At 44.9% G+C, this 288,358-nt stretch overlaps 1 protein-coding gene and 1 long non-coding RNA gene across 3 annotated transcripts; one reads left to right on the top strand and one right to left on the bottom strand.

The window, feature by feature from the left end:
- Window positions 1-10,122: 10,122 nt before the first annotated feature.
- Window positions 10,123-18,459, bottom strand: LOC138274443 (uncharacterized). The gene is made up of 3 exons (XR_011200382.1): window positions 18,434-18,459; window positions 11,161-11,263; window positions 10,123-10,184 (listed from the first exon to the last, which is right to left on the bottom strand). It is a non-coding gene; the product is annotated as an uncharacterized lncRNA (long non-coding RNA).
- Window positions 18,460-61,820: 43,361 nt separating this feature from the next.
- On the top strand, window positions 61,821-260,322 carry ATAD2 (ATPase family AAA domain containing 2). Of its 2 annotated transcripts, XM_069220705.1 has the most exons (28): window positions 61,821-62,531; window positions 73,777-74,000; window positions 76,917-76,966; window positions 86,816-87,017; window positions 87,102-87,213; window positions 97,023-97,113; window positions 113,057-113,218; window positions 118,290-118,410; window positions 120,187-120,291; window positions 120,421-120,529; window positions 122,044-122,159; window positions 122,996-123,170; window positions 123,258-123,346; window positions 126,720-126,879; window positions 129,282-129,372; window positions 140,496-140,810; window positions 150,467-150,605; window positions 151,894-152,080; window positions 161,929-162,114; window positions 164,002-164,137; window positions 188,877-189,073; window positions 189,297-189,456; window positions 195,807-195,929; window positions 221,718-221,861; window positions 236,036-236,440; window positions 245,111-245,244; window positions 253,767-253,895; window positions 260,118-260,322. In XM_069220705.1, the coding sequence occupies exons 1-28, from the start codon at window positions 62,367-62,369 to the stop codon at window positions 260,151-260,153; spliced, it is 4,263 nt and encodes a 1,420-aa protein (XP_069076806.1). In that variant the 5' UTR covers window positions 61,821-62,366; the 3' UTR covers window positions 260,154-260,322. The 2 variants fall into 2 exon arrangements, with proteins under 2 accessions (XP_069076806.1, XP_069076807.1); XM_069220706.1 differs by lacking the exons at window positions 253,767-253,895; window positions 260,118-260,322 and adding an exon at window positions 253,039-253,140 and having other exon boundaries at window positions 62,243-62,531.
- The last annotated feature ends 28,036 nt before the right edge of the window (window positions 260,323-288,358 follow it).

The following is a 288,358-nucleotide window of genomic DNA, read 5'->3' as shown; positions in this document are numbered from 1 at the left end:
ACCCTGCCTCAGCACCTTGTCCCGGTCCACGTAGGTTAAAAAAGTTTGTAAGACCTACTGTTCCTCAGCTGTCAATATAGTTCTTACTGGTAACTCCTGGTGCAGCACCCCCTCCTCAGCCCATCACCAGGTCCATGTCTCTATAAAGCTGTGGCTGCTTTAGGGTCCAGTCCTCTGAGGTCATCTCAGCAGCTTTGGCCCTCTTGCAGTCAGGAGTCCTTTTGATTTTTGTGTCCTGTGAGCAGGCAGACAAAATGAAGAGCAGTTAGTGTCCAAAGGTGCTAGGCAGAAGGCAGGAGTTTGTTTTCTTCCAGCAGGGCCTTCTCCTTCAGGTGTAGTTTTCGTAGGTATAGGAACGTTCTAAGTAGGTGGTGGTGAAGTGCCAGTCTTATCCTATGTACTAGCCAGTGATGGAGAATTTTCTGTACCCAACCTGGCTACTTTCTCACCCTATGGCCACCTCCCTTTGCACCTCTGAAGCTAGTAATTTCATCTCTTCTGGCAGGTCTTCGGAGGTTACCAGTTGGCCACCTGGGTATTTGCAACAATTTTGATCTTTTTATTTATATAGCATTTGAAGATGATTATACAGAAATGCTTTAAGGGGTGGAAGAATGTGTTCGGTTGACTGGGGGGCTTTGGTAAAGTTTTGCACAACAGCTTCAGTCATTTTCATTGATTTTTAGCTGAAAGACAGTCAAGTAGAGTACGAGGCTGACAGACACATGTAGACAAGCTAAAGCAGGATAAGACTTGTTTTTATTAGTTTATTTATTGATTTTCAACAATGTCACAAACATGAGCCCAGGGGTTACAACCTTGGCAGGAAGCAGAAAACATCATTAGAATTCACAGGGAGTAGGGTTGAAGAATGTGCATCATGTGGTTCATTAATTCACCAGTTTTAGCAGGCCTTATCACATATATTTCATGCTCAAGGTAGCAATGATGAATAGTGACCCAAGTATCGGTCAGCTGACAGGTCGCAGTGCATTTCAGGTGCCATGAACAATGTATAGCCACTTCCGTTCTTTGTGGTGCATAACCTAGCAAAGCTATTGAGGGGGTGGGTGATAGAAGTGTCTGGCACATCCCTCAGCGCATTTTCTATGTCTTTCCAATATTCTTGAATGTGGCCACATCCCCACACAAGTGAAGGAAATCCTCCCCCTCTGCATTGCAGCACCGACATTAGTCCTCTGTGCGCAGACCATATCTGTATAGTCTATGGGGGGTGTAGTAGACTCTGTGAAGGAATTTGTAGTGTATGATGTGGAGTTTACTACTGAAGGCCGCACTCCCAGTATGCGCACAGCACGTGCCCCAAATGTCGTCTGTCAGATCCCCTCTGAGCTCTTATTGCCAGTTCTCTCTGGCTCGGGTTTCCCCGAGGGTCACCTCCAAGTGTACAGTGTAGTACAGGGTGGACACCAGGTGTTGCAGTGTTTGTAAAGTGTGCGGTGTCTGTGGCTCTTCAGGAAGGTTCAGCGTGGCTGCTTTCATGCTATGCCTAAGTCTGATGTACATGAATGTTTCCGATGGGGAGGGCACCAGTTCTGCAAAAAAATGACTCCTTCGTTTTAAACAAGCCATTTTCACATAAAGCACCCCAACGGGGGTCGTCCAGTCACCTAAGAAGCATCCAGCGAGAAGTCTCATGCGCGACTGGCAGCAGTGGATGGTATGAACGTGGGGGGAGTGGGGAATATAGCATAGCAGTGCCCGCAGAGTGCCAGGTTGTGCCTCGCAGCTGTGGTGCATGCTACAGTGGAATCTGTACAGACCGTGAAATGCAATTCAGCACCCAAATAGGATGCCGGCGAGGGGCTCATGCAGCCCTCCTCCGCAGTTAGATGTGGTAGGTAAGGAGTGGGTGTGAACCAGTATATGGCCTAGTGGGCTTGCGCACAATAATAGTATAACTTGAAGTCCGGTGCCTCGAATCCGCCTTTGGAACAGGGACGGGTAAGAATATCACATTGTAAGGGGGTTGTTTCCCAGCCCATGCCAGCCGTATCACCTGCATACGGAGGGTATGAAAAAAGGTGAGACTGGGACAGTATGGTATGTTTAGAAAGAGACATATTAGTTTAGGGAGTATAACCATTCTCATAAAACCGATGCGGCCAGCCAAGGACACGGGCAAGGATGTCCGTCTAGTAATACTATCAGTAATGGCTGAGAGCGTGCGTCAGTGGGAAAATATGGGATTTCCCGAATTAATCTGCATTTAGACTGATCCGTGGGTTTTCAGATATAGAGTAATGTCCGCGTAAGCATTACAAACAAATGCCTTGAGGGATAACAGAGAGCAAAATCCCAGTGCTTCTGCCTTAGTTTGGCAGCCAGGGGCTCCACCGCCAGTGCAAAAAGGAGCGGTGGCAGTGGGCACCCCTGTCTGGTGCCCCTAGAGATTTGTATTGGTTCTAAGATGAAGCAATTCATTCACACTCTTGCCATGGGACGAGAGCACGGAAGGTCTATCCAGGCTAAAAAATCAGTTGGGAGCCCCATATAATACAGAGTAGCCATTAAAAAATCCCATTTAAGGGAATCAAAGGCTTTAGTGGCATCTAATAAAATGGCCACTGCGTCCAAATCAGGGTCTATATCTTGTAGCACTGCAAACAAGGTTCTCAGATTTTCTGAGGTCGACCATCCCGGGATGAATCCAGATTGATCTGGCCTTACCAGGAATGGAAGGAGCAGCAAGAGGTGATTTGCAAGTATTTTGGCCAGTATCTCAAGGCTGCAATTAATAAGAGGCAGAGGTCTATAGGACTGACATTCATCTGAGGGTTTGCCAAGTTTGATGAGGGCCAGGATCACTGCCTCATGCATAGCAGAGGGGAGGATGCCACTTTCCTTAGATTCCTGATATACCTTCTTTAAGAGCTCAGCTTATGCTTTATAGAACTCTGCTGGGAGGCCATCAGGTCCCGGGCTCTTCCTTGTCTGCAACTGCATGATCACCTCTCTTATTTTGTCCTCTGTGAAGGCTTCTACCAGGAATTCTGCTGCATGTTGCTTATCTAGCCTAGCACCACCGCATCAAAACAATGAGTGAAGTCGACTTGAGCCAGACTACTAGAGCCATAAAGGTCCTCATAGTAGTGTGCAAATGTGCACAAGATGTTTGCTGTGTCTCTGCAAATATGCCCCTCCTGAGTCCTTACTCCTAATATCTCATTGGTCGTAGATGCTTTGTGAGTCATGGTGGCTAGGGTGTGAACTCGTCTTTCACCTTCACCGTAGGCTCGGGCCTTGGTGTATTTGCCGCGGTATAGGCATTCCCTCTCAGCCACTTCTTGATATTCGGACAAATGTTCTAGGGTCTGCATGGGAATCCTGGAGTCCCTCAAGTCTTTTAATCGAAATCCAAAATCGGCTATTATGGACTCTAGAGTAATAAGTGCTCTCTCAAACAGTGGGATGGGTCTGTCGCCAAGCATCAGAAGGCAGTTTTCCTCAATTATATCTGTAATATATCTGGCAGCTACACTACGGGGGTATGAGCAGGTCCAGATCTATAGGTTACAGCGTTTAGAGCTAAGTTAAAGTCCCCTCCCCATAGCATAAGGCTGGGTCCAATATCCACTATCAGTCCCTATAATCAAAAAAAGTATGATCATCCACGTTTGGGCTCTCAGTCTGCCCCATAGTACAGAGTATCTGCCTTGATCACCATCCATGGATCCCTGTAGCTGGAAAGACACCCCCTGCCTATTAACATGATGGTCCCCACGCATAATAGGAGTAAGTGGAATACTGTCGACAGGTGGCCCATTTTGCAGCAAATGTTGTGCCTGCATTGGAAGAAAAATGTGTCTCCTGAAATAATGCAAAGTGTATATCATGTCCCTCTAGATAGGCCAGTATGTGCCTATGCTTGCGCGGATCACCTAGGCCCCGTACATTGCATGTCAAAGATCTATATTTCACTTGGGCAGCGAGCATACATGATTCAGTGGTGTGGCAATGTTCCTTGCTGGTCATAAAAAGTGCATTGTGTGTATTGTGGACTAGTGTGCCACCTCAGCATATTTCTTGTTCCCCCTGCCGTGACCCTTTTAGATCTTGCCTAAGGTAAGAGAGCAGAACAACATCCCCAAAACCCTCCCACTCTGACAGCCCAAACCCATCAGGTATCGATATTCCCTCCAATGCATATAAAACTTCTGCATACAAGAATATCACACTTAGTGAGCAATGAGATACAGTAGGGTTAACTTGTGGAGGTAACCACAGAAGCCAGACGTTTTTTTCTTTGATGGAACAAGAGTGTCTGGAGGTATAACAATGTCATGGCCCTTTTCTAAGATATTGGGATCGCACTGGAGTCATGTCAGTACCGCTTCCAATTATCTGCAAGGGCAGCAGGGATTCTGACGATGCCAGTGAGGTCGTCTGCTCAGCCAAGGAGATCCTGGTTTCAACTGTTCATGCATAGAGGGGTAGAGGATTGCAGTACTAGTCAATATCAGATGTCAGCGAGGCAGATCTGGATGGTTCTTCACCAGCCTCCTTTCTTAGTAGACCAATGGTATTTTGTTCTCATATAGTCCTGGACTTGTTGTGGATTTGTAAACGTGTGGTCTTTCCCCTAATAAGATATCGGCAACCGGGCTGGACATAACATTGTATATGGGATTTGTGTCAGACCCAGTTTTTGCCTAACAGTTAGGGTTTTTTTTCCGGGCCTCTTGCACCATTATGGTGAAATCAAGGTAGATAGACACATCATTGCCATCAAAATTCAGGGATTTCTTCTCTCTAGCCAATCTGAGCGCTGTGTCGCGATCTTTATAGTTTAAGAGCCGGGCAATGATCAAGAGCACAGGGGTGCCTGTTGGTGGGCAGATCATGAGGGACCTAAGAGCCTCTCAAAGATAAACGCTTTGGAGAAGGTGTCTGCACAAAATAGTGAGGAGGATCCATTTCACATAGTCCTCCATTTTTCCTGTATTAGTTATCTCAGGCACACCTAGGATTCGTACATTATTGTGGCGCGATCATGCCTCTATATCTTTGTTTTTGGCTGCAATCATTTTGCATACCTTTTCCATGTTTAGAAGTTGTTCTCCACATGAGGCTACTGTGTCTTCTGCAGTAGATAGTCGCTGTTCAGCCTCTTGAAGCCATCCATTGTGGCTCTCTAATTTGTGCACCATGGAGTCAATTCTGGTACACAAAGTTTTGGCTTCTATGGAAGACAAGCTTTGCTTCATTGCAACCAGCAGGTCCTTCATCCCCAGGTCATCAAGCAGACCCCCTGCAGAGCGTTCCGCTGAGTCTGAAGAGGCAGCGTCATTATTGAATAATTAGCAAGGTGGCGGGAATCAAAATTAAGTTTAGGCTCTCTGCCATCTGTCTTACCCATGATATTAGCACAGTAGGGCTCAGCTAGGCTGCCACAGGGTTGCCACTTACGACTCTGACCAGGAGAGTGCAAACCTTCTCCCCCCACCCCACACTTGTATCTGTTCAGTATGGAAGAGGCACCTTGGCAGGTTTGTTTAGTAGGTTTAACTTGTAGGTCTCGCCACCTGGTTGGAGCGCCAGGCGAGATCACTATTCCAGGACTTTTTGTTTATGGTGCGGCGCAGGTTGTCCTGGAGTCTGCTATCTAGTTGGTGTTGCAGTAGAGGCTGTTTAACTATTGCTGCATTCACGCAATCCTACATCGGTGCCGCCTCACCCCACTAGCGAGCATCTCGGGGTCACAAGCAGATCGATCACACAGGGGCACAGTACTGTCAGGAGAAGTATGTAGGGAGTTGGTTCTGTTTTCTATGCTGTCTAGTCATCCCTGGATGCAGGCGCGACTTTTAATGTGGGCAGGATAGCATATAGCACTGATGGGGCTTATAGTTGATAAACAATCATGGCAACCCCAGGGGTGTTGTGTGGGTTAGCGGGGGCACCAATGTGTGTATACAATTAACTCACATGCCTCGGCACGAATCTAGCTCAGCGGGTGTATGGCAAATCAAGACCCCCCCTAATTCCCACACGCACAAGATGCAGCTGTTATTTCTGACCTTATCCGGATGTGACCTGGCAAATCCAGGTTGGGTGCCAGAAACGCGGCTCTGCTTAGGCTTGATCCTGGCGGTGTCAGTACGTTCTCTGGCTTCCTCCGCACACTTGCAATCCTGAAGCCTACCGAGCCATGTACTCAACAATGTCACTGCACGGCCTGGAGACAGAATCAAAGTGGGGCAAGTCTCCCCCATAATCCGCAGCATGCCAGCGTCTGTCCACCCAGCTTTCCTCAGGCGGCATTGCATCCCGGAACCAGCACAGTCGCCATCTAGGGCAAGTGTCGGTGCCACAAGTTCTCTAAATTCCAATGCGATGCAGCATGAGATCACGTTTCTGTGCATTCTTCTTGAGTGTGTATCCATTGTTAACTGCAAGCAAATGTTAATCACCAGTGGTGAACTCAAAACACGGCAGATTATGCCAGATTGCACCTCCAGACCGCAGGAGGTGCACTAATGTGCTGCCATCTTGCGAGCCGGATTTCTGGCGCCCCCAAGCAAGCTAAGACTTAATGAAGACAAACTGCAGATTGTAATTATAGGATCCAAAACCCAATTTGGAGAACAAAGAACATGTATCCTATTTTCTTCGTAGTGAACTCAACTATAAAATCAAAGGAAATGTAAAGATATTGGGAGTTATCTTTAATGCTTTGAGTTCTTTGAGGAGCCTGATAAATGCCATAATTTCAGTGGTTCATTTCAAAATTTACCAATAAAAGTAAAGCCTTTCCTGCATAAACGTATTGTGCTGCCATCACCAGACCAGCAGTAAGCTCAGAAGTTGAGTTCTGCAATTTATAACTTGTAGGTACAACCAAATATAATCCCTTATCCTTAGGAAAACTACACTGGCTCCCAGCAACAATTATGATAAAATGTAAGTCTCCAACCATGACTGCTAACTTAATTTTGGGAAATTGTCCTGGGACTTAAAGGACAGTTTCCAACTTCGCCAATCAGAGACAAATCTTCGATCCATGAAAGAATCTATTAGTGCTGAGAGTAAGACAGTTGTGCGCATAAGGGCAATCCTTCCCATTCTGCGCCAGTCACAAAGGAATTATCTACTGCACGATTTGAGAATGCTAGAGCCTTTCTTCCCATTTAGAAAAACATCTCCTCCTTCTCAGCTAGTCCACTTATTTATCATCTCCTCAACATTGCTCTAATGCCTCTTAGGCTTGCTGCAGTTCAGAAGAAACTTTGTTGGTTGATGCCAAGCAGTGTACCATAGTTGTAGGCAGGTAAAGTGATCAGCCACTAGGGATTGAGTATCTGCTTTAATTGAGCATGAACTAGGGGATGTTTGTGCATCGTGAGTAAACTTTTTCCATCATATTTTAACTAGACGATGGAGGCCTGGATTTGACAGCTAGATCGATAGAAAAGGCAATTCCCCTAAAAGGGATTGCATAATAGACAGTTCAGACACATCACATGGGGGTTGCGTTCAGTAAGGAATCAATGATAGTGCAAGTAGAGTCAAGGGAATAACCTTTGTTACATATAGGTCCAGTGACATGGAAAAAAGGCATAGAAGGCATAAAGGAGATTGGATATAGTTTTATGGATAAAGGGTTTGGGAAATAGGGGCAAGGGTATAAGTTTGAGGGTTTATGGTAAATGTATATCATTTAAGTGATATGGTTATGGATCAAATGAACCATCACTGTTACAGATATAGAATTAAGATTGGTGGTAAAGGTTAACCTTTTAATTACATTTGTTTAATATCACCAATGGAAATGTGTTTAATTGGAAGGTGTATTGATGAGTGTCAGATATTTTTAATCTATCTGTTCACACTACCACTGCACTTAATTTATTTCAATGCACCAGACTAAAATTTTGAAATGATGCCATTAGAAGAGTTCAGAACAATCAAGCAGATGCTGTTTTCCAGTAAAAAAAAATAATTAACAAAGTACATCTGGAAATAGTACTAAGAACAATTGCAAGAGGCATATGTTCAATCTCGCTCACTTTCAAAGTAAATTAATAAATGCCCAAACCTCAACTGCATATCCGATTAAAGTGGTGTAAATAGTAGAACCGACTGAGAAAATCAACAAGTGCCAGCTTTCAAATGTCAGTCAACTGTGTCTACGTGATACAATATGTCAAAATGATTACATAAAGGTGGTCATGGTACAAATCTGCTGGAGCGCTGGGACATCGGTACACAATTAACAATTTACGGGAAAACCCTACCAACTTATCAGGGTGACATCCCAGCTGCTAGGCCTACGGGTCTTTGACATTAGATGAGACTGGCCAAGAGCTGTATACAAAGTAGCACATCATCAAAGCTTCAATTTTATTCTCAGTCAACAATGAGACTGGATGTACGTTCAAATACTTTATTAATGAAAATCATTTAGAAACTCATCTTTGTTTCATATGAATCATCAGTTAATAAATGATTAAAAATAAGCAATCCATAATTTCTATTCCAGGGGTGTGGAATTCTAAAAAATATCTAGTTGTGCATTGGACAGGTTGCTTCATAAATACACATGTCCTGTGAAAAATTCCACTTGTTCCTTTGGTGCCACTTAGTGCAGCGATAAATTATGGACGCAATCTCATGATATAGGAGCTCTGATAAAAACCTTTTCTTAAATGTCTCTGGGCTCATACTATAATAGGGTTTGAATTATAGCAATTCACACATTTTGACAACCTTTTCACAGATCTGCATACAGAGGCCGTAGGAGCATTCAGCAATAGTTCCAGAGTTTGAATGTGCTTTGGAGTCTGTGCAAACCTACTAACTTTCATGTTTTAGAGGTTTTCTCTAATCTTTTCCCATAATGAGAAATGTTGGAAATTTACTTCTGATGAGGGGAGAATTGAAACTGTTAGAAAAAAAGTGGTTGGAAGGAAAGTTAACTTGTAATTGCTCAACAGATTTTTGCATAAGCGAATCTACACATGCATATTTGCTTGTGCTAAAATGCAGTTTACAAATATTTACTACAAGTAAAATTTTCTGGCCTACTTCTGTAAATCATTGTGAATTCATGAAAGCTGGAAATCGCACTAATGCAAGGGCATACCCATTGGTGCACTATTGCAACTTTATTTAAGCATTCAGCAATTAATTAGAAAATGAGTTAACCAAGAGCTATTGTTTTAATAAAAATTCTGTCTCCATCTATCTCTAGACTGGCTTCACTGTGAATGACAGTATTCTGCTCTTTCGCAAGGAGCTGATCTGCACACAAAGTAGTTGTGTTCAGTGCCAGGGACTAATGCGGCAATGTCTGCTTTTGAGACCAAAAAATATTATTTCTTTTTGACAATGTTTGTTGTAATGGTGAGAGCCTTGCAGCTCCCACAACAATAAACTTTTTTAAAAAAAATTTAAAAACATGACATGCACTGTCCAAACCAAAAGGCTGACTACCAATGTCAGCCCTATTGGTTTTGCCAAAGATTGTTTATTTGATGTTTCACATAATCTTGTTCAAACTGGTTACACTGTATAACAGGGATATCAGAACCCTGTACAAGCCGATAAAACTGAGGCTGATGAGCGACGAGGAGAAAAACCCAACCGGAGAGGAACGATGGAGAAGACAACCAGCAGAGACGGAGAGGTGGCTTTGGGGAGACGTTTTGCGGAAAAGGCGAAGCAAGCAGACGGCAACCACAGAAGACCCTGAAAGACGTATTGACCCACCACCTCCCTGGAAGGACGTGGCTTAAGCAGGTACGTGCCCGTATACAGGTTTTAAGTGCCTTCTGGGGATCAGTGAGGGGGACGGGGGAAGCAGCAGAAGCAGGCAGGAGGGCTGAAATAAAATATAATATCAACCTGAGTGAGGAGCAAGGAAAGAAAGTGTAATATCCTGCCAGGGAAGAGAGTGTGTCGATAGTAACACGCTCTTCCGCCCTGTTTTATTTATTTACTTCTTCTCTGTATTTAACTCACAACCACTAAATCACTGGGTAAAATCACACAGTGAAAAAGAGGAAACTCACTAAAGGTGTCCAATTGCTTCACTTCCCCTTCACCCCTCTTTTCCCTCTTTAACACATGGTTAAACAAATCCCCAGACTTACCTCCTATTTTTATCCTGTGTTTTCACCCCATGCCTCGGAGTGGAGTCTCAAACAGGAACCGGTGAACTCCTAGAAGGAAAACCAAAAGAGAGACTGTTAAAAACAAGTTGATGGATTAAGAGAGAGGAAAAGACCATACAAACAAAGAAGAAAGCAAACGAAGAAGGAGATTGGGAAAAGAGAAGAATGAGATTGGGAAAAGAATAGAGAACTAATAGCATATAGGGATAAAAGAAAATAAATGTATTATATATTATAGAGCGGTGATACTCCATGAAAATGAAGGTGCAATACTATATACATTCTTCTTCATATAACATTTTCTATGAGTAGACTGTGTTAGAAAGAAGGAGGATCATACCCCCCCACACCCACTACATCTTGGTGTCAGAAGTGGGATATTTGTTCCTAAAGTGAAAACAAAGGAACAATGAAGGAAAAACCTTCCCTTGAAGATATGATTAATCAGTTGGCGGAAGGACAGCAACATTTACAAATAGTGTGGGAAGTCAGAAATGATAGAGAGACATTACAAAATGCCCTTAAAAGTCTAGCTACAATTATAGCCAAAAATCAGTTGGTTCATGAGAGGGCCATTCAAAAATTGACAGATACCATAGCTACAACGAGGGTTCACTCAAATGTCCCTAGTTCGGTATTACAAAAATTTCAAGAAGGCAAAGATTTCGATGCCTTCTTTACGAATTTTGGATAGGTGGCTGCTTCGGCCAACTGGACACAGAACAGATACTGCCAATACATAGCCCCTCTGTTGACAGGGGCCTTACAAGCCGCCTACCAAGCTGTAAATCTCGGTGGAACCTCCACTTATGGAGATGTAAAGAAGACTATCTTAGAACGGATAGGATATGATACTGAGTATTATCGCATCAGGTTTAGAAAAACTAAATGGATGCCCATGGACAGCCCAAGAGCACTATACTACAAAATACAAGATTTAGACTAAAGTGGTTGAGCCCTATTAGCACCAATAGGGAAGAAGTGATACAGGGTATATTATTAGAACAGTTTCTCGAGGCCTTACCTAGCCAAACCCGCAACTGGATCAAAAAACATCCAAATGTCACAACGACCTCCACTGAGCTAGCTTGTGCTTTCCACAGAGCTCCCGATTTTAGGGTAAACCCCTATAAAGAACAACCAATAACAGAGAAAACAGTTAGTATCAATTCAAGACCACGGGTAATCAAGAGTCCGGAAGAAAGTCCCACCACCAGATTTACGGGAAAAGAACCAAATCAGACTCCCCAATGTTATTATTGTGCACAATGGGGCCATATAGCTTGTGATTGCCCCCATAGACTTCCAAAACCAGAACCTATGGAAATAGGAATAACGAGGGGAAGGGTGCTTTGCACCAATCGTACAACAACAAACCAACCCGGATATTGGTTGACTCAGGGTGCAGTCAGTCTGTGATTGTGATAAAAGTGGAGGTATTAGGGAAAGAAATGGAGCCCGAAGAAGCAAACTGTATCCATTTGTTGTGTTCATGGGGATATGAAGCGTTATCCCCTAGAGGGAATTTTCTATAAACTGAAGGAGCAGGGAGGAATCCATACAAGTAGGGGTGATTCCTCACTTAGTCGAGGATATGATCCTAGGTACAGATTATTGTGCTTTCTCCAAAATCGTAGGTCACATCAATGGAGACCATGCAGACGATACATGGCTCAAAAATGCGCCTTTTACCCACAGTGGCCTAACCCTGGGTAAGATAAAAGAAAAAATCAATAGACAAGAGAAAAGAGAGCAGAGGAAAATCTATCTAAGAATTAAACAATCTGATTCTGTTCGTGTATTCCCTACAGAAACCTCCATGTTGACGAGTCCACCCACTTTCCGAGTCAGTCAAAGGGATGGCCCAGCGCTGAAACACGCCTGGGCTACTGCGGTTACCGAAACAACTAGACATGTGGGTCCTTACTTCCTCGTCCGAAATGGATTAATATATTGAATAACCCAAGGAAAGAACAAAAAAAACAGTTAGTAGTACCTACTCCTTATCGCATGCACGTACTTCATTTAGCCCATAGTCAGGTGGGAGGCGGCCATTATGGTCGGGAGGAAACCGAAGAATATCTTCTCAGACGATTCTTTTGGCCTGTTTTTTTTTCTGAAATACAGAAGTTTTGTGCACAATGCCCAAGATGTCAGCTTATTAATCCCGGTAAGGTACAAAAAGCACCTCTTCACCCACGCGTGGGTGGGGGTGGGTCTGTGTTCTGGTTCGTTGTTTTCCTGGATGTTTGGATTTGCTACTATGGCCTATCTGTAATGATTGAGTCTGTTAGGCGGCGGCGGGTGGCTCTGTGGCGGGACCAATGGAAGCGTTGCTGCGAAGCGACCGGGGATAATGATGATGGTTAACTGCCTTACTTGGAATGTGCGTGGCTTGAATGATCAGCGTAAGGTGCGTCTCATGTCTGCTTACATTCAGCGCCATCACATAGATGTGTGTATGCTTCAGGAGACTCATCTGGAGGCCTCCATGTTGAATCGTCTGAAGGCTGGGTGGATTGGTGAATGCCATGGAGCGGTGTACTTGCGCTACGCTAGAGGGGTGGCGATTTTGCTGCGAAAAGGGGTTGCAATGGCGTACGCACCGTGCGATAGTGGACCCGAATGGACGCTACGTTTTGTTGAGTGGGACACTTGGATAGGCCTTGTCGGCTGGTGTCGATTTACGGCCCTAATGTTGATGACCCTGTTTTTTTGGGTGAGGTGTGGCATCTGGTGGAATCGATAGGGGGGGCTGTGATTTGGGGGGGGAGACTTCAATGTGGTTCTGGATCCGGAGAGGGACCGGGAGAGTGTGGCTAGGCCCTGACACTCTGCTGCTGCTGCTACCTTGATGACTGTGATGAGTGATGGCGGTTGAATTGATTTATGGAGGACTAAGCATGGTGATCAGTGAGAGGGCATGTGTGTCAACTATGTGCATAATAGCTGTCACCGACTGGACCGATGGCTGGGAACTAGAGATGTGGAGATGTGGATGCAGTCAGTGGAGCATCTGGCCCGGACCCCTTCGGATCATTCCCCGGTTGAGCTACAGCTGTCGATCCCTGGGATCCCAAGTAATGCGTTTGTTTGGCGCTTACCGGGGGGGGGGCTCTTCGGGATGACGTGTTTCGCGAGGATATTCGTGCGGCCATCCTACATTACTTCGCAGAGAATTCTGGATCGGTTGGCTCAGCTGGAACGCTGTGGGAGGCCTTTAAAGTGGTTATTCGGGAAGAGTGTCTTTCCAAGCAGCACGGTGTGCTCCGCTCTCTGCGTCGTGAGTTAGCAGGGCTGGAGTTGCAGATATCAGAGCTGGAGATGAAATTGGTGGCGGATTGGGCTGGTGAGACGTTGACGGCTTTGCGCGATGCAGTCTCTCGATACGAGGAGGCCTCCCAGCGGGAAGTTTGTTTTTTAGGGAAATATGCCAGAGCACGGCGTTACGGGGAGGGAGATAGAGCAGGTCGAACATTGGTGAACATGCTGCGCAAACCTTGGAAGGACGGGGGATGAGCGGGTGGTTGGCACGGAGGGTGTCATAAAGGTCTTTACAAGATATTTCGAGGATTTATACTCGGCCCCCTCTGAGCTGTAACTTGATGCGGTACAAGCTTATTTTTCAGAGATTAGCTTTCTTTGTTTCGAGGATGCACATAGAGCTTACTTTGATGAGCCCTTTTCGGTGGATGAGATAAAGGCCTTAATCAGTGGACTGCCTGGTGATAAGTCCCCTGTATATAAGGAGTATTCCGAGATTTTGGCTCCTTACCTGTGGGAGATTTATGCCAACACGCTGGAGACTGGGTCTCTCCCTGCTTCCCTGCAGGAGGCATTGATCGTTACGATACTTAAGCTGGGAAAGGATCCCTATAGTTGTGAGTCGTACCGCCCGCTTTCCATGATTAATGTTGATAATAAAATTCTGGCTAAGTTGTTGGCGCTATGTCTGCAACCGCTGATGTCACGGTTGGTGCTCCCGGATCAGTCTGGCTTTGTGCCGGAGAGGTCAACGGCGCATAATTTGCATAAGTTTTTTGCGGTTCTGGGTGGCCTTGCGGTGGAAGATGAGGCTGCGGCGGTGTTTCTCGACGCAACAAAGGCGTTTGATTCTTTGGCGTGGCCATACCTGTTTACGCTGCTGGGCAGGGTGGGTATGAGTGCCCGCTTTATCAAGCTGATTCGTTTGTTGTACACTGATCCGGTTGCGAGGCTCCGGCTGAATGGCTGCATTTCGGCCCCCTTTCCGGTGGCCCGGGGGACTTATCAAGGGTGCCCCTTATCCCCCTGCTTTTTGCTATCACGATGGAGCCTCTGGCAGCAGCATCATAATCACAGGGGGCTGCAGTTTAGGCAAGGTCTGATTTTAATTTCAATGTACACAGACGATATTGCGCTGTACGTGCGGGAACCGGGCGGGGACCTGGATGTCTTACTCACTGAGGTTGTCCGTTTTGGTGTCTTTTCTGGCATAATGATGAACTGGTCTAAATCGGTTGTGCTCCCCCTCATGCGCTTCACTGAGCGGTTTCAGTCGCGTTATCCCATTGAATGGGCGGATGGCCCGGTTCGCTATCTGGGAGTTTGGTTGAGTTGTGATGCGGAGACTCTTTGGCTGGCCAATTATGGCAAATAAGTGGCTTGGTTGGAAGACAGACTTGAGGTGTGGCGTTCGTTGCCGCTTTCGCTTCTTGGGTGCATCGGCCTTGTCAAGATGGTTGTGTTGCCCAAGTTTCTGTATCTCTTTGTTAATCTCCCATTGGTGCTAACTGTGAGTTTCTTGCGGAGGCTTAGATCGGCTTCGGTTCGGCTGGTCTGGGCGGGCGGCCCAGGATTTCCTGGGAGAAGCTGAGGCTGCAGTTTGAGATGGGGGGCCTTAAAACTTATATTGCTAGAAGCAGCTCGCTTCTGCTTGCGCAGATACGTTCAAAGTGAGACCCCTTTGCCCCCTTACTCCCCTCTGTTACCGCTGCTCCAGTTGCCGAACACCCAAACATTATCATTAAACCACGATACGCTAAGTACACTAAACGCAGACGACTACTACTCCAGACCTAGTGGCCGCTGGGGTTATGCACACAGGAGCCTTCCTGACGTACAACGCCATTAAACGGCTACTTAACAACCTCTGGGGATCTGGCAATAATGAACCACCCGAATCCCAACTACTCACTGTTATTCTTACCATGGGTAGCGCAAAAGGCATCATAACTAAACTATATACAGTACTGTTGGCGGAAGTCTGCTCTGCGTTACCGCTCACTAAAGCACTCTGGGACTCTGTCCTCCCTACACCACTATCACAAAAAACATGGACTGCGGCTCTCACAATGATTAAGTCAATATCCCGCAACCCCCGGCTGCGTTACACCCAATTCAATTATATTCACCAGGCATATTTATCTCCGGCCCGCATTCAAAGAATATACCCGAACGCAAACCCGACATGCCCTAGATGTGCTATTCCGGCAGCAGATTTCTATCACATGGTCTGGAGCTGTCACCCCATAAACTCAGCTTGGCATCGGGTCACAAATGCCACAGCAGACATTTCATCTCACACTCTGTCGCCCACCCCAGACTCATGTTTACTTGGCATACGTCAACGCGCCAAAGGCGATAAACATCTGCACAGATTTATTGATTTGGCATTTGCTGTCTTTAAACGCCTAATAGCCACGCACTGGAAAGCCCCACACGTACCATCTCATTCTGCCTGGCTTCGCGACTTACACAGCCGCTCACAAGCCGAAGCTCAGACACTACGCTTACTGCAATACAAGGGCCTACTACAGGATGGCCCCGAAGTCTGGGACACTTTTGTGGTAGCGATTGAAAATAGGGACGACACATACCCCCCTTAATCATCAAAATAAAATAAAATAACAACAGCAAAGGCATTATTCTTCGGTGTAATAATTACAGTATGTTATCCTCAGACCCCCCACCCACAATCTTTCTGTACACTAACCCCCTCATACCCCCTCCTAACGGAATGTGGTGGCATTTTTAGATGCTTACGCAGGGAACATGCCTTCACGCACTTCATGGTTTGCTTTTTTTATCCCTAAAATGGCTCTACGCCCTATTATACCCTCACAACCAACATCTCAACTGTGTTGCCCTGTCCTCCATGCACAATAATCGGATCTTCTCTCTATCCCTCCAACCTTCCAGGTTTGGTGTATCCAGTATCAGGAATAATATCAGCGGTGTTTAGCTGTGACCTTAGTTAATTAATTAGTTGCATCATTTTCAATGGTGTTCTTGGAACTGTATCGCGCAACTGCGCTGTAGTGACTTATAAATGAGTGTAAACAGTTTGGAAAATTATTAATGACTAAACATGTTGTTGTGTGTGCATAATGTTTAATAAACAGATTTAAAAAAATAAAAAAAAAGAGATGGGGGGCCTTGCTGCCCCTGATCTGGAGCTTTATTATTATTGTGCGCAGGCTCATTTTGCGTACTTCTGGATACGTCCTATTAGATATTTGCCTCATCTTGCGCCCGAAAGCGACGCGGTGTGGCCGGACAGGCTGCTGAGGATTCTTGGTTGTGTGTCCCGGACTCGTTCCAGGGGGGTGAATACGGTTGCGTGTACTTCGGTGGCTTGGGCTGCTTTGGTGCGCCGATCGAGGACGAGCAAACCCTTTGCTCCTGCGATGCCGGTGCTAGACGTTGCTGATGAAAAGATGTCTTGCGACGCACGATTGCGAGAGTTTCACGCTGACTCAGAGTTGGCCTTGTTTGGGGACTGCTTTGCGAATGAGCGTTTGATTTCCCTGGAGGAGGCGTTGCGGCCCGGAGTGGATACTGGGCTGCATAGCTTATATTTGCTACGCATATATGCGATGCTCCGTGCACGATTTCCTGGTCTTCTGTTGATGCCTAAGACCTGTCCAGCGCTTGAATTGTTGTGGCGCGCGCAATCGCCACGCAGGGTTATCACAAAATTGTATGGCTGCTTGCAGCGGAAGGCGGTGGTGGAGGTTGCTAAGGCTAAATGGGAGAGGGATGTTGGGGAGCCTATTACTTAGACTATGTGGAGAAGCTGCTGCGCACACATGAGAACACTGTCGCCTAATTACAGGCTGCGGCTCATACATTTTACATTTTTACATCGTTTATATTATACCCCTCGCGGCCTGAGTGATATGGGGTTGCATGATGATGCATATTGCGAGCGATGCCGTGCCCCGGACGCGGATTTTTTTACATCTGGCGTGGAACTGTGGAGATGTGCGCTCCTTTTGGGGAGAGGTGATGCATGTCATAGCTAGTATGACTGGCTTAGATCTGCCTTTTTACCCAGTGTTGGCGTTGCTCGGGTTGCTGTATGGGGCCCGTCTGAGTGGCGGCGTCTGGTAGGTATGTTGCTCTTGCTGCTGAAGAGACGAGTGGTGATGTGCTGGGGGCAGGGCCCTAGGGACATTTGGGCACCCTTCTGCACCTTTTTGGAGTCTCATGGCTGAACTGGGAGGCCCTTAGATATTTAAGCATGGACGCGCCTATGGTAGCTTGCACTGGATGTTGTTTCCTGCTGTGTACTATGTGATGTTTGGTGGATGATCCTGCTATTTGAGTCTGCTCTGCCGCCTTCCTTTGTATGCTGCTGTGTTTGTTATTGAGTTGTGCCCTGGAGAGCTCCAACATTCAGATTATTTCCTCGGGGTGTGCTTCAAGTTGTTGCTTTCATTAGACATAAGGGAGGCCGCTTGGATTGGCGGAATTGGACATGCTGGGACCTTCGTTTTATGGGGTCTTATATTTGGCTTCCCTTAGCGACATTATGTGCACACTGATGGATTCCTCTTGCTGTATCTCCAGCTCCCGGGCTATTGTTGTTGTTTTATTGTAAATCTGTATAAATAAATACATTTTAAAAAAACACCTCTTCACCCATTACCCATTATTGATATACCTTTTCTAGAGTGGGGATGGATTTAGTGGGACCGCCGACACCTTCCTCCAGAGGTTATATGTATCTTTTAATTTTTGTGGATTATGCTTCCAGATTTCCTAAAGCTATTCCATTAATAAGCATGACTACAAAAAGCGTGGCTCACGCTATGGTGTTTTTTTTTCCCCGAGTGGGATTCTCTAAAGAGATACTAACAGAGCAGGGGACTCCTTTTATGTCTTGACTTATGACCCAGATATGTCAAATTATTAGGGTAAAACAGATTTGCACCTCCATCTACCATCTAGTAGAGAGATATAACCGTACTATCAAAACCCTTCTAAAAAAAAAATGATATCTGACTCAGGGAGAGACTGGGATAAAAAGTTACCTCTAGTTTTGTTTGCAATAAGAACGCACACACAGGCATCAACAAGGCACAGCCTTTTGAGCTAGTTTTTGGTAGACAGCCGAGAATGCTTTTGGAGATGGCTGTAGAAAAATGGGAAGAAAAAGAAACAGAAAGTAAGGCTATCCTGGAGTACACACAACAATTGAAAGATAATATACAAACTATATGGGATGATGTTCGGCTGCATCTCGAAGAAGCTCAAGAAAAACAAACAAAAAAACATTACAATGTAGGCACATGTTTAAGAGAACTGACCCCTGGGAAAGAGTCTTGATACTCTTACCTAGTTTTGAAAATAAGTTATTAGCAAGATGGCAAGGACCCTACGAAATACTTGAGAAAGTAAGCCCCGTTACATATTGTGTGTTATTATCAAAGTCACCACAGAAAACTCAGATTTATCACATAAATCTGTTAAAGAAGTGGGAAGAAGTAGACATACCAAACACATCTATAGATTCTGTCCTGTTGGTAAACCAAATAAAACCCTTAGACATAGCTTTATGTCCTCAACAGGAAAATATACCTAAGTTGTTACCCTACATGAATCCGGAACTATCTGAGGAGAGGAGGACCCAACTTAGTAAGGTTGTACAGAAATATAATAGCCTGTTTTCTGCTAGTCCGGGGAGGACCCCCCCAATAGAACATAACATTGTTACCAAAGAGGGGAGAATAGTCCGTCTAAGACCGTACCGAATACCAGAAGCCAATAGGATACTCGTAGAACAAAAAGTGCACAGTATGCTAAAAACAGACATTATAGAGACATCCACTAGTCCTTGGAGCTCTCCAGTTGTGTTAGTCCCAAAACCAAATGAGACAATACGTTTTTGTGTCGACTTCCGACAACTAAACGCCATCTCAGATTTTGATAGCTATCTGTAAGGAAATGCCTCCTTGGCATGGTTACCCCCTGACTTTATGCCTTTGCTGATGCCAAGTTATGATTTGAAAGTGTGCTGAGGCCTGCTAACCAGGCCCCAGCACCAGTGTTCTTTCCCTAACCTGTACCTTTGTTTCCACAATTGGCACACCCTGGCATCCAGATAAGTCCCTTGTAACTGGTACCCCTGGTACCAAGGGCCCTGATGCCAGGGAAGGTCTCTAAGGGCTGCAGCATGTCTTATGCCACCCCGGAGACCTCTCACTCAGCACAGACACACTGCTTGCCAGCTTGTGTGTGCTGCAGAGAAAACTGGGAAGTTTGGTATCAAACTTCTCAGCACAATAAATGCACACTGATGCCAGTGTACATTTTATTGTGAAATACACCCAGAGGGCATCTTAGAGATGCCCCCTGAAAACATACCCGACTTCCAGTGTGGGCTGACTAGTTTTGCCAGCCTGCCACGCACCAGACATATTGCTGGCCACATGGGGAGAGTGCCTTTGTCACTCTGTGGCTAGTAACAAAGCCTGTACTGGGTGGAGGTGCTTCTCACCTCCCACTGCAGGAACTGTAACACCTGGCGGTAAGCCTCAAAGGCTCACCCCATTTGTTACAGCGCCCCAGGGCACTCCAGCTAGTGGAGATGCCCGCCCCCTCCGGCCACGGCCCCACTTTTGGCGGCAAGGCCGGAGGAGATAATGAGAAAAACAAGGAGTCACTGGCCAGTCAGGACAGCCCCTAACGTGCCCCGAGCTGTGGTGACTCTGACTTTTAGAAATCCTCCATCTTGCAGATGGAGGATTCCCCCAATAGGATTAGGGATGAGGCACAAAGAGGGTGTAGCCACCCTCGGGGCTAGTAGCCATTGGCTACTAACCCCCCAGACCTAAACACACCCCTAAATTGAGTATTTAGGGGCTCCCAGAACCTAGCAAGATAGATTCCTGCAACCTGAAGATGAAGAAGGATTGCTGACCTGAAGCCCTGCAGAGAAGACAGAGACACCAACTGCTTTGGCCCCAGCCCTACCGACCTGTCTCCCCACCTCAAGAAAAAGTGCAACAGCAACACGTTCCACAGGGTCCAGCGACCTCTGAAGCCTCAGAGGACTACCCTGCATCTAGAAGGACTTCCAAAAACCTTTTTTATTACAGACTGATGCTTCCGAAGTTTGACTAGGAGCCGTACTATCCCAAAACGATGAGGAGGGATTGATATATCCGCTAGTGTATATCAGCAGAAAACTATTGCCAAGAGAATGTCACTACCCAACCATAGAAAAAGTGTGATCAGCCGTTTAATGGGCTATAGAAAACCTACAATACTACTTGTTGGGACGCCCATTTACCCTGATTACAGAACATGCTCTTCTGACGTGGTTAGCGCATCGTAAGGATACCGATGCAAGAGTATTACGTTGGTTCATGGCAATGCAACCTTTTGTATTCCAGGTACAACATTTTCCGGGTTCCCAATGATACCAGCAGATTACCTGTCCAGACATCCCCTAGATCAGGGGTTCGACCAGCCCTGTCAAGGCAGGGCGAATGTAACAGGTTTATCGGAACCCTGTACAAGCCGACAAAACGGAGCCAGATGATAGAGTGCCCAGGAGACACTTCCAAGTGCGTCACGTCGTTACGCCGTGACAATGTCAAGAACCAGGAAGAGGACGCACAGGCTTGGGAGGAGCACGCACAGAAAGGAGACGCAGACAGCGGTGACGAGAAAATACCCGACTCGAGAGGAACGGTGGAGAAGACAACCAGCAGAGATGAAGAGGAGGCCTCGGGGAGTCGTTTTACGGAGAAGGCAACAACAAAAGACCCGTGAAAGACGTATTGGTCGTATATGGGTTTTAAGTGCCTTCTGGAGAACAGCGAGGGGGGTGGGGGAAGCAACAGAAGCAGGCAGGAGGGCTGAAATAAAATATAATATCAACCTAAGTGAGGAGCAAGGAAAGAAAGTATAATATCCTGCCAGGGTAGAGAGCGTGGCGATATTAACACACTCTTCCGCCTTATTTATTATTATTTAAATTTTTTGTATTTAACTCACGACCACTAAATCACTGGGCAAAGATCACACAGTGAAAAAGAGGAAACTCACTAAAGGTGCACAGTTGCTTCACTTCCCCTTCACCCTCTATTCCCCCCTTTAACACCTGGTTAAGCATACCCCAGACTTACCTCCTATTTTTATGTAGTGTTTTCTCCCCAGTCCTCGAAGTGGAGTCTCAAACAGGAACCGGTGAACTCCTAGAAGGAAAACCAAAAGAGAGACTGTTAAAGACAAGTTGATGGATAAAGAGAGAGGAAAAGTCCATAAAAACAAAGAAGAAAACAAAAGAAGAAGGAGATTGGGAAAAGAATAGAGAACTAATAGCATATAGGGATAAAAGAAGATACATTTATTATAGTATATATTATAGAGCGGTGATACTCCATGAAGTAGGATTAATAAATTAAGGTGCAATACTATAAACAGTAAAGGGCATTCTTCATCATATAAAATGTTCTGTGAGAAGACTGTGTTGGAAAGAAGGAGGATCATACCCCCTGCCCCCCCCCCACACCCACTGATTTTCCATTATGAATATTTTTGGGAATACTGGCATGCATCAACACATTTTACCAGATGATGCCTCAAATAAATGGTACCTAAAATTACACAGTAGTTTAGCAAAACATTTTTTTCCTAGTTGCTTTTTTTGTGGACCTTTAGTTCAAAAGCAGACTCAATCTTGCTTTTAAGCTTCTGCAAATATTTGCACCCAATCAGAGGGCATTGCGGGAGCGCGTACATAGCCTCATATTGTTAAAATTCCAAACCTGTGTACACATTTTTATTCTGTGACCAATGTCAGCAGTGCAGTCCGCACTTGCATTTCATTAGAGTGCTCACCCTAATGATAAAGACTTTACATTAATGAACCATTATTACAAGTTAAACAGCATGAACATATAGGTACAAATATTAGTTTAACTGTAGACAATGCCCTTCCCTGATCCATAATGTATAGCTGTAAACTGGCAGCCAAAGGGTTTGTGCTGCGGGGGTTGGGTCTAGTTGTCCCAAGGACAAAATAAACATGGAAACTTGTTGTTCTTGACCTCAAACAAATGTCCTAGGAGTGGGCTACGGGAATTCTGCACCCCTGTAATCAATGCATAAAGCATGTTCCATAAAGTAATAAAATTAAGTATTTTAAGAGGTAGGATGGTTACGCGGAGCATAAAGAAAAGGTGTCAGCCAGAACTCATAAAGAGTTCCAAATCAAGAGATTAAAGCAAAATGCTTAAAAGTCAAATAACAGAATCAATGAAAGCAGAACTTCCCATAAAGAGAGGTTCAAGAAACTCAGTAGAGTCTCAGCCTCAGCTGCATAGACTTGTGCAGGAAAGTTACAAGGAATAAGGATGACGATAAACTACTCTAAAAACACACATAATTATGACACCATAATCTTAAGGTTTTGCAACATGTTTCTTCTTCATTCCACCAATCAGCTTGCAATGTCTTCATGGGAACAAGAACACTCCATCTCCTCTGCGGGACACAATACCACAAATGGTAACACCAAGTGACCGCAGCCACTTCTTATCACATACGTCCTTATTTTTCAGGTTGTACAATTCAATCTTTTGTTCAGAAAAAATAAATGTTGCCTATGGGAACACTAATTTCTAACCTTCTAAATAACTACTCATTCATTTTAACATCAGGGGTCTTTGTCTTTAGCAGAAAAACACATTCTTATCCATATAATGTTTAACTTTACAATTTGTTCTCAGCATTCATTTGTCTCAAGAAATTGCATATTCATGTTTAGATTCTACATTACTTAACTGATATACAAGTTTAGTTTCCGTTTAGTTTAGTGGATTTATAGAGAGCATGGCTACCTGGAGGCATCCCAGCACTAAAAGGAAGGCGGGAGAACCAAAACGTGACTCTGCTGAAAAGAATAAGGTCTTCAGTTTTCCATGGAAGGAAAGTTCGGAATTGTCCAGTCGGAGTGCCGGGGGAAGGGAGTTCCATATATTAGCTGCTCTAAACGCGATGGATCTACCTCCTCATCTACCTTTCTTAACAGGACAAATGTTAATTAAAGCAGTAGATGAGGATTTAAGATATCTCTGAGGAGTATAGGGTGTGATAATTTGTCTAAGAAAAGCCAGACCGTTGACATGAAGAGCTCGGTGCATGATACACATAGCTTTAAAAGTGATCCTTTGCTGGATAGGAAGCTTGTGGAGGAAGGCTAAGGCTGGTTTGGCAGATAAAAGTCTGGGGATGTTTATGAGAAGGCGGGCTGCTGCGTTTTGTACTACCTGCAATCTCTTTAATACGCAGGTCGGAGAGCTCAAAAACAGAACATTCCCATAGTCCAGACAGGATACTATGAGGGCCTGAGTGATGACTCTTCTGGCAAGAAAAGGTAGAAATTTTAAAATTTTCCTAAGGATTCTTAGAAAATTGAAGCAAGTGACCACAAGTTTTTTGCATAATGTTCAATTGTAAGGCGAGAGTCTTATAAGAGAGAATATATAAGGTTCTCATACTTTTTTTCTATAGTGTTTGTTGTTTAAATAGAAACATTTGCAGGGTTAAATATCAACAATCTAGTCAATTAATTCATTTTATGAAACATAGGCCTATGGGAGGTCAGGAAACCTTACATTTCATATTCTTGAACTAGGTCAGTTTGTCAGTAAAATGCAGCTTCAGTTATTCAAGCTAAATACGTGTAACTATGGTTGTCTTCTACATTTTCTTTTCTTTACAGTTTAAAACCATTATTTTTTCTTATGAGGCCTACATGTTAATTCTACATGTTATTAATGTTAAGTGTATTATTTTTCTAATTTTATAAAACCTGCTCCTTCATGACCCACCAAATGCATACAGAATCATTTTCTTCTGCATTACAGGAAGTGCCCCAAACACTGATTCCAAGGCAGCAAAACACACTTAGGGCCTGATTATGACCTTTGCGGACAGGATACCCTGTCCCAAACGTGACGGTTATCCTGCCCGCCATTTTACAAGTTCCATAGGATATAATGGAACTTGTAATAGGGAGGATCGGATAGCCGTCACATTTGTGACGGAGTATTCCGTCCGCCAAGGTCGTTATCAGTTCCTTTCTGTTGAGTACTGTTTTCTGTGGTATTATGAAGCAGCTTGTGTTCTCTTTGTGCTGTGGAATCCTTAACTACATTCTTTCCCCTGGATTTTTACAAAGAATGTCATGGATTGAATTAATAGAGGAGATCAGTTGCTGTGGAGTTGGTAGAGTGTTGAAAGCTGTCCGAAGTTTTTCTTTATTAAATAACCTAGAAAACACTTCTGGGCATCTCTTGCTCCTGTGTCATCTCATTTTGTATTGGAAGTTCACACTGACAACGAGCAGACAACCCACTACACCTAAGGGTATTGTAAATTCACTGGGCTCTCTCTATCTGTCACTTCTGTTCTCATGCTTTTGTATTCTACATACTTCACTGAATTACTTACATAGTTCTATAAAATACAACTTGTCCCTTCAACTGTGTTGCCTCTAATGCAGTCTATCTTTACTCAGACAAGTTTCTTCTCTAGCACCTTCACATACTACAAACCTGACACGTTCAACTGAAAATGTGCTTGTTTTTCACATAAAATGTTCATCATTGTTTATGCCTGTGCTGAGCATCCAAGGACCTTGCTTTTTTCCATGCAGTTGTTTATCTTCAAGCAACAGCATATCTGCAACATTCAGTCCCCAAGATTGCACTGGCTATCTCAACCTTAATCTCTCAACATGCACGTTCCATTCACTTACCATCAACATTCCACGTGCTCTAGAGCTAGACAGAGACTGATGCATCATGCCTTCACATTCTTCAGTTCTCATTGTGAGGTTTAGAGAATCTCTGCAGAAAAACACTGAGAAGACACAGCGTCAGTTTGCTCTCAATTTGATTTTTCATTTCTAGGGATGGCAGTTTTCTCCACGTGGCTCAGTCGAATACAGCCGTTTCCTCATTTCCGGCAGATACAAACTGACATGTCTTCCTACAAGCCTGCCTCCTCTACAGGGAAACAAAAAAACGAACTGCTGAAGACCTCTATTCTTTATTGGAGTCTTTAAAGATCTTCAAACCCTGATTACACGGTTTCATAAAAAAATATGCTAATAAAATCATCATACTTCATCTTCTTAACGCTGGAAAATAACAGATTATATTATTTTCCTTTGCTTTTTTCTTACAGTGGGAGTTATTAAATATAATGTAATGCATTTAATTCTTATTCATTTCAATTCATTCTTGCTAATCAATCGTACCCCAAATAATATTGCTTAATATCAATATTGCAGTTATTCTTTTTACACTGTAGTTCCACTATGCAGAATAGTACTTCCAAATTAAATTGGTTCCAGGCACCAAATTACCTTAACTCTAATGGAAACAGAACATCTACGGCAGTACCCAGATGAGTATTGAGTAAACAGGTTTCTAAGACTCTCCAAGCATCTGTCTCCTCTCCCTTGTTTTTTAGTAACCAAAAAGGGGGAGAGTTAAGAACTAGCATTGACTAGATGGCGATTAATGACATCACAGCGAAAAACAGATACCCATTATCTCTCATCCCTATATTGTTTGATCAAGTGAAAGAGGCGGTGGTCTATAACAAGATAGACTTCCGGAGGCCCATCATCTGGTGCCAGTGTAGGAGGCTGGACTGGCTTGTAGTGAGTACCTAGGGGTACTTGCACCTTGCACCAGGCCCAGTTATCCCTTATTAGTGTATAGGGTGTCTAGCAGCATAGGCTGATAGATAATGGTAGCTTAGCAGAGCAGCTTAGGCTGAACTAGGAGACGAGTGAAGCTCCTACAGTACCACTTAGTGTCATATGCACAATATCACAAGAAAACACAATACACAGTTATAATGACAATATGCCAAAGTATCTCAGAGTGTACCCTCAGTGAGAGGATAGGAAATATACACAAGATATATATACACAATACCAAAAATATGCAGTATAGTCTTAGAAAACAGTGCAAACAATGTATAGTTACAATAGGATGCAATGGGGACACATAGGGATAGGGGCAACACAAACCATATACTCCAAAAGTGGAATGCGAACCACGAATGGACCCCAAACCTATGTGACCTTGTAGAGGGTCGCTGGGACTATTAGAAAATAGTAAGGGTTAGAAAAATAGCCCACCCCAAGACCCTGAAAAGTGAGTGCAAAGTGCACTGAAGTTCCCCAAAGGACATAGAAGTCGTGATAGGGGAATTCTGCAGGAAAGGCACAAACCAGCAATGCAACAACGATGGATTTCCAGTCGAGGGTACCTGTGGAACAAGGGGACCAAGTCCAAAAGTCACAAGCAAGTCAGAGATGGGCAGATGCCCAGGAAATGCCAGCTGCGGGTGCAAAGAAGCTGCTACTGGACTGTAGAAGCTTAGGTTTCTGCAGGAACGACAAGGGCTAGAGACTTCCCCTTTGGAGGACGGATCCCTCACGCCGTGGAGAGTCGTGCAGAAGTGTTTTCCCGCCGAAAGACCGCCCACAAGCCTTGCTAGCTGCAAATCGTGCGGTAAGGGTTTTTGGACGCTGCTGTGGCCCAGGAGGGACCAGGATGTCGCAAATTGCGTCAGGAGACAGAGGGGACGTCGAGCAAGACAAAGAGCCCTCTCAGCAGCAGGTAGCACCCGGAGAAGTGCCAGAAACAGGCACTACGAGGATGCGTGAAACGGTGCTCACCCGAAGTCGCACAAAGGAGTCCCACGTCGCCGGAGAACAACTTAGGAGGTGGTGCAATGCAGGTTAGAGTGCCGTGGACCCAGGCTGGACTGTGCACAAAGGATTTCCGCCGGAAGTGCATGGAGGCCGGAGTAGCTGCAAAAGTCGCGGTTTCCAACAATGCAGTCTGGCGTGGGGAGGCAAGGACTTACCTCCACCAAACTTGGACTGAAGAGTCACTGGACTGTGGGAGTCACTTGGACAGAGTTGCTGGATTCAAGGGACCTCGCTCGTCGTGCTGAGAGGAGACCCAAGGTACTGGTGATGCAGTTCTTTGGTGCCTGCGGTTGCAGGAGGAAGATTCCGTCGACCCACGGGAGATTTCTTCGGAGCTTCTAGTGCAGAGAGGAGGCAGACTACCCCCACAGCATGCACCACCAGGAAAACAGTCGGGAAGGCGGCAGGATCAGCGTTACAGAGTTGCAGTAGTCGTCTTTGCTACTATGTTGCAGTTTTGCAGGCTTCCAGCGCGGTCAGCAGTCGATTCCTTGGCAGAAGGTGAAGAGAGAGATACAGAGGAACTCGGATAAGCTCTTGCATTTGTTATCTAAAGAATCCCAAGAGACAGAGACCCTAAATAGCCAGAAAAGAGGGTTTGGCTACCTAGGAGAGAGGATAGGCTAGCCACACCTGAAGGAGCCTATCAGGAGGAGTCTCTGACGTCACCTGGTGGCACTGGCCACTCAGAGCAGTCCAGTGTGCCAGCAGCACCTCTGTTTCCAAGATGGCAGAGGTCTGGAGCACACTGGAGGAGCTCTGGGCACCTCCCAGGGGAGGTACAGGTCAGGGGAGTGGTCACTCCCCTTTCCTTTGTCCAGTTTCACGCCAGAGCAGGGCTAAGGGGTCCCTGAACCGGTGTAGACTGGCTTATGCAGAAATGGGCACCAAATGTGCCCATGAAAGCATTTCCAGAGGCTGGGGGAGGCTACTCCTCCCCTGCCTTCACACCATTTTCCAAAGGGAGAGGGTGTAACACCCTCTCTCAGAGGAAGTCCTTTGTTCTGCCATCCTGGGCCAGGCCTGGCTGGGCCCCAGGAGGGCAGAAGCCTGTCTGAGGGGTTGGCAGCAGCAGCTGCAGTGAAACCCCAGGAAAGGCAGTTTGGCAGTACCAGGGTCTGTGCTACAGACCACTGGGATCATGGGATTGTGCCAACTATGCCAGGATGGTATAGAGGGGGCAATTCCATGATCATAGACATGTTACATGGCCATATTCGGAGTTACCATTGTGAAGCTACATATAGGTAGTGACCTATATGTAGTGCACGCGTGTAATGGTGTCCCCGCACTCACAAAGTCCGGGGAATTGGCCCTGAACAATGTGGGGGCACCTTGGCTAGTGCCAGGGTGCCCTCACACTAAGTAACTTTGCACCTAACCTTTACCAGGTAAAGGTTAGACATATTGGTGACTTATAAGTTACTTAAGTGCAGTGTAAAATGGCTGTGAAATAACGTGGACGTTATTTCACTCAGGCTGCAGTGGCAGGCCTGTGTAAGAATTGTCAGAGCTCCCTATGGGTGGCAAAAGAAATGCTGCAGCCCATAGGGATCTCCTGGAACCCCAATACCCTGGGTACCTCAGTACCATATACTAGGGAATTATAAGGGTGTTCCAGTAAGCCAATGTTAATTGGTAAAATTGGTCACTAGCCTGTTAGTGACAATTTGTAAAGAGAGAGCATAACCACTGAGGTTCTGGTTAGCAGAGCCTCAGTGAGACAGTTAGGCATCACACAGGGAACACCTACATATAGGCCACAAACTTATGAGCACTGGGGTCCTGACTAGCAGGGTCCCAGTGACACATAGCAAACATACTGAAAACATAGGGTTTTCACTATGAGCACTGGGCCCTGGCTAGCAGGATCCCAGTGAGACAGTGAAAACACCCTGACATACACTCACAAACAGGCCAAAAGTGGGGGTAACAAGGCTAGAAAGAGGCTACTTTCTCACACAACCCCCCCCACCCCCCCCAAACGAAGGACAATAAGGCTAACCTTGGCCAGTTGAGACTTTATTGTCTAAGTGGTGATAAGTAGAGGGTAGCTCTGCAAAAGACTGGTTACTCCCTTTATCATCCACTATATGGTTACTTCCCTGTGGGGATGTAAACCACCCTGTTTGAAGTTTTTTAGCTAAGCAACAATGTGAAGATGTATTTTCAGAGTTTCTATCAGTAAGTTTTAGTTTAGAGCAGTGGAAATTGTCCACTGAACCTATTTGTAGTGATGGAAATGCCAGACAGGGATGCTGTCTCAGAAAAGCCATAGCTGGGCAAAAACTTTGTCCATATGGCTGGAAGAGAGAACTGGGATGCTGTTTCTCTTGAGTTGGAGCAGGGCAGGGATGCTGTCCTATGAGCTCCACACTAGGGCAGGGATGCTGTCCTAAGTGTTGTGAGGCAGTGCAGGGTTTCTGCACTAAAGTTTCTCTGGGAGGGTTGGAGGGATGCTCCATGTTAACTAAAATGGTGCTCTTTTTCTCACCAATGTTAGTTATCCCACAGAGAGGTACTTCTACCTCAGGGAGTCCAGCTTTGCCAGCTGATGATTCCCTTGGAACAGGTGCCACCACAGGAGAGGTTTCTCCCACCACAGGAATGGTATCCTGAATGGTAGGGTGGTTAGGGGATACTGTGATACCCTTTTTACCTGTTGATGGAGAGGGATCCTGAGTTTTCAGGCCTTCTCTCCTTTGCTTTTTCATTTCAGTAGAAATGAGAGGGAACAATTCCTCAGGGATGCCCAGCATGGCTGCATGGGCATAAAACTCTACATCAGCCCAACCTGAGGCCTCTAGGTCATTACCTAAGAGACCGTCTACAGGTAAGCTAGGTGATACCACCACCTGCTTAGGGCCAGTAACTCCACCCCAACTAAACTGAATTATAGCTAAGGGAAGAAACTTTGTGGAGTTATGGACATCAATAATCTTATACTGTTGTCCAATGATGTGTTGATCAGGGTGCACTAGGTTTTCAGTCACCAAAGTGATACTGGCACCTGTGTCCCTGTAGGCCAAGGCCTCAACACCATTTATTGAAACTGTCAGCCTGTACTTATCCATTGTAAGGGACAAGCAGCCAGTGTGGCAAGGCCAATGCCACTAGGTGTGACAGAAACTGTCTTGGGACTGACTACCCCAGTTTCTACTATGGACCCATAAGTGAACCCAACTACACCCTTAACTTGACTGTTGCCAGCAGTCCCACCACTAGTACCACTACTGCTAGGGGCACTAGAGCTTGATGTATTAGTGGTGGTAGGCTCAGGGGGTTTACCTGGACAGGACTTATCCCCTGGCCTATGGCCTCTATTTTTACACACAAAGCACCAAGGCTTTTTAAATTGTGTAGGTTGAGAAGAAGAGGAAGAATTAGTTTTATCCCCACCCCCTGAAGAGTGTTTAAGATTTGAAGTGGGATCTTTGGTTTTACCCTTATCCCCATGCTTATCTTGAGATTTTTCACCATCTTTCTTCTTATTGTTCTCTTTGTCACCCCCTGTATGAACTTTTCTGTTCACCCTTGTTCTGACCCATTTGTCTGCCTTCTTTCCCAATTCTTGGGGAGAGGTCAGATCAGAGTCCACCAAGTACTGGTGCAACAAATCAGACACACAATTATTAAGAATATGCTCTCTCAGGATCAAGTTATACAGGCTGTCATAATCAGTAACTTTACTGCCATGTAACCACCCCTCCAAGGCCTTCACTGAATGGTCAATGAAATCAACCCAGTCTTGTGAAGACTCCTTTTTGGTCTCTCTGAACTTTATCCTGTATTGTTCAGTGGTTAAGCCATAACCATCCAGGAGTGCATTCTTAAGAACTTTGTAATCATTAGCTTCATTTTCTTTCACAGTAAGGAGCCTATCCCTACCTTTTCCACTAAATGATAGCCATAGGATAGCAGCCCACTGCCTTTGAGGGACATCCTTTACAGCACAGGCCCTCTCAAGTGCAGCAAACCACTTGTTAATGTCATCCCCCTCCTTATAAGGGGGAACTATCTTGTGCAGATTCCTGGAATCATGCTCTTTTGCAGGATGACTATGGGGAATACTGCTCCTGCCACCATGGGTTTCTAAACCCAGTTTCTGTCTCTCCTTCTCTACTTCTAAGGTCTGTCTATCCAAATCCAGCTGTTGCTTCTTGAGCTTCAGTCTGGTTTGTTCCACTCTCAATCTATTGAGCTCCCTTTCTAACAATCTGTCATCAGGGTGGGTGGGAGGGACATGTCTTGAAACAGAAGTATGATGAGAATGGACAGAAGGAGACCTGTCCCTTACAGAGGGCACCCTAACAGCTTGGCTAACAGAAACATCATTTCTACTGTGATGAGAATGAATGCTCTTGCTATGATGTGAGACAACACTTTCTGTATGGTGTGACTCAACATCAGTACCAACTATGCTAGACTGTCTAGTAATGGGCAGGCTTGGAAGTTTCTTTCCTGAATCTTTTCCTGGGGGAGTCCCTGGATCAGATTGGGAACCATTAGCTGCTTTTTCTACAGATGGGGCACTTTTAGCCTTATCTTGTTCTCTAAGCATGTTAAGCAATAATTCCAAGGAAGGATTCTTCCCTACACTCAAACCTCTTTCTACACAGAGACTCCTTGCTCCTTTCCAGCTAAGGTGGTCATATGCAAGTTTGGACAGATCAACATTTTGGCCTGTGCCAGACATTTTTAGAAAGAGTTAAAGTGATAGAAAAAGGATAAAAAGTTTGTCAGAGCTTTTTAGAAAGACAGAGAAAAAAAACTTTTTAAACTTTTTAGAACTTTTTAGAAAGTTAGAAGTACTTTTCAGCACTTAGAAAAGAGTGAAAAGAGGAAATGCAAAACTTTTTGGTTATGTGTATATACACTGAACTTGTTTTGTATATTTTTCTCTTATGAAAAGTACAATGACAAGAGTGGTAAGTAGTCTCAAAGCACTTATCCCACCGCTGCACAACCAATGTAGGAGGCTGGACTGGCTTGTAGTGAGTACCTAGGGGTACTTGCACCTTGCACCAGGCCCAGTTATCCCTTATTAGTGTATAGGGTGTCTAGCAGCATAGGCTGATAGATAATGGTAGCTTAGCAGAGCAGCTTAGGCTGAACTAGGAGACGAGTGAAGCTCCTACAGTACCACTTAGTGTCATATGCACAATATCACAAGAAAACACAATACACAGTTATACTAAAAATAAAGGTACTTTATTTTTATGACAATATGCCAAAGTATCTCAGAGTGTACTCTCAGTGAGAGGATAGGAAATATACACAAGATATATATACACAATACCAAAAATATGCAGTATAGTCTTAGAAAACAGTGCAAACAATGTATAGTTACAATAGGATGCAATGGGGACACATAGGGATAGGGGCAACACAAACCATATACTCCAAAAGTGGAATGCGAACCACGAATGGACCCCAAACCTATGTGACCTTGTAGAGGGTCGCTGGGACTATTAGAAAATAGTAACGGTTAGAAAAATAGCCCACCCCAAGACCCTGAAAAGTGAGTGCAAAGTGCACTGAAGTTCCCCAAAGGACATAGAAGTCGTGATAGGGGAATTCTGCAGGAAGGACACAAACCAGCAATGCAACAATGATGGATTTCCAGTCGAGGGTACCTGTGGAACAAGGGGACCAAGTCCAAAAGTCACAAGCAAGTCAGAGATGGGCAGATGCCCAGGAAATGCCAGCTGCGGGTGCAAAGAAGCTGCTACTGGACTGTAGAAGCTTAGGTTTCTGCAGGAACGACAAGGGCTAGAGACTTCCCCTTTGGAGGACGGATCCCTCATGCCATGGAGAGTCGTACAGAAGTGTTTTCCCACCGAAAGACCGCCAACAAGCCTTGCTAGCTGCAAATCATGCGGTAAGGGTTTTTGGACGCTGCTGTGGCCCAGGAGGGACCAGGATGTCGCAAATTGTGTCAGGAGACAGAGGGGACGTCGAGCAAGACAAGGAGCCCTCTCAGCAGCAGGTAGCACCCGGAGAAGTGCCAGAAACAGGCACTACAAGGATGCGTGAAACGGTGCTCTCCCGAAGTCGCACAAAGGAGTCCCACGTCGCCGGAGAACAACTTAGGAGGTCGTGCAATGCAGGTTAGAGTGCCGTGGACCCAGGCTGGACTGTGCACAAAGGATTTCCGCCGGAAGTGCACGGAGGCCGGAGTAGCTGCAAAAGTCGCGGTTTCCAACAATGCAGTCTGGCGTGGGGAGGCAAGGACTTACCTCCACCAAACTTGGACTGAAGAGTCACTGGACTGTGGGAGTCACTTGGACAGAGTTGCTGGATTCAAGGGACCTCGCTTGTCGTGCTGAGAGGAGACCCAAGATACCGGTGATGCAGTTCTTTGGTGCCTGCGGTTGCAGGGGGAAGATTCTGTCGACCCACTGGAGATTTCTTTGGAGCTTCTAGTGCAGAGAGGAGGCAGACTACCCCCACAGCATGCACCACCAGGAAAACAGTCGAGAAGGCGGCAGGATCAGCGTTACAGAGTTGCAGTAGTCGTCTTTGCTACTATGTTGCAGTTTTGCAGGCTTCCAGCGCGGTCAGCAGTCGATTCCTTGGCAGAAGGTGAAGAGAGAGATGCAAAGGAACTCGGATGAGCTCTTGCATTCGTTATCTAAAGAATCCCAAGAGACAGAGACCCTAAATAGCCAGAAAAGAGGGTTTGGCTACCTAGGAGAGAGGATAGGCTAGCAACACCTGAAGGAGCCTATCAGGAGGAGTCTCTGACGTCACCTGGTGGCACTGGCCACTCAGAGCAGTCCAGTGTGCCAGCAGCACCTCTGTTTCCAAGATGGCAGAGGTCTGGAGCACACTGGAGGAGCTCTGGGCACCTCCCAGGGGAGGTACAGGTCAGGGGAGTGGTCACTCCCCTTTCCTTTGTCCAGTTTCGCGCCAGAGCAGGGCTAAGGGGTCCCTGAACCAGTGTAGACTGGCTTATGCAGAAATGGGCACCAAATGTGCCCATGAAAGCATTTCCAGAGGCTGGGGGAGGCTACTCCTCCCCTGCCTTCACACCATTTTCCAAAGGGAGAGGGTGTAACACCCTCTCTCAGAGGAAGTCCTTTGTTCTGCCATCCTGGGCCAGGCCTGGCTGGGCCCCAGGAGGGCAGAAGCCTGTCTGAGGGGTTGGCAGCAGCAGCTGCAGTGAAACCCCAGGAAAGGCAGTTTGGCAGTACCAGGGTCTGTGCTACAGACCACTGGGATCATGGGATTGTGCCAACTATGCCAGGATGGTATAGAGGGGGCAATTCCATGATCATAGACATGTTACACTGCCATATTCGGGTTACCATTGTGAAGCTACATATAGGTAGTGACCTATATGTAGTGCACGTGTGTAATGGTGTCCCCGCACTCACAAAGTCCGGGGAATTGGCCCTGAACAATGTGGGGGCACCTTGGCTAGTGCCAGGGTGCCCTCACACTAAGTAACTTTGCACCTAACCTTTACCAGGTAAAGGTTAGACATATTGGTGACTTATAAGTTACTTAAGTGCAGTGTAAAATGGCTGTGAAATAATGTGGACGTTATTTCACTCAGGCTGCAGTGGCAGGCCTGTGTAAGAATTGTCAGAGCTCCCTATGGGTGGCAAAAGAAATGCTGCAGCCCATAGGGATCTCCTGGAAACCCAATACCCTGGGTACCTCAGTACCATATACTAGGGAATTATAAGGGTGTTCCAGTAAGCCAATGTTAATTGGTAAAATTGGTCACTAGCCTGTTAGTGACAAGTTGTAAAGAGAGAGCATAACCACTGAGGTTCTGGTTAGCAGAGCCTCAGTGAGACAGTTAGGCATCACACAGGGAACACCTACATATAGGCCACAAACTTATGAGCACTGGGGTCCTGACTAGCAGGGTCCCAGTGACACATAACAAACATACTGAAAACATAGGGTTTTCACTATGAGCACTGGGCCCTGGCTAGCAGGATCCCAGTGAGACAGTGAAAACACCCTGACATACACTCACAAACAGGCCAAAAGTGGGGGTAACAAGGCTAGAAAGAGGCTACTTTCTCACAGCCAGTCCGAGAGAGTGACTAGCCCAAGGGGCTGCTCCCCAACATGTATTAGGTGTAAATCCCTGGTGTCTAATGGGTTTGAGCCGCACTTGAAGGCAGATCAGCCTCAAAATATGGCCGATATGCCCCCCAGAGGTGGGCAGAAAACATCCACAATTATGCCCTCATGATGGGAAGCAACCCTTGCCCAAGGGAGCAGCCCTTTGGGCAAGGGTTGCTTCTCATTATGAAGGAAGAATTGTGGCCGATTTTGTATAAATCCCTGGTGTCTAGTTGTTTTCTGTTCCCTTGGGGACAGATTGGTCTAAAAATATAGCCAATCTGCCCCCGTGGAAGAAAACAGCCTAAAAGTAGCCCCAATAATGGGGAGCGACCGTTATCTAAAGGACCACTCCCCGCAACTAAAAAAAAATCTCTGGTGGCTAGTGGAGGGGATCGCTGCATATCGTAATAGTACTTCACCTCCTTTGTTTCGTCTTTCACCAGGAGAACCAAACATCTCGGTCAAAATGAAAAAAAAAATGTAATAATTATTGTGTGTGTCCAAATCTAATTCCTGAAAAGACCCACAGTGATACTGCACTGTTCAGGTGCAGAAGGGTAGAAATGTTTTGAAAATGTTTCAAATTTATTTATCATATAATTACAACACCAATGTAACTCTAAGCTTAAATGATTTTGACATTACCATTAAAAACTCGAAAATATTTTTTTTTAACTAAAATTTCCAAAATACTCGAGCAATACCATTTTGGTATGAGACACAAAGGAATGAAAGATCCGTAGAAGACTATGTAATAGCTGTGCACAAATTAGCATCTACCTGTAACTTTATAGAAAATTCCAAAGAAAGAATAAGAGATCAGGTTAGGCTAAAATACCAAAGTGATAAAATAAAGGAAGAGCTTTGTTTTAGGGATAATCCTAAATTAAATGAAGTCCTTAATATAGTCAAAAGTGTAAAGCATTCCTTAGCTAATGTGCAGGAGCTACATTAAAATATAGCTGCCATCTACTGCTCAAGACCTCGGTACCAAAACAAAACCTCAAATAGGCGTTTTTGTCAGGAGTCATGCGGTCAAGAGACACCAGACCCCATGTCAGGAGCTACCATGTCCCATAGTTTCTGCATAGAATCATAGTTCCCGGCACCACCAGATACTGTATACTGTAAATTTTAAGTATTTGTCACTGCATGCAACACCTTAGCCCCCAACATCAAACCCTCCAACAGACGCTCATCAATGAAAGCCAACTGGTTCACCCCAGCCCTCAGGGAGTCCAAACAAAACTGAAGATGCCTCGAAAGGAAATGGCACACCAACAAGACCCCCACCAACCACAAAGCCTACAAAAAAAGCCTTAAACACACACCACCAACTCATCAGGACCACCAAGAAACACCTTCCAGGAACACATCAACAACAATGCACACAACAGCTAACAGCTCTTCGCGACCATCAGCGAACTGACCAACCCCATAGCAAACTCCACCGACATCCTCCTCTCACAAGAACTCTGCAACAACCTCTCCACCTACTTCCACAGCAAGATAGCCGACACCAACAACAGCTTCCTGACCAGGACCATCTCACGCCCTGCTCTGTCTTAGCCACCACCAAAGCTCCTCAGAACCCCCACCACCTACCCTGCTGGGCCAACATCTCCAATGAGGAAACCCTCAACATCATGAACTCCATCCACTCCGGCTTCCCCTCCTATCCCTGCCCCCACCACATCTTCAACAAAACAAGCAGCCCCATCGCACCCAAGCTCCGGCACATCATCAACCGCTCCTTCGAAACCGCCACCTTCCCAGAAATCTGGAAACATGCCGAAATCAAGCCCTTACTGAAGAAACCAACCGCAGACCCGAACAACCTCATGAACTTCCGGCCCATCTCTCTACTCTCCTTCCCAGCCAAGGTCATCGAAAAAACTGTCAACAGACAACTCAGAGACCGCCCTCCTCACTGCCACAGATGACATTCGCATCCTCCTAGACAGGGGTGATACCGCAGCTCTCATCCTCCACGACCTGTCTGCGGCCTTCAACACCATCTCCCACCGCACTCTATGGACTCGTCCCCACGACGCCAGCATCCAAGACAAGGCATGGATCACCACCTTCCTCTCCGACAGGACCCAAAAAGTCTGCCTCCCCCCCCCTTCTACTCAGAGGCCTCCTCTCTGAGCCCCACTCTCTTTAACTTCTACATGGCCCCCCCTAGCCACCATCGCCAGACACCACGCACTCAACATAGTCTCATACGCCGACGACACTCAGCTAATCGTCTCCCTCACCAGCCAAAGCCAACTTCCACAACGGAATGAAGGCAGTCGAAGCCTGGATGAAGGAGAACCGCCTCAAGCTAAATACCAAAAAAACAGAAGTCCTCGGCAACAACCCCTCAGCCTGGGACATCTCCCATGCATCTCCCATGCATCCGGAATGCCACAGCTCGAGGAAAGACCTTCTCCCACCACGCTGCCAAGACCTGGAACTCCCTTCCTAGCCACCTCAGATGATCTCCCACTCTATCACAATTCAGAAAGGGGACCCCAAACCTTGGTTCTTCACCTGATCCCCTCTGACCTTCACTTACTGCCCCCCATGCCTTGAGACCCTAACGGGTGAATAGCTGCACTCTACAAATGCTTTGATTGATTGATATGCACATTACTGTTTGTTACAATCCGATATTGCTATGCATGCACTGTTTGGAATTGGCCCAATAATGTGAGGATATTTGTTGTGCGCTTGCATAATCTTTTTTGGACTTTGCCCACTCTTCATTCTAGAGAGCTTCATAGATGGCATTCACGGAATTGCTGGCCTTTCACTGGAGTGCAGCAAGTTCCGGCAGCCATCTTGGTTGTGGTTGGGTGGGGCTCAGTATTTAAGCCATACCCCAGCCTGATGCAACCACTTTGGCTCGAGACTTATGGAGAGTGTGGATCGCTCTCTCTGCAGCCCGCGTCAGATTTGCCTGATCCCACACCCTATCTTTGCATATTAGGCAGTTCATCTTGGACTTCGCCTGGAACACCGCAATGCCAAAACTTCCCCAACTTGCCACCCCAACAAAACCTAAAGGAAACACAGAACTTCCTCTACCCACTCATGATGAACCAAAACTGGTGTTTCTTCTGGGGTGCAACTGCATCTGCCAATATGACCCACACAACTACGCAAATTCAAGAGATTACTCCCATGGCTGTTCCTTTGGCTCCTCCGGAGCGTTTCACTGGAGATAGCAGTAAGTTTTCAATCTTTATGAACCAGTGTTACTTGCACTTCATGGTTCTTTTCTTTGCCTTTCCTGATGATGCTAGTAAGGTGGACTTTGTTACCTCATATCTGAGTGGCAGAGCCACTCTGTGGTCTATTCTGTTTGACAAACAGGATGATCCCTTACACTACAATTTCTGCAGTTTTAAAGATGAAAAGGTTATTCGACCACCAAACCTTTGTATGGGCTTCTGATAATCAGCTATTGAACTTAAAAAAGGAATCTTCCGATTGATTACACTAAATATCTTCTTTTAATTAGATGGTGGTAGAAACAAATTGGCCAGAAGAGAAGAGAGTGTCTCTTTTCTGTCGAGGCCTTATGGATGAACTTAAGGATTTATTGCCTCAGAATTTGGAACCACCTGAGGATTGTGCAAATTTGATAGATCTCACAGTAAAACTGAAACATATGTTCATAGAAAGAAAATCTGAATGTGGTAGACACGTAGACCATAAGGTTTTTCTGTTCCACAACTAAAACAAGAGTGAAACATTGAGCAGAACCACTGATACCACAGGGCTGATGCAGATTAGAACTACAAGAGGACCTTTATCTAACAAGGAGAAACACAAGAGATGAAAATTAAATCAGTGTCTGTACTCTGGTAAGGCAGGACATTTCATAAAAGAATGTCCTACCCAACCCACCAAGAGCAAAGGAAATCCTGTTACTGCCTCAGCAGCAGTTTGTGAACAGGCAGAAAATGAAGCGATCGGACTATTGAGTGGGTCTCTCAATTCGATCACAGATGAGCAACACCCATAAATATAACCCAAAGATCCAGCTGAGGACATGTTTGGCAAGTACAAGCCATACTAGATTCTGGGGATACTAGAAACTTCATCAACAACTCCTTTGTGGCCATGATAGGGATTCAAACTCAATGAAAAAATGACCCTGAAGTGGTTAGGGCCGTTGATGTAACAGAATTAACTTTAGGTCTCATTCAGCTTAACACAGAAAACCTGATCAAGACATGGAACAATGGCCATCAAGACACAACGCGTTTTGATATTAAAGATGCACCTCAGTTCCGACTGACCTTAGGTCTTCCATTTTTGGTCCAACACAACCCACAAATCAACTGGAAATCAAGGGTAGGCATTTTAACATCAGAATGTGCCGAAAATTGAGGGTCTCCCAGACCTTCATGCTGACTTGGCTGAAGTCTTTGACAAGAAAAAGGGTAACCTATTACCCATTGAGAATTTGATTGTCCAACTGAATTGGCTCCAGGAGCCAAATTACCTTTAGTCAGGTGTATGTCTGAACAGAAAAAGAAGCAGAACATCTGCAGCAGTATCCAGATGAGTATTTAGAAAACTGATTTATAAGACACTCCAAAGCACCTGTCTGCGCTCCTTTGTGTTTTGTATCCTAAAAAGGAGGAGAGTTAAGATCCTGCATAGACTACAGGGAAATTAATGACATCACAGTGAAAAACAAATACCCCCAGAGGTGGGCAGAGTAAGGCCATAATTATGACCTCATAACGGGAAGCAACCCTTGCCCATGGAGATGCTCCCCATCATATAGGTATACATTTGTGGTATCTAGTGGTTTACTGCCTCCCACTGGCACAGATTGGCCCCCGGAGGAAGGGTGGCAGAAAACAGCCTAAATGTAGCTCCAATAATGGGGAGTGACCCTTACCTATAGGGCTGCTCCCTGCAACTAAATAAAATCCTTGGTGGCTAGTGTAGTGGATCGCTGCTTAGGGATAACCTTCCTTCAATGATCCTCAAGCAGGGATACACTTGGGAAAGGTACCAATGGAAGGGGGGGATTCTCCCCTTTCCAACAATACCTCTCCTGTGTGCTTTGGAGCTCGGGCTGAGATATGCCTCACAGCACAGAAGCAGTTAAAGTGGAGTGAGCCGAACGGCTCATTTCATTTTCACATTCATTGTAATGACAGCAGAGTGCCACACGCGCCTATTGCCATTACACTGACAAAAACAAAATGTCACAGGCTGCTAGGGAAGCTCTTCAGTTCCTGAGGTAAAAAAAGACAACATAGTATTGGGCTAGGAATAAAGCAATAATACCACCCCTAGGAACTCTCAAACCACAGATATTGCAGCTTGGTGCTGTGGGCTCAAATTTACTTCATAGTGCTTACTCACTGAAATACTTATGTTACTAGAAAGAAGGAATTGCTTCAATTCCCCACTGAATTGTACTGTCTCAAATTATTTTTACAAGTGGTACCAGTATCTCTCTCCTGAGAAACTATTGCGCACTGCAAGTCAGCACTGAGGGACGTTTGGCTTCTGCGGCTCTTCCAGTACTTAGCTTGTTGAACATAGTGTTCTGTCATGCATGTTAAGATAGATGCGAATTATGGCTGTTGTGCATATATTTCAGTGCTGCTTTACCAATGCAAATAGCAAATTAGGAGAGGTGCACTCTCTGGATGTCTCAAAAATGGGAGACACAGTTACATTGCTAGTCACAATACACAGGCGGTCATTGGTTACCGCTGAATGACCGCACCGCGGTCAAAAGACCGCGGCGGCCATTCTGGCTTTCCCGCTGGGCCGGCGGGCGACTGCCAAAAGGCCGCCCGCCGGCCCAGCGGGAAAGCCCCAGCAACGATGAAGCCGGCTCCGAATGGAGCCGGCGGAGTTGCTGGTGTGCGACGGGTGCAGTGGCACCCGTCGCGATTTTCAGTGTCTGCTTAGCAGACACTGAAAATCATTATGGGGCCCTGTGAGGGGGCCCCTGCACTGCCCATGCCAGTGGCATGGGCAGTGCAGGGGCCCCCAGGGGCCCCACGACACCCGTTCCCGCCATCCTGTTCCTGGCGTTATTTACCGCCAGGACCAGGATGGCGGGAAGGGGGTCGGAATCCCCATGGCGGTGCTGCAAGCAGCGCCGCCATGGCGGATTCCTTGGGCCAGGGGTAAACCGGTGGGAAACCGCCGGTTGCCCTTTTCTGACCGCGGCTTTACCGCCGCGGTCAGAATGGCCCTGGAAGCACCGCCAGCCTGTTGGCGGTGCTTCCGCGGTCCCTGGCTAATGACCCCCACAGTCTTTGCAGGAGCCCTGTCGATGTCATAAAAATGGCAAATTAATGAGTTATAAAAACTTGGGTAGTACACAATATACAAATATGGTCCACATGCAATACAGCCAGTAAGTCCAAAGAGCTTAAGCAGTATATGGAAATGTTTTAAGAAGGGCCCTAAATATAGAAAGTGATGGTTTCAATCAAAGGGGAAAGCCAATCTGCCTCCTAAAAAAAAGTGGCTAGTATTGGTGGTATTTGAGTAAAGGGTTTGGGAAAAATCTTTGGATCTCATTCTGGAAGTATTTGGGGGAAGCTTCATAGACAGATTTGTGCCATTATTTATGTGAGAATAAAAAAATTCCAAGCTACTGTGACAGAAAGTTTCATTTCTATTAAGGACTTGGAGGCGAGGATTATGCTGTACTTTTTTCAATTTATTCCAGCAGCCGAACAGAACAACTTAAACTCAAACCATATTTCCCAACAAACATAGGGAAAAAAAACATGTCACCATTATTTCAACAAAAGCTAGCACTAACAACAGAAAATATAGCATGGAACAACTTCAGAAGTTCAACTTAATTAATATCAAAATAAGTGCACTGTTCCACGACAGAGAGAAAACAAGAAAGAGATCAGAGGTGGCGAAACTATACTGAGTATACTCAGGAGAGCCCTCAAGCACCCTTTTGGGTGACAGGTATCATCATCGGGCTTGCTCCTCGCCAGACTGGTGCTGCAATGCCTGGCGGGCCGCCCAGCATTCTGGGTGGCACTCAACCATAATAAAATTGCTAACAACGGAGGTCTGGGGAAAGAATTGAATCGAAGATGGAGAGTGTGGAACAAAAGACAAGACTCTAAAATTAGCTCTGAACCTAAGCCACTATTTTAATGCGATAGAAATAGGGTTCAGGCCAATATTAAAAACAAAAGTATCAGAGTGTTACTGGGAATAATGTACCGTTACACTCTAAAATCAGAGAAGGTAGTTCACCTAATCCTGCATGGTCAACATGTTTCGCGTCTATGTTTGGTCACAAAGTGATCCAGTGACGCTTCTTCAGGACCCACAAAAAAAGTCTATGATTATAAAACTACTTCTCCTATATATCAGTAATATTATCAAGTGCACATACAGTCACTTACAGAGTGGAAGACAGAATATGCCTAAGTCAATCGGTCAGTATAGTCGCCCATCCCATATTAGAGATTGGGCTCCCTAGGTCTGCGCTAGCATCAACCAAGGAAAACGAATTTGTCACGTCCTTGGTGTGTCCGGGAACCTGCCCTCTGCTGCGCGCCTGTAGACTACACTGATAATATTACTGATATATAGGAGAAGTAGTTTTATAATCATAGACTTTTTTTGTGGGTCCTGAAGAAGCGTCACTGGATCACTTTGTGACCAAACATAGACGCGAAACATGTTGACCATGCAGGATTAGGTGAACTACCTTCCCTGATTTTAGAGTGTAACGGTACATTATTCCCAGTAACACTCTGATACTTTTGTTTTTAATATTGGCCTGAACCCTATTTCTATCGCATTAAAATAGTGGCTTAGGTTCAGAGCTAATTTTAGAGTCTTGTCTTTTGTTCCACACTCTCCATCTTCGATTCAATTCTTTCCCCAGACCTCCGTTGTTAGCAATTTTATTATGGTTGAGTGCCACCCAGAATGCTGGGCGGCCCGCCAGGCATTGCAGCACCAGTCTGGCGAGGAGCAAGCCCGATGATGATACCTGTCACCCAAAAGGGTGCTTGAGGGCTCTCCTGAGTATACTCAGTATAGTTTCGCCACCTCTGATCTCTTTCTTGTTTTCTCTCTGTCGTGGAACAGTGCACTTATTTTGATATTATAGGTTCACGTCGGGAGACTGTGCACTGGACCAGTAATCTCCCAGTCCCCACTTTTGTTTATAGAGTTCAACTTAATTAACCACATTTTAACACATAAGGAATCAATACTTACTATTAACGAAAATCTTACCAAAAAATACCCTACAGAGGGTGGGATGATCCACATTGCTCATACTGGAAGGGATAATCCTCACCTACGAGTCCTTAATAGAACTGAAGCTTTCTGTCACAGTAGCTAGGACATTTTTCATTCTATATTAGGACTGGAGGCAAGGATTATAATAGTTTAAATCTTACTGGCTACTAACACTGAAACATCATTAACTGGTTTAAAATAAAACTTCTTAAATGTAGAGTCAGAAAAAACTCTCTGCCGCACTCAAAATTTCTTCCAATTTAGCACCCAGTGAAAAAGCTTTAGAAGCCATAGCATCCCTGGCAGAAAAATGTGACCCCATCTGGAGTTAAAAAAAACAAAAACAAAAAAAATGATCTTTTATGTCCAATGCTCTAACATTTGATACTCTTCTGCATGAGGTTAGGCAAAAAAACATTGCCAACTTACCCAACAGCTCCTTCCTTGACAAATATTTATTACTTTGCCAAGATATGAAACGGTGGAGATCTTTGTTACATTTCAAAGAAAGGAATACCTAGGTTCCAGAGGTGACGACAAACAAATCCCCCTTGGCAATCACCTGACTTGAGGATATGTCCCCACTGGGTATCCGTCAATAGAGATGTGTCCAGCTGAGATAGCTGATCTGAAAGCATTAACCAAACTGTAAGTTAGACCATGTTGTAAAATACTCACCATAAAATCCAGGATATTGATAACATCGGACCCAAAGGGATCCATGTCCCTCTGCACACATCAACTAACCCATTTGGACCAAGCCAATTTATCTCCTGACTGTCCCATCCGCCCAAGACTTGGAGAGGAGGAAAAAGGCCTGTGCTGAAAGGCCAGGGATTTTCCGTTGTTCCATGTAATCCTCCATACCATAAGATGTAAAGTACCTTCCATCATCAGATGATGATGATTCCCGAGGGGATCCTGCAGGAGATCTGGCAGATTAAGTAGAGGAATTGGAGAATACCATTAAAGTTCCATCATCACTTGAAACCAACTCAGAGACCTCCATATCAAAGACACCATCACGAAGTCCACTTGTAGGAAAGCATCCGTTGCTGCTGCCTTAGGATCTTGCTTCCAGCTGAAGCATTTTGTTAACTGGTGATCTACTCTTGAGGTATAAAGATCTACTTAAAAGGTGTAGGAGGCTGGACTGGCTTGTAGTGAGTACCAAGGGGTACTTACACCTTGCACCAGGCCCAGTTATCCCTTATTAGTGTATAGGGTGTCTTGCAGCTTAGGCTGATAGATAATGGTAGCTTAGCAGAGCAGCTTAGGCTGAACTAGGAGACGAGTGAAGCTCCTACAGTACCACTAGTGTCATATGCACAATATCATAAGAAAACACAATACACAGATATACTAAAAATAAAGGTACTTTATTTTTATGACAATATGCCAAAAGTATCTCAGTGAGTACCCTCAGTATGAGGATAACAAATATACACAAGATATATGTACACAATACCAAAATATGCAGTAATAGTATTAGAAAACAGTGCAAACAATGTATAGTTACAATAGGATGCAATGGGGACACATAGGGATAGGGGCAACACAAACCATATACTCCAAAGGTGGAATGCGAACCACGAATGGACCCCAAACCTATGTGACCTTGTAGAGGGTCGCTGGGACTGTAAGAAAACAGTTAGGGTTAGAAAAATAGCCCACCCTAAGACCCTGAAAAGTGAGTGCAAAGTGCACTAAAGTTCCCCAAAGGACTTAGAAGTCGTGATATGGGAATTCTGCAGGAAAGACACAAATCAGCAATGCAACAACGATGGATTTCCAAACGAGGGTACCTGTGGAACAAGGGGACCAAGTCCAAAAGTCACAAGCAAGTCGGAGATGGGCAGATGCCCAGGAAATGCCAGCTGTGCGTGCAAAGAAGCTGCTACTGGACAGTAGAAGCTGAAGATTCTGCAAGAACGACAGGGGCTAGGAACTTCCCCTTTGGAGGACGGATCCCTCACGCCGTGGAGAGTCGTGCAGAAGTGTTTTCCTGAAGAAAGACCGCCAACAAGCCTTGCTAGCTGCAAATCGTGCGGTTAGGGTTTTTGGATGCTGCTGTGGCCCAGGAGGGACCAGGATGTCGCCAATTGCATCTGGGGAGAGAGGGGGCGTCGAGCAAGACAAGGAGCCCTCTCAGAAGCAGGCAGCACCCGCAGAAGTGCCGGAACAGGCACTACGAAGTGGAGTGAAACGGTGCTCACCCGAAGTTGCACAAAGGAGTCCCACGCCGCCGGAGGACAACTTAGGAGGTCGTGCAATGCAGGTTAGAGTGCCGTGGACCCAGGCTGGACTGTGCACAAAGGATTTCCGCCGGAAGTGCACGGAGGCCGGAGTAGCTGCAAAAGTCGCGGTTTCCAGCAATGCAGTCTGGCGTGGGGAGGCAAGGACTTACCTCCACTAAACTTGGACTGAAGAGTCACTGGACTGTGGGAGTCACTTGGACAGAGCTGCTGGATTCAAGGGACCTCGCTCGTCGGGCTGAGAGGAGACCCAGGGTACCGGTGATGCAGTTCTTTGGTGCCTGCGGTTGCAGGGGGACGATTCCGTCGACCCACGGGAGATTTCTTCTGAGCTTCTAGTGCAGAGAGGAGGCAGACTACCCCCACAGCATGCACCACCAGGAAAACAGTCGAGAAGGCGGCAGGATCAGCGTTACAGAGTTGCAGTAGTCGTCTTCGCTACTTTGTTGCAGTTTTGCAGGCTTCCAGCGCGGTCAGCAGTCGATTCCTTGGCAGAAGGTGAAGAGAGAGATGCAAAGGAACTCGGATGAGCTCTTGCATTCGTTATCTAAGGAATCCCCAAAGACAGAGACCCTAAATAGCCAGAAAAGAGGGTTTGGCTACTTAGGAGAGAGGATAGGCTAGCAACACCTGAAGAAGCCTATCAGAAGGAGTCTCTGACGTCACCTGCTGGCACTGGCCACTCAGAGCAGTCCAGTGTGCCAGCAGCACCTCTGTTTCCAAGATGGCAGAGGTCTGGAGCACACTGTAGGAGCTCTGGGCACCTCCCAGGGGAGGTACAGGTCAGGGGAGTGGTCACTCCCCTTTCCTTTGTCCAGTTTCGCGCCAGAGCAGGGCTGAGGGGTCCCTGAACCGGTGTAGACTGGCTTATGCAGAAATGGGCACCATGTGTGCCCATGAAAGCATTTCCAGAGGCTGGGGGAGGCTCCTCCTCCCCTGCCTTCACACCATTTTCCAAAGGGAGAGGGTGTAACACCCTCTCTCAGAGGAAGTCCTTTGTTCTGCCATCCTGGGCTAAACCTGGCTGGACCCCAGGAGGGCAGAAACCTGTCTGAGGGGTTGGCAGCAGCAGCAGCTGCAGTGAAACCCCGGGAAAGGCAGTTTGGCAGTACCCAGGTCTGAGCTACAGACCTGTGGGATCATGGGATTGTGCCAACTATGCCAGGATGGCATAGAGGGGGCAATTCCATGATCATAGACATGTTACATGGCCATATTCGGAGTTACCATTGTGAAGCTACATATAGGTAGTGACCTATATGTAGTGCACGCGTGTAATGGTGTCCCCGCACTCACAAAGTCCGGGGAATTGGCCCTGAACAATGTGGAGGCACCTTGGCTAGTGCCAGGGTGCCCACACACTAAGTAACTTAGCACCCAACCTTTACCAGGTAAAGGTTAGACATATAGGTGACTTATAAGTTACTTAAGTGCAGTGTAAAATGGCTGTGAAATAACGTGGACGTTATTTCACTCAGGCTGCAGTGGCAGGCCTGTGTAAGAATTGTCAGAGCTCCCTATGGGTGGCAAAAGAAATGCTGCAGCCCATAGGGATCTCTTGGAACCCCAATACCCTGGGTACCTCAGTACCATATACTAGGGAATTATAAGGGTGTTCCAGTAAGCCAATGTAAATTGGTAAAATTGGTCACAAGCCTGTTAGTGACAATTTAAAAGAAATGAGAGAGCATAACCACTGAGGTTCTGATTAGCAGAGCCTCAGTGAGACAGTTAGTCATAACACAGGTAACAAATTCAGGCACACTTATGAGCACTGGGGCCCTGGCTGGCAGGGTCCCAGTGACACATACAACTAAAACAACATATATACAGTGAAAAATGGGGGTAACATGCCAGGCAAGATGGTACTTTCCTACAAAAGGGTCGCAGGGTCTCACTATCCTGTTTAAATCCATGGATTAAGTTTCTTCAAGCTTGAATCCAGAAACTGTCTGGAATGCCAGTCGGCAATCTCTCTGGGCACCCCAAGGAGGTATTCATTTACTGCTGAGATATTTTCCTTCAGATAAATCTCCAAGAAGCTTTTGGATAGATCTACTAGGATCCTGGATCTCATCCCCCTAAGATACAGTGTATTATGTTCAGAATCTCTATCGGAATCTACTGGTGGAACATCCGCATAAAGCATCACTGGCGAAGATGGGCGAGGCAAATTAAACCAAAAGCACCAACCGGAGAATCCCCAGGAAGAAGATCCACAGATTGTGAATATAAATGATGTGACTGAAAAACGTTCCTGAGTTTTGCAAAATCTTCTAAATCAACACCCTGTGGGTGTTTAGGCTTAGCAGTACCCCTACTAGAGGCAGAATTGCCTGATTTATTTTGAATTGGGGAGCTAGGAGTAGGTTGAGTAGTATCACACCTTGAAAAAAATAGGCTTCCTACATTTACATTCCAAAATATTCAACTTCTTCTCAATAGGGGCCCAGGATGGGTGCCACAGCTATATATATATATATATATATATATATATCCCTAAGTGTATGTGCATGCGTATACAGGCATTGAAAAAAACATTTAAATGTTACTATACCTGCAGGTTGAGTAACTTGAATAATCTACTCGACCTAACTGTAATGTACTTAACCCATAAAGGTGTCTCAAATTGTGAGAGCCTGAGCAAACTGTTTTTACAGAGTTGCCTTTATCTTCAGTCTCACATGAGTGCTCCTTCAAATATGCGAGCTTGCGATTTCTGCGAAACACAGAAAATATTTTGTTTGACTAAATAGACTAAACGTTTGTGCCATATATAAAGATAATCTAGCCCACTTATAGAGGACCCATGATTCATGACTTGCCTCTTAGTTTACTTATAGTATTGCCATTAGGGAATGAGTGTTTCTCCATTTGCTTAAACACTCATTTTTAATAAATATATTACTAAAGCATGATGTGGTAGCTTACTGTCATTTACAGACAGTACATTTCTAAGAAATGTTCAAAAAAGTCTCATTAACTTGCAGCTTTAGGTATAAAACTACATAGTGTATTAACAATAATCTGTGAACATTTAGTTTGGGAAAACATTTATAATTTGCACACCAGCAAGTAAAGTGTTCTGATTTGTATTCATCCTAGTAGAATATGTTTTCATCACACAAAAGTACAATAAATGGGCTTTCACAACTACTGAAATACATTTTGCATTGTTTGTACAGTGACTTAGTTATTTAAATGTTGTGTTTTAGGAAAAACCTGACACCCTAAAGCCTTTCATTTCACACTCTTGTACAGTAGGTCAGACAGTTCACCTTACAAAATCCTGGAACTCTGCAGTCAGAAGGAAAATTAATTGTAAAAAGACAAACTGACTTTTGACTTCTGTCTCTAACCACAGAGCAAATGTGAGAAGATAAGATTTAAAGACTTATTTATTGTTCCTTCATTTTCTGACTGAACAGAGAACCTGTTCTTTGTCAACTCACCAGAAGGGGCGAGTAGGTCCTAAAAATAGCTTGACCTGATAAAACATGACTCGCTATAGCAAGTCGGTTTAGTGATATTTGTGTGTTGACCTCTGACTTTGTGTTGCATTACTTTGCACTTGGCTTAGCTGCCCACTGTCACTTTAGTGGTCACTAGTTATAGACTCCATTTTGTATTCAGCTTAGACTTCATTTTGTGTTCAGCTTAGCCTCACTGCCACGTTAGAGGTGCGAGTAGTTTTCCGTACAAACATGTTATGCAACGTCAGCACGATAAGGATGTACTAGACTGATGTTTATGGTACAGCAGGGAATGGCTTAGGCTTGGGAGAGACACCTGGGGAAACTGGCCAGTTCCAACCCGTTTCTTTCAACTCTGACCTAAAATAGCCAGCATTTTGTTATATTTCTTCTAGATGGGAAGGTTTTTTCCAGAAAGCCCCTTCTCTGCTTCTTTAAGATATAAAAGATGGCCCTGATCAGCAGTTGTGGATTCCGAGACCTCAGTCAGGATTTTAGATGTCGAATGCCTGAAATCCTTCCTGTGAGGGTGATCTCTTTCTCGCAGTTGAACGGGGTCATTGTTTTGCTGGCATGAGAAAGATGAAGCACCTCGCAGGCCCTACAGTGATGCATTTTTATTAATTATTTGCTCTGAATTGTGTCTGAATATATATCTATGTATCAATATAAGTGTTTGTATCCTTGCACGTATATATTTGCTGTTTATAGATTGAAGATTCTTTATACATGGTCTTTTGTTATTGTTGCACATTCTGAAAGTACACTTTTTACTATTCAAACCTTCCTTCATGAACCTTGCAAAAAACTATAATAAATGTCTTCTTCAGATTAAGAAGTGCATTCAAGAGAATCTTTGACTCCTTTCAGTGTGTATATTTTGGCTCAGTCTAAAGTAAAGCAAAACACTTTGGCATAGGTTGGCAGAGGAAGGGTTTGTAGGTCAAAGGTGTAGATTTAAAAGTGAAAATATGTTTGGCAGGAAGGCTAAAGCACCTGCTTCTAAAAACGAGTGTGAAAAGAGTGTTTTTCAAATTCCTTGATGGTGCCACGCACCTTATGATGAGTTAGCTAGTGAATTTTCACATTTGGCTGGTTTATCAGAAAGCTGGGATGAATGTCTGAATGAAGCAGAACCAGCAGATGTTTTGTCTTGCTTGAGGAAAGTACCGGTTGAAGGGAATGATCTTTCAGTTCTTGGCAGACGGGTATGTATACGTTTGTCTGACTATGGAAAAATGCATGACAAATATAAACAGTTAGAAAGGAAAAATTAGCAACTGGAAAAGCAGCTTGTGGATTCAAAGAATAGTGTTACTATGTTGTCTTGCCAAAATCATTTTTTGCAAGATAAGGCAGACATGTATAATACCACTGCAGAACGAGCTGCGATCAAAATAGCTCAAAACAGATATCGTAAACGTAGAGGAAGTATAAATCAGAAAAAGGTCCATTTAGTCATTGCTAATGCTGGTTTAGATTGGTGCCCGTATTCATCTTGGATGGACAGCGTTTGGACCGGCAGTGAGCAGTCAAACTCTAATGAAGAGGAGAGTGAAAAAGGTGGGGAACAGGGGGACGTACAGGAGCACAATGTCGTGCGTGCACAGCCAATTTTTAGATGAAAATTGCAGCACACATCACAATATCCAGCAGGAGTTGCATTACATGCTTTAGAAGATTACACTCAGCAAGAAGTAAATGACATTAAGGATCGTTTTAAACAGAGAACAAGGGAGTCCCTACTTGCTTGGGTTGTGAGGTTTTTTTAAACTGGTGCTTCCAGTGTCATATTAGATGTTGGGGACTCTTGCAAGTTCTGTACCCTAAGTTCTGATCCAATAATACAGGAACAGTTCAGGTGTTTTCAAGGAGACTAGCAGACTACTTTGTTATAGCTAGTTGTTGATGGATGTAATCTGAAGTACCCCACTGATTCAGAATGGCCTCCCAACGAGAAACCCTGGTATACTTTACGAGATGCAATATAAAGAATTAAGGAGGAGGAGGCAATGAAATCTGCCATTTTCTTGGGCAATGCACACCAATTGTTAGATGGACAGCTTACTGTGCCAATAAGAAACAAAATAATTTGCCTTGCGCCACATGCCTATACGCAAGTAATTATGACTTTATTAATCAATCAGACAGGGCAGGCTTTGAAAGATGTACTAGAAGTGGTCAGAGAGTTAGGAGAATTAGGAATTTGGGATAAACCTGAGAGATCTTCAAGATCTGAGGGTTGCACAGATAACAACAGAGTGTCCAGAAAAGACATGTGTACGGCGCTACTAAAAGATGGTGTCAAAAAGGAACAGATTGATGGGATAGATACCAAAAGTAGGAAATGTATTGTAAAAGGGGCTTAGATCGAAAGGAAAGCAGCAAAGAGATAATCAAGCAAGATAACAAGCATGAAACGCAGAGCCATTCACAGATATCAAGGGAAGGAAAGTAAAGGGAGAAAAATATTTCCTCACGAGAGAGTGAGAAAAACCTGGACAGTGACTAGTTAACTTTTGAGTACAGAGACTGGGGCGAGCCTGCTCACAAATATGAAAGCATATATCCAGACCTCACTTGGGAAAAAGTTGACAGGTTTAAATCAGACTAGGAAACGGGCCAAGCTCTGGTACAACGTTGGGCTCATCGAGATAACAGACCTCATGTTGATTTAGAAATACATTGGAAACACAAAAATGTGCAACAGGTTCGAGTCTTAGTTGACACCGGAGCGGAGGCCTCTTTGATTTATGGGAAACCTAAGAAGTTTAACAGACCGCATTACACGATCACAGGGCTAGGGGTGAAGGCAGACCCCCGCTTTTCAAACCACAGTACAAATGAAAATAGGAAGAACAGCAAAAAGAGAACATACTGTGCTAATTGTGCCTCTTTTGGAATACATGCTTGGAATTTACATTTTGAAGGGAATTACTTTGCATTTGGATGATGGATTTTATCAGTTTGGAATAAAAAGATACATTTCAGTGACTGCCATGAAAGTGGGTTGTTTAAACATTCCCCCAGTGAAGGTGCCCCTGAGAACTAAAGTAATTCATTTGAAACAGTACTATATTCCTGGAGGGCATGATGAAATAAGTGAAACTATAAAAGACATGATTGAGGCTAGTGTAATAGCTCCAACTACTACTGAATGGAACAATCCCCCCTGGCCAGTTAAATAACCTGATGGGCGGTACAGAATGACAGCCAGCTGATTGCCACGAGCTGAATAAACATACACCTCTTTTGACAGTCGTGGCCCCAGACACCATCAATTTGATTGAACGGATACAGCAACATACAGGGACATTGTATGCCACTATCGACATTTTTCTCTAAACCCTTGGCGCCAGAATGCCAAGAGCAATTTTCATTCTCCCACTGCGGCAGGCAATTTAAGATGTTTTTTTTTTATAGGAAGATAATTTCTTTTTTATAAAACAGCTTTATTGATTTTATTGCAGAACAAAGAAACAACACAACACAACACCACTGGTCACATTTTTCCCCCTCTGATGGAACACTGCACAGATAAGTCATAATCACGGGAATAATAACCACCATGAAGTCCTGGGTGCGCTTCCCCCCGCTCACACCGAGGTGTCACGCCCAGCATCATCCCCCCAGGATGCCAACCATCTCCCCCACACGCGTTCATACTTGGCAGGACAGCCCCCTGCTTCATAAACAAGTTTTTCCTGGGAGGCGCACCAGTCCAACCCGCGGCGCCACTTCGCCAGCGCAGAGGCCGACTCCGCTTTCCAGCCTGAAGCGATGTCCCTTTTGGCAATCAAACAAGCCATTCCTTCAAAGGCTCGGTCCACCCTGCTGGAGCCCACTCCCTCAAGAACTCCCAACAGGATTGGCAGAGGGGCGGGCTGTATCTCCACCTGCAAGACCCTGGACACCTCCGCCAACACTGCACGCCAGTAGGCATTAATATCAGGGCATGCCCACACCATATGAAAGAAATCGGCTGTCTGGCTCGCACACCGTGGGCACTCCGCTTGCGGCCTAAGGCCGGCCATGTGCAGCCTTTTGGGGGAGAGATACGCTGCGTGAAGAAAATAAGTCTGCACCAATCTAAGACGGGAAGTCATAGTCAACAGTCTTGGGGCCATCAAGGCGTCTCTCCAGTCCTCCTCCCTCATCGAGCCCACCCATTGCTCTTATCGTGTATGAAGCTTATCAAGTGGCTGCGATACATTCGTAGTCAACATGCAATATATACGCGAATAGGAGCGGGGAGAGGAGACATCCCTGGCAGGTGCCCCTGCAGATGGGGAACTGATCTGAGACCACCCCGTTGACCTGCACCCGGGCTGACGGATTGGAGTAAAGAGGCCCACCAATGCATGGAACCGCGACCCGAGCCCAGCCTTTGTGAGGATGCAGCACAGGTACGACCGGTCTATTGTGTCGAATGCCTTTTCAAAGTCCACCAACAGAAGCGCCAGGGGAGAGGGGAGAAGGGCCCTGTGAGCCAGAGACATGTGCAAGCGCCTAATACAGTGCTTCTAGCAGGCATAACACCGCACAGGTCATGGTGAACCAACGCGGGCAGCACCCTCTTCAGTCTCAGGGCCAGTACCGTAAAGAAAATCTTGAGTTACGTATTGAGGAGTGATATGGGGCGATATGCCGAACAATCCAGCAAGGGGGGCCTAGTCTTTGGGATCACCACTATAGTGGCATGATCCAAGCCTGGGGGTAAGCCCCCTGTGTTTTCGGCCTCCTCGTACATTGCTAGGAGGTGGGGGGCAAAAATGTCCCGGAACCTCTTGTAAAACTCGGCTGGGAAACCGTCTGGGCAGGGCGTCTTGTCCGTCGCCAGCTCCGCGATAGCCGCCTCGACCTCCTCTAGGCTGAGAGGCTCGTCAAGTTCATGCCTCTCCGTGTCAGAAACAGTGGGGAGGGTCACTTCCATCAACAGAGGGGCCTCAATTTCAGCGGGAGGCCTAGGCCGCTCCTCATCGAGGTTCTGGTAATAGTCAGCGAAGCTCTGTGCAATCTCACTCGGAGTATGAGAGATAGCACCTGAGCCATTAACGATCCGGGACCACCCTGTCCGCCATTGGACTGGTGGCAATCCAGTGCAGGAGCTTGCCATTTTTGTCCCCCCACCCATACACTCGGGCCATAGAGGCTCGCCACATATGTTTCGCGGTCTCGAGCATTAGATGTTTAATCTCCTCTCGGACCAAGGCCAACTGCCGCATGACCGCTAACAGTGGCCTTACATGCCTCCCAAAGAATGCCCGGCGATGCCACAGATCCCATGTTAAGGGTAAAAAAACTCAGAGAGCCGATCACCCAGCTCCTCGGCATACTCGCCGTCCTGCAGACACCAGGCGCTGAGCCACCACATTGGTCGTCGGCCTGCGCTCCCTCCGTCGAGACGAAGGAGAAGCGGCGCATGATCCTATACCCCATGAGGACGGGGGCCCAGTGATATCAACCTCGGGTCTATGACAGAGTTGAAGTCCTCTCCCAGCACGGTCAGTGCCAGGGGAAGTTCTGCCACCACCTCCCCAATGGACACCAAGAACTGTTCTCACGCCCCTGGAGGGGCGTAAACACTCAGAATATTGATCAGGTATCCTCCAAGCAAGCCGGACACCACCACATATTGCCCCTGCGGGTCTGATCAGGAATCTGCTACCACCAGTGGCAAGGAACGGAGTTTTGCAATACAGCCCTCGGCTGCCCCAAGTCCAGTGTCAGAAGGACGTCGACGCCAATACTCTTCCCTTCAACATAAAGTGTCAAGATATCAACCACAAGAAATCTGGGGGGACTGGCTGTGGCGCTCCTCCTCTGGGGCCGACACCAGACCCCAACTGCCAGGGCCCACCAGTGTGTCCCCGTCCACGGGCTGACTCGGGCCCGCCCAGTCGTCCTCCACCGACCCTCTGCACAGGCCACTCTGCCTCCTCCTGCGGGACCGGGTCCGTCTGCGCCCCTCCCGGGCCCCCGGGGAGCCACCGGGGGTGGGCGCCTGCCTCTCACCTCCCAACCTGGGAGAGTTCCTCCGGGCCGTCTGGTGCTCCTCCGTAAGCCAGTCCCAAGCCGCCTCCGGGGAATCAAAGAAGAAGAATTTTCTGTTGTGGAGAACCTTGAGGCGAGCGATGAAAAGGAGCATATAGGTCAACTGCATTGCCCGGAGCTTCTGCTTGACCCTTTCATATGATTGCTTCCTGGCCTGCACCTCCCGGGTGTAGTCGGGAATATGAGGATCCTATGATTGTCCCAGCGAAGGTCCGGGTGAGCCCTCGCCTCCCGAAGGATGACATCTCGGTCCCTGAAGTTGAGGAACTGCGCGATCATTGGCCTCAGGGGGCCTGGCGCCAGGGCCCTATGCGCGCGTTCAATGGCGAACCAGAGGGAGAGTTTCTGGGCAGGGACCCACGACTTAATCCAACACTCCAAGAAATCAATTGCGTGTCCCGCCTCCGCATCCTCCAGGAATCCCACAAAATGCAGGTTATTCCGCCTGGCTCGGTTTTCCGCGTCCTCCGCTCTGTGATGCAGTTCACCTGTACGAGTTTGCAACTGCACAACCTTGGCTTTAAGATCTGCAATCTTGTTTTCAGCCTGGGAAACACGGTCTTCCACCTCCTTGATGCGACCTACTGCGGTCCGCAGATCCTGCCGCAGGAGGCCCACATCCTCACGCACCTCCCCGACCTTAGTGTTTACAGCCAACTGCGAGGATTGGATGGCCAGCAGGATGGTATGCACCCCATCAGTCACCATCGCCTCGAGGTCGGATCACCCACCGCCCGAGTGGATGTCTGTTTAGCAAAGTGATCAATGCGCTGCTGGGACGCCGGTGGCTGCTTACTTGCTTTGTCATTCCCCATCACCGTCTCCGGACCAGTAGCATCGGTACGATCAGGACTCCCTCCAAGGCCCCGGCAAGCGCTCCCGAGGGCCACCATGAAGTCACTCCTGACCCACCGGGATCCCCAATCTGACAGAGGATGGTCCCGGTCCCGGCCGACAGCTGCGTTTCACGCCTCGTGACACCAGCTGCCCCGCTCACCTCAGCACTCCACACCTCGCCGCTGTCCTTAGGGCGCTGCAGCCTTCCCGCTGCCCGACTGCGCCGCCGCTGTGCCTTCTCCTCAGCACAGCTGTAGTCCCAAGGGGCTTCTGCCCCAGCACCAGGCTGGCAGGGCACCGGTCCAGTTCACTCTGCCCGTCCCCCGCCGGTGCCCCAGCAGGGTCCTCTAATGTCCGGCCGGGCACTGGACACCAATGTCCCAGGGGCCCGACCACACCTCATGGCTTGGGCCCCCACTCTGCAGTCTTCACAAGGGCCTCGACCCTGACCCCCGCTCCCGTACTGGGGGAAGGGGAGAATGCCGGGTGCCCCTCGAATCCTCAGCCGCCCCACGCGGCTGAGAGGAGGATGCCCAGGAGCGGGCACGGTCCACGGTGCCCCTCCCCGAGCAGCACCGTATGGGAAGCCCCCTTCTCCGGCCTCCTCAGCCAGGCGCAGGTATCAGGGACCAGTCCACTGGGCGGAGGGCCCGACCACACCACGTGGCACGGACCCCCACTCCGCCGCCGTCCGACCTTCCACTTCCATGCTATGGTGCAAGCCGCCGCACGCGGCACTGTGAGTCCTCCTCGCTGCTTCCCCCGGCCGGGGGAGGCAAAGTGCAGCAGTCCGGTCCCGTGGTGACCCTCCCACACGGAGCGCCGCTCAGAAAAATCTTGCCGTGGCTCGGGTCCGCCACGCCGCAAGTCTGCGGGCCTCTCCTGAAGGCCCCGGGCACCGGCCCCGAGCCGCGAAGCCCGGGCGCACCCTCGGACCTCCTGTGCAGGGCTCTGGCTCGCCGCCCACCCCCACCGCTCCCTCCACACACGAGGAGCCGGCTGGGGCCAAGCAATGTCCCATGGCAGCCGGGCCTAACAGGGTGGATGACGGAGGGGTCCGGAGCACTCCTAGAGTGCGACCGCCATCTTGATGCCCTGGGCCACGCCTTCTATGCAATTTAAGATGTTATCTTTGCCAATGGGGTACATACATAGGCCCACTATCTGTCACCGGCTGGTGGCAGAGCACCTGGATGAAGTATCTGTCATTCCAGGTGTGCAATTGACCCATTACATTGATGATGTGATGATTCAGGAAGAGACAGAAGAACAGGTGCAGATTCAGTGGGAGAGAGTAGTGGAACTCTTGCAGAGTAAGGGGTGGATGATTAACAGAGATAGCTTCACATATTGAGCTGGTCCTTGTGTCTTTCTAGGCATTCCGTGGAATCAGGGACACAGAGAGGTGTTACCACAAGCAAAGCAAAAGATTCTCAAGTTTGCCACATCCCGCACTAAGCAGGAGACACAGAAATGTATTAGATTTTTTGGAGGCAGCATATTCCTCATTTGAGTCAAATCTTGGCCCCTCTGTACAAAGTGACAAGGAAGAAACATGAGTTTGAATGGGGTGAAGAGCAGCAGCGTGCTTTTGATTTGGCAAAGGAAGTAATTCAACAGGCCTTATACTTGTGGCCAGTGCAGGAGAGACACTGAGTTACATGTAACTGTTCAGGGACAATATGCAAATTGGAGTATGAGCAAAAACAGGGTGCCTCTGGGGTTTTGGACCAGAAAACTACCTGGCTCTGGGAAGCGCTATACTCCTTTTGAAAAAAACAGCTTTTGACCAGTTATTGGGCTCCAATGGATACTGAGCAAATAACACTAGATCATAATGTAATTCTGAGACCTGAAATACCAATTATGCAGTGAGTGATGAGTTCACCTAAATCTCACCGTATACGACATGCACAAGAGGCTAGCATTATACGCTGGAAATGGTACATGCAAGACAGGGCTCGAGTAGGGCCGACAGGCACTGCAGCCCTACATGAACAGGTATCAAAGCCCCTATACAGGATGAGGAGAGGGTGCAGGAAGTACCACATGTAAAAGAGTCACCAGTAAGATGGGGTGCGCCATTTGAATCCTTGTCCCCTCAGGATAGGAAACATGTATGGTTCACGGATGGTTCATTCAAATATGTGGGTACCAAAAGGCATTGGAAAGCAGTGACATACAATTTAGTTACCAAACAGTTGCTGATCACCACAGTAGAAGGAAAAATTAGCCAATATGCAGAGTTGTACGCTGTGTATCGGCGAGGATGACACTGTGTCAATCCTATGCTTAAAGATTTTGCTGTACAAATGGCAAAAGACTTTGTCCTTATCTAGCTCGGCGTGGATAGCACTGTGCTGATCCTATGTTTAAAAACTTTGTTAGATAAACAGACATTTGAGGTGAGCAAATCTAGAGTGTTGTTGGTGTTGCAGGGTGCTCCTTACTGGAGCTGCTCTCCACCTAAACTTGGAAACTACCCAGCCTACCCAGAGTTCTCTTATTTTTTGCATAATTTATGCGTCACACTAACCCTGAAAGGGATTTGTTTTGATATATATATATATATATATATATATACACATACATATAAATATATATATCTGTGTGTAAATATGCTGTGAACATGCAAACTTTTGAGACATTTGAGGGAAGAATGTGCCCCATCACAGAGAGAATCACTTATGAAGCTCATTTTGTAATTTACATTATCCAATGTGGTTGTAAGAAAAAATATGTGGGAAGTACCATCCAGAAACTGAATATCAGATTCCTGCAACATCTTAGAGCAATTAAAAATCAAGATAGATCTTATCGACTAGCAAAGCACTTCTGGGATGTCCATGAAGGGGATTGTAGCAGTCTGACCCGTTATGGTATTAAACAAATGAAGCCAGATCTCAGGATGGGGGACAGAATCTAAAATTATCTCAACACTGGGCTCAGAGAAGCCATGGGGGACACAATTTGGATGCATAATTACATGTGCGTTTATAGAGGATGGAAAGATGATATAAAAGTAGGGGACATCAGACAAATTAAGTTGAAGTTCTTATGTTCCCATTTGAGGGCCCTGCTCCATTTATATATGTAATGATTTATGATATAGGTAGGATGTCATTTGTTGATATGACAGTGGACCATATTTATTGGACATGAAAAATGAATTGTGATAATTGATGCTTGAAGCAATTTATATAAGTTAGGTTTTATTTGCACTTCAGGAGTTTGCACTCAATTGGGTGTAATCCATGCGTCCGATGTCTGTTAATATCATCTATTGCTATTTTTGGAAGGTAATATACATTGAGAATTCTGTGTAATAGGATGATGTAATACAAAGAGAAAGCAGACTTATACAGCACTTTATATGCTAATTTGCACTTTATACATGTGGTTATTGCATCATGCATGTTTAACAATAACTTGTGCCATTTTATATGTATATGTGAGAGACATGATTGGTATAATATAGTTTAGTGTATATAGCACATGCCACTTTACTTTTTTAGGTCCTCTCCCCTCTGAATAAATTTGAGTGCGCAGAGTTGGTGATGGGCAGATGGAGTGAACAATATTGGATGCATAGTAGGGGTTATTTTTACCTAGTCCAAATATATACATATGGAAAATCCAGACATCTTGCACATATTGCAGTTTGCACAGCATACGTCACGTTAATTATGGAATAATGACATATGCCATTTGATACCAACCGATATAATGTGTTCCTCTGCCAATTTTGAATCTTTGACCTGGGATGGGATGCATTAATTAGTATAACATGCTATGTCAAACATGGGCTATTGGAAATAGAGGAGGTTTCAAATATGTGGGGGTGATATGAATGTATAACATGATTTGACATGAGATCTTACTGTTTTTAAGTATTAAGGTTGCATTGTTGACCAATTAACACAAACGTTTGCACAGTACCATGATTTATATGCATATGTCACTTCATTGAAAATGTGAATGTAAAGCACAGATGTCAATCATTGGTAGTTTATGTGGACATCTCTACTATCTTGTGCTTAAGATTTAAATATGCTTTATTATTCTTATATATGTATATTCACATCACTTTATTGAAAAGCTGTATGCTGAACACAGAGTTCAAATACTGGTAGTTTATGTTGACACCTCTATCATCATGTGTATAAGATTTAAATATGCTCCATTATTACATCCTATCTATATGTTTTAAGACGGATTGCAGTAGGTAAACAATATTAAGACAACCGATATTTCCAACATCGTAGCTGTATTAACAGATGAAGGACTAATGATGTATACGAGGTAGCTCTGTTTGGGGAGTGTCCAGTAGAAGGTGTCAGCTGAAATGCGTTGACATTCTTTGTCCGTGGGTGAAGCACATCAAATAAAAACGAAATAAGGAAAAAATGTTTGGCCAGCGGCTTCCTTTATGCCAAACAAACGGTGCTGTGAATTTGCGCTGGGGGTGCAGCTAAGTAGTGAGATGAACCTCATCAATGTGAAAGAAATATATATAGTGGGGAGGAGAGCAAAGGGCTCAGGGTGGATGGCCTGTCATAGCTAATGTTATGTAAAGTAGCCATGTAAATGTGTGTGTGTGTGTGTATATATATATACACACACACACACATATATATATATATATATATATATATATATAAATAAATATAAATACCGACACATTTACAAGGGTACACAAAATAGACCGGCCAGGCACAGAAGTAAGACTTAAGGTTTTAGTCCTACTTTTATGTCTGGCGTGTCCTGAACGCTTGTGAGTGTACTATGTCCTCATTAAGATTTTGTTATTAAGCAAACATTGGCTACGAACGGTTTAAGGTTACATTATAGGGTGTCATTCTTTATGTACAATAAAAATAAGACATAAAGCTGACACGAGTATGTTCAGAAGATAAAATGCACAGCCCACTATGATACTTTCGCTAATGCACGCCAGGCAGAAAAGTTGCCCAAAAGAGATTAAAATATTTATGCTCTCTCCAGCCGTACACCATGATTAATGGGCAGTGTGCCCTCTAATGAGCAAATCAATGTTCAGACTTAGAATAACTTGTATTTTGACAGTTTTCAAAACCATTAGTCAGGTGTAATATCTTCAACTTGCATGGATACCTAATAAAATAAATCTGACCCTATTGTTAGATTCTAGTTGAAACAAAGTTATTGCACGTCTTCTTAAAAATCCGCCAACGGTGGTCCATCCCATAGTAAAAAATCCCCTCCGGATCGAAGCAGGCGATACTTCCAAACAATCATGACAATAAAAAAATTAAAAAAACACTCCGATCACATGTGCGCTTCAAATAGACCATAACAAACTCGAGGCCACCAATCACTGCTTTGAATGTAAGAAGAAACAACTTTGCGCCTCACCAAGACAGTTGCAGTGCTACTGCCTGCGGCGATAACCACACGCCTGTGGGCAAAACCGTAAAAGCTCGCTATAAACGCGCACCTTCGACGTCATTTCTAAAGCTAAAGTTTTCTCACCAAAAACATGCTTTTGCAACACATGAAGGATGAACAGATGTGTTTCTTTAAGCCTCCCTCCCACTCTGCTCGAGTTGTGCAGTATTCCAGTAAGGAATACATACTGAAATTGAACAGTCATATGACTGGTGACCTCAAGGGGAGTGCGCAAGTATTAGACAACCGGACGCTGACGGCACGAAAACGCGACATTAGAAGAAATCCAGCAGCACCTCAGACCACAGGTGCCACCCGGCCTCTGGCCGAAGCGGCTCTGACGGACTACAGGCCACCCCGCAATACTTAAGGCGCCTCACAGAGATGGGCGGGGCTACAGACCGCTTTTAGCCAATCAGCAAACAGCGAGTCCATCTCTACTTTACACGCGCCCAAAATTCCTGAAAAAAACAAGGTCGTCTCACCGAGCGAAGTCTCCTTCCGCGGAGTGATCATCACGATCGAGCGAGAGCGCAGGGGAGTAGCAGACTGACCGTCCTTACGGTGCAGTTACAGAAACTCTCCGGCTGTCTCCCGGGAGTATCCTCGGAGCTGAACGCCGCGGTGGACGTAGAAGGCCAGAAAGAACTATTTCGCGGGCCTGTGGCGGAGGGATCATTACGCGCAAGCGTTGCAGAGCGAGTGGCGCCAGAATTTGTAAGCAGTGAGCTGGGTGTCGTGGCGGGAAGCGCTTTCAGCCAGTTTCGAGTCGGGTCTGCAGAGCTGTCAGCGCCGTCCACCCGGAAGCGGTGCTGTCATGGTCCGCCTGCGCAGCTCCACCGGTGGCGGAGCCGCTGAGCTCCTGGACACCAGCAATGACTTTATTTCCCTGGACTCCCCCAGGAAGAAACACCAGCAAACGGACACCGGGGGCAAGAAGGCCAAGAGTGGCGCCCGCTCCGGAGGCCGAGGCAGCAACACTGTGAGTTTCAAGCGGTGTTGGTGATCATCTTATTAGGCAGCCTCAGATGATAATTGGGGGCCGCTCTTGACCCCTAGTCTACAGTTACCACCGTCTGTTAATAATTGCAGCGGAACACATTCACGCCCCCCACCCCAATGAGGCTTACCTAGTTTTCCATTTTAATGTTCAGCAAGGTGCTCTCTCTTTTGATCAGACTAAGCTAGGGCTCTACCAGCACAATCCCACCTTTTCCTCCCAAGGAGGCACGGCTGTAAGCGAGTGCAAATACAAAGTGATGGCCAAATCAGAGGAGTCTAATAGCTTTAGTTGTTCAGGGCAAATTCTAATTATATTAAGTAGGTTTGATAGTAAACCAGAAAGCATGGGCCTTATTTTGTGTTGTTGCGGGCTTTTTAAATATATGTAAACTTGAAATAACCTGAAATCGGAGATCACTGTTCCCAGATTAGCATCCATTATTGCTGAAGTATCAGGTAGAAATATTTTGAGACAGTGTGCTTTTCTCTTCAAACATTAACGTGTCATTTAATATTTACATTGTGCTCCCCAAAATCTCATCCTTTCTTTTGTACTCATGTTCTCAAAATGGTTTGATTGCCCACAAACACTATTTGCTGTTCTGTGAAGTTTTTTTTACCTTACGCCAGCTCTTAAGTAAACAAAATTTGCCCCCCCCAACATCTGCTTACTAACTTCTGAAGCACCAGCGTTATAGTCTGAAAGCTTTTTTGTTCAAATTTGATTATTGCATTCCTACGTTCAGCCTTATATCCCATGTTTTATTTGATATGTTGCATATTTGACATCAACAGCTTCTATTGCCGTTGTAATGCTTCCACACTACAGATTCAAATGTCACTGCCTCCAAGTACATGCTAAGACAACCTAGTCTCCATGATTAGCCTCATAGCTTATACAAAGTCTGATATATTTCTTTATGAAAAAAAAGTTTCCGGAATGGCTCATACTGCCCAAGTTAAGCATCATAGCTAATGTACAGGCTTGCATTCCTCGTCCCACCATCTTTATAGGTTCAGAATACCAGTGTTCAGTCTTATGTACAAGCACAGTTGTGTCCCAAGCATCTCCCTGCTCTTACATTTACAGAAGCGGGGGTGCATATAACCCTTATGCGATGCAAATATCTACCATTTGGACCCCATAGTCGTGCCACCGAGTATAACATGCAGAGATCTAAGGTAGCCCATGACCAACATATACGCCAGCAGCATCAGGTGTATAATATCAAAAATTGCTAGGTAAATGTCATGTTACTGTCCAAGGAAATGTGGAAAATTTGGTAATGGCAGTCTCTGCTCCATGCACGTTTCTTATGACAACTGTGAAGTGAAACTCACACGGGAGCACGCTTATCCACTGCCCTATCACTGTTTGGTTCACCTTTTTGCATATCTCCGTGCATTTTCAGGATGTTTGTGTTGGCTGCACACAGGTTGGTATGAGTGGGAGGTGTTGGAGTTTTGTTGTGTGGCTCTGGGTTGCTACTAGTAGACCATAGGCATTGCTTTACATTTTAAGCTTCTGCACTGGGAAAATACATCTCTTCTTTTTAGGTCGAGTGTGCAATCTTTTACCTGTTGTGGGCTTTTAACCATGCCCATATCATGCCTATCTCTTTCACATGTTCGTGGGCTTGCCTTTGAAAAATCATTTAATGTCATTGGTACTTGCTTTGTTTGTCCTGCCTTGAGGCGGTTTTTGTCATGCCTTGCCGACTGCCCCTGTTACATGGATTATTGCGCAATTGCCAATATACTTTAGCGTGGGCAAACTATTTTGTTTCTCTCCCTTTTTGTGCTGCATGGCAGAGGGGGTGCAGCGCGACCTGGCACAACAGCATGAACTCCATCAACAATATTGAAGCACTGGTCATGTTCAGTTACCTAATCAGTCATTTCTTGTGGCTCTCCTATTAAAATACTTGACATTGGTAAATGCTTCACATAAAACAGAAATCCTCAAGGTGAAAGAGGCTCTCACGGCACAGCAGGAGAACTGCTAATACACTGCCCTCGCCAAAACTCCACCCATAATGTTTTGCATGCATTCTTTTTCACAACATTTCTGACCATAACTCAGCCTGTGGTGGTCCTAGGACATTAGGACCACCTTCAAAACATTGAACACAGTGTGATCTTTCTGTCTAAATAATCTCTGGTCCCCACACTGTTAGTGGGGTTCCAAAACATTAACCCCTCCCACAATTCAGTGTCTTCTAAGCCTTCTCATGGCTAGAACTTTTGTTTTACAGCTAGGAAAAGTGTTGTTTTAAAGGCCTTGTTTGTAATGTCATTGCAGTAGACCTGTTAGGTCTAACATGCTCTATAGGAGCTAAGTATATGGTTACACTGCAATATTTTCTCCTGTTTTTTTCATGGGGTTATCCCCTCTGGAGACAAATAATATGGTTACATGACCATGTTTTACAAATGAAATTTTGGTATGGTGCCTTCTGGCGGCTGTTTTGTGCTTTGCAGTCTAATGCCAAACATTTATTTCTGATAAAAGGTTTAAATGATAATTGTATGTTTTAATAATCTCGCCCTAGTAGTGTTATGACCATAACTCAGGCCACCCTACCATTCTTATTACACTGTGACGGTCTGAACACTCTTGATATGTTTTTGGTGACCCTTCAAGTTTATTTCTCCTCTGGCTGTCTTGTCTTTTTTTTTTTTTTTTAGGAATTGTGTTAGCCAGTCGGCATCTCTGATGATGGGGTGGTGAAAGTGGTATTCTTTGGAATTCGCATGACAGCTTTAAATTAGGATGCTAAATGGCAACATTGTCATGTTTTGCTGCCAAATAGAGGAAAAATGGAAGTGCTTTAGTTAATATGCAGGGCCACTGAAATTATACGGCAGGAAGAGACAAAATTATGAGGCAGGGCTGACAAATTTGTGACAAGAAAAGTCCAGTTATGAATTTACAATGCCAATAGCTCTAACTCAAGTAAATGTGAGGCCTATTGCATTGCGAATGCTTATTTATTAGGTGAGCCTGACAGGCTGCTGTTGGGGCAATTGTTGAGGAACTGTCAATAGGCCATACTTTCTCTCTTAAATACCAATTATGTAGACAAAGGTAAATTAAATGCACTGTTGGTGCACGATTGCATGCTGTTTGTAGTTTGTGACTATTTCAACTTAAGAAATATGAAATGTCACAATTGCACGCTGTTTGTAGTTTGTGACTATTTCAATTTAAGAAATAGGACCTGAAAGTGATAATCCTAATCCTTTCTTTATTTGTATGAAATAAATATTCCATTACAGAAACCTTTAAGAATGTGAAAACGAAATGTTAGCCCAAGGCAATTTTTGCTTAAAATAGACACTACGTTGGAAGAAGATTTGGAAAATGTGTAGTCTGGCTTAAAGTTGAAGTCTGGGCTCTTTCTAAATGGCAGTGTGGATAATGTAAACTAGGTATATGTACATGAGAGGCTTCTTGAGCTGTTGGGTTCTGATCAAGCCAATTTTGACTTGCCTTTTAATTTTCTCAGATGTAAAGTGTCTTCATTCCTTCAGATCTAGTTTGGAGTTTACTTTTGGCAGTGAACACAGATATAGCTGCCTCCTTCTGTTGCTCAGTTTTTCTTTGTTGGACACTTCTCATGTATGTGGAGGGCAAAGTTCTCGCGCCATTCTTGTTCCAGCTGACCTTGTTTATGTATTTGCTGCTGTGAAATAGTCTGATTGTTGACGTTTTGTCTGCATGCATACATCATCCTATTGTGCCTTTGGAACAAAGGAATTTTAATGTTTTGGGGAGCAATTTATTAATGCCCTTAATGTATGCAAGGCCATAAATCTGACTCCTAGTGTTAAATCATACAAAAAAGAATCGAACAATTTAATTGTACGGCACCTCCCTGAACAAGTATTTAACCAGAGTAGCGATAAAGTGTTACATTCATCAGTTGCACTTATTTAATAAAACAAATTAAGGCTTTTCAACTTGTAAATTTAATGGTATGCAAAATCCGTATTTGACTGGACCGATTCTGGAAGCTCCCAAGAATTCCAAGATAATTTTCCCCATAACAGTCTTGCTATAAACTGTTGAATTATGTTGAAATGTTTGCAGTAAAACAGCTTGTAGATTGACACTAAATACTTCACTTTCAGTTCATACGTCAAAATGTATATTTTCCATAAAAAGAAATACCATAGTTGTAGGAAAGCACCCTTCTTGACATGATTAGCCCCCACTTTTTGCCTGGTTTATGATGTGGCTTCGACTGTTAGTGCACTGGGTCCCTGCTAAACAGTGCCATATCTTTCTCCAAAACTGCAAAGTTGTTTTGCACAACTGGCAAACTCATTCGCTACCACTGTAAGTCCTGAGTAAATGGTATTCCCTGGTACCTAGGATCTGGGGTATTAAGGAAGGTCTCTGAGGGCTGCAGCATCAATTGTACCACCCTTGGGGACCCCTTACCTAACCTACATGGTGCTGCCATTGCAGACTGTGTGTTGATGTAGGCTAAATTGAAAACATGACTTGTCACACACACACACACCCCCCTTTGTGCCAGGCCCCCTATCGCTGCATGTGCCTGCTGTAAGTCACCTCTAAAGCTTGGTGCATTCAGGCACATGTGAGGGCATATATGCATGAGGAGATATTTCTGTGCTGTGTCTCTGTTGATTCTGAGATATAGTAGGTGCACAGGGAAGCCATTTTAAATTCATGTGCTGGGCACTGGTCATCATGTGTTCTCCAGCTACATGATGGCTTCTCTGAATCCTGGGATGATTGGTATCAAACATCTCCGAATAATAAACACTCACTGACCCCATTGATGGATTTATTAATAAATGCACCCAGGGAGCACCTTAGAGGTGCCCCCTGAAAACCTACCCAGCTACTGGTGTGTACACTGACTGGTATAAACCAGTGCAGCCACCCTAGACCGAGTTCTGGCCTCCTGAGATGAAGACCCATGCTCTCAGAGTCCCAGAACAAAGGACTGCTCTGGCGACGGAGGTGATAACACCTCGTCATGAGCAGGATGGCCATTCCAGGGACGGGCGCTTCAAAGGCCTTGCCACCTTTGCAATGCACCTCAGGTTTCTCCAAATGGTGGTAATGACCGACCACCTTCCACCCCCTGTCCTGACCCCATTTTTGGCAGCAGCACAGGCAGGAAAATGTGTTAAATTAGGAGTGCCCACTTCATGCCAGTCCTACCCCTAAGGTGGATTAGCTAAAGTGAACACTAATTTTTAAATTCCTCCATCTTGTTTGAAAGGAATTAGGTCATTAGGGTTATGCCCACTTAGCAACGGAAGTAGTCATAAGAAGGGTGTATTCACCCTCAAGGTGATCAGCCCATTGGCTACTACCTGGCACTCACTGTAATACCCCTAAATTGAGTATTTAGGTGGCACCCTTGAAGCCTAGAACTCGAATCCTGACTACCTTCGAAGAAGGACAAAGAAGAGTCGACCGGGCAGAAGAGGAGGAAGAAGCAGCTAACCCAGTACCAGCCCTTCCGGCCTGCCTGCTAACCTCACTGGACTCTGCACAAAAAACTCCATCCTGCAGCTTCAAGAATCCCAGGAAGCCTGCTTGCCTTTTTAAAAGACTCACTCCCTTAAGCAGCAGACCTGCTCAGCAACAAAGTATCCAACAAGGACTCCGCAGCCTGGAAACCCAAAGCCTGAAGGGACCTCTGCACCCAATGAATGACCTTGACCCGATGAGAAGCCCACCAATGGTGCCAGCAGGGCTCCCCAGCTATCCTGAGCCGAAGTCCACCTGAGTATTACCCCTCCTGGACTTATGCAAGTCGCCTGCTCGTAGGCCCCCTTCTCCTACAGCCTGGTGGTGAGAGAAAACTAGACACCTACAGCAACCACTGCACCTGTGACCCCCTCCCTTCCTTCCCCGACCCCAGGTGAGGTGGGTCATCAGTGCCAACAACGTCACCTGGCTCCTGAGAACTCGAGTTCACCCTGTGTCCCCTCCTGCCGCCCCCTCCCCCTGCCCCCACAACGCCTGCAGCCTCAACTCACAGGACCTCCCCTGCCTGCAAGTGCTCCAAGGCAAGAAAACCCAAAACACACCCCTGAATCTGTTGCCCCTGGGCACAGGGGAAGAGGACCAAAGGTGCACCTGCGTTCCTTGGCAGCCCAAGTCTACTGCCTACCTGTTTATTGCCCCCTACTGGCTTTCCAGCCGAGCCTGTTGGTCACAATCTCCCTTAAAACCATTGGGCACCTGATGCCTTACTGCACCTCTGCACCCGGGTGACTCAGTGCTGCCCTGTGTGACCTGTTGGTGTGGTCCTCAAGGGTGTGGAATTTAATAAAATAGCTACTTGTCCATAGGACATATTCCTTCATAAAACGTATAATCCTATGAAAAAAATCTACTTGTTCCTCTAGTGCCATGTAGAGTGGCGACCATTTATGGTAGCAATCTCAATATATAAGAGCCTCTCTATTTATGCCAGGGACAACACTATAGTAGGACTTGCATACTAGCAGTTTCCTTATTTTGCCACCTTTCTGCAGATCTGCATACTGGGGCTGGAGGCAGTAGTAAGCAAAAGTTCCAGAGGTGGAATGTCGTTTTCAGCCGTGAAAACCTATTAACTTGCATGTTTTTAAATGAGTTTCCATGAGCTCTTCTCTAATCTTTTCCCATACTGGAAAAGGTTGTCAATTTACTCCTGACAAGGACAGAAGTAAAACTTCTTCCAAGGTTTGGGGAAAAAGTGGTTGCAAGGAAAGCAAGCTTGTAAGCATTCAACATATTCTTGCATGACGAAATATACACATTCATATTTACTTGTGTTAAAATACAGTTCCTAAGTATTTTCTAGGAGTATGATTTCCTGGTCTACGTCTGCAAATTCTTGTGAATTCATGAAATATGTAAATCTGCACTAATGCAAAGATATGTACCATGGGTGCGCTTTGGTAACTTTCATTAACAACTGGGCCCCTAATTAGGTCTGGTGTTAACCAAGACTTTGTGTGTGTTTTTTTTTTTTTTTTTTTAATAAAAATTCTACCTTTTCTCTCGGTCTGTCGGCTGGCTTCACTGTGAGTGATAGCAATCTGCTCTTTCACAAGCTGCACATTGGCACGCAAAGTAGTTTTATTCGGTGCCAGAAACTACTGCGGCAATGTATGCCTTTTGAGAGCGAAAGATTTTTGCTTTTTGCCTGTGTGTTTTACAATGGTGAGGGCCTGGACACCCTGACAACAATAAAGTTTAAGAAATCCATGTCAAAATGAGACACACAATGACAAAACCAAAAGACTGACCTGTGTTGGACCTATTGGCTTTGTAAGTACTTGTTTATTTTCATGTTTCTTATAATCTTGTTAAAAGTGGTCTCTCTCTCTCTCCCTCTCCATTTTTTTTTTTCTTACCGCGATTATGTATATTTTTTGGGAAATACTAGCCTGCATCAAAACATTCCACTGGATGATGCTTCAATAAAATGGTGCCTTGATAGTAACTTTGCAAAATACTTTTTTTTCCTAGTTGCATTCTTTTCTGAACATTTTATTTCAAAAGCAAAGAATCAATCTTGCTTCCAAGTTTCTGCATATATTTGCGTCTAATTGGAGAGCATTCGGGGAGCATAACATGTATACTCATATTGTTAAACTTTGCAAACATATGTACAGGATTAGGTCTTTTTCTTTCTTCGCTTTACTCCACAGCAGTCGTTATTCATGGTTAAAACATACAACAAACTACATTTCCCATCAACACATGGGAAGAAAAAACAACAAATAGCTCGGAGTATAACCGCCAATCAGCAGGCCACATGTCCTTGAAGATCCCTTGTAACGTCGTTCCTTCTTTGCGCTACTCCGTTGATATAGGAACTTTTTCATTTTTGTTTTGAGGTATCTTCTCCCGAGGTGATAGAAACATATTGTAAGGACTACATTCTCAATTGGAATTCTCTACAATAATAAATGCGATCCTGAAATAAATGACATAGTTTTAACATAAAGGAAATATGCATTACTAGAGAAAAACATTCGCATTACGCTTCACAAGTGTGCAAATGTCACTTTAATCAAGTGAAACTATTGGAAGGCCACTCTCCTCCTGTGTTCACTTCACCACAATGTGCTCCTCACCTGGAAGCTCTACTGGCAGATTCTATGACTAGATCTGGTTGAGAGCCAAATACGGCGCAACCATTCCACTCTTCCATGTGGGAGAAACACCACTTTAGTTCCTCCGGAGCTTCCGATGAGAGGGGAACTGCTTGGGAAAATGTAAGACCCTTCCGCAGATGAGATATCTTCAAGCATTGCAGGGCATGGTAGTGAAGGGGCCCTGGAAAAATGGCTTGAATAAAGGATGACTGAAGACCCACTATACGAGCGAGTTGGCGCAGAGAGATTGTATCCTTGGTGAGGGACTGCCTGAGTTTGTCTGATTTTGGATAATTTCCGAGAGGGAAGACTTTCGCTTTGACTGAGTCCACCAAGAAGCCTATAAACTGGAGGGATTGTGAGGGAGATAGAGAAGATTTTGGTTCGTTGATGACAAAACGAAGAAATTCCAGAAGGTGTACTGTCGATTTGAAGATGAAAAGATGGGCGATGAAGGCATTGGTCCTTTAGGAGGAGATTGTCGAGGTATATTATAAGCCTGATGCCCCTGGATCTGAAAAACTCCACTACAGGCCTTACGAGCTTCGTGAAGCGCCAAGGAGCTAAAGAGAGTCAGGGGAGGGAAGTGAACTTGAAAGTCCGCGTTCTCCACTGGAATTGGAGGAAACGACGATGTGGTGGAAAGATGGGCACCGTCAGATTAGCATCTTTTAAGTCGAGGCGTACCATCCAGTCGTTTGGTTGTAAGATCTCTTAAGAGATGGATGCCCTCCATCTTGAAGTGATGGAAGACCGCTCAATCATTGAATTCCCTTAGGTTGATGACAGGGCGATGGGACCCCCTCCCCCCAATATCCTGTTTCTCTACAAGAAAAGAATTGCTGAGAAAACCTGCAGGGTGACGATGAGCATAGAATATCACCCTTTTGCTCAGAAGTTGGCTCATTTTCTGCATCTGCTAGCTCCATCTGGACCGCAGAAAACCTTAGGGGTCGGAGCTTTCTGGGCTGCACATGGAAACTGTAGAACTCTATATGGAAACTCCTCACCCTCTGTAGGACCCAGACGTCTGACGTGAGTTTTTCCCCATTGTGAAAGAAGCTTGCCAACCTGCCACCCAGGAGACATCCCGAGGAGGAAATAACTCACCTGGGTTGGTATTGAAGAATGAATTGCCTCTGCTGACACCTCTGGGCCCAAGTTGTCTGAGAAATTGACGTGTCTGATAAAAGTGTCCAAATCGGGAGGCATCCTGCATTGCCCTCGTTTGGTGTCAGACCCTCTGGAGGAATTGTGGTTTGGACGGCCAGTCGATCGCCCCCTGCCACTGCAGGCATAGGGAAAACATGCGGGGTGAATATTTTCCAGATGGAGCTATGGGCCTTTTCCAGGGAGGTAAAGGTATTCATGATTTTTCTTAATTTGCAGATAAAGGGTTCCCCCAACAAGGCCTTCTTTAGCTACTGGGCCCGCTTCCAATGTCGCCAACTCCCCCAATTTGGGGTCCAACTTGATAAGAGATCTGTGCCTTTCAGTGGATATGGAGCAGTTTATGTTACTTAGGAGAATGATAGCGCACTGATTCCTCCATGTGATACCATTGTGAAAACTTTGAGAAAATTGCATTGTCTATTTTTGAAACTGCAAAATATTTATGCTTGAAAGTCTACTTGCCTGATTACGTAGTTCTTGTGTTTGCAACAAAAAAAATGCTATTTTTCTAAATTGGTCTTGCATTTATTCATTGAGTGTGTCTCACTTATTGCCTCTGTGAGTACAACCAATGCTTAGCACTCCCCTTTGATAAGCCTAGCTGCTCATCCACGCTACCACATAACAGAGCATTAGTCCTATCTACTCTTACCTCTGCAGTACCAATTGGGGATCCACTGGACTCTGCACAGTCTGCTACCTTTTAATGCATTATTTAGAGAGCCACCTTCCTACAATAGTGTATCATATTGTAATTTCAGTTTTCATTGTCTTTTTGTCTGAGCCACAGAAAGTTGTTCACTGTTGTTGGGCAATATCTGTTCATTCACTTAACCAATTCTTTATTACAAATAACTTGGTAATGAAAGCTTAAGTTTGACCTGAAATAGTTTTTTAGGTCTTTTTATTTTGCATGGACCAGGCATATTTAGCAAGTGGACTTTTTCTACTAAATAATCAAAGATAGGTTCAACTGTGTCATCTGCAATTAGGTCGTTGAGCCCATTCCAATAAAAACAAGGGTTTAAGATGTGAAAAGCTTTGTCTGCCCCTCTGGCTCAGATAGGCAGTGCACTTCCTGGTTAGTCTGTCGTTTGATGAAAACGTTATTTTTGTTTAATCAAAGTTGCAATAATTTGTAGGGAAGAGGTCAAAGTGCAGTGCTACCCTTATCTAATGTGAGTTTGACCAGTTTGCCTGTTAGTTTGTTTGCTTTACTCTCAGCCTGAAAGGGCGTGTTTAAGTAGGTGGCATGGTGATACAGGTAGAGTGGTTTTGATTTACTACTTAGGTTAAGCATGGCATGTTGTGTGCAGTAGTATAGATCGTTTCCCCAGCAGCTATTTTAATTTAAAAAAAATAAAGACAATCTCAAGGATTTGGATATTCGTTGATTTGGATCCACTCGGAAAGTAAAGGTGTCAACCAAATGGTGACATGAGAAAGGTGTTTTAGAATACTTGACATGTATGGCAGGGTAGTGGTGCCCAAAGTTTGAGCACTGCTTGTGACCTTTTGAACTGTGGTCACTACCCTTATTCCCCTCATTCTACTAACTGTGTGAGTGTAACATGTTTGCATTTACAAATGTATTGCTACACTTGGCCCATAAAAACATGTATGTACAATATTCCAAATCACAACTGCAAACTCTGTGGGGTAATGGGGTGCTTTTAGGTGCATCTATAGATTGTATATTGTCCTTGTGCTTTCTCTTGTGCAGTAGTGGGTTTTCCTCTTTGATCCACTGCTTCTCTTGGATCCTCTTTGACCACTGCTAGTGACCTATGAGCACGTTGAACATAGCTTTTTTTCACATAGTTTGTGAGCTCGCAGTACTGATAACGAAGCTCATCATTGTGGTGATTACACATTTATATAATTATGTATTTATTTTTTTCCTTTCCTAGGAGGACTACTCTGATGAGGAGAATTTTGATAGGCATGCATTGCGATCCACAAGGAATATGTCACGGACTAGCCTGGATTGTTTATCTGATACTGAAAACAGTGGGCGCACCCTCAGGTCCTTAAGGAAAAGGACAGTAAATGGACTTAACTCGTCGGACTCTAGCTTTGATAAAAGCCCCAAAACCCAACTCGAGAATAATGTTGTGGGAAAACGTTTCACCAGGTAATTGCTTTGAAGTTTCAGTATTCTTCCAGAACCCCTTGTTTAAATTCACCTGTTTATACTCAGGCAGGCATTTGTATGTGTGTTTCGCAGTCCTGGAGCCAACTCTCCACTAGTGGTAATGGTTCTGATATTCATTTTCTTGTTTAACATTTTCTTCCTAGAAACTGTTTTTTCTATAAGACCTGAACTACCGGTAAGGTTGCAGGAACATAGTTTCTGTAGTCTCCAGTGACTGTTCAGTAATTCAGTGTACAATGGGTATGGTACTCTGTGGCTTTGCAAGCCACATAAATGTTCTTTGAGAAGACTTTAGTGAGATCTCCTATGTGAGGTCTTGGTAGTCAGGTGAGGTGCAAGCATAAACCGGAAAGTCACAATTGCCATTGACGCATGTTTTTTTGCAGCCTTTATTACAATGTATTATTTTGGTATTGATCTGTGGAATCCACCGTAGCGTGAACTGAAGTTTAAAGCAGCGTTCCTATGTGCCTTTTAAAATGTGTGACCATGCTCCAAGTTGCTAGCTTGCAACTTTAGTGGTGTACTAGAACAGATATGTTCATTAGATTATTCCTAACCAGCTGCTATCGAAAATGAGATATGAAGAGGTTGGCACCAGTACATTAGCTCAATCACTGGGTGCTTGCAAACTCCTGTACCATGTGCACCCCCACCCATCCAAAAATTTGCATTAATGTTGAGTAAGCCCTAATGTACAAATACATCATAAGGGCTTATTGGAAAAACCCTTTAATAGTATACATGCATATCTATACATCATTCATATATTTGTAAAATCTCAATGTGTGAACTGTGCGCAAAATAAATAACAGATAAAGCTATCCATTTCAGTCTTGTAGGCGAAAGTGGTAAACATCTAAGGTTGAGGCCAAGAGTAAAGACATTTAGAGATCTATGATTAACAAAACTGGATGCTCTGCAACCCGTTGTCCAGCCAGTGGTTAGGATTCTGGATAGCATTGCCTAAAATATGGAACGCATTCAAATACACGTTTTCTTTAGTTTCTCACCTCGTATAATGGGTAACTAGATGTGCATAATGGACACTTGTCTTTTAAATGGCTCTCTTCCCTGCTGTACCGGGTGGTACAAAACATCGCAGCGCGTTTGGTTTGCACTCCACCCCCTAAACCACCCTACCACCAGCTCCTCTTTTGAAGCCACCTTAAGAGCCTTGGCCTTGCATTGGTTACCTGTCGGGAAGCGCAGTTTGTTCAGATTCTTTTGTCACATGCAAAGAGCACTATTTGGGAACGGTTCTTCCTACCTTTGTATGAGACTCTCGAGGTACCACCCAACTAGAAGCCTAAGGTCTTTGGACCAGGCACTGTTAACCCCACAGCTTAACTGCACGATGCAAAATGGCGGTCTTTCGTTTTCCTACTAAGTCCCTCCTCATTGGAACACGCTGCCTCTTCATGTTTGCTCTTGCTAGAATTTTGGAATGTTAGGATAATCAGGTTTTCGGTATTTTCTTTAAGATCTCGCTGACGTTCTCTGACACTGTACTATATGTGCAGGGATTTTGTTTTTAGATGGGATTGTGTCACTTTGAAATAACTGCAATATGCAGAAAATGCAAATGAAGATCTCCCTGTTGATATGAAAAACCTCAGTATGGCTTTGTGGCTCCATCATGCCCTTGTAGCTCTGTGTAGCCCTCGTTGTTTTTCCCAATTGTGCATGTCCACTCTAGGTATTCTAGTTCTACAGTTAGGACACATCAGAGCTGCACTAGGGGGCAGAATCAAAAGTGCCTCTCTGACAGGGTAATTGTGGCTCCTCTACCCAAGGGTCTGGAGGGACATTGGGAGCAGCACAATCTGTAGTTAAATAATAAGTTGTGCTTGCTGAGTTGTCATTGAAGGTTCCAACATAGTAGTATTTTAGATAGCTTTTGGGGAGGCAACACTGCTTCTGGTAGGTCGCCTGTATCTAGTTTCATAGATACGGCTTAATATCTGTTACTGTGGGAATTTCTGAACACTACATTTCATGAGAGAAAACACTGTCCTGTTCATGTTAAACAGATTATATATGTTGTGTTGACATGTGTGCCTTAAAGTCAGACTTTGAAAAATCTTAAAAATTACGAGACTGCATGTCTTATAATTTTGACTAATCTGCTCACCTAACTATAATGTGCTTAACACATAAACTGGACTCTAATTGTGTGTGGGGAGGGGGGAAATTGAAGGTTGTTCTTTAGTCGTGTGTTGTACATACAATATTGTTTTTGTATGCATGGAAAAAGCAGATGTCTCTTCAGGGTCCTTGATGTACCTAGGTTTCTGCTCTGCATTGCCTTGCTGCCATGGCTGACACCTGCCTCCACAGGAGATTGAAGCGAATGCTTTGCAAAGCTTGTTTGCAACTTGGTGAAAGTGTCCAGGAGTGAAATTAATGCATAGATACTAAAATATATTTTTTGCAGAACATTCACAATGCTTAGAACTACCAATTCAAGCATCCCTTTGCTGGTCCTCCCTGGAGTAGTGTGGGTCTGGTGATGTTCATGTACATATGCTAGAATGGGATGAGGACTTCATTCACGCTGGGAATTTTTCCAGTCTGTGCACTAGCTGTGTGTTGCAGTGGTACCTGCCTTTATGTATGGGATATCCCTTAGAAATGTTAATGTAACAAGATGCACAGGTAGTGTGCATCACAGGTGAAATGGCTCATCAGAAGAGAAGCTCAGATCCAGGTTTACAGCATATGTTTGATGCTAATCTGTTAGTCATAACTTAAATGTATAAATAACTGCTAATTTATGCAGGTTTCAAACCTACTAAAGTTCCAAAGTATTTTTACTTTAAAAAGTTCGTTTTTTAAAAATTCAGATTACCGTAGAAGCAAAGCTCTATCTATATTTTCCTTTCATCTCATTAGGTCAACCAAGCTGGAAGCCAATGCAAAAACAAATGGAAGGATCAATGAAGGTAATATTGATGGTTGGGTTTTTAACCACATGAAACATTTGTGCTTGTCTGTAGTAATATTAAAATAGTAGGATTGCCTAAGCAATATTGTTGTCCAGGGCCATGGGTATCTGGAATTCTAGATGTGCCAGACATCATTTATGTAGCAACAGGGCATACTGGCTGCTGGACTCCAACTGTGGTAATTGTGGTTATTAGTCACTGGGTTACCCCCCCCCCCCCCCCCCCCCCACCCCCAATCTATAGTTCTGTAACTAGGCAAAGTACATATCTTTCTTTTCAGGGTAGCAACCAGGTGCATTAACAGGCTTCTGAGGGACTAGTGTATGGCAAGCGTTCAGAATTCAACAGTTAGCCAACAGACTCAGTAATTACGTTGTCCAGCCCAGTGTTTCTTCAGTAAAGAGAAAGTACTTTATTGCCGCTGCAAAGTGTATTGTGGCACCATTCAGTGTAGCTCAGATGCAAAATTGTGATTGCAGCTATGATGCCCAGTAGAAAGACCCTCTTGCAATAGCACCCATCCCTTCGCTATTCTAGTAATTGAAGTGTGTTTATAGCTCTTCAATTCTAAGTCTAGGTACAGGTGCAGTTCACTGGGTCTCCTCTTAATCAGCGCAGTTCTGTTCACAAAGGTATTCCCAACTCAAACTAATTTAGGCAGCAATCACTGTTCCCGCTTTTGAGCCTGGTCTGCACGTTTGCTTTTATCTCACGTGAGGCTTCATTACATGCTCACATTTCTAGGTGGGAGTTCAGTCCCGTGTTTTCAACGGAGTCTACTGGCATGGCGCCAGGATGGTGGGTGTGCATTAATGTCACCTCACCTCTGGGAGACTGACATCAGTAATGACTGTACCGTAGTTCTTTGAGCACTCTGTGTATTACTCCCTTCCTTAGTCCAGAGCAGCTTAGGGCTGGACCAAAATTATCTGATTTGGATTATTTTATTTTTTTCCCCTAAAACACATTTTTTAAACTGGTGATGTGGGTTCATTGTGTAAGACTTTAGGACCAGTTTGGGTTAGTTATCTTTCATATGTACTTTCCAGGTTGCTTTTCAGACTGAGCCATTGCGCATGCAAAGTGGTCTCTCACAGCAGGTAGCAATGGGATGGCATAGTTTGGGGTACTCGACACATCAGGAAAATATGTGAGTTTTCTGCACCTGTTTTTTTAATCAGAATTCCTTAAGTAGTTATCCAGGATAGAATAGTATAGACCATGCCTCGAAACATCCTCACTTTGAATGACAAACTGCAGTCTCAGCTCTCACATGCCATCCACCAAAAGGCAGTGCTCTGGAAAAGCTATTCAGCAGTCCTTTGTTAAGGAGTTCCTCGTGTAACTTCTGAAAGAATCCCTGTCTCCACTTGACGGCTACAGTAGGTGAGTAATACACTTCCTCAATCTGTGGAAGCTGTCCTCACCCTCCGTCTGGTCAGCTAAACCAGGAACATCCAAAATGGATCCCACTGGGCGCAGTACTTTGATTCATGCAACAAACCATACTGTACCATACATGTGCTGCGCACACTCTGCACATGTCAACTGTGCTTATGTGTGCCCAGGTCAGCTCAAGATTCTGGGTTTGACAACTGTATAATTTTATGCAAGAGTGGTCAGTAGACTGTCTTCTATGAGACAGAGACATTGTCTGTCATATCACACTATAAATTCACTAAACCCCACGCTGCCTCCTCCGCTTGTTATGCACCCACAAGGACAGTACTCCATTATCTAATATGAAAACAAACTTTGTACCCCCGTCCAAGCATAGATCCATAGGACAAGGTTTCTGGATCTCGCATTTTCACATACAGGCCTAGGTCTCTGCATTCACACTAAATTAGCGTGACCCCAGGGCCAAAATAAATTTCAGGATACTAGTTTTACATGTGCAGTTGGATGCTCATTCCCGGGTACATGCCCAGTTTTCCATGTTGCGTATATTCTGTCCCAACAAGGTATTACCACTTGTATTGCTTGTTCTATCTGGTGGTTTGCATGAATGAAATTTGTAATGTATTGATCAGCAAAACTGTTTTATGCTTTAGTTAATCAAAAACAGTTTTCCTACAGATTCCTCACTTTATGAATGCCCTCAGGCACCATACTGGACAAAGACATTTTTTTCCCCTTTCTCAGGTCGACATATAGCTCTGTTTAGACTCTTTCCGGATGTGTTAACTTCCAGCTAGCAATGCTGAATCAGTTTAGGTTGACTATGCAACCCTCCTGGCCTTTCTCAAACCTATGTCATCCATCTCCTGAGCGACTTCAGATCTGGATTGGCAGATTTTTTGGTGGTCTCTTGCAAGGAGGGACGTCAGTAGCTTAAAGTCAATGGTGGTTCAACTTTTCTGCAGATTGAGCATTGTTGTAGGAGTCTTTGAAGAAGTTCTCTTTTTAGGTTGACCTTGGTGTGTTGGTTGAACTGTAAGCAGGATACTAGGAATGGTGTGGTGGTCAGTGCAGGCTTACATTGCATGGGTGGTGATGTTCAGAGGAACCTGCTGTACCAAATTCAGTATTGAGGTTGTGAATTGTGCCTCTTGTTTATTTGTATTTTCATGCTTGAGTTTACTGAGAGGTTTGTTAGTGAGGACAGTGGTATGGAAGTTTCGGATAGATGAAGACGTGTGGAGGTTCTAGTCTTTTTAAGTCCTTGTCCCATCACGTTTTGATAATGAAACACACATGGAATATCTGTTGCACCATAAGCTGTGGTCTTGTCTTCACAGGCAGCATGTAAATATAGCTAAAACATGGAAGATTCTTCTTTTTTTTTTTTTTTTTTTTTTTTTTTTTTTCCTTGCCCTCTGCTTGCTTTTGCCATCCCTGCTCACCAAGTCCTTGCCCAATCTTAATGATCAGAGATAGTAATTGTGTTTTTTGGCCTATCATAAGATCTATACTTAGCTTCCTCATTGGTATGGTAATCTTATATTTTCAGCTAGCTTGAAAATGGGTTTGTAAAAACTAACAATTGGGATGTCAGAACAGTGCTGAAGATATCCTCACATTGGTTGGACTAATCGTGCTGGTAGGGTGTATACAGTGGCTTTACATTGTTCTGTAGTGTGAACGATGCAGTGCCTTTAGTGGCGTGTGATAAATGGAAGTCTTGGACCCAGGGAAATAAGTATCCATAGGTGTGATGATTGTAGATACACCATTGTGAACATTGTTATGGTATTTTTTTTTTCTTTTTTTTTTTCCTTTTTTAAAAAATATATATTTCTGATGGCTACTTGATTGCCCATTTTAAGAATGTTCCCAGGCATCAGACTGTTACTTTAAATGTACTTGTTATAGCGCAGGAATCACCCGAGGGGGTTCACTTGGCACTAGTAGGCAAGCGGAAGGATCAGCAAACCTTAAAACAGTGTGGTCTTAAGCATCTTTCTGTAGGAGAGATTGTCAATTTTTGTATGGCAGTTTGATCCGGTAGGCAGGGGCCAGGTGGGAGAAGGCTCTACCACCTGCTTTAGATTTCTTTATCTGAGAAATCATGAGTAGTGCCTTGTTGCTGGTTCTCAAGAGTCTGGCCGGACAGTAAGGTATAAGCTTCTCTGCAAAATAGTAGGGGCCTAGCTCTGTGAGGGCTTTATGGGTAAGACAGCAAACTTTAAAGATGATTAGTTTCCTAATCTGTAGCTATTTAAGGAGAGGTGAGGAGGCCGTGCCAGATGGTTTGTTACACATAAGCCTGGCAGCGGCAGTTTGGACTACTTGAAGTTTTGCTAAAAGGCTGTCATTAGTAGAAGCTAGCAAGGCTTTGAAGTAGTCAAGTTGACTATTATTAGCCCCTGTGCTAAGGATTTTCAAGATGATGATGGTAAAAATGAAAGGGCTTTATTTAACATACAAAGGGTGCAAAACCCAAGTACCTGTCGTAGTTGAAACTGCTCTTTCATAGTAAGCATATGGTCCAATTGAAAACCAAGTCTTTTCACAAGCTGTTTAGGGGTAGGCACAGGGCCCAGATCAACTGACTACCAGTCATCTGCCCAAAGCTGTTGGGCTTTACCAAATTACATTATCTCGTTTTTTTGCTGCATTCATTTGAAGGCAGTTAAGAGACATCCAGGCAGCGATGGTTTTCATGCTGGATATAAAGCACTATTTGGTGATAATAGGGCCTTAATTAAAGGAAATCACCAGCTGTGTATCTGCATAAGAATGAATCTCCAACCCAAACGTTCTAACACAATTTGCGGGGGTGTAGATATTAAAAAGCATAGGGCTTAGGCAAAAGCCTTGAGGTACACCTTTGTCAATCTGTATGGATGCTGGTTTAAACAGGCCAAGAGAGATAATTTATGATCTATTACTTAGGTAGTCCTGGGGCCATTGTAGGGCTATCCCATGGATGCCCTAGTCCTGAAGTCTCTCTAGTAACCTAGGATGTGAGACCATATCAAAGGTGGCTGAGAGATCTAAAAACACCATTATTGCTGGAGTGTCGGCATTAAGGGCTAGTCTGATTATTGTAAGTCACTGCCACTAAGGCAGTTTCTGTACTATGTGCCAAATGCAAGCCTGACTGGGAATGGTCTAGAATACTATTTTACTCAAGATAGGAAGTCAGTTGGTTGTTTATAAACCCTTCCAAGACTTTACTGAGCGAAGAGATAAGTGAAATAGGCTTGTAGTTAGATAAGTTAGCTGGTGAGAGATGGGCCTCTTTTGAATGGGCCTTTCTAGTGCTTCCTTGCACCTCAGAAGGACCATCCCAGTAGTAAGTGAATAAATAAAAAGCATATGGCAGGTGATGAGGAATCAGCAAGCTGAGCCATTATTTTAGGAGGGCAAGCGTCTGTGAGCAAGCGCGATTTTTATTTTCTTGAGGCTCTTGGTAATTTCCTCAAGGGAGAATGGCGAAGTTGGTTAATCCCACAGGGTTTGTCTGATGTGAAGAAAGTGGAAAAGAGTCCAGATAGTCTGTTTGTGGGCTTTGAGAAATTGGCATAGATCACGTTCATTTTCTGATTTAAAAAAAAATAATAAATTGCTAAAGAATCGCATAAAGATTGTGATTCAAGTAGGACAGTGTTACAAGCCATTGTGTTGGTAAATTCGTTCAAGGCCTTGTAAAGTACTTTGGCTGAGTTATTTGATTTATTTGTTGGGTTCTTGACGTTTTTTAGGCCAGTTTGGATGTTACTGTGGTAAACTTTAAGAGCAGATTTGCAGATTCTGACTGGATCTGGAACCTTTACAGTAGTACTCCTGCATGCTTATGGCTCAGCCCATTGTCATTCTGCTTTGAGAGGGACAGACAGAGCCACATATAAGTGCTACCCATGCATGCTGATGTAGTTCCTTCCTTTCCGCACCTTTTTAGAACTAGACCTTGGTGTTTTCAAGCCAGTTTGTCACAACATTTCTAAAGTACATGAAGTATGTCCCTGATACCTGAGATCAGAGCATAATTGCCAGGCCTGTGATAACTGTACCTAAATCTAAAGCCATATTGGACTGTGAGGCGAAGCTGTCACCAAACATGAGAAGACTCTACACTGTGACTGGCCAAAGTCTAAAGAAAGGTCCCATTCCCATGGCAGATCACAGTTGTAGTTGAAGGCTTCGTGTAAGTCCAAGAAGAATCATAATAAATCTAAGCTGAAATCTGCCACTCTCGGGCTACTGAGAGGGCTGAAACATCAGTGGGCCTGATGGTGTCGTTCCTGCTCTCCATCAGAGCTGATCCTGAGTCTAGTCCCAATTCATCCCGAATTTCCAAGTCAGTCTGCGTAGTTGCTGCAAGTAGTGGCCTTTAGGGTGGCTTGCTGCGCTTTTTTGGCACTTTACCAGTTCCCTCTGGCATGCCTTTCGGCCCCCAAGGATCCGCAGGAGCCTCCAGTCTGACTTCGCCAGTGAGTCCACCCTTGCAGCAGTGTGTGCCCATCGAGCTGGCTTCAGGTTTCGCTCTGGTGCTAACCACTGTGCCGGTTCCCATTGCACCATTGCGGAGGAGGATTTTCCGCCAATTGTGCTTTCTGACTCCAAGCAGAATCCACCTCAACTGAGGCCTCTCCCTGCTTCCACCCTAGCACAGCCAACAAATAATTCTTTTGATTGTGATCCTTTGACCTTACCTGTGGTAGGACCCACACTTTACACAATCTATTACGCACTCCTGACAATAACAGTTTTGATAAATGGGATGATTTTTCTCCCAAATATGAGGAGGAAAACTGGTTTGAAGAACTACAAAGATGCCAGCAGCTTGGATAGTTACCCAAATACCGGGCTTTTTTTTTCTTTTGTCCCCGACACTGAAAAAAGCTCTTCCGTTGCTGCTTTGTGGCACACAGAAGATATAAAACTAAACACACTGAGAATGGCTCAATGGAAAAATTTGTTTAAAGTAAGTTTCATAATGTTAAGAAAAGGAATGTGCTTGGAGAAGTGGGGAAACACAAAGAATAAGGGAAACATGTACATTCAGTGAGTGCTTTTACAAAAAGAAAAAACCTCTTAAAAAGCAGACACTTCTGGAAGTATAAAAGGTGCCAGTAGGGAGGTGGAAGAAAGGCTGTGCTCTATGGGAGGGATAAGGACTAGATGGATGGACTAAAGCAAATAAAACTTCTACCAAAAAAGGCTCTCCATCTAAGTATACTTGGGGAGGAAATACCATTAAGAAGGGTTTCTGCTGTCTGGATGCAAAGATAGCATTCAGCAAGGTGGATTGCAGCATGATGAAAGCTACCCTTACTATATATGGAATAGGGAGTGGATTTGGAGGATGAGATGACCACTCAACGCGTCACCATGAGCCCGAATCCTAGTAAATGGAAGTATCTCCACAAGGGTTTAGTTCAACAGAGATACAAGGTGAGGGCTGCCTACTCTCGCCCATGTTTTTCATGATCTATCTGGAAGGCTTCTTGCAAAACATGTTACCATCGGCAAAGTCCAGGTCTCAATTTACAAGAAGATATATTTAAAGTGTCAATTTTAACTGACGATATCCTCCTATCACTCCTCCCCTTTCCTTGCTGGAATTGATCCCTTTGCTCGAGGAATGCCATACAAAAGCAGGCCTTCAAATCAACCTTCACAAATCCAAAGGAATGAAGCTATCTGGCAGCAAAAATTGTCTGTCACCGTACAAGCTGAAACCCCCGTTCGTTGGGACCGTAAAAGGGCTCAACTACATTGGGATCTTTTTAACATCAAGTGTATATGAATGCACTAGAAGTAGTGTTTAAATCTTTCCTGAAGATGATCAAAGCTTTTTTAACGACTTGGCAAAATCACACCCTTTCATGGCTATCTTGAAGATACTATACATCTTCCTGGGACTATCTCTTCCTCTACTGAATAAAACGTGCTTGCACAATACACTTCACACAGAAGGGAATGGGTCTGCCAGATCTGAGCCTCTGTTATGAAGCCTCGTGATGTAGTGTCTTCAGGGAGAAACAGACAAGAGGTGATGCTTCATAGATCAAAACCGAACAGCCCATCCACTGATGCCAAGGCCCTACTACATAGTGTTTCCCCCATGAGCCCCTTTCTTGGGGAATTCCGAACTCTGACTTTTCTCCCAAACGCTATAAAATCCTCTTTCGGTCATGGAGAACACAGGGATGCTTCTGCCAGAATGGAAAAATTTATTCTTTTGATAAGATCAAAACTGCATATCAAATCCCTGTGACGGTGATATTCCATTACCTGCTGCGTGGGCACTGGTCCACACAACTTGCAATAACGGAAGGTGACATACTGCTACTCAAAATTTTAGAATTCAACTCAGTCATTAGTTGCTAGAATCTATGCTGTATTCAGTGCTCCCTCCACACCCACCTTTAAGCTCTGCCTGTGAGATTGGGGGCAAAAGGCCTTAGTATCTCACTGGATACATCAGGGTGAATAACTGCACAAAATGGCAAGAAACTCTTCATTAAATGTACTGTAGTCACTACACCCCCTCATGACTACATACTGTATATAAAATATGCTGTTTGTTCTGCTGATGATTATGTGGAGAAACCGGGTACAGTCATGCACATACTACAGACATTCCCCAAACTCGAGGACTTTTGGAGGAATGTTCTGAGTACTGTATTCTGAACTGAGTGTATAGAAATAGACAGAAGCCATACGCCAAGCATATTAGAGGTCCTGGTGGCGGAGACCAACTCACTACATTCAGTTAAAGGAAAAACGATTCACCACTGATTACTGGCCACCAAACAAATAATTTTGGTACTGGCACCACCTCTAGAATTATGGCTCCAAACTCTTTGATAGTTACTTGTAAATAAGAAAATGGCATTCAGATTGAAAGGAGAGGCCAGAGGTTTAGCAGAATGTGTGACCCTGTACTGAGTTCCTGAACTACTGCAACAGAGGCCTGGCTTGCTCTAATAGACTACGAACTGTGGGCCTTTTGGATAATGAGAAGTACATACTAGCAGGGTGACAGGCATATTGGAATGTGGTGTGGTGCTGACAGAGAAAAATGATCTGTGCCAACCATTGTGTAGTGACTGTTACCTCGGAGGGTAACAGTTGGTGGGGGAAAAATCTTCGCTCTTTGTTCTGGGCGTGAATGCCCAGCTCAAGTTTTGGACTAAGAAAATCGAATAAAATTCTCAATCTAAAAATTGGGTCTAATTTAAAGATTTCCAAGTTTTCCTTAAATTGAGATGCCTTCCGTGAGAAGTCTATAGCCATACATTCAAGTGTCATAGAACTAAAACATTGCTTTTTTTTAGGCTGTTGGAACCAATATATTCAGATACAATAGTCAATCAATTTGACATGTTATTTGAGGAACAGTAAAGAAGAATAAACTGTGGTATTTTTTATTTTTTTTAATAAGGATGCTGTATGGTCAATAGTGGCAACTAGGCCAAACCAGTCTTTCTTCTTTTAAGGGTAAGTCACCAGTCTTTCTTCTTTTAAGGGTAAGGCTTTTCTGGAAGCTAACTACTGCACCACCTCCACATGTTGTACTGTCTCTCCTTTAAATCTTGAAATGTGATGCAGTTAGCTTGTTAATGCAAGGGTCAGTGTTTGGGGGGGGGGGCGGCTGTGCAGGAGGACCATTGTTTCAGTGAGGGGTAAAATGTCCTGTTTCTGGTCAATTACTGTGTCATTGGTTTTGTTGTCGGTGCGCCATTGCAGTAAGACATAGTAAAGCATTGATGCATTGATTTACCTTACAGTGGATGGCCAATGTTGATGCAAAAGGATTAGCATGGGGGGGAGGGTGAGGGGGTGCTGATTGGCTTGTCTTAGGGGCGCCAGAAGCACATGCCTGCTGCAGCCTGGTTTAAGTAGGTCTTGTACCATGTGCATAAAAAAAAAGACTGCAAACCAAAAGCACCCCTGAGATGGCTGTGGAAGAGCTGTAAAGAACACACTTTTAATAGTAAATGTTTGATCTTCTGCAAAGTGCCCTCACTTTAAAAACAGTTGAACACAAAAATAGAGAAAATAAAGTGCAGTAAGCAATGACTTGACTTATCCTAAAAGTGCTTGGTGTCCACTCGGATTTAAAAATAAATAAAATTATCCTGCTATTCTAAAAATAGAATGACAGCAATTTTTAAATGACAGCACTGTCATTTTGTTTTATTCAGAGAGTGTTTGGATGGATTGGTATAGATGTTTTATAAGTGTGATTGTTTTAGTTTGGATCCTATTGGAGGTCAGGTCTTTTATAGCAGTTTGCAGCTTTTATCCATCCTGCAGCCATAAAAACACTTCTTTGGCGTTTTATCTGGCATTGTACATGGTACCAAGCTATTTCAGTCTGTAAGGTTGCCCCTTGTAAGTTTGCTCGCACTTGTTCTTCTTTTTTGATTATTTAAACATTCCTTTTAGATGAGGAAAAGGCTGAAAAAACAGTTGAAGAGCAAGTTGATACAGATGTCCCAGTCACCAGGGCCCTAAGGACAAGAAGTGCAGACAAAGCTCGTGAACCTGTCCATGAAGAGAATGTGGAAGTTCGCCGAAGTGGTAGGATCCGTAGGAGCCGATACTCCACCACCAACCAATCTGTCCTGTTTGATAAACTTATAACCAAGTCAGTACACTTCACACTTACTTGCCTGTCTTCCATAAGAAGAATGCATAAAACATTTGCTTACCTGTAACATTATTTTAAAAGCACTGCAGAAGCTGTACTCGCAAAGATGGATGACATGAAGAAGATGCGTCGCCGCAGAATGAGAGAACTTGATGATCTCAATGATACAGAGACTTTCAATGACACCGAAGAAGTAAGTCTTTTTGTTTTATTTTTTTTAGATGATTTGAAAGTGGAAGCATGCAAACACTTTAACTCAATCTTATGTTGATTTTTAACAGTTGCAATTGTAGGAAAGGATATGAGTCCCACTTAGTCACTTCTTCCTTCAGGACAGTTTAAAAATACAATTTATGCAACAGTATTTGCCTTAAGTTGTCCTCCAACGTGAAGAAGGGGCTGGGGAGCACCTAACTACGGTCAGATTTGTTTCATATAAAAGTACACTATAGTTCATTTGTTCTGTTTATAAGATGGACCAATAAACACACTTTAGAAATGCAGAGGTGAGCAGTATTTTATTGCAATGGCAGTCTACATCTACTCTGCTTCATTGTGCACCAGTCTTATTTCTCTGTAATTGAACACAGATACACCAGGGATAATTGTTTACCTCCCCCCTCAGCAAGACTGCTTGTATCCAGCAGCAACATTTTTCTTCACTACTACTACTTCTGCTGATATCTGTGATTAAATATCTGTATTCTCTTCATGTAACTCCTTCTCCCGTCCTTTCAAGATGTGATGAATGAGATAAGCTATAGCAACAGCCTCGTAGTTGGCTTTGCAGAATATCTCACCCTTGAAGACAGTATACTAAGAGTTCTACAATGCTGACAACTTTGAAATAAAATATTGCTGTAGCTTAATCAAGATAAATACTTTAAACAATCTCTAGCTGCCAAAATATCATCTGATGACTTGGGCCATCCCTGCGAATCTCAGAATACAATACCTGAGAAATTCAAGGTGGGTTAACAAGTGGTGCACAAATATTCAGATTAAGCTGAGGCAGGTAAGAACAAGTTGGTCTTGTACCTCTTCATTAAGCATGAGACTGCAGCATATCCTGACATGTCCAGAGTATTGGAACCATACATGTATCTGCTTGTTGTTTAATGACCAACCAAAACGTGGGTGGGAAAGTATTACTATGAAGGCTTAACAATTTGTATTGCATGATGAAACTGTTATGAAAACACTGGCCATAAGTTATAAAGAACTTCATGGTGCCCTTCAGTTGAATTACAAATATTGATGGTAAGAGGCCAGAGTTCAGGACTGTGGCAAAGTTCCATTTGAGCAATCTGCAGTGTATAATCTTCATTCCACACTTAAGAATAGCTCTTTTGAGCCTGGACCACCCTTCTGACGGTGCCTAGGGACAGGAAGCTATAAAGTCTACAGTTTGGGGGATTGATGGTGTAATAGGATTAGAAAGGATGGTTTTGACAGTATGCAGCTGTATCAAAAAATAACTTGCAGAAATTATCCAAGTGAATTTCTTTCTCATGTAGTGGCAGGCTGTTGAACCATACAGTTAGTTGAAGTAAAAGTCTTCTATTTAGCTTGGTGAATCTGTGCTGCAATCCCTTTTTCTGACCAGCACTGTTTTTTTGCTTATTGAGGTTAACCATCATGCGTGCCACTCCAGACACTAGTTTTCCAGCCTGAGGCATCAGAGCTGGCTCTGCTGTACTGGGGCTACTCCCCTCATTACCTGGGTTATGAGAGACTGAGGCGTATGTCCTCTAGTGAGGAACACAGGTTTTACCAAAACACATTGGAGAAAAAGGTAGAGGGAGGCCAAAGGGTAGTGCCTATTGTCTCTCCTATGCAGTTGTCTACTCAGGCCCCATAGTAAACTTCCTACATCATTTCATGGACATGTATGGAGTGTGCTAGTGTTGACTGGGAAGTCTCCCAGAGGCATATCCTCTGTCAGGTACATGGGCCATAGTGTCTGTCCCCTTTGCCTGCTCACACAGTCTCCTGAACACTCTCCTGTCTTTATTCTACGTTCATTCCTCCATAGGTGTCACAGATCCCATCTACGCAACACACTAGTGAGCCACACTCCGTTCTGAGTAGCACTTCATAGACCCTCAACCAAGTTAATGAGTGAATCTGCTAGACCTTCACTTCAGCTATTTCTGGGTGGGACTCCCAGACCTCATTGAGACTATACTTTCTACATGGGTCACTTAAACAGCCCACCAACTAAGCTAAAAAATAAACTGAGTAGCTTCTTGCTTGACCATTTGAAAGTGCAGTGCTTTGGGACGCTCAGGTGGTAGAAAAGTACTGTGTAAATAAAAGAATAATACTATTTGTGCCACTCTTCAAAACAATAGAAACTGGGATTTGGGTGCTGCTACTGTTGTCTTTCATACAAGTCAACCCTGGCGATAGTGAAATTCACCCCTCTTTGCTTCTTTACTTCCATCTCCATATGTGATGGCCTTCACTGTCTGAAATCAGTCCACGCTTGCAAAACTGTCATGCCCGCCCCACAAGATCATCAGGGAAGAACATGCCATTCCTGTATTGGAGGGGCCCAAAGATGTGCAGACGGTGCATTGACCCATTGGCCTCTAGAGGAAGTAACATACTGATCTTCTAAGATGGTTCTTTGTTCAGATGATTTGACTCTTCACCTGGGGGGTCGACCATACCCCTATTCAATTTTAACAAGTTAAGAGGACACACAAGCATACTAATTTGCAATTTTAAAATGAGCATGCAGCCAAATGCCGAATTCAAAGGAAAATGTCAATTTAGGATAGTTCCAAATCAAGCATCAGTCATGGAAAGCAGTAGATTCTCCACCTCGGCAGATGACAAAACCGGTAAATCCACGCTAAAAACTACCAAGGAGCAGGTGTGTTCATTGTCAACCAAGGCGGCATCCCGTGCAGTGCCTACGAACGAGTGAATATCAACTTCCTCCAGGAAGGGTAGCTCGTACATCTTCTCGGGCTGCACACAATCCAAAACCGGTCTGAATGAGAGACCGGTCACACTCCAAATGTTCCAGGAGTGTTGCTCCAAAGTGCTGCATCATGCGTTCACGACACAGCTGCGCTGATGGGAGCGCCCACATTGGTCCTTGTTGCGGCGGAACAGCCATTGCGGAAAAGCAACAGCAAATTGCTGGCTAATAAAGCCAGTTATCGGTAATCCCCCAAAAATGCTTCCGAAAATTGAATGAATAGCCGAAGGTATTAAACCAAATATGGAGGAAAAGGTGTGAACAAAACCCATACCAACAGCTTTGAAAAAATTTGCTAATCCAGCCGTGCTGGATGCATTAAATATACGTCCCACAAGTTAACCAAAGTGTCTCGGAAAGTTTGTATTTAACAGGGACTGTATTTCCGTCTGATCTTGCCACCTGAAGTGCGTAGGTCTCACGTGCAGATGTAAGGGCCACATGCTTCTGAAACAATAAAGCCTTCAGTCTACTTAACTTGTCAAAATTCACCTTGAAAGTAGCAATGTGAGGCCAAATATCCGCTACCTCCCTAATTTTAGTGGGGGGGAAAACAACACGTTCCCGCAGCAAGTAAGAAGCTCAAACAATCAGTGTGAACTGTTGGATCTGTATGTTCTAGTACCATTAGTATAGTTTTTAGCTCGGCCAACTGTGCTGTACAATCCCCTAAGGTCTGTGTATAGGTATGTTGGGGACAGAATTTCTCCCCCTCCATATAGCCGCTCACAACCGCACATGCAGCAGAATATTGATGTTTTGTTCCAATCACTGGTTGCGCAGAGCCATCAGTGTACATGACTACTTGATATTGATCAATAGGCAATGTCAGCGGGAACTGGATATTCAACTTCATATTGTAGAAATTCCTGAGTTTGTAACTTTGGGTCAAAGATGTAGTCTACATCAGTGGCTGTTAAAGACGTAGCCCATTGTATCGATCGTGGGTGAAGTGCTTTTGCGTTCGGGACGCTAGTTTTTGTAACAGCCTTAAGGACCGGAATAGGAGAAACGACAATGCGTTTTCCTTGGGCAAGAGGTCTTTCTTTAATAGCAGCCATCTGTACAGCAGTGAGAATTTTCTCTGTGGGTACAAAGCGTTGTTCAGCAGCTGAATACCAGTGTGACTTGTATGCAGTCGGGACTGTCTCACCTTCATTAAACGTGACATAAGTAAACCCAAGGGCCCCAGCTATCACTCTGATGACCAAATGTGTCTTATTGTCCCGTGTGTAAATGTTTTGCTGCTAGCATATCTTCCTGTAACTCTCAGAGTATGTGTATGTTCAATTGTCCAGAATTTGCTTGAAAAATCCGGACATATTAATTCATGTATAAAGGTTTTATGCGTGTAGCATAATCAGAAATGTATGTTCTGCCAAAATTTTGAAAGCCCAACAATGATTGTAGTTTTTAATCGTATTTGGTGGTTGCAATTGTGCACACTTTTCTAAAAATTGTGGCGCTAGGCTCTTCCCTTCATTCAACAGCTCATATCCCAGGAACAGGACGCTGAGGAAGGCAACTTTTGATTGATTGATTTTTTTTTTAAAGTTGAATTTGTAGCTGAGTTAGGCAAACCCTACAAGAATGCGGGCTACCCGTCTTAAATGTTGTAGCAACTCGTCATCCGTGAGATATAGATTGTCCCCATATGACAATGCTTCAGGGTCTCTCGTGTAAGATAGCAGTCACGCGAGCTGCAAACAATCCTGGGCTGGTTTTATACCCTTGGGGCAAACAACAGAATTTTCTCTGGGAGCCTAGTGCGCTAACGCTGGTTAAATCTCTGCTTTCAGGTGCTATATTCTGTCAGAAGAATCCATTTGAGATATCCAAAGTCGGTTTATATTGTTTCCGCACAATGTTGCTCATTAGTGCAGTACTATGCGAATTTTGTTTAGCATATGTACGTGTATGTCTGTGTAAATGTCTGTAGTCTAAGACTATCCTATATGAATGGTCCGGTTTAGCTACAGGGAATAAGGGATTATTCATCGGCGAGACACAGGGTTCAATCACTCCCTGGTATTCTAATTGCGTAAGTATTTCTCTCACCGGTGGCCTTGCTTCATGTTTTATGGGATACTGCGGTTGTGGCTGCGGTTCACCTTTAATGGGAATTACATGATATGGAGAATCCCTATCCCACCCTACGTGATTTCTATATAACGCAGGTGCTTGTGCGAGAGCCCATTCTATAGAATAGGACTCCGCAACTTCCTCTGGAACAAGGGGCAAAAAGGAAGGTTTAATAACCTCCTCCCCAGCAGGGCAGGTGCGGACAAAATCAGGCAGCCAATCTTGTTCGGCCAGCAAAATGTCATATATTTTAACTACACAGTCCCAGAAGATAGCATGTATGGTGTGTTAAATGTCGCCTTCCAATTGTAGAGTTACTCTATACACCCTATCGGGTTCGGAGACACGCATATCTGCTGTTTCTACTTGTATGAAGTCATCAGTTGCTTTCCCCTCCAGATGCTCTAGAAGATTCCGGCGAACTATTGTGACCTCTGCCGTGCTGTCTAGCAGTGCTAGAGCCCAGTTCTTGTTCTTCAAGAGAACCCTCTTCCTGAGTGGCATGTCTGAGACTGCTGCCGCTTTTTTCTTTTTATACTGTTTTTGTTGTACTGGTTTCTCTTCCTTCTTAACAGAAACCCCCGAAGAGCGTTGTGATTCCAGTCTCTGTTTCACGTACTCTGTTCTCCGCTCTGATCGCCCGCCTCTCTCATTTCTCTTTTCCAATTAGTCCTGAAAGGAACGAGATTGGTGTGTATCAGTATATTGATATCTATCAGGTGTTTTTTATATTCTCTCTATTTCTGAGATTAGACCTATTCTGTGGGGTCTCCGTGCGTGGAGATTCTCCCCTTTCTTTTTTTAGGTGTTTGTTGTTTTTTCTCCCAGCGCTTCTTATTACCCTCAGTTGTTGTTTAGTATTGTCTTTATTAATTTTACCCTGAAATTGAGGTTTTTGTGGTCTAGCCCCAAGGCTATCTCGACCGATACTGGAATATGTTTCCGCTATTATTTTTGGCAGTTCCCGCTCCTGATCTTGTTGCGGAACGTCACGAAGACGCATGCACACTGCAAGTGCAACTGCTTCCCCTTTAAGATTAATTAGGATAATTGAAGAAACCGTGGCAAAGTTGCCCATCAGTTGCATTCCTAAATCTAAGGCCGGGGCAGCCCTGTATTCGTTCTGAACTTGTTTAAGCACTTCCGGTAGGTTGGCTAGCGTTCGTGTGCCGTTGTATAGAGCGTGGCAAATACCGTGCTCCATGTATTACATTTGTTCAACTGTGGGAACCATCCGAAAGGGCAAGCACGTAGTTAATATTCTATGTTTATCCTGAGGTCCCGTATGGGGAAATACCGCCTCCATCGTATTATTTTTTTGTGCCAGCCAAAACTGAGTCTCCTCGTTTTACTGGGACCTTACCCATAATATAGTGTACAGTCACCGGATCTATACCTGGTGCTACTGCATGTGGTTGTGCTGGAGCAGCACGTGCTGGGTTTGTATTTAGTGTCTGCATCACAAATTTTACTAATCGTTTATATATTGCTGTTAATTCAGTATATAAGCATCGAACCTCAGCCACCGCCATGTTCGCACCCGCAGGATGAGGTGTATATGTGGCCAATAAAGGCCAGGTAGGACCTTCATTACTTAGTGGACCTATCCTTACTGGTAATATTGTATGGGGTAGGGCGCCATCAAGCCAATTATTATGTTCTGGATAGATCGAGGTATCTCTAAGTATGCGTACGCCCTGTACTGCCAACGCGCGTGCGCAACTGTATATGTATGGAATGTATTTGTGTTTCCATCAACTGCTGGAAATGTGACCCAAAAGTAGAACAATTCTGTTCTATAAGCTGCGTGAGCGTCCACCACAAATGTGACTGGACCTCCCTGTGCTGTAAGTCCATGTGCTAATAAATGTGTCGTAAGTGGTTGTCTCATATTGAGCTATTTGTACAGCCTGGGGATTTGCCATTATAAAAGCACTAAAGGTTCAGAGAAGGCACACCAAGACGGTCTTTTTTCCTTTTAAGGTTCAAGCTTGAACAACCACACGCTGTAAAATAGGGTTACCACCGACGTCTCCGTATACGGAACTGAGGGGTCATTATATGAGACCGATATACCCGAAAATTTTAGCCTGACCAAACGTTGGCGGTGCCATGTCGCGTAGGCTCTCATTATCCTAATGAGACTACTGGATTTTGAGCGGCAAGATCGTTCGCAGTGTGGGGGACTAAGTCTGACCCACGGTGAAGGACCCTTGTCACTCTAAATCCGGCTTTTGCTCCGGCTAACTAGCAGTGCCCATCTCTCCCAAAGGGAAGAGACCATTGAGCAGCCGAGCGCATGACATCTTAGCACTTCCCAGGGAAGTCGTGGTCACTCAGGTCACAACCGGTTCTCTCATACACAGTACGGTCTCATATAGAAATGACAAAGGCAGTTTACGTTTTAAAGATTGGTTTAATAAAACAACTGCATTTTAGATAGCAAAGCGTGAGCTGCAATAACCAGAACTACACAATAAGATTGAAATAGTAACGATGAGAGTGAAGCACAAGAATAAGGCTATCATAGTGCTACTAGATTATGTTCTCTAAATTATATCCTGAGCACAGCATGTGAAGCTCTAAGCCTGCCTTTCAGGTTCCCCCGGGAGGACATCAACCCTCATACCTGAGCAAAGGCTTGTAATCTGCATCAGCATCTGCAACGGGGCAGTCTGCATCTAGTTGTAGGTTCCTGGCCGGAATCTCCCTCTGACGTGTACTAGGACTAGGAAGTTTTTTTATAACTAACACGCAGATGTTCTTAGGAAATGTCCCTACGTAAGGATGTGTATTTTCTACGAATACTGGAGACTAAACTTCTAACACGTTTACCGGCAATGTACCAGACTGTAGCCTTGACTGAAGCACAGGGCGATCAAGAATGCATTATTTGAGAACACAGTGCTGAACTAAGCTAAACAGTGTGATAGAAGGAAATTAAAACAAGACCGTAAAACTGGTTATTGTAAAATAACAGTGCGGGGCTGAATAAAATGTACCTAGGGCAAAGTGCACAGCGGCCTAGTATGTTAAACTAACGTGCATGAAGCTATATTAAAAATGGCTACACTACAATATAGTTGCCAGGGATTTGCTTCCTTCTTGTATTTCTCTTTGCAAGACATTGCCCCTTCTTCATCACTAACTTCTATAGTGAGTGAAATCAGTCTACTCTTTTTAAAATTACTCCATCCTTCTATGGAGGCTCCTATATAGAATTCTAACCTTGGTGCAGTTACCTCTACAGAAAATTGCTGCAAGCATATTTGAGGTCTTGCCAGAACTGTAAACCCAGAAAGCATCTTCTCCTGGTTCCAGAGTAGTCCAAATGTGCTGGCACAATCAGTGACTTTAGACCATTCGATGCCAAGAGCCCAGCTGGTATACAAACATTGAAAGCCAGATGATTCTAAGAGTCTACAGAATGTGCAAAAATGTCTGCCAAATGCCCATGGTCCATGATAGGTGTGCTTAGAGAGACTGGCACAAAGTCTCTTAATGCCACAAAGCTGGTACCTATATTATAAAGACTGTTGGGTTGAGATAACCCACTTCTTAAGAATATGATGACCTGTGAGTATTCCCTTAACTTTTACTGTGTTAACTACTTTCAAGTGCGATGTGCCCTTGTGGGAAATATTCATGCTAAATAACTTGAGTAACATGTGCAACCTTAAAATGCTGCTTGTCCTTTTTGCATTCTGGCAGGATTAATATAGGTTGTGTCTTGAAGTGATTTAAAGATCGAGCACTATGCAGTGTTCTCCATCTGATACTTCCATATATATTACCTTAGCATGTAGGACATCTCCTGATGGTTCCCAAAACCCAAACTAGGTAAGTAACCAGAACCTATTTCTTTCTGCTTCTTTTTTTATATTTATAGCCAATTTAAGTGATAGATTCTATGGTTTCTTGTAATTGGCGATGACCTACCTTGTAGCCAAGCTTGTCCATCAAGACCAGAGTGCAGTGTTGCAAGTTCTCTCTCTTGTTCTTTGGTGTTTGTCAATGCATAACTGGTCTGGGGTTGGTCATGTTCCAGTTCAGAGAGACTTTGCCCGCTCCTATTGGAGCAGTGTAAGATTGGTTTGTATTTGGTTGTGTCCAAACTGAGGTGGCATGGTGGGTGAAAAACAATGGACTGGGATGTGGCCTTGGGCCATTGTGAATGGGCAAGATTAATTCATGTATCCATCACCTTGTTGCAGTTGTCACCCACAAAGCTCCATTCAGAAGACACCACAGCTTATTCTAGAAGCTTCCTCAGTGTTGCTGTACTCTGCAGCCGACATTGTTCTTCATGCAAAAGAGCAGCTTTCCATGGATGAATTCTTATCGGTGAATGCTGGGTCACATTCACATGCCTGAAAAGTGAAAAAGGCATGCAGTACAAACATGCACATTAGAGCTCTGCTTTTACTGCTGTGGTCCACTGACCTCCATGACACCAGTTCAAAACGAGTGGCCTATTTAAGCATTTAAATGAGCCCAAAGGCAAAAATGTTCAACTGTTTTAGGCTGGAGCCTGCCCCTTTCAGGCCTTTATTTACTATTATGTTTAAAATGCCACAATTTGAAAACCTGTTCTCAGTAGCGATCTTGTATGTGACCTAGAAACAACATAAAAATTTAGAAAAGTAGGTGAATGTTGGATTTCTTTTTTTTTTCTTTCTTTTTTTTTTTTGCCCAGCTTCATGTCATGCACATCCCCTTGATGACCTTTACGGTTACCTATTATTCTGGGGCTAGGGATAGGCTATTCAGCTCTTAAGCTATATTCTTGAGGGAGAAAGTACACTTTTGTTTTTTTCCCCTGTAGAAAATCTCCATTATTCTGTAGCCATCTCAACCGATTAGGCACAATGTAGTTTTAAAAAGAAAACAGGAGTTTTTTTACATTTTCTTTTCTTTCTGTTAATTAGGAAAACCTTGACATGTACTCCCGTGTAAAACGGAGAAGGAAACCTGCAACAGTTGATGAAGAAACTACTGACAATCAGGAGGAAAGTGGAGGTGAGCTAGTCTTGGGGGGGTGTTTGTGTGGGGAGGGGGTATCTATATCCTATATGCTGATACATAACGAGTAACTGTAATATAGTACTGTATTGCTATTGCGAGGCTCTGGTAATGACATAAGCCACAAGCCTGCAAACAGCATTTTGTAAATGTTACTAGAACCCCCACAATGGTAACATAGGACCATAGCACACATTGCTAGTCATTACTTTGTGTTTGTTTATTTTTTACATTTAATTTTTATTTTGAAGGGGTGACGTGAAAATGTTTTTTTCCCAAACAAGGCAATGCTTACTTCAAACAGGAAATTACATAATGAATTATACGGCTTCTAGATGAGACTAAAAACATATGTAGTCAAGACTAACATTTTAGAAAAAACACAATTTAGTTTTATTGTTGGCTTGGATTGTTGAAGCTCTTAGCTAGCTATGGTAATGATTGGAATTACAATATTCAGTTCTTATTTATCATTCATGAATCGGTTTATAAACCATGCTCAGTTGTAAAGTTGAGCAGTGTGTTATGGGGTTAACATGACGACGAAACATGTGATTTCTGGAGTCTTGTTAATTATATTTCTCCATGTTTTGTAAGGACTGGTGAAATAGAGGTTTTATAGCACTGTATTCCAATCTGAAGATTGTGTGTGTAATTTGATGTCCAGAAAATGACTTGATAAAGGTTTTCCTTGTTTGTTATATGCGTGGTATATGCAGAGGTATCCTGAAGCTATGACTTTCTTTAGCTTGTCTTCTACAACACTTGATACATGACTTTCTTTAGCTTGTTTTCTACAGCAAGTCTAAATTGGCCCAAGGAGACATTACAGGGACTACTCTTGATCAAGGGGCATGCTTAAAGGTTCACTTCCATTGCTGCTCTGTCCCATGGTACCCATTTTTAGGTCTCACTTACCAGACCGCTTCAGCTGACTGAAGGCTATTGTGGACCATCTAAAAAATTTGCTGTTTAGAGCTAGCCCATTGCTTACCAAAGGTTGAATTTAATTGTCCCTCTCATTTGCTTGATTCTTATTGAATGGCTGTTTTGCTCATGTTTGTCCCTCTCCTTGACTATCGTCTCTTTACTGTCCTTTTGATAAGATGACTTGTATCCTTCCACTGCTCACATCTTGGGTACTAACATTTCTTTTTCAGTAAGTACTCCTTGATAGTGTATGTGTTTTCTTGGTCTGTTGCATTCTGTTTGTTCACCCCCTTCAAAAACCCACCTGCCCCTCTGTTGCTTCTTCCACTTGCAGTGCTGCAAATGTTTTTATTCTCATTTGTAATTTAATTATTTATATATATTTTGTTCTGTGGCCCAGCAGCTGCTCCACAGGTTAAAATGTGCTTCTGCACTCCTCAATACCGTCCACTCCCTGTTGATCCATCCCTCACCCATTTCCCAGTTGCTTTCCTCCACCTGCTCATTCGTTTCTTTCTTGTCCTCTAGCATGTATTTATTTTGAAGGGCCGGCAACTGCTGTTTATCACTGCGCTGCTCCCATTACAAGAAGCATTTTCATGCTCAATAAAAAGAAAAAAAGTTTGGAAAATAAAAGAAAATGCCCCCTCCCGTGTGTCCTTCCCCAGGTGGGCACCTGTGTTGTCTCATACATGCGCCAGAGGAATTACATCAAATATCAGTGCTTTCTAGTGTTTGCAATCAACTTTGTCCCCAAGCTTGAATTCTATCTGGCCTCCAATTTAGTGTCAAACCTTTTCTTGCAGGAAGTTCATACTATGTTTAAATTATTGACAGGGTTCCTCTTTATGAGATGGGGACTCAACCCCATCCCTATTTTTTTTTGTTTTTAGTAAATATCAGGTCTTAAGTTTACGTCAAAATGTAGTACTTCTGTGCTTAAAAAGGACGGTCAGTGTGTGTTTCAACCTTCATGATATGCTTACAGATCAAACAGTCATGGGCACTTTGAGGTATTGGTTTACTCAACTCATGGCCATCTGAGAATCTCATTCCAAGGAACACCAGCTTCATGGCACATTAGGGGTGTCTCCATATTGCATGAACTTGAATTTCTTATTCTTGGAAAACAGCTGACCAAGAATGGGAGGTTTTAACTGGTAATTTCTGCTAGCAAATGGTCTTTGTTGTGGCAAGGTGAGTTTACATTCTGTAGGACTGTTGCAGATACGTATTACCTAAAGAAAGTTGTGAGATTAAACTTGAAGTTTGTCATTTGTGCATATGAAGAATGGGACTTTTCTCAAATTTTTGTCTCAGTTTCAAATGCTTTACATGTGTCTGTGTGAGGCTTGGAATACCTCCACTAAATGTTAAACACAACAGTAATAAATGTGTGATTCTGTGTGTGGGGGTGTGTATCAACCCCCTTGTTTGATCTGCATTTAGTAAATGATGAATGGGTGAACAAGGCCACAAATATTGTGTGAAGGAAATCCTCATGCATGAGATCCTGCATTTAGTAAAGAATGCAATTTTCCACATTCTTTTCATCTGCATCTAGAAAGTACATAATGAACTTAAAGTTGTTTCCCTTGCGCTCCCCATCTTCTGCTTCAGTCCTCAAGATATTTGCTTTAGGGTTAGTAAGGTCAGAGCATAAGGGTCACTTCTGTTCCAACCATGACTGACATCCTTAGTGTTTTATCTATCCATGTGGCAAAACAACATATTGACGTTGTATGAAATATTGAGCTTGGGCTTAATGTAAGTGTAGAAAGTTGGATATCTATGCAGTATACCAATTTAGGGGTATACTATGCAGATAGTACTGGTGCCCCTAACTGGCTGACAGAAATTAAAGTAATAACCCTAAATGCTCTCTCTTGTGGTTCTGTGGGTGAGCAGTTTAGGCTTATCAGAGGATACTGCTAAGCATTTGCTGAACAGTCATTTAATGAGATGCACACTTAAGAATAAATTAGAGAACAATTTTAGAAAAATAGACACCAAAAATCTTCAGTCTAAGATAAGTGCCTTTCGAAATGTTGCTTTGTACAGTGAGGTAAGTATGGACACAAATGCACCTTTATGCTGTAATGCCTTTCAGTGAAGAAGAGAAGACTGGGTGGGGATCGGGGCTCCCAACGGCTGATAGTCGTGGGACTGGGCGCACTGTTTTGGTCAGCTGGTCCTGGGTGTTGAAGGTGCCTACGGGGTTCGGTTATATCTGCAAAGGGGGTAGAAAAGCAGACAGGAGGGCCACTCTTGTGGTCCGCCTCGTTGATTGTCATCTCTCAGGAGCAGGTAGTCTTATTGCTGTGGTTGTCTGAGCCAGACGCACACAAGCCTTAATGCTTGCAGCTGGTCTGTACCCTGGGTATTGGTGCAGGGTTCCATGTGGACCACCTCAAGCTTTTCTGTGACCTGGCAGATGTAACCATGCGGATGGTTACTGATGAGGATCAGGAAGCAGAGAGTGAACCACCTCTCTGACAACCCTAAGGATGGGTCAGTTGATGGAGTTGTCTACTCAAACACCTTCCCTGCCCAACAGCAGGCTGACTGGAGGCAAGTCTTGCAGCAGTAGGCAGAGCTCTGCTCCTTAACCCCAGGACAGACAAACTGGACACAGCTTGCCGGTCAAATCCAGGCTCTATCGGCAGTCTGACCAAGTTAAGAAGAGCATCAAAGTTAGTCAACAAGATGCTGGAGTTAGGGGTTATTGAACCCCTCTGACAGCTCCTGGACTAGCCCCGTGATCTTAGTCCCCAAGCCTCATCCCCAGGGTGGAAATAAAGAAATGACGTTCTGTGTGGACTACAGAGGTCTCAACTCTGTCACTAAGACAGATGCTCACCCCATAGCCACGGCTGATGAGCTGATAGACAAATTAGGTGCAGCAAAATACCTCAGTACTATTGACTTGACTGCAGGGTACTGGCAAATGCGCATGGCACAGGAGCAAAAGAAAAGACCGCATTCTCCACACCTGATGGGCATTATCAGTTCACTGTTATGCCCATTGGTTTAAAGAATGCCCCTGCCACATTCCAAAGATTGGTGACTCAAGTCTTTGCTAGCTTGGCGTCCTTTAATGCAGCATATCTAAATGATATTGCTGTCTTTTAAGCTCCTCCTGGCAGGATCACCTGGGCCACCTGGGGAGGGTTTTGCAGGCCCTACAGTCTGAAGGCCTCACTATTAAGGCGTCCAAGTGCCAGATAGGGCAGGGCACTGTTGTATACTTGGGCCACCTTGTAGGTGGAGGCCATGTGCAAGCCTTACAGCCCAAGATCCAGACCGTTCTGAACTGGGGAGCTCCTACCACCCAGACTCAAGTCGGGTCATTCCATGGCTTGACTGGATATTATAGAAGTTTTGTGAAGGGGTGTGTCCATTGTTACCCCTCTCACAGAACTTACCTATAAAAAGATACCCAAGAAACCTAACTGGATGGTTCGTTTTATTTTTTTTAAATATATCTTTATTAACATTTATTAACATTAACAATTTGCTGTCGTGTACTTGTTATTCATGCCATGTCCTGACATTGGTCACCATTCTGCTCCCCCTCACACGTGTGTATATCCTATCGCATTATTGCTAATAGCATTAATTGCTTCGTACTTTGTCCTCTGCTATTATTTCAGGATCTACCCTACTACACACTCAGACTATTGGGGGCACATGAGCATAACTACATTTCGTATGTGAGCCGCATTGTCATTTTTTATAATAATGTCCACTTGGCAGTCTTTAATAAAAAATAAACAACAACTTTGCTTGATGGTGCCATTGCGAGTAGGTGAGGGCGTATGCCGGAGAGGTTCGCATTACTTCTCCACCAGTTCGCAGGATGGGCCTCGCGTATCTTCCCAGGGAGGTGTTGACTCGGGGATGGTCTCACGCCTTTTCCACTTGTTGTGCCCTGGCAGATAAGCTATTACTGCCCTCTCTCTTATCACACTCCCATTCCTTCCAATCTTTCTTCCTCCACTGCTGATGGCTCTTTACCCATCACTATATGATTCCACTTCAATAGTACTTCCTCCCATGCCGGCGTGATAGGAGTCTGTCTGAGACCACGCGCCTCCTCGCCAATCAGAACCTGAGGCTCTTCTCTTGCCCATTTTGTTAGATCCTGTCTCCATGTCTTCAATGGGGTGCTTTTGGGCGATTTCCAGCCCAATGTAATCAACCTCCTGTAAAGGACCAGAGTTAGGTCCAGGAAACGACCCTTCCCCGCGGGAGTCCCGTTCCAAGACCCAGGAGGCACACTGACTGGTCCAGGGTCAGTCCTGTGTCAAAGAACTTATTCAGGTCAGTCAGTACCTCTCCCCAACCCTGCTGGAGCTCAGGGCAACTCCACACCATATGATCGAAGTCTGCATCTGTATCGGTACACCTGGGGCATGAGCTTGGGACGCCGCCATATATTAAGGATAAGCGGTGTGGTGTTGGGTACGTTCTATGTATATAATTGTATTGGCTGTATCTAAGTCTTGTGTTTCGGGAGACTGCCCGTGGGTATGCCAGGCCCCTCTTCCATTCCGCGTCTGTTAAGTCCCTGCTTACTGTCCTTTCCCATTTCTCCCTTTGCGATTGGAGTGGGTCCAAAGCATGCTCATTTTGGGCCCTGTATAATTTAGTAATAAGGTGGGTCTCGTCCCCTGACACTAATAGGAGATGCAGCACCTGGTGGGTAGGAGGTTCCACATTGACCGTCTCCCGGTGTTCCCTCAGATTGTGCAGCAATCTCTGATATTGGAGGAATTGCCCTTGTGGTACCCCACTACCCTCCGCTAGGTCAGCAAAGGATCTCAGCACCCCGTCTCTAAATAGGTCCCCTACCGTCTCCATTCTCGCTTTTTTCCAGGCTACCAACCCGGTGCTCGTCCGGTTTCTCTCCTCGACTCCCAACATCAGTGCCGACAATGGCAGAGCAGGAGAGTAGGGTGGTCCTACTCCCACCCGTCTTGTGCATCTCTTGCAGCACGCCGCGGCGACCCTCGTCATGGGACTGTCTGCTTGGTGTGCCATCTGCCAATTTATCAAACGTGCAATAATCTGATCCATCCCCTTCACTCCGTTGACGGTGCATCTATCCAGATTACCCTCTCCGGCGAACCATCTGGATACCCATTGTAGCTGGGATGCCAGATAATAAGATTCGAAGTCCTGGGCCCCTAGGCCCCCCGATTGAGCCGGTCTACAAAGAATGGAAAGTGACGTGCGCCTGCGGCCTTTGTCCCAAATGAGCTCCTGAAGCAGGGTGTTCAGCTCGCGGAACCAAGCTGATGGAATCAGCCGCTGCAAGTTAGCAAAATAATAATAAAGGAGAAGAGGTAGCATGATCATTTTGGCTAATGATATTCTGGCCATTATTGACAGTTTCAGGGAACGCCAAAAACCCAACAGATGCCCTCAAGGAACAGAGTGCTCTCCCGATATTGCCGTCCCAAAGGTCCTCCGCCTCATGGAACACCTGTATGCCCAGGTACTTGAAGGTGCGAGGCGCCCAACTCATGTCCTCCGGGCACGAGGAGGGGCGTTCACAGCTTGGTAGCATGGGAAAGATGAATGTTTTGCGCCTATTGAGGTGCAGCCCGACAGGGTTCCAAAATGTTCTAGATTCCGCAGGGCCCAGGGGAGTCCAGACTCTCCGTCCTTAAGATAGATGAGAACATAGTCAGCGTACAGCGAGATGACCTGTTCTGTCTGCCCCCATTCCACTCCTCTGCCAACTCAGTCCGCATCCTGGCAGCCAGCGGTTCAATGGCCAGGGCGAATAATAGCAGGGACAGAGGGCAACCTTGCCTGGTTCCCCTATGTATGGGGTAAGGCTCAGACACCATCCTTCCCGTCTTGACCCATGCCAGCGGAGCCCCATACAGAAGGTCCACTCATTTTACCCATCCGTAGCATCACTGCCCTCCGGTAGTCCCACCTAACTGAGTCAAAGGCTTTCTCTAAGTCCACCGCTAATAACACTCCCGATTGGGGGTCTAGTCTCTATGGGCATATGTAAGATGGCAAATAATTGTCTGAGGTTCATGAAGGTGCTGCGATTTGGAATAAATCCGTTCTGGTCTGCGTGCACTAAAGTGAGTATACAGTGGAGTAGTCGGATGGCCAAAGCCTTACTAAGGATTTTGAAATCGCTGTTCAGCATTGATAAGGGGCGAAAGTCAGTAACCGATGCTTCTCTGGATTTCAATTTGGGTAGAGGGACCACCAGTGCCTCTTAGCGAGTCTGGTAACCTGCCACATTGTAGTGCCTCTGCGAACAGCTCCACCAATTATGGAGTCAGCAGCGTCACGTACTTTTTGTAAAAGTCCATTGGGAGGCCGTCTAGTCCTGGTGTCTTCCCTGGTGCTAGCTGCGAGATGGCCTCCTGCACTTCTTACGCTGTCACCGACCCTCCCAGTCTGACATGATCCTCATGCGTCAGGGCGATCCGAGGGAGCCGACGCAAGAAACCGTCAAGCTCCTCTGTCCTGAGTTCGCCTGGGCTCCTATACAGATGGGTATAGTAGTCTTTAAAAGCGTCATTTATAGAGCCTGGTCTGCTTCTCCATACCCCCTCCCTGTCTCGCACGCTTGTGATTGGTTCACTATCCCCTCCTGGCCGTGCTAGCCACGCCAGCATCTTGCCAGATCTGCCCTCCTCTGATTGCAGTGAGGCTAGATATCTTTGCATATTATGGCACCGTAGCTGTTCCTCAACCTGGGTATGGGACCTCCTTACTCGGTCATACTCCTCTAGTTCTGGCCCTTCCCCGCCCCTTCTTCGTTCTGCTTCATGTAGTTTCTTCTCAAGATTGGTCAACTCCCTCTCCAGTGTGCGTCTCACCCCTGCTGTTTGTCTCAGACAATAACCTGTTGTCACCACTTTAAGCGTTTCCCACTCCGTGGACCTAGAGGAGGTATGATCAGACCGGTATAAACGGAGGGCGTCCCTGTATGCTTGATATTCTAGCGTGGCTGGGGTCAGTCTCCACGTCGTGGGGGGGGGGGAGGGGGTCTTTCTTCGGACACCCTCCACGTAATAAGCAAAGGGCTATGATTGGATAGGGTACGTCCAAGATATTCAGAGTGGGTCACTCCCCGGACCAAGTTCGCTGTGCACACCACCCTATCTATCCTGGTGTGTACTCTGTGAAGACCTGAATGGTATGAGTAGTCTTTCTCAAGGGGGTGCTGTTCTCGCCACACGTCCACTAGGCCCCAGCATTCCAACCACTCTCCCAATTTCTTGGATACCGTCCCTGATACCGGTGAGGTGGAGCGATCCATATCTACGTCTAGAATGCTATTCAAGGCCCCCCCCCCCCTCTATTAACAGTTCTCCCGTCTGCTGTCGGGTAAGGTGGCTCGATAGGTGTGTCATGAAGGTGACCTGATCCTTATTGGAAGCTTAGATACTACCTAGAACAATCTGGGTACCATGAAGCTGCCCATCCACTATCACAAATCGACCCTCAAGATCTATGCTGGTTGAGACTACCTCAAAAGGGACCCCGGCCCGGACCCAAATCCGCACACCCCGTGAGTACGTGGAGTATTCTGTGGCAGACACCTGCCCTCTCCACCTGCGTCTGTTTCTCTGCTTCTCCTACCGCCAAGTGGGTCTCTTGTAGCATTGCCACCTGGATACCCTTCTCTTTAAATAGGACAGTATTCTATGCCTTTTGGCTGGTGATCCCATCCCCCTTATGTTCCATGTTATAAAGTTATACCCCGCCATGCTGGTATGTTATAGGTTTTGCAGTCTGGCCATCCTGCCCGGTGGTCTGACCCCTCCTGAGTCTTATCTCGCGTCTTACATAGTCACACCACTTCTTAGGCACCATAAAAACTTGTAAACTGAAAACCCACCTCCCCCTGCCAAGGGCGCCTCTCCAACGGTATTTTACCCAGAAAACTGTGCAACATGTTCAACAGTTTAGTGTTAATTCTCGCCAGTCTGATGGAATGGTCGAGAATCCGGTTGGGGGTGGCATGCTCAGAGGGGCCCCTGGCTCATGCAAGTCTCCTTACCTCTGGGTCAACATTTTCCCCGTTCCGCTATCAGAGTTTGTCTGCTGTCTGCGGGGTCACTCTTGGGGCTCGTGCCGAGCACCCCGAGCCCACTGCGGAGGATACCGCTGTGTTGTCTGATTCTCCTCCAGGGCCGCTTTCTTCCCATCTCCCTCTGTGCCTGGGTCAGTGCCGCGCGACGGTGTTTCTGCTCCGTTGTCTTCTTGCGCCTCTGTGGGGTCCACTCTCAGCTCGGTCCACTCTCGTACGCTGCTCTGTTCGGCATCCACGTGCCTCCAGCCACTCCCACACCTCCTCAGGGGTCTGGAAGAATGTAGTCTTGTCTTCCGTAACTACCCTCAGCTTGGCCAGAAAGAGGAGTGAGTATTGGATTCCCTCTCCTCTAAGGGCCCTCTTAACCGCCAGGAACGAGGCACGTTTGGACTGGACTTCGAGAGTAAAATCCGGGAACAGCGTCACTTTCCCATTCGCCACCTTAAAAGGTCCTACTTCTCTGGCCCGCTGCAGTAGAGTATCCTGTCTCTGTAGTGCTGCAGCCTAGCAACCACTACTCCGGGTGGCCTACCTGGTGCTAAAGGCCTAGGCGGTACTCTGTGCGCTCGTTCCAGCGCGAAAAAGGGGGTCAGTCTATCCGGCGCCACGACTGTGCGCAGCCACTCCTCGAAGTCCACCATGTTCGGGCCCTCCGCTCCCTCCAGAAGGCCCACAACTCGTACATTATTCCTACGGTTTCTTCCCTCCGCATCTTCAGCCCTTTGTTCTAGTCGTGTCACTCTGTTAGGTTCATCACCGTAGCTGTTAAGTCTTTCTGTTCTGGTGCTAATACCTCAAGGGTGGACTCCGTTTCCTTGACTCTGTCGGCTAGCTTTTAGTGATCAGCCTTCAAGAGTCCTACTTTGACTGCAACTTGGTTGATATCGGGCCGTAGCTCTGTTTTTGTGTCCTCAATTGCGCTCAGAATTTTGTCCAGGGTAACCTGAACTTTAAATTGCAGAGGGTCCTGGGGTTCCACCCCCCCCCCTTGTTCCATGGCCGGTGCTCGATCCGTGGCTTTACCCTTGTGCTTATTCTTGGGAGACATCGGGGGTGTTGTAGCTCTGGCCAGTAAGGTTAAAGCCAGGGGCTGTCGTCTGCTTCAGTTCCCTTCTCGCCCAGTTTTTTGGTGTTCACGCCGTCTTTCCCGTCAGTTTTGGCGTTGTTCTCCCTAGGTGCAGCTAGGCCAAGTTCACAGGTCCCCGTCACCAGCAGGACATGTGCCCATCAGATCCATGAAAATCAACGGCGCCTCTTCTCCTCGGTTCCCCTGGGCCAGTCAAGTGGTCCGCGCCACCGCCTCCCCGCTACAGCAGGGCAAGAGGCTACGCTCTGAGGAGTCTCCCTCTTGTGTACTGGGGCTGCTCACCTCCTTTCCTCTGCCTCTGCTTCCAGTTGCTGAGCAGTTCCTCCACCTTGTGTTCTGCAGGGGGCCGCAGAGCCAGTCCCTCAATGGCATGGACAGTGAGAGGACTCACCCTCCATGTTTCTTCGTGTGGCTAATGTTGTTGCTTCTTTATTTTCTTTTTATTTTCCTTGTTTTATTTATTGTTTTTTCTTGTTTTTATTTATGTAATCTTTTTCCTTTCTTTTTCCCCCCCCTTCTCCTTCTGACCAAAGTCAGGGGCACTCCACTCACTCCAATGTGTGGTCTCCTCACCCCCTCTGGGCTTCGCATAGGCCACCGGTACTTTCTTCATTTCCTGCAGGTGCTCAGATTTCCTGTTCTGGGCAGCGCACAGGGGATCCTCTCAATTTTCCCCCTCTCCCTGGCGGCGCGTCCTTACTGCGCACCGCTCGCGCCTATGCTCCGGTCGGGCACCGGATTCCTTGGTGTGTCCCGGTGCGTCCGGGGCCGCCCACCTCCCATGTAGTGCGCCCGGCAGCTCAGGGCGTCCCACACGGCTGCACTCAATTACGGCAGTCCCCGGTCTCCGTAAGAGGGACCAGGCTGCTGCTGTCTCGTGTCCGCATCTACTCCAGATGAGGCTCTCGGGCGCTCCAGGCAGGGTTCCCGGCTCCCCGCAATGCCGTCTACTCCTCGCCCACGGCGGTAGCACGGATGGCCCTGACGTCGGAGTTGTTTCCCCGGATAACTCGTGGGCCCCTCCGGAGCTGGAGATTTATGCGGCCGCCATTTTAAGCTGCTCGGCCGCGCCCCTGGATGGTTAGTTGTTAACAGGCCTTTGACACCTTGAAGCAGGCCATGTGCTCAGCACCAGTTCTCAAAGCTCCAGACTACTGTAAGCAGTTCATTGTGCAGAAAGATGCCTCTGAACATGGGATATGAGCAGTCCTGTCCGAAACCAATGATGATGGCCATGACCAGCCTGTTGCATTCATTAGCAGGAGGTTACTCCCTAGGGAGAAGCCTTGGAGTGCATTGAGAGGAAAGCCTTTGCTGTGGTTTGGTCCCTGAACAAGTAGAGACCATACCTGTTTGGTACTCACTTCATGGTTCATACTGTCCACAGACCTCTTGGATGGCTGATGCAAATGAAAGGTGGGAACTCTAAACTGTTGAGGTGTCCATCTCCCTACAAGGAATGGACTTTGCAGTGGAGCATAAACCTTGGACTGCCAATGCAGATGGACATTCCACTTAGACATTGAAAACTCTCTTGGGAAAGGTTTGAATCATCCTCTTTTGTTTGAGGGTGGGGAAGGTGTAGGAAAGTGCCATTTTGTTTGGCATGGTTAATGTCTTCCTGCCCCGCCTGATGTTGAGGCTAACTTGCCTTTTTTTTGCTGGGATCCTGCTAACCAGGCCCTGGCACCTGTGTTCTTTTCCTAAACTGTGCCATTGCTTCCACAGTTGGCTCACCCCTGGCACACAGCTAAGTCCCTTGTAAAAGGCACCAGTGATACCTAGGGCCCTGTGGCCAGGGAGGGTCCCTAAGAGCTGCAGCATGTATTGTGCCACTCTAAAGGACCCCCTCACCAGACACATGCACACTGCCATTGCAGATTGTCTGTGTTGTGGGTAAGAGGTAAAGTCGACATGGCATCCCTCTCAGGGTGCCATGCCTACAATCTGCCTGTGGCATAGGTGTAGGAAGTTGGCTCTGTATGTACTATTTCAAAGTAAGGAATAGCATGCACAGAGTCCAGGGGTTCCCCTTAGAGGTAAGATGGTGGCAAAAAGATATAATACTAATGCTCTATTTTGTGGTAGTGTGGTCGAGCAGTAGGCTTATCAAAGGAGTAGTGTTAAGCATTTGTTGTACATACACACAGGCAATAAATGAGGAACACACACTCCGAGACAATTCCAGGCCAATAGGTTTTTGTATAGAAAAATATATTTTCTTAGTTTATTTTAAGAACCACAGGTTCAAATTCTACATGTAATATCATTTGAAAGGTATTGCAGGTAAGTACTTTAGGAACTTTGAATAATCACAATAGCATATATACTTTTTACATAAAACACATATAGCTATTTTAAAAGTGGACACAGTGCAATTTTCAACAGTTCCTGGGGGAGGTAAGTTATTGTTAGTTCTTGCAGGTAAGTAAACCACCTACGGGGTTCAAATTGGGGTCCAAGGTAGCCCACCGTTGGGGGTTCAGAGCAACCCCAAAGTCACCACACCAGCAGCTCAGGGCCGGTCAGGTGCAGAGTTCAAAGTGGTGCCCAAAACACATAGGCTTCAATGGAGAAGGGGGTGCCCCGGTTCCAGTCTGCCAGCAGGTAAGTACCCGCGTCTTCGGAGGGCAGACCAGGGGGGTTTTGTAGGGCACCGGGGGGGACACAAGTCAGCACAGAAAGTACACCCTCAGCAGCACTGGGGCGGCCGGGTGCAGTGTGCCAACACCCGTCGGGTTGGTAATAGGTTTCAATGGGAGACCAAGGGGTCTCTTCAGCGATGCAGGCAAGGGGGGGGGCTCCTCGGGGTAGCCACCACCTGGGCAAGGGAGAGGGCCTCCTGGGGTCACTCCTGCACTGGAGTTCCGATCCTTCAGATCCTGGGGGCTGCAGGTGCAGGGTCTTTTCCAGGCGTCAGGATTTCAGAGTCAGGCAGTTGCGGTCATGGGGAGCCTCGGGATTCCCTCTGCAGGCGTCGCTGTGGGGGCTCCGGGGGACAACTTTGGTTACTCAGTCTCGGAGTCGCCGGGGGGTCCTCCCTGTAGCGTTGTTTCTCCACCAGTCGAGTCGGGGTCGCCGGGTGCAGTGTTGCAAGTCTCACGCTTCTGGCGGGAATTGCAGGGGTCTTTAAAGCTGCTCATCTGGAAACAAAGTTGCAGTCTGTTGAACAGGGCCGCTGTTCTCGGGAGTTTCTTGGTCTTTTTGAAGCGGGGCAGTCCTCTGAGGATTCAGAGGTCGCTGGTCCTGGGGAAAGCGTCGCTGGAGCAGTTTTCTTCCGAAGGAGGGAGACGGGCTGGTAGGGCTGGGGCCAAAGCAGTTTGTGTCTCCGTCTTCTCTGCAGGGATTTTCAGCTCAGCAGTCCTCTTCTTCGTAAGTTGCAGGAATCTGATTTCTTAGGTTCAGGGGAGCCCCTAAATACAGGATTTAGAGGTGTGTTTAGGTCAGGGAGGGCAGTAGCCAATGGCTACTAGCCCTGAGGGTGGCTACACCCTCTTTGCGCCTCCTCCCAAGGGGAGGGGGTCACATTCCTATCCCTATTGGGGGGGATCCTCCATCTGCAAGATGGAGGATTCCTAAAAGTCAGAGTCACTTCAGCTCAGGTTGCCTTAGGGGCTGTCCTGACTGGTCAGTGACTCCTCCTTGTTTTTCTCATTATCTCCTCCGGCCTTGCCGCCAAAAGTGGGGCCGTGGCCGGAGGGGGCGGGCAACTCCACTAGCTGGAATGCCCTGTGGTGCTGGAACAAAGGGTGTGAGCCTTTGAGGCTCACCGCCAGGTGTTACAGCTCCTGCAAGGGGGAGGTGATAGCATCTCCACCCAGTGCAGGCTTTGTTACTGGCCACAGAGTGACAAAGGCACTCTCCCCATGTGGCCAGCAACATGTCTCGAGTGTGGCAGGCTGCTAAAACCAGTCAGCCTACACAGGTAGTTGGTTAAGGTTTCAGGGGGCACCTCTAAGGTGCCCTCTGTAGTGTATATTACAATAAAATGTACACTGGCATCAGTGTACATTTATTGTGCTGAGAAATTTGATACCAAACTTCCCAGTTTCCAGTGTAGCCGCTATGGTGCTGTGGAGTTCGTGTTTGACAGACTCCCAGACCATATACTCGTATGGCTACCCTGCACTTACAATGTCTAAGGTTTGGCTTAGACACTAGGGGCACAGTGCTCATGCACTGGTGCCCTCACCTATGGTATAGTGCACCCTTCCTTAGGGCTGTAAGGCCTGCTAGAGGGGTGTCTTTTCTATACTGCATAGGCAGTGTGAGGTTGGCATGGCACCCTGAGGGGAGTGCCATGTCGACTTCCTTGTTTTGTCCCCACCAGCACACACAAGCTGGCAAGCAGTGTGTCTGTGCTTGTTGAGGGGTCCCCAGGGTGGCATAAGATATGCTGCAGCCCTTAGAGACCTTCCCTGGCATCAGGGCCCTTGGTACCAGGGGTACCAGTTACAAGGGACTTACCTGGATGCCAGGGTGTGCCAATTGTGAAAACAAAAGTACAGGTTAGGGAAAGAACACTGGTGCTGGGGCCTGGTTAGCAGGCCTCAGCACACTTTCAATTCAAAACATAGCATCAGCAAAGGCAAAAAGTCAGGGGGTAACCATGCCAAGGAGGCATTTCCTTACAATAGGTATGTCACCCTCTAGAAGAACTCCAGAATTGCCCTGGATCCACAAGTCCTGCCCACTCTACACCCGGTGCCATGGCCTGAGTTCAGGTGGCCCATTGGACCAGAGAGAGTCCCAGGGTGATCCCGGCCTCGAGTCCTCCCTGGGTTGACCCCTCCTGGCCAACATGACTACGCCTGCAGCCTAAATTCAAAGGGACTGCCCTGACCACGACCGGATCCGGTGAAGATTTTCCAACACCTAAAGGTACCCCTGCACCCGTAGCCTGCTGGCCTTTGTGGGGACCCAGCCGTCAGTCCAGCATTGTTTAGTGGGCTCTCTCCTTACCTGTCCATCAGTTGATTTTCTTCAGTCGACTCCCTGGACCAAGCCTGCAGCATTTTTGTGACCCCGGGGTCTCTCTTCCCTCTACCCCCTTCCCCTCCCCCATTGAAAAGCATTGGGCACCCTATGCTGTGTTTGCACCCTGCACAAGATGTTTCATACCAAACACCATAGGTTTCAATGAAGCCATTAGCCATTATGTAGCTGGGTAGCTCCCAATGACTAGTGTCCAGTACTGGCTTCCCTTTTTACTTGTACCATCTAGTGATCAGAGTAGATATCACAGGGGCATATCTGCTGTTGCAGATATGTCCTCACATCCGATATAATGTACCCTGCCCTAGAGATTTACGGCCTGCTGTAGGGGTGACTTACATATATTAGATGCAGTGATTTGGGGAATGGCACACAAGTAGTGTGCTCAGTCGTGTTTTCACTCGCAGCTTGCACCATGACTCGAAGTCTGCAATAGCAGGCTGTGCATAATTTGTAGGGGGTGGGGTGGTCCCTTAGAGTGGCACAATACATGATGCAATCCCTAGTGACCCTCTATAGTAACCAGGGCGTAGGTACCATGGGTATCATTTACTAGGGACTTACTGAGGTATTAAAGTGTGTCAATTGTACAAGACCAGAACTTTTTTTTTTTTTTTAGGGGAAAAAACACTGGCTCTGGGTGGGTACCTGGTTAGAAGGAACCCAGTGCACCTTCAGTCGAAAAACATCAGTACCAGTGGCAAATAAGTGGGGGATGACCATGTCAAAAGAGGCATTTTCCTACACTAACAAAATACATGAAATGTTACTGCAATGTATATTTATACAGTAAACTATGTTCCACTGTATAGAAACATTAGCATGCCTGCAATAACTGTTTGTGTTCTTAGAATCTTCGGAGGAAGGAGAAGACCAGGAAGAAGAAGAAGAGGAAGATGAAGAAGATGAGGACGAAGATGAGGATGAGGATGAAGATGGGGAAGTAGATAATCAAAAACGATATGACTTCAGACAAAGGAAAGAAGTTGTTCGCTACCAGGCTCCTTTGGAAGGTATTTATTGTGCTGAATATGGGCAAAAGACCTAATTAACTGTTTTCACTGTAGATGCATAGGCTAATTGTATGTTGTCAATATGTATAAGCTATACCGTGCCATCAGCCACTCAGTTATTTGTGCAAATCTCATTCTCCATGCCTCATTTGTACTGCCAGTGCTTCTGAGACTGTGAAACGGATGCCAAGGCCACAGGATTCTTTAGATGAATCCAGTGCTGTGTAATCTAGGCAAGAGTGGTGCGTAGGAGCACTCTGTTCGAAGCTAGTCTAATACGGTATCAGAGTAGATCATTTAATTTTGAACTGTTAGAGGAGCCCAAAAATACGTCTATGCCACTATCTAGTTTGTAAGCAGGATTTGTTGAGTGCAGGGATAAAGTGAATGTTGTACATGCAATACACAGTATCCCCAACAGTTAACTGTAAATTCTTCAAATAAAAATAGACATGGAATCTGAACAAAAAATTAAAACTGGCAATATTGCTGTTATTTATCAGGGTAACAAACATTTAGAAGTAATTGAGTTGAAGAGACCTTGCCCTTTAACATTGTACTTGCCACCTTTCCTCCCAATCCACGACTCGGCAATAGAACCTTGAAATAGGGGTAGGATTTGGACACCCATTATTTGCCATGAACAGTATCAACATTTCAAACACCATGGTTTGATTTCAGGTGCTGGGTCTATATGTCCCATGGAGATGAAGACATATTTATTTGTTTCATCATTGATAGTAAAATTTAAAATACTTGGCATAAAGTGCACCGGAATACCGTCCCTGATAACTGATCAGATAACATTTTTCGACTTGCTTGTTTTAGTCCGTAACAGCTCTCTAGTTTCCCTGAAGCTCTGATCCCAACCACAATATCAAATTTACAGTGCACCATGTTTTGCCCCTATGCTGTAGTCTGGCTGAACCCTAAATCACAGCCCCCTGTGCTAAAATCATCTAATGTTTCTCTTACAGACTACACCGCCATTTGATGAAGGCTATTCATCCTTTTCTTGATGGTTCATATAATGTGGATGCTTGGGTAAAGAGAGGTCCATAATAGGTGCCTCATTTACTTGATTTTCTCGGGGTAGCCACTTTTGAGTGCTCTACACGTAAATTTGACACATTCTCTCCCTGTGTACTACATTGTTCAAGCTACAGGTGAACAGTAATGTAATGCCTTATGCCCCATTGAAATTTTCCACAAAGCCTTATTTGCTGTAAACTTTTCCTAACTTGACTTTTCTGCAACAAAATAATGCTTATAGTTATCTTTCATTTATTAGGCTACACTGGCATGCATAAGCTGAAATCCAGTGTAACCGCTTACAAACACTGGTGGCTCTGGCATTGTACCATTACAGATACTGATGGGTTATAGTGCTGACGGTTAGACATGGAGGGTCTCTAAGGACTGGCATAAATCTCCAGTGCTATGGTTATAGGTGCTGAAATGTTAAGGCTTACAGACATTAGAGGCTTGCATTGCTAACTCCTAGTTACAGAGGGACTAGTGTTGCATTCACAGATCTACAGTGTGGCAACTAGAAGGGTCTTTGGGTCACAAATGCTACAGTTAACGCCCAAAGGAGGCACCGTTGCTAACGTGGCAGATACATTGATGAATTCCAATGCTGCTGCTTAAAGATACTGATGGGTAACAGTGCTAAGGCTTAATCACTGAGCATCTCTGGTGCTAATCACAGATCATCCGTGGCACTGCTTACAGGCGCTGTATTAGATTGCAAGTGACTTTTCAATTACATTTCTTAGTCTCATTAATAATTAAGACACTTCAAATACAGTACATTACATATCATTTATATTATACATTCAGTTTTTAAGCATTACATTAACAATGCTTACTAATTTAGGGTATTAAATGATGTGCCCAGTGACACTGATGTGTCAGTTAAGATTACAACCAAGGCCTCTATATTCTGAGGGCTGCATTGTAGTCGCTAATATAATGAAAATAATCATTAGTAAGTAATAGCACACCTAACAGTGTCTTAAGCGCCATATATTTCCAGCATGAAAAATTTAATGACCTATGTATGCAAGGATAAGAGAGAATACTGGAAATACATACATGACAGTTTTTATACAAATACAAACAATTCCTTCCCATTAGAGCTTATTTTGTTCCCAAAATGTCTTTCTTGGAACTTCACCAGGGCGAATTTTTCAGGTCACTATGCAATTTTGGTATCCCATTACACCCATACACTACACAATCATATTTCACAATCATCCACATGTTTTCCATTTTAAGTGTCTAAAGTTCAGTATATCAAGTCATATATTCCAGAATCATCCATGCGTATTAAAGGTTTCCATTTCCAGAAGTGTGATCCGGATTGCGCATCAATGTGTTCCATCCCTTTGCATTGTGGTTGAGTGCGGATAAACGTATTCAGTCATAGACACTGAACCACATTGCTAAACTTGTACATAAGCTGATCATAATACCGACTAATAATTAATGGAATGTAGGATTTACTCTCTAGTATCTATATTCTAAAATGGTTTGAATAGACCTCAAAAAGAAGCACAATTTGCTTAGTTTGAAACAGATTGTGCCCTTTACTGAAATAATTACCTTTAGACCTGACCTAAGGTGTTGGGTGCAGTTACCCCACTTTTCTTCTCTGTTGAAGGACTTGACCTGTTAACTGCTATGGAAAAGCACTTTGACAAGTGGTTAAAAGGTGCTGATAGTGGGTTTTCTTTTTATTCATGCATACAATTGTGAGGTGAAAAATAAATTGTACTCTGAAGTTTCTGTAGTTCAACATATTAAGAAATCTGTCAATCTAGAACTCCATGGGATCTAACAGATAAATCTAACCTCATGTTACAGATTACACTTAAGTTTTTATTAAAACAAAAGAAATTGGGCTATATTGTGTGAAACGGTAAGTGCAGTTTGTGATTCAGTAATGCGGGGACGTGCTCTCTAACAGCGATAATTTGAAGTACATATTTCCTAGAAGTTTCTTTCTTCTCCTGCCATGAATTCTAGTTCACTCCTCTTAACGGCATTGCTTAGGGCCTGAACAATCGTCAAGCAGAGCAGCGTCTCTGGGTAGAAATGCCACTCTGCCTGATGTCAAATATGTTGGTGTTCATAGAACTGGGTGTAGGAACATGAGGTCCGATTTTACCCGCAGGTAAATTGAGTGATCAGGTAGAAACTGCTCACTCTTGAATGGCCTACCCGCTGGCTGACTGCTTCCAGAAGCAAGGGAGGTTGTGCCTCATGGTAATGAGCAGAATTGTCCCTGGAATAGAGAATCCTGCTGAAATAGACTTGGTAACGCAGGCCTCATTCCTTACAAAATCTTGTAACTGCTGTCCATGCAATTCCTGACTGAAGTAAGTGACTCCATATACTGGTAGTTTGGACACCACTGCACTGTGCAACTTGTAATTGGAGGGGGGGGCGGCCTTAAACTTGTGTGTGAGGCCATTCGTTTATGAACAGCTCTCGTTATGTCTTGCCATAACAGTGCAACGGCATTGAGGTCTGGGCTATGACTTAGCCACTCCAGAACAATTCCTTCCTTCCTTTTTCAACTGGTTTGTTTTGGATCATTATGTTGCATGATCCACTTTAAACTATCCCTGAGCTGTTGGACAGATGGTCTCACCTTACCTCTAATGGACTTGTACAAAGAGAAATTGATTGTGAATCATCCTGATCCATCTGTTGCAAAGAAGCCCAGTTCACCCCTTCACCGCCTGCTTGATGGTGAAGGTTATTGTGCATTGCAGCTAAGCAACTCCACTTAATTTACTTTATATATACTGCAGGCTACGTGCAAAATTGCACTGAATCTCTTTAGAAAACAATGGTTGCAATACATTATCACTTCATTCAGGATTGGTTACATTGCCTTGCTTGGGGGTAAGTTTAAAATTGTGAATATAAGCAGTCCAAGTTCTGGCTAGTTGCCAGGAGCAGGGAAAAAGCTAGCATATGGATGTTCAGACCTATAGTCTGACTCTTGGCTAACTGATAACCATTTGTTGCCGTTGAGCAACCTGTAATCCTGCCCAGACTCGCAGGTGTTTTTTTTTAGTCTGTGGCGCTGGTAAGGGGTTTCTGGACAGGGTTATTCAGTCGGGTTCTAATAGAGCCCAATATTTGCGCCGTTCCAGGCCAAATCAATGACAAATCTTCTTGTATGCTGATCCTAACGGTTGGTCCCGGAACTCTATTTAGCCAATTGGCAGTGGGTTGTAGATCCTTCCATGTAGCTTTGAGGTTTTTTCTGATTTCCTTCTCTTTTTTAAAAAAAAGCATCATGCGGTCTGATCTTTGAGTGGAATTTCTGACATATCCCTTTGGGAGTACATTACAATAGCAACAGCTCTTACTCTGAACTTTCTCAATTTGTGAATAGCTTTTCTCACTGTACCATGACAGGCTTCATTTTGTCTGCCCAGAGAGGTGCAGCAGTTATTTCTCCGACACCGCCACGGAGTGCTTTTGACCTAGACACGATGTGTTACCATGAGCCTAAATATTCCAGATCAGTTCGACCATTTCTGATTTTTTTTTTTTTTAATACTGATGGCTTCACTTCCTGATCAAGTAATTAGGCATGTGTTTAGCAGCACCAGATTCTAAAATCATTTCTGATTGGGGAAATGGTAAGTGCAGGGAGCACAAGGCTTATGAACAGTTACTTGTTTTTGTTTAATGAATAATGGCAATGTAAAATGTTTTTTCTTCCAGATGACACTAGATTGATCTACTGGTAGAACTTGGTGAAGATTAAATGAATTTCAAATATAAATCTGTAATATCAACTTTTAGGAGGGTGTAGTTTAACTGATCATGTCTTCTGAGTTTCCATCACACGCCCTTCTACACTGGGAAAGTGATCCTTTTAAAAAAAAAAAAAAACATTTATGTTCTTCATCAATATTGTTGTGTGTACAGTTTGCTTGTCCCCTCTGTATGCTATATTATAAACCCTCAAATAAAACTACCAACAAGGAAATTAAGAGCCGATTCTCTCTCTTTTCCTTTTTTTTTTGTTTTTTTTGTTTTTTAGAACCCCGTCACCAGAGGAAACCCAAAATGTTTTATTCTGGCCCATCCTCGCCTGTTAGACGAAGATATCGTTTTTCATCTGCTGGCCCAAGAAGCCCATACTGCAAAAGGAGAAAGACCAGGTTTGTTTCACCTCCTGCAGAGGTGTGAAGTTTAGAATCCGTTTTTATAACAAACATTTGACTAAAGAAAGTTTAGTAGTGTTAGTCATCTTAGCCTGACGTAGAGTACCAGCAAGGGCTGCAGTACAACAAATTGGTTCATGTACAGTAGATTGGTGAGCTCACCTTCTTCAATTACTGTCTGCAGATTTTCATTTCTTTTGATCCATACCAGCCCACACCTTCAAAATATCTTGTTGATGCTAAGTGAAGTGGGAAAAAGATGGGTGTGGTAGCTTAGAACAATGAATTGCCTTGATTGAAATTTGTATCTTGTCAGTTAACCTGGACAGGTCATTTTAACAGTGTAGAAAAGTGTGGCATTTTAGAATGTTTTTGAATCTCCTGCGAAGCCCCCACCTCAGAATAATATTTTTTTTCAGTATTTGTTGACTGATTGTACTAAATGCCTTTTCTACTTCACATTACAGTTTTTACTTGTCCAATGAAATTGAAGACCTGAATTAATGCAGACTTGTAATTTTGGGTGTCATTTGTGTCAGTTTTGATTTGTCATTATTTTAACTTCCAAATCTTAATTGATGTCTAAAAGGCTATTTGACATCCATTATTGAAGAAGTTTTAGGTCGAGCGCACAAGCGCTATGATGTGTTGTAATCTGTGGGTTTTTAACCACGTCCACCACACGCCCATCACTATCACTCGTTCATGGACTTGCTTTTAAAAAATCCTTTATCATTGGTAAATGCTTTACATTTGTCCCTCCTTGGGGCAGTTTTGTTAGCGTCTTGTCCATAGACTGTTACATGGTTAGTTTGTCGATATGTTTGACTGCAAGCAAAAAAAATTCTGTCTCTTACGAGCTCCTGCTTATGGCGGCCATGCTGCTTTGAATTGGCTTGCTTATGTCAACAGTTTTAGTATTCATTTTCAATTTGTGGCAAAAAAAATCCAGTTAGGAATTTACAGCTCTAACTTGAGCAGAGACCCATTGCACTGCAAATGCTTGTTCCTTACTCGTATATGTGTGTCGTAAGAATTGGGAGTTCCCCCCCTCACTTGAGGACTCCTGGAAGGCTGCCATTAATGAGGTTTTTATGGTGCATCTTGAAACGTAACCCAGAGCAGCCAGTACTTGCTGTCTGAGCCATTATTTCTTCATTTCATGTTAACAGTGAGCGACAGTAGGAGATTCTTTGTGTCGTATGCCTTTAACCCCTCCTGTCTGCCGCTTATGCTTTTGAAAGGGTGTTGAATCCTGTTGACAATAGTGTCCTAGAAACCGAACTTATGGGTCTTGTAGTGGAGAGTTGAAGTAGAAATTTGGTTTTTTTTCACTCATTTTTACCTCCATTTTGTACTGACTTTGAGCAGATCTGAGTTACAGGAAGTAGCCTGGTGGATTTTAATATGCAGCCGTAATGTGGATTGTGGCAAACAGCTAAGCCTCCATTATAGTTTCCTAAATAAGATTGCTTTGTTTGCACTCTAAGGTGGTGTTCAGACTTCAGCATAATGACACTGTCCAGCATTCATCAACTTTCCTAGTTCAGCTATAGCAATGACCCTCTAGCTGACGAGGACTGAAATGCAAACTTTTGGAGTGAAGCTTTTAGATGGATTGTGATCCTTGACAGGATTTTGAAATGCCAGTTTAAGTGCAGTCCAGAAAGTAGGACATTTGTTTCTTCATTATGGAACTCTTCTTTATTTTACTAGTGAGATGGGCCCATGTCTGTGAGTTTTTAATGGTATCTTGTTTGCCTGTTCTTGCAGGAGACATGCTATCCATAGCAGTGATTCTACATCTTCCTCTTCATCTTCAGATGAAGAACACTTTGAGCGGCGTAGAAATCGTAGCCGTAACAAATCCATAAGCAGGTAATTTGCTACAACTGAGAGAGATTCGATGCCCAATGGATATAGAATAGTATTCTATTAAATATAAAGTTTTATAAAATCTGAATGTGGTGATATTTTATTAATTACCATTTTTATTGATCCAATTAGATGTCTACCTCTAAACATGCGGAAGGAAGACTTGAAGGGGATTCACAAAGATCGAATGAAAATTGGTGCCAGTCTAGCTGATGTTGATCCTATGCAAATTGATTCTTCCGTAAGTTCCTGTACTAGAGCGTTCTGGCTCACCCTCAGTTCACTGTAGACTAATGCATGTGTAAATCTTCTATCTAAGAAATTGTACACAGGTTTCGAGCAGTTTGCATGCATACTTGCATCTCTTCATTGGGCTTTTACCTCCCCTTCAGCTGTAAGAAAACTATTGAAGCTTCCTTCAGCATGAGCTCTACTACCATCCACTCCTTTATAAAATGGTAGAGGTCTGCTAGAGCTGGTATGAGCAAGGAAGGTGCTTTTCTTAGACATGCATTACTCTTGAGTCAAAAAGCTGTTCATTTTATTAGAATGGTATACTCTGCTGACAGTCCCCACTTCAGAACGATAAGTGGTAACATGATTAATTTCAACATCCAGTGCATCCTCTCTAATGTTAAGGAGCCCTCTTCTGCTATTCAGTGTAAGGGTGCTTATGTTGAAAGGTGTTGTTCAGTGGGTATGCTGCACTGTTTGTCTAGTTCAGGCTTCTCCAATGAGTAGCATGTGAGTTACTGGTAACTCTCCAGCTAACTAAACAGCTAAAAGTAAGTGTCTCTGCAGCACACGCTAATTTATGGAGGAAAAAAAGTTGAATTTCCAAAATATATTTAAAGCTGATGTATCAATGATGAAGCATGAGGATTTAGGATGAATTATTACACATACCATTAACTTAGTGCCTGGGGCATTGCAACTCTGGCTGCAATGTATTGTCAAAATAGAGCCATTCTACATTGACAAAGCATTTTTACATTACTTCTGACAGCCATGCCTGATGAACTGAGTGATCACTGCTGATAATCGTACATATGGCCCATAATGTATTCCTGTTTTATGTGGTCACTGTTACAACCATAATAATATTAGTAAGCTCAGAATGATTTTCAGTCAACATAAGTAGCTCTTATCACAGAAAAGGTTAGAGACTCCTTGTCTAGTAAGAGTCCCCTGGAGTTCAGCTCTTTCAGACTGCTACTATAAAACTTCCTAACTATTAATCATTCTAGGACAATTGCCTAACCCCTCTGTGGATTTTTAGTGGGTCATAGACCTTGTGCTATCATTGTCTATCCTTGCCAATGAACTTTTTTTTTCCCTTTAATATCTGTATGTCAGTATAGCGGCAGCGACTAAATCATTTGGTCATATTTGCTTAACTGTTTAGCAGTTGTCCCCCAACGCCCTGTCACTGTTTCATTGTAATCCCTGCTGGTGCTTGCCAGCTGTACATCTCTACCCTCATTTGTCAGCTGGTATCTGCATTCAGAAGTGTTTACAGTGAGCCACTGGCCTAATGGTAAAGATCCTTTGTATGACCGACTGAAGCAGGGCACTAAAAGTCAGCCGTCGAAAGCTTCCAGCTGTCAAAATGCATAAATCTGTAAACTGCAGCTCATATTACAGAGAATGAAGAGTTATTTGTTACTGACAATGAAGTGTTCTACTTGATTAAAGAAGTTATGTCAGCCCCCTTCATTGCTCAGAAGTTGTCTCTTGTTTTTCTTCTCCTATTAGGTGAGATTTGACTCCATTGGAGGGCTTGCTAACCATATTGCTTCTTTGAAGGAGATGGTGGTTTTTCCTTTATTATATCCTGAAGTTTTTGAACGTTTTAAAATTCAGCCTCCGAGGTAAGTTTGGCTTTAGAATCTCTAGTCCTGTTTCCTATCTAAGCTTCAATAATGCTATCCAACCTGAAAACACCATTTGTATTGCCAGTTGAAGGAGTAATGAGTGGCAATTCTATTCTCACTAAAAGATTATGTGGAATTGCTTCTCTGACAGTGTTCTGTGTATTTACATCTGTCCCATTCATGCTACAGTCATTACTATGCACTCTTCGTAGTCAAAAAATACAAATTGTAGGGAGTGCTGAAGACAACATGATTCCAGTTCCCCTTTGAGAGTATTCATGCACCTGCAACTTGCTTATAAAATTTGATTCAGTTCATTAACCAAATCATGTACTACGGTACCTAAAACAACCATATGTAGGCCGCTAGCATTGCTCTCAATGACAAATTATTATGTTATCACTTAAGATTTGTAAAACTATTTGAGGAAGTTTTATAGTTTGAATTACTGTGCAAGAGACTATCAGGGGGCAGCGTGGTGTCAGCCTACAGTTATTCTATAATACTGGTCAGCTATCACTTGAAATTAATATAATAGTCATCTCCAGAAAGAGCGTAGTGAACTTTTAGAGCTTTTGAACAATGTGCACGTGAATATTGAATGGGATCTTCCAGCAATATAGCACCCAGCTGAGAACATTGAAGTACATATACGCTTTGTAATTCACAATTCCTGGGATGTTTGTGTATGTCTCCTACCAGGTATACCACTTCTTTGTCCTAATATTTGCAGAAGGTTTGTGTATACCTCAATAAAAGTGATCTATTGCAAACTATACATTTAAAATTGACTTCTGTGTTTGTGAGATTTGTGAATATTCTTTTCTCTACAGAGGTTGTTTGTTTTATGGTCCTCCTGGGACGGGAAAGACCTTGGTGGCCCGGGCACTTGCAAATGAATGCAGTCAAGGGGATAAAAAAGTTGCCTTCTTCATGAGAAAAGGAGCCGACTGTCTAAGCAAGTGGGTGGGTGAATCAGAAAGGCAGCTTCGTTTACTATTTGATCAGGTATAGTATAACTGATGATTCTGCGTGGCAGTGTTCAGTGTATTTCTCATTGATGCACTCCTTAACCTGCCACTTTTTTTGTTGTAGGCCCATCAAATGCGGCCTTCTATTATTTTCTTTGATGAGATTGATGGCTTGGCTCCTGTCCGATCTAGCAGACAAGATCAGATTCACAGGTGAGGGTCTGTTTGATATCATTAAAAAGTGAGGTATCAGTTTTTTTTTGTTCATGAACTGTGATGGTTATGGCATATACTGTTTACTTGCTGATCAACAAAGTACATAGAAAGACAATGATTGCTATATAACTTTCACAGAAAAACTAAAACATTTTTGTTTTTGTATAGCAATTGTCAATCTACCATCCTCTTATCCTTCACACTGTCCTGTTCCAGGGTTTTGTAGTCTTCCCCAGGGAGGCTGGTAGAACAGAACCCACCCCCAGTAATGACATACAACCAAATATTTGTGTTTTGCTGTTATGCTGCGCAAGAAGCTGCCAGACCTAAACCGCAGAACAAAACACTGTGGCTTGTCCGGTATTACACATCTGGGCTTGCTTGGGGTACACTAGTGGACCCCTCACCAATAGCCCTAAAAGGTAAAGTTCTAGATACTGGTTTATCCAAAAGTAGTTCAGTTAGGTATACTTTTTTTTCTGCTGGTTTGTGCCACCATATTATTGCGAAAATATCAGTTTGCAAATTACTGTAGTTTCAATCCATTCAGGAAATAAGCTGTAGCCAGCTGAAAAGTGAAGGTTTTTTTATTTTAGCACATTGCCTTCAGTTTGTCTTGGGCCTGTTGACTGAGGTGGAAGGCGGAAAACTCCATCTTTGGTGTGTTTTTCTTTCTTTTTTTTTTTTTTTTTTCTTTTTTTTTTATCTACTAGTGACATTTTGGTCTCATTACCAATCATTGCAATATCTCATAAGATGGCTGACCATTTGAGTATTCAATTAGCTTAAGGAAAGCAAAAGTAATAAAATCAGTTTGATTCCCTCGTCACAGATGTGTTGGCAGAGATCGGGTGGGTTTCCTGATGGATATTTATACCTGCAGTTTCCTTCCCTTGTGAATCGCTCCAGGCACCAGACTACATCTGGAAACTCTTGCAATCGCTCCTGCACACCGTCCTCCATCACAACTGTCCTGTCTCTTGATGTGGAGCTGCAGATATGCACCGCCCTTGCAAGCTGACATGACTTCCCTTTTTTCTATGCCCTGAAGTGCAGATCTGATGCTCCACACCTATTTATTTTTTAATACTTTTTTGAAAAAGTTTTTGTTTTAATTATTTTTGTAGTGTACAGGAATGTTGCCCAGAAGATGCTGCTTATGCCGGGAACATATGTGTTCTAAATACACGCATGACCTTTTGCCTGTGATGTCTGCACCAGACGAGACCTGTGACAATGCTTCTTGAAGCAGTACAAAGCCATTAAGGAGTGGCAAGCTAAGCTCTGTTGCACACAGGAAGCTGGGTTATTCAAATTGTAGGTGGCCGGTCCCAGTCCACTCTGCCCTAATTAAGTAACTCTTAAGTTGAGAGACCAGTTGAGGGAGGAACACAGGAAGAGTAAACAAGACAATTCAGCATGTAGTGAGAGGGCACAGGATCTGTGTTTGAAAAACCAGACTCTAGCCTCCTCTTATTCCTCTGACCCAATTCCAAATCTGGAGCAAGTACGTCTGAGGTCCCAGGCCATTGTCAACTCTGCAGCAAGTTCAGGAATCCATCCCAGCTCCCTCCAGAGTGACTATTGGCCTAGCTGACCCATCAGAGGCCCCATGTCAACTATCTCCTGACAGGTCCTTCCCACTGACTGATCTTGAACTAAGCCAGCCCACTCCGCCTCTGGCACCACGCAGCGCCTCCACTTGTCTGCTGCAGGCCTTGCCACCTGCTCTTCTATTGCCACTCCTCAGGTTCTAGATCCATCTTCAGCTCCAGAATGGGATCCATCTTTGGCTGGCGTTTGCTCTGTCCCATTCCATCATAACCAATGCGCAGCTGTATTTAGGGGACACCCTCCTTCTAGTTCGTTAATGCCCTCTTATACCCAGGAACACCGCCAAGATGTCTGATGTTCTTTTGTATTTACTTTTTGTCCCTATCAGTGTTTTCTTGTGATCCCTGTTAAGTTACTGAGTGGCCATTTGGGCCTGCCTTAGTTTGCCTGATCAGCCATCTGCATTCAAGCCGTTCGTTGCAGCCTTTCTGATGTGTGCTTCCTTTGAATATCTCCATAACTTGCATGCTTGGGCTTAAGACACTGTCAGGGTTTCTCATAGACATCACTTCTGCGTGATCGGTCATCTGTAGGCCTTGCCAGTTTAGCCTTAGTATACTAACTTTTTTTCTCCGACATGCTGACCTTGGATGCTTGCATCCTTTGTTCTGAAAGGGATGTCACCTTTCCACATGGTGCAGTATGCCATGCTCCGTTTTTAACCCATTGCATCAGTCTGAAGAGGAGAGGATTCAGTGGTTAGATCCTTTGAGTTCCCTTACCTTGTTTGATGATTGGATTAGGTAACAACTGTTTGGTGGGTTTTCTAGCGTGAAGAAAGGAAAGACACAGCAGAAACTGAGCTTACTGCTATGGAATGTCCTCTACATCAAATAGTTATGGTTTGGCGAAAAAAAGGCTCCTGGTCGCAGCTCTTAAACCTCATTCCACCACTGCAAAAGTTGATACTTCGTCTCTAGCTCGGGATGCTCACTCTTGAATATCTGCTTGGCAGCCATGTTGGGCTTCTGCCTATACTTACAGTAGCGATTGGTGTATCAATTTTCAAGTCCACAGAGGGTCATTTTTATTTTGCACACGCTGTCCTTTAAGACCTTCTAATGTCACTTAGTTTCTTAGATTCTTCTCATAGCTCTGATGCACAAGGTGAGGAATCTGCATTTCGAAATAAACATGCATTACTTAACTTTGTAATGCTTGCTGCTAGAATCTCAGTAGCTGATTGCTTTCCACCAACCTCCATGTTCTTGAGTGTAACGCTGCCAGGTTTTGCTCACTGCCAATACAAATTGTCTTGTGATCCATGCTCCACTTCTGTGTGGAAGATATAAGACCATAGACTTGGAAAGCACTGGGCAAGGGGGCTATTCACAGCTCTGTATGGTCATGTTGGAAGCTGGTATGGAGTCCTGGCAGAGGCAAATGGGACCAAAGTGAGGGCTCTGCAGTTTGAGAACCAGAGAGCGTTACCGAAAGTAAGTAACTTATCCCTCAGAGTAGGGTGCTGTTGATGGGGGTATTAATGACAATACTTTCACAGAGTAAGACATCCCCTGTCCATGCTGGATCTGTTCATGAGAAAGCATGTGCAGTTGTTTCTCACTTGTAACATGCTCTGTGTGAGGGAGGCTTCCACAGCTACTGTTTCACAGCAACAGAAGGTTACACTACTGATACATATGTGGTTTTCAGTGAGTGTTATCCTGATATGAAATATCATTCTTTGTTTGCTCTGAGTAGAACTCCAAGTACACTCTGGTGAATTAATTAAAATATTGAGTATTTCCCGTTTCAGCTCCATAGTATCCACACTCTTGGCTCTAATGGATGGATTAGACTGTCGTGGTGAAATTGTTGTAATTGGAGCAACTAACCGGTTGGATTCCATAGATCCTGCTTTGAGACGACCTGGGCGCTTTGACCGAGAATTCCTTTTCAGCTTACCTGACAAAGATGTGAGTAGAATGTTTGTTACAATTAATTGCATTTTAACATTGAGTTTTTCAGTTATAATACAAATAATATGACATTTTGTTGAACAATAATGTTGAACAATATGGCCTCTGCCATATGTAATTGTTCTTAGTCCTGTTCGTCATGGGAATGATGGTGATGCTTCGATTTAGATCTACCTTATTGTTTCCTGAAAGGTTTTGTCTTTTGACTTTCATTTCTAGCACTACATTTGACTGGAAATTCGGACTGAAAAGACTAGGGTGTGTCCATACTTTTTTTTGCCTAGTCATTGCTCATCTCACTTGTCCCAATTTATTTTATAAGCAAGACTTCTTTTTTTTCTTTAAAGAATTTTTCATACAAATTTAAAGTGCTGTGGAAAATTGTACACTTGCCTCCCCCAGCACTCCCACTTTCCCGCCACAAATACCCACGAGACGCACTCTTGCTCCCCCAGATATATTTCCAGCCTAGTCTAGATTGGCATGATCTGCACCTGATTCGTTGTGCCGGACCTTTGCATGGTGGCATTGTGCTTATCCAGTTCTTTTGCGTTTTTTTTATTTTGAAATACGTTTTTTTTTTTTGGTATTGAATTTTGATCATAACCCGTAATCTTTTTGATTACTACGGGACAAGGTTGATTGCAGGTAGATTTCTATTATTGATCCTCCCTGATATTGTCATTCCGAGACTGAAAACGTTGGTTAAAGGATTCCTGCCCTTTTCCCGTCTATTCCTTTAGATACTGGCATTCATTAGACCTCTTTGAGTTGAACAAGTGGTTGATGGGTTAAAAGGTAAATCTCTTCAAGGATCCTGGTCTTCTGTAGTAGAGCACTATGGATGTTGATGAGATGCAAGTTGGATACAGGCTGTAGAAAAAATTGTGTTAAGCTTGAGATTGACAAAATGCAGTTAAATCCCTTAAACGGTTTCTCACAATTTCTAAGCACAAGAAAGCAATCCGACTTTTCAGGTCTTATGAATGCCCATTACCTCCTGCATTAACTGGTGCATCAGGCTTAAGTTGTAGCTTATTATATGATCTGCAGTTCTTCATATAATCTGATTAGAGGCTTGGGAGCCAGTGTACAAGACTTCAAGTACTCTATACCTTTGTCTCATTCATAAACACCACTTATTGTTTGATTCCTCAGATTCTGAGCAACTATTCCAGTTTCCCAAGTGCCACCTATTCTGTCTGTGAACTGAGTGTTTGTATGATCTGTGTTTGATCTGCCCCTCCCTCCTGTAAACCTCATTCACCTGTAGCGTATCATGGGAGACAGTGAAGAGTGTTTACACTACATGCAGTCTGTCAGGCATGTCCTCAATTACTTTGAAAGTAGCCAGGTCTTTTTTTATTTTTTATATTGAATGGCAGGTGTTTGAGATCTCTGGCTGTGCATGCATAGTGTCTCAATTGACAACAGGTGATACTGACATTAATCTGTTGAAGCTGGTCAGTTGGTGGTCTTGTTGCATTTGGATCTCTGCCTGTTGTGTGATTAAGATTATTAAAATTTTGGAGGAGAGTTTTTTCTTTTGTTGCTAGCCTGAGGTGTAATGTACGAGTGGCATGATGTAAAGAGAGTGGTTTCTGTCAGAGGCACATATTGTGCTGTTAGATATCCATCTTCAGCTGGGTTGGAGGTGAGTCTACTAATCGCCTCATGCGATAATCCCTGAAATGTCAAGGCGCTCGGGTGATGATTGAGGGATGCTGTCTACCTAGTTTTAGTTCCAGTGATATTTTGAACAATTTGTTTGAAAATATTTGCCTGGTTACCATTTGTTGGTGGTAAACTGGACACATGATATTATAGGTAAGTAATTTTGCTTAGGCTGTTTACTCTGTAATGATATGGGTACAAGGGGTTTTCTTAAGTGTTACAACAGAAAGCTTCCATTAGAAGCCTAATCTGAAAAGCTATGTTTAATGCTTTACTCATGAGAAATCGTTTCTGCCAGTCTTTCCCTGTGAAGGTCGCTTAGGATAAAATACGAATGCTCCTAATTGTGGTGCTTTCATGAGCAGCAGGTACTGTGTAGTAGAGGTAGCCATTAACTCTCGCTAGTGGGTATTATGAAGCTCTTTTCCTTACCTGTTCATTTGATATTTAATATAGATATTTTGTGCAATCTGGAGAACAACTGCTATTGTGTACTAGTGCAGTACAGAATGGTCTCATCAGTATATTGAACAAATGGCATTTAGTGATGCAGTATGTCTTTGGAAACACACTATGGTGACCAGGGATTCAAGAGAAATTTTCAGTTTGGTGGGAGACATGTCAGGGTTGCGGTGCAGCAACCAAAATGATTATTACAGAGTACTTGTAAAATGACACTGAAGGTTGGTTTTTGAAGTAAAATTGTCACCTTTTTCGTTTTCAAGGCTAGGAAAGAAATTCTCAAGATCCATACACAAGACTGGAATCCTAAACTTTCGGATGTCTTTGTACAGGAACTAGCAGAAAAATGTGTTGGTGAGCATTGTATTAATGAAGTGGGTGTTCACACCACTTCTTGCAGTCTATTGATCGTTGAATTAAGACTAATTAATTTAATGCATCTTTTTGTTTGGTTATGGTTACTTAAGGTGAAGTCATGGGTCTGGGTAATGCAAGGTTCATATCAGGACCTATATGCAGGGATGAATGGCAGTTTGTCAGCCTTTCCAGTTCATGTTCCTTCGCAGCCGTATGCTCTTATGAATATCCTTTGTCTTGCATGGGAACACCAGACAGATAATGGTGAATGTTCAAAGGAGCAGGTTGATCACAGAAGGATATCCGTGCTTCAGAACTTCAGTTAGTGGGATGACATTTTTAGTTTCACTAACAGATGTTTGATTTTCGACCAACAATATAATTGACTGCAATTTATTTGAGACATCTGGCATTACTTCTCTTCTAACTCTTGATCAGGTACTTGTCGGGTTCCACATTTTCTCAGGACAGGGAATAGAAGTAACTTCTCAATTAAGACCTTCAGATAGGAACATCTCCCTCTTTACGTGGTGGCTTCACAAAGAATTGCTTCATCCATCTCACCAGGTTCGGGCACTTCAATTCTGAATGGTATGAAAACATTGTATATTTAAGTACACTGCAGGTAAAGTAAATAAATCAACTCATAGGAAATGTATTAGTAAAAAGATGGCTACTGTGTTCTATATCGCACTTGGTCTGATGCGAATTAGTCTGGATTCCTTGAATGGGATGAGCACAAAATCCAAATCCAGCAGGCTGTTGAGGATTGAGTTTAGCTGTTGCAAAATTCCTTCTGGATTATGTCAACAATTTACAATATTGTGCAGCACAGTGACACAGCCTTCCGAATGAAGACAAACTCTGAGGTTCAAAGTGTCCATATCCAGTGGAAAACGAGCATCTGGTAGAGCAGGTGTTTAAAGTTTCCTCCATCTATGCACAGCACCTTTATACATATGTGAGGGACAGCTCCTTAGAATTCCCCAACCTCTTAACAAGTGTCCCTTTCCAGACTGGAGCAGAAAATGTAACCATGTTTGGGGGGGCAGGGGGATAGAACCTTGCAAGAATGTATTCTAAAAGTTCCATAATTTAACTAGTCTTGCCCTTCAGTGTCTGAGAAACATTTGCTCCTCACGCTCTACTCAGCAAGGAGTCTGTCCCTGCGAAGACTGTCATATATAAACTGAGTGGCTTCTAATAAGTCACTGCTGACTATTGACTTGGTATCCTTTGCACTATCTGGAAAGCTAGAATACATTTTTTGCTTTTGCACAACAGTTGACGCTCCGAATAGACAAAATAAAGTACAGTGAGAACAGCCATGAACATGGTCCTTACACATGCTGCAGTCCATTTTAAACCTACATTCAGAGTACAGTTGCAGGTATCCATGATCATGGGTGTAAACTACGCCTGACGAGCTGCACATTGACTGCTGGCTCACCTGTGCCTGGACTCTGCCACTTCTATATCACCACTGAGCATGCTGGGTGGAACATTATTGGACTGACAGATGCACAAGTAATGAGGGAAACTGATGCTTGAGAGGGACATTCCTCCCACGAGCCCTCCCTGCCACCCACACATAAGCAAGGCAGAAAAAAGGGGTTGACGGATGGAAGACTTGGACTAAGGGGAATAAGCTGTTTAAAAAAAAAAAAAAAAGGGGGGGGAGCTGGGTAAAAGGTGGGATGGGACAGGGCACCTAAGATCTCCCCTGGGGATGAAACAGTAGATCTTTAGAAGGTACAGTGGGTCTTAACGGTTGCTGGAGTGAGAGAGGTTCACTTGCAGATGTTGTTTGTCTGGGGTAATTTCAAAGTCTGAGCGTGGCATACAACTCCATTTGTTTACCTCTTCCCCCTTCACCCTATTATCATCCTCTTAAATTCCCTAACCTTCTCTCTTTCTATTCCTCCATCTGTTCACCTCGTGGGAGTGTCCCATCTTTTTCTCAGACTTTCCCTTATGATGACTGGCTCGCTTTTTAACTGGAGAGAGCCAGTTGGCAGGCTTCCCACACGGGTACAGGTGAAATGGTTTGGCTCCTCAGTACTGGATTCACACTGCTGTTGCCACCAGTCACTGCAGAACCAGGATTTTGTTTTGTCCCAGTCATCCGCACACCTCTGCACAAAAAAATAAACACCTTCAGTCGAAACACATGATAGTCGAACACACTGGAGACAAAAACATTAGACTGTTGAAGAGTCCCAAGGCAGGATGAGAAATCCTGTGCCTAAACAATTAAAAATTAAACAAAAATTAAACAATTAAATGGTTTGGAAAGCTGTGGTTTACTGACCAAGAAACAATTACACCCTTCTTAGGTGGAATTGTACTATTTGGAGTCTCTTAAGATTACATTATGCACTTAATTACCCAGGTATCGTCCACAGATAGCCCCCAGAGTCATGTGTATATGTCGTAACCTCAGGATGTAGCTGTGACAGTCCCACAGCATCACTCTCCACTGCATACAAATGGGACAGAATTTCAGCTTTCCCAGTCTTGGAGTTTGCCTTGTAGGGAGCTGCAATACCTTCATAGTCCTTTCTTCTTTCGTAACTCAGATTGTGATCAGCTGCCTTTTTACTGGATAAGTGGCCTTCCAGATAATCTTGCAATCTACTAAATGAATATTTTGATGTCTTTCTGTATTGTTCTATTCCACAATGCACAGCCTACTTAAACGATAAGGTTCATTCCTAGCACATTTCATGGGCCAGCTTATGTTTTTGTGAAACTTACCAAACACCAATCGCAGATCAAGGCACTGGTTGCAAAGGTAAACCACTCTCAATCACTCCATCCCCTTACCCAACTGCCTTCAGCAGTTTTTAGTTGCTCTAACTCTTCAGTAACTGTTCTTCGTCGGACGATGCAGGTACACCTAGTCTGTCTGGCTGCCGTAAAGCAAGAGGGTGGCATACCTTTAGTTTAGTTAAGTGCCCTTAAATTACTGAATGAAATGCTACTTCTAAAGAGCAGACAGTTACCCAAAATGGTGTCCCATCCCTTAGAATGATGTAAGGTGATATAGGAGACCAGCCATGTTTTCAGACCTTTACAGAATTTGGAATGACTGACATCTAAATGAAGATAAAGGGGACAAGAGTTCAGTACTTTGGTGGATGATACAAGAAAGATTTCCATCCTCCTTTGAAAAAGGTCTGCAACCGATGGCTAATTGAAAGGGGTAGTCTTGCCTGGGAGTAAAGAGGATGGATCCTAAATCTGAGTCTTTTGTAGAAGGCCCTCTGACCGAGAAACGTAATAAGGTATTGCTGCACGGGTAGCTAAAGTAATTCCTTCATTTGAGAAGAGATGAGGTGTTATAGTGGATAACAATATATTTTTCTGGCTGCACGGTTCTCATTCTTCTGCAGACGACTCATAGTAATCTTGGAGTCCCGGTAACGGGATTTTCATTAAGCACTGCAGACACAATAATACATCTGATAACTGTGCAGATGGGAAGGAAATGGAGCACTTTGCATAACGTGCACAGATAGAAAAAAGCAAGTGGAATTTACCATATATGGTTAGTAAATGAGAGTATGACATTAAGAAATGTACCCACATTCTTTGCTGATTCCTTGGAAGAGTGAGTATTGCCCAGTTTTGTATGCCACCATGAGTGAGGGAGGAGGACGGGCAGTTCAAAACAGCCTCTCCAAAGAGCAGAAGCTCAGTCTTTAAGGTTCATGGAATGGCTTGCCATCTCAGTAGAAGGTTATTTACATCTATTTCTATGGTCTCTTCTCTTCATGTTGTTTCACAACTTAGGGCATTCTTCCTCTTGCCCTCCACCCTTCCTTGCTCTGTAATACTTGTAACTCCAAGAACACCTTTGTCAATTAAATGACTTCTACATACACTAGGTTGTGATGTGTAAACCCCCCCCCCTCATTCTCCCAACTTATGTAACTTATTACCATTGTTTTGCGGTGACATTTTGTAGTATTGTGAGCAATCCATTGACTACTCCTTGTGCTTACTGTATGTAACACAAGTCGTCCATTTCTGAGGTTGTTGTGTGTAGCCAATTGGGAGCTTTTATTTTCTGGTGCTTTGCAAATTAACATCATTCCTTTTTATGTGGCGTACCTTACGGTTTAACTTGTGGACTTCAGAGCATATAACGTGTGTTCTTTGATAATCTACTACATGCATATGCCTGCCGCTATTAAACTGGGAGTGGCTACTGTTAAGATTCCGAGTGACACAGCAAATTTTACCATTGCTTTGTCCCCCACATTAAGCTTCCTGTAACCATTAACTAAATTGCCTCTTACTTAATGCTTTGTGTACCTGTGTTGTAAAAATGCTGTAGAAACCTGTTTCTCAATCCTAGCCAGTAATACCTCTTAAACCTTCACTTCTTAAATTGAGATCTCCAGTATTTAACCCCTTCCCATACAATGGTAAAACAGAATGTGAGGGAAATTACTCTTTTGGCAGAGTTGGCATGAAGGGAAGTAGCCACTATGCTCCAGACTTGAAAAACGTACGTGTTTTTCACTTTTTACCCAATGCTGAGGCACCATGGAACATGTGATTAGGATTAACCAGCTCGGATGGATACTTACAATTGCAGAGTCTTCACCCTTAGAATGTCCCCTACATGGCCCAGAAAATCTGATGTTTTATTTTTTTATTTTTTTTTATTTTTTTATTTTTTTACCAAACCAGCTCGTTTAGTGACTTAAATTCTCAAATTGTGTGATCCTAAACAAATATTGTATTTGTCACTGTAGGAGGACGGCCCAGTTTATAGTGCACACCTATGGTGTGGCACCCTATACTGACTCCAGGCAACCCTAAGTGATAGTTAATAGGTGTCCAGATAGCAGACATTCTTTAGGAGTAGCTGGGGCGAGCAGCTAAGGCTTATCCAGTAGGAATGTAAAGCACTTGGAATACCACAGTACCCAGACCATAACTTACGCACAAGAAAGAACCACACAAGTGTTGCAAAAATAAAGGATACTTTATTACAACACTACCACTAAACTGACATTGTTATTTCTCCCTTTGGTGATATTGCACCCAATATGCACACATAATAACCATCAGAAATAGCATAGAAATATACATGACACTAGGGGAGGGCCAAACCATATACTAAAAAAGTGGAATGTGAAATAGTGACTCCAGCCAAGTTAAGTATTGTAGTTGGCTAAGAGCAGCCAAGAACACCAGAGTTAAGTACAGTAAGTGACTCCAGGGTTGGGGGGGGGGGGTTCCATAGGGAACCCCCAGAGTGCATCTTTTCTCGTAACTAACACTGGAATAAGTGTAGTTGTATGATTCCAACATGTTTGATACCTAACATGCCTAGGTTCAGTGAAGCCATTATGTAGTTGGACCACTCTTGTTGACCATTATCCACTACATACCTTAAGATGCCTTCTCTGCACTTGGAGTGTAGTAATTGTCCTGGGGTCTGTAGGGGCACTGTACTCATGCAGGGGTACCCACACACTTGGAGACATGCACCCTGTCCTTGGGCTGAAGGGCCTACCAGAGGGGTGACTTATAATGTCCAAGTTCCGTGGTTGAGTGTGGCAGTGAAAGGGTGCATGCAGGCTGCAGTCACACATTGCATGAGCTCCCCTGGGTGGCATTATACAAGCTGCGACCCATTGGGGGACCCCTGATGTACCAATGTCCTTGGTACCATATATGAGGGACTTAAATGAGTGCACGAGTATGCCAATTGTGGGTGTGAAAAGTTACCAACAACTAAACTTAGGGGAGAGAGCAGAGTCACTGGGATCCTGGTTAGTAGGATCCCAGTGAACTACAGTCCAAGCACACTTGCATCAAGCAAAGGGTGGGGGTGGGGGAGGGTAACTATGCCAGAAAGATGGCACTTTTCTACAGTCACCCTGTCTTCATTATAACATACAAGACCACCTCCAAAGATGTGTTCAGCATGTCCTGCTGTACAAAAACTCCTTTGTTTGATTTAATAGACTAAACGCTCGCTCCAAGTATAATAAGCGTAGACCACATATAGGTTAAAGATTACCTCTGACTTGTCTTAGTTTTCTAATAGCATTGTCATCAGGTGGGAGGCTGGAATGTTTCTCAGTTCAGGTTTAAACATTTACTTTTAATACATATTACTAAAGCATGTGTCATTTACAGACCCCTTTTCCATCGAAATGGCCACCATCCTTTCCAGTGATGGACAGTTTTACTGATAAAATTATATAGCTTACACACAAAGTAATGTGTGGATATCCGGTATTAGCAAATGTTTATAATTTGCACATTACGAAGTAAAGTATTCTGATTTAGTTTAATGCTTCGCTTTCATCTCGCTTCAGACTTGTAAAAAGTGCGTTCCTAATTCCTGAACTATATTTTGAAATATCTGTAGAGATCATTCACAATCTATTTAAATGTTGTGTGACCTGCTCCATTGTCAAACAATTCACTTTACAATATCCTCTAACTTAACAGTCCAAGAAAGAAAAGTAAGCCCCAATCTCTCCTATAAAATTAGTAGCAATTTATAGGAAGACATAAACTGACATTTAACCTGTCTTTTGAACAGCGAATGTGACAAGATAAACAAGATTTAAAGATGTCTTATTTGCCCATTCACTTTACCGTACAGAACACATGTTCCTTCCCAGCTGGAGCTCTCACCAGACCCGGCCAGTAGGCCCTAAAAATAGCTTGCCCTGATAAAATTTCACTCCCATAGAGAGTGGAAGTTGATTTCTCAAGGCCTGCCCCAGTCGCTAAGCAGGATCCAGAATTTTTCACAGCAGTGCTCCTGCACTCCATTAGATGGCGCTGTGCAGCAGCTCCCCATTGGCCTTCCTCCACTCCAAAAGTGACGAAGCAACCCACATATAAGTGGCATCCCTGGGCATCCACGTCTGTGCCTTTCTTTTTGCATGTGCGAACGCAGATTAGGAAGTCCACTCCCTATTTAGTCTGTTTCACAAACTTTCCAAGCTAAATTCCAGTGTGCAGAGGAACAATGTCCCCACCCAAGATTAAAGGGTTCACACCATGCTGTGAATCTCATAAACAGATGTTAGTTATGGACTCTTGTGATGCTCATCTCTGGTGTTTGAACTTGAGGCACGATTTCACGATATAAGAAATGTGTCTGTATGCATCGGATGTCAATGTGAGACTGAATTGAAGCAGTACGTTGTTGAACAGAACATCAGAAGAAGCCACACATGTCCTACTCCCGTACCTATCCGAGGATGTCCTGCTTGCCCACTTCACCAGGTGACATATGTGAGGTCTGCAGTGGGATCTGAATCCTCAGTGGGCCCAGCACCAAGGGAACCTAGCAGGAGTCATCCAGGTTTCACAGATTGTAAAAGAGCTGACCAGTGTCGGACCCCTTTGACTGATGTCACTGCTGTTTAGGGGAAACCATTTGGGAGAGGTGAAGACTCTGCTCCACATAAATCAGTTAGAGTTATGGGTTGTTCACCTGTCACAGGTTCTCACAGGTAACACCACCGCCCTGTAGTACTGCAGCAAGCAGGGTAGGGTGGGACCTTTTAGTCGTGTGCCTGGAGCTTCTGCTCTGAAGTTGGTTAGAGCATTAGGACCTTTCCCTGATTGTGAACCACCTTGCGGAATCTTTGAATGCCAGGTCGGATGAGCTCAGCAGGTGATGATTGGCGGAACACCAACGGTTGTTGCATAGTGAGGTGTCTTGGAGCATCTTTCGACAATGGGGAAAACCCTGGCTGGATCATTTTGCCATTGCCAAATGTGCAGTGTCAAAACATCTGCACATTGAAGTTCCAAAGAATGCTCAGAGAGAAGTATTCTTGCTTGAGTGGAGCAACGGACTCCTGTACGCATTTCTGCATCTCCTGCTAAAACTTGTGAAAAATTTCAGAAACAAAGAGACCCCCGTCATCCTAGTGGGTGAGGACTGGCCACTACAATATGATACCTGGAACTTCTGGTCATGTTCTGGTGTGAGCATCAGTCCTAGTTCGGCACCTACACAATTTACATGTATGCTTGGAGATTCAGAAATGGTCATAAACTGTGTTCGATCTACCACCTGAGGGTGTGGATTTCCTCTTCGCAGCCAGGGGTTCCTATACGTGAGTGGTTCCCAACATTTTGACTTCTGTGGACCCCTTTTAATCATTCCCAGAACCCGGGGACCCCCACTGAATCATAACTGGATCCTGGTAAACCCCAACTGAGTCATTACTGGAATGTGCACCCAGGCCTAAATTTTTGATGATTTGAATCGCAAAACAATACACAAATACAGAAACAAGCATTCCATCAAACATCTACACATCTAATTCAATTGAAGCCACACCATTGTCCATACTATATTGTTTGCAGCAGCAGTGCTCGCATGAATCAGTCTGAGGAGAATAATTTCATTATTACATTCCAATTTAAAATTCCTTGACATTTACAGTGTTTTTTTTTTAAAAAGTCAGTTTTGCATTTAGTAACTTTATTTTACATACCCTTTATTAATCTGTTTATATTAAAAGCAGTCATGGACCCTCTAAGGCTGGTTCGTGGACCTACATGTTTGGAACCAGTCGTCTGCATAGTCTATTTACTAATGGTGTGGAGTCCACAACACAGACGCCTCACAAGCCAAACTGTTTTTTATTGCTTGTTTTATCTTGACCCAGCAAGGTCTTGCAGCGGGCACCGTGTAAAGTGTTTTTTCTTAGCTTTTTCTGCATTTTGGGGTTTGCCAGACCAACCATCCTTGTTTAAACCATATGTTGTGATGCAGTTAAAGACTTGACACACCTTTCGCTCTCAATCCATTTGTGATGCCACAGTGGGATCTTAATGTGTTCCTGACATTACTTGTGTAAACACCCTTAAAGCCAGTGCGCAACTGCTTGTGTCTTCTGACTTTAAAAACAATCTTTCTGAGCATGGGTTTATAGCTTGAGTGAGTTCAAGAGTCTCTGTGCAGACTCTATACAGCCACCCTACAACAGCTTTCTCCAGACAAACTGGCATTGAGGACCATTATTATTTTTCACATTTGGTGATCCACTACCCTCCCAGTGCTCATAGGAGGAGACTTCACTGGCTGAACATATAGCCATAAGCTTTTACCTTGATCGTACCAAAGACCATCAGGTTGGTGAAACTGCTTTTTTGTAGGATTATTGGGGCAAAGCAAGGGAGCGCAGTGCTGAAAAGGGTGGATAGCCCTCTGCATTCAAATCTGATACGCATTGGCCAAGAAGCAGCCTCTGGAAGGATTGAAGGCTCACTCCACTGGGGCCACGGCATGTACCACTACGTTGGTATGCAGAGTGCCTCTTCTTGACAACTGTCATGCCATGACATGGATGTCTGTACACATGTTCACGAAGCACTACTACAACCAGGCTCAACTGGGATGGCAGTTTCATCTTTTCAGTCCTGCAGCACATTTTGGTCTGAGGGGAGTCAGCAGCCACTACAACTTGGGAAGTACTGCTTTGCTATCAATTCTAAGGGTGAGGTTTCTGCGGTTTAGAAGTATCCATCATAAGAACATGTTATTTACCCTTGGTAATGTTCTTTCCGGTATATTATCTAACATGAGATGCCTCACTGCTCCTACTACCTTCTTGTTCTATGGATTGATCTCTTCTCCAATCTAAAAAGGTCTGATTGGCCGTCAGAGTTGGTGGTATTTTGGCCACTGCGCATTATGCTTGTAACGCAGAGTTCTATTCGGCCATATTCTGCCAACCACTGCATGGTGGAGGTTTTCTTGCACACTGTTCGCCAACAGTAAGTTGGCAAGCCATAATTGACACCCCATAGAGTGGCCCTTGTTTGCTGCTCTGCCTCTTCTCAGGTGGAATAAGGCAAACCTAGAGCTGCACTGTGCTACCCAATTACATACAGGAACACTGCTATGAAAACTTCTCGGCCCTGTCTGGGTATCCACCAGGATGAGCGTTATCAAAGGTAACGTACTTGTTCGACTGGCTAATTCTATTTGGTGGTAGAGGATAAAGTTAATGAATCTTTCTCTATTGTAACATCCTGTATCTCAGTTAGATTAAGTGGATAATCTCTCCTTGCTGAAAGGGAACTAAAGACAGTGTGTGCTGAAATTTTCTCTCATGGTGTTGTAGGCAAGATGTTCCCAATGAACAAATCTACACCCAAAAACCAAGGTTTTTCATACCTTGACAATGGTCCACATTTAAATGACAATTGTGCATTTGGTACCTCTCTGTTTGCCTCCATCACAATTAAAGGAAAACTACACCTTTATTTAAAAAAAAAAGCATGGCTAGGGTACACCAACCTGCATTTTGTAAAGGTAGAGAAAGCAGTTTAGGACCTGAAAAACAAAAATGATTTTCCATTTGTGGAAAAAGTTGGATCACAAAAATGGGTAGGGAAAAGGTAAAGTATTTCCTGGAATACACACAAAACAGGAATTGGGGGTGAGAAGAGATTTAACATCCAGCCACCCAAAGAGATACTGTGGGTATCTGTGTAAAAACATAAATAGTTTGCACCATTTAATGTTGTTGCATCTTAGCAAACTGCTTAATCTATTGGGCTCTCTACCTGCATGTACATTTCTGCATTTACTTCACTGTAGCATTCAAACTTGGAGCTGTCAACATATATTTTTACAGTGTTACTAGGGGAATTTCCCACAATGTTTTGGATAATAAATCATTCAGATATTCCAGCAATTCAATATTAAAAGTTGATGTTAAGTCTTATCTGGTTACAGACAACTGACTGATGGACTACCATGTTTCATTGTGTGTCTGTCGTGTGGTGGCAGCAGTTATTGTTTTAAGACTCCCATAAATCAAAATGACTCCTGCTTTGTAGTGTGTGGGTGACCCAAGAACAATCTGTTAGCATGAAATGGTGAATATTGATGATTTAATTCAAATTTTAAATTCTGTGTGGGAATATTTCCCATCTTCATGACATACTACAATCACACACTTTTGTGTGTGTGTAACTCATGTTAAAGGAGATTGCTCTTGGAACTACAAGTTATTTAGTAAGATGGTATCGTATTGATTGCATTCATCATTGAAGACTTTTTGGTAGACCTATCACTGTTTAATTTTTCTCACATCTTCTTCACTCAGGTTACTGTGGAGCTGACATAAAATCTGTGTGTGCTGAAGCAGCTATATGTGCTCTACGACGCCGTTATCCACAGATTTATACTACTAGTGACAAGTTGCAGCTTGACATTTCTTCCATTACTATTACGGCTAAAGACTTTGTGACAGCCATGCAGAAGATTGTCCCGGCATCTCAAAGGGCTGTAATTTCGCCAGGCCAGGCGTTGTCTCCCATTATCAAACCACTGCTTCAGACTACACTGGATCACATTTTAGGAGCACTACAGAAGGTTTTTCCACATGCAGAGCTAGGCATGAAGAAGCTGGCTCAGTCTGGTATGAATAGATTCCAGTTCTGTTTATAAGCTTTTCTGTTGGTGTTTTATCCCGTAAACAAGTTACCCTACACCAAAAAACGTTCTTTTAAGTCCTTAGTAATACTGGCTAATAAGTCTAATTGCTGAGCACAGTGAATCACACTAGTTCAGCTTTGATAGTATCCTGCAACCTAATGTTTATTCCTCCTAATTCTTGTTAAAGAGCTGTTCAGTTACATTGCAACCAGTATTGGTCCTCTTCCTGCGACATGCTTGAATGTGGACCTGGAGGAATAGTTCCCTGCCCTTAACATACAACTTTAGATATTTGCTTGTAAATGATTGTGTTTAAATAATTTAAGGACTTATTTGAATGGCTATTCTATTGCTGTTCATTGTATAGTTGTAAATTTACTATCTGTGTTTGTTTGCTAACTATGAGAGCTAAAAGTATAGTAGCTAGGTTTTATGGTGTCAGTGTTCCAGAGCAGCCTCGTCAGACTTTGTTTGACCCTCTTTGAAGCATCCTTTGAACTGGCTGTACCACAGGAAAGCAGCAAATTGAAGCAAAATGTTTCAGGGCTATAGATGTGAAAAACTTGTTTTAAGGAGGTGAATGACTATTCGATTCCAGATTCCCCAACAAAGTCCCAGGGACTTCAGCCTCCCTGAGGCTGAAATAAATTAATGTAGGGGGTCTGTCTAGGACACCTGGTCCCGGGGACTGCAACCTCTCCGGGGCTAAATTACATGATGGAGGAGGTTGTGTGGTCCCCCTCATGGAGCCATGGATTGCCCTGATGACAGCTACCGCACAGGGCAGGCTGCTGCTCCCTCCTGAGCTTACCCACCCTTGGGAGGTAGCTGGTTGCTTTTGATTGGTGGGAGCAAATAGCTCCCACCAAGCAAACTTAACTCTGCTTTCTGCAAGTGGGAGCTGTCAAAGCTCCCTTGCAGAAAGCAGTTTTCATCTTTTTCCCTACATGCAGATGTGCATGCAGCAAAAGAGATGACAACACTGCCTCACAAGCAGGGGGCTGCTGTTTAAAGCAGCTCCTTGCTTTCAGGAGCAATGCCGGCTCCCACAAGACACAGGGAGCCGGCTTTTACTGTGGGGGCAACCCCCCACCACCCCTGCTGTCCTGTCGCACTTTTTCATCCCATAATGGGATGGAGGAGAGATTTTTATTGCAATGGTCTTTCTAAACAATGACTTCAAAGTTATCACTCTAGCAAGATGTGTGGTCGAATGGCAAAGTTACATTTTGATGCGAAAAGAACAGTCACTTCTGGCCTACTGATAAAGCTACTGGACTGTCACTCAGTAGACTGAAGGTTCAAATCCTGATATCTCATGCAGTGTGTATGCTTATTTACTAGTGTTTTGATTGTTAAACATTCCTTGTGATGGAACATTTACGTCTTTTTGCCATCAAAATCTTTGGGTTGAAAGTCGTTTGTATTGCTGGAAATTGTATAGCAAAGAGTCACCTGTGGCCTAGAGGGTAAGGTCTCAGGCCCTTATGATGAAGGTTGAGGGTTCCAGTCTAGGTGTGTCAGGAGTCACAGTTCTGCTTTGATTACTTTTCAGATTCAAACTTTTAAGGTATATACGAAAAGTACATCTTAACTTGACAAATAGACTTATTTTCAATTTGTCCTGAAACATCTCATTCTAAGATCATCCATCAAAGTCTAGAAGAACGCTGGGCAGTTTTAGGGGGTTGACTGCAAGGCCTGGCTGCGAGATGGCTATAAGGGTGCCGCCGCAGGCCAACCCCCGGTGCTGAAGGTCAAAAGCAGTGCGTGGCACGGTGTTGGGTGGTTATAGGGGCTTGGCTGTGGTTGAATTAACATAGTTATTAGACTTTACGTTTAAAGCAAAAAAAAAAAAAAAATCACTTAAAAAAAACAACGGTTATAGGGATGTTATAGTTAGGCTCGCATTTTAAACACCCTCACCATGTGCTGCTAAGTAGCCCACATATAAAAGCATTCATGACATCTTTCATAAGATCATTGATAATATCAATTTAATATCTGCAGTCAATTTTTTTATGAAAAAAGCTGCATGGCGAGGGTGCGAGTTAGTTACCTTAGGGCACGAGTTATAGTTACTTGAGATAACTAACAGGTGAATTTCTATGGTTTTGTACGTTTAAAATGTGAGCTTAACTATAATGTGTGTGTGTATATTACCCAGCAGCGGTCGCCACTGGGTAGTTATAATTAGGACCTGTTTTATTTCCTTAGATGGAGAGTTTTTTGTTTTGCCAATAACTTTGCCACTGTTTGAATCTTCACAAAATGTTTGCAATGTATACTTTAGTCTGTTCATCTGCTGTCTTGAAAGTTTCAGAGTGATCTGTCAAGCTGGGGGCTGAGAAGGTATCCTGACCCCATAAGACACAACAAGGAGGTGGGAGGTTTTTTTTTTTATTTTTTTTTATTTCTCTGATCCAAAGAGAAATTAAAAAAAACAAAAAAAACACTGCAGATAACATCATGTGGTGTAAGGCTGGAGGCTGTGCACAGCTTGGGTTTGGGTGCATGCATGAGGGTTGGCCACCAGCCCTGGCCGTAGGCATTGGTTATATTTATGTCTGTGTGTATTAAAAGAAAAACATGGAAATGCACTGGAAGAAAACAGGTTACAGGGACCTTTTTATAGTTAAGTTCTCAATTTTCTCGTACAGAACCAAAGAAATTCAGCAGTTCCAGTTCTCCAGTATTGGATCTTTCATAGATTCACATGCTTGAATCATCCCCGTCATCGAGGTGGGAGTCTCACAGTAACTTCAAATACATATAGCAGTAAGTGTAACATACTAGGCCCCAATGGCCCAAATAGGCACGGTTGTAGCCTATCCATGTTCCTTTATAAAAATAACATTTTTTTAAAAAAAATCACCGAACTTGAGCTACAGCCAATCAGGCGTCAACACCCTCTAGAACGCTCCCAACAGAGGCGGTTTCCATCAGATTTTCTACTGCACGTTGTGTGAAGGGAGTCTCCCTGAGCTCTGCTCAGGTTATTCTTCTGACAGGATTATTTTCTTCCAGAGAACCCAGCTTTGCAGTGGACAGAATGTCTCAACAGACTAAGAAAGGACTTTTCAGAGACTGTGGTAGTTGTGGGAAGAAAAGACTTCACATTGATGATCCCCACAAGAAATGCATCTTCTGCCTGCATCCAGATCACAACGTGAGAGACTGTAAGATCTGTCGCACCTTCAGTTATAAAACCCTCAAAGCCGTGAGGGTAGACTTTTGTTGTGCCTCCAAAACAAAAGCAGAAGGCCATGGCGAATCCTTCTGATGAAAGTGAATCCTCATCTCACACTACTCACTCCCTAAAAAGGCCTGGAGGGGAGGGAAAACTACCTACAGAGCCTCCGTGAAAGATGGCTAAGAAAACTAAATATCTCTTTGGAGAAACATAAACGCCAGGAGAGTGCTGCCACGGGATCAGAGACCCACTTAAGACTCCGGTCCACTCAGAGCCTGCCACACCCCCAATAATTGCGGAACGATCCAGGAAGATTCTCCTCAGATGCTGCCAAAAAGGCCCATCGACGACTACCGTGTCGATGGTCACTGCGACGATGGTGACGTCCATGTTTACCACAGCAGTGTCCCCGATGATTGTTACGTCGTCGCCACTTTCATTGACGACGATCATTACCGCCAAAATCTACAAGAAGGCATCGTCGACGAAGAAGTCGCCGACAACAGAGAGGTCGGAGGCCTCGTTGCACCCGTCGACGAAACACCAGGCAATGAGGACAAAGAAGGTACCGTCGACTAGTATATCATTGACCGCACTGTCGATGAGGGAACCGTCGTTGACAAACAGTCGACGACAAACTCAGCTGATGGGAGAACTGTCAACGAGGAGGACAACAGTTTCGTTTGCGCAACCATCGATGACCCCATCTTCAGGAGATTTCATGGCTCAGCAAGATTCCTTTCTCCTTTATTTCACTACCGTGGGAAAGAAGACATCTCCAATACTCCTGATGCATACCTCCTCAAGCAAGGTGTTGCCGTATCCTCCTCAGCACCTCTTGGATGATGATGATGATGACGATGTCTATTCTCAGGAGGAGGGGATGTTTGGGGCAGGCAGTAGTCCGTCACAACTCCAGGTCAAATGCCAGGACTTAGATGACGATGATCCGCAGGAGCAGCACACCTATTCGTCAACTAGATGCCAACAGGATCCGTCATACCCCATGTTTGAGACGGAGGCTTCCTTTCCCATGCCTAGATCTTTGGTGTCGGACCTCCAGGGTATGTTGAAGGATTACTATCAAAGGTTTCCGCCATCACTACCGGCGACTCCATCCAGACCGTACAACCCACAGATGGCTCTGCAGACCCCCAGTCCCCAGCCACCCGGGGACGCCACACAGAAGCATTCAGTTTGTTCACACACCGCAGGATGATCATAACTCCACAGATGAGGAGAGAGAAGAAGGTGAGATACCGGAGACGACAACTAGTGAGTGGGATGAATACCTCATCCCTACACCGTCGCCATCACCAGCAGGACCAGTGGATTCACCCCCGGAGGACATAGGGGGCTTCCATAATTTGATGGAAAGGGCAGCCAAAAGATTTGAGCTACCCATTATTTCACAGGAAACTGATTGTTTCCTATATGACTTTAAAGAGCCATCAAATAAGTTGGTTAGGGCAATTCCTATAGTGGATTTTTTTTTATGGCAGGAGGGATTGAAAGTGATTAAAAAAAATTAAAAAAAATCCAGTACCCATACCTTCCCAGATGCCGCGGCTGGAAAAGTATAAAGCTCCAGAAAACACTCCGGCCTGCTTACTGACCCAACCGAAGCTGGATTCTGTCATATCTCATGCGGCGCAACATTGCTCAAAGAATCCTTCAGCGCCAATCACATCACCTCCAGACAGAGAGGTACTGCGTTTGGACAACATTGGGCAGAAATTCTCCTCAGTGGCAGTGATTACAGTGAAGGCAGCTAACTAGTTGGCCATCCTCGGCAGGTATGACTGCCAAATGTGGGACCTTTTGCTGAGGATGCCAAACTGGAGGCAAAAAAGATGTTACATGAGGGTGAGCGGATCGCAGCCGAGGTCATCAATTGTGCACATTTCACTGACAGTTTCTGGCAGCTAGCAGGTGCAGCGGTCTTGCGTAGGCAGGGGTGGCTGAAGTCTACTTCCCTCCGCCCAGAGGTTCAGAGTAGAATTCTGGACATGGCGTTTGATGGGGAAAGCCTCTTCGGGAAGCATGTGGATGACATACTGCAATCCATCAAGGCCGATACAGATACGGCGAAATCCCTTGGTACGTTACAGTACAAGAAACAACCATTTCGAGGTGTGAGGGTTAGAGGAAGTTACTCCTTTTTGTGGTGGTTTCCAACAGTATAGTCCATAGTACCGTTCGCCTCCAGCAGAACTCTGACAACAATACAGACCGCATCAGCAGCACTATCAGTTGCCACCTACTGCTGCTTAGACACCCCGCAAAGGGAAGATCCGTTGCCCGTGGCAGGGATACGGCCAGAAAGCAATGACCGGACAGCCAAACCAACTACCAACACTACCCAGAGGTCGAAAATTGGGGTTCGCCTCACTGGTCACTTCCTTCAGTGGTCAAGCATAACATCCGCCAAGTGGGTGCTGGATATAGTGGCCAAGGGGAATGCTCTGGAGTTCATACAGAAACCACCAAATATCCCTCTGTCAGGTCCACCACCTCATGATCAAAACAACTCCTCAAGGAAGTGTGTGATGTTGCGCAAAGGGGCAATAGAACTTGTCCCAACTCTTCACAGGAACCACAGATTCTATTCACGCTTCTTTCTTGTAAAGAAGCCTTCAGGAGATTGGTGCCCCATTCTAGACTTAAGATCCTTCAACAAGTTCCTGACGAAGCAGTCGTTACAAATGGTAACGCTACAGGACATCCTACCCCTCATGAATTCCAGAGATCACATGACATCCCTAGACCTCCAGGATGAGTATTTTCACATCCCAATACATCAAAACCATTGTCAATTTCTTAGGTACAGGGCAGCTGGTATGCATCTAAAGTTTTGTGTCCTCCCTTTCGGATTGAAGTTGGCCCCCAGAATTTTTTAAAGATGTTAGCTCCAGTAGCAGCGCACCTATGTCAGTTGGGCATGCAGGTTTTTCCCTATCTCGACGACTGGCTCATCAAGGCATCCTCGAGAGCTCAAGTGGTACACCATACAACCGCCTGCCTCCAGTTGTTTGAGGATCTCTGACTTACCATCAGTTATCACAAGTCGCACGTTTACCCCACGCAGTAACTGAATTTCTTGGGGGCAACACTGGATACTATCCAAAGCAAGGCATACCGAGAGAAAACCAAAGCTGTCCAGCTTGGCACACAAGCTCTTGACAAAAAAGATTGTTTCAGTTTGAACTTACAAGTCATTAATGGGAATGATCTCGTCATGTATTCTGCTGATCCCAAATTGCCGACTACGTATGCGACCTCTACAAGAGCACCTGGATGTTCAGTGGCTTCAGGTGCAGGGCTCCTTCGAGGACCAAATTCTCATCACACCGGCAATGCGGGCAGCCATGTCTTGGTGGGTGAGACTGGCCAACATGCCCAGCGGCCTTACATTTCTTCCACAAGTACCTCGCTACATATTAACAGATGCGTCCCTAGAGAGATAGGTTGCCCACCTTCAGGATTTGCGAATAAGTGGGTCCTGGACTCGAAAGGACAAAAAACTCCACATAAACAAGCTGGCGCTCAAAGCAATAGATCTGGCTCAAGGCTTTTTTACCAAGAATTCGAAACTCTGATGTTCTGATCAGGATGTACAATACCACAAGCATGTTTTATCTAAACAAGCAGGGAGGCCCAAGCTCCTTACAGCTCTCACAACAAGCTCAGAACATCTGGAAATGGGCCATAAGAAACAATATTTCTCGGAGGGCGGAGCACGTGCCAGGACAGACCAACGTCCTAACAGACACTGAGCAGGACGATAATCCTGTATCACGAGTGGGAGCTAGACCAGAAAGTTCTCGACCAACTCTTCTGGATGTGGGGCAGACCAAATCTCGAAGTATTTGCCACATACGAGAACAAGAAATGCCCTTATTACGCCAGCTGGCTTCCTCAAAAAAGGGTTGGGGTGAATGCGTTTTTGATGAGATGGTCCGGGGTCTATGCCTGCGCTTTTCCTCTGATCCCACTTTTCCCAAAAGTGATCAGCAAGATGAAGACAGTAGGATGTCACCTCCTACTAGTAGCACCCAGGTGGCCCAGGCAGGTGTGGTTCACGGAACTCCACATGTTCTCGGAACAGCCACATGTGCTACTCAGATGGACGCCAACCCTTTTGACCAGGGCCAGGTCAGGCATCCGGATCCGATATCTCTACACTTGTCGGCCTGGCTTCTGAATTCAATGAATACGCCACTTTAGACATCTCATCAGAATGCAGGGCAATCCTAGCCAAGGCCAGAGCGGACACCACCAATAAGACTTAGACTTAAATGGAAGCGTTTTTGTTTGTGGTGTGCTGCGGAAGGAGTCCATCCCATCTCTTCGCCCCCGGAACAGGTACTTCCTTATTCGTTAGACTTGGCAAAATCTGGGCTCTGGATTCCTCCATCTGGGTGCTTGTAGCAGCAATTTCAAGATACCGCTCATATCCTTGTTATATTCTACTAGGATTGTGAAACAATTTCTTAGGCGTCATTTTCGAGCTTTTCCATCAGTGCATAAACACCCACTGTTAAGGTCCCTGAACGTGGTATTTGGACAAGTCATGAAAGCCCCTTTCGAGCCAATCCACAGGGCTGATCTGAAATTCATCTCTTGGAAGACGACACTGTTGCTGGCTCTTACTTCAGCTAAAAGAGTAAGTGACATACAGGCCTTCACCATCAAAGAGCCTTTTCTTCAATTCACCCCTAATGGGGTAATAATTCTTAGGACAAATCCTAAATATATTCCGAAGGTACCCTCAAGTTTCCATTTGAATGAGCCAGTGACTTTGAAAACCTTTTTTCCGAACCCACAGACAGTAGCAGAAAAAGCATCGCACTCCTTGGATATTAAGAGGTGCTTGAAATTGAATCTTCAAAGAATGTGGGATATCTGCAAATCAGACCAGTTATTTGTAGCCTTTAGGGATGTGAGGAAGGGTTCCCCGGTATCTAAACAGACTATTGCCAGGTGGATTGGCCTGGCAATACAATCCTGTTATGCCCAAGCCGGCAAGACGCTCCACAACAAGGTTAGAGCCCACTCTACAAGGGCAGGGGCCACGTCAGCGGCTCTTCGCGGGAGTGCCCTTGCAGCACATTTTGTAGAGCGGCCACATGGTCCAGCCAGCATACATTCACAAGGCACTACTGTCTTGAAGAGGTGAATAAAATGGACACAGCAGTTGGGCAAGCAGTGCTGAGGCATCTATTCCATTAAAATGAGCCTCTCTGATCATCCCACCTTCCACTTACAGGGTATGTGAATTATGTTTCCTTAATCTAGTCAATGTTAACTTTTCTGGTTATAATGATTACTGTTATTAAGAAAAACATGAAATTGTGGTGTTTATTATGGTTATCATTATTATACTTGTGTTTCAGGAAAGATTGAGGTTTTGCTGTCTAATATTAGCTAGGAGTAGAATTACTGTTGTTGTTGTTGCTGTTGTACACCATTACTGCTCGCTACTCTAATTCAAGCATGTTAATCTATGAAAGATCCAATACTGGAGAAGAACATTGGTTACTTAGCTGTAACTGTGGTTCACACTTGTACTAGAAAATCTGAGGGAAACAGCCTCTGTTGGGAGTGTTGATGTCTGATTGGCTGTAGCTCAAGTTTGGTCCTTTTTCCATAAAAGAACATGGCTAGGCTAAAACCGTGCCTATTTGGGCCATTGGGGCCTAGTGTGTTGCACTTACTGCTATATGTATTTGAAGTTCCCGTGAGACTCCCACCTCGACAACGTGGATGATTCAAGCATGTGAATCTATAAAAGATACCAGTACTGGAGAACCACAGTTACAGGTAAGTAAGATGCGCTTGTGATTCAATTAGTTTTTCCTTAAGTAGTGAAAGACTGAGAGGAAATATGGTGCTGGATTGTTGCTACAGTGAACATTAAAGTAAAGGAAAAGCACAGTAGCTTGGTATTTCAAGATGTAGAACATTTGAGGCAGGAATGGTGTGATGTGCGTTGGAAGAATGAAGGATGTATTCTGATGTGCATTGGAGCGGTAGTCCCTTCCGTTGTAGGAAAGATCACTCTTAAAATAAGTTGTCAAGTAAGAGGGGACTAAAAGCGACATTCTAAGATTGTCATTATTTGTGGTTAATTCAGTTTCTCGTGCTGCAGCCTGCTCTGATTTGTGATGGTGCAAGTTCCACACTGTGCCTGCTTGAGGTGAAGAGATCAGTCTTCCTAACATTGTAACAAAACTGTAAGAATAATTTTGTTACATGCACAGAATCTCTTTACGGCTACCTTTCCTGAGCTGTTAGGCCCCTGTAAGATAACAGCACATTATTTCCTTGACGTTTAACTACTGAGCAAAGGAGCTTAACAAAAGAATGCAAACACAGACTGGTCAGTTCTTCTACTGTTTCCTTGATTTGCTGTTGTGTTGTATTAATTAAACCCTTCTTTCTAGATGATGTGAATCAGCTGTTTCCGAGTGATTTGATGTACAGTGATGATGAGGGACCATCAGTGTTTGAGAATGGACTTTCTCCAAAACAACCAAACCTTAAGCAGAAGGAAGCACATCATCCTTTTCTTCAGTTCAGTAGGTATGTAGTAAAAGCTGCAATTAAACTAGACTACCTTTGCTAGACAATTACTGCTTGGTTTGTAGGTGAGTGGGGAATCATCCTGCCACTCGAGGCACGTCACATTTGTATCAGTTAACCAAACTTTAATTGTTTTGAACAACAAAGAAGTCTAGTTTTTAGTCATACTCTCTCTTGTAACTATGTGTACCAATTCTGTAGTTCAGACGTGTCCCAAGCTGCTCTGAGGCGAGGGATCTCCTTTACATGGTGGCCTTTCCCTCTTACAGCTCTGCTAGGTTTATGGTTCATAAGGACAGGTCTGAGTAAAGGTCAAATCAATTTATTTTGTTGGTTTGTTCTGAGAAGATTTATCATAAATATTCAGGATCTGTGGGCAATATATCATATTTGCATTTCTTATGCAGTCCAAGATGAGTCAGTTTTATTTTAAATGTTCAAACCAGTTGCTTATTCACCAAAGGTGAATCCTTGAGCTCCCGTCCTACACTGATTGGTAGTCTGTTTTAAGATTATTGATGTAAAGAAAATCGCATTCTGAAGAGGAAAAGATGATCAATGTGTTAGAATGTATTCCAGGACATGTATTCACATTTTTAAATAAACATGAATCTGCTTTTTTGCACTGCTTCCAAGAAACTTTATATTTCATTTTTGTTCTAATTAATGATTTCTTGATCAGAAACCCAAGATATTGTAAACATTAATAATCTTGACTACGGTATCATAGAACATTTCAAATCACGTATATAAAGTGCTCCATGAGAAAATTTGTTTATGCACAAAATAGATGGAAGGGTTGTTGTAGCTTCATTTCTAAAGACTGGTGTTTTTTTTTTTTTTTTCTTACCTTTGCATGACTCAGTGCTTTGGGATTTGTTTGTCCTTTGAAAAGTGTTCTAGTGACATTCCATCGTGGATGGCCTTTCTAAGGCATTAAATGATTAAAATGTTTACCTGTGATAAGTGTTTCAAGATCTACATCGCCTCGGTTCTGCGGAGTTCATCTAACTCTCCGGTCTCGACTCCCCTGTTTTCCCCATAAGTCTTTTAATCCAAAATCTCCTTGTTCATACTATTCCTAACACTGTCTTCTGCTATTATTCCTAAGTATTTTAATCACCGTTTCTTTTCTTTTTAATTTTGAGTGGTACCATTAAGTGGTCATTTGTCCTTGACTGTATTCTGTGCTTTGTGTTGTACTGTTGTCCAGTTGTACATGTTTCTTAGTTAATTTATGTTTTAGCAATATGATAACTTGTCCTTATTTTTATATTTTTGCTTATAGAAGTGCCCATCACCAGCCAACATCGTACAGACCAAGACTCCTCATAAGTGGTGACCCAAATCAAGGACAGAGCTCTCACTTGGCACCTGCTGTTTTGCACACTTTGGAAAAATTCACAGTTTACACTCTAGATCTGGCTGTTCTTTTTGGAGTCAGTGCAACATCCCCGGAAGAAACATGTGCACAGGTACCATAAAGATTAATTCTTGTAGCACAGAAAGTATACACATACCTTTTCTATTCCAACCACTTGGTGGAATTTCTTAGCAAGTTCTGGTTGAGTTCAGATCGTTGCCCTTTGTACCAAGAAGCAGCTGCCTAATCATAGAATCATACTTTGGGGGTAATTAAATTGCTGTGACATTTAAATTGAGGGCTGGGATATTAGTATTGAGTTTAAGTGGGCTGTGCTACAAATAACCTACTTCCATAACTAACTTCAGTGATTTAAATTTTTCTCCAAAAGTCTCTTTTTATGGAAACAATATGGAAGAGAGTCAATTCAGGATTATCCAGTGTCTAGTAAAAATGTCAAACTTGCTAAAATTAACCTGACTGGAAAGTAGCTTGTTCATCCTTTACATGGATCTATGTGTAAAAAGGTTTAAAACATGGGTTTTAGGATTGTTCTTTAACAGTCAAGTCACACTGTGCCCCCTTCAGTTTTAATAAGTAGTTCTAGAATATTTAAGGACAAACAACAGAGTTGGAGTTTTAGCCCTTTACTGGAGTACCTCTTAAATCATTTGTGGAGCACAGCTTACAGTAATTAGTAGTCTGCATAGGCAGGTGTGTGTGTCAGTGGTGCTGAGTAACCAAAATCAGAACAGAGAAGGATCATAGATTCCAGCTTCCAGGGCATAGGTAGAAGTGGCCTATGAAAGAGTTCTGTCGTATCCCACACTTGACTGTGTACACCCTTTATTGCAACTGCTTGCTTTTTGTAGTCAAGAGGATGCTCATCTACAACCAACATACATATGAAAGGTGGCAGAGAAACACTTGAGATAAATTAAACCAGCACAAGGATGGAAACCTGACTTGGTGCTAGGAGTATGGTGAACAAGTTGTTGGACCGCACCAGTTGACTAGCCAGTGAAAGGCTGATTGGATATTTGTGGGTTACAGTGTAATTTACCTGAGGTTCCTTTTCCTAGTTAGACTTTAAGACTGTTGGATTTCTCATTGACTCACGCATATGCAAAATAGGAATGACGAGAAATTCTTGAGCGTGCTACAGTTTTGAATCCGAACCAAAATCATTGAAACAGACTCTGGACAGTCTTCTGCTACCCCTTCTCCAGTAGAGCCTATCCTGAAAACCATGGAAACTCATCAGTGCAGCCTCCAGTAGGTTACAGAACATATTATTGCTGCGCCTTCTCTCCTGTGCTTCTGAAACAAAAAGAGGACCAAGGACAAGGCTCCCAGTCCACCACGTAGGTCTTTGCCACCATCTATTCCTCCACCTCGATCGCCTCCACCTCCATCCCCTCGTCATTCTCACTTCTCCTACACTGCAAGATTACACTCCTCAGGATCCTTCTCCCGTTTGCTGCTGGGGATTTAGGTGGGTCTCAAGAAAACCCAGACCCTTAGCATGCTCCTGACCCTTGTTCCCCCTAATGACCCTGACCTCTATCCTGCATGCTTGTCACGTCCTGAATACACTACTTCAGGAGGTGACACACGTGCAGGTAGTGGCTAGGGCAGCCTTGCTCCACACCGTGGAGCTGCATAAAAACCTAATCGAGTGGGATTTCCTGTTTGATACACTTACTACCACCCATGGGGACATTCACTATCTCCCAATGCTCCCTGGCATGCTTCGTCATGGAGACGAGATCTTTAAGGTGCCTGGCCACTCTAGAGTTATTACACCAAGGGTGGATGAGAAATACAAATCGGTTCTTCTGACCCTCTCTACATTAGGTCTCCCGTTCCATCCGACTCCATTGTAGCCACCACAGCTCGTAAGTGAGCCAATAGTCGGGGGACTTTCCTCCCCCTGAGAAGGAGTGTAAGAAAATTGATGCTGCTGGCAAGAGTCTCGGCACAAGCCGCAAATCACTGGCGTTTCGCCAATTCACAAGCCTTGTTATCCCTATACAACTGGGCTCACTTGGATGAAATGGAGAAGCTTCTCCAGTTTCTACCATATAAGCAGCATAAAATGGCAGCAGATAGTCGGAAAGGGGCATGTAATCTCGAATAATGCACCCTGGAGGCTGCTGACACAGCAGCATTCTACATCAAGGTCAGCGTCCTTCTCCGAAGGCACACTTGGCTGCATTGCTTTGGTTTTAAACCAGAGGTCCGGCAGACAGTCATTAATATGCCCTTGGACAAGTAGCACCTTTTTGGGCTTCAAGTTGATATCACCCTTGAGAAAGTTAAAAAAAAAAAAAAAAAGGCTATGGGTGTCCTTCAATCCCTCACGCAAAGAGGCACTTTCGTCTTCCTGAGTTCAAAAGCTCCTACAAGCCCTTGACCTCGGAGGCATCCACCTCACACCCTAGGCAGCCTCAATCTGCCTATTCTAGGGGCTTCTACAGAGACTCTTATAGAGGTTCCAGTAACAAATGACAAGGAAAGAGCTCCAAATCATGTGGCTCCTCCGCTGACAAGCAGGGACTACCTCCACCTTCCCCTGCCCACACCTGTCAGGGAAGATTGCAACTTTATTTTACTCACACTGGAACATTACCACAGACCAATGGGTCCTCTCCATTATGCAAAATGGTTATTGTCTGGAGCTTATCACACTCCTCCCAATATTCCCTCTCGCTATCTCAGGGAAACCCAGACCCTTCTTAAACAAGGAGTCCAACCCATTCTTAAAGAGCACATAGGGCCGGTTCTACTACAAGACCAAGGCACAGGAGGATACTCCCTGTATTCCTTAATCCAAAAAAGGACGTCTCTCTTGGGGCGTTAGTCTACCTCAGACCATGTAACCAACACATCCTGTCAAAACATTTTCACATGGTTACCCTTCAACACGTTGTTTCACTCCTACAGCAAGGTGCCTTTGACAGGCCTAGATCCAAAGGACACCTACTTTCATATTCGATTTCACCTTACCCATCAACAATATTTGAGATTCGACATTGCAGGGGAACACTACCAGTTCAAGGTCCTTCCATTTGGAATCACTACCGCTCCCATTCTTCACACAATGTTTAGCTGTAGTTACTGCACACCTCAGAAGGCAAAACATTCACGTATTTCCCATACCTTGACGAAGCCATCACGTTCCACCAATGCCAACAGCACACTCAGTTGACAGTGGACCTCCTTCACACACTGGGTTTGACTCAACATTTCCAAGTCTCATTTTCAGCCTCGTCAGGTACAACCTAATCTGGTGTCTGTCCTTAATGCGGAGCTAGGGTTAGCATACCTCAACCTGGCTCGTGTCCAGAGCTTTCAGACTCCCTCAATTTCAGGAAAACTATACTTACATAGTCAGGACTATTATGTGCATGTTGTGGATGATGGCGTCTTGTATTTTCATAGTTCTGCATGCCAGACGTCCTGTGTGTCCCCTACAGCAATGTCTGCCATGTCAGTGGTCTCAGTCACCGGATCACCTGCAAGATCTAGTATTGTTAAACTGCCAGACTTGCTGCTCTTTGTAATAGTGGAACACCACCAACCTCCTGAAGGGGGGGGTGTGGGGTGCGGCATTTTTAGCCACTCTGCTTCAGGTCACACTAACCACAGATGCGCAAGTCACATGATTGAGTGCTCACCTTCAAGACCTCACAGTACAGGGGCTCTGGGATCCCAATCGCCAGTCTCTACACATCAATTACCTCGAGCTTCAGGCAGTGTTTCTAGCCCTGAAAGCATTTTGTTCTTGCCTGTCTCATAAGGTTGTCTTCGTCTGTACAGACAACATGACAGCCATGTACTAGTTACAAAAACGGGGGGACGCGATCATCCCAGCTGTCACAACTCTGTCAGATATACTGGAAGTGGGCCTTCCACCACCACAATCATCTAGTGGCAGAGTACCTCCCTGGGATGGACAACGACTTTGCAGACATGCTCAGCAGGATGTAGCAACAACACTACTAGTGGGAATTCCACCCGCAAGTCATTAAATCATACTTTGCCAAATGGAGAACCCATTAAATAGACCTTTTTGCCACAGCAGAAAATGTGAAATGTCCAAGCTTCATGTCCAGGTACCCACACCCTCGATCCAAGGGCAACGCTCTGTGGATGAATTGGTCAGGGATATTTGCCTATGCTTTTCCACCTTTCCCTCTCTTTCCATTTCTGGTTCATAGGATCAGACAAACTTCTCCCACCATGATCCTTGTGGCTCCCACTTGGGCGCGGCAGCTGTGGTTCACCACACTTCTGAACCTTTCAGTAGTTACCCACTTGAAGCTCCCCAACAGGCTAGACCTGCTCACTCAAAATTAAGGACAAATCGGACATCCAGACCCCAAGTCACTCAACCTTGCAATATCACTCTTGAAGTCCTAGTTTGGTTACTTAGGTTTATCAGCGTAGTGTCAACCTAAAAGACCCTATGAAAGCTACTGTTTAAGAGATTATTTGCAAATCTAACCTACACTTCTATTTGCCATTATCTTGCAGCTATAGCTGCATCTCTACAAAAGACAACACATTTCCTTGTTCAAAATCCCAGTCATCAAGCCTTTTTTGGAAAGCCATAAATGGGTCCTTCCACCTAGGGTTCCCCCTGCACCTTTGTGGAACCTAAATATTGTCCATCCCAGACTCTTCAGTCCTCCTTTTGAACCACTCCATTCATGTCTACTTCAATACCTTCCTTAGAAGGCAGCTTTCTTAGTAGCCATCACATCACCCAGGCGTGCCAGTGACCTCCAGGCACTAACCTAGGAAGAACCTTTCATCCAGATTAATGGGGATAAGGTAGTCCTTCACACTAACCCTAAGTTTCTACCTAAAGTGTTTTGTCAGTTCCACATAAACCAATCCATTGAACTACCATCTTCTTTCCGCAACATAACTCTGCTCTTTTTGTAACTTCTAGAGTGTGGAGAGCTCTTTCTGCAACACTCATGTTTTACATTGACAGAACCAAAGAGTTTAGTAAAACTAAACAGCTCTATGTAGCTATTTCGACGGAAAGTGCACTTGGTCCGTGTTAACCAGGTGCCCAATGCCAGGGCTCTTTCTCAAAACTGTAGTTTCCCCAGTTGGCAAAACCTTTAGCACCCTCTGTAAGTCCCTAGTAATGGTAGCCCTTTAGTACCTAGGGCCCGGGGTACTAAAGAAGGTCCCTAAGGGACCCCTCACCAAGCACATGACAGGCTGCCATTGCAGGCTCCGTGTCATGGTGCAACCAAAAGTGAAAACACAGCATATCCCACGGCCTGTGTGCCATGTCCCCGAACACTGCTTGCAATATATGTAAGCCACCCGTCTAGCAGGCCTTACAGCCCTAAGGCTGTGTACATTATATTACATGTGGGGGCATATCTGCACAAGCAGGTATGCCCCTGCTATGCCCATGTCAATTCTCAGACTTAGTAAGTGACCAGGAAAGCCATTTTAAATGAATGTGCTTGACACTGGTCAATGCAAGTTCCCCAGCTACATGATAGCTTCACTGAAGGTAGGGGATGCTTGATATCAAACATCTTGTATTGGTGAACCCACACTGATGCCAATGTTGAATTTACCAATACATGAACCTAGAGGGCACCTTAGAGGTGCCCCTTAAACTCTACCAGCCTCTGGTATGTTCACTGCCAGCCTGAGACACTGTTCTAGCCTTCTGCTCTTAAGAGGCACCAACCCCCCCCCCCCGCCCCACACCCCAAAGGGGAAAAAAAAAACACCAAAGGATGACCTGCTGATTAGCCTTCCTAAGGTGGCAAGCCTCAACGGTCTGCTGCCTCTGAAATGCAAATTTGGCTTCCCCCGTCTAGAGCCCATTGGGAACCTGCGCAGGCAGGAAAATTAGCTAGTCAGGTAGGCGTGCCACCTCCAGGCTAGTACAACCTCTAAGGTGGGCTACGGCAAGGTGGGCCCGATTTTTTTTTTTTTTTTTTTTTTTTTTTTTTTTTTTTTTTTTTTTTTTTCTCTCTCAATGGTGGCCATCTATGAGATAGCATACCTAGGAATTCTGAGACACTTCCCACAGGATGTGGCCATATAGGTGGCATAGTGACCCAAAGGTTCAGTAGCCCATTGCCACCCCTAAATTCAGTATTTGGGGTAGCCTCTGGCACCGGAGAAGCACATCCTGACTGTAGGAAGTTGGCTCTGTATGTACTATTTCAAAGTAAGAAATAGCATGCACAGAGTCCAAGGGTTCCTCTTAGAAGTAAGATAGTGACAAAAAGAGAATTCTAATGCTCTATTTTGTGGTAGTGTGGTCGAGCAGTAGGCTTATCAGAGGGTAGTGTTAAGCATTTGTTGTACACACACAGGCAATAAATGAGGAACACACACTCAAAGACAATTCCAGGCCAATAGGTTTTTGTATAGAAAAATATATTTTCTTAGTTTATTTTAAGAACCACAGGTTCAAGCTTTACAGACAATACTTTAAATGAAAGGTACTTCACTTAGGAACTTTAGGAACTTTGAATTAGCAAAATAGCATATACAGTTTTCACACAAATGGCAACTAGACAGTGCAATTTTCAACAGTTCCTGGGGGAGGTAAGTGTTTGTTAGTTTTGCAGGTAAGTAAACCACCTACAGGGTTCAAGTTTGGGTACAAGGTAGCCCACCGTTTGGAGTTCAGAGCAACCCCAAAGTTACCACACCAGCAGCTCAGGGCCGGTCGGGTGCAGAGGTCAAAGTGGTGCCCAAAACGCATAGGCTTCATTGGAGATGAGGGTGCCCCGGTTCCAGTCTGCCAGCAGGTAAGTACCTGCATCTTCGGAGGGCAGGCCAGGGGGGTTTTGTAGGGCACTGGGGGTGGGGGGGTGGGGGACACAAGTCAGCAGAGAAAGTACACCCTCAGCAGCACGGGGGTTAGCCGGGTGCAGTGTGCAAACAGGCGTCTGGTTCGCAGTAGAATTCAATGGGAGACTAAGGGGTCTCTTCAGCGATGCAGGCAAGGGGGGGGGCTCCACCTGGGCAAGGGAGAGGGCCACCTGGGGGTCGCTCCTGCACTGGAGGTCGGATCCTTCAGGTCCTGGGGGCTGTGGGTGCAGTGTCTTTACCAGGTGTTGGGTCTTTGAAGCAGGCAGTCACGGTCAGGGGGAGCCTCGGGATTCCCTCTGCAGGTGTCGCTGTGGGGGTTCAGGGGGGTCAACTCTGGCTACTCACGGTCTTGTAGTCGCCAGGGAGTCCTCCCTGTGGTGTTTGTTCTCCACAAGTTGAGCCGGGGGCGTCGGGTGCAGAGTGCAAAGTCTCACGCTTCCGGCGGGAAACGTGTGTTGTTTCAAAGTTGCTTCTTTGTTGCAAAGTTGCAGTCTTTGGGGAACAGAGCCGCTGTCCTCGGGAGTCTTGGTCCTTCTAGATGCAGGGTAGTCCTCTGAGGCTTCAGAGGTTGCTGGACCCTGTGGAACGCGTCGCTGGAGCAGTGTCTTTAGAATTGGGGAGAAAGGCTGGTAGAGCTTGGGCCAAAGCAGTTGGTGTCTCCGTCTTCTCTGCAGGGTTGTTCAGCTCAGCAGTCCTTCTTCTTAGGTTGCAGGAATCTCTCTTGCTGTGTTCTGGCAGCCCCTAAATACTCGATTTAGGGGTGTGTTTAGGTCTGGGGGGGGGGTTAGTAGCCAATGGCTACTAGCCCTGAGGGTGGCTACACCCTCTTTGTGCCTCCTCCCTGAGGGGAAGGGGGCACATCCCTATCCCTATTGGGGGAATCCTCCATCAGCAAGATGGAGGATTTCTAAAAGTCAGTCACCTCCGCTCAGGACACCTTAGGGGCTGTCCTGACTGGCCAGTGACTCCTTGTTTTTCCTCATTATCTCCTCCGGCCTTGCCGCCAAAAGTGGGACTGTGGCTGGAGGGGGTGGGCAACTCCACTAGCTGGAGTGCCCTGGGGTGCCGTAACAAACTGGGTTAGCCTTTGAGGCTCACCGCCAGGTGTTACAGTTCCTGCAGGGGGAGGTGAGAGGCACCTCCACCCAGTACAGGCTTTGTTACTAGCCACAGTGACAAAGGCACTCTCCCCATGTGGCCAGCAACATGTCTGGTGTGTGGCAGGCTGCTAAAACAAGTCAGCCCACACTGGTAGTCGGTTAAGGTTTCAGGGGGCACCTCTAAGGTGCCCTCTGGGGTGCATGTTACAATAAAATGTACACAGGCATCAGTGTGCATTTATTGTGCTGAGAAGTTTGATACCAAACTTTACAGTTTTCAGTGTAGCCATTATGGTGCTGTGGAGTTTGTGCATGACAGACTCCCAGACCATATACTCTTATGGCTACCCTGCACTTACAATGTCTAAGGTTTTGCTTCGACACTGTAGGGGCATAGTGCTCATGCACTTATACCCTCACCTATGGTATAGTGCACCCTGCCTTAGGGCTGTAAGGCCTGCTAGAGGGGTGACTTATCTATACCTATAGGCAGTGTGAGGTTGGCATGGCACCCTGAGGGGAGTGCCATGTCGACTTAGTCGTTTTCTCCCCACCAGCACACACAAGCTGGCAAGCAGTGTGTCTGCGCTGAGTGAGGGGTCCCCAGGGTGGCATAAGACATGCTGCAGCCCTTAGAGACCTTCCCTGGCATCAGGGCCCTGAGTACCAGAGGTACTAGCTACAAGGGACTTACCTGGATGCCAGGGTGTGCCAATTGTGGAAACAAAGGTACAGGTTAGGGAAAGAACACTGGTGCTGGCGCCTGGTTAGCAGACCTCAGCACACTTTCAAATCATAACTTGGCATCAGCAAAGGCAAAAAGTCAGGGGGTAACCATGCCAAGGGAGGCATTTCCTTACACTGACGACCTAAGAAGAGTCGCGAAAGCAGAAGAGGAGCAAAGAAGCAGCTGGCCTCGTACCAACCCTGCCAGCCTGTCTGCATTCTTCAACGAAATCTGTGCTAAAGTGGACTCACCCTGCAGCTGTGATTCCAGAAATCCAGGAGAACTGCCTGCCTTCAATAAAGACGCAAGATTTCCTGTGAACAGCAGAACTGTTCTCCAGCAAACTCCAAAAGAAGGGACTCTGAAGCCTCTGGAACCACCAACACTTGAAGTCACCACTGCAGTCAGTCTGTGTCCCGAGTTGAAGTGGCCCACTGATTCCAACCAGGTTCCACAGTTCTCTAGAGTCTGAGTCCATCGTGGTTTCACTCCTCTTGAACTCAACAACTCCTGTAGCCTCTGCATGCAGCCCCCCTCTACAGCGATCACTCTGGTTAGAAAAATCTAAAACTTAATGACACCTCTACACCCCTCATCCCTGAGCCATGGAGAAGAGGACCAAAGGTACCTGTACCCAAGCGTCATGAGGCCCGAGCCCTGCTGTTGGTTCAGCGTGACTGGCCTCCTGGCCAGAGCCTGCAGCCTCTTTTCGCAGTGATGGATCAACATTGCAGAACTCAGATATTGCACTGTCCACTTTTTAAAGTGAAAAGAATTCCTATTTGAAAACCTACTTGTCTGAATGACTTTTCCCTGATGCCTAAACATTTATTAAGATATATGCTATTTTTAATAAATTGGTGTGGATCTCCATTTTTGAATTGTCTCATTTATTGACTACAATGTGTATTTGTAGCTGTCTTGCACTTTTCTGTGCTAAGCCTAAGGTTGCTGGACTACACTACTTGTAAATAGAGCACTTTGGGATTGCATGGCAAGCCCTGTCCACTCACTGGGGGACCCCTGGACCCTTTACATGGTAGTCACATACCACATAAAGGGTCAGCTTCCTACAATCAGTTATTGTGAATTCAGCCAAGAGCCCCGATTACATGTGATTTATATTTTAAATGTATCCTAATTGCTAACCTATTTGGCCTTCATGAGTGATGTTATTGAGGATATTAACTTGTGATGGATTGGAGGAGGACCGCGGCTAGCAGTGTTAAATGGTGATAATTTGTTGACCTGCATGTTTTTCAGATGTTTCGTGAGTCTAAGAGGACTGCCCCGAGTATACTGTATATTCCACATATTCACATATGGTGGGAAACTGTGGGATGCACACTTAAGGCTACATTCATGACATTACTGAGGAACATTCCTTCGTTCACCCCGATCTTACTTCTCGCAACATCGGATTCTCCGCTTTCAGATCTACCAGAAGAGGTTTGTACCTTAAATTTGCAGTGCCAATATTTAGTTCATTACAATGTTTCATTCAGATGCAAATTGAACAACTTTTACGAGCTTGAATAATGTTTGGTTTTCGTATCTCTTCCCTAGTCATTTTTAGCTTTTTGTTTTCTTTTGTAAGTGTTACCAAACTTACTCATACATAACGTTCTGAGTAATTGAGTGGACTCCTGAAAAGGTTTGAGCCTATGACCTATAAATAATAGTTTCCAGTTGTAGAGTAATTTTTGCAGGGTCTGGAGGATCCTCAAGAGCACCATTTTACCATTGCCTTTTTTCAGTTTTCAATTGGAGATAACCTGACAATAGGAACAGAGATCATTTAAGGCAGTGCCACCTGCCTGGTATAGAACACTGTAAATGGGCTAAATGAATGCCTGCTTGACTAGGCTAAGCCTTTCCAGAAGGCCCTGATCCAGAAAATGTTCACTTCTTTTTATTTTTCATATCATTAAAGATCCAGGAAAGGTATACCTTGTTAGGCTTTGTTCATACTCCTGTCTTATTAGCTGTTTCAGGCTTTTGGCACTTCCCACCGCATACTTACCTGCAGCCAAAGTGGGCACTTTTACTATTATCTTTTTTGATAAAATGCTGTAGGTTGGAAGATTAGTTAGAAGCTGTATCAATAGCTCAATTGACCTCTTATAGATGCATCACAGCAGACCAGTAGTGAGTTCCTAGACATGGTTCACATGCATGTCAGAAAAATTAGTGCACTGGCAGTAAAGGCTGCAGCCTATCGTATCTATCAGTTGGTCATTATGACAGAAAAACTGCATGAATTTTGTTTGCATCTTGCTTCCTGGGCTAGCTTAATGTGGCCCACTCAGCTACATAGCAAACAAAGAATCGTCACTTTTAAAAGTGAAAATATGGCATCAAAAATCCTAAGGTGAAAAGGTTTTTGGTGCAAAAGCTAGGGTTGGCAGGAGGTTATACTGAATACATGGGTACACTTGGTAACACTGATGAGACATTTTAAAGATGTATCCCACCACATGATTAAGGTTTTTAACTTAAATCACTAGCATATCAATGGAAGGCCAGTGAAATAAAGTGATGCTGAAATGCTGCAAAAATTGTAATAATAAGCTGCTGAACTTTCTTCCATTGTGCTACAAAATTTCCTGATCCATGCCGCAATATGCTGGTTGTCTGTTTTAATGGACCAGTATACAGTACCATTAAAATTACTCATGATCAAAGTTGGAATGATTAAAATAGCATTGTTTAGATGTAATTAATAACTCTTAGAATTATTTGAGATTTAGCAGGGTCACATGACCAATGTAGTTCTACATGCAGTAGCCTGGTGCAGCACTGTCAAGAGATGCATATTCCAGGACTGAAGTCAATGTGCTGTCCAAAAATACTTCTCGAAATGCAAAGAGATGAGTGTAATCGGACATCAGCAACCTAAAAATGATGCCCAACTGTTGAAAGCTACCTTTCAGACAGATCTACACATGTGAGCGGTCCACAGCTTCTTCTAACTTATCCTCACTTGTGGGAGAAAGTGAACACTTCTAGATTATCACAGACTGCAGTGCTGATATACTAGACATAAAAATGTGCGATGATAAAATAAGAGTGTACATTGGAATTATATGCCTGTAAAGAAAAATGTTGCCTTTTAAAATTATTTTTCTAGTTTAGATTTCCTGCAGTCACTCCCTTCTTTAAACAATGCAATTTGTCTCCGTCCTAAAAGGAACAAGACAAATGCAAGTCAAAGTTTCCAGTAGCCAGTCTCCTATGAGACAAGTTGCTGCCTGTTCATCAGTGTGTCCTGAGTGGGAGTTTTCTCAGTTGGCAGCTGAACCTGCCATTGACGTTTTTGTTTTTTAAATATTGCAGGTGCAAGAAATGTTTGTCTCTGATTACGGGGAAGTGTTCCACGTTCAGCCACCTAGTGCAGCAGAAAGAAGGGCATTCTTTGAGGACTTAATTCTAAATCAAGCTGCCAAGCCCCCGTTATCAAGAAGGAAAGCTGGTAAGGGTTTCTACTTGCGTGTTTTAATGACCCATAGTTCCTCCACTTTCTAGTTAAATGCCATCTGCAAGTGGAGGGAAATTCTACACTGCACTCATGTAACACTTTCTTTTGATTAATACTTCTAACCACTGATTCCTCACCTTAAGGATTCCAAGATATTAGCCTAGATTGGGACAATTTTAGCAGTATCTCACACGTGGCAGTGTTGCTCCACAGCAACCTCGCACTGTTCCAGAAGTGATGATAGTTGAGCTACATATAGGTCTCATCCTGCTTGCTGATATCAGTTCTTTTCTTTCCATAGCCTTCAGTTATGGTCTGGTGCTCCAATCCCAACTTGTTGGTCTTACTACAACTTCAAAACGTTTTCTACAGACTGTGTGCTAAAGAAAAATCTCCACCCCCTGAATCCAATAGGGTTCAAGCTGTGACAAATTGTGTTCTTGGTGCCTAGAATCTGATCATGACTTCTTGATGCTTCCTAAGGGGATCATTGCAATAAGTTATAGAAACCCTTACATGATTACGAAAACCAAAGAATCATTACCCATTGCTAAACAACAACAAGCGTACTGTGACTGAAAGAAAACTTCAGTATCATACAATGTGGTGATCATTATACTAGGAAGGAGGGAGAAAAAAGGAGAATAGTACAGCTCACCGTTACTGGAACAGATGCCTCAGCACCGCCTGCCCCACTGCCACATCTCCTTGAGACGACTCCTCCAGGCAATAGTGCTTTGTGAAAGTGTGCGCACACCTCCAGGTGGCCGCCCTGCAAATGTCCTGTATGGGCACACCAGCAAGAGCGCAGCAAATGCTGCAACAGCCCTAGTGGAGTGTGCACGCGATGTTCTGCGCAGGGGCTTCCCTGCAGTTTTGTAGAAGTCCATAGAACTAGATATCCATCTAGAAATTCCTTGTTTAGAAATTGATTGCCCTTTTCTAGGGGCAGTGAATGACTCAAATAGGTTTGTTTTCCTAAAACGTCTCGTCCTGTCCAGACAGAACTGAAAACATCTTTTGACGTCCAAGGAATGCAGGGATCTATCCGCTGGGGTTGATGGATTCGGAAAATATGACTTTAGAATAACTGGCTGGCTGATATGAAAGTCAGAAGGAGCCTTGGGTACGAATTAATTTTTGATTTGTTCGCAAAATTACTACATCATCTTTAAACTGCAAGAAAGGGCTTTGGATTGTGAAAGCTTGAATCTCGTTCACTCTTCTAGCCGAGGTCAGGGCAAGAAGTGCAACCTCCCTTGAAGTCTGCCCTGTGAATGGGCTCAAACGGATGCTCCATCAATTGAGACAAAACTATATCAAATTGCCAGGGTGGCGGTCTGACTGGTGGAAAAGAACAAAAAAGCCCTTTAAGGAACTGCTTGATAATTGTCGTTGACCGCAAAGATGGTGAATTTCCTGATCACCTGTAACCTGAAGTAGCAGCTAAATGGCAGGAAGAGAGTCAGTGAGACTGCAGACCAGCTATATGAAAATGTGTGTACATCAAGTCCAAAGACACCATCCCGTCCTCTGGGACCAGAACAGAAAGAACTTAAGACAAAATGAGCATTGTGAATTTCTCCTTCCACAAAAGTTTATGGTGGGGTCAAAGCGTCGAGCCTGTATTGAGGTCAGGAGTGTATGTATGTATTCCTGCACCTCAATGATTAGCTGCTCAAAGTGAGTTCACCTCTGTGTTCCAGACCACCTTCAGTCCTCTTGATCTCTGGTGTTTACCATCAGCCAACTGAAGTCCTCGCTGATGCTTCTGCAGACTATTCAAGTTGTAAAGGTTATTGTGGAGATGGTGGCCTTCTAGGCCTTTGCACCACTGCAGTGAGTCTAGTACATTCAGGATAAAATGCTTGATATATCTGGATAATTTCTGGGTCTTAGTGTCAATAGTTTTGAGGCTTCTTTGACTTCTAGCCTTGTGCCTTCTTGTCTCATTCACCAGAAAGCACATGGGTTCCCTACAGTGGACCCTTCGATTTCAGCAGGCCCAGCACCAGGGCAGTCTGTCGGACACCATTAACCACTCAGAGGAGACATCCCAGGACTTTCAGTGGTGGCAAGTGGACACTAGCCTGGCTTGAGGCAGGCCACACGCTTCACCCATCCCAGAGCTCTCAGTAGTGATGGGTGCATCATCTGGGTTGGGGAGACCACCTGTGAAATGTCAATCAGGCTTGTGGTCTCCACCAGAGTGCTTGCTCTACAATTGTTTTTTGTAGGTTCTTAAAGCCTTCATGCCAACCGACAGAGGGAGGCTGGTACAAGTTTTCCTGTACAGTACAACTGCATTGTGGTACTTCAAGTAGGGCGAGGCCCTGGGTCCTGTGCCAGGAGGCTCTGCTCCTGTAGAAATGACTGGTAACCAGAAACATTCCCTGCTTATCCAATCTGGTGAAGTCTCTGAATTCCAGAGCAAACAATTTGAGCTGACGTTTGCTGGCAGACCAGAAATAGTCTCCATTCGAAGGTGGCCAAGATCATCTTTAACCAGTGGGGTGTGCCCTGGCTCGTTCTTTTTGCCACTGCTGAGAATGTAGTGTTGAGACTACTGCACGCATGTTTCCTCCAGGAAGGTTAAGAGATTCATTCCATGTACAGCGGAGAAAAGGGCTCCTGAATACACTCCCACTATTCTCCTGAAAAGTGCAGGCAGAACAAGCTCATGTTATCTTGATAGCCCCAGATTGGCACTGACCGTGTGTTACCCTGATCTTCTAAGTCTCTGCATTTGCCCTTTGATCCAGCTAACTCTTCGGGAGGACCTCCTGTTTGAGCAACAGGGGAGGGACCTACACCTCCCACTTCACAGCATTCATCTTAATTCGTAGAGATTGTCACTGCGAAAACTGATCACTTTTGATGTGCTATCTAAAGTCGTAAATATATTTCTTGCAGCCCTATTCAGAACACTGGGTAAATTTATGGTCTGGAGTATGGACCATTGTCTTCCCAACTTTTTTGATGTGGTAGTAGTTTGATTATTAGCCAAGACCTTGTAGTGGGCACAGTTAAAGGCTACATGCTGGTCTGTTTTGTGTTTACTAACCTTCCATCTTCAAATGCATTAAACCTTTGAAGAGCTACATGTTTCCCAAAAACAATTGGACCTTCTAACTTCTGAAATTTCTTATGTGTACTAAATTCAAGCTTATGCTCAACTGTTCCTTGCATGTCTGATTGTGGTCAATTTGGCACTCTGCATGATTTTCTTCTTTTTTTTATTTTTTATTACTTTATATTTTACAATGCAAAACAAAAAAAAAAAAAAAAAAATAGCCATGCAGTGGTTCGGTAAGCAACTAAGTGCAAAAACAGATTATACAAAGACGCTGAGGCATAATGGTCACTTCTAGTGATACAAATAATGGCATAGATTTCGGGCGCGTTCGGTAATATAAGGTTAGAGTACGCTGTGCACTCAGTGAGCGTTGGGCGGGGAGCTCACAGAGTGAGGTCATCCTGGGATGTAAGGTGTAGGAATTGTTAGTAGTGTGTCCCATTCTGGGGATAAGGGACAATTGCGGATGTGGTGCACTTCTTCAAATCGGAGGCAGTCCCTTCAGCTGTTCCCCATCTGCATACTGCACCTTGCCAGTCTGCCAACAGTGGGGCGGAAGCGGCCTTTCAGTCCAATGCGAGTGTCCTTTTGGCTAGCGGCAAGACCAGGCCAGTTAAGCGTGTACAGACAGCGTGTTTCTGTCCGCCTTTAAAAATACCAAGTGCACATGCCTCTCCCACCTGTACGAGTCAGTGAGCTGGGTCACCTCACAAAGTGTGGCATGAAGGTGGCGCAGGATCAAATCCTGTGTTTGAGATCCGCTACTCTTGAGCTACAGCAGGGACAGTGCAAGTCTGCTGTCAGGCAAATAGCGGTTGAGTTGTGCAGGAGTCAAGTATGTGCAGTGGAGGATCTGGAATTGGATACTTATGAACCTGGCATTTTTCAAGGCAGTATGAGGGAAGGCGAGTGCCTGGGTTTGTTCCGCATCTTTCAGGACCCTCCCTATATTGTCTTAACATTTGGTACGGATGGGTCTCCGGGAGAGGCCAGTGTGGCTTTAGATTGCCCCATAGAACCAAGTAATAAAGTGACTGTTGAGGAGTGCCTGCAATACGCCATGTGTAGTGGTTTCTTGTCTCTGGTCACCCACAGGGTATAGCAGGTGTTGTGGAGTTGGTGGCAGGTGAGAAACTATCCTATCAGGAGGTTAAAATCTTAGTCCACCTTCTCCAGTAGACCATGCATGGCTGTTTGGCAGCAACTGTTTCCCATTTGTTTGGTTAGCAGAGTGTCGAGCTCTCGTAAGAAGGTGCGAAGCGGTATCCCGGGTAGGGTTGGCAAAGTAGTACAAAATTCACCATCTTCGACACCAGTGGAAGGAGTGTTTTTTTTGTCCCCCCCCCCCTAAAGATACCTGACATTTCTATGATACTGTAGATTCCCATCAAAACGGTCAAATTGGGTATGGTATAGGCATATTCCTAAGTATCGAACCACAGAGTTATGCCGGGTGAGGAAAGCTCCAACTAGGGTGATATCCTGCGGGAACAGGTCATTATGGTGTGGGTAAATAAAGGATTTGCTCCAGTTGACAATCAGACTGGCGAATGACTGCAGAAAGCTCTGAATGAGGGTAGGGTCTGCATGGACATCGCAGAGGAATAGTAGGAGATAAGCATACAACACTGTGTGTGTTCTGTCTTGTGAGTGGGATGACCTAGTGTGCACTATCCTGGCAGAGCCAAATGGCCAGGATTATCTCATGGCCATCACAAAGAGTAAGGGTGAAAAAAGACACCCCTGCTGACTGACCATGAAAGCTGTAGAAATGCATCAGCCCACCTGGACTTTTGAAAGGGGTTTGTGTATACAGTAGGAGCTGGGTGCTGTAGTATATTTTATTTAGTTTTAATGGGAATCAGGAGTTTAGCTTAGCCTTCTGGCTTGCAGGTCACCTAGTGACTTTAAACCTACTCAACTTGCTCTGTCTTATCCTATTTAATTGTTTGTTTCAAAATGGCTACTACTTTTATAGTTAGTGAATTGGTTTGATTGTACGTTGTCAGTGCCCCTCTGTAAAGACGTCACTATCAGCGACAAAGTTTAAATGAGATACGTAGGTATTCACATCATGTCCCTTTCCCACTTACATGTGGCGGGAACATAATGTACTTTTGAGGGGAATTGTTTATAGAATTGCTTTGACGATTTTCGATGACCCTCCGCTCAAGGACTCCAGTCCAATTAGTTGAATGCTTTCTCCAGGTCCAGCACTAGGCACCTTGCAAGGGTCTCTAAACCTGGTCCTGAATGTGGAACAGGCGTTGAAGTTTATGGGAAGTTCTGCGCCAGGGAACAAACCATTCTGGTCCGAGTGAATAAGTTCCAATAGAATTTGGTAATAGCAGGCAGAAAAGATTTTCCCCAGGAATTTGTAATCCACCCCCAGTATGGCAGTTGGGTGGTAGGAAGTTGCAGCTCTGGGGTCTCGATCTGTTTTAGGGATGGAGAGTAATAAGAATTCCTGGTGGGAGAATGGTAATTCACTGTCTAGCATCCTCGTTGTACACCATGGCTAAGCGAAGGGCTGAAATAGCGAATGCTCTATAATCTGTAGGCAGGCTATTGAAGTGTGTTGTGCTGTGTACGCAAGGCTGCGCCCGAAGGAGATAAAGTTGGGGATAGGGGTCACCCTCTACTGCAGTTGAATTAACCAACCTAGAGTAGTAAATCCATGACACAGTTGTATTCCCCACCCAAGATCCATTGGACATGATTCTTTAGGGCTAGTACGACAGAGTGTGGCATTCAGAACACGTCTTGGTCAGTATTAGGAGTGTAGATGCTCCTGAGTAATATGGGTAGGCCATTGAGGCATCCGCCGAACAGCACATACCGTCTCTCTTCCTCGACTGAGTTCTAAGGCCCGTAAGAAATCCCTGGTTGAATCCAGATCATGGAACCCATGGCATATGCATAGTATGTAATGGCGTAAACTGAACTGTGCCAATGTTTTTGGAGGCGGGACACTTCAGCAAAAGTAGTGTTTCTTGAGACAAGAGTATACGAAATAGCACTTATGTGCTGTATGCATGCCCCTAATGTTGAGTGTAAAGAATCTAGTGATGGAAAGTGGTGTAATTGTGAGTGTAAGGGAAAACGTGCCGCCCAGGAGCTAGGAGAGGGGATATGGGCGCTTCCTTGTGACCATGCCTGCTGGCATGTGTCTGCAGCATCAGGTCTGTTCCATTAGACTCCTGGTCTAAAATCAGGGATAGGTGATAAAGAGGGGTGGGGTACATAACAAGAAACATAATAGAGCCTACTGTAACAGGTGGACTGCCCAAACTTGGTATCAGTAATATCTAATCGTAGTGGGTGTGGGGTGGCTGTAGTGAGATGCAGAAGGGGGGAATGAGTGTAATGCACCCTAAATGCTTCAGTGCAGCTTGTGGAGATTGTTGTTGTGGAGATATGTTGTTGGCTCATGAGTGAAATTTCCCTGCAAAAGGCAGGATCTTCAGTTGCTAAAAATCGGGTCATTAATGGTCTGCAGCTGCAAGGCCCAGTAATGTAAGTAAATGACTGACATCCCCGTCACTCGATCCTAGGGAGATTGGACAGAGTTACGGAGGGTATTGTTTGCTTACCGGACACAACGTATTAACCTGACTAGGCCAGTAAACCAGGATTGGGCAAGAAAGAGGCAAATTATGCAAGGTGTAAATAAACCGCAGGAACATGCTTTTTGAAGAGCACAATACGACCCAGAACATTGAGCGGGAAGATGGCCCATTTGGTCAAGTCCGGTGCAGCAGTGGCATTGGGTTAAGACTCCTGGTTAGTTAGCTCGGGTAGCAAGGCAGTGACCACTCCCTAGGTAGGGCAAGCTGCCCGGTTTTTAATGCAACTTTGAGGTGCACTGGGTTTCTGCTAACCAGGTCCCTAGTGCCAGTGTTCCTTCCCCAGAACAAGACCTCTGGTTACTTGATTCCCAAGTGACCAGACGCTTTAATATCTCTAAGTCCCCAGTAAAGGGTACCCCTGGTACCTAGGGCATGGGTACTGATGAGGGGCCCTAAGAGCTGCAGCACAACTTGTTTAACTGTGAGGGGCCCAGCACCAAACTCGTGCAGGCTGCCATTGCAGGCTGCGTGGCAAGGTGCTCCCTAAAAGTGAAAACACAACAGGGGAACAAGTCTGTGTGCAGTGTCCCCTAAACTCTGCATGTAAAATGTGTAAGTCACTTCTACAGCAGGCCTTACAGCCCTATGGCAAGGTGCATTATATTACAAATGTGGGCATATCTACAAGAGCAGAAATGCGTCTGCTATGTCTTTATCGATTCTTGGACATAGCAAGTGAACAGGGAAGCCATTTTAAATACACGTGCTGGACACTGGTCAGTACAACTTCCCCAACTGCATGATGGCTTCCTTCAAACTAGGGATGTTTGGCATCAGACATCTTGTATTAATAAACCTCCACCAATTCCTGTGATGGCTTTATTAATACATGCACCCAGAGGGCATCTTGGAGGTACCCCCTGAAAACCAAGCGTTTCTGGTGAACTCACTGACCAGTCTGCCCTCAACAGACGAGAATCTGATCCCCAGGATGGGAGCCTTCGCTTTCCGGAGGTCAGAAACAAAGCCTGTCCAGGCTGGGTTGTGGAACACCCCTCCACACAGGGTGATCTGCATTCCAAGGCCGGGAGCTTCAAAGAAGCCCACCACCACCACCTTTTAGTATGGAGATCTGGCCTTCCTCTGAGGAAGATGCCAACCCCTCTGCCCCAGGGCCCATCTGACATCTGGACAGGTGGGAATATTGGCTGCGCGGGAGGCGTGTCAATTTACCAGATTGGGAACACCCCTAGGGTGACCAACCTGAAGTGGACGCGACTTAAGAAATTCTGCCATCTTGTGTGTGGTAGAATTTAGGAACTCTGGACAGGGTGATGCCCACACCCCACAGGAAGTGGTCATCTGGAAGGTGTAGTGACCCCAGGGGTAGGTAGCCCATTGGCTGCTACACTTCACTCCCCCTAAAGCCCCCTAATTATTATGTATTAAGGTGACCCCTCCCTGATACCAGATCCTCCGAACTTTGCTGGACACACAAGGAGTGGACAAGAAGCCTGCTGAACCAGAGAACTGAGGAGCACAACTAACTTGACACCCACCCTCCCGGCCTGCCTGCTGCATCCCGTAGACTTGTAGAAGTTAACTCTCCAATCAATCACATCAAATCACTACAAAACTCCTAGATCTATTATGAAAAAGCGAACTGGAAACCAGGACAAGCGGGGAAAAAGGAATGAGGTAGAACTGTAAAAGGAGTCATCCTTTTTAAAGGTTGAATTTCCTCACCCACCACAGGTGGCATGCTTCATAATTGGGAATCTCCTCACACAGTTGCACCTAGCCATGGTGTGGGCTACAAACCCCCTCACCGCAAGGGAGGAGCTCTGGATGTTTTGGGAGGTATAGACCATATACAATAATGAGCACAGGGTGGTGAGGGCAGCAGAGTATAAAGAAAACGAAAATGGTGAAACTAAAACGGACTACAGGGTACGCAAAAAAATTATTAGTGCGTCCCTGTGTCAGGATTAAAAAGCAGGACTGTACACGAAAATTAGACCGGTCTACTCGTGCCCTCAGAAAAAAGGTCATCATGTTTCTGCCTTTAGCCCTCAACAGAGGTGCTGCGGCATTCTTCAGTACCTAATCAGATTAAACTTCTGCTCTTTTATGAGTGCTCAGTTGTGAAAAATGTGATGTTTAAATTATACTGAACCATCCTGTGTACCTTATGAAACTTCATAGTGATAGTTTGAAAAAATAATATTCATATTTTGAATACAAAATCAACAAAGACCAATTATCGAATACAATAACCTAGAGTCATAATGCAAAGACCTACTGCTGAATGTCGTGGCCAAGAAAATGACATCAAAGTCCAACCTGCTGCTCTACACCAAAGTTAATCCAAAACAGGAGATTGCTTAGTGTGCCACCATCACCCAACAGGTAGGGAAACATGACTTTTACAGCTTACCTGCCAGCGCTGGGCCTCAACTCAGGCCCTGATGTAGAGCTCAGGGTACAGTCAACCGTACAAAGCATTCATAAGGAGAGCCTAGTGAGAAAAATCAAAAAGAAAAGACTATGCAAAATATGTGGTGCTGTCAAGTAAAAACTTTGTTTTGTACAACTTGCAATGAGCCCCATCCCTCCAACGGAGCTACGATATTATAGGTTTGACGGAGCTAATCCCCAGTTTATACAAACGTATATGCAGAAACGGAGATTTCAACTCACAAGTCACACTGTGTATGAAGCCCTAATTTAAAATCCATATGTACACTCCCTAGAACTGCTTATCTTATTGTGCTTTCCTTACACTTCACAGAAACACAAAACATAGCCAAGCACGACCTAGAAACTAGTTACGGTCTCTGCCAATACCAAACTGCCATGTGCTGGCATAACTGCGATGGACCACCGTGTGGCGTCTCATGATGGCTCCCCGCGCACACCCACGGCACATGGGCCAAGTTTGGTCTCGCTGTATAATTGTATAAAAAGCAAATTAGCGACACCAGAAGACATTGCTGCACTAATTATCAGCAGAACCAACAAGCTGTGCGCCTACAAAAATTGCAGAAGCTGCATGGTTTCACCCAGCTTCTTATCAGGTTACCAGGGATAGGGTAATAACCTGTTCTCCAAGAGAGCGGAGTCATCTGCACTCTAATGTGGCAGCGGGCCTAATCACAATCCTGTCACTAAAGCCAAACGCGCTCTACTCGTAGGCAATCTAGGGACGAAAACCTGGCATTTGTCCAGTCATAACCTCCTTTTGTCCTCCCATTTACAACCAAAACGGGCGCACTCGCTTTATTCCACCGTTTCACATAGGCGTTAATATCACCAGGACTGAGGGTGACCAGCACAATGTGGGAAGCCCCTTATCAAGACTCTGCAGATGTGCTACTGTCTCCCTTACGTGGAGCAGCCGGGGAAACAACCCAATCCAGTCGCGTGATAAGACGCCACTGGGAAATGTAGTCAAAATGTCCATGGGTCACCAATTATCATTCAAATCACAGTGCTACACTATACACTAGAAAAACAATGCGCCACAAGGATTGTTGCATGAATAATGCAATTTGGTAAGACATAACTTTTTACAAGCACAAAACTCAACGTAAAGTCTAGGGTAAAGTGACATTGAATTAGTGTAGACACTATATGTCCTTCTGCCATTTAAGACCAAAAACACAGGGCAACGTGCCACCAGAATCTAATCTAATCTTGAGGTGAGCCCTCAGGTTAGATATTCATCAATAGCTACAGCAAACCACACACTATATAGTGGCCACTGTACTGAATGTGAAAATGAGACATGTATTCTTGTGCCGAGATCAACTCAGACTTTAGGTACAGAACAAGACAAGCTGATAAGCCCCCATACCCCAGACTTGGCTCATATTTGTTAGTTGCCTGAGGTTGTCACTAAAGGATAGACGACCAGGGAAGCTCATCATTCCAGCGCAAATCGACTAGATGACCCGTCTCTAGAAAGTGGCTTGTCGATTTAGTGGCCTGCCTTTTACACTTAAAAGTGCTCTTGTGTTCAATGACGCCTGCGTCGACATCTTCTCCTTCTCCTCCTTCTTTGTCTTCATCGTCGTCTTTGTTATAAATTCCTCACTGTTGCAATTAGTATGTTGTGTTTTGTTTCCAGGGTTTCACTTCCTATATCAATCTGAGTGGATTGTGTGGTTTGCACACATACACCACAGAAGCCACAGGGGAAATGACATTGTATGACAGGTAAACCCCATAGTGTTTTCTCTCTGATATTAACAATCCTCAGTCTCATGTGCATGCTTGTGAGCTGCCAGTGCTCCACAGAAATTGCCTAGAACAACTATCTTGGAGTACAGAAGCTGCTCCTCTGCATCTGTAGGCACCCAAGAAGGAACTGAGGACCAGGCCTGCCAAAAACCCGGCATCCCCACTGCATATGAACTGCCTAACCCGTGGTGAAGTGGGCCAGTGTGTCAGCATAGACCCCAGGCCCTCCAGAGGCAAAGCCCACCTTGAATGTACCCACTGTGGACTTCCCGACTGCTTCTGAAGGCTGTTTTTGCAGACCCCTGCAACCACAAGTGACCAGGAGACAAACACCCGACACCTCTGCACCCGGCCCCATTGGACCAAAGAGGAGAGGACCAAGGGTGTCCCTCACATCTCCCAGCCTCTTGAGACCGGAGCCCACTTGTTGTTTTGGTCGGATTGGAGCCCGCAGCGCATGTATACAGACTGTTTCTGCGGGCTCCCCTGTAACTACAAGGAACTTCAGTACCGGATCAGAAGATAGCACTGCACATGCAACCCACAGCCCGAGGAGGAGTGGACTGACAGTGCCCCCACATGCCAGAGTACTTCAAGGTTTGAGTTCCCCTGTGGGTTCCACAGGACTGACCTTCCAGTCCATGCCTGCAGCAACTTTGTTACTAGGCCGATCCCAATAGACTTACAGGGGGTACCTGACAGTGAACTGCACCCAGCTGCCCCAATGCCGCCCGAGGTGACCTGCTGTTGTGGCCTTGGACCTTGCCCCCATACTGACCCTAAGTCCAGGAGATTGGTTCCATAAGTTGTTGTACTCTACCTGCATGCAGTATGTTTTTTTTTCTCCATAGGATTACATTACTGCCTCAGAAAAATGCGCTGTCAACTTTTGTAGACTCTAAAAAGCCATAACTAAGTACTCGCCTGGCTACAGTGATCATGTTTATCTAAATTTATATAAAAATACAGGATAATTTTAATAAGTTGGTGTCAGATTTCTTTGATTGTGTTCCTTACTGTATGAGTGTATGCCTTACATGCTTAGCACTACCCTCTGACTGCACGTTTTTGAGAGTCAGTAATGCTCGAACACACTACCCAGAAAGAGCATTTTGGATGCCATTTGTGCCTCTGTGATACCTCTGGGGCCCGCTTAAACTCTGCACGGTGTACCTTGTTTGGGTCCACTATATAAATAAGCCAGCTTCCTACACCACATATGAAGAAGATCCCTTCCTCCTGATATTGCTGGACCTCTTAAGGGCCTTTTACTCAGTTGAACATCTGACTCTCATACGGATACTGGAGTCCTGAGTGGCATTCAAACCCCAACCAAAGAATGCTATCACAATTCATTAATTATCCACAAGTGAACTACCTTGCGTATCACTCATTGATTAAGTGTTTTTCTTTGACCCTGTACAGCACTCTGCTACCTTTAGGCTAGGTTTTACACTATAGAGATACTCCATCCAGCCTGCTCAGTTCATCCATTCTCTTCCCCCCTCTCCACCCACCCTCTGCCTGCTCAGTTCATCCTCCCCCTCCGCCTGCTCAGTTCATCCTCCCCCTCCGCCTGCTCAGTTCATCCTCCCCCTCCGCCTGCTCAGTTCATCCTCCCCCCGCCTGCTCAGTTCATCCTCCCCCTCCGCCTGCTCAGTTCATCCTCCCCCTCCGCCTGCTCAGTTCATCCTCCCCCTCCGCCTGCTCAGTTCATCCTCCCCCTCCGCCTGCTCAGTTCATCCTCCCCCTCCGCCTGCTCAGTTCATCCTCCCCCTCCGCCTGCTCAGTTCATCCTCCCCCTCCGCCTGCTCAGTTCATCCTCCCCCTCCGCCTGCTCAGTTCATCCTCCCCCTCCGCCTGCTCAGTTCATCCTCCCCCTGCTCAGTTCATCCTCCCCCTCCGCCTGCTCAGTTCATCCTCCCCCTCCGCCTGCTCAGTTCATCCTCCCCCTCCGCCTGCTCAGTTCATCCTCCCCCTCCGCCTGCTCAGTTCATCCTCCCCCTCCGCCTGCTCAGTTCATCCTCCCCCTCCGCCTGCTCAGTTCATCCTCCCCCCGCCTGCTCAGTTCATCCTCCCCCCCGCCTGCTCAGTTCATCCTCCCTCCCGCCTGCTCATCCTCCCTCCCGCCTGCTCATCCTCCCTCCCGCCTGCTCAGTTCGCCTGCTCAGTTCATCCTCCCCGCCTGCTCAGTTCATCCTCCCTCCCGCCTGCTCAGTTCGCCTGCTCAGTTCATCCTCCCTCCCGCCTGCTCAGTTCATCCTCCCTCCCGCCTGCTCAGTTCATCCTCCCTCCCGCCTGCTCAGTTCATCCTCCCTCCCGCCTGCTCAGTTCATCCTCCCTCCCGCCTGCTCAGTTCATCCTCCCTCCCGCCTGCTCAGTTCATCCTCCCCCGCCTGCTCAGTTCATCCTCCCCCGCCTGCTCAGTTCATCCTCCCCCGCCTGCTCAGTTCATCCTCCCCCGCCTGCTCAGTTCATCCTCCCCCCGCCTGCTCAGTTCATCCTCCCCCCGCCTGCTCAGTTCATCCTCCCCCCGCCTGCTCAGTTCATCCTCCCCCCGCCTGCTCAGTTCATCCTCCCCCCGCCTGCTCAGTTCATCCTCCCCCCGCCTGCTCAGTTCATCCTCCCCCCGCCTGCTCAGTTCATCCTCCCCCCGCCTGCTCAGTTCATCCTCCCCCCGCCTGCTCAGTTCATCCTCCCCCCGCCTGCTCAGTTCATCCTCCCCCCGCCTGCTCAGTTCATCCTCCCCCCGCCTGCTCAGTTCATCCTCCCCCCGCCTGCTCAGTTCATCCTCCCCCCGCCTGCTCAGTTCATCCTCCCCCCGCCTGCTCAGTTCATCCTCCCCCCGCCTGCTCAGTTCATCCTCCCCCCGCCTGCTCAGTTCATCCTCCCCCCGCCTGCTCAGTTCATCCTCCCCCCGCCTGCTCAGTTCATCCTCCCCCCGCCTGCTCAGTTCATCCTCCCCCCGCCTGCTCAGTTCATCCTCCCCCCGCCTGCTCAGTTCATCCTCCCCCCGCCTGCTCAGTTCATCCTCCCCCCGCCTGCTCAGTTCATCCTCCCCCCGCCTGCTCAGTTCATCCTCCCCCCGCCTGCTCAGTTCATCCTCCCCCCGCCTGCTCAGTTCATCCTCCCCCCGCCTGCTCAGTTCATCCTCCCCCCGCCTGCTCAGTTCATCCTCCCCCCGCCTGCTCAGTTCATCCTCCCCCCCGCCTGCTCAGTTCATCCTCCCCCCCCGCCTGCTCAGTTCATCCTCCCCCCCCGCCTGCTCAGTTCATCCTCCCCCCCCGCCTGCTCAGTTCATCCTCCCCCCCCGCCTGCTCAGTTCATCCTCCCCCCCCGCCTGCTCAGTTCATCCTCCCCCCCCGCCTGCTCAGTTCATCCTCCCCCCCCGCCTGCTCAGTTCATCCTCCCCCCGCCTGCTCAGTTCATCCTCCCCCCGCCTGCTCAGTTCATCCTCCCCCCGCCTGCTCAGTTCATCCTCCCCCCGCCTGCTCAGTTCATCCTCCCCCCGCCTGCTCAGTTCATCCTCCCCCCGCCTGCTCAGTTCATCCTCCCCCCGCCTGCTCAGTTCATCCTCCCCCCGCCTGCTCAGTTCATCCTCCCCCCGCCTGCTCAGTTCATCCTCCCCCCGCCTGCTCAGTTCATCCTCCCCCCCGCCTGCTGAGTTCATCCTCCCCCCGCCTGCTGAGTTCATCCTCCCCCCCGCCTGCTGAGTTCATCCTCCCCCCCGCCTGCTGAGTTCATCCTCCCCCCCGCCTGCTGAGTTCATCCTCCCCCCCGCCTGCTGAGTTCATCCTCCCCCCCGCCTGCTGAGTTCATCCTCCCCCCCGCCTGCTGAGTTCATCCTCCCCCCCGCCTGCTGAGTTCATCCTCCCCCCCGCCTGCTGAGTTCATCCTCCCCCCCGCCTGCTGAGTTCATCCTCTCCCCCGCCTGCTGAGTTCATCCTCTCCCCCGCCTGCTGAGTTCATCCTCTCCCCCGCCTGCTGAGTTCATCCTCTCCCCCGCCTGCTGAGTTCATCCTCTCCCCCGCCTGCTGAGTTCATCCTCTCCCCCGCCTGCTGAGTTCATCCTCTCCCCCGCCTGCTGAGTTCATCCTCTCCCCCGCCTGCTGAGTTCATCCTCTCCCCCGCCTGCTGAGTTCATCCTCTCCCCCGCCTGCTGAGTTCATCCTCTCCCCCGCCTGCTGAGTTCATCCTCTCCCCCGCCTGCTGAGTTCATCCTCTCCCCCGCCTGCTGAGTTCATCCTCTCCCCCGCCTGCTGAGTTCATCCTCTCCCCCGCCTGCTGAGTTCATCCTCTCCCCCTGCTCAGTTCATCCTCCCCCCCGCCTGCTGAGTTCATCCTCCCCCCCGCCTGCTGAGTTCATCCTCCCCCCCGCCTGCTGAGTTCATCCTCCCCCCCCGCCTGCTGAGTTCATCCTCCCCCCCGCCTGCTGAGTTCATCCTCCCCCCGCCTGCTGAGTTCATCCTCCCCCCGCCTGCTGAGTTCATCCTCCCCCCGCCTGCTGAGTTCATCCTCCCCCCGCCTGCTGAGTTCATCCTCCCCCCCGCCTGCTCAGTTCATCCTCCCCCCCGCCTGCTCAGTTCATCCTCCCCCCGCCTGCTCAGTTCATCCTCCCCCCCCCTGCTCAGTTCATCCTCCCCCCCCCTGCTCAGTTCATCCTCCCCCCCCCTGCTCAGTTCATCCTCCCCCCCCCTGCTCAGTTCATCCTCCCCCCCCCCTGCTCAGTTCATCATCCCCCCCGCCTGCTCAGTTCATCATCCCCCCCGCCTGCTCAGTTCATCATCCCCCCCGCCTGCTCAGTTCATCATCCCCCCCGCCTGCTCAGTTCATCATCCCCCCCGCCTGCTCAGTTCATCATCCCCCCCGCCTGCTCAGTTCATCATCCCCCCCGCCTGCTCAGTTCATCATCCCCCCCGCCTGCTCAGTTCATCATCCCCCCCGCCTGCTCAGTTCATCATCCCCCCCGCCTGCTCAGTTCATCATCCCCCCCGCCTGCTCAGTTCATCATCCCCCCCGCCTGCTCAGTTCATCCCCCCGCCTGCTCAGTTCATCCTCTCCCCCCTCACCCCCTGCCTGCTCAGTTCATCCTACCCCCCCCACCCCCCGCCTGCTCAGTTCATCCAACCCCTCCTGCCTGCCCAACCCCCAACTGTTACATGCCATTCTTCATTGTTCTTGAAACTTTGCAGTTTGGTAGTAGGCTTTGCTGAAATGGTTCTTACTTGGGTTGTGGCTGCCTTACTGTAACTTAAAACTTCAAGGTTCCAGTCTTCCATTCGTTATTGGGTTTTAGTTCTCTCTACAGTAAGTTTTCTACAATCTGCTGTCTTTGGGGCACTATTTTATAAACTGTCTTGAGTTTTTTTTTATTTTTTATTTCATGTTTTTGCACATATCAGAGGTTGATTTGAGCTGCCTCACAATCATGCAGACATTGGAGGGAGAATGTAAAGGGTTTACTTCTTAAAAGGGTTTTTCTGAAAACGTAAAATAGAGAATCCCCAATCCTTCAACTGCAATGTGGTAAATGTTAGTTTTTAGTACATTAACAAAGAAAAACCTTGCCCAATTTTTATAAAAAGACATTTCTTTAATAACTTGCCCTTACTTGAAAAATGCTGCAAAAGATTTGCACTACTTCTAATGTGACTTATAGAGAAAGAAACACACTTGTAGAACCTCATACAAAAAGACCGTACAAGAAACTCACCTGTAAGAGGAAATCGGTGTAGAAGTGGTTTGGTGGAATAGTATAAGGGCTTGGAGAGTCATTATAAAAAAAAAAAACCTGATGGTTAAGATGTGCCAGGTTACCATTAGTTAAGAGAGTAGAGGATACGAGAAAGATCAATGATGATTTGTAGAGCGCTGCTTATCACCCATGAGGGTATCCAGGCGCTAGGATCCTGCTGCAATCATTCAAAGAGCAGGGATGAAGGGGACACATTCCCAACCATGAACTCCAATGAAGACTTGGCAGTTTGTTTTAGGGTACTGTGTGGCCAACCCTGTAAAAGGTACACTTAGATCGCTGATATCCTCACAAAATAGCATTTGAGGTAGTAATTGGTGTTTACCAGGTTGGGTTCAATAACTTGGGAAGGCCATTGACTTTGAAAATTTCAAGGAAACTATTTTGTGAAAAGTTTTCACCAGTTCTATTGCCTAAAGCACCAGATATCCATCTATGCAGTTACTTTTACCATCCTTGAATAATGACATGTAGGAAAGTACCCTCTTTTTGGCATGGTTACCTCCACTTTTTGCCTGCTATCAGTATGCTTTGACTGTTTTCACTGGGATCCGGCTAACCAGGAACCCAGTGATTGTGCTCTCTCCCTCTAAAATTGTTTTTGGCTAGGACTTTGCTCACACCACAGTTGGCATACTGGTGCCCCCATACAAGTCCATAGTATATAGTATTTGGGTACCTAGGGGATTGGGGCACCAAGTGTACCCCATGGGCTGTAGCATATATTGTGCCTCCCATGGGAGCCCATGCAAAATGTGTCTGCAGGCCTGCCATTGCAGCCTGCGTGAAAAGGTGCATGCACCCTTTCACTATAGGTCACTGCACAAGTTCACTGTAAGTCACCCCTTTGGTAGGCCCTCCTAGCCCAGAGGGCAGGGTGCAGGTCCCTGTGTCTGAGGACAACTCTGTATGAGCAGAGGTGCCCCTTCGAACCCCAGCTCCCTTGCACTGGACTTCATAAGTGCAGGGAAGTCATTTGAGCTGTGTACTGGCCACATGTCTCTACCTGTGTCCAGCTACATAATGGTAACTCCGAACCTTGGCATGGTAGGTATAAAACAGGTCGGAATTATACCCCAATACTGATGCTAGTATGTTTCCATGCACTGCATTGCTCCTACCAGTCTTGTGGGGTTTTCCAGGCAGCCCCACACACCGGTTTCTTTCCTCCTGCTGCTTTACCAGCTCAGGCAGAGGGAGGCAGAACAAAGGATTTCCTGTGGAATAGGGAGGTAACACCCTCTCTCTGGAAATAGGTGTGATAAGGCTTGGGCGGGGCAACCCTCCCAAGTCAACAGGTATGCTTTGAAGGAGGGCATTTGGTGCCCTCCTTGCATAAACCAGTTTGCACCAGTCCAAGTCAGAACCCAAGTCCCTGCTCTGGGGCCAAACTGGACAAAGAAAAGGGACGTCACCACTCACCTGTACATCTCCCTGGTGGTGGTGCCCAGAGCTCCTCCAGGTGGCCACTTGATTCTGCCATCTTGAATCCAAGGTGGGCAGAGGCCCCTGGGAGCATCAAAGTGGCCAGGTCAGGTAGGTGATGTCACAGCCCCTTCCTAGTAGGTGGTCATCCTGTTAGGTGACCAATCCTCCTTCCTGGGCTATATAGGGTCTCCCTCTGGGTGGGGTCCTCAGATTCGACATCCAAGATTCCAGCAGAATTTACTTCATCTTCTGGCCACCGGAACCGCAAATGGACTCTTCAGGGACCAACAATTTGCAACTTTAGCGATTACTCCACTTTGCAACATTTGTTTCTCTGGCTCCTTCTGGCAACTACATTTCCCCAGCTGTGCATCCTCTGAGGTCGACGAGACTCCAGCCTGCACGAAGAAATAGGAAGGGCTCTCCCTTGGAGTCCAGGAGTCACTCCCCTGCATCTGTAGGTGCTAACTGCAATGATGACAGGCTGTGTGGATTTTCTCTCCTTCGGAGCTGTGTGGATACTGCATCACAGGTGGTGGTCTGGAGTGGTCTCCTTGGTCCTCTCTGCCAGCTGTCCAAATTATGAGACGGTAAGCCCTTGCCTCTCCTTGGAGAACAGTCCCCCTGTGCACCATGCCTCTTGCAGCTAACATGGCTTGCTTGCTCCTCTAAGGCAGTGGTTCCCAACCTTTTGATTTCTGTGGACACCCACTTTAACATTTAATGGAGCCCAGGGACCCCCACTGAATCATCATGGGAATCCGGGGACCCCCGCCTGAGTCATTACTGGAAGCTGGGGACCTAATTTGTAAATATTTGTTAATATTTTTTAATTTTCTAGGCTCTCGCGGACCCCCTGAGAAGGCTTCGCGGACCCCCAGGGGTCCCCGGCCCACAGGTTGGGAACCACGGCTCTAAGGGATCTTCAGGCTTCCTGTAGCCCCAGCACTTCTTCCTGGAAAGGACAGTCTACTCTCTGCTGCTCCAGCGATGTGTGCTGAGTGGGCCTCACTGCAACTGCTGTGCCTGCTTGCCAGTAGGTTGCCTGTGGGGGCTGCCTCCTCTTCTTGTGACTCTCCTGACTGCTGAGGGTCACCTAGACTCCCCTCCTTGGGTCGAGTCCCCTGGACCTTGCTGGTCCTCATCCCCTTTTATATCTTGCATTTGCCAAGGCTTGGTGGTGGTTCTTCAGCACCACTGACCCACTGCAACCTGACAGCCGACGTGGGACACTGTCTGTATCACTTCAGGGACTCCACTTCAGGGACTCATCTTCGGCTACTGAGCTGCACAGCTGGTCTTCTTTGTCCACCATCGACCTGGTCCTGCCTCCACAGAAGAGTGGGTAGTGGCTCCTGCCATCACCAGACACTCCGTCACAAACTGGACTTGGTTCCGTTCCTTTGCAGGTCCTCCTCTGCCGGAATCCACCTTTGGGTTCTTAGTCTTGTCTGGGTCTTGCACAATCCTTTTCCAAAGTCCTCCTGTTAGTTTTGGGGAAAACCAGGTTCCTCTGCTCTCCTGGTTGCTGTGGGTCACTCTGGTACTCACATCTTGGGGTTCCTAGTTCCGCCAGCTCCCCTCTAACTATTCCACATCCTTGGGTGGGGGACTGTTTCTTGCATTCCACTTTCTTGGTATATGGTTTTGCCCTCACCTGGGGCTTAAACTATTTTCTATTGCATTTGCCAATGCCTATAGCTTTTCATGCTCTTTCCTGACTGCTAATGTGTATTTAATTGTGTTTAATTGCGTGTATTTGGGAGGGACTGCCTAATACTATTCTAGTGTTTGTGTTACCATAATAAAGTACCTTTATTTTTTTGTAACACTGTGGTTCGTTCATGTGATAGTGCTGTGTGACTATAGTAGTATTGCATAAGCTTTGCATGTCTCCTAGATAAGTCTTGGCTGCTCATCCACAGCTACCTCTAGAGAGCCCTAGTTTCCTAGGCACTGCCTACACTTCACAAATACAGGGAGTGCAGAATTATTAGGCAAGTTGTATTTTTGAGGATTAATTTTATTATTGAACAACAACCATGTTCTCAATGAACCCAAAAAACTCATTAATATCAAAGCTGAATATTTTTGGAAGTAGTTTTTAGTTTGTTTTTAGTTTTAGCTATGTTAGGGGGATATCTGTGTGTGCAGGTGACTATTACTGTGCATAATTATTAGGCAACTTAACAAAAAAAAAATATATACCCATTTCAATTATTTATTATTACCAGTGAAACCAATATAACATCTCAACATTCACAAATATACATTTCTGACATTCAAAAACAAAACAAAAACAAATCAGTGACCAATATAGCCACCTTTCTTTGCAAGGACACTCAAAAGCCTGCCATCCATGGATTCTGTCAGTGTTTTGATCTGTTCACCATCAACATTGCGTGCAGCAGCAACCACAGCCTCCCAGACACTGTTCAGAGAGGTGTACTGTTTTCCCTCCTTGTAAATCTCACATTTGATGATGGACCACAGGTTCTCAATGGGGTTCAGATCAGGTGAACAAGGAGGCCATGTCATTAGATTTCCTTCTTTTATACCCTTTCTTGCCAGCCACGCTGTGGAGTACTTGGACGCGTGTGATGGAGCATTGTCCTGCATGAAAACCATGTTTTTCTTGAAGGATGCAGACTTCTTCCTGTACCACTGCTTGAAGGTGTCTTCCAGTAACTGGCAGTAGGACTGGGAGTTGAGCTTGACTCCATCCTCAACCCGAAAAGGCCCCACAAGCTCATCTTTGATGATACCAGCCCAAACCAGTACTCCACCTCCACCTTGCTGGCGTCTGAGTCGGACTGGAGCTCTCTGCCCTTTACCAATCCAGCCACGGGCCCATCCATCTGGCCCATCAAGACTCACTCATTTCATCAGTCCATAAAACCTTAGAAAAATCAGTCTTGAGATATTTCTTGGCCCAGTCTTGACGTTTCAGCTTGTGTGTCTTGTTCACTGGTGGTCGTCTTTCAGCCTTTCTTACCTTGGCCATGTCTCTGAGTATTGCACACCTTGTGCTTTTGGGCACTCCAGTGATGTTGCAGCTGTGAAATATGGCCAAACTGGTGGCAAGTGGCATCGTGGCAGCTGCACGCTTGACTTTTCTCAGTTCATGGGCAGTTATTTTGCACCTTGGTTTTTCCACACGCTTCTTGCGACCCTGTTGACTATTTTGAATGAAACGCTTGATTGTTCGATGATCACGCTTCAGAAGCTTTGCAATTTTAAGAGTGCTGCATCCCTCTGCAAGATATCTCACTATTTTTGACTTTTCTGAGCCTGTCAAGTCCTTCTTTTGACCCATTTTGCCAAAGGAAAGGAAGTTGCCTAATAATTATGCACACCTGATATAGGGTGTTGATGTCATTAGACCACACCCCTTCTCATTACAGAGATGCACATCACCTAATATGCTTAATTGGTAGTAGGCTTTCGAGCCTATACAGCTTGGAGTAAGACAACATGCATAAAGAGGATGATGTGGTCAAAATACTCATTTGCCTAATAATTCTGCACTCCCTGTAGAGCATACCTTGACCTGGTATAAGGTGATAACACCATAGGTGCTCACCACACACCAGGCCAGCTTCCTACACCATGGTGATTCCAAAGGATTCATGACCTAGTTACACGCCCAAAGGGTGGGATGAAAAAATAGAGACTAATCACCCCAGTGTATGAATTGTTTGAACTTTTAAGGTTTAAGACTAACTTGGAAGTCTACAAGTCCACAGGGTCTAATATCTGATTTGTTGACTTTCCAGAGCACATGCCCTCAGAGGTGTGTTTTTTTTTTTTTTTTTTTTTAAACATGTAACCATTGATTTATGTGCCTTTGTGAAACGTGTTTACCTGCTAATGCCCTTAAACCAGCAATTCCAGTCCCGGGACCTGCCTTGTCCTCACGCTCCTCTCCATCGCAGAGGAAGTGCTTTAGGAAGTGAAAGATTTTTCCGGGCTCCTCCAGCCAGCTCCACCACTTGGTCACCTCACAGCCCACAATCTTGGTCTCCCCTTTGGTCTTATTTTTGCCACGTGGACTGTCCCACCATGGACCTCATGATGGTGATGCTGTGACGGCTGCTGCAAGTGTCCAGTCACTCCATCTTCACCTTCACCTTCATCTTCTTTTTGCTCTCCTCCTCTATTTCATCTACATGGCCTCAGGCATAAGTAAGACCAACTTCTCTGGCACCACTAAGACCACTCTGTCCACCTGCCAGAGGACCCTGCAGGAATACACCTTCCCTTGGCATTGGCATACCCATCACTTATAATGTCCAGCAGGTCAATTTTTGTTGCCAATCCACATGCATAACCAGTTATATAGCCACTGTTTGCTTGTGACACAAAAACCTGCCCAATACTATTAGCATTTGCTTATCTCACCCACCATCCTGGAATTTCAGCCTATGTCTCGACTTTTTTTGATTAAGAATGTTCCAGGTTGAACCATCCAAGCTGCAGTTTTGGTGGAGTCTGTGAATGCTGGGTAGCGGTCACCTTTTTGGAACCTTGTACTGTTGATTCTGCCTTTCTTATCAAGGTTGATAAGAGTCCCATTAAATTAGATAGCAGCATCCGTGGCAACACGTTAGCAGTGTGGCTTGGCAACATTAATTTCCTGGTGCCTTTCCACGAAGTCATGGTTTGTGTATGGTTGGGTTGTCTTGTGGCAAACTCCTAATTACACATGAGAGAAGGCATGTCTGTTAACAGTAGGAGCAGAACCTGTTTGCATGCTCTGTTTTAGGAATGTTAAATTACAACCAAGAATTACATAGCACTCTTATCCGAAGTGTGTAGCTTTTTTCTCTTTCTTCCAGTCTCATCAAGGTGGTCAATTGTGAAATGTTACACACTTTGAAGGATTTCAGTTTCTAGGGCCCACTGCTGTCAAATAGAGGGCATCTTGGTTGAGGTATATGGTACACAAAGTTTTTTTTGTTTTAGTGGCCCAATTTGCTGTGCAACAGGGCAATTTGATGAGCAAAGCGAGGCGTTCTTTAGTGACGTCTAAGGAGTATTTTGAAAACCTAAATGTAATTTAATTGTGGAAATCGTGTGAAGGAAGCTGGAGTCTTACTAACAATACACCCTCACTCGGATCCCTAACACCTTTTTTTCTGGCTTCCTCAGCTGGAACTTGGTTCCTGTACCCTGCCTAGTGCAGGAGACCAGATTTTCATGTGTGTCCTCATTAATCGTCCCCCCCCCCCCCCAAGATTATAATACTTTTATTGGCTTCATCCCAAAAGTTTTCAGTGAGAAAAAGTACTTCATAGGCCGTGCTTAAATTCTCACCGTCCGCCAGAAAAAAGTTACTTAATGGGGAGTAGCGGCCAATAGGTTAAGGTCGAATAAGTTTGGGAACCACTGTCTGAAGTCTGCAACAGAGGTTTTAGTCTCTTCTTTAATTTGAGTATTTGAGCATAACCATTGTGTGTAAAATCTTCAACTAGCTGTGGCTTTTAGGCAGTCAACACATTGAATTGCTCATATTTTCAGTGATAAAAGTAAAGCAACCGGTCCCAGAATGAAACACGCTGCATCTTAAAAAAAAATATATTGCCAAAGGAAGTTCCACATATCACATGAAGGTGCATGGTTCAATGAGTGTGAGGGTGGTGACAGCACGTTCAGCTCAGAGCATATTTAAAGGATTTTCTGAAGTAAAGAACGCCTTCTAGAGTTTAGAGGTTAGGCTTGAAAAAGAGGAACCACCAATACAGGCAATATACAAAATTAGGGAGTGCAGAAGAGAAGCAGCAGAGAACAAGGAGTGAAGCAGTATTTTAAATAGACTACAAATACTGAGGACCATAATTGTCCAAAGCCTAGTCACCAGAAAGAGATTTAAAATAATGTGTTTTGGGACTAGGAGCCATTAAAGTCCTTAATCTTGGTGTTTGCCGTTTAAATCTGGATTCTTGTGCACAAAGTAAATTCCAACATCTGATAAGGTTTATAAAAATTCTTGGCCCTTGAGGAGGAGTTGAAGGTTTGCTGCCAGATCCATGAGTTGGCACATGTAAAGTGTTGGACACTTACCATTTAACTGAGACCCCACTTCCTGCCTTTTTTGGTGTCTTCCAAAGATAGAAATACTACTGTCTGACTATAAAGCACAGTATACGCATCAGGACTCAAGTACCAACACACGCTCTGAGAAAATAGCATCTTTTATTGCATGTACCACCCTGCATTGTGTATGAGATCTCTGACAGGCATGAGAACTGCAATATCAACTTTCATACTGAACTAGGATTATAGGCGTGGTGAGAGGATGACTCAATATCGTTCTGAGGTTTACAAGTGAAAGCTGGATGACCACTTTAATTTGAGCCATCTTACTGAAAGATGACCAAAGGAGCACCCTAGCTATTGCAAGAATTGTTCTAGGAATTTACAAAGCAGCATTTACAAAGGACCCAATAGTTAATAAAGCTACAGAAGCCTTGTCTCCCGATTCCATTAATTCCACCAGAATACCAGATCTTCACCTGAGGTTACTGAATAAGAACTCCCCTCTAAGGATTGTGTTCAGCATGCTGTCAATGTCTTTACCGATTCAATCCTTGAGTAGTCTATAATCTAGCCAATGAGAAAATGTGTTATTAATTTAGTTACTTTTCAATGTGTTCCCGATAGTATTGCAGGCACTTGAAGTTTTACCGGTTGCGCCCCTGCCGGCTCCCCGGCCTTTGACAGCAGAGGAGATCAAAAGATTAGAGTCCGAAGAGGAGGGAACATTGCGAGAACTTCGTCTGTTCTTAAGAGATGTTTCTCAGCGGCTTGCTATTGATAAACGTTTCAGAGCATTTACCAAACCTGTTGACCCAGAAGAGGTAAGCGTGTTTCTTCCTAGTAAATGTCACACGGTTGAAAACCTGGGCCTTTGTTTAAATTTGCATATGAAAACTGTATTTACAATGAAATTGACAACCTGTCCATAAAGATTGTTTGCTAGAAAATAAGTCTTGTTTAGCAAATTCATTTTTTTTTTTAATATAAGGATTGACAATCTTTGTAATCTGTGGTTTTTGTTTTGTATCCTTGTTTAACATATAGGTCCCAGATTACGGAATGGTGATTGCTCAGCCCATGGACCTTTCCACGGTAATCAGCAAAATCGACCTGCATAAGTATAACACTGTAAAAGACTACCTAAAGGATATCGACCTGATCTGCAACAACGCATTGGAATACAATCCTGACAAGAACCCAGCAGGTAAAACCTAAGTTTTCCTCAAGAACCATTTAATTTAGCCAACCTATTTATTTGTATTTATCAGTTGACATTGATGTCTAGTCTATTTGATTGCAACAGAAATTTCAGTAGTACTTTTATTCTTTAGCTCTGTTTGGGATAGTTAGAATATTAGTCATAGTTGTCTTAGGTGTACGTAAACAATACCTTTTATAGACTAGTATTGCAGAACAAACTAAAAAACATGTAATTAAATTATTTATTTATATAGATAGATGCACACACGCACCCCAACCCCCTCCCCCCAACCCACCAGTAGTTTTTATTTATTCAAAATCAGTTCACTTTGACACTGAATTAAGCCTGTACACCTGTAAGCAGCCCTTCTGGTGTCTCACTTTTTCTTTTTATCACTTTACCAAATCATTTTTTGTGTGTGTATATGTGTGTGACTCCGGGCCAAGGGCGGGCCCGTCCTTGCCAGGAAGAGGCAGGGCAGGGCCACCGCCACTGACATTTTTCTCTAAAAACATTCTGGACATCTGGACTAGGCACCTTAGAAGTGCATGGTTCCCTGAAGGTACGGTGTGGTGATTTGTTTGCTCTCCCTTCTTTCTTTTTTAAACTTCACCTTCCACCTGTCGAATTGTGTTCTGCCGAGGGGGCCGGAGCCCTCTAAATTAGGTCATTTTGATCGGACTGGCCGTGAGGCCTATTTCACGAAGGAAGCTTCCGTTCTCCTATCCTATCTTTTGCCTGTTATTGACGGGAAGAGCCTGGGCTGGGCCCCCCTCTTTAATTTTGTACCCTCAGCTGGTCTCCTAGTGATTAGAACTCTTTTTTTTTTTTTTTATTTATTTTTTTTTTTATTTTTTTTATTAAGGAAAACTGTTTTATACATACGAATACAGTCCCCCGAGTTACCGGCCATTACGTAAAACATGGGTAAAAGGAAACACTCTAAATTAAATAACTCAACAAATCTAAAAGACAGTTCATCTATATTAAAATACACCTCCGGGTGATGGGAATGATAGATAAGCAAATCGCCACCGTTGAAGGGATAATGTCATTACCTAAAGAGCAACCTCATGAATCATTAGGGTCTGTACCATCGCAACATAACTCTCCATCGAGTGAACTTGGGGGTGGTCATTCAAGAGTAATGCTTGCAAATGGCTGTATTAAAGACTCCTCGAATTTAATCTATTCTATGGATGAAATATCCCCTGTTGCTAAGCGACCAAGGAAACCGGAGACGGACCTGGCGGACAAGACGGATAGACTTAATAACTACCCCAATTAAAAAACACTCTAAAAAACTAACGCAGAAGAAACCCTCAAGCTCAGCAGGAGACACTATACGATCGCTCCTTTTAAATCTCCACGAGTTAGTAAATTCATTGAAATCATCTATCGGAGCCACGCTGGACTCTGTCGTAGCGCCTAAAGGGGGTAGAGTGTAGCCTCAAGGCAGGTCTGGAAATAATAAAGTCCTTACAACGGGAAGACATGCATTTTGAAAGTAAAGACCCCAGAAATATATTGCGGTCCCCAGAACATGAGAACAAAACACAACCTATCCCGTACAATCGGTCTAAATCGGAACGCTAACTTCCAGAATGAGTCACAACCCCAACCAATAGCTCCTTCTCTGAATCAATACACCCAACCCTCCTTCCCAACAATTTCACCACATAATCCTTCTACAGATAAAGTTCTAAATCCCACACTATGTAAGACAGCAAGTAGTGCTATGCATAGTGCTATGCGTAGGGCAGCGACTACCCATCCCCATTTAAATCCAGGGAGAAATACAATTAGCAGGACTAGATCCCCGAATCTTGCTTACCTCCCTAGTGACCTGTTACATCTCCCCCCGGAGGCTACACCATATGTTGTGGTCTTGGCTAATGTCCCACCGATAGATGGTCAACAACGAGAAACATGGACGGCCTTGAGAAACAAGGCCCTCAATTGGATCGGGGCCCGAATGAGCCCTGGAACGGTGAGGACCCTTTTTGATATAAAAATGGTCAGAAGAATTAAATGGATAGGTAACAGCAGGAAAGTGCTGACTGGAGATTGTGTGGTCTTTTCTTTTGGCTCACCGAATCTAGTGAATAGGATTATCCATGACTTAGGAGCCAGACAAGTTACCTTACAAGGAATCTCGCTTCTACCCCAGGGTTATTTCTATCAAAGACCAGCGGGGAATAAACCCATCTATCCACAGCGAGCTGTAGCATCCCCACCCAGCCTTATCTATAACATGCAACAGATTCTATCCCCTTTCAGCACTGGAAAATATAGATTGACTCGATATGAAACAGTTACCGCTCCCTGATAGAGTAGCCCAGATAACACATATACCAAGGGCGGACTTACAAAAGGAAGGCACATCATATACAATGGTTCCTATAAGGAATGAGATATTACTTTATCCAAGCCAGTGCGATGATTCCAGAAATACACTAACTATAACTCACGGCGACATCCCCCTTCATTCCCCAAAGGACCAGCACTGCAACTTTAAACCGAATTTTATTCAGAAATCAGAAATAGTCTTACTATTCTGGAACATTGCAGGCCTAGCTAATAAGTTAGGCAATGAGATCTGGGCTGACTTTTTAAAAGACTATTCATGTGTTTGCCTACAAGAGACATGGCTTTTAACTCCCGCCCATCTAAATGGCTACAAAACATTTCACATTCCTGCCGAGCAGTCCAGGTATGGTAGACCTAAAGGGGGACTGTGTACATATATCTCCAATAAGTTATCCTTACAGAATTTAGAGGTGAATTTCACGAGCCCATACTACCAAATGATAGAGAGTAACCTAGACCACAAGACCCACTTAGTCATTATTCATTTTTATAATAATGTTGCTCCAGGAAAATTCTCCAACATCTTAGTGGAAATGACCTAAAAAAAATATGTAAAAAAAATAACCGCAAGATCCTATTGATTTGGGGTGGTGATTTTAACGTCCATCCGTGCAAAGAATCTTCTGATAAGATATGTGGCTGGGTCTTGGAAGGTGTAGATGCTAGCCTTCATTTCTCTCATAACACTCAAGGAGACGAAATGAACCTATTGGCTCAAACCTATAACCTATCCTTCGTAAATGAATTATTTCTGGACGATCCACGGTTTAAACAGACATATAACGGAAGGGGCATAAATACTGTGATCGATTATGTCCTAATGTCAACTCACTTCGCACACTATCTTACAAATTACACCTTGCACGATATCGCAATTAGTGATCACTACCCCCAGAGCATGAATCTCCTACTTTCCCCCCTTTCAGTAGCTAGGGAAGATAGTACTACACTGGTAGACGATATTGAATTGGTGCCGCGCAATGGATACACTATGAAGTGGTCACAGACAGACCCCAAGTTTTTGCTGAAACAGTTAATATGCCAGTGTAAACACGCTTTTGCAGACTGTTTAAGAGAGAACCCACATCCAGGGCAATGTCTAAGTGCATTTACGATGATTACTCAAACCATAAAAGAAGCCCTCACTATCGGAAGTAGTAAGGCAGGAAAAAAAACGACGTGCTGATGGTTTGACCATAACTGCACTCAAGCACATAAGAGACTGAAAGAGGCTCTAAATGCCCCAAAAACATGCTTAAGTGATATCCGCAAACGCAGACAGGAATATAAAACCGCAATAAAGGAAAGGAAACTGACCATGAAAACAACCTTGTGGGAAACTCTCCACTTAGCAAGTCGCAAGAAAGATAATATACTCTTGGCAGACAATAAATTCCCCTGTGTTAGGGGAGAGAGACATTCCTAGAATGGAAATTGCCATCTCTGAAGAAGACTGGGTTGCACATTTCTCTAAAATATACTCCCTGATGAGTGATATAACAGACCGTACACATGACCATGATTCACAGGAAGGTCCGCGCCTGGTTATAACCCCCCAATTCAGCCTTCAGGAGGTAGAGGAAGCTATAAAAATAAGCAAATCAGGGAAAGCGCCGGGCCCTGATGGTGTTCCGATCGACATATTCAAGGCCAATATTGAGCTGTGGGGGCCTGTACTGACGCAGACACTGAGGGCTATCTGCATATGTGGACCCCTACCATCTTGGAGAGATTCCAACATTATTCCAATATACAAAAAGGGTGACCGCCTTAATCCAGCCTGCTACAGGCCAATCTCCCTGCTGGACACAACAGCTAAATTAGCAGGGAGAATAATACTGAATAGGCTGCAAACATGGGCGGAAGAAAATAACGTTTTATCCCCGGTTCAGTACGGATTCCGGAAAGGAATCGGAACAGTGGAGCAAAGTTTAAATTTAAGTCTCATTATTGGAAAGTATACTAAGATCAGAGCAGGCAATCTGTACCTGGCCTTTATTGATTTATCATCAGCTTTCGACTGTGTAATTCATGATAAATTATGGGACATTTTAAATAGCATGGGGGTAGAACCGGCCTTAATCCAATTTATTCGGGAAATGTATACAGAGTGCAGAGCAAGAGTAAGGTATGGCTTAAAAAGAGAATGTACTTGCCCATTTGGTCTTTACAGAGGAGTGCGCCAAGGTTGCGTTCTTGCTCCGTTCTGGTTCTCAATGTATATAAATAACCTAGATAAAGAATTGGCCACCAAGTGTAAAGATCTTCCCCAAATAGACAACCGACCTGTTCCGGCATTACTTTACGCAGACGACGCAGTATTAATGGCCAGGACCCCAATAGCACTCCAGAAACTCCTAACAACTTGCATCACATATATGTCACAGCTGGGTCTTACTGTCAATCGCTCCAAAACCTTTATCATGAATTGTGGAGGGAAGCGCTGTAAGACTTATAACACCACTATTGCGGAAAGCAAGGTCGAGATTGAGCAATCCTTTTCGTACTTGGGCATAATGTTCGATTAAGCTGGGTTCCTGGTCCAACTGTAGGAAGACGAAGAGTGCACCTGATCAAAACAACGATGGCATTACGACTCTTCTCCAAAAGGCTTGGGGGGATTACACCGTCAAACATGATAAAGATCTATAAAGCCAAGTGCATCCCGGCCGTCACATATGGGGCAGGAATTTGGGGACATACAAATTGTGATTTAATGCAGACAGTGGAAAACGATTTTTTAAGACATTTGCTGAGTGTACCAAATGGCACTTCATCGTAGGTCATTCATTTGGAACTCGGGGTTCCCTTTATTGTAGACTTGATAAAGATACAGCCACTGTTATTATGGCATAAAGTGTGGACCTCGGAACATACTGGTTTTAATAAGGCCATCCTGACCGATTGTATGAAGTCATTATATACATCAAGGGCACCATGGTTAAAATATATTATGACCTTTTTCGAACAAATGGGCAACAAAGACTACTATACAAACCCAGCTTTGCTGGGGAAGATATCCAGGAAGGACCTGAGTATCTTGGCATTAAAGTATCTAGAAGACATACGTTGGGAGGCTGAATAAAAAAAATAAAAAAAACATTGTCATTCACAACCAAACAATTCTGACGGCTGAGGGCATGCAGCCGTACCTGGCAAACGTGGTAAACCTTTGCCATCGTTACGTTCTTACTAGATTCAGGCTAGATACGTTTCACCGTTTAGTTTCATTTCCAACTATGAATGACTGGTCCACCTCGTTAAAACCATGCCCCTGTGATGCAAAGACGCCTCAATCCACAATTCATGTGGTTTTATTTAGCAATTTCTATGCCTTACAGAGGAAGCGCCTAGTAGTCCCACTCCTAAGGTCAATCAACCTCCCCCAGTGCCGCACAGCTTACGCCTGCCTTCAGTTACTATCTTCTTTAGAGATGTGTGGAACTTTGGCTAACTTTTTATGTATTGTATTAAAGATAAGGAAATCTATGGGGGCGGTGATGCAATTGTAATTTACTGTGACAGGGTTTTTTATCGATACACTAGACAGTTTATTGTTGTATGCTTTTATTCTTTTTTATTACTTCATTTATTCAATCTTTTTTTTATTGTATATTGAAATGTATTCTAATTGGAGATCTTTGTTTTTATGACTTGCTGAAAGTTGAATAAAGTTTTGTATGTATGTGTATGTGTATATATATATATATATATATATATATATATATATATATATATATATATGTGTGTGTGTATATGTGTTTATTTTCATTACACTTTTCCGATTGCAAATGTTTTTAGTTGCTTATGTGAAGCTACTGTGGGTAACTGCCCCTTGAGGTTACTAAAGCCAAACCAATATTTAATTTTGCCATTCATTTTTTGTTTATGATTTTGTTTGTGTAGCTTTTTGTATTTTCTAAACTATTCCATGCAATGAAACTGAATTTTGAAAATAAGGGATAGATTCTATTAATCCTTAGATCGACAAATCCGACACCGAGCCTGTACCCTGCGGGATGTTGCATATGCAATAATTAAAGATGAGCTAGATGAAGATTTTGAAAAAGTGTGTGAGGAAATTCTGGAGTCTCGAAAGAAAAGGGGTATGTACATTTGATTTTTTTTTTTTTTTTTTAAATGAATTTTTTTTTTTTACATCTAAAATGTGATTGGCCACAAGGTAGCATGCACAAACTTCAGTTTTATGTAGCCATTTTATGGCAGTTTTGCTATCTGTGACCAGGACTTTGAACAGACCAATAGGGGAACCAAGTAGCCTTTAAATTAAGTAGCAGTTTATAAATTGGGACAACAAGGCTTCTATCTCCGCAGGATGTGTTATAACATTTTTTTAAATGCAGAACATAGTAGTCTACTGAACACCTTGGAGTTCCCCCATTGATTTTTTCCTATCTAGGTATGACTTGGTTCACAGGGACGATTGTATTTCTGTTCAGGAGTTCCGACAGAGCTTTTTGACTTTAGAACATTCAACCAGCCACCCAAGCAAGACCTCATTTGCCAACTGTTTCATCTATTTTTGTACCACAATTGTGCAAACCTTTTTTCTAATTGCATTGTTTGCACTGCATAAGGACTGAATTATACTTCTTAGATATTTTACCCCATCCGTTCACGTAACAGCAATTTATTTTGAACTCTGTTTGGTATTCTGAGTGTTACAACGGACTAAACGTAGTAGTGCAGCACTTCCCCCGCTATCTTTTTGAGCTAGCCATGAAACAAATTTTGAACACTGCACTTGACAAGTTCCATGCATGTCCTACCCGTTCTGTTTTCTTGCAATTAGTTTTTACCCTTTTCAATATTTGAATCTCTTCTAACAAAACATCTCCAGCCCCCTCATCCTGCCACTTTTTGGAAATATTGCCCCAAATGCGAAGTTCGTTTCTCTGGCTTCCTCTCTATTTCAGAGCTTGGTGTTTACGCTTATACCAATACCAGATTCTGCCCTAGCCTAGTGAACCAATGCGTGATATCTAAGAGATTAAGACCGTTTCCAGAAGATGGTTGAGCTGCTGCTCCAACACTGGAAATCGAAGCCCATTCTGCGAGTAGGTTATCTTCTGTCTCTTGTGACCTTAGCTCCAATATGCATACTGCTGGTTTGGGCGTTTTTGGCAGGGGCTGATGTAAGTGCATTACTCAAGGTAATGTATCCCTTTTGATTGTTGCTGTGCCCAAGCCAAGAGATACATAACTGAGTCAGACATCTTAATTCATTTAATTGTATCACTAGCCTAGGCCAGTTGCCATGTCGCCATCCTTCAACACTCCTTGTTAATTGGAGCTCCAAGTATTTGATCGGATCGTTATCCCAACAAGCTGGGGCTAGAGTTTGAAGTATGGTCATTTGCCTGCCTGACAACGCTGAGTGGTGGAACGGAGTGGACACCTCCTTCGTATGGATAAAGGAGTTAGAATTCAACTTATAGGAAGCAGTCTCTGTAAAAGCCAAAAAGGTAAATCCATCCACCCTGTGTTTTTGGACGGCATGCTTGTTAATGGCCTTTTCATTTCCAAGAGATCAATTGGCCTCTAAATTTTCTCTTGTGGAATTGGGTCCCACTTGCATTCCCTTTAAATAAGCCTCAAAATGAACACCTTCTACTTTCTTTGCCTGTTTGTTCAGTTGCTCAACCTCCTTGAAGGAGAAATTTTAGCTGTATGAGTTTTAGCCTGCTGGATAAAATATCTTGGAAGATAAGGAGACTGCCTTGTTTGCCTGTTGTGGAAGTTTTTCCAGGAACAGAAGAGGATGCTTTCTGCTCTGTTAGTTCTGTGGAGCCTCAGTTGGCACAGGGCTATTGCTATTTGTCTTTTTAATTTTTGTGAGGGCTGTCATTTACCAATTACATCAAGGGCTTTTATTTCAGCTGTTAATTGTCTCTTCTGTACTCTGTCTGCTGACATCCCACTGGCTACCCCTCTCATGGTTGCCTTAAAGGTGGCCCATACTTTTGCTTGGGAGGTTTCTGGCTGGTTGTTATGGATCCTGAAGTATGCTTCTATTTCCTCACATAATTATTTTCCAAGGCAGGCCTGTATCTAACCTCCACCATCTGTCTTGCGTTCGGTTTCTTACCTCTCTCTCATGTAAACTTTGTGTGCATGACGCGATACAGTTATAGCTGGGATAGCTGTTTTTGGAATCTAACTCCAAAGTAGGACAAAAACTAGCAGAAAGTCAGTGTGAGGATAGGAGAGGTGCTCTTATGAGTAATTAGAGTAGTTTTCACCCCACAATGATACCTGCATGCATCAGTGAGCCTTAGGTCTGGATTTTTGTGTCTGAGTATTGTGGAATTGGAGCCTATGTTTGGGAATGCCCCTCTGGGTTCTAGGTACAGTCTCGTCCCTGGCCAGAGTAGTCCCTCTCCAAAACACAGTGCCTCTTAACTTCACCCAGTAGCATGTTAGTTCCATTGTTTAAGAACAATTTTTTTTGCCTGTCTTGGACTTACAAATATTGATAAAATTATAGGAGTGGACATGCCATATTAGTTGGAGTTTTACAAAGTGCCTTTTCCCGTGTCTACTGACTATTCCACCTTGCCTACTCAGATGGGCCTTGGTGGGTGTTCTCTGCCCTGTTGGTAATTTTTGTGTCATGTGAAAGGTGTCCTGGTGTAGGTGGCGAGTCTCTTGGAGGAAAGTAACAGATTATGCCTCAGTAAATAGTACCATACTGGTATAAGGCATTTTATGTTGAACTGGATCATTCTGAGCTGTGCCTCTGGAATTATGCAGCAGGGGAGAGTAAAAGCCTTTGGGATGAGAAAACAGGTAAATTATGCTGCGTATATTCGTAGTATTTCATATGTTTTGTCCTTTTTAACACTGGCCATTGGTTGCACCTTATTGCGACCATTATAACACAAATATACCAATAGGCAAAAGAGGTGGCCAATCACGCTTTGAAAGGGCCATCCCCTGCGCAGCAACACGTGTCGTTACGATCTTAGTAACTTTTGTACCGTTTGAGCTAGAAACCATAGTTTTTAGCTAAAGTCAGCAGTTTATGCATCAGCTAATGGATTATGTTGGCAAATGCAGCAAATCTATTATGTGTAAAACGCTGCCTCTGCAAAATTCCAGAGGCCCTGATTTTGAGTGATATAGCAGGTGGCCTGAGTGAGTAGAGTGCGCATTGACGTGGACAAGCGATCGTGTCTGTGTACAGTACCTTTATTTACCCATTAACCAATCTTTTCCTGTAGAAATGTCTCCCTGTTGTACTACTGGTTTTTCTCTCCTCCCTTTTCAGTTCGTGAGACACATGGCAGCATTTCTGGACCTGCCTAATGAAAACTTTTTCTGTATCTCAGTTAGGGTTAGCCCACCAGTCAGTTTCTACCTCCTATGGCCACCAGTGTAGCCCAGCCCATCCCGCGAACTGTTGTGCATCTTGCCATGTGATCAGCTCCCCACTGCTCGTCAGATCTGCCTGGTCTTCTTGAGTTTGTGTGGCTTAGGAATGGACCATGTTCTTAAGGTGCATTAAGCGGATACTCTTTGGCTTCTTTGGTGTCCTCTCTGGTTGGCCTCTTCGGCAATCTGACTGTATTTTATACCAACCTGGTTAAGGTTGTATTTTTGCCTCCTTCTGGCTGCCATATTTCAGGCTTTGTCCGTTGGCGTCCTTGCTTATTTCCGGCAGCTTTTCGGCATATCGGGGAGCAGGTTAGCATCTTTTGCCCTGTCAAATCAAATGTGATTCAGTACAGGTTCCCCAGTTGATTGCTGACTTGGATCTCCTGCAAGAACTGTTACCTTGCATAATTCTTTTCCGAAGTGTTATTGGGGCTAGGTCCTAAAATATCTGCAGCTTCTGTAGAATATTTATGCATTGTGCTAGCTAGTTGCATAATTACCTTTTATTTGAGAGAAGTGGAATTTTAGGTAGGACAGCATGAGGTTAGTCTTTTGTTTGCCTCACATCGTTTGCTTTTCCTCCTGAGAAAAGTCCCTGGATCCTTATATTGTTCATTTAAAAGTGGTTTAAATTTTTCCTGCTTGTCAATGTTTTGCTGTTCCAACACTTAGTTTCCCCCAGTTGTTATTGATCTTCTAGTTTGTTGTCCATCGGGCATACAAGGGAGTCCCAGTTCATAAATATCGCCCTTCATTTCTGCATGCATGATTTGAAGTCTTTTCTGATCATGTTTTCCTTTGCTTTAATTTCTTGGAGAAATTGTCCAGGGCTTTCTACATAATTGCTTTGGGGGGAGGGTCAAGAGGGGGGGGTGGGGAGGGGCGGGGGGGCATGTAGAAAGCTGGCCTGGTCTGTGGTGCTATCACCTTATACCATGTCCAGGTATTCCCTAATAGTGAGGTGTAGACCTGGTCTAGGAAGCCAGGGGTACCTGTGGAGAAGCAGCCAAGACTTATCTAGGAGACATGCAAAGCTTGTGCAATACCACTACTCACACGCAGCACTCACAAACATGAAAGAACCGCACAGTGTTACAATAATAAATTACCTTTATTTTTGTAACACAAATACTAGAACACTCTATAGGCAATACTCCATTAGGAGGTGAGTAAACGCACTATTACATACACATTTAAAGTCAGCGATTAGCATAGAAACCTATAGTAAACAGTAAGTACAACAGCAGAAAATAGTGAAGGCCCTAGGGGAAAACCAAACCATATACTAAGTAAGTGGAATGTGAAGGGCCGTAGGAAGTGGAATCTGTAGAGGGGAGCTGGCACTTGGAACCCCAAAAGTTAAGTACCAGAGGTCCCACCAGGGGAGAGGAGGTAAGTACCTCTTTTTTTTCCCCAAACCCACAGGAGAAATTTGGAAAATGACTGTGCAGGACCCCAGATAAGACTGGGAGAAACCAGATGTAGATCCTGATAGAAGAGGACCTTCAAAAGGAGTGGACCAAGTCCGGTTTGAGTTGGAGTGTCCAGCTGTGGCAGGAGTCACTACCCATCCTTCTGTGGCTGCAGGACCAGGTTGACGGTGGATGAAGGAAGTCAGCAGTGCAGCACAGGAGTTCTAGAAGTCATGCAAGTGACGTCCCACATCGTCAGTCATGATGCAGTCGGTCAGTGGTGCTGGAGAACCACCAACAAGCTTTGGCAAATGCAAGAGTCTTTAAAGAAGGTTTTGCAAGGCTGAAGAGGACCAGCAAGGCCCCGGAGACTCAACCCAAGGAGAGGAGTCCTAGATGACCCTCAGCAGCTGGGAGAGTCCCAAGAAGAGGAGGCAACCCCCAGAGGTGAGCCACTGGCAGCAGGCTCAGGAGTTGCAATGAGGCCCATTCAGCACACCTGGCGAGGAGTCCCACGGTGCTGGAGCAGCAGGCAGGAGACTGCTTTGCAGGAAAGAGTGCTGGAGGCCGGGCCTGAAGATCCCTTGGAGGAGGAGCAAACAAGCCTTGATAGCTGCAAGAGTCGTGGTGCACAGGGGTACTGTCCTGCAAAGAGAGGCAAGGGCTTACCATCTTTCACGTTGGGCAGCTGGTAGAGAGAACAAAGGGGACCACTGCAGACCACCACCTGTGATGCAGGATCCATGCAGATCCTGAAGAGAGAGGATCTGCGCAGCTGGTCATCGTTGCAGTTGATGCCTGGGATGCTGGGGAGTGACTGCTTCACTTCAAGGGAGATTCCTCCTTAACTTCTTGTGCAGGCTGAAGATTCTTTGTCCTCCGAGCATGCAAAGCCAGGGAAATGAAATGTTGGAGTTGCTGGAGGGAGCCGGAGAAATAATGTTGCAGAGCTGCGTTGTCGCTGGAGTTGTAAATTGTCATTTCCTGGAGGGTCCAGTTGCAGTCCTGTTGGCCTGCAGATGAAGTCAACTATGCAGAGGAGTCTTGCTGGAATCTTGCACGTCGAATCTGAAGACCCACCCTGGGGGGAAGGCCCTAAATAGCCCAGCAAGGGGATTGGTCACCTAGCAGGGTGACTACCTATCGGGAGGGGCCTGTGACGTCACCTGCCTGACCTGGCCACTTTGATGCTCCCAGGGGCCTCTGCCCACCTTGGATTCAAGATGGCAGAATCAAGTGGCCACCTGGAGGAGCTCTGGGCAACACCCCTGGGGTGGTGATACAGGGGAGTGGTTACTTTACTTTGTCCAGTTTTGTGCCAGCGCAGGGGCTGGAGGGGTGGGGGAGGTCCCTGGATTGGTGGAAACCGGTTTATGCAAGGAGGGCACCAAATTTGTCCTTCAAAGCATACCTGTGGCTTGGAGAGGCTACCCCTCCCAAGCCCTGTAATGCCTATTTCCAAAGGGAGAGGGTGTTGCCTCCCTCTCCCAGTGGAAATCCTTTGCTCTGCCTTCCTCTGCATGAGCTGGTTAAGTAGCAGGAGGGTGGAAACATGTCTGGTAGGAGCAATGCACTTTTAAGAAGCCCCCAGAGTGCATGGAATCATACAACCAATACTGGCAACTGGGGTATGATTCTGACATGTTTGATACCAATTATGTAGGTGGACACGGATAGTGACCTCTGTCCAGTACATGGGTAAAATGGCTTCCCTGCACTTACAAAGTCCAGGAAAGTAGAGCTTGAGTTTGTAGGGGCACCTCTGCTCATGCAGGGGGTGCCTTCACACACAGGTACCTTCACCCTGTTCCCTGGGCTAGGAGGGACTGCCGTGGGGGTGACTTCCAGTGACCTGTAGTGAAAGGTTGCATGCACCTTTTCATGTAGGCTGCAATTGCAGGCCTGCAGACACATTGTGCATGGACTCTCATGGGTGGCACAATACATGCTGCAGCCCATGTGGAACCCATGGTTCCCCAATGCTGTGGATATCTAGGTACCATATACTCTGGACTTATATGGAGGCCACAGTATGCCAATTGTGGGGTGTGCAAAGTCCTAAGCAATCAAATTTAGAGAGATAGAGCACAGTCACTGGGGTTCTGGTTAGCACGATCCCAGTGAACGCAGTCAAAATACACTGACAGCAGGCAAACAGTGTGGGTAACCATGCCAAAATAAGGGTACTTTCCTACAGGGCACGTTTTGTGAAGCTCACTGGGGTCACTACTAGACACCTGTTGTGCCTGTCCCATCTCTTTAGTGTCAAAGTGAGACCAGAGATGTTTGACATACGAGTCTCCCTTGCTTTGAGCAGTCTGCGTCTTCCAACCTTTCTGCTGCTTTGGTCATGCGGTTAGGGAAGGGGGAATAACCTGAACACTCCCTTTTTGCAGCCATCTTTTCTGAGTGAGATGCTTTTGGTTTTTCAGTGTCGAAGTACGATAATAGCTTTTGAGGCCAAATTCTCCCCCAGGGTTATGGCGTGGTGACTTTGTCAGTAGTCCCTTCCTCACTAAACATCAGACCAGGCTGGTAGCTGTGGTGTTGTGTTGTGTGGCTGAATACATTTCAGGTGATGGTGCAGCCCCCACCTACAGTGGGTCATAGTTCAGTGAGAACCTGGAGTGATGTGGTGCCTGCATCTTACTTCCCCAGTAGTATTCTCACTATGAAGAGTGGGAGAGATAAGTGGTGGGTCCCCTATACCAATCCAGGTTTTAGAATTTGAGCCCCCACCAGACCAGTTTAAATCTTCTCAACTTGGGTGGGGGACAGGAGTGCTCACCACCAGCAATGAGATTCTTAACACGTGACTGCCATCCTATGCAGCAACCGTCCTAGGCGTGGGGTGACAGGGTTTACAGGCTATGAGGCAGCTCTACAGAGCGGCCACCCAACATTTATCTATAACCTCTGGTCCTTCCGCAGACTCAACGGGCTCTCATGGTATGTCCCTGCCCCCCAACCCTTAGTTCTTGATGTCCCCTCAACTCACACTGCAAGAGTGGAGGGCATTCAGAGCAGGCCTTTTCTACAGGTGGGTGATCATTCTAGCTTGCCCTAGCTTGTACCTGTTGGTGCAGATCCTTTGAAAGGCCCATACAAAGGTTGTTCCTGCAACTATGCCCTGTCACCCACTCTTGGGCCTCTGTACTTTGTTGTAGGATGGCCCGCACCCCACTGTCCCAATTTCAGCAGTCACAGGATGGTGTGTGGGGAGTGTGTGGGGGTGGAGAGTGCTACCTGGTCACATCCCTAACGACTTTGTTTTGAACTAAGAGGTTCCTTACCATTTTTTTTTTTTTTCCTGTTTGTCAGAGCTAGTTCTTTTTAATGTTACTTCTGTGGAGAGTACTATAGTCTGATGCAGGCTGTAGAAGCACTACTCGATAAGGAAACAAACCCTTGGTTACTTCTCTTCTTTGCTTACCATGAAATTTACTGTATGCAGCTGTATCTATGCGTCTGCTACATGATAAGCAATGTTAAAATAATAGATTTACAAAACAAAATCCTTTGGAGAGTAAACCAGAATGTGTGCATGGTCTCCTTTCTGAATTCTTGCATCATTGAAGGTTTATAAATTTATCAAGATATCCTGCAGGCTCAAGGGGCAGAACCTTTGTCAACTACTGAGTCTTATATGGAGGATGGAAAACGCAGAACACCTGCTTCTATAATATCTTTCTTTGGAGGGCCTAAGGGGTACATAATTCCTCCTCTGCCTCTTAAAGGAGGACATTCCTGTAGTTGGCTTTTGATTCTGTGTCATCTTGAACTTAGTTGATGTCGAGGTACTAGAGTTTCCACCATTTGAGATACTCTAGCATCCTGGATTGACCTAGGATTTTGTTGCAGGTCAAGATCTTATACTCTGCACTTTGATGTGACACTACAAGTGGCTAGGATAAAGTTCGTCTGCTTCTTTGGAGCAATCACCTTCTCTGGAGCAATCACCATAGGCTGATTATGCACTACTTCCAGTAATGTACTAGTAGTAATCCTTAGGCAGCACAGCTGCTAACTGATGGCACATATCACTCCTACTATGCACACTCGCCAGTTCCTTTTCCTATGTTCCAGCAGGAGTGAGGCCTGAGAAGCACACTATGAAATCTAAAACAGACCTTTCCGGTAGTCAACAGCAGAAAAGGCTATGTGATGAGACCAGGGAAGAGAACTGAATTAAGTACCATATAAGAGGAAAGACCTTGTGGTGTGTGTTCTAGGAAAGATCGTGCTCCTTCAAAACGAAAGGGACTCCTTCCCCGTCCTAAATTTGAGGCATGTTCTTTCTATACTCTAGCCCTTGCACTGACTCACAGCAGATCCTTTTCCCTGAATTTTGGAACAAAGGTCTCTTTCCTGTCTTGAAAATGCTGTGCCAGTCAGCTCTAAAAAGATTTCTCAACTGATTGAGCTCCCTGAATTGTTTTTCATCTGCATTTAAACATAAGACTTTAACTCTTCTGAGCCCTTGGTGCCATTCTGTGAAGCACTGACTGACTGACACACTCATGGCTACTTACTGTCTGTTATGCTGACTGGCAAGTAGGGCAGCAGCGAAGCACCTCCTTCTGTCTTTCTTGGGCACGTTTCTATACCGTGCCTCAGCTATGATTCATAGTCTACATTTCGGTTTCCACATTTCAACTCCAGGGTTTTCTTTGGCCTGCCTCTTTTACGTTTACCTTCTGGGGTGGAGAGCTGTTCTTGTGATGGAGTCTTGTTCTCTTCTAACGATGTGACCTTCCCATCTGTATCTTCTCTTCATAATGATGGTGTCCATTTTCTCTTGCTCACATCTGGTGAGCAGTTCCTGTTTGGAGATGGTTAACTGCCAGAAAATGCGCAAGAATATTCATGTTACCTGTGTGGAAGTCCTGATGAGACCCTTGTGTTGCTTATAACGATCGAAAGGTCGTCATCGTCCAGGATAACAAACCAGCTTGAATTTGGTCACTTTTTTTTTTTAACCAATTTTGACACTTTTTTGTCCTGTCTTTTTTTATTATTATATTATATTATATTATATTTTATATATATAGTGCTCGCGTCGAGGATGTCCCCAAAGTCAGTAGGACGGCTGAGATCCTTGTCCTCGAACTGCCCACTGTAGCGGTCAGGACTAACCTGATGGAGCTGCTTCAGCCTGGGTCTTCCACTACGGAGCTTCTAATCCCATTCAATGAAGCCCTCACTGATGTCCTTCTGGGTACTTGGTCAGACCCAGCACAGGGGCTTTGGTGAACAGGACAATCGGCTGCCCCGAACAACCCTAAATTCCTGTCCCAACACACCACGCCTGAAAGCCTTGTGATTTCAGGCATCCTTTTTTTCCGGCGCATTCCCCTCTGCTCCCCCGGATAAGGAAACAGAGACTGGACCAACTTGGGAAGATGTGTGCTTTCTCTTGTCTGGCGTTGCAGTCAGTGAACAGTGCATGCTTTTTGGGCCTCTATACCGACTCATTGTGGGATATGGTTGTGCAAGTCTTGCTGCAGATCCTGGAGGAGGCCCGGGCTATCATATGCAGCGAAGTTAACTGTTCACTGTGGGCTGGACACGACCCACTCTCTGGGTAGATCGGTTGCATCGACAGTGGCTTTCAGGCACCCCGTCTGGTTGAGGACATCTGGTTTTTCGGGGGATGTCCAACAAACTCTTATGGAGATGCCCTTTGATGGCACCCGTCTCTTCAGAGACAAGACTGACTGTGCTTGAGAGGTTCAAGGAGTCCCAGGCTACAGCTTGGTCCCTTGACATTTAGGCTGTCCCTCCCCTGCAACAGTCTACCTTTCGCCCCTTTCGTGCCCATAGAGGGGGTTCCCTGTCACATCCCTTTCCAAGCCACTGTCACCCACGTTACTCAACCCCTGTAAGGTTGTGAACGCGGAATACCACTGGCTCGTGGGAGAGGGAACCAGAGGTCTGCCCAGTTCACCCTCTCACCTGCTACAGTCTGTCTTCCTAGTCTGTTCCCCCATTTTGGACCAGTTGGACACAGGATTTGCCATCATCTTCCCCACTGGGAATCCATCACAATGACCAGGTGGGTTTTGCAGATCATCCCAAGGGGCTCCTTCCTCCCCTTTGAAACTGACCCTCTGGCAATGCCTCCATTCTTCGTCCGATTACCGTAGGATCATCTGGCAACTTCTCTGCGAGGAAGTTGCGGTTCTCTTGGCCAAGAGAGCCATAGAGAGGGTCCCAGCCCCAGAAGTAGATTACGGTTGTTATTCCCTCTATTGTATGGTGCCCAAAAAAGACAAGGGCTTACATCCTATCCTAGACTTTTGGCCCCTCAATCTCTCACTCAAGAAGTTCAAAATGCTCACTATGGCTCATGTTCTGTATGCCATGGACCCAGGAGATTGCGTGGTAGCTTTGGACTTGCAGGATGCTTACTTTCATATACCTGTCTTGCCTGCCCACAGACACTACTTGCGATTCGTTGTAGGTCACGAGCACTTTCAATTTACTGTGCTTCTCTTTGACCTTACCAGTGCCCCTCGGGTGTTGATGAAAGTGATGGCCGTGGTTGCAGCCCATCTGTGCAGGTTAGGGGGTTTCAGCATTCCACCTAAATCAGCGACTAGCTGTTGAAGGCGGACACGCCCCAGTGATTAGTCTCCCATCTTCAGACTACGGTGAACCTTCTGCACACGCCGAGTGCCCTATAAAGATGTCAGTCACACCTGACTCCCTCTGACACTGCCTTTCATCGGAGCTGCTCTAGACGCAGTGCAGTTTCGGGCCTATTCTCCCGAAAAGCAAGTCCAGGATATTCAAGCTATGATTCCAGTGTTTCAGCTTCTATCCTGGTTTTTGGTGAGAATGACTCAGGCTGCTGGCTCTCATGGCCTCTTGCATCCTTCTTTTGACACATGTCAGATGACACACGCGGGCTCTGCAGTTGGACTTCAAGTTCCAGTGGGCGCGGCATCAGGTTAATGAGGCCGACCTGGTCCAGGTCTTGGTGGGGACTGTGAAAGAGCTGCAGTGGTGGCTTTTGAATCAGGATTGGGTCAACAGCAGACCCTCTCCTTTCCCCAACCAGATATTACAATAGTGACACATCACTTCTGGGATGGGGCGGTCACCTGGGAAGAATGGATATCAGAGGTGTTTTGTATCAGGCAGAGTCAGGATTCCTCATCAGTCTTCTGGAGCTCTAGGTGACCAGGCTTGCATTGAAAGCATTCCTTCCCTCTGTCAAAGGGAAAGTGGTGCAGGTGTTCACGGACAACACTACCGCCATGTGGTACTGCAACAAACGGGGTGAAGTGGGATCCTTGACCTTTTGTCAAAAGGCTCTGCACCTCTGGATGTGGCTGGCCCATCAGGGCATTACCCTTGTGGTTCAACATCTGGCAGGCTCTTAGCGTCAGAGCAGACAAACTCAGCCGTCGATGTATAGTTGGTCACGAATTATGCCTCCATGTGGAGGGTGGCGCAAGGTCTTTCAGCAGTGGGGAGAGCCTTGGTTATATCGGTTTGCCTCCGCAGAGAAAGCGTAATGTCAGCTCTTTTGTGCGTTGGAGTTTCCAAGGTGGCACTCGCTCAACAACGCTTTTCATCTCAAGTGGAACTCTGGCCTGTTTTACACCTTCCCGCATATGCCACTTCTGTCCAGAGTTCTGAAGAAGGTCAAGAATGACTGGGCCCAAGTAATCCTTGTGGCTCTGGACTGGGCGCGGAGAGTCTGGTATTCAGAGCTACTGAGCATGGCCACAGATCCTCCAGTCAGACTGCCCCTTCAGGAGGATCTTCTGCCACAGCAACAGGGAACGGTCCTCAACCCGAACCTGTCCAATCTTTGCCTTCATGCATGGAGATTGAGCGACGGCAGTTGACAGCTTTTGACCTTCTGCCCAGTCTTTGATGTTATATTGGCAGCCAGGCGTCCCTCCATGAAAACGGTATACGCCTGTCTGCATACGTTTGTGGCATGTGTACCAGCAAGTCTGTTGATCCCCCTCTCTCTGAGGATCCCCTCTCTCTCTGAGGTTGTTTTGTTCATCCTTTCTTTAGCCCAGCATGACTCTGCTTTGGGCACCCTTTAAAGGTTACTTAGTGGCTATCTCAGCCTTTCTTAGATTGCCAGACCAACCTTTTCAAATCTCCTATTGTTGGTAAATTCCTTAAGGGACGTACACATTTGTTTCCTCCCACTCCGTTTATTATGCCTCATTGGGACCTCAGTCTGGTCCTCACTTACTTGATGTGTGCCCCTTTTGGGCTGTTAGACAATTGCCCTATTGCAGCTCCTTACTCAAAACTGCATTTCTTTTTGCCATCACCTCAGCTTGCAGAGTGAGTGAGCTGGAAGCTCCTTCTAAAACCCCAATTTTGTCTGTTTACACTGACAAAGTGGTGCTTTGTACACGGGCCTCCTGCCTTCCAAGATTGTTACACCTTTTCTTGTAGGCCGGTCTATCACTTTGCATACTTTTTACGCATCCCCCACATCCTTCTCATGAGGAGGAGAGACTCCACCTTCTGGATCCAAAAAGAAAGTTGGCGTTCTACCTTAATCGTACTAAAGGTCCCCGTTCTGCAGGATTAGCCCTTTTCAATCTTAAAAGGTCCCGAATCGTAGATCTGCACAGTGGCAAAGTTCCTTTTTTTTTGGCGGGCAAACACATCATAGTGCTAAGAAAGAAACTGACAGCACAATTGGGAGGTTTTGTGTGGCTCCAGCCACTGCTTGGGGGGGGAAGAACTGGGTCAGCATGGAGCTACACAGTGCCACCTACCGGCGCGCAGGGGCTATATTGAAAAATCTTCCAGATGCAGTCTGGTGCTTGGGTGTATTTTATAGACGAGGAATCTGCAGATACGTAAAGTAACCACCTGAAAGAGCTTTATGAAAAGTAGATTACTTGTTTGTGTATGTGAAATTGTGGCCTACTGAGAATTGGGACCTATTTGGGCCAGCCTACACCTTTCTAATGGCTTTCCTTGAAACCGAGGTTCTTATTTATTATTCCTAGCACTTAGAACACACCAGTTCCCCTTTCATACTGATGCTGCCATTAACTTAATTGTGTGCTTCCACCAGCAGAAAATTTGGCCATGATGGTACATATTGCAATACTGATCCCAATTGAAAATGCCACCTGTGGATCCCTGTAATGAATGTAAGCCCACTCTTTCTATCAGTGTAGGAATTTGCCTCTGTATGCACTATTTCAAAGTAAGGAATAGTATGCACAGAGTCCAAGGGTTCCCCTTAGAGGTAAGATAGTGGCAAAAAGAGATAATACTAATGCTCTATTTTGTGGTAGTGTGGTCGAGCAGTAGGCTTATCAAAGGAGTAGTGTTAAGTATTTGTTGTACATACACACAGGCAATAAATGAGGAACACACACTCAGACAATTCCAGGCCAATAGGTTTTTGTATAGAAAAATATCTTTTCTTAGTTTATTTTAAGAACCACAGTTTCAAATTCTACATGTAATACTTTGCATTAAAAGTATTGCAGGTAAGTACTTTAGGAACTTTGAATAATCACAATAGCATATATACTTTTCAAATAAAACACATATAGCTATTTTAAAACTAGACACTTAGTGCAATTTTCACAGTTCCTAGGGGAGGTAAGTAATTGTTAGTTCTTGCAGGTAAGTAAACCACCTACGGGGTTCAAGTTTGGGTCCAAGGTAGCCCACCGTTGGGGGTTCAGAGCAACCCCAAAGTTACCACACCAGCAGCTCAGGGCCGGTCAGGTGCAGAGTTCAAAGTGGTGCCCAAAACGCATAGGCTTCAATGGAGAAGAGGGTGCCCCGAGTCCAGTCTGCCAGCAGGTAAGTACCTGCGTCTTAGGAGGGCAGACCAGGAGGGTTTTGTAGGGCACTGGGGGGGGTGGGGGGGGGGCTATGACACAAGTCCACACAGAAAGTACACCCTCAGCAGCGCGGGGGCGGCCGGGTGCAGTATGCAAACAAGCGTCGGGTTTGTAATAGGAATCAATGGGAGACCAAGGTGTCTCTTCAGCGATTGCAGGCAGGCAAGGGGGGGGCTCCTCGGGGTAGCCACCACCTGGGCAAGGGAGAGGGCCTCCTGGGGGTCACTCCTGCACTGGAGTTCCGATCCTTCAGGTCCTGGGGGCTGCGGGTGCAGGGTCTTTTCCAGGCGTCGGGATCTGAGAGCCAGGCAGTCGCGGTCAGGGGGAGCCTCGGGATTCCCTCTGCAGGTGTCGCTGTGGGGGTCAGGGGGGGACAACTTTGGTTACTCACAGTCTGAGTCGCCGGGGAGTCCTCCCTGAAGTGTTGTTTCTCCACAAGTCGAGCCGGGGGCGTTGGGTGCAGAGTTGCAAGTCTCACGCTTCTGGCGGGAATTGCAGGGGTCTTTAAATTGCTTCTTTGGAAACAAAGTTGCAGTCTTGGGTGAACAGGGCCGCTGTTCTCGGGAGTTTCTTGGTCCTTTTAGAGCAGGGCAGTCCTCTGAGGATTCAGAGGTCGCTGGTCCTGGGGAAAGCGTAGCTGGAGCAGTTTTCTTCCGAAGGGGGGGGGGGGGGGGGGGGGCAGACAGGCCGGTAGGGCTGGGGCCAAAGCAGTTGGTGTCTCCGTCTTCTGTGCAGGGTTTTTCAGCTCAGCAGTTCTCTTATTCTTAGGTTGCAGGAATCTGAGTTCCTAGGTTCAGGGGAGCCCCTAAATACAGAATTTAGGGGGGTGTTTAGGTCAGGGAGGGCAGTAGCCAGTGGCTACTAGCCCTGAGGGTGGCTGCACCATCTTTGTGCCTCCTCCCAAGGGGAGGGGGGTCACATTCCTATCGCTATTGGGGGGATTCTCCATCTGCAAGATGGAGGATTCCTAAAAGTCAGTCACTTCAGCTCAGGTTGCCTTAGGGGCTGTCCTGACTGGTCAGTGTCTCCTCCTTGTTTTTCTCATTATCTCCTCCAGCCTTGCCGCCAAAAGTGGGGCCGTGGCCGGAGGGGGCGGGCAACTCCACTAGCTGGAATGCCCTGTGGCGCTGTAACAAAGGGGGTGAGCCTTTGAGGCTTACCGCCAGGTGTTACAGCTCCTGCAAGGGGGAGGTGATAAGCATCTCCACCCAGTGCAGGCTTTGTTACTAGCCACAGAGTGACAAAGGCACTCTCTCCATGTGGCCAGCAACATGTCTCGAGTGTGGTAGGCTGCTAAAACCAGTCAGCCTACACAGGTAGCTGGTTAAGGTTTCAGGGGGCACCTCTAAGGTGCCCGCTGGGGTGTATTTTACAATAAAATGTACACTGGCATCAGTGTGCATTTATTGTGCTGAGAAGTTTGATACCAAACTTCCCAGTTTTCAGTGTAGCCATTATGGTGCTGTGGAGTTCGTGTTTGACAGACTCCCAGACCATATACTCTTATGGCTACCCTGCGCTTACAATGTCTAAGGTTTTGCTTAGACACTGTAGGGCCACAGTGCTCATGCACTGGTGCCCTCACCTATGGTATAGTGCACCCTGCCTTAGGGCTGTAAGGCCTGCTAGAGGGGTGACTTATCTATACTGCATAGGCAGTGTGAGGCTGGCATGGCACCCTGAGGGGAGTGCCATGTCGACTTACTTGTTTTGTCCTCAGCAGCACACACAAGCTGGCAAGCAGTGTATCTGTGCTGAGTGAGGGGTCCCCAGGGTGGCATAAGATATGCTGCAGCCCTTAGAGACCTTCCCTGGCATCAGGGCCCTTGGTACCAGGGGTACCAGTTACAAGGGACTTACCTGGATGCCAGGGTGTGCCAATTGTGTATACAAAAGTACAGGTTAGGGAAAGAACGCTGGAGCCTGGTTAGCAGGCCTCAGCACACTTTCAATTCAAAACATAGCATCAGCAAAGGCAAAAAGTCAGGGGGTAACCATGCCAAGGAGGCATTTCCTTACCCCCCTTCTTCCCCTCCCCCCCAAAAAAACGAAAGAGGATGAGACTAACCTTTCCCAAGAGAGGCTTCATTTTCTAAGTGGAAGAACCTGGAAAGGCCATCTGCATTGGCATGGGCAGTCCCAGTTTTGGATTTTCACCTTTCATTTGCATCAGCCATCTGAGAGGTCTGTGGTCAGTTTGAACTACAAAGTGAGTACCAAAGAGGTATGGTCTCAGCTTCTTCAGGGACCAAACCACGGCAAAGGCCTCCCTCTCAATGGCACTCCAACGCTGCTCCCTGGGGAGTAACCTCCTGCTAATGAAAGCAACAGGCTGGTCAAGGCCATCATCATTTGTTTGGGACAAAACTGCCCCTATTCCATGTTCAGAGGCATCTGTCTGCACAATGAACTGCTTGGAGTAATCTGGAGCTTTTAGAACTTGTTTCAGGGTGTCAAAGGCCTGTTGACATTCTACAGTCCAGTTTACCTTCTTGGGCATTTTCTTGGAGGTAAGTTCTGTGAGGGCTGTCACTATGGATCCATATCCCTTCACAAACCTCCTATAGTACCCAGTCAAGCCAAGGAATGCCCTGACTTGAGTCTGGGTTTTTGGAGCTGCCCAGTCCGGAATAGTCTGGATCTTAGGCTGGAGTGGCTGAACTTGGCCTCCACCTACAAGGTGTCCCAAGTAAACCACAGTTCCCTGCCCTACCTGGCATTTGGATGCCTTGATAGAGAGGCCTGCTGATTGCAGAGCCTTCAAAACCTTCTTCAGGTGGACCAGGTGATCCTGCCAGTTGGAGCTAAAGACAGCAATATCGTCAAGGTAAGCTGCACTAAAGGACTCCAAGCCAGTAAGGACTTGATTCACCAACCTTTGGAAGGTGGCAGGGGCATTCTTTAAACCAAAGGGCATAACAGTAAACTGATAATGCCCACCAGGTGTGGAGAATGCTGTCTTTTCTTTTGCTCCAGGTGTCATTTTGATTTGCCAGTACCCTGCTGTTAAGTTAAAGCTACTTAAGAATTTGGCAGCACCTAATTTATCTATCAGTTCATCAGCCCTTGGAATGGGATGGGCATCTGTCTTGGTGACAGAATTAAGTCCTCTGTAGTCCACACAAAACCGCATCTCTCTCTTTCCATCTTTGGTGTGATGTTTGGGGACTAAGACCACTGGGCTGGCCCAGGGGCTGTCAGAGTGCTCAATGACTCCCAATTCCAGCATCTTGTGGACTTCCACCTTGATGCTTTCCTTAACTTGGTCAGACTGTCTGGAAAATTTTGTTTTTGCAGGCATGCTGTCTCCTGTGTCCACATCATGGGTACACAGGTGTGTCTGACCAGGGGTTAGGGAAAAGAGCTCAGCAAACTGTTGCAGGACCTTCCTACAATCAGATTGCTGTTGGCTAGAGAGGGTGTCTGAATAGATCACTCCATCAACTGAGCCATCCTTAGGGTTTGATGAGAGGAGATCAGGGAGAGGTTCACTCTCAGCTTCCTGGTCCTCATCTGTTACCATCAACAGATTCACATCAGCCTTATCATGGAAGAGCTTTAGGCGGTTCACATGGATCACCCTCTTGGGGCTCCCGTTAGTGCCTAGGTCCACCAGGTAGGTGACCTGACTCCTCTTCTCTAGTACTGGGTAGGGGCCACTCCATCTGTCCTGAAGTGCCCTGGGAGCCACAGGCTCCAAAACCCAGACTTTCTGCCCCGGTTGAAATTCAACCATTGCAGCCTTTTGGTCATACCAAAACTTCTGGAGCTGTTGGCTGGCCTCAAGGTTTTTACTTGCCTTTTCCATGTACTCTGCCATCCTTGAACGTAGGCCAAGTACATAGTCCACTATGTCTTGTTTAGGCTCATGAAGAGATCTCTCCCAGCCTTCTTTAACAAGAGCTAGTGGTCCCCTTACAGGGTGGCCAAACAGAAGTTCAAAGGGTGAGAACCCTACTCCCTTCTGAGGCACCTCTCTGTAAGCGAAAAGCAGACATGGCAAGAGGACATCCCATCTCCTTTTGAGTTTTTCAGGGAGCCCCATGATCATGCCTTTTAATGTCTTGTTGAATCTCTCAACAAGGCCATTAGTTTGTGGATGATAGGGTGTAGTGAATTTATAAGTCACTCCACACTCATTCCACATGTGTTTCAGGTATGCTGACATGAAGTTGGTACCTCTGTCAGACACCACCTCCTTAGGGAAGCCCACTCTGGTAAAGATACCAATGAGGGCCTTGGCTACTGCAGGGGCAGTAGTCAACCTAAGGGGAATAACTTCAGGGTATCTAGTAGCATGATCCACTACTACTAGTATGTACATGTTCCCTGAGGCTGTGGGAGGTTCAAGTGGACCCACTATGTCCACACCCACTCTTTCAAAGGGGACCCCCACCACTGGAAGTGGAATGAGGGGGGCCTTTGGATGTCCACCTGTCTTACCACTGGCTTGACAGGTGGTACAGGAGACACAAAACTCCTTAACTTTCTGGGACATGTTGGGCCAGTAGAAGTGGTTGACTAGTCTCTCCCACGTCTTGGTTTGTCCCAAATGCCCAGCAAGAGCAATATCATGGGCTAAGGTCAGAATGAACTCTCTGAACTCCTGAGGCACTACCACTCTCCTAGTGGCACCAGGCTTGGGATCTCTTGCCTCCGTGTACAGGAGTCCATATTCCCAATAGACCCTATGTGTTCCAGTTGTCTTGCCATTGGACTCTTCAGCAGCTTGCTGCCTAAGGCCTTCAAGAGAGGGACAGGTTTCTTGCCCCTTACACAACTGCTCCCTGGAGGGTCCCCCTGGGCCTAAGAGCTCAACCTGATAAGGCTCCAACTCCATAGGCTCAGTTCCCTCAGAGGGCAGAACTTCTTCCTGAGAAGAGAGGTTCTCTTTTTGTTGTTGTGTTGCAGCTGGTTTCCCAGTTGTCTTTCCTTTTCTCTTGGTAGGCTGGGCCCTTTTCCAGACTCCAGCTCTACTTTTTCACCCTGAGCCTTGCACTGTGCCCTTGTCTTGACACACACCAGTTCAGGGATACCCAGCATGGCTGCATGGGTTTTCAGTTCTACCTCAGCCCATGCTGAGGACTCCAGGTCATTTCCAAGCAAACAGTCTACTGGAATATTCGAGGAGACCACCACCTGTTTCAGGCCATTGACCCCTCCCCACTCTAAAGTTACCATAGCCATGGGATGTACTTTAGTTTGATTGTCACCATTGGTGACTGGATAAGTTTGTCCAGCCAGGTATTAACCAGGGGAAACCAGTTTCTCTGTCACCATGGTCACACTGGCACCTGTATCCCTCAGGCCTTCTACACTTGTCCCATTAAGAGCTGCTGCCTGTATTTTTGCATATTAGGAGGCCAGGCAGCCAGTGTGGCTAAATCCACCCCACCCTCAGACTAATGTAGCTTCAGTGTGACACCTGATTTGCTCTGGGCACACTGTTGATCCCACTTGGAGACTAGCCATTCCAGTGTTAGCTGGAGTGGAGTTAGAAGTGGTACTTTTCTTGGGACAGGCCTGGTCTCCAGTTTGGTGTCCAGGCTGATTACAGCTATGACACCAGGCCTTTTTGGGATCAAAGTTTTTACCCTTGTACCCAAAATTGGTTTGTGAATAGGCTCTGGGCCCACCCTCCTGTGCAGGTTTTTGGGGGCCTGTAGAAGACTCTACTATTTTTGTTTTTGGATGTCTCCACACCTTTCCCCTGGGGAGGCTTTGTGACCCCTTTCTTTTGGTCACCCCCTGTGGAAGTCTTGGTCACCCTAGTCTTGACCCAGTCGTCCGCCTTATTTCCCAATTATTGGGTAGAAATTGGTCCTAGGTCTACCAGATGCTGATGCAGTTTATCATTGAAACAATTACTTAACAGGTGTTCTTTCACAAATAAATTGTACAGCCCATCATAATCATTTACACCACTGCCTTGAATCCAACCATCCAGTGTTTTCACTGAGTAGTCCACAAAATCAACCCAGGTCTGGCTTGAGGATTTTTGAGCCCCCCTGAATCTAATTCTATACTCCTCAATGGAGAATCCAAAGCCCTCAATCAGGGTTCCCTTCATAAGGTCATAAGATTCTGCATCTTTTCCAGAGTGTGTGAGGAGTCTATCCCTAGACTTTCCAGTGAACATTTCCCAAAGGAGAGCACCCCAGTGAGTTCTGGTTACACAAGCCCTCTCAAAAGCTGTGAACCATTTGGTGATGTCATCACCATCTTCATATTTAGTTACAATCCCTTTGCGGATTTTCAACATGTCAGGAGAATCTCTGACCCTATTTATGTTGCTGCCACCATTGATGGGACCTAGGCCCATCTCTTGTCTTTCCCTTTCTATGGCTAGGATCTGTCTTTCCAAAGCCAATCTTTTGGCCATCCTGGCTAACTGGATGTCCTCTTCACTGAGGCTATCCTCAGTGATTTCAGAGGTGTTGGCCCCTCCTGTGAGGGAAGCAACATCTCTGACTATCACATTTGGAATCCGGGATTGAGTGTCCCTGGGTTCCCTAATTAGGACTGGAAGGTGGGAATTCTCCTCCAAGTCACTATCATCCTCTGGGTTGTCATCCTCAGAGGGGTTGGATTTTTCAAACTCTGCCAAAAGCTCCTGGAGCTGTAGTTTGGAGGGTCTTGAGCCAATTGTGATTTTCTTTAGTTTGCAGAGTGACCTTAGCTCCCTCATCTTAAGATGGAGGTAAGGTGTGAGGTCGAGTTCCTCCACATTCACTTCTGCACCAGGCATTATGTTTCTAAAAGTTGGAATACTTTTTAAGAATCTAAAACTAGTTCTAGAATCTAATTCAAACTTTCACAAAACTTTTAAACTCTAAAAGAAATACTAAACAGGGACTAACACAAGGCCCCAGCAGGACTTTTAAGAATTTAGAAAAATAGTTCAAATTGCAAAAATCCATTTCTAATGACAATTTTTTGAATTTGTCGTGTGATCAGGTATTGGCTGAGTAGTCCAGCAAATGCAAAGTCTTGTACCCCACCGCTGACCCACCAATGTAGGAAGTTGCCTCTGTATGCACTATTTCAAAGTAAGGAATAGTATGCACAGAGTCCAAGGGTTCCCCTTAGAGGTAAGATAGTGGCAAAAAGAGATAATACTAATGCTCTATTTTGTGGTAGTGTGGTCGAGCAGTAGGCTTATCAAAGGAGTAGTGTTAAGCATTTGTTGTACATACACACAGGCAATAAATGAGGAACACACACTCAGACAATTCCAGGCCAATAGGTTTTTGTATAGAAAAATATCTTTTCTTAGTTTATTTTAAGAACCACAGGTTCAAATTCTACATGTAATACTTTGCATGAAAGGTATTGCAGGTAAGTACTTTAGGAACTTTGAATAATCACAATAGCATATATACTTTTCAAATAAAACACATATAGCTATTTTAAAACTAGACAGTGCAATTTTCACAGTTCCTAGGGGAGGTAAGTAATTGTTAGTTCTTGCAGGTAAGTAAACCACCTACGGGGTTCAAGTTTGGGTCCAAGGTAGCCCACCGTTGGGGGTTCAGAGCAACCCCAAAGTTACCACACCAGCAGCTCAGGGCCGGTCAGGTGCAGAGTTCAAAGTGGTGCCCAAAATGCATAGGCTTCAATGGAGAAGGGGGTGTCCCGGTTCCAGTCTGCCAGCAGGTAAGTACCCGTGTCTTCGGAGGGCAGACCAGGGGGGTCACTCCTGCACTGGAGTTCCAATCCTTCAGGTCCTGGGGGCTGCAGGTGCAGGGTCTTTTCCAGGCGTCGGGATCTGAGAGTCAGGCAGTCGCGGTCAGGGGGAGCCTCTGGATTCCCTCTGCAGGCGTCGCTGTGGGGGCTCAGGGGGGACAACTTTGGTTACTCACAGTCTCAGAGTCGCTGGGGAGTCCTCCCTGAAGTGTTGTTTCTCCACAAGTCGAGCCGGGGGCATCGGGTGCAGAGGTGCAAGTCTCGCGCTTCTGGCGGGAATTGCAGGGGTCTTTAAATTGCTTCTTTGGAAACAAAGTTGCAGTCTTGGGTGAACAGGGCCGCTGTTCACGGGAGTTTCTTGGTCCTTTTAGAGCAGGGCAGTCCTCTGAGGATTCAGAGGTCGCTGGTCCTGGGGAAAGCGTTGCAGGAGCAGTTTTCTTCCGAAGGGGGGAGACAGGCCGGTAGGGCTGGGGCCAAAGCAGTTGGTGTCTCCGTCTTCTGTGCAGGGTTTTTCAGCTCAGCAGTCCTCTTCTTCTTAGGTTGCAGGAATCTGAGTTCCTAGGTTCAGGGGAGCCCCTAAATACAGAATTTAGGGGTGTGTTTAGATCAGGGAGGGCAGTAGCCAATGGCTACTAGCCTTGAGGGTGGCTACACCCTGTTTGTGCCTCCTCCCAAGGGGAGGGGGTCACATTCCTATCCCTATTATGGAGGATTCCTAAAAGTCAGTCACTTCAGCTCAGGTTGCCTTAGGGGCTGTCCTGACTGGTCAGTGACTCCTCCTTGTTTTTCTCATCTCCTCCGGCCTTGCCGCCAAAAGTGGGGCTGTGGCCGGAGGGGGCGGGCAACTCCACTAGCTGGAATGCCCTGTGGCGCTGTAACAAAGAGGGTGAGCCTTTGAGGCTCACCGCCAGGTGTTACAGCTCCTGCAAGGGGGAGGTGATAAGCATCTCCACCCAGTGCAGGCTTTGTTACTAGCCACAGAGTGACAAAGGCACTCTCTCCATGTGGCCAGCAACATGTCTCGAGTGTGGTAGGCTGCTAAAACCAGTCAGCCTACACAGGTAGTTGGTTAAGGTTTCAGGGGGCACCTCTAAGGTGCCCTCTGGGGTGTATTTTACAATACAATGTACACTGGCATCAGTGTGCATTTATTGTGCTGAGAAGTTTGATACCAAACTTCCCAGTTTTTGGTGTAGCCATTATGGTGCTGTGGAGTTCGTGTTTGACAGACTCCCAGGCCATATACTCTTATGGCTACCCTGCGCTTACAATGTCTAAGGTTTTGCTTACACTGTAGGGGCACAGTGCTCATGCACTGGTGCCTTCACCTATGGTATAGTGCACCCTGCCTTAGGGCTGTAAGGCCTGCTAGAGGGGTGACTTATCTATACTGCATAGGCAGTGTGAGGCTGGCATGGCACCCTGAGGGGAGTGCCATGTCGACTTACTCGTTTTGTCCTCACCAGCACACACAAGCTGGCAAGCAGTGTGTCTGTGCTGAGTGAGGGGTCGCCAGGGTGGCATAAGATATGCTGCAGCCCTTAGACCTTCCCTGGCATCAGGGCCCTTTGTACCAGGGGTACCAGTTACAAGGGACTTACCTGGATGCCAGGGTGTGCCAATTGTGTATACAAAAGTACAGGTTAGGGAAAGAACACTGGTGCTGGGGCCTGGTTAGCAGGCCTCAGCACACTTTCAATTCAAAACATAGCATCAGCAAAGGCAAAACGTCAGGGGGTAACCATGCCAAGGAGTCATTTCCTTACAATCAGTCTTCAATGAAAGCAGAGGGATTTGCTGGGGGCCCTTTTTTTTTTTTTTTTTTTTTTTTTTATTTTTTATTTTTAAATAATCATTAGAGGGGAAAACACATAATGAATATAAGCACTGGTCCTTCATCGAAAAGCATTGCAAAAGTCTGTCAATGTCCGCACCACCTCAGGAGTGCAAAACAGTAAAATGTCCTTTTTCCACATGGTACAGTTCCATCCAGGACATTCCTCTATTCACCATTGCTATGTACTCTTCATTATGATTTAGTCATATGAATGGTCCCTAGCATTAAAGAACATGAATGATCCTTAATGGTCCCAGGCGGTAAAGAACATTTAATGTGATTGTCCCCATGGGTTAATGGCCTAATGCAGGACGAAGTACTAATGGCACCAGCTATTCAATGATACCAGATTGACCCAAGTATAGTAAAAGTATTCCTAGCTTCAATGAACCTTAATGGCTACCGGCCTCGACATTAGTGACGGCAGACAGTTATGAACATCATTGTGTTAAAGGGTAGTCTCAGTGGCCCCAGACAATAAAGACCATTAATATTTTTGCCAGCTGATAATGAACATTAAAGTTCCCATGCAACAATGTAGCTTCTTGCCTACCATAAGTACTAGGCATTGTTGTGCCTTGTAAAAGCAGCACTAGCTTATGTCCAGACCCTACGAGACCTGAATGCCTTCCTCCTAATAGACTTCCAAAAAAGGCTTTCAACTCAGTCGATTGGTCCTTCCTGTTCCAGTGTACTCGACTACATGGCATTGTGGAAGTGAGAACAGATGCACCATACTGCTCTTCTTGGAGGTGTTGAACATTGGGGCGACATGAGGATCACCATGCTAAGATTTGTTTGGGATGGGGGAAATCATCTACACTCCTCCTATGAACCGTGACATCAGTTTGCGTAATACAATACAGTTTCACAAATTTCTGTAACTTTGCCATTTCCTCTCCTATCACACATGAGCCCAGACCACCCTGCTGGATTGCAGCCCACTCGAAGCCAAACTTTTGATGGGTTGCCTCCGCAAAGAAGCAGTATTGCCACCTGTTGGTTAGCAATGCTTTAGATGCAGTGGTATCCCTCCGGAAGCGGTAGGAGGGTTGGTTGAGTCCACTAGAGGATAAAGACTGCTGAGATGCCCTATGGCTCCCAGGGAATTCGTTATCTCCTCCAGAATGCAATTAATCCAGTTCCATTACTTTTGCACTTTACACCCTGATGTTTATGGAAGGCAGGTATGTTGTCTCAACTAACCTGTCTCCGGTGCACCCAAGCAGGTGCAGACTTTTACAATATGGTATGGACCTGTTCCTGAACACTGGGCTTCAAGCAGGACTTTGGGAAGACTTTATGCCACATTTTGGGCTGTACCTCCGAAAATGGGGTTGCTTGGCATTATGGAGGAATTAGTGACCCCTAAACAACACCCCCCCCCCCCCCCCACAACCCCCCCCCCAAGCAGATAACAGTGGGAGTAGCCACAATGGTGAGCAAACACGTCATTGCCCGCAATTGGAAATTCCCTTTACCCCAAACCTTGACAGTGGCGAGTGGGTGTAGACTGGTGTGCCAAGATTGAAGGACCAATATATCTTGCCAGGGGCTATCCACTGAAACATGACAATATTTGCGGCAAGTAGTGGTGGTACTATTGGCTGGAGACCGGTGACTGAAGGGGGCAGGCTATCAATTTGACCCACCATAGTTACTGTGGTGAAATATGTGAAGGTATTTTTTTGTTTTTCATTTTCTTAGGTGGATCTTCTTCAACGTATGCCCCATCCTATTACCATGTGCAGCCTAAGCAGAGTTCTGCAGGTGAGGGAAAGAAAACCGATCTTGAGATGTACGGAGGAAAGGCATCTGCTACACCTATGCATTGCAGCACACCTGCTGGTGGTAAGTGTTGTAGAAAGGCTAGTCTAACCTAGATGTTAATTGACTAAACTTTTAAACTTTCCTTGATACCCTCTAGACTAACCTGCTACTCGTGAACACAGTACTTTAGGTTGTTGGGTCATTCAGTTAAATTGCTTGAATCTTGTTTTCTGAGTTATACAGCAGTATATCTTAAATGAATTGCATTGGCCAGTGCGGCAAAGGAAAGCTCAGGTCCTGCCACACAACCCAATGTTCTTCATTCGATAACCTGGCTCCTAAGCACCTGAACTTTGGACAGCTGACGCTAAGGAGTGCAACATATATTGCGCTGTCCCTTAAGTCAATATCACTCAAAACCAAGAATTCCTTGCCAAAGATCTCCAGGTCCTTCTCTGAGCAAACACACCAAAAGGTATATCAAAGAAAATATTTTTTGTGTGTATATGTTTATATATGTGTCTGTGTGTGTGTGTGTGTGTGTGTGTGTGTGTGTGTGTGTGTGTGTGTGTGTATATATATATATATATATATATGTATATGTGTGTGTGTGTGTATATAAAACACCAACGTTGCCAGACATCTGAGGCTGCTAATTCAGTAGCAGTCCAGGCGTGGACCTAGCCATCCACAAATTATTGCCAACAATCCTCCTGTTACATGCAGAGTTTTCCCGGACACCAAATGGAGGTCCCAAAAACTTTTATTCACCAATGCTTCCTCCCAGAACAACGCGTTTCAGCTGTAGCCTTGATCACGTAACAATTGAGTGTCTCACAAACCCACTATATACCACACCCAGCATACACACAAGGACACAAAATAAAAGGACTATCAGGTCACCCAACTAGCCCAAGTGTGCAAATATCAGCACCATCTTTGAATGTCTAGAATGGCCCATAAGCTATACCAAAGTTGATTTTACAATTACAAAATTATCCATATTATTTGCTCTTTGTGCATATATTCATTGAATCTCTATTTAATCATTCAAATAGCTTACATATTGCATATAAAATAATAAATATTACATATTAAATACTGTTAATAACCCAAATGGTCCAGAGCAGTTTTCTACCTTCATTACATATTTTGGATATTAATATTTAATACCATATAGTTCAAAATATTTTTTTGAAAACATAATATACACTTAATAACGTTCTATTCCTAAAATATCCACATTACTCTCCATGACCTAATTAATTATAATCATTTGACTGACATCCATATTAAATATTTAAATATTTTAAATGCTGTAAGTATCAAAGGATAATTCGAATATACCTTGACAGCCCTATATTAATATTCAAAACAATTCCTATCCATGTGTGCAAATGTCTCTTACTACCTACCACTAATCAAAACACCTCCCACACTGTCACATCTATCACAAAAACTTTTTATATAAAAACACCACAAAGATAAACTATGATTAGAGTAACTGACAAATATAAATATATATACACATGTCCAGCAGCTTCAATTAACCTAAATGCACGTTCATCTCCTCACTTGAATTTAAACCCCCCAAGGCTCAGGGTTCCGAGTCTAATAATCAGTTTTGATTCCAAAATCCAAATTTTTCTCTCTATTACCTCCCCTGATACTGGGTTTAATCTGATCAATGACTGCAAAACTCAACAACTTCTCATCCCCATTATGTTTATCATGAAAATGCCTTGCCACTGGGTATGTTCTATCAAAATTACGAATCGTTCGAATGTGTTCAAAAACCCTCTTTTTAGCCTTGTGTATTGTACTGCCCACATACAGTTTCCCACAAGGGCACATCAGACAAACACAAAAATCTGTATTGCAATTAAAATGTCCTCGAATTTGGTACATCCAATGCCCATTCTCACCACCTACTTTAAGGCAATTATTGCTGTATTTGCATGCCTTGCATTGTCTGCAACAGAAAAAGCCCACAGAGTGATCAAGTGACATAGCTCTGACACTATCCCTAGTTACTCTATTCCGGCTGAGATCATCTCTCAACGATCTGCCCTTGCGAAATGTAATCGTGGGCGCCTCGGACTACCTAAGGTGGAATCATTCTGTAGTTTATCCCAACTCCTGTTCAGAATCTTTCTCAGGACCTGTGACTGATTAGAATAAGTTGTAATAAATCTTATCTTTTGATCGCCTCCATCTGAGTCCACTCTGGGGTATATTAGATTCTCTCCTTATATTGTCCGCCTTATTTTTTGCTTGAAGAATCATTTTACGCCTATACCCCCTCTCTAGAAAACGTGAAAGCATATTGTCACTTTTTGATAGTCCTCCCAAGTACTACAAATCCTGCGGGCTCTTAAAAATTCCCCAAAGGGAATACTGGCAATAAGATTTGGTGGATGGGCAATGTTCGCATTCAATATGCTTTTACCTGCCGTCAATTTTCTATGAAGTTTAGTCCTTAGTGACTGTTCTTGGACTATAACTTCCACATCAAGAAATGCAATCTGTTGTTTACTACTCTGATCGCTTAGATGTAAGTTATAGTTGTTGTTATTGAGAGAGGCTACGAAGTCTGTAGCCGAAGTCTCACCTTTCCAAATCACAAAGATGTCATCTATGAAGTGACACCATAGAATGACTCCTCAGTCGGGTGAGCTAGTGGATATTTGCTCCTCCTACCAGCTCATCACCCGATTTGCATAACTTGGTGCGAAGCAAGTTCCCATAGCTGTACCCTGTGTTTGTTTGTACAGCTTATCATCAAAGAGAAAGAAATTGTTATTGAGGCAAAAACTGATCATATCACAAATCATTTCCGTATGCATCAGAAATGATTGATCTTGCCCTTAGAAAGTGTCGAATTGCTACTAACCCTAAATCATGTTGGATGCAGGTGTACAGGCTGGTAACATCCATTGTTACAAGAAGATAGTCCTCTTCCCATTCAATTCCATCAATAATCCTTAAAAACTATGTTGTATCTTTAATATAAGATGGAAGACTTTCAACAAAAGGTCTAAAAAAAATAATCAATGTACCTAGACGTGTTCTCCAGGAGAGACCCTATAGCAGAAACAGAAGGTCTCCCCGGGGGATTCACAGTATTTTTGTGTATCATCAGTAATAGGTATAGAATGGAAATTACTGGTGAATCACATTTGAGGAAATAATATTCCTCCCAGTTGAGCAGCCCTTTATCCCTCCAAACCACTAACATCTCAAAATATTGGGTGTTAGATTTTTTTACATCAATCAGATTTACTGGTTTATAGCAAGTTTGATCATTCACCTGTCTCAATCCTTCCGCTAAATAAGCATCCTTATCCAAAACAACAACATTTCCCCCTTTGTCTGACTGTCTGATTACAATACTACCATCATCCTTAAAACCTTGAAGGGCCTCACTTTGTACCTTAGTCAAATTCTGTTGTTCTTTCTTACTCATTTGATATCTGACTTTCTTCAATTGCTTGATAACATCCTTTTCAAAAACATCAATCTCTTCACATTGTACAGCTGGTAAAAATACAGATTTCGGTTTAAACTTAGTGGGACATAGGCAATCCAATTCTAAGCCCAACTCCAATAAGTTCAGTACAGGATCCTCATGAGCCTCAATACCATCATGTAAGCTTGACATTGTATGCAATACCTCACCATCAGAAATGGTTCATGTACTGACATTGTACTTGTCACTTCCCAACACTTCTGAAGTGACCTTTTGTATTATACCATTTCTTTAATTTCAATTTTCTAACCAGATGGAAGAGGTCAATTCTTGTTTGTACATAATCAAAATCCGTTCTGGGGCAGAACGACAGGCCTAATTACAAGAGGCTCCTTTCTTGTTCAATTAATATTCGCTTTGATAAATTTACTGTTGTCACATCATTTTCCGGGCTCTGGTTGTTACACCTGTTTGCCTGAGTTCTTCTTTTCCTTGCCCGTATCTTGGCTGCCCGGTTCCTCTCCCTCTCCCTCTCCCTCTCCCTCTTGTACCTCGACCCCTGACCCGCTGTGGGAATGCTTCTTTTCTTTGGTCTGTCCTTTCCTGATTGAGGAGGCGACATTGTTTTAAAAAATTAGACCTACTCGCATTTTTATCTGCAACAGGACCTTTTTCCAAAAGGGAATCAGAGATATCAGACTGGTTCCCATCTGAGATATCACTCTCTTCCACCTCCGACGTGAAATCCCTATTGCTGTTCTCAACTGTTGGTTCTTTATCATTCTCCGCATACATGTGATCATATTTGCGATGGAAAGTTAAGATCCTGCTCGATTGGTAATCTTTAAAATCTCGTAGGAACGTGCGTTGTTTCTTAGACATAATATCTCCTTCAAAATTGTTTAGTTTTTTTCTCCAAGTTCTTCTTAAATTCTTCTGTTGCATCCTCTGAAGTCAATAATACAATCTGTTGAGACTTTCTCAGTCTCTTCCAGAATCATCTTCCTATCCTTAATCGCATATTTGATTAAAATCTTCATCATATTCAGCGAGCTAATTTTTTAATTTTCCGCCCACTCCTCAAGCATATCAGGGTCCGGATCTTCATACGTAGATATACTATATATTCTCAGACCTCTCGGTACTCTTTCCACATCTATGTATTTTTGTAGAGATTCAATCTCCCACCACTTAGAGATCTCCTTCCTCGACAATTTTTCCATTTTTTCGTGAAGTAATTGCAACTTAAGTTCTGAACCACCATTCGCAGAATTTTTTCCCATTCTTCCTTAGTATCAATGATGTGAGCAGAGAAAAGCTTGCTGGATTTCTCTTTTCGTCTCGCCTCTAAGGAGGAAGCCATATTGGTGATAAAGCCAATGGACCACCAGTTGGGGAAGGGCCAATCCCTGTATTAAATTATCCACAAGTTGACAAACAGTCATACACGGCACTCACAGGAATCCTTGAGTTTCTTGTTTGTTCGGTGATCGATTTACCCAACACCAACGCGTTTCAACCAACAAGGTCTTGATCACGATAAATGAGTGATCCGTTTACACACACTATATACTCTCTCCCATCTCATACCTAGGATATGTAGTTCTAACATTCCTGAACATTAGACCAATTAGTGAATTAAAACACCATACCCCACAAATAACAATTTAACACAAATATAAATCAAAAGTACAACCAAAATATATTACATCACTAAACTTCTATTACTCAGTCACTAATACTCTTCATGTTTACATTTAAACAGCCTGCCTGAGGTTGATACACCATTTTATTCCTACTTTGAGCTGCCTCTTTCTCATTCATCCCTGCAAGCGTATTGCAAGTCTTACAGGAAATGAGTCTAGTACCATCTATTTCTATGACCCAACCGCCACATTCTTTGTGAGATTGAGAATAATGCTTGCAATAATATTGATACCTAATGATGTCTCTGGGTATATTCTCATGGGTGTGAATTTCCTAACGGATTCAAGTCAATGTAATATATTGCTGGACCAAAGAAAGGATAAAAGCACTTCGCTCCAACTCAAGAGGGCATTCTTCAGTTTCCTGTTACTCTAGTTCAAGATTTGCAGGACATGTTACAGGACTATTACAAGTTCTATCCATCTCTGCGTCCACAAGCCCCAACACCAAGATCATCCTCTCCCATGCTGCCACCTGCAACTCCTAGAATGACCCCAGTGTCTAATATCACTATGCCTTCTATGGATGATCCATTTTCCTCAGAAACAAAATAGTGGAGGTAGAAATTTCTGATAATCATTCTGCTCCCAACGTGTGGAGGAATAACCTCCTTCAGCACCTGGACCACAACGGCGAACTGTCCACTGGATGCTATCTGGATTTTCCATACCTCAATGGAGAGACCTGCCAAATGATTCTAGCTTCCCTTAACGTTAAAGCAATCCATGTTTTTTCTTAGTTTTTTTTTATTTCAAGGAGCCTGCTAGAAAGTCCTTAAGAGCAATCCCAATAGTTAATTATATCTGGTACAAAGGGGTTCAAAATAATGAAATCTTGTCACAGTATCAGCTGCTCTACCAAGAATAGATCAAAGAAATTCAGGCCACCTGAGCGCTCACCAGCATGTCTGGTTGGACACCCGAAAACACTCTGTTGTGACATAGGTGGCCCAGCGTGGTTCAGGAATCCTTCCACACCAATATCAACCCGCCTAATAAAGAAGGCAGAGGCTGGGAGTCCCAGCAGCCAATTCGCTTGCAATACTAGGCAGGTATGACCAACACACGTGGCAGACATTGCCACATATATAGATCTTCTGCCTGAAGATAAGAGTGGAAGCAAAGAAGATCCTGCAAGAGGTAGAGAGATCCTCATCTGAAATTTTAGTTTGTGCTATGGATATAGCATCAATAGGATTTACATAGCTTGTAGGGTCAGCAGTCCTTATGCACCAAGGATGACTGAAGCCATAAACTGTAAACTTCGCACTTGTATAGCACACTACTCACCCATTAGGGTCTCAAGGCGCTGTACGCATACCGCTGTGGAACCCCTCCTGGCTTTTCCCTGTGAGGCACCCACTCCTGGACAGCCCCAGGGTGAAGCCAGGCATCCAAGCGCTGTGAGGGCCGTTGCGGAGATTAAGCAAGCTATTGCCCAGAGTTAGAGTGGGACCCATTAATTAGGTTAGGCACTGAGGTGAGAATTATCTGGTCCAAGGGAATTGAGCCCAAGACCCCCCCCCCCCCAAGGTAGGGAACAAAACCCTGGTCCTGGGCCAGATCTCTGCATCAGGGTCTGTCACACTAACCATTGTGCCACACTTCTCCAAGCCATAACATTCAGACCTGAAGTAAGACATGCTATATGCTATATGATAGAGAGGTTCTGTTTGGCAAACATGTAGAAGCCTTGCAAGCAATAAAGGCGACATGGATACACCGCAAGGTCCTTGGGAACCTTACAAATTGGGAAAGTGCGGTTTTGAGGGGCACGTGAAAGAGATGTTTAATCATGCAGAGGGGGATACCAGAGGTATAATTTACCAGCCCTTTCAACAGACCTATAGGCCACCTTACCACCAACAATAATCCTATAGAACATCAACGGCAGCAGCTACTCCAAACAACCGCTAAGGAGAAAGCAGGCATCTCTGGCAAAAAAAACATGACATCGATGCACTGCTGGTCACATCCCCTACAGAACACCAACTTGAGGGAGGAACAATTTCATATTTTTCCAATCAATGGTGGAAAATAACTTGAAATCCAACACCCATTTGTCTCATCACATATGGCCATACTTCAGAGTTCACCCAGATTCTGCCAACCACTCCACCAAAATAAGCATACCCACCTCTTCTCACTTCGGAAAGAAGTGCTAGTGCCACAGAGAAATTCCCTCATTCTCACAAAGGAATAGTTGTCTACTCTCGATTTTCCCTAACAAAGAACAAATCAGGGAAATTGGGACCCAATTTTGACCTCAAAAGTTTGAACAAGTATCTGAAAATGCAATCTTTTATATGATAATCCTCTAAGACATCCTGCATCTCCTGAATCACAGAGATGGGATCTGCAAGATGCTTATTTTTATAAATCTATTCCACCGAAGCATCCCATTTCTCATTCAGGGTAGTTGGCTCTCACTATCAATTCAGAGTCCTCCCTTGTGGTCTCAGGTCAGTTCCTCTCATCTTTACAGTGCCCAGCCCCAGTAGCAACCCACCTACAACAGAGGTCTCCAGGTATTTCCATATCTAGACTATTAGCTTATAAAAGCACCATCTGCCCACCAAGTCTCAAAGGCTACAAGGACCTGTCTACAGAGGTTTCAAACTTTGGGCTTAACCGTCAGTTATCAAAAGTCACTCCATCAATGGGGATACTATTTCTGGGAGCAGTACTGGATACATTTAAAGATAAGGCATTCTTAGCAGAAGAAAGACAGAAATAAAACTCATAATGTTAGCAAACAACCTATAAAAGGTCAATATCCGTTTGCCTTCTTAAATCACTTCTCAGAATATCAGCCATCTTGCAAGTGCCTTGTACCAGCCTGAGAATGAGACCTTTGCAGGAAGGATTAGACTAACAATGGATTGAAATAGAAGGCTCATTCAACGATATCAAGATCACACTAACTATGACAAAGACTCTTCCTGGGTGGAAAAATTCTGCCAATCTATCATTGGGTCTTACTTTTTTTTCCACAATTCTTGCATGTCCTTACTACTGATGCTTCTGGGGAGGGGAGGGGAGTGGAGAGGCGCTCATTTACAGGACCTCCAGATCAGCAGAAAATTGACCCTGATTCAATCAAGGATGCTTATAAATGTCCTAGAGCTCACAGCAATCTCGTTTGCCCTCGAAGCTTTCGTGCCGAGAATAAAGGGATCTTCAGTGCTGATGCACGCGGAGAACACAGAACAAGGAGGAAGGCACAAGACCTCGGATCCTATCGAAGGAGGTGCAAAAAAATATGGAAGTGGGTTTTAGCACAGAGTAGGTCATCTGCCATGTATGAACAACAGTTTGGTGGATACTTAGAGAAGGAGAAACACAGCTGCCACGAATGGGAAGTAAATCAATCCATCCAAAATCTTCAAGCAATGGGGCAAGCCGCCACTAGATCTTTGTCTCAAGAGAACGGTAAATGCTGGGTTGTGGGGGGAATACGTTTTTGATCAGGTGGTCAAGGATCTTTGCCTACGTTTTCCCCCCCTCCATCCCACTCATACCCAGACTCCTCAAAGATGAGGGAGCCATGTTGAATAATTTTAATTGCTCCACAGTGGTACAGACAACACTGGATCACAGAACTTCTCTTGCCGTCAGACTATAATGACAATCAGCCGGAACGTCGGAGGGATTTACTATTGATGAGCCGCCACCAGGTGCTTTGTCGGAATCTGACTTCCCTGTGCTTTTCTGCAGGGCTCCTGATAGATACAGTTCTCTTCCAGGGGATCCTCATCAATAGTCATAAACATTGAATATTCCCGCCCTTGTGCGGGGACCCCGGAGCATATATAAAATACACATATATTATCATGTGTAAAAACAGCAATGCAGGCTATAATCATAAACAGGCTAAAAATGCTTTATTTCTATGAAGTTTTTTTTTTTTGTTTTTTTTTTTTTCATATTATGAAATCACAATAGAGAATAAATATCTACCCAAACCCTCAAAACTGGGCTTAGGGAAGTAAGCAGCAGTAAACACTAGAGAAAAAGAGAAAAAACTACATTGAAAAACCAATGGAGCATTCTTAGCCAATAGGCTGCATGCAGGTTAACACAGGAGAATCATAAAAACTTTGGCACCGTGCCTTTAAGACCCTGAGCACCTCCAGTATCCCACCATGCCTCAGGGGTGAAGGAAAGGTGACAGTTGGTTCACAGTTAGGTCAGTACTTTTTTACGGTGACAATCTGTGTAACTGATTCAAAATACAGTCTGTCCTGCACTTCTAGGAGACGTGCGTCCGGGGAGGAGGGTGGGTTGTTTAGGACTTTGATGAGGATACCCTTGGAAGAGAACTAGGGTTTACAGGTAAGTAACTTATCCTTCTCTTCCAGGGGATCCTCATCAATAGTCATAAACATTGAATAGATTAGCAATCCCATCCCTAGGCTGGGGCCAGAAAAGTGTCCATGGTTGGCTGCAACAAACCAGGCACTAGAGGCAGCAGCTTTTTTGACGCTGATCTCTGCTGCAGAGTCTCAAAGATGACTGACGAGGAGGTAGATGGCTCTGGAACCTCTGTTTAATTTCTGCGCTCCTCTTAACAGCACCTCGTTAAACGTGGTAATGTCATCCACCGGTGAGACCCTAGCAGGTGGAGAATCTGTTAGGGTGGGGGAGTAACGCCCGACAGATGATCCTGACGACGACCAAGAGGGTGATCTACATGATAATATATGTGTATTTTATATATGCTCCGGGGTCCCCGCACAAGGGCGGGAATATTCAATGTTTATGACTTTGATGAGGATACCCCTGGAAGAGAACTAGGATTTACAGGTAAGTAACTTATCCATATCCCACAAGACTGTAGTGATATACTTGCGAGAACCAGAGCGGATAACACTAACAGGACGTACCGATTAAAATAGAACGGTTTCTGCTTAATGTGCCAAAGGTAAAAAAATAAAATAAAAAAAACACCCTATCTTAGCACCTCCATGGCAAATCTTGCCTTACCTGCTAACTTTGCCTTAATCAGGCCTAGTTCATCCGTCTATTAAAGTACACTTAGCTGCATTTTCAAGATACACACATACATCTGGATCCTCTGTTATGGTCTAACAGAATTATTACACATTTTCTAAAAGGTTTAATCAGTCTTACATCCAATAAAATCGCCTCAAAACTGGCAACTTAACACAGTACATGAAGAGCCCTTTTGAACCTATTCATAAGGCAGAGATCAAGTTCCTAAGTGTGACTGGTAGCTTTGACATCAGCCAGAAGAGTGAGACAGATCCAACTGTTCACTACCTAGGAGTCTTTCTTACTGTTTAAGGAAGACGCTGTGGTTCTAAGGACCAATCCCAGGCTTATTCCAAATGTTCCTATGGATTTTCATCTGAACAAGCCTATCGACTTAAAACACTTGTTCTGAATCCGCAGACAGCTGTGATAAAAACACTGCATACAAAGAGATGCCTTAAGCTTTATTTGCATCACACAAAACAATTGAACTACAGATCAACTGCTAAGTCGCATATGGAAACCATAATAAAGGTGGTCTGGTTTCCAAGGCAAGCATAGCTAGATGGTCAGCAGCTATTCAGTTCTGTCACTCTGAGGCTGGTAGGCTTTTGATGGGACATATTATGGCACAGTCTACTAGAGCGGTGGCTATAGCAGCAGCCCTGTTTGCTGGAGTGCCTATTGATAGCATATGTCGTGCAGTGACTTGGAAAAAGAGGCATACGTTCATACAGCATTATTGCCAGGACTCGTAGTATTACGGCATCTTTTCTATAAAAAAAAAAAAAAGTGACCTTTTATGTATGAAAACATATGTATTCACTGAAAAAAAACAAAGATTACAGGAACGTTATAGTTAGGTTCTGAATTCACTTGGATAAAACTAGAGAAATTCAGCAGTTATAGTTAGAATTATTTCAAGTAACGTTAATTTGCGCCCTAAGGTAACTAACTTATGCCCTCACCATGCACTGCTAATTACCCCAGATATTACAGCAGTCATGACAACGTCTATAAAGACATTAAAAGCATAAATTAAACATTAGCAGTAAATGTTTTGAAGCAAGAGCTGTGCATGGCAGGGGCACGAGTTATAGTTACCTTAGAGTTCTTTCAAGTAACTATAACTCACACCCTAACTGCTGAATTTCTGTTGTTGTGTATGAGTAAATTCGGAACCCAACTATAACGTCCCTTCAAACTTTTTTCCCTTAAGTGAATTTCTGTTTTGTTTTTTAATCTAAAGTACTTTTAATTAGTATACGTTAATCCAACCACTGGGGTTGGCCACAGGGTCTGCAGCCAAGCCCTTATAACCACCCAACCCCATGCCGCGCACATCCTTTGGCCGTGCACAGCGCAAGTTGACCACAGGGCCTCTGTCAATGGATTTATGAGTTGGTGCGTGAGCCTGAGTAGGTCTGAGTGGGTGCATGAGTGTGCATTTGAGTGAATGAATTAGTATATGAATGAGACTGTGAATGTTTTAAATTTTTTGTGTGCATATTCTCGGATATCATATTTGAGTAAATTCAAGGACATTTGCGACTATTGCGCATGGTGAACAAAGATCATTTTACACCGATAATCTAACCCTAAACACCCCTATATCACACCCTTGTGGTCAGGCTACCTCCACCCTGACCCCTTACACCACTTATTTCTATTTTCAGCCCTAGAAACCCTCTCCCAGAATATAACATGGGGGTCTCAACTTTCTAGTCCGGTTGTAGTCCGCCAGTTACAGCGCTTCTATGTACGTGCATTTGCAAAAAAAGGGAATATTTGCAATTTATTCGCAGCCAGAGAGATTATTTTCTTTACATTATTGAACACCAAATGACCAAAATCGTAATCTGAGGACCGACAGTTAGCATTTTGCCAACTTTGGTGTAATTCCATCTAGCGGTTCGGGCTGTAGTAGTGTCTAAAGGGCCTATAGGAAGTAACACTGGAAACACAACTTTTTTGGACCTACATTGATTGATGGATCGCCCCAAAACTTTTCATGCACAACAAGAATCGCAGGGGCACTTTTTTGGAGGACATTTTGTGAAGATCCGTCAAACTGTGCCAAAGAGCTAGGCAAGTCAAAAATGCTTTTTCTATGGAAACATAGTCCCAACTATAGCTACCTACTGGCAATGATTCATGGATGTAAATCTATGAAAGATACCTATACTGGAGAACAAGAGTTACAGGTAAGTGACCAAGTTTTTTCTGTTGTCCATGGACAAATGTTCTGTGGTTGATGTATGAGCACTGGCTGCAGGTTTCAGAGTAGGTGATTTTGCAGTTGGAGTGGCGGTCTGAAGTAGGCTGCAGCACTTAGATGTAAGCACATTTGAGGCCTTAATATAAGCAACCAGGGTCACCCTGAGTTTGGACAAAAAGTGTTCCTCTAAGGTTTTGGCATGGTGAACCTTCCAGTTAACGTTACATAGTGTAGGTTGATGTAGGCTTCAAACCCATGCAGCACAGATCCAATTCATGACACCGGGCTATGAATCCCACTTCTAGACAGCACTCTCAAGCGACCCATGCAGTACCCCCTTATCTGTTCAGTAAGCATGCTACCCCTTCAAGGTTCTTCCAAGCAGCACTTCTAGCAGCATGCAATGGTTTCCAGTTTGTTCCCTTCCTGACGGAGAAACTGGCTGCATTGGACACTGGCACTGAAACTGAACAAAACGTTCTCCTCTACAGTGCTAGGCAGAGATTGGACACAGGTTAGTGAGATGTCCTAGGTAACACTCACTTTCTTCCCAGTATTTATCCTGGCTTGGAAGAAACGGATATGAATCTCAAAACCCATCTTTTTTTTGTTTTTTTTTTGTTGCAGAAGTTGACCTATTTCACAAAGACTGCTCAGCCACATCTCTTCTAAGCACATCTCTTCTGATCTGTGGCTATGGCACGATTGGGGTGATGGAGAAAGGGTGGAACCCGGTGTTACAGGTCATGGACTATAAAACAATGGCCTAAAAGTAGATGGCCTTCCCTACTTGGCTTATACAACAAAACCTGTTGCAGGACATCTCTAGTGAAGAATGAAGCAGGAAACGGACAGGAGCTCCTGTTCTCCATTCATGTCTGCTTTTCTGACTTCAGAGGCCATAGTTTTCTAACAGGTTCGGACCTCTGTCTAGCAGATGCATCCTTAACAGCAGTCTGTTCAGGTACGCAGTCTTCAAATTGGATTACTGTTTTTAGCAAAGCACTACATATACTCTATATTCACTCTGCCTCAGTCAAAAATAACATATAAAACAACTACTTCCATGGCCCGTGTGAGTACAGCAGACATGGTTGAAAGAAACTGGCAGACATTTTTAAACCAGAGGTCATTGGCCAACTCCTCTTCTGAGAACTGGTGTCCTCAATACCTTTAAGGTTCACTATGGGTCTCTTGTCTATACATAGAAGGTCCTCTGCATGTATGGGTAATTGACATTCTTGCTGAGGTGAAAACTCTAACCTACAGAAACTTGGTTATGATAGAAACGGTGGTCAAGTGTGCACACTCTACCCACATTTTCATCCCAACAGTGTAAACATGGCTAACGTTCATTAGTCTGTTCCCGAATCCCACTATATCAGTTTCCTTTCATCAATGTAACCATCCAAATTCATTAGTCTGACCTTCACCTTCCACACCCATGCTTATGTAGCTCTAGTCCCACGGTCATCTACACTGCTTTATATTTCATCCAAGCTTGTAATTCATCCATTCTTTCTTAGAAATGTTCCACAATGTGCTAGACAAGCAGTCAATAAATAAATCTATTTACTTAATGTTAAATCCAGACTTGTATGCTTTATCTGTTTTTCATAAAATATAAAAGTTGGTGCAAGGCACAACTGTCTGTAGTGGATGAGAGCTATAATCGAGCTAACATTGCTATCTCAGGTTTTGAAATTAGTATGTTGTATGCAGACACTGACCACATACAATTCTGCATTGTTATTAATACAGCTGTGTTTTCTGTACCACGCACAAATGCAATTTATTGTTTGTAAGTAATGTAAAAGTGTTTGACATACTTAGGTGTTTTTACTTAAGAATATTTCTGTCTTTGTAGCTCAGTCAAAGAGGAGGCGACCTCGCAGAAAAAGTAAGTGGAGCACTGGAACCATTACTAAGAAAAGGAACACTCCCGGCACAACAAAGAATGAAAGTTTAATTTCAGTTGATGAGGATGAGGACGACAGTGATGGTGCTCCAGACAATCACAACTCCAGTATGGACCAAAGTGAACTTGAATTGCATGGAGATTCCTCAATGGACGCAGAAGGTGACAATGCCATTCAGGAAAGACTCTGTAATGGAACTGAAAAGTCCAGGGATGACCAAGAAACTGAGAGTATGGATGATTGCCAGACTCTCAAGCCTTTTTCTTCAGACTTCAACAAACAGACTGAAGCATCCAATGGTGAAACTCCTAGCTCTCAAGTTTCTATAAACGGACACAGAGCGGACATACAAGGTAAGTTGAGGAAAGCTTGATGGTGATATTTGCTGTGTACCCTTGGAAATAACTAAATCAGACAATTTGCACACGTGGTACTTCTATTGAACTCTGGGAGCTAGCCCAGGAGACCTTGAAATTCCAGTTGATTGACCTGTTGCATTCCAAACATGTTTTACAACAAACATGTTTTTGTGACACGAAATCTAGCAAATGCCCTTCTTTCATAGTTGTGATACAGTACTGTCAATCTAATCAAACAAGAACAGAAAATTAGATGCACCCTAAAAAAACTCATGCTGTTTTTGAAGGTCTTGGTAAACTACCACATTTGGCTGGGGTATAAGTTTGCTTTATGTGTGGTTAATTAGGAACAAGATTGTAAAAACAGCAGTCTAATGAATGGCTCAAATTGAATTCACTGTCCGGTTGGTATGCCCCATTTCACTTCATCTCTCAGGTGCAGCACACAGGTTTCATCTATCCTTTATGTAATCAGTGTCTCTCTGTTACCGTTTCCTTTCCTCCAGACATTAACTTACTACTTTTAGGCAGCTCGCTTCAGCCCCATCTGTCATCCTGCATTGTGAGCTCTTTTTAGGGTGTCTTTGGCGATTCTTCGAGCGTCATCCTCCATTGCAGGCCAGGACAGAGCAGTGGCAATATTTGCCTTCTAGTACCCTCTCGCTCTGTTGAATCCGCACTTGAAATTTCCAAAGATGTGTTGACAGAGTTTGAATTAGTAGCAGTCAATTCACTGTATACCCTACAAGCCCCACATCTGGTGGATACTTCTACCTTCGTATTCCTTGCTTGTTAACTGGAGTTGGTCAGTTGGTTATTGTGGAGCCAGCAATATTGCTATCCCCCAACACCCCCTCCTGCCCCCACGACCACACCGCCTCTCCAAGTGTCCCAGTGCCATTGCATCAGCAAGACTCTGCCCTGAGGTGCTTAGTTTTACACCAGCACCACCTCTGTCGTTCTGGGATCCTCTGGCACAGTCTAGTGTTCTATGAATTCCCAGTGCTGGGTACAGGCCGGACTGCATTCCTCAGTGCAATGTTTAACATCCTTGTCGGGGCCACAGTACCACTCTTGGCGCCAGCAGGCCCTTGAAGCTCTATGGCATGCTGCATATTTATGCCTTTGGCTGAGATGTCTCATCATTGGACGCTAGGACCACTGAACCTGCACCTGTTCCCTCTTCTTTCAGGCTGGCACACAGGTACACTACCACACAACTGTCGATGCCGTACTGCGCCCTGCCACTGATGTCAACACCACATCCTCCTTTGTCAAACTCTGAGCCATTGGCACCACCTCCACCATTAAGAGTTCTTACCTCAGAACAGGTTTAGGAGGTAGGCTCTTGGAAGAGGAGAAATACAGGCAGAGGATCCATGACCCTTCATATCCCATTCAGATCCCCTCCACCTCTGTGCGTATGGGTATAATGCAGGAGGAGAGCAGCTACACGAGTCACCAGGCCTATCATCGTCCAGTGGATTGGGCACTTTTTCAGAAATGAAAATGGAATTCCCTTTTAGGCACAGAGTCTCAGAAGTTAAGTCCTTCCAGTAGACGATCAACCGAGATACTAGATCACTAGGTAAGCCCAGTGTCCTCGTTGAGGTTCCTCCTTCCTTCTGAAACCTCCCCAGAATCCCTACTTCCTTTCATTAGCTCTTTGGAGCCTATCATGGGAGTCTGGAAAAAGCCCACCTCAGCACCTGCAGTAAACAGATTAGTGTCAAGGCACTATTGCCTGGTGAGGGGGGAAAAAGAGGCAAGTTTGTTTTTCCCTATTGTAGTCGATGAGTTCCATAGCTAACATGGAGAGACTTTTATTTTAAAATAAGTCTTAATTCCCATAGGGAAAAGCGAAGTATAGCATGTTTGGTATGCAATTAAATGTTATGGTAAATCCAACAATTTGCCAATGTTCAATGTAATACAACTAGACCAGGGGAAGAGTTTTAGGACTCCTTATAAAAGTTAACAACTTCTGCCCTGTAGTGCCCTTTCCTGATTGGTCAGCCTGTAGCAGCCTGAGGCCGACTATCTTAATGAGGTGTGAAGTGTCCTGGGCTGAGACAAAGGAATCATTTGGTGGCAGAGAAGTGCTGCAGTAGATGACTGAACAGGATGGGGGCAGAGCAGCCAAACTGGTCTTCAAAGGAGGGAAAGCCACTGGGACAGATTCTGGAACTCCCCCCCCCCCCCCCCCCCCCCCCCCCAACCAGATGGGAGCCCCATTGATTAGATTAGGAGAGGGGCTGAGAGGGGTGTGTTAAGGGAAACATAGCCACACCATTTGGTGGGCTCAGCCAGGTCTAACCTCCAAAAATGAGTTTTCACCATCTTGGATTTTTGGAGACTGTTGCTTTCGAGGATTCATTTTTGCCACATTTTGTAGGAAGTGGTCACCCCGGAGGGTGGTGGCCAGTGCCACATTAAAGAGGAACTTCCCACCCCCTGAACAGGGATAAATCTGGCTGATCCAATTCAGATCCGTGCTGGAATAAGATACTTAAGGACTGCCCTGATGGACCGCTGGCCTGCACCTGGACACCGCACTCGCAAGGACTGCACCAGCTGCGCACTTTGGGCTTCATCAAGAAAAGGACTTTGCCTTGCTTCTGCACTTCCAGGAGTCGACTCCCTGTAAGCCACACATACAAAGGAGCCGACCAGAGTCCCCTGTGCATAAAGTCCTACAAGAAGAGCCCTGCTGACCATTGTCCAGTGGGCATTTAAGGATTCTGACTAGGTGCATTCTGGGAACTTTAGTCCTAACTTCCAAGAAGCAAATCCGAGCTTCTGGAACCTTGGATCAAGTTTGCGGACACTTCAAAGATCCCAAAATGTATTTCTGGAAGATCCAGAAGTTTGGAGCTACCTTGGGGAAAAAAGTCCCATAAGGTGACATCAAACCGTGACCTGGCCTGAATTTCAGGTTAGTCCTGCTGAAGCTCTGAAGCTTTTCCCCATCGACAAGCATTCCGGAAGTTGACCGGGACCCTGCGCTGAAGCAAGCCGCCGTTCTCATTGCAGGTCAGCCTGAGTGACCAGAGAAAAAACTCCAGAAAAAATGCTGTCAAGGTAAAACCTTGACCGAGGCCTCTGCTCAGTGTATCCCAGCAGGGCTCCATCACGGTTGGCAACAACTTTTGACTTTGCCCTGGTCAGGTGCGACCAGATGTCCCGGGTTGGCGCTTTTGGTTTTTAGGTGCTAGAAAGCAATTTTTTTTATTTGAAAATTCATATCTCTGTTTCCCCATGTTGGACTTTTGTCGTTTTGCTGTCATTTTGAAGATACAAATATTTCCTATTTCAATAAATTGGTGTTTTTTATTTTTATTGTGTTTGTGTTTTACTTATTTACTGTTTTGTTGATATTAAATACTTTACACACCTGTTTCCTAAGTTAAGTCTAACTGCTTGTGGGCCAAGCTACCAAGGGTTGAGCAAGGTTTAATTTACTGAGACCTTAACTGGACCTAGTGGGCTGTTAAGTGTGGGTACCTACCTGCCCTTACAAATAACCCACTTTCCAATAATATTTAATTTTTGTTGGGACTGATGGGCAGATGTCCATTATGGACTCACAACAACAGTCTAGAGTGCTTACGATTTGACCATGACATCAGCACCTGTGCATCTCGTCAAAAGATGTGCATTTTGTCAAGATGCATCCCAGCGTTCTCAAAGAATGGGAGGCAAAGATCTTTATGGCCAGAGTGAGAGAACAGTGATGCTTCAAGTCTCCACCGAAGGTAGACTCCAGCCATACTACCTTATTCAAACCTTCTGGAAAGAAAAACACAAGATGTATAAATCTCGCTGCCACTCTTCGAGAAGCAAGTTGCTTGGACTTTTGACTTTGACTTATCTGCCGTTTGCTCAAGAACCAGTGGAAAAACCAACAAAGGATCTGGGGCCTGTGGCTCCAACTCACTTGGTGCCAGTTGTAGACACTTTATATCCTGCTGTGCCATCTCAAAGGCCATAAGGATTACAGCTATACCCATAGTTTACAACACCTGGAACAGACCTGTCGGCCTTTCTGAACATGATTTTCAGCAGGGCTACCATCCCATCTGTTGTGCCAGCTCGCATCTTGGGTCAGATTCCATACTCCTTAAGAAGTTTGCTGATGATGCCCTACCATTTTTCACCCATCACAAGGTTCCTGCCATTGCCTCTGGTTTTTACAAGTTAAGGGAAAACCAAAAATCTACAAGGACCTTGGGTAGGAAAGTGCCATTCACAACAGTGGCTCCCTGAAGACATACATTTAAACAATATTGCCAACCAAATGGTAACTTATTAGAAACAATAAAAGCACTTTACAAGTTTGTTTCACACCTACTGCGCAGTTGCACACAGTTTCTTATAGTTTCAAATAAATGACCATTTGCTTGGCAATAGTGTCTAAATGTATGAGTTCAGTGGCCGCTGTTGTGAACTGCAGCTCTGGTCTCTGGGGTGTATCAAATACAGACTATGCTGGTGTGTTGATGCTGAAACCAGCATCAACTCCCTTGGTAATTCAGTATTCCCTGTCCTCTGAGACGGACACAAACATTTCACAAGTCACTGGCACCCCACACGATGCCACCAGTGCTGCATATGGCACTGCCGACGCCACCACTATCTTCCGCTGCCATCTTTACTGATGCCTCATCTCTTCAGAAGAGACTCAGGGGCTCTTAGAAGAAGGCAGATATTTCTTTGTGGAGAAGGACCCTCTGGAAGACCCTAGTGCAGATGGAGTGGACCGCTCACTGGATGAAACTTAGCAGGATAGAAGAATGCCTGTGTCCTTGATGCCTCGCCAGAGTGACAACAGAGTATCCGGAGAAATTAAATGTTGTTACCTTGACCTCACTTCCCCCACTGCCATTAACAATTTTGCACCTTCCATGGCTACTTTATGGGTTTCCAGTACTGTCAGCTTCAACCGGTGCAACAATCCCCCCAGCCTTTTCATGGCAGCAGGGTGTCCACATGAGGGTGTGCGGGAGCAACAGGGACAGTGCGCAGCACAGCCTTCAGCCATTCCAGTTGTCTCACCCCCCTTGTCTGTCTCCCCCCCCAAACTCCAGCTTATTTAACATACCCTTGCAGGCGCATAGCCACCCTGGTGAAGGCAGGAACCAACACTTTCTGCCCATCCGGCAGCCTCTAAAGCCCCTTAGTTTTCCCTTGCACCATCACGGGCAACCAGTCAACAGTAGGATCCAGCACCACCTGACCCAGTGGTGGTTCATGACATCAGACTAATGGGTGCTCCAATTTGTTCAGCAGCGTTACACCTTACCATTTCCCAAAACCCAACTGCATCTTCCGCCAGTAGGCCACAAGCATTTTGAGTTTGCTGTGCTTTCTTTTGACCTTTCCAGTGCCCCTCGGGTGTTCATAAATGTGATGGTGGTTGCAGCACATCTTATGAGGTTAGGGTTCAGGGCTTCCCTCTACCTCGATAACTGGCTGCATTAGGCAGTTGTCACTCACCTCCAGACGACGGCTAAAGGGTTGAATCCATGGTTCACTATCAGTATGTCACACCTTTGCTCCCTTTCATTGGTGGGCAAAACACAACAGACCGCAGTACGGCCACGAGCGATTGCCAGTGGCTGAGATTAATTTAAGCATTCTATCCATCACATTATTTGATTTGCGTACTTTTGACTCAGATGTAATATGATGTAAGGTGCATGAAAGGTGATTAAACCAAATAATTGAAAACCCTACCTTTAACTGAAAACAGGCTTCACAAAAATTAAATCAGTGAATGGTGCTTCCATTAATGGCCTTTAACATGACTGAAAAACTAGGATTACAAGAAAGTAACTGTTTCCATCAGTATAGGCTTTTCATAAGCAGTAGAACAGAAGAGCGAATTTACTTCTTCCTCTTGGAGGCATGGAACACACAGCTGAGAAATACAGTAATTGGATCATGCAAACAAGTTGCCTAGGATGTTTGATTGACAAAGATGTTCATTTTGGAGTTAACAAAGAGCCCAGCAAAATCATGAAACTATCTTCAGTTAGAGCAGCTGTTTCTGTCTTGTCCTGGTACTTTGCGCATTAGGCCTACTTATTAAATTTCTGGTATTTTGGTAGCTTGTGATGTAGGACTGTTTAGAAGAAACCAAACCAATGTGAACCTTGCTAAAGTTGGCAAAAAGCTTGGCAGACTGACATGCATCTAGTCTTATCTGTGTTGAATAGGATAACAAGAGTCCCACGGTTCTGAGTATAGTTTTTTTCTGAAGACATCTCACACTTTATACATAAAAAAAAAAAACACCACCTGCTACATAATTTACAAATATTGGCAAAATATTACTAATAATCGAACTGCTGAAATGTGCATAAAACACTGCACCTGGGTTATAATGATGTACCTGGCAAATTGCATACGTAAACTTGACACTTCTGATGCATACTTTATCTGATCGATGCAGACTTTAGAAAGTTCTAGCTGCAAATTCCTTACCTTTGAATTTTCCCCAGGCATCAGACTGGATCCGGACGTTTTTCTTGAGCGGTACTCCTGTGCGCTGGTAGGTCGCATCGTTCAGGTTCATGTGGCGTGTGCACCGGAAGTGACGTGCATGGTGTATATTTTTTTTTTTTTTTTTTTTTTTTTAGTGCCATTTGGTGCAGATCCAGAGAGTTACCCAGTCAGCCACTTTTAGACTGAGGTTTTTTTTTTTCCAACTTCTGTCTGAAATTTTTTGGAGTCTAGACTCCTGGTATGGGCAGAATGTCATCTATGAAGGCCAGCTTCAAGCCCTGCTGGGCCTGTCACGGACCTATGTCTATGGTGGAGTAGCACCTTGTTTGTCTCTGGTGCTTTGAGCATTACCAAGACATGAAGACATGCGTCACCTGGGGCATGATGAATCTGAAGGCCTTCATGGAGCTGTCCATCAATCTCCTAGCAGCTAAACATGCAATGCTGCAACAGTCTCAGTCAAAAGGAAGGACCTGAGATCGGTTGCAAAGTCCAAGATTTTCGTGACACTCAAACTCAGAGTCATTCAAGAAAGCCCCACTGCAAGAAGAGTAAGAAGTAGAAGAGGACTTCAACTTCACCCCGTCCGTCAATCATCTGACGAGATGGAGCGTCTTCATTCAAGGCTTGGCTCCTCAGGGAGGGCGCGAACATGGGTGGGGGAAAATAGGGGTAGGAGTTTAGGGGATAGTTGCTGTCTCCCCATTTCATGTAGACTGATCCTTCACCTCTCCTACTTTTTATGCATCCCTCCAAGGAGGACGGACTTCACCGTCTGGACCCAAAAAGTGGTGGTGTTCTACCGTGACTGCACGAAGGAATTCTGGGTAGACAACCAACTCTTTGTGGGATATGTCAGAGCAAAGAAGGGAAAGGCCCTGCAGAAACAGACCATCTCCTGTTGGATTGTGCTCTGCATTAAGATCTGCTATACACTGGCAAAAAAGCAAACCCTCTGAGGGTTTGCGTGCTCATTCCACTAAAGCTTGTGACTACTGTGGTAGCACGTGGAGTTCCACTCCTAGGCATCTGCCAGGCAGCAATGTGGGCGTCACTTTACACGCTTGCCAAGCACTACTGCCTGAACAGTCAAGTCCGTTGGGATGGACACATTGTCCGTTTTGGCCTCTGCCAGACATTATTAGTCTAAAATTTGTCTCACAGACCCACCTCTGGGGAGGTATTGCTTGGGTATATGGTCAGAGGTAAGGAATCTTCATCTAGAAGTCTCTATTAGATTAACAAGTTAGTTACCTTTAACGCCTTATCTTGTGCACACTCTATGTAGCTGCAGGCACCTTACTGACCCACCAGCTCTCCCCTCTCTGCGCGTAGATTCTAGGGTGAGGGTTTCTCTCCTTTTCATGACCCTAATTTTCCACACCAGTGGTCAGTGTTCTTTGTGGCTCTGCACTCTTGATGTGAAAAATAGAAAAGAAACAGACGTTTGTGTGCTGGGGTGGCCACTTTATAGGCACCAGGTATGTCACTTCTGTTGCAGACGATGGTGCCACACAGAGGGTGCACAACATGCAGGTATTATGGCTATATGCCATTTCCAGGCGCAAACAGATACTTTTAACCTCTTCCAGTAAACTGGAAGCACCTATCTAGAAGGGTTGTACTGGATTCTAACCCGTAGTCCATTACTAAGTGAGTGACTGACATTGCTGGACTCGCGACCCATGTAGGCTGCTTGAGGATAGGGAAGGATAATGCTTTTGGGGGAGCACAACAAAAATACACGCAAAATGCAGTAAGTAAGCTACTGCTGTAACAATTTACATAGTACATTGCAGCTATAATGGAGAGGTGGCACTGCACTGCTCTAAATTCATACCAGAAAAGGTCATATGGTAGTCTCTCCTGCTTCACTTTACATTTAAAGAAAGGAAGTCCTTGACTTAGTTGGTTGACTATGCAGAGAATGCACAGGGTTATCCGCTTTCTAGGGGCTGATGAGGTATTCAAATATGATGCAAGTCTCAGTTTTGAAATAAATCTGGGGTTACAGTGCAAATTGTGTATAGTGTTTGCTGAGCAATTTCTAATGGTGTTCATAAAGCCATGCTTACTGTAAGCATGTTTAAAAAAAAAAAAAAAACATCCCCATGAAATGTTCACCCTAAAGACCAAATTCTTGTTTGTTTTATTTAGACCTTAGTGTACTACGCATGACACGTGCCAGGCATTCTTTAGTTGAACAGCAGCACCAAATCAACGTTGAGAAAGCTATGCAGATTTTGTCAGAGCCAGTTCCTCCTTTTCACGTGGACCGTCAGCATCTAAAAGTGAGTTCATCTTCTGATTTCATTGCAAAAACTGTGTTCTTCTGCTGCCTCTTGTCATAAAGTAAGTGTCCTTTGAATTTGGCGATAAAATGCCTCAAATGAGGGTGACCACTGATATTTCAGAAAACATTACAATCTAATATGTGTGGGGGAAATATGCAGGGAAAGTAAAATGCCAGAGTTCATTAAGTGGTGAATCTAATGTGGGATTGGAAAACACAGTATAGGAACAATCAGAAGTGAGTGGCTAACAAATTAACATAATGATCCTGCCAATTGTTAGTAATTCCCAGTCAGCACAGTGGCATATTTGCAAAAATGGTGATCTATGAGCAATGTTTCTTGCATTATCTCCATATGTTCTCTGCTCCCTTCTGCTCAGCCATTGTATGATGTCATGGAATGTTGAGTGCCTGTCAGAGTGTACGAGTGGGCTCAGCAGTAAGGATGCTGCTCCTGGTAGGGTAATTACCATGTAACTTGTAACCTGTAGCCTAAGCTATAACTTCTCCTTCAAAAAACCTACAGCTTTTTAATCCACATGAACTACACATAAGGAAAGTCATGAAAGAAAAGATTGATGGGATATTATAGGCGCACAAGACGAAGAGCCTCCCTGAACCCCATCAGTGTCAACCCATCAGACAGCCTGCAGACTGAGAGGGTGGTCTGCTTAACTGCGAATAGATGTTTATATATAAACAAAGATGCTGTCAAGCAGTCTGTTTTTGAGCCAGGCCTGCGATGCCTGTTAGGAACTGTCAAATGCGGATTTAATTGGTTTGATATTGAACAGACTACAAATACTGAGGAATTGGTCTGCTGAACTTCACATGCAGACTGTTGGACAAAATAGTTACTGTATTCTGTGGAGTGGTCTGCATTCCTGGTGGAGAGTGTGAGCTGGCAGCCAGAATAAGAGGGGGGCAGCACCTAATTCAGGAGGCTGACTCGTGCAGCTCGTTAACGCTAAGGCAGTGTTTACAATGTATTTACTGTGACCCCGGGGTACTAGTGACTTGATGTACCATTATTTGGAGGTGCGGACCATTGCCTATATCATTAAATGTGCTGTCATGGGAAGATGGTTGCTCACAAGCGCACGAAGAGAGAGCGATCAGTGTCATCTGTTGAAGGCAGTGTCATCGAGGGTGCGTGCTGTCATAGTGGAGGCACGTGCACTTGCATATTAACTCTAATCCTTCAGTGATCTGTGGTATTCCAAGCGCAAGCTCTCTCGGTGCGAGGGAACAGAATCCAGAGCCTCTGTCCTGTGCCTGAATGAGGACTGCTCTGGGGCTTCTTGACCTTCTTGATTCCTGCACTCTGCTTGCCAACGATAGCACATGGGTGCCCTACAGTGGAACCTGAAGTTAGTGGGTCAAGCGCCAGGAGAACCTTACAGATTTCAACCAGGTTTTGGAGGAGACTGCACAATATCTGCAGTGATGGCTGCTCAACTGCAATTGGACCAGTGACAGACCCCTTTTTCCCCAACAGAGTTGACAGTGATGACTGATGTATCACTACTGGGTTAGGGATGCCATATGGGATAAGTGGAGAGCCGAGGGCTCTAGCCTTCAGCAGACACCCTCCTCCACAATTTGCTGAAGTTGCAGGTGATTGTCTTGGTGTTGAAGGCCTTCCTGCGGACCATTATTAGGAGGCTGGTGCATGGTCTCCTGGACAACACCACCATGTGGTACTGCAACAGGCAGGGCATGGTCCTGGGTCAGGAGGCTGTGCACCTCTGGAATTGGCTGACTTGTCAGGGCATTTCCCTGATTGTACACTACCTAGCAGAACATTTAAACACCATGACGGACAAACTCGTCTGACAACATTTAGGTGATCAAAAACAGCAGTTACATCCAGAGGTGGTGCAGGGTGCTTACCAGCAATGGCGAGAACCCTGTATCAGTCTTTTTGTTGCCACTGACAACCTACAATGTCCACGCTTTTGAGCTTTGATTTCCCAAGAAGTCTCTCCTCCAGGGGCTCATTCTGCTTAGTGGACCGCAGAACTCCTGTACTCTTTCCTGCTGCTACTTCTCCTGTCCCTAATACTGAGGGTCAGGAACAACTGGCACTAAATCATGTTAGTGGCTTTGGGCCAGGAGTGTGTGGTACCCAAAACCCATAGTCCTGAGTATCAGTCTTTTGAACCAGTCTGCTGGTTCAGGGGGCTGTTCAGTTGCAGCAGCAGCGTCTCCCACCTGGCCATGCGTGACATGCACCTTCTTGTGTGGAGATTGAGCGATGGCAGTTGTTTGCCTTTGATCTCCCTTGCGGAATATGTTGATGTATTCCTGGCTGCCAGGTGCCCTTCCACTAAATTAGTGTATACGGGGAGCTGGTTTGTTTGTAGCAGTGGTTTCTGTCAGGCGGACCTGTTGTAGGGCAAACCGTCTGTCGTCCTATTTGTAATATCTTTGGTCCAACAAAGACTTGGCAATGAGCACTATTAAAGGTTTGTATTGTCTGCCTTTTTAAGTTTTCCAGGCCAGCTATCCTTGTTCAGATCACCTGTTATGAAGCTTTTCCTTAAAGGGTTGCAACATATATTTCTGCCAAAGCCCTTTGCGTTGCTACAGTGGGAATTATGTTTGGTTCTCATTTTACTCATGGCTACTATTTTCAAACCAGTGCACAGTTGTCCACTGCACATCCTCGCCTTTAAGGCAGACTTTCTGGTTGCAGTAATATCAGCATACCGTATGAGTGCGTTTCTGGCCCTTTTGGTCCAGCCACCTTATACTACCTTCTTTCTGGACAAATCTGTGCTACCGTCTGGCTGCGTTGCTGCTGTTTCTCGGACTTCATTTTAGACAAGTTGTTACTCTTCTCACCACCACAGCTCCACCTTATCCCACTAAAGAGGAAGAGACTACATGACTTGGACCCTTAGAGAGCACTGAACTTTGACATCAATGGTACGAAGAAACTTTGGGTGGGAAATTAGTTCTTAGTGTTTTTTCTGACGCAAAGGAGGGCAAGGCGATGCAGAAAGGGGCCATTTCATTTTAACTGCATGAATATCTGTGCATTGGTGAAGAGGCAGCCTCCAGGAGGTTTGAGGGCTTATTCCACCAGAGCTAAGGCTGGTAGAACTCAGTTTGCATGCAGAGTGCCTGTCCTTGATACGTCCGGCTGCTGCATGAACATCAGTGCACATATTCACAAAACACTATTGCTTTTACATTAAGGTCCATCAGGATGTGCTTTTTGCCCGTTCAGTCCAGCAGAATTTTCTGATCTGAGGCATTCCACAGTACGCTTTGAGACTAGATACCAACGTGAGATCCTCAGTTCGAACTGACCAACAGTAGAACAATGTACTTATCTTTGGAAACGCTTTTTCTTCTGCATAATGTAACTGTAGATTTCTCATTGCCCCTTGTACTCTAATTCTCTCAGTTTTTCTCTCCATCTCTCAGTCTAATTTTCAGTCAAACAGTCCGGCCTCGGTCATCTGCATAACTGTCCTTCTCATTTGCTGATAGGCTCTGCCTCGGAGTACACCAGTAAGCCAACAAAATAAACTGACATCAGTATGCAGAGGTGCAGTTATATCTGGCTCTGATCATCACTTCCCAAGTAGAATGGAGTTTGCCTGGTGTAGGAAGCTGGCTATTTGTATACTACATCAAAATGAGATATAGTACATACAGCTTCCAGGGGATCCTCAGAGGCTTACACAGAGGTGCCCTAGAGGCTTAACAGAGGCTAAAGTATCTAATACTAATGCTTTCTTTTGTGGTAGTGTGGTCGAGCAGTTAGGCTTATCAGAGGTTAGTGCAAAGCATTTGTTGTAACACACAGTCAAGAAATGGGGCAGACACTCAGTGACTAACTCCAGGCCAATGTGCTGATACCAAACTTCGAATTTCATTCTAAAGGCATGAAAGGTAAAGGTATATGCGTGGTAAAGGATTTAAAGGTAAGTATTTTTTTTTTACTTTTGTCATTTGTTGTAATGATGAATGTGTTGTGATTACCGTGTTGTGAAGGCAATCGTGGTAATTGCATTTATTGTTCTGTCATAGAACCCGCTCATTTGTCTTTTTGGGTCCAGTTAGTTACTTCAGCTCAACTGTTAGGTAGCTAAGGCACAGAGCGGCAATGCTTAGCAGGTGTGAAACCTTTAACCGCACCAAACAATGAAATAAGAAAGTCGCCAAACAAATACCCAATTTATAAAAATGGATCATATTCCTAAGAATTTTTAGAGTCCTTGATGGCTAAAATACACTGGAGGTTTCCAGAAATATGAATTTTTAAAGCATTTAAAAACTTTAACATCAAGTGCAAATAAGCACTGGCAAGTTAAAACTTTAACTTTGTGAAAGTGTGAAACACTGAGTTCCGCGACTCTGACCCGGATTGGGCAACCAAATCTGACAGAATGGGGGTTTAGGAGTCTTAAAAGGGAACTGGACAGTTACCTGGTCACCAGAGTGTTTAAACCAAACTTTACAGGACACTCGCCATTGACTTCTATGGAGTGGCCATGATGCTGAGGAATTCAGGCTTAAACCTGCTCATTTGATGATCCAGTACCTGTGTGGTCCATAGGTGTGAGACCTTGGTCCACAGGTGAGTGGGGCCAACTCTAGGCCAATGACGTCTGTGTCCCACAAAGTCCTCTATGCAGGGGTCAAAGGGCTGCTGATGCAAACCTTCTATAATTGCAACACAGTGGTCAGTGTGCAAACATTTGGTGGGGGCTAGTGTCCCTTGGGGTGGACGAGTCTAGTCACAGCCAACACCCATGGGTCTAGAAGAGACTGGTGCAACTTATGGCTATTTCCAAATAGTCTGTCGAAGTGCCCTGCATCCAGTAGCGGCAGTAACGCTGCGATGGCTACCAGAAATGCAGTTTGGGCTCTTCCAGCTTAAATGTCCCTAGTGCCATTGGGGGGGGGGGGGGGGTGCAAGTCACCTGATCCTTGGAGTGTCTGCTTCAGGATGGGAATGCGCTTTTCCCCGAGCCATGCAGAACAGGGTCGAAACTCAGCTATCCAAAGTGCAGCAGGTGCAGTTGCTCTGACATCGCAGCACTCTCCTCGTCCTTGGTCATATCCAGCAAGTACAAAAGCCTTGGGTGCCAGGGGTCCTCATTATATCCCAGTAAAGTGCTCCGAGCTGGGAGACTGAAGTCTTCCTAGAGTGTGAGGGCCTTGGTAGCTCACTTCGGGGGGTGTGGCTATCGGGCATGCCCGCCAATGGAGAACTGGTTCTGAAACTTGTTTTCCCTTCCTTGGCCCTGGCTCTACTCTGTCTATGGGAAAGAAAAAGCTTCCTGCACTGGAGTGTTGTCATAGCAGCCCTTCGAAGGCAGCATCATCCTTTGATGCTGGCATTTTAGGCAAACACCCTTTGCAGCCCATCCGGTGATTGGGGTCACACCTTAAGTGTGACCACAGCCTTTATTCCTGGGCTGGGTGAACAAACGTCTCCACAGGCAAGCAGAAACCTCTGTCTTTCCCTGTGCCTCTGTAAAGTCACTGGACTAGCTGGGTCAAAGAGGCAACTTTCGCAAAAGTGACAAGCATTAATTGGCTGTAAATATTGACTACACCATTAAGTGGCATTTTATGTCTCCTTTAATCTGATACCTTACAGGGCATAGTGAGGTAGCCTATTTTGCATTGCATTGGAGTGGCAACCATTAACTCTTAGTTAAATAAGTACCCTATACCAGGGACTTTATAAGTCAGCCAGCCCATGCCAATTGGGGGTACCCGATTAAAAAATAACATATTGAGAGAGGAAAGAGAACACTGATGTCTGGGCAGCAGACCTCTGTGCACTCTCAAAGTGAAAAAAACAGCAGCTAAAAGTCCAAAATGGGCAAAATGGTAGGGGAAACCTGCAAAAAATGTTCACCGATTAGAGTAAGTTGTGGTCTTGCTTTTACAGCTTTATATGACTGGCTGAGTCCTTAAATTGTGAGGGATTATTCTAGCCACAGATTCCTTAGCTTTAGAATATCCCCTAGATGCCAGGCTGGATCTGGAAGATTTAAAAACAGCATTGCTGTAATGCTTCAACTTTGTTCTGCTCTGGAAGTGAATATGGAGCCGTATAGAAGCACCACACACTGCCTCTCTTCGCATCTTTATACCTGGATCTGGAGCATGCTTTCACTTATTTATTTTTTGCCAGTTGACAAGGATTTCCCTCAAACCGCAAGCAAATGTCTGACAGACACCTAAGAAGAAGGTATAATTCTGTTTTTTGGGTTAATGGCATGACTCGCTTGTACAAGGAGTATGCCCTTATAAATCCAATGGTGTTCCAGGAAAGTGTAGAAAAGCTGCATGTTGACAAACACAGAAAGAAGTCACGCAAATTGGGGGTGCAGTCCCGATCCATGTAATGCTGCTTATTGCAGTCCAGGATTTTGGTAAGTTGAAATCGAAGTACATGAAGGCAAGTGGGACTCATGCTCCTGCCATCGCTCGACCAGAGAAGTTGTGAGGATGTCAGGGTGCCTTGGTCTCACTGCCGGTTCCCGGTCTGTTCCAATGCATTCTTATTCTCCAGGGCCATCTGGGATGTTGAATTCAATCAAGGGCTTTAAGAAGTGTTGTTGTGAATCTGTGACTCTTCCTTCTCCCTCTGGCTTGCCTTTGGGCTCCCAAAGATCCACAGAGGCCTCCAGTTTGGTTGCCAGCTGTGAATCTGTCCTCTGTGCCTCCAGAGCCTGTTAGGGGTTCTGCTAGAATGCCAGCAGACTTCCAGTGAGGCACTAAAACCTACGCCGGTCCCTTTGACACTGCCATTGGAGGACTCCACTTCAATAGGCATGTCAAACTGTGAGCCAGTTCGTCTTGGCCTCGACTAATGTTCTTACAGTTTAGCCATCAAAAGTTTCAACATGACCAAAGATTATAGGTACCATTAGGTAGGTGATAACCATTTCTGAAAATTTACTACTGAAATTAACCTTGTTCCCCTGAAGGGTGTTAAAGAGCAATGCCTTCTAGAACCAGTATAGGCATTAAATCAACATTTTTTTTTTTTTTTAATTCCGCCAACTCGGTGATGATGACATAAATATCTGAGCATTGTTAATGATATTCCACTATTCCACCACCTTCCGATGACAAGGACTTTCTCAAAACATAAAGCCACACTGACTTGCTTCAATCACTGGTAGGGCCAGAGTGCTGTGGGCCACCTTTTGGGTATGATTAATAGGGCTACATCATTCTCTAGAAAGCCTGTTATCCTTCTGTATATTTTGCCATTAACACAGCAACCACACACACACACACAGCTTTTAATTTAGAAGGTTGGAGGTGGCTCGGTGGATTACCCAAAAGTAGCTTTTTTTTCAATTGCAAGTTCCTGTTCTGGAGATGCACCATATAGAGGACACTATAGGTTGGTTCTAACACACACAGTTCAACTGGAAATACGTTAAAATCTCGAAATAGTATGGGATGCATTTTGAGCTTTGGGCCTGATCTGATCTCTACAAAATTTGACGTCATGAATAAGGTGGTTAAGTGCCAATAGAACAACCCCTCCCCTTCATAAAATAAAAATAAAAATCTGCTTTTTAATGGGATGACTGTTACATGAAAACTCAGCAATCTAGTTATAGAGATTGAACCTCTCATTCAAAGTGCTCCATCAAAAGGATCTTCTTCACATGGTTCGAGAAGTCTTACCATTTTTTTCTCTAAACAGATTTATTGTGACAGGTGACTTATTGAGTAATAGGTTTTACTAGACTAGCACACTATCACGACTTGGACCATACTTCATTTGTTTATTTCAAAGTGTGGAGCGAGCTTACATGCCTATGCTGAGGAGACCACAGTCCAGATATCTGAAGTGGTTGATCTTAAAAGTAAGGTAAGCAAATAGCAAGTAGTCCTTTAAGTCTATTTGATTAACTGTTTCCCCTATCTATCCCTAAGAAACGTTACTACAAAAATCTCCCAGTTCCAAGAAGAATTGCTGTAGTTATAGTTGTGTTTTCTCTGATCACTGAGTAGATGGATTTGGGGGGGAAAGTTATCTGAGAGGAGAAACCTGGCACTGAATTCCCACACAACTCTTCTGCACTGCCAGTCTGTTCTCCACGAAGTTTCAAATGCTTCTATTTATTCTTCTGTGGATGTGTGATTTAAAATCGTAATTGTGCAGTCTTTTCACTCATTTACAGAATCAGCACCCTCTGCTAAGACTGCATAGCTGCTGAGTTGCCCAGATCCATGTGTAACTAGTTCGGTCAGTCCCATTCTTTTCGAAGACTTATAATCCTTGTTAATATTATGATAAAGACTACAAGTCTTGAAATGTCATTAAAAAAGGGGATGGGTCGGGCTGGACTAAATTAGTCACGCATGGACCTGGGAAATTTAGCATCTATGAATGTGTTCAAATGAGATAGTTGTGTGAACAGCAGAACTAGTAGTTATCACATTTGTATTGTTTCATCTGGAAGGTTAACACTAGAAAACTTGCAAAATGTGCATCTCATTGTCCCATGTGGTTTTCCTCAGAGTCTGCTGGACAGAGTTACAGAGAAGAGCCATGGATTCAATGTATGTCAACTGGAAAAGCTTTATGCATTGCTTGGACAGTGTATATACCGACACAGGAAACTCTACGACAAGACACAGTTAATAGAAGTAAGTCTGTTTGTTGACTTCAATGTAGCAAAGGTAATTTCACATCTTGTAGCTATCCGACTGGCAGTTGTGTTGTCATGTGTGCTTCAGTAGAACAGAAAACCTCACTTAGGAACAGCCAGAATATAGATCCAGCATACACGGCCTGTGTGTTGGCTTCTTATGTGGAAGAAATAAGATTCTGGATACTAGAAGAAAAAAAAAGTACTGTGAAGGTGCTATTTCTTTTATATATATATATTATATTATATTTATATATATATATATATATATATTTTTTTTTTTACTGCCTGATGATCTTCCGCAAATGTTAGCTAAAATAATGCAAGGATTTAAAAATATTAACAACTTTGAAGCATTCCCTTTAAAAGAGTGGTCATGCCATAAAACATTTCTGAAAACTAATGAAAATAACAAATATGACGAGAGTCCTTCCCAGAACTTCGGAAACTCTAACTGGATACAGTAAAGGTCTGAGTTGACCTTTTTATACCTCTGGTCTTTAACTTAAAATCAGTATAGTTTCTCAAACTAGTTCAAGAAAAACATCACATTTTGCTTCACTCATTTAGAGGTTACAAATGAATGCATTATGACAAATTATATCCTAATTTTTTCTGTATAGTTTTAATATCACACCTGCTGCAATTCCTTTTGCCCAAGGTGCTGAGGCATACAGCATATCCAAGGACAATGAACCAACATGTACTACCAGTGACTACACCCTACACTGTAAGTCATGCTACTGTAGCAAGTTTTTGCTGGAACACTGGTACTCTGACAAGGCACAATTTGCAGTTTTAGTGATCTCGTACAAATACGTAATATATACTTCACAAATATGTACTTCACAAATGATAACAAAATGAGCAAAAAAAATTCGAGATGTGAAGGTTTTGGACTCTTATCTTCTGTGTGTTTTTGGAGAGGAGGAGTTAACTGCCAAATCTGCTACAGTGAAGGTAGAGGAGGAAAGTGTATATGTATATATTTTTCTGGTTGTATGTTGGACTTTCAGAACCTCAGTGCAAACTGAGGCGTACTTAATTTTTTCAGGAGCCCCTGGCTGCGTTCTGTAGTGGGACAAATGTGGAAATCTGTCTCAGGCTGGACTGGCACCAGGGTTGGAGACCCCTTAAAGTGACTTCAAATTTATGAACTGAATGCAGTGTCCATGCCAGAAGTTTAAAAAGCTTTTAGGCAGGAAATGTGCAAAATTCAAAGCAATACAACAACCTGCTTGCGTGACTGACAAGACTGGAGTTTCTCAGCTAGTCGATACTGCAACTCTCTTGGAATGGTAGACCACAAAGCATCTCCGAGATCTCCTATATTACTGTCTTAATCGAGCACCTTTTGTGTCACTTGTCACTATGACCTGGAGCTAGGTAAGAACAGTACACCGTTGGTTGTGATGGCATATTATTAACTTGACGGTTCAGCTAGCACCCATAGATGCATACGATAGGCCAAATGGATCTAGTAACGTTTTGTAGGTCATTAAAGTTAACTATGGAGAAAACACTTCTGCTTATGGAAACATTGGATGGACAGTAGAGTGCATGCAGGGTACAACTGGTTGAAATATTTAGCACGAGGCCATGCAAATAGCAGAGTGTACGATACAAATACAAAGTAAAAACACTGAGTGAGGTAGCTCTTAATACTCCTTTAAAGGAGTACATTTCTAATGGCTCTTTAAGGGTAGTTTGGATATAAAGTAATCTGATCTGGAAGACAAAGTTAAAATTCATGCTCTGATGAATGATCTGATGCCTAAGGGACGTTATGGTGAATAGAGTCCAGGAGAGTGTTTCATTGAGCAACTGTTAGAAATGTAGCAATAAATCACATTTATTTTACAGATATCAATACCTGTCCCCTAAGCCCACTATAATTCGGCTCAATAACTGCCAATGGACCCATGTATGTCATTTGAAGTGATGCAGACTTCAGTCAATGAGGTGGAAATGCATAGTTGTCTTCCACCCTCCAAAGGCCACTAGAACTCAGATTTCTATCACAGGTTGCCTGTGTGGGAGTCTCGCTGAAGAGCCGTGCTCTAACCAATTTGATTTTATCCTTATATTTTTTCTGGTCTGTCCTGGATTGCAGCCAGTCCTGTATTCAGCTTTCTGATGGGTACTTATAAAAACAGATTCCTCATTTTGAGAATATTCTCCGATGGCAGGCTAGATCCAGAGGTTTACACAGCAGTGCTCCGGAGTACTGCTAGGTGGTGTCATGGGACTCTGCCTTGGGCTGTTTCCTCCCTGGAAGTCATGGAGCAGAAATTCATATAGGTGCCACACCTACCCACTGCTGTCAGTTCATTTCTTTCCATGCCTTTGAACACAAATTCAGAGATAGTGTCCGCTTTTGTCAGTTGACAAATCCTTTCAAAATTCTCTTTTCCCGTGTGCAAGGGAGCAGTGCTCCACCGAAGACTATCGTTCAAATTGTGACACAACTATCTGAAACAGATGTCTGTTATGGGCCCACATGAGGTCTGCCTTTGGGAGCAGGCCATGATTTGAAGCTGCTCAACGAATGTGCCCTCACGTTCCTCGAGGCTATCTAGAAACTAAGTGAAGCTGTATGTCTTTGAATACCCTAAGAAGCTGCGGACCTTGTGCTAGTCCCGCTCCAAGTCCAGGGCATAGACTTGTTCCTGTAGTCAAGACCACTCTCACCAGGTCTTTGTGGTCACAGTCACTCAGTTAGTCAAAGTCCAAAATCGAAAAAGTAGCAGGGCTCAACCCTGTCCCACCACACCCCGACCATAGAGTAATTGGGAGAGTGTCAAGGTGACATGGGCGACGCTGCAACAGGTCTTTATGGAGGTATTTTTGGCATTCTTTCAGCTCCCTCTGTCATGCCTTTGAGCCCCATCGGGTCTATAGGTGTCTCCAGTCTGTTTTTTTTTCTGGTGAGTGCCAGCGGTTCAATCTGAGCCACTCTATTTTGCCAGAATTCTGTATGAAGTGGACTGACATCAGTCCACTTCCAAACAACTGTGGCACCCCTAACATTGTTTATGTTCACCATCCCACCTGCTTCCCTCTCACAAGCTTCCATTCTTTTGGGTGGGGGAAGAGTTCTGGATAGGGTGAAGTTTAAGGGTTTTTCTCCACCATGTGGGCATTGGTCCTGACATTTCAGGCTCAATCATAGGTCCCAGTGATGGTGACTCGAAGGCTTCTTGACCTATTACCCTTGTGCATCCTCCTTTTTAAGGTTGCATTAACAAGCGTTCAATGGAACCTAAAGTTCCAATAGGCCCAACATCAAGGCTGCCTTTCTTATCGCATGTAGGTCTCTAAAGAGAGAGCCCATGATCTGCAGTAGTCTGTGACCAATCACATTTGTCCCTACAACAGTCCACTCTTCCTTCCCCACAGCTGACAGTGATGACACTCATCACTGTTGGAGGGAGGGTGTATTTGGGGATATGTAGATCAAATGTCTCTTCTGCAACCTAACAGGGAGGAGTGGCTTGAGACAAACTCTGAGATTTTTCATTGATAGGGCACGGGAACACTGCATGGATGACCAGCCATTCCTTGTGCAGGTCACAGGAAGAGCAGAATAGGACTTTTCAGTCTGTGGTTCTTCTCACCAAGTAACGTTAAGAAGCTGCACAAGGGCATCGGCACACTCCACTAAGGCCACAGCAGGCACTGTCTAGCAGTGCTCCATTTCTGGACATCTGTCTGGCACTTAAGGGTAGGAGCACAAGTGCAGACAGTGTCCGAAATGAGCATTAAAGTCTTATATTCGGAGTCACAGCTCCTCCTAAATGGTGAAGGCTGCAGATGGGATGGGGAGAAAGGAAGAATATTGGCAAACCAGGAAGGTTGTGCAGATTATGTGAGACAGAGGAGTCAGGAAATCATTTGTGTCCATTAATCTGCAGGGATCAGGACACCAGATATACGTTCTCCATCTCAGAACATAACTAGGGCAATAAAATGAAAGCACTACATAGACCATAATTCATCAATATGGTAGTTTGAAAAGTGGAGCAAAGTTTGCAGTGTTAGGGAGGTTAATATAAACCGAATTCACAGGGTCTTCGTAAGACCTGGTGGATGGACAATACAATCCTGACTCTCTGGAAGGGAGAGTTTTGGGGCTTTCCTGGCCAAATTTGAACACATCACTTCTTTAAATAGTGTTTAAAGATTTAGGTTGACAGTCCCAGGTACAGTGTTGTGTTCATTTGTCAAGACTGTTCCTCGCCGCATTCACTACAGCACAGCGTGTCAGTGAGCTTCAGATTCTGTGTTAATCTGCCATATACCTCCTCCTTTTCAAACAAAACTGTTCTGAAGACTTAGCCATTTTTCTGCCAGAGGTTTTGATGCTGTTCCGTGTTAGTAAAACCGTACCTCTGCTGGCGTCCTGTGCTTGACTCACCCCTCTGAGGCGAAGAGACTCAATGGTTTGGACCCAGAGAGAGCACTGAGCTTCTATATAGATTGTACCAGAGCACACTGAGTGGACGATCAGTTCTTTGTGGGGTTCACTCTTGCAAAAAAAAAGGCAAAGCTGTGCAGAAGAGAACCATCTCCAGCAGGATTGTGCTCTGCATTAAAATCTGCTACGCATTGACTAAAATCAGTAGGACTATATGCTCTTTCCACCAGGGCAAAAGCTGCAACCACTACCTAGCGCAGTCTCTGTCCTAACCATATACCAGACAGCCACATGAGTGTCCCTTCATACGTTCCCAAGCACTGTTTCGACAGCCAGGTTTGCTGGCAGTGGCACTTAGCCCATTTGGTCTTTCAGGACTTTCTAGTTTAAGTCCATTCACAGACCCACCACAGATCCAATAGGTAATGTTTTGGTATCTATTCAAAAGATGAGGAATCTTCAACTAAACGTCTCCATCAGAAAAACAAGTGACTTACCTTTATAACACTCTTTCTGGTAGAGACTCTATCTAACCAGATTCCTTACTGCTCCTCCCATCTGATCTGTTCTGTGATTGAACTCTATTTGTTAATATTCAAAGTCCAGGAATCTGCATGCTAATTACAACCAATTCACCCTTGGGCCTCTGCGTCTGGGGTGTGGACGACCTCAAAAACTGATGTCCGCTCACGGAGGTACTGCCTATATGGGCACTGCATGTAATTTTCAGAGCAGAATGGTGTAATTGCAGGGCTGCACTGCGCCGCCTGATGGTGTGCTGAGGTACTACTGAAAGGTTTTCAGATCCAGTGTGACATCTGGGGAATATTAAAAATGTGTGGAATCTGTAGCTAGATAGTCCTTAACAGAAAATGAGTTAACAAAGACTAGGAACTTGTTCTTCAGAGATACATTACTACATTTGAGTGTACAACATCAAGCAAAGTAGTATAATGTTAAATTCATCCACTCGTGCTAATTACTGATGAGCGTATCATTCTGCCTTGTAGAAGTGCTTCCCTTGTCTTGCTTCTGGTGCATTTTTTCCAATATGGGGAAGGAACTTTTAGGTGAAAATCAAAAGCCAACTTAAAAGGCAGTGTCCCTCCCCCTTTTAAAGACCAGTTCGGCATTATAAATAAATGCTTACTAAAAGTATGATCTGTAGTTGTGTAAATGCTTTATACTTTGAGAAGAAACTTTTTTTTTAAATAAATAGAAAAACAATTAACGCCTGACAATTATAATTAATCACTAGATACTGGACTGGGACATTACTACATTAATGCTCCAAATTCATTACGAGATTAGCCCACCTGGTTTCTTTAAATTGTGAGCATGTGCATGCTCCTCATACAGATTGTGGCTGCCATTGTGGTTCTTCCACGTCCTTGGTTGCATGTGCCACTATAATCCTATGTCACTGGTTGTATCTGCCATTGTGGTCCTTCAGTGTCTATTGCAGGTGCTCCTTAAAATATAATACTTTGAGACAGTCTAGCTAGTATTGCGTTACGTTATGTTTTTCACATTGAAGTGTCATTGTAGTAAATGTAGCAGTTCAGTCTAGAGGTAGCTGACTTTGCCAAAGTGAATCAGGCTGGCTTTAATTTGGTAACACATATACAAGTAGCATTTGTGCGTTTGCATGTGTTAGCACTTTAAAACCAGACCTGCTGCCTAGGGTGTTGAATCTACGTCACAACAACCTAATAGAGAAAAAAAAAACTTATGTGGTAGTGAGTTTAACTTTCCATGTAGGTTTTCCGTATACTAATCCTTTACTCTGTTGCTTCTTTTCAGGAACTGCGAGAAGAAGTTGAAAGCTTCAAGCTTTAAGCACAGGATTGCCAGAATTTGTAGAATTTTCTAAATAAGTTAATTTTTCTTCCAATGTCGTTTTTTTCGTTCTTATGTCTACTAGGCCTTTCCAAACTGCAGATGTTTTATAAGAGATGTATATGTATACATATATATATATATGATCGAATAAAAAATGTTAAGGGTTTTTAATTTTTGTCTGTATAAAGTAAAACCAACAGCAACAAACTTTTTCCTGGATAGCAAGGATGTTATGAAAGTAATTGAAAGTTCCTGTTTCACCCTACCCGATAGTCCTTTTATTTATTTTTTTACTTTCAAGTGGTTTTATGGGGGGACGTGAGTCATGGTGGGAATAACTTTGTGAGTTGGGCCTGTGCTAAATATGGATATGAAAATCTGTTCAGAATGCCTGGTTTTTAACAATCTTTCACTCCATTAAGTCTTTCACTTGAGCAAAGAATGCAGAATGTGTTCTCTTGCTGGACCCATTTATATTTGGCTGCAAGCCCTTTTTTTTTTTTTTTTTTTTTTTAATTCTGCAGAGAAGAAATTACGTGGCACACCTACGCAAGGATTCTTTTGCAACCAGAGATAGCTTAGTGAAATGGGGTTCCATCGTGGCTATTGTCTCACCTGAAGCAGCTTCAATCTGGAAGCAGTGCTCCTTATTGGAAATGCCTAGAACCTGTTCTTGTGATTGTCCCTTCTTGTACCTCAGGAGTGGCTGAATACTTTCCCCAAGGTAAAACTGGAGTGTCTCGACTGCCCCTCCGAGCCACTCCCTAAGGTGGCATCTTTTCATGCGGTACTCAAAAAGGCAGCTGATGTACTTGAGCTTCTTCTCCACATTATAGAGACCCAGTTCTCCAGTATTGGATCTTTCATAGATACACATGCTTGAGTCATCCCCATCGTCTAGGTGGGAGTCCCCCGGTAACCTTAAATATGCATAGCAGTAATTGTATCACACTAGGCGTTCATGGCCTACACAGGCACTGTTCTAGCCTGTCCAATTTCTTTTATAAGAAAGAACCAAATCTGTACTATAACCAATAAGGTGACAGCACCCTCTAGAACACTCCAAACTGAGGCCTTTCTTTAGAAAAACAAAAAGGCCAAGAAAGCTATGCCTCATTGTCAGAAACCCGGTTTAAAGTCTTCAAAAAGGTTCACTCAGAGCCTACAACACCTTTTTTTTTTTTTTTTTTTTTTTTTTTTTTTTAGCTGGGGGAGCACCTCCAAAAAGTGCTTCTCTGTCTGTCACCCAGGAAAGATACTCTTCAGACTCTTACAAAAAAGGCATGTCAAGGACAATACTGTCTGACCACGTCTACAGTAACGACGATAACGTCGACATTCACCACGGCAGTGTCCTCTATGATAGTCACATCATCGCCACTATCAACAGCAATCACAACTAAAATCTACAAAAGGGCACCATTGCTGACTATTCAGCCATCAGCTACACACGTGCCGACGAGGAAATCGAGAGACAAACCACCTAAGACTCCGTCAACATCAGACCCGTCGACGAGAAACAAATCGAAGATCCCCGTTGACGAGGGACCTGTCCATGATGCAACCATCCATGACGTGTCCATCGACGACGGGCTCGTTGACGGTTGTGTCTACAACTTCTCACGATGAACACATCAGGAATGTCAAGGTTTCTTCCTCTCTGATAACTGTAGGAAAGAAGGCATCTCCAATCCTACCAATGCATACCTCTCCAAGTAAGGTATTACTGTATCCTCCTCAACACCTATTATATGTCGACTGATCGTCTCAGGATGATGAAATGTTTGGAGTGGCCAACAGTCTGTCACAACTTAACGTCAAATGTCAGGACCTGGATGACGATGGGGATGATCAGTATCAGGACAACTATTATTCAGCAAAAGTCCAACCAGATCCGTTGTATTCCGCATATGGGGACGCAGACACCTCTGTCCCCATGCCAAGAACTGTAGTGACAGATCTCCAAAGCATGTTGCAGAAGATTTCCGCCCTCAGTACTCTGACCACGCAGCAGTATCACCTGCAAGCGGGACTGCAGACCCCTCTCCCTAGCTGTCCAAGGACACCACTCAGACCGAATAAGAGCATCCCTTTCGTACAGCCGCCTCAGGATGACCCTCCATCCACAGATGAAGAAAGAGAAGAGGGAGAAATACTTGAAACCACTCCTAGTGAGTGGACGAATACATGATTCCTACACCTTCACCACCGTTGGCAGGACCTTTGGATTCACCCCCAGAGATCATAGGGGGATTCCTTAGTTTAAGGGAAAGAGTGGTTAAACATTTCGAACTGTCCATTATCTTCCCTCTCCCTTGTTTGCTGTATGACTTTAAGGAACCATCCAAAAAGTCAGAGCCATACCTATAGTTGACTTTATATGGCAGGAAGGATTGAAAGCCGTGAAAAACCCAGCTACAATACCTTCCCAGATCCCGCATTTGGAGAAATGGTATAATACCCTGGAAGATTCTCCAACTTGTTTAATTGTGCAACCAAAGCCGGATTCCATTGTATCTCGGGCGGCGCAAAGCCACTCGAAAAACCCTTCAACACCAATAACATCCCCGCCAGATAGAGGATGACGCCGTCTGGACAACATAGGAAAAAGGTTCTCCTCAGTAGCAGCAATAACAGTCAAAGCTGCCAACTTGTTAGCCATTCTAGGCAGATATGATTGCCAAATGTGGGCAGACATATCCTCTTACGTTGACCTTTTGCCTGAGGATGCTAGACTAGAGGCAAAGAAATTGTTGCAGGAGGGAGAGCGAATTGCAGCCAAAGTGATTGACTGAGCGATCAATAGCTCACTAATGGGATTTAGACAACTGGCGAGGGCAGCATTGTTGCGCAGACGGGGCTGGCTGAAATCTATTTCTTTTAGGCCAGAGGTTCAATGTAGGATACTTGACATGGCATATGATTGGAAAGCCTCTTTGGCAGCGTGTGGATGACATGTTACAATCCATAAAGGCAGATACAGACACGGCCAAATCCCTAGGTACGTTGCAGTACAAAAGGCAGCCATTTCGAGGGGTTAGAAGCAGAGGACGTTATTCCTTTTTGTGGTGGTTTCCAAACCTATAGACGACAATACCAAACTGCTCAAGTTTTCGACAGCAGTACGGACAACAGCAGCAGCAATACCGATAACCACCTACAGCTGCCTATAGACATCCCACGAGGGGAAGAACCGCTGCCCGTTGCAGAGACACAGGTAGAAAACAATGACCATGCATTCATATCAGCTACCAACCCCACCTGTGTTTCAAAGATTGGAGGCCGCATCACTTACCACACCCTTAAGTGGTTGGGGATAACATCAGACAAGTGGGTACTAGCTATAGTAGCCAGGGGACATACTCTAGAATTCATTCAGAAACCTCCAAATACCTCTCCATCAGGACCACCACCTCCACGGTTAGAACAGCTCCTCAAAGAAGTATATTCAGTGTTACGTGAAGGGGCAATAGAAGTTGTTCCAGTTCTTCACAGGAACCGTGGATTCTATTCCCACTATTTTTCTAGTTAAAAAAGCCTTTGTGTGATTGGCGTCCCATACTCGATTTTAGGTCCTTAAACAAGTTCCTGAATAAATACACGTTTTGTATGGTAACTGTTAGACCTGACAGCCTTAGGGTGTTCACCCCTAACTTTCTGCCTGCCTCCCTCCACTTTTTGGACACTGTTTGTGCTGGTTTTTAGACTCAGTGCACTTTAGCACTGGTTAGCAGTGGTAAAGTGCATATGCTCTCTCCCTTTAAACATGGTAACATTGGATCATACCCAATTGGACTGTTTTACTTAAGTCCGTAGTACTGTGCACTATATGTGCCTTGGGCCTGTAGATTAAATGCTACTAGTGGGCCTGCAGCACGGTTGTGCCACCCACTTAAGTAGCCCCTTAACCTTGTCTCAAGCCTGCCACTGCAAGGCCTGTGTGTGAAGTCTCACTGCCAATTTGACTTGGCATTTAAAAGTACTTAAGACACCCCTAAGGTATGCCCTAGGTAACCCATAGGGCAGGGTGCTGTGTAGGCAAAAGGCAGGACATGTACCTATGTAGGTTACATGTCCTGGTAGTGTAAAATTCCCAAATTCGTTTTTACACTGCTGTGAGGCCTGCTCCCTTAATAGGCTAACATTGGGGCTGCCCTCATACAGTATTGAAGTGGTAGCTGCTGATCTGAAAGGAGTAGGAAGGTCATATTTAGTATGGCCAGAATGGTGATATAAAATCCTGCTGACTGGTGAAATTGGATTTAATATTACTATTTTAGAAATGTCACTTTTAGAGCATTTCCCTGCACTTAAATCTTTCTGTGCCTTACAATCCACGTCTGTCTGGTTTTAGTTGACCGCTCCTTGTGCATTCTTTCAGACACATCCCAAACACAGGATACTCAGCCTCGCTTGCATACATCTGCATTTTTAATGGGTCTTCCTGGGCTGGGAGAGTAGAGGGCCTGCTCTCACACAAAGGACTGCCACACTCCCTACTGGGACCCTGGCAGACAGGATTGAACTGAAAGGGGACCTGGTGCACTTCTAAGCCACTCATTGAAGTCTCCCCCACTTCAAAGGCACATTTGGATATATAAACAGGGCCTCTGCCCCTTCCAACTTAGACAATTCCTGGAGAAGAAACTTGTAACCAGACCCTGCATCCTGCCAAGAAGAACTGCCTGGCTGCCCAAAGAACTCACCTGACTGCATTCTGTGAAGGACTGCTGCCTTGCTGTTGCCCTGCTGCCTTGCTGCTCCCTGGATGTGGTGAAGAAGTGCATTCCAAGGGCTTGGATAGAGCTTGCCTCCTGTTCCCTGAAGTCTCAGGACCAAAAATACTTCTCTCTTGCAACTGGGCTCCTTGTGCAGCGAACATTTGACGCACAGCTTGCTAAAAACGACACACAGCCTGCCCCGCAGTGAAAAATTCACCACACGCCGAACCGGAACGACGCAGCGTATGTGACTTTGCTCAACAAGCCCAGGATTCCACGCACAGACCCTGGGGCGTCGGAAAACTCTGCAACCCAAATAGGATCCACGACGAGGGCCTGAAATCAACGCACAGCCGTCTGCGTGGAAACTAAACAACGCATCACTGTGTGCAGCCCGAGAAATAGACGCACACCTCCTTTGTTTCCACGCTTCTTTTCCTCTGCGGCCCATTGCGTTGGAACCAGGTACTTTGTGCTAAGAGAGACTGTTTGCTTTAAAAAAGACTTAAGACACTTTATATCACTTTTCAGTGATATCTCTACATTTACTTATTGCATCTTTGATCGTTTTGACCCTCAAATATCCAGATAAATATTATATATTTTTCTAAACACTGTGTGGTGTATTTTTGTGGTGCTATATTATGTAATTGTATGATTTATTGCACAAATACTTTACACATTGCCTTCAAAGTTAAGCCTGACTGCTCAGTGCCAAGCTTCCAGAGGGTGGGCACAGGATAATTTGGATTGTGTGTGACTTACCCTGACTAGAGTGAGGGTCCTTGCTTGGACAGGGGGTAACCTGACTGCCAACCAAAGACCCAATTTCTAACAGTAACGCTTCAGGACATTCTATGCCTCTTGAACACAGATCACATGACATCCCTAGACCTCTGGGATGTGTATTTCCATATCCTAATACATCGAAACCATCGGAAATTTCTCAGGTTTAAGGTAGCTGGTATGAATCTACAGTTTTGTGTCCTCCCATTCAGATTAAAATTGGCCCCCAGAATTTTTTACCAAAGTGGTAGCCCCAGTAGCGGCTCACCTACGCCAGCTGGGCATACAAGTCTTTCCATATCTGGGCTACTGGCTCATAAAGGCATCCCCAAGAACTCAGATGGTAAATCACACATCCACTCGCCTCCAGAAACGGCTATATCGCTGAGTACACTGCAATTTAAGTGGCAGCCCTTTCGAGGGGCAAGAGGAAGAGGACTTTACTCTGACAGAGGCGGACTGCATCAGTATCTGCAGTACCAACCCTACCAAAGTCTATTCCGTACCACCATTAGTCAACAGCAGCCGCACGCTTATCGGCAACAATCATCTGCAGCCTTCTGACACACCACAAGGGGAAAGTCCTCTTATAGAGGCAAGGACACGGCCAGAAAACACTGACCTCCATCAGTTGCCTGCAACCAACCCCAATCCCAAAACTCTGATAGGTGGCAGAATTTCCAAGTTCTCCCACCAATGGTCCCAGATCACATCAGACAGATGGGTCCTTGATATTGTCACCAAGGAGCATACCCTGGAGTTTAAACAATCTCCTCCAGAAGTACCACCACGAGGACCCCCACCTACCCATCTAAAAGAGCTCCTGACACAGATTGCCTACTTGATAAACAAGGGATCAGTTGAGATCGTACCGAAGTCTGAGGGGAACAGGCTTCTACTCTCTCTTCTTCCTCATATGGAAAAAGACAGGAGACTGGCGACCTATCTTAGACCTTTGATCTTTGAACAAATTCCTGAAAAAAGTCACTTCGTATGATCACTCTCCATGATGTGCCACGATTATTCAACCAAGGAGATTTCATGACATCCTTGGATCTCAGGACGCACACTTCCACATCCCTAGCCATCTCAGTCACAGGAAATTCTTACGCTTCAAGGTTGCAGGCACCCATTACCAGTTCAGAGTGTTACCTTTCGGCCTCAGATCAGCACCGCGAGTTTTCACCAAAGTCTTAGCTCCGGTTGCAGTACACCTCAGGCAGTTGGGAATCCAGGTGTTTCCATACTTGGATGATTGGCTCATAAAGACACAAACAGCATCCAAGGTGGCAAGTCCACTACCCACAGTCTCACCTAGAACCGTCAAACAACATCACCTTTCTAGGAGTTGTTTTGGACACAGAGTGAGCAAGACCTTTCACTTCTCAGGACCAGTGGAAGAAATTTTGAAATCTAGCATACCGTCTCAGCAAAAGAAGGTCCACTTCTGTCCGGACTTACAAATCTTTTCTGGGGATGCTCTCCTCGTGTATTCCGTTGATATCAAACTGCCACCTTCACATGAGAACACTTCCACAACAATTAGACAATCAGTGGAAGCAAATAAGCGGATCTTTCGATATTGTCCTAATAACCACACCGAGACAAGCCTTGGAATGGTGGAAGAGCACCCCTCCCATCTCAGAAGGTCTCTTTTCTGAAGGACAAGCCAGTGCATATTCTGACAACGGATGCGTCTCTAGAGGGATGGGGTGCTCACCTGGACGACCTAACCGGGAGAGGGAAATGGTCCATACAGGAATCAGTACTACACGTCAACATGTTGGAATTAAAGGCAGTGTTCCTGGCGCTCAAAGCCTTCCTCGCCAAGATCAGAGGCTCATCGGTTTTGATCCGAACCAACAACACCAGTTATGAATAACCTCAAGCAAGGGGGTACAAGATCGCAGATGCTGTCTCACCAGGCGCAGAAGCTGTGGTATTGGGTGCTTCTTCCGGGGAGCCACAACCAGTGTAGGTCGTCCGGCATGATCGGAACCAGAGAGAAACCACAGTGGATTTTTTCAAATCGATGTTTTCCCCGATGAGGCCCTGCATTTAATATTTGGAGGGCTCTGTTCTCCCTAGTATGGGATGCCCAAGTGTATATAGGATTAGGTACGTCTTTAAGGTCCTGATGAATCGCATAAGATCATGTATTGACTAGAAACCAGCGAGAAACCTGTTTACCTATGATGTAGAGCATGGGTACTCACAAACATTTCCTCGGGGGCCACAAAGAACTCTCTGCGGCTTGCCCGAGGGCCGCACCTAAACCAGCAGGGAAGGGTTCGGGTGATGAAAGGTGGGGGGATGCCAAGCAGATGTGGACAACAAACCGAGCCTTTGCGTGACTTCTGTCTGCCACCAATGCTCTATTCTCATGCACCAAGAATTAAAGTCAAAGCATAAACTTCTCATGTGAAAATAGAGGAAAAGAGACACTCATCTGATGGCTGAATTGCAAAATGTGAAACCAGACAACCTGGTATCTGTCCTGGCTTCCCACTTGACCAAATTGTGTGATCCTCGGCAATTGATTAATTTCAGTTTGCCTCATTTTTCTTCATTATTACATGAGAGTCCTTGAAATACACGAGTTCCAGATGTGCGCTGTACAATACCTTTTCTTGTGGTTTATTTAATAAACTATAATGTTGTTCCAGTTATATAACAACCAGGACTATGCACAAGGTGCACCTGACAAATTACTCTTTTAATAATGCCATTGATTTCCGAATGTGGGCAGCATGATTGTTTTCAAGATCATGTTTGAAAAATATCACTGCTAATAAATGTCTCTCAATGCAGTGACATAACCTGATGTGCTAAGGAAAAACACTCATGCATTTGAATAAAGCACACTTTTTTTTTAAGTTTGCAGAGAAGTTTATCATGTCTTTAAAACTAAAGTGCTGCCAAAGATAAGTTGGCTAGGACACCATCTTTGCTTCTTTCCTATTACTTTAGTTAACGTGTAAATAAATTGTGTGCATTTAATGGTTTTCTGAATGTTCCTTCTCTGTCATGTGTACAGCAGCCCAGTGCTGCCATTAACCAGGGGGCCACAATTAGAGGTCAAGAGGGCCGCATGTGGCCCCCGGGCCGTACTTAGAGTATCCCTGATGTAGAGTAACACAGGGGATCCTGTGTTCACTTTTTTTCGTTCTTACTACTCGCCAGTGTGAGAGTTAGTAGTTGTAATTAGAAATTCTTCTTTTTTATGGGGAGTGTAGACATTATTTTACTATATCCCTATTTATTGTTTTTAATCTTGTCAGAGGTATTAACATTTAATTAAATATATGAACGTTTTTTACCTCTAGACATTTTTAGCCATTTCTATACCAATCCTCAATCCCTGCTTTTGACCGGTTGTGCATTTTCCTCAAAGATCTCCGGCAAAGAGCCCCCGCGTGGGGCCCGTCAGGCATTGCAGCGCCGGCCTGACGAGGAGCATAACCCTATGATGAAGCATGTCACCAGAAGGTGAGTGAGGGCTCGTGCTTCGAACTTTTTTGTCTTCCTTGGTATGCAGAACCTGTAGGTTTAAAAGAAACACACTTTTTTGGAACCGTGTGTGCATTTTTTTTGATTTATACAGTATTGGGTGCTTCACCATCCTATATCTGAGCGGAATACCTCCCAGGAATATCCAACACTTTGGTCAATGTACTAAGCAGATCATCGATGACCTGCCACAAATGGGAGCTCAATCAGGAAACTCAATCGTATCTTTCTTCGCTGGGGAAAGCCCAGTCTGGACCGGTTTGCGACCAGAGAGAACAGAAAATGCAAATTCTTCGCAAGCTGGCAACCGCAGAGAGGGTTGAAGGGGAATGCATTTTTGATCGGATGGTCAGGGATTTATGCCTACGCTTTCCCCCACTTCCACTAATCCTGAGAATTTTTCACAAGATGGAGAGAACCTTGCCGATTACTATTGATAGCCCCCTGATAGCCACGCCAGTTTTGGTTCACTGAGCTACTACGCCTCTTGGAACAACCTCACATTCCATTGAGACCAATACCAGACTTGCTAACAAAGACCTCAGGCCAGGTCCGTCATGCCAGCCCGACCTCCCTGTGTTTATCGGCCTGGCTCCTGAATTCTGAGTTTGCCAACCTAGATACTCCACCAGACTGTTGAGGTGCTCGCCAGAGCCCAGTCTTCAAATAAGACATACAAACCCAAGTGGAAAAGATTTTGCATATGGTGTGAAACTTTCATTCTCTTCCAGGGGATCCTCATCAATAGTCATAAACATTGAATATTCCCGCCCTTGTGCGGGGACCCCGGAGCATATATATAAAATACATACATATTATCATGTGTAAAACAGCAATGCAGGCTATAATCATAAATAGGCTAAAATGCTTTATTTCTATGCAAGTTTTTTTTTTTTTTTTATATTATAAAATCACAATAGATCATAAATATCTACCTAAGCCCCCAAAAACTGGACTTAGGGAAGTAAACAGCAGTAAATAGCAGAGAAAAATAGAAAAAACTACATTGAAAAACAATGAAGCATTCTTAGCCAATAGGCTGCATGCAGGTTAACACAGGAGAACCATAAAAACTTTGGCACCGTGCCTTTAAGACCCTGAGCACCTCCAGTATCCCACCATGCCTCAGGGGTGAAGGGAAGGTGACAGTTGGTTCACCGTTAGGTCAGTTCTTTTTTCCGGCTTCTTCTGAGAGGATCCTGGAGCATTGAGCTCTCAGTTTTTCTGAGTTTTTCTTCAGAAAAATCCTTAAAAATAGTGTTTTTCCTATTTACTCGACAGATAACATCTTTTGTCTGAGTTTGGAAGTCTTTTTTGACAGAAAATGCCATCTCTTTTTGTAAAATGTCCTTCTTGTGGGAAGAAGAAAGCCCAGTCAGACCCACACTCTCTGTGTATTGTCTGCCTGCCACAGAGTCACTGTCCTGACACCTGCAAGTATTGTAAGAACATGTCAAGGAGGACTCTCAAAGACGGAGAGAAGATCAGGCTACATGGGCTTCAGGAGAGGAAAAAGTCAACATCCTCTTCACTTCCCAGACCTACAGCAGAAGGAATGGCCCGATCGACGTCGACAGGTAGGATTGTGCCTGTTTGTTCTCCATCGACGTCATCGGCACCACCGTCTCACCGGCATAGATCGCCGTCGACGGCGACCAGACCGACGTCGAGGGACAAAACGTCGAAGCATGGACACAGGGGTACATCTCCGTCGACGGCAGGCCGCCGTTCGGCGTCGAGCCATCTCCGGCGCTCCCGTTCGCCGTCGAACGTCTCACCCCTTGGCGTCGAAGGACACGACACCAAAAACACCTCGACGGCATGAACATCCGCCGTCGACCACTCGCCACTCAACGTCGAGACACACGACGGCGAGTAGGTCCAGGTCCCGCGATAGGCGATCGGCGTCAAGACACTCGACGACAAGACCTCCGACGTCAAGACCTTCGACGTCGAGAACAGATCAGCCATCGCAACCTTCGACGTCGAGGATACAATTGACGTCGACACAACCTTCAGCTGTGTCACAGGCAGTAGAGCCAGCGGACAAAGCTCCCTCACCGGTGGTCTCTATAAGGAGTGCATCATCCCATTCCAGAGCATCTGGGCATGTTTCTCCCATCACTCTATCACCCAGATGGTTAGAGAGCCTGAATAGACCGGCAGCATCCCCGGATTCACAATACTCTAGGATGTATTCTCCTACTGCCTCATTACCGAGAACGCCATCGCCTACAGCTAGAGCAGGACGGGCTCGTTCTGCTTCTCGTCAGCCGACCACAAGACCTGCACACTCTGCTACAGCCTCTCGGAGCAGGTCCCGTTCCCGAAGGAGAACCAGGTCACGAACACCACGCAGAAGATCACCTTCTTGGTCTTCTTCAGGATCGTCTGTTGGGCGCTACTCCCCCACACTCACAGATTCTCCACCTGCTAGGATTTCCCCGGTGGATGATATCACCACTTTTAATGAGGTTCTTCTAAGGGGAGCGCAGAAGCTAAATATTGAGGTACCGGAGCCGGCCACCTCATCCTCAGTTATCTTTGAGACCCTACAACACAGATCAGTCTCGAGAAAACTGCTGCCACTAGTACCGGGTTTGCTGCAACCGACTATGGACACTTTTCTGTCTCCAGCCACTCTCAAGTCTGCCCCGGCTAGGATTCAAAAGAAATACAAAGCTCCGGAACAAGATCCTTTATTCCTGCGGAAGGATCCGCCACCGGACTCTGTGATCTTAGCCGCAGCCAGAAAAACACACTCTGTGGCATCATCTTCCACAGTCCCCCCGGATAAGGAGAGCAGACACCTAGACTCTCTGGGGAGAAAGATGTGCGGTACGGCGGCATCTGCTATGAAGGTCTCCAGCGCCTCAGCACTTCTGGGCAGATATGACCGCTCTCTGTGGGACTCACTCCACAGATTTACAGAAAAGTTGCCCAGGGAAGATAGACAGGACTTCCAGGAAATCTTGCAGGAAGGGGGCCTAGTATCTAACCAGGTCATCAGCGCGGCGGCGGACTGGGCGGATTTGGCTGCGCATGGGTATGCGCACGGAATCTGCGCTAGGAGGTCTTCCTGGCTACGGCTCACGGGTCTGAAACAGGAAGCACAGCAGCGCATTTTGAACCTCCCATTCAGCGGGAGTTCGTTGTTCGGTACCCACGCGGATGAAGAGATGGCCCGAATGAAAACGGAAGTCGACACGATGAGGGCAGTGGGCCTGGAACGTAAAAAAGACTTCAGGCGGAGGTACAGACCGTATGACAGACGACCATTCCAGCAGAGGGTTCAAACCCCTCACTGGTCTCAGAGGCCACAACAACGACAGGGACGTCCCCTGTTTCAGGCACGTAGACCCACAAGAGACCGAGGGTCAAGTAGACCTCAACAGTCTACAGCAAAGACACCATCAAAGCAATGAGGCATTGCTTCCCTCAGCACTGTGCACCACTCCGGTGGGGGGAAGTGTTACGCATCATCTTCGCGAGTGGCACTCCATCACAAAAGACAAATGGGTGCTCAATATTGTCGAACATGGCTATTCTCTCCTTTTCAAAAAACCTCCTCCACACTTGCCGCCAGCAAGGTGTTTTCCTTCTCATCTCAGCCTGCTACGCAAGGAAGTTCTCGCACTCCTACAAAAGAAAGCTGTAGAAAAGGTTCCTCCGGCACAAAAAGGAAAAGGGGTGTACTCCCGTTACTTTCTGGTGGCGAAAAAAGGTCAACAGGGCCTCTTCAGGCCAATTCTGGACTTACGGCTCCTGAACAAGTACATAAGAAAACAAAAGTTCAGGATGCTAGCCCTTCACCAGATTGTCCCGCAACTGCATCAGGGAGACTGGATGTGCTCCATCGACCTACAGGATGCATATTTTCACATCCCAATAGCAACCAAACATCGGAAATTTTTACGTTTCCAGATAGCGTCACAGCACTACCAATTCAGAGTCCTTCCATTCGGCCTGAAGTCTGCACCCCGAGTCTTTTCAAAATGTGTAGCAGTGGTAGCGGCACACCTTCGAAGACCAAAAATATTCGTCTACCCCTACCTGGACGACTGGCTAGTGAAGGCCTCATCTCCGGATCAGGCGAGAAAACATCGAGATATCGTTCTAAGAACTTTCGAGTCTCTAGGTCTTCAAATCAACCACGACAAGTCAACCTTGATTCCAACACAAAACCTCCACTACCTGGGAGCGATACTAAACACAGAGCTCCAAAGAGTGTATCCTTCGGAGGAACGACTTTTATCAATCCACAGGAAGTGTCAACAACTATTAACAGCCGATGCACCTACAGCTCGTCAGGTGACATCGCTTCTGGGCTCCATGGCTTCATGCATCTTCATTGTCCCGAATGCCAGGCTACGCATGAGGCCCCTTCAGGAGGCATTAGAGAACAATTGGAGCCAAAAGACTGGTCACTGGGAGGACAGAGTTCGACTACCAGCAGTGGCTTTTCAATCACTACAATGGTGGATGCACAGACCTCACCTGTCGATAGGTTCTCCGTTTCACCAGACAATTCCAGTCGACACTCTGGTAACGGATGCGTCTCTTCAGGGTTGGGGTGCTCATCTGGGTTCCTTCCAAGCTCAGGGTCTGTGGTCCGACAAGGAAAAGAACTATCACATAAATCTACTGGAACTCAGAGCAGTCCATCTGGCTCTCAAATCTTTCTCTCCATTGGTTCAGGGGAAATCTATCCTAATTCAGACAGACAATACAACCACAATGTATTACCTGAACAAACAAGGGGGAACAAGATCACTACCTCTGTCTCGAGAATCCCAAACGATATGGCATTGGCTCCTGGCCAGGGGAATGTCTATCACAGCGGTACACCTGCCAGGTCAGCAAAACGTAGAGGCAGATTTCCTGAGCAGACATCTGGAAGACGCGCACGACTGGGTGCTACACGACGAAGTCGTCGAGGACATCTTCGGTCAATGGGGTCGACCCCAGTTGGATCTCTTTGCAGACGAAACAAACAAGAAATGCCCAGACTTCGCATCCAGGTTCTGCCGTCCGGGATCTCAAGGGAATGCCCTGTTGATCAACTGGTCAGGGACATTTCTCTACGCCTTTCCACCGATTCCCCTCATACCGGCAGTAATCAACAAATTTTACAACTCCAGAACCAGAATGATTCTGATAGCGCCACAATGGCCCCGCCAATTCTGGTACACGGACCTACTCAACTTATCGGAAAGACCTCACAGGAGGTTGCCGTGCAGACCGGATCTCCTGAGCAGAATGGAAGGCAGAATCCTACATCCCAACCTTCCCTCTCTGAGCTTGACAGCATGGCTCCTGAATTCCTACAGTATGGGCACCTAGGGCTCTCACAGGAGTGCATGAGCATCTTGAAAGAGTCAAAACGACCTTCCACGCGGCGTTCTTACGCTTTTAAGTGGAAGAGATTTTACATCTGGTGCTCTCAACAAGGTATAAATCCCATACGAGCTCAGGAGGACGTCATACTGTCCTATTTACTTCATCTGGCGAAGTCTGGTCTGCAGGTATCTTCTATTAAGGTTCATTTATCTGCAATTACAGCGTATCGTAAGTCGCCTTCTCAGGAATCCTTCTTTACGATACCTGTAGTCAAGGATTTTTTTAGAAGGCTTGAAAAAGGTTTTTCCTCCCATTCGGAGACCTTCTCCTCCATGGGAACTGAATGTAGTCCTGTCAAAACTTATGGGCCCTCCTTTTGAACCTATCCACAAGGCCTCTTTACAGCACCTTACGTGGAAGACGGCTTTTTTGGTGGCCATTACTTCAGCGAGGAGGGTCAGCGAAATTCAGGCTCTGTCTTGCAGAGAACCGTACACGGTTTTTCACGATAATAGAGTGGTTCTGCGAACTCACCCATCTTTCCTTCCGAAGGTGGTGTCAGAATTCCATATCAATCAGACTATATCTTTACCGACTTTCTTTCCCAAGCCGGAGACTCCGGCTGAGAAAGCATTGCACTCTTTAGACTTGAAAAGAGTGCTGAAATTCTATTTGGACAAAACAAAACCGATTAGACATTCTAACCATTTGTTTCTAAATTATGGTTATTTAAGAACAGGAGAGGCAGCGTCTAAACGAACGATATCAAGATGGATTGTGTCTTGTATTGTTAACTCTTACCAACTGGCTAATAAGAGATTACTGGCTAGGCCAAAAGCGCATTCCACAAGGGGAAAAGCGGCTACTGCTGCCCTCCTTAACAATGTACCAATTTCCGAGATTTGTAAGGCTGCTACATGGAAGTCTGTGCATACCTTTACTAAGCATTACTGTTTAGACTCGGATGCAAGAGCGGATGCCCAGGTGGGGCAGGCCTCTCTTAGAAATCTATTTGCATGAATATATATCTTTTCCTGCACTTCTTTCAGACAGTCCGCAGAGTTTAGGGATGGGCTTGCTAATCTATTCAATGTTTATGCCTATTGATGAGGATCCCCTGGAAGAGAAGGATAAGTTACTTACCTGTAAATCCTAGTTCTCTTCCAGGGGTATCCTCATCAAAGTCATAAACAACCCACCCTCCTCCCCGGACTCAAGTCTCCTGGAAGTGCAGGACAGATTATCTTTCTGATCAGTTACACAGATTGTCACCGTAAAAAAGTACTGACCTAACGGTAAACCAACTGTCACCTTCCCTTCACCCCTGAGGCATGGTGGGATACTGGAGGTGCTCAGGGTCTTAAAGGCACGGTGCCAAAGTTTTTATGGTTCTCCTGTGTTAACCTGCATGCAGCCTATTGGCTAAGAATGCTTCATTGTTTTTCAATGTAGTTTTTTCTATTTTTCTCTGCTATTTACTGCTGTTTACTTCCCTAAGTCCAGTTTTTGGGGGCTTAGGTAGATATTTATGATCTATTGTGATTTTATAATATAAAAAAAAAAAAAACTTGCATAGAAATAAAGCATTTTAGCCTATTTATGATTATAGCCTGCATTGCTGTTGTACACATGATAATATGTATGTATTTTATATATATGCTCCGGGGTCCCCGCACAAGGGCGGGAATATTCAATGTTTATGACTTTGATGAGGATACCCCTGGAAGAGAACTAGGATTTACAGGTAAGTAACTTATCCGTATTCATCCTCTATAGTCTTCTCCAGAGCAGATACTTCTGCATCTTCTGCAATTAGCGAAATCAGGTCTCTCCCATTCATCTATCAAAGTTCACCTGGCAGCAATCTCTTGATTCCGCTGTACTGCAGCGTTACCATCTTTATGGTCCTCTAGGATAATAAAGCAGTTCCTAAGGGATTATTCAGAATGTTTCCTACGATTAACACCCTCCTCCTTCCTGGCATTTCAGTATTGTTCTGTCGCAATTGATGAGGCATCCCTTTGAACCTATTCACAAGGCTGACCTAAAATATCTCTTGGAAGACAGCGCTCCTTCTAGTGTTTACTTCTGCAAAAAGGGTTAGTGACATACAGGCGTTCACAATCTTACCACCTTTTCAATTTAAATCGGATATGGTCATTCTTAGAACTAACCCTGAATTCATTCCTAAGTTCCCTCGAACTTTCATCTGAACGAACCAGTAATATTAAAGAATTTCTTCCCAAACCCTCAAACTCCAGCAGAACGAGCGCTACATTCTTTAGTCATCAAAAGGTGCCACAAATTCTACATCCAAAAGACTAGCAGCTATGGTCAACTTAATTAGGGAAATGCTGTTTCCAAACAATTTATAGCTCTGTGGATCGCCACCGCCATACAATTCTGTCACCAGCTAGCGGGAAAACCACTAACAACCAACTTCAAGGCTCATTCTACGAGAGCGGGATCTACATTCGCAACTCTCTTCGCAGGAGTATCTCTACACCAGATATGCAGAGCAGCAACGTGGACTAGCAGTCATACCTTACTCGACACCACTGCCTAGATGCTGCTGATAGGATGGATGCAGCGGTAGGACAAGCAGTTTTGTGTAATTTATTTGCATGAGGTGAGCCAACAATTTTCTTTACCCATCATCCTCATACTGATATTTGGCGATGACTTTGCATTTAGATACATAGGTGTATGTATATTTATATGTGTATCTATAAATATGTATATATTTATGTAGCTACGTATATGATGAGGCTTGTTTATAAATATAGATATTAACAACTTGTGTTTACTGCTGATTATTCTGATTCAAGCATGTGAATCTATGAAAGATACCCCAATACTGGAGAAGAAAAAAGTTACTTGCCTATAACTCTGGTTCTCCAGTACTGGTATATTTGATAGATTCACATGCGACCCACACTCCTCCTCATAGAAGCTCACCTCTTTTCTCTCTATTTTGTACATCACTTGTGCTGGAAAATCAGAGAGTCTGAGCCGCTGTGCTGAGGGTTCTAAAGGGTGGTCTTGTCTGATTGGCTGGACTTTGGGTCTTTTCTAATGAAGCTAATAAGCTATGAAAGTGAATGTATTTTTTTCCATTGACTTCAATGAAAACTTTTGTCTACTGCTTTCTATGTACCGTGGGACTCCCACTTCGACTAGGAATGATTCTAACATGTGAATCTATGAAAGATACCAATACTGGAGAACCACAGTTGCAGGTAAGTAACTTATTTTCTTTCCTTCAATATTTGAGATAAGTACCTTACAACCTCCTTCCAAATTTGTTGTTGTCCTCTTAGAGGAAAGTACCTTAGATCAATTCTATTTATTGTTTTGAACAATGTCTGTGAGGAAAACTGAAGGAGGGACTGCAGCAAAGGCTGGAAGGGATGCTCAGTGATGCTTTAGGTCAGCTAATGGTGTCTTTAAATGAGACCATTACTAAAAAGATTGTAGTTCTAGCTAAAAAGGAAAAAATGTTTAAAGAAGGTGAACAACCTGAATGCTCCACAAAATTGCAAAGGAAAAGACATTTTGGAGCTAAGCATAATACTAAAATCTAAATTGGCATGTCCTGACTTGATACTTGTTGGTGATCACCTTGAAGTTAGTGCTACTGGCATTGTGGATGGGGAAGAAGGCCCAAGCGTTTCCATACCCATTGAAAGCGTTAGTGATTCAAACGGAAATTGATCTCTTACTTGTCTGAGTTTGATTAGGAACCGGAGGTTGTGGAGTTCACCATTATGGGGATGTCATAGGAGGCAACTAGGACCTCCGGATCAAACATGGGCATACTGGACCCTCTGGGCCACAAGATGTTTGGTTCCCTTCTTGATAAAGCATCCCTTTTCTCCTGAATGGGCTCCATCGAAACTTGTAGCAGATTATATTTCCTTTTGTTTAAGAAGGGAAATCCCTAAAGAGGTGAAATCGCGCTTGAGGTTCAAATGTCCACGACCTTCTCACCCAAATAGAATTACTAGGAAACCTGATTTGGATGCTAAGGTGGTTGCATTTTTCAATATAAGTGTAAAGGACCCAAGCAAATGCCTACATTGAGGCTTAAAATCCTGCCAAGACCGCCTTCTGGATATCATTGGGCCATTAAGTGGATAATATATCGCCACTTCAAAATGAAAGGTATTCAGATGTATTAAGGAAAGGAGACTGGCTAACAAGACTAGATCTAAAGGATGCATACTTAAATATACCTATTTGGGCCCCTCACCAGAAGTTCCTCTGGTTCAGATGAATTGGAAAACTGTGGCATTTCCGCAGTCTCACGTTCATTCTCTCTTCAGCCCCTTGGTGTTTCACCAAGGTTCTTCCGCCGGTAGTGACTTGGCTACGAGCAAGAGAGGTAAGACTGGTAATTTATTTGGACAACATTCTAGTTATGGTGCAACACAAACATGTTGTAAGGGAACATACTCATATGACCGTAGGGTTACTGGAATGTCTGGGCTTCGTTATAACCTTAAAGAAATCTTCACTAATCCTGAGTCGAGACTCCGTTCCTAGGATTTATTGTACCTAAGGATCAAGGAGAGTTGATATTACCAAGAGAAAAACTAAAGAGACTGAGGAAAGAGTTGAAAAAGCTGCTTAAGGATTTTGGCAGGAATTCTAGGACTTTTGTCCTCCACTGTTAAGGCAATATTCCCGGGCACTCTGTATTACCGTGCCATTCAGAGACTGAAAGCCAAATCCTTAAGGACCAATTGGTCTTATTCGCAGATAACTCTAGACCAAGAATGTTTGGAAGAAATAGAATGGCGGCTAAAGAATGTGGGGAATTGGAATGGAAGAGCAATTTTCTGGAAAAATCACGACTTAGTGATAGAATCAGATGCAAGTTTGGAAGGGGAGTGAGATGTGGGAATTCATCCATTGGTGGTCGTTGGTCGACTCGAGAGGAGGTTACATATCAGTTGCTTAGAATTATTGGCAGGTTTGTTTGCACTTCGCTACTTTACCTGGGGAATGGTGAACTGTTCCATTTTGCCTCTGTATGGCCGATGTGTCTGCAGTGAGGTATGTAAACAAATTAGGCGGCTCTCATTCCAAGGCTTTAGTGGATCTAGCCAAAGATTTTTAGTAATTATTGTTTGAACATCTATGTAGTGGCGGAACATATTTCTGCTCTAAGCAATGGTGTGAAGGATTTGTCATCCAGGATTTTTCAAGCCTCCAGCAATTGGAGGCTGAACAGGGAGATATTTCTGGGCAATCGGGAGAGGTGGGGTCCTTTTGGCATATATATGTTTGCGGACAGACTGAATGCGCAAATTCTAAAATTCTTCAGCTGGCGACAAGACCCAGATGCTCAGGGAATAGATGCCTTCCTACAAGATTGGAAAGGGCTAGCCCTTTATGCCTTCCCTCCCTTTGCTTTGATTCCCAAAGTGATTGTCCATTTACACCAGTGCAAGGAAACTGCTGTATTGGTGGTGATTTGGTGTTCACAGGCATGGTTTCCAATACTAATGGAAATGGCTATGGAGTTTCCCCTCCTAATTCCTACTTTCAGAGAAGTAATTCTAGGTCCGGAAGAAGTCTATCACCCTCTAAAAGAGCAGGGAGTGCTACACTTGATGGCCTGGAGGGTTTCAGGAGACAATGGGAAATACCAGGACTTTCTTTGGAGGCTTTCAAGCTTATATCTGAATCCTGGGCACCAGAAAACAATGGACTGGCGTGGAGAAAATCGGTTTGTTGGTGTGTTCACCAGGATTATGATCCTATTTCAACGGATTTAGGCTAAGTAATTAATTTTCTAACGGAGTTGTTTAGTTCTGGTTTGCCTTATAGAACAGTAAACGTTTATCGTTCGGCAATTGCTGCTGGTCATTGCATTGTTGATGGTGTCTCTGTAGGTCAGAATACACTAACCAGAAAGATTATGCGCAGCATGCGAGTGCTCAAACCCCGATTCCCAAATGTTCATCTTTGTGGGCTGCTAGGTTGTAAGAACTGTGTAAGTTGGGGCACCAATTCTTCTCTATCTCTCAAACAGTCTTATAAACTGTCTGTCTGCTTTTGCCTGTCTTCATTCAGAAGAACTTCTGATGTAAGGCCTCTGGGCATTACTACTGGATCTTATCAACCAGGTGACGTTTGTTTCTACCTAAGAAGGAGGACAAATATACTATCTACATCATGTTTTATCAATATTTTGTATCAAATCAAAACCTGTGTGGTTAAATGTTTGAGAGACTATGGGAGCAGGACTGCATGTCTGAAAACAATCTTACTGCTCAACTAATTTCCTGCGGGTGGCCTCATAATGCCATCTTTCCGCAGACCTCGGCAAGATGGGGAAAATAGGTCATGAGAGAGGATGGCATGGATGTTAGTAGGTTTGGAGCACATTCAGCTAGAGATGCAGCTGCTTCTAAGGCATTCGTTTTAGGTGGTAGTTACACAATATTTTAAGAGCTGCAGATTGGTCAAATGAAAACATGTTCAAAACCTGTTATTTCAAGCCTGTGGTTAATTTTATTGACCACGCTTTAAACCTCCATAATGTTAGCCTCTGTGTCATGTCATACAATGTAGATTTTCCATGGCCTGATGGGCAGAAAATCTGGATTTTATTAAAGACACGAAGGCTAGGATTATCCCGCCTCTTTAACCCTCACTGATGATTTGTAATTTCTTTCTCTTTCAGACTAGGATGGCGTCTAAAATGGATGGTTTGTGGAGGACGGACATTTAAACCTTCGTTTTTGGATTAATAATTCTTGCTTTGGGTGTATCTTGTTCTCATAGTCCAAAAGAAGGAAGATGGCTGCTGGTTGCTGAACCTTCTAGTCCTTTGGAATGTTTAAGGTGTTCTATTGTTGCTGCTGTGAGCTGGCAATAAAAAGAGATTGCATAATCTCCTCTGTCTTTGAAAAAAAAAAAAAAAAGATTTTCTGCCCATAAGGCTGTTGAAAATCTACATTGCCCAGAAGGAGACTATCACCTTCCCACCTCCCTGGGTGGAGTAGCATCTAATGTGACCGATGGGAACTTCAAATTGTGCAGAATGGTTACTCCCTCTCCTTCCGGTCTCACACTCTTGACATGCTTCCCACTCAACAACACCTCCCAGAGGATCACTTTTCCTTACTCTGAGGAGGAGGTTCCAGCTCTCTTGACCAAGGTAGAAAGAGAGGGTGTCAGCATCTGAGACTGGGACTGTTTCTAATTGCTACTTTTTTAGAGATGAAAATGTATGGAGGCCTCCACTCTTTTCTGTCTTTGCCCTCGGAGTTTATTCCTCCAGAAAACTGGATGGTTGCGGTGAACCTTTCGGACGCCTACTTCCACATTCCCATCCTGCAGTTCCACAGACGCTACCTACAGGTTCAAGTAGGCCAGGAGCACTTTCAGTTCTCTGTGCTCCCTCTTGGCCTTACCAGCACACCTTGGGTGTTCACTAGGAGATGGTGTTGGTCGCTGCCCATCTAAAGTAGTTGAGAATACCAGTCTTTTTACCTCAGTTACTGGTAGCTAAAGGCAGGCTTGCCTCAGGCTGTTGTGAACCACTTCCAGACAACCTGTCAACATAGGTGGGCTTTTCCATCAATGTGTTGGTCACACCAACCTCTTCACAATTGCTTTCCTTAATTTAAGGCATCCTGGACACAGTATTTTTCCAAACTCTCCCTCCACCTCAGTGAGTCTAGGACATTCGGGCTATGATACCAATGTTTCAATCTTTGACCTGGGCCTCAGTGCAGCTCTGAGGCTTCTTGACCTCTTGCATCCTTCTGGTTAACCACACCAGGTGGCACATGCTGGCTCTGCAAAGTGATTAGAAATCTCAGTGGGATCAACAACAGGGGAACCTAATTCATTCCATCAAAGTGTCAGAGGAGACTGCACAAGACCTGCTGTAGTGACTGCTAGACTGCAATTGGATGAGCGACAGATTCCTCTCCATAACCTGCCCAGAGGTAATGGTCATGATGGATGCATCATTGCTGGGCTGAGAAGATCTGGGAGTGGTGGTGATCAGAGGATTCAGATGTGGAGACAAGCCCTTCACCGGAAATCGGTTTGAAGTGTGGGTGATAGGTTTGGCACTGGAAGCATTTCTCTTGACCATCAAGGAGAAACTGACACATTCTTACAGAGAACTCTACTGCAACGTTGTCCAGCAATGAGCAAGGCAGAGTGAGGTGTGGGTTTGCCTGGATGCCATACACCTCTGGTAGTGGATTAATTGTTTAGGTGATCTCCATGGTCCCACACTACTTGGCAGGATAAATGGCATAGCAAAAGAACTCAGCTGAAATTGTTTTACAGATCAGAAATGGTGAGTGCCCTCAGGTGGAACAGGGTGCCTTCTAGCAAGGGGAGTAGTACTGGCCTGATCTTTTCGCCACTACAGAGAATGTGCATTGTCCATGTTTTTGCACATTGAAATTTGTAAGGAAGCTCTTGCTTGAAGTTGCCTTTATCGTGCATTTGGGCTTGTGAATACTGTATGCCTTCACGCCTCAACACCTGTACAGAATTGTGAAGAATGTGACGGACGGGGCCCAAGCAACCCTCGTGGCTCTGAACTGGGTGAGAAGAGCTTGGTACCTGGATTTTTTTGCCATGAGAATCCGTCTTCTGAACTAGCTGCCCTTTCGTGAGGACTTTTTGTTGCAGAAGCTGGGAAAGGATCCTGCGCCCAAGCCTGCACAACCTATACTTTTGATTGGTTATTGCACAGCAACAGTTGATGGGTTTTGATCTTCCTCTGTTATTGGTGATCTACTGGAAGCCAGATGGCCCTCTACTAAAAACGTGTACGGTGTTCCTCTTACAACATTCAGCCTTTGCCGACGCATTTAGTGGATGTACTGCAATTTTGCTTGTTTAGCCCAGCAAGGTCTTGTTCGGCAACAGCTAGATTGTCGGCCCCTTCGGCCTTTTTACGTCTGCCCAATCAGCCAATACCTTTTCAATTCACAAGTTGTGATGAATATTTTGATAGGGCTGATCACATGTTCCCACCAACACCTTTAGTGATGCCACACTGGGATCCTAACTTGGTTCTTGCATTCCTAATTTGTGTCCCATTTGAACCAATGCAAAGCTGTTCTCTGCAATTATTGACTTTGACAACACTGTTCTTTATTGCAATACTTCTGTTTTTCCACATGGGTGAACTTATAGCTTTGTCTGTTCAGCAGCAATATATGAAACTGATTCTTTGTAAAAAAAAAAAAAAAAAGCCGCCTTTCGCAGGTTGTCACGTACTTCCCAATAGGGCACCTGTTTTAAATGGCCCTTTTTGCAGGGATATCCCCTAACATTTTGCCTTCTTCCTCCTATTTTTTCAGATCTGTTTTTGCTGGTTTGTCTCTGCGCACCTTACCACTGCTAAACAGTGCTAAATTGCATATGCTTTCTGTGTAAATTATACTGTTGATTGGTTCATCCATGATTGGCATATTTGATTTACTGGTAAGTCCGTAGTAAAGTGCTCTAGAGTTGCCCAGGGCCTGTATATCAAATGCTACTAACGGACCTGCAGCACTGGTTGTACCACCCACATTAGTAGCCTGGTAAACATGGCTCCGACCTGCCACTGTAGTGTCTGGGTGCAGTTTTAAACTGCCAATTCGACTTGGCAAGTGTACACACTTGCCAGGCCTAAACCTTTCCTTTTACTACATGTCAGGCACCCCCTAAGTAGCCCCAGGGGCAGGGTGCAGTGTATGTTTAAGGTAGGACATATACTGGTGTGCTTTATGTCCTAACAGTGAAATACTGCCAAATTCTGTTTTCACTGTGCAAGGCCTATCTCTCTCATAGGTTGACATGGGGGCTGCCTTTAAATATCCTTAAAGCGCAAATTCCCTTTGAGAGCAGATAAAAATGTGGAATTTAGGGTCTCTGAACTCACAATTTAAAAATACATCTTTTAGTGAAGTAGGTTTTTGAATTGTCTGTTTGAAAACACCACTTTTAGAAAGTAGGCATTTTCTTGCTTAAACCATTCTGTCACTCTGCCTGTTTGTGGATTGTCTGTCTAGCTCATTTTGACTGTTAGGCTGTTTTGCACCTCTCTAGACAGTGACGCATAAGGGGACGGGGGTGTAGGGTGCATATCCTGATGAGCCATCGGAGCTAGAGGGGAGGGAGGATTGGTCATTCACACCTGAAAGGACTGTGCCTGCCCTCACACAATGCAGTCTCCGACCCTGGTGTTCGACTGAGGCCTGGCCTGGACATGGAAGGATCTTGCAAACACTTGAGACTTTGCTTTGAACTTTGCCAACTTCAAAGGCTTAACCGGGTACAAGAAGACCACCCAAAACCCCAGACTGTTAGAATCTTTCTGGAACCAAGAGGAACCTCTGCCAAGGAGTAGAGCTGGAGGAGGAGTACTGCCCCTTTGCTGTGTTGCTTTGCTGGACTCGCCTGCAGTTGCTGCTTCTGCCTTAAGAGTGCAAAGGGCGAACTTTGCTGTGAGTCCTGCTTGAGAAAGTTCTCCAAAGGCTTGGAGTAGAGCTTGCCTCCTGTTGGAAGTCTCATGAACACCAAAGAATTCAGTTTGCTCGACCTGCAGTACTGGGGACTGTGTGTTTTTGTGCTTTTCAAGAGGAGAAACCACTGCGACGCCACCAACGATGCCACTGGCATGCACAGAGTCTCATTGCCCCGCTTTGCACCGTGACCCTGGACTCACTGACGCAGTCATCAGACGACTTCACCAAGCTGCTGCTCACACCGCGACCTTTGAGCCCCGCACTCTGGCATCGCCTGCTCACACTGCAGCCTGGGCCTCCCCGACGACGCTCCTGCTGACGCACATGCTGCTACCTGCACCGTGGCCTGTGGACACTACTTGTCAGGGTCACGAAGCACCATCCCGACCTGCACCGCTAGCTTGGGCCTACTGACAGCGCTTCCGCAATGACTCCGCTGCTACCTGCACTGTGACCTGTAGGCACTGCACGTCGCATCATCCCGCTTTGAACCACAGCCCGACGCCATCCACGCCAACGCTCCTGACTTAATCAGCCCAGAGTTCGATCTGCAACGCATGTGACTTCAAGGACCTGACGACTCCTGCACGGACTCTGGAACAGACACTGCAACATCCGCGACACCTCTCTCCAGAGCTCACTGCGAGGATCACTACACCCTACAAATCCAAGGTTCTGTTTGCGGGTCTGCCTGCCACCGTAGCTGGCCTGCGACGCTGCGGCCGCCCTGAACTGTTGGTTTTGTTGATCACGACACCATGATGGCCCCAAGTGGAGCTATTGACTTTAAGGAACTGTATTTTTGAGTAAATCTTGCTGAATTCATATTTTTATTACTGTACGTTGGATTTTTATTGGATTTGGTCTTGTTTTAAATAGATAAATATTGGCTATATTTCTAAAACTGGTGTGGTGTCCTTTTGTAGTGTTTTCACTATTACTGCGTGTTATGTGCAAATGCTTTACACATTGCTTCTGAGATAAGCCTCACTGCTTGTTCCAAGCTATCAAGGGGGTGAGCATTGGTTATCTGAGCAGGTATCTCCCTTATCCTGAGTAGAGTGAGGCTCCCTACGTGGACAGGATGCAAACCCACTGCCAGCTAGAGACCCCATTTCTAACAGCACCTTACTGTTGCTGGCAAACAGGAGGAAGAGGTCAATCAGCTTGACCCCAGAAGGGCACTAAGTTTTTTACTTTGTGCTTGCTAGAGAGCACAGGTTGGATGATCAGTTGTTTGTGGGCTTCTCTGGGACAAAGGAAGGTGAAAGTGGTACAGTAGAGGGCAATCTCCATCAAGATCTGTTATGGGTGGACTAAGAAACCCGCCCTGGGGTTTTTACATACTCATTTCACCAGAGTGCAAGCTACAACGATGAGGCTGGCTTCTGGTGAGCCAGTATTTGACTTTTTCGAGGCTGCTACATGGGCACCAGTACCTACATTCATGAAGCACTACTGCCTAGATAGCCAGTTCCAAAGGGATGAGCATTTTGGCTGGTCTGTCTAGCAGGATTTCCTGGTGTAAGCAATTCCAGAGTTGCCATCTGGTGAGGTATTGCTTTGGTATTTAGTCACAAGCTGAATAATCTGTGGTTAGAAGTATTCATCAGAAGAAAAGGTTCCTAACCTTGAGTAATGCGCTTTCTAATGGGTACCCTATATAACCTCAGAATTTTCACCGACCCACTGTCCTCCCATTTCTGTGAAATAAACTTCTAGTCCAGAATAATCAGGTATCGACATACAGATTGCTGTCATATTCGGATAATAGAGGCTCTGTGTCTGAAGGTGCTCACGTAGATCACAAAGAAATCCTCTCTCTGAGCTCCTCTTCATTAAAGCAGCAATGGACATGATATTGCTTTGAGCCTTCACTTCTCCACAGAGGATTTGAGACATTTGCAATGTGTTTGTGATGTTTCAGGAAGGTCAGATTACAGTCCTTTTTTTTAACGCCTTCGCTGCCAGGCCTTTTTTTGGCTATTTGGGGCAGTTTGCGCTTAGGCCCTCATAACTTTATGTCCACATAAGCTACCCACACCAAATTTGCGTCCTTTTTTTTCCAACATCCTAGGGATTCTATAAGTACCCAGATTTTGTGGGTTCCCCTGAAGGAGACCAAGAAATTAGCCAAAATATAGTGAATGTTGTTTTAAAAAAGGGAGGGGGGGGCTGCAGAAAAAGGCTTGTGGGTTTTTTCCCCCCTGAAAATAGCATCAACCAAGGGTTTGCGGTGCTAAAATCACCATCTTCCCAGCTTTCATGAACAGACAGACTGGAATCAGAAAACCACATATCTCAACACAATTTTGGCATTTTACTGGGTCATACCCCATTTTTACTATTTTTTTTGTGCTTTTAGCCTCCTTCCAGTTAGTGACAGAAATAGGTGTGAAACCAATGCTGGATCCAGGAAAGCTAAACATTTCTGAAAGGTAGACAAACTTCTAAATTCACCAAGGGGTCATTTGTGTAGATCCTACAAGGGTTTCCTACAGAAAATAACAGCTGAAATAAATAAACATTAAAATTGAGGTAAAAACAAAACTGCAGTTGTTCTCCAACTTTTTCCTGCGATGTCAGATTTTTTTAAAGGAATATACCGTTAAGTCTGCTGGATCCTTCTGGTTGCAGGGATGTATTGGGCTTGTAGGTTCATCAAGAACCCTTGGTACCCAGAGCCAATAAATGACCAGCAGCTTGCAATGGGTTTCCATTTTATACCTGGTATACAGCAACTCATTTGCTGAAATATAAAGAGTGAAAAATAATTTTCAAGAAAACCTTTGTATTTCCAAAATGGGCACAAAGTAAGGTGTTGAGAAGCAGTGGTTATTTGTACATCTCTGAATTCTGCGGACTCCATACTAGCATGTGAATTACAGGGCATTTCTCAAATGGACTTTTTTTACACACACTTACATTTGGGAGAAAAAATTGTAGAGAAACACGTGTTCTGTGTTCCCCCAAGTCTCCCGATAAAAATGATACCTCACTTGTGTGGGTGGTCCAGGTGCCTGCAACAGAAAAAGACCAAAAACCTGCAGAAATTGAGGGGATAGCACAGCGAGTTGATCAGCACATATTTTTCGTTTATACAGCTTTAGGCTGACTCTGCTTTGGGGACCCACACAAGTGAGGTATCATTTTACTTGGGAGACTGAGGGGGAACGCTGGGTGGTAGCAAATTTGTGCTGGAGCGATGATCCTGCAAAGAAGTGAGGAAAATGTTTGTTTTTTTAAAGCAAATTTTGAGGTTTGCAGAGGAGTCTGGGTAAGAAAATGTTGGGGGGATCCACACAAGCCACACCTCCCTGTACTCCTTGGGGTGTCTAGTTTTAGA

Source organism: Pleurodeles waltl, chromosome 2_2, assembly GCF_031143425.1.
Source record: "Pleurodeles waltl isolate 20211129_DDA chromosome 2_2, aPleWal1.hap1.20221129, whole genome shotgun sequence".
NCBI lineage: Eukaryota > Metazoa > Chordata > Amphibia > Caudata > Salamandridae > Pleurodeles > Pleurodeles waltl.
This window is presented reverse-complemented; position numbering and strand designations above follow the sequence as displayed.

Coding starts and splice junctions, on each gene's coding strand:
- ATAD2 (XM_069220705.1), top strand. CDS start 62,367: ATGGTCCGCCTGCGCAGCTCCACCGGTGGCGGAGCCGCTGAGCTCCTG. Junction 120,530..122,043: donor CTATGCAAATTGATTCTTCC/GTAAGTTCCTGT, acceptor TTCTCCTATTAG/GTGAGATTTGACTCCATTGG. Junction 189,074..189,296: donor AACCTGTTGACCCAGAAGAG/GTAAGCGTGTTT, acceptor TTTAACATATAG/GTCCCAGATTACGGAATGGT.